This window comes from Colossoma macropomum, unplaced genomic scaffold, assembly GCF_904425465.1.
Source record: "Colossoma macropomum unplaced genomic scaffold, Colossoma_macropomum, whole genome shotgun sequence".
In the NCBI taxonomy this organism is placed as follows: domain Eukaryota; kingdom Metazoa; phylum Chordata; class Actinopteri; order Characiformes; family Serrasalmidae; genus Colossoma; species Colossoma macropomum.
In genome coordinates this window covers 21,114,822-21,403,179 of record NW_023494788.1, presented here as the reverse complement: position 1 = coordinate 21,403,179, position 288,358 = coordinate 21,114,822, and the positions used below count along the sequence as shown (strand labels likewise).

Below are 288,358 nucleotides of genomic sequence, written 5' to 3'. Positions count from 1 at the left end.
CAGCTCGTGAGATTGGCACATGAGTCAAGAATTTATTGGCCTCTGGCTCCACCATTTGTATTTACTTATTTACTTACTATCTCTATGTTGTCCCTCCAGGTGGGCTATCTTCCCTTTTGGTTAATCATCTAGTTTTGTTATAGTTGTCCTAAAGAGCATAGTACTACCTTCTCTATGCCTGATGGTGGTTCTAAACTAACTGGGCACTACAGAGACCACTTTTGACCCAACTCAAATAAGAGAAGTTGAACCAAGATAATTTAAATCAACACTACTAAGTGAAGTTCAACAAACTTTAATGAGTCGAGATGGAAATGTGATAGCAGATTAAGATTAGCCAATTATATTGGATCAACAAAATTGTCTAATTTTGAATGAAAGCTATATAATTGTGTGGAAATTCAATTTAGTTCAATTTTTTTTACTGTGCTAAACTCTTCATAGGAAGGCCTCTCTAACAGAATGTGCCTTCAAAGACATGTTTTCTGGGCTGTGGATATTTAATCAGTGATATTAGCCACCAAAGCAGGTCTGAGGTGAAGAAGAAAATCTAGCTAATTAACTAATGATGTGCCTAATGTAAAAATGTGAGGAGAAAAGTGTAGAGAAAACAACACTGTGCAGCGGAGGAGGTTAAATCATTATTTAAATCACTACTGTATATCCTCATTGATATTTCCTCAGCACTCTCTAGCAGTGAGCTTAATTGAACTGTATTGTTTCCTGTCCAGTATTTTCAAAGCTAAGAGTTTCCTGTAAAGATAACATTCACCTGCTTCATATCTACTGGTCAGAGTTTCCTTGTTTGCTAACTGTACGTCAGTGGCCTTGTGGCTTGACTTACTTCTAAACACATTGCTTCCTCAATTACACACCAAAAAGAATGAATGTGATCCAATCCTGTAATAAATCTATCCTGAAATAACACTCACACTTAAGAGCTGTGTAGTTCTTCCTGTGGGTAGTAGAGTGTTTAAGAAGTTTGAGCATGATAGTCTACCTTTAGAGGCTCATCTTAAGTGAAGTGCATCTATTACAAATAGCTCATTTCAAAGCTATGATCTATTAGCTTATTACAGATTTAATGTATTATATTTACCTATAACAGTAATAATCAATTGTCTTATATCAGTTTTAGTGAAATCTATTAACATATAATAGATTTACTATATTCAGTTAATCAATAATATTTTTTACTATCATCTACTAGCCTATTATAGATTTACTATAATCTATTAGTCTAGGACAAATTTATTATAATTTATTAGTCTATAACAGTTTTACTATGATCTATTAATCTATAAGTTTTGCTATATTAATCTATAACAGTTTTACTACAATCTATTAATCTATAGCAGTTTTACCATAATCTATTAGTCTATAACAGATTTACTATAATCTATTAGTCTATAACAGTTTTACTATAATCTATTCGTTTATAACAGTTTTATTATAATCTATTAGTCTATAACAGATTTATTATAATCTATTAATCTATAACAGTTTTGCTATAATCTATTAATCTATAGCAGTTTGACCATAATCTATTAGTCTATAACAGATTCACTATAATCTATTAGTTTATAACAGTTTTACTATAATCTATTAGTCTATAACAGATCTATTATAATCTATTAGTCTATGACAGATTAACTATATTGTATTAGTCAATGACAGATTTACTATGATCTATGAGTCTATAACAGTTTTATCATAATCTATTAATTTATTACAGTTGTACTATAATATCTTGGTCTATAACAGATGTGACTTTTTAATATTTGGATTTGAAGTATGTTAATATATGGACAGTTCTAATAATTACTACTCATATTAATGCATGAGTGAATGTAAAGTCTGAGTATGACTTTTTATGCAGTCCTACCTTTTGGGAGATAAAGATGTAGATGATCAGGTGGTTTAATGCTGTTCTGATGGTGCTCAGAATTGCTCTCAGTGTGAGTCTGTAGTGACACATGGGTCTGTCCTGTATTTATACACACAGGGATATAACTGAGCATACACTGGAATAATGAGGTGTTAGAGGAAAAGTCATAAACATGAGCGGTTTACGATTAGTTATAATTTATATTACAGATATAAGTATAAGCAGGAAACAGACTCAAAAGCAGATCAAGTGATCTAGTATGAGATTATAATCTGTATATAAATATTCACACATATATACAGTGGGGTCCAGAAATCTAAGACCACATAGAAAAAGTGGCATGTTTTTCACTTAAACCTGGAAATTAACAACAGAAAAGTTAAAAATTTAGAGCAAAGGGACTGCTTGCTGTACCAAATACTAAGAAATTATGAAATTAATTTTCTAATTTGGTAAGACTCTAATTTTCACTCAAATTGTTATGCTGAGAATATAGTTTGTAGTGAAAAACTTTGTGTTAAATTAGATTGGAATGCCAAATTAGAAGTACTTTCATTAGGGGTCTCAGATCTTGGGACCCCATTTTATGTATAATACATACATTCAGTATTTTCTTTTTTGTCTTTTTTAGTGTTTTCTCTCTTTTTTGCATTGCTGTTTTTTTTTGGTTGTAGCTTCTCCCTGTTGGTGCTGCTTTGTTTACTGGTTACTGGTTTTCTCTTGTTCATTTGTTTGTTTTAATGCTTTCTGGAGTGGCCAAACAAATGTAAACATCACATTACATCAGCATGGTGTTGGTGTGTTTGAACAGGAAAAAATATGCTTTTTCTGACACACTGCATTTGCATTATATTGCTTAAATGCACTTAACTGACATCAGTTTTCCAGATATGGTGACACACCTCACGCACGCAGGCATGTTTAGCAGTCCTGGAGTTCCTTATTGAGGCACAATGATCTATTATCACACCCAGGATTCCCTAGAAATCCACATAAATCATCTGTGTCTGGAATAACTGTTTTCCTTTTGTCAGGAATATCTCTTTCAATTAACTTCACATTAATGCTTTCTTGGATCTCTGGCACAGCACAACTAAAAATGCTTAAAACGATCATATTATCACAATTAATTTGATTATATCCCATTTTCATAAGGTAAAGATGAATGGTTTGGATGTCTTAACCCTTGTGTGGTGTTGATGTGTTTGTTACTCAGTGGTCAGGTGGACCCACCATATTATTGTTTTTTTAATCAATACAGCCATAACAATCTATGTAAAAATACCAGATGTTTAAAATATCATAAGTGTCCAGCGTAGGGTTCTCCTTTAGCAGCTGTAGCCAGTCAGCAGCCCGTGCATGTTGTCCACCCTCACACACACACACACATACATATACAAACACACACACACACACACACACACACAGACACACACACACTAACAGCAGGCCATGTAGGAGGAGAACAGAGTGAAGGACACAGCACCTCCACACTTTTATTCCCCACGGGTTCACCCAACACCACATGTGTAATATAAATGTGTGGGGGTGAACAGTGTGAAGACACTAAAAATGTGTTATTTCATATGTTTTTCACAGAAAATGAGCACAGGCAGATAAATCCGAGGTTGAAATTATAATAAATTGCATATTTTTTTCTTTAGGTAAACATTGAAAATGGGTCCCACTGACCTGAACACCACACAAGGGTTAAGGGATATGATATTTATACATATCATTGCTGTCCAAAAATCAATATCAGCTGCCTTTTACATTAATGTGAAAATGTCATGAGGAATGGACCAATAGAAATGCTCAAAAACTGCTTGAAATAAAATCTCTTTACATTGACTTATATTAAAAGTATGTTTTTGCCCTCTCCTGTAAAGCTGTCATTTTGGAGATACTTGTTTTTCTGTGGACAGCGACCATATAATATGTTCTTTTTTCCTATACTCAATTAACCCATCACAGTTTTGCCATAATCTCATAGACCATAATAGGTTTTCTATAATCTACTGGTCTTGATATGGGATGGGCACCTCACAGAAAGAAGGGCCTAGGTTCGATTCCCTGGCTGAGCAACCATGGGCAACCTGTGTGTTTGCATGTTCTCCTTCCACAGTCCAAAGACATGCATTCAGGCTAACTGGAGATAGGTGTGATGCCCTGTGATGGACTCCATCATGGTCCATCAAATCCTCACAGCAGTTTTCCAACATTAAGTCTTTTAAGTCTTCAATGAAAAGTAGAGGCTGTTACTGCAGCAAATGGGCATAAACTCCCTAATAACCCCAATTTCAGAAGAAACGTTAGATGAGCAAAATTTAGATAGCCATCCAGATTAGAGGAGGAGAAGGTTGAATGGTCAATCAGGCTGCAGGAGGGATGTTTTACAAAGTAATTAAATTTCCCCTTAATTTGTGTGCAATACTTTTGCAAACGTTTTCGTTGTGCTTTCAGCGTCACGTTTTATTTTGTAAGCTAACTAATAACTCATTTGATAGACGCTCATCTTTAGAAGACTTGATCAAATTTGGGTGACTAAGAAAGTGACAGGGTTTGGCAAACAGGGATATCAATTATGTAGTTGCATTGTGCTGTGATATCATAAAGGCCTGTTTTATGGTCATCATACACAAACTGAAGACCCATCTTTTTGTGACGCCCTTAATCTGTACTTACTGAAATGCATTGTATTGCACTAATTTGTATTTTCATGGGGCTCTTGGCTCATGAGGGCTCTGGGTGGCTGTCTACTGTTGCCTAGCGCAAAGAACGGCCCTGCATGTTTGGAATTGAGTTTTCAGACACTTTTCCAGACTTTCCAGACCCAGACAGAAACCCTGCATTTTTAACAAATTTGGAAACTCATATATGAAAAGCCAATGGTTTAACTGACTGTTTATTAGAATAAAGAAGAAGAAGACATAAAAGAAGAAGACATAAAATATGAATAACATACAATCCTTTAAATCTTTTTTTGCCATATGAAGGCTAAAGCAGAGAGCTAATAGCAGGTTTTACAGTGATCTGGCTGTGTGTTTGTGCTGTATTACTGGGTTGGGGGATGTTAGAGCTGGTTTCTCTCACTCTGGCTAGTGAGGTCAGGTTCCTCTGAGTGTTCTGGTGTGAATCATGTCACTATTTTTAACTCTTTGTTTGTAATATGAAGGCTAAAAGCAGAGATGTAATAAAACAGTAGCGAGTGGTGTTTGGTTGATTTTGGAGCTGGATTGTTGGCTGATTGGTGGTTACAGGTGGATAAAATCACTCTGGATTTTGAGGACAGAGTCTGATGAGTGATCTGTTATGTGAATCATGTTGCTATTTTAACCCTTTGTTGGAATATGAAGGCTTAAAGCAGGGCTGCTGGAGCCTGTCCCAGCTGTCATTGGGCGGAAGGCAGGAAACACCCTGGACAGGTACAAATGTATATATCACTTATTAAAAACAGGTTAGTGTTTACTGCATTGAATATACATGTTTCTATAGTTGTCATTGTATCTTATGTTTTTGCATTTAAGACCCAAACATTGAGCCAGACTTTTTTGAGCATGTATGTGTGACGTTAAGAGGTAAAGACGTATGACATGGTCCTAAAAACTCCTAAAAAACACCCCACACCTTTTTAAAATGCCTATTTCAGGCTTTAAAGGGTGACTTTTTGTCTCAGCAATGCTACTTCTTTCAGCTTCAACAAAACAATCGTTCATAGTGCCGCTTTAACAATTTTTTTTTTTACTTAAAAAAAGTGTATCATAAAATGTAACTTTGAAACTAAACTAAACAATTTGGAGTCAAATTGATTTTTTACCACATATTTCAACATTGGTACAAAACATTTATTGAACATAGGTGGTATAAATTCCACATAAGTCCTATTAATATAACAACAAAAGTGATAACCTGGCCCTAATTACAATTAGCTGTTCAGAAAAACAGAATGTTGTTAACCTGCAGTCAAAGTACTACATTATAATCTAATTAATGCAATAATCCACTGTAAAAATGTCATTATTGTACAATATAGTTTGCCCATACTCACATAATACATTACTATTACTATTACATAATACTAGGTAATAATAAGTGGTAAAAAAAAAATATTTTTCTGAGGCAGAACAAAAAATGTCATCCACAGTTGAACATTAACACAAAGACTATTATGTTTCACCTCCAGTTTTAGCAGGGAAGTACAGTAAATGAGGGCAAAGGCTTACATGGCCTAAGCAACATGGGAGGGTTAAGCAGTTTGTATGTGTAATTGGCTTGTATGTATTGAAACAAGTGTATAAAGTACTAGTCTCTGTATAAATTAATTATTATACACTAAATGTAAACTAAAGCATTAGAGCTGTGAGGGCCAGCAGTAGTAAAGTGGTACAGAGTGATACAGTTAGTCTAGGGCCATTGGAGGGAGCTGTGGGGCTGATGTTGGAGGATGGTCTGCTTGTGGTTGGGTGACTTGTGGTTGAGCTGATCGTGGTCTGAGGAGGCCCCGTGGTGCTGGGCCGTCTGATGCTGAAGTCGCACCGGCCCACATTGCCCTCGTTGTCCACAGCAGAAATCTCCACACTGGTTACACAGCAGGATGCTCTGTAGGTCAGCAAAGTTGCATTGTAGCCGTTTTCATCCTTAACCTGATCGATGATCGCAGTGGACGTCTCGTTGATGGGTGTGTCAGGGATGGTGATGGATATGTGAGGATACTGGAGTCCAGTGCCGTTACCATCCGACATGAGTAACGTCACCTCCCACGTAGCATTCCCACACGGGACAGGACAGTCCAAACTTTCATTCAGCACACGACACACTGGCGGAGTGATGTCAATGTCCTGCAGAACATACACATATTATTGCATTCATAAAGCGGCAGAATAGACATTTGTATGCAGACTAGTATGGAAAGTTATGGAATTAATGTTCTAAATTCAGATACTGCAACACTTGTTACATACAGGCTAAAAACAAATCTTTTAATCTCACTTTTAGTTTAATTTGTAAATATTTTACTGTTCTATGATTGATTTTATTCAGAGATGATCTTTTTTCACTCCTTAATTTTTATACACTTGACTTCAAAAGTTTGGAATCATGGCTCAAAAATTTTCAACAATATAATACCAAACTGGCTTGACAAACAAATGTATGAAATGATTCTAATAAGCTTGTCCTGCACAACTTAATGGGCTTCAATTAATTAGCAGGACACCAGAAAGCTGTAAGTAAAGATTAAGAAATTTTGAACAGAATAATGAACAAATATTCTAAAATGACTGAGAAGCTGTATGATATAAGAATGAAGTTATAAAAAAAACATATGCAGAATTCATAATAATCTTTAAAAAGTTTAGGATTTCCTGGTTAAATTACATATTTTTGTTGATTTTCAAAGTAAAAAATTACACATCCTCTACAGAGAACACACTTCTGCACATTTTAATGCACAACTACTGATTATTTGCCCAATTTAACATATTGGGGGAAAATTAAAAACATAATATGGCTTGTGCAAAAGTTATGGCAAATTTTATGTTTTTTTCCAATATGTTTAATTCAGTGAATAAACAGAAATTTGCACTAAAATTTGCAGACAAGTGTCATGTTTAATCTTTGTCTCTGTAGTGAAGGGGTATTTTCACTTAGAAAATCAAGAAAAATATAACAAGAGGTGTTCAAACTTTTGCACATGACTATTTCGAGAGTCGAGCTAAAATTTCAAGGCAGATAACTTGACAAAATATTAACGTGAAGAGAAAATTATAGAGTATTAGGTTTTATTTATTTCACTTCTTGAAATACTGAATAAAACATCTGAATCGATATAAGTTATTATCCTATAAAACAACAAAACAAACAAAAAAACAAATAGCAAGTGTTTCCAAACTTTTGAGTGGTAGGGTAAATCATCACAGTCATGTCAAAACCTCACTTTTTTTGGTTGTTATTTTTCATTTTTGCCAGTTGGAAATGTCATCTACCCTTTACATTATGTGAATAATTCATCATGAGTGGACGAATAGAAATGACTTGAAATAATATCTCATGACACAACATGCAAGTTTAGAACGTGCTTTTCTTTCCCTATAAAGTTCACATCAGAGATACAAGGTTTTTGTACAACAGCAACAATGTATTTTTCATTTTATTGTGTTCAGACTCTTTTGTCTATTGACTGTTCGTTGTTTATTTACTGTTGTGAGTTGTTTATTGCTTAAAGCTGCACTGTGTAAGTTTCAGGGATTTGGAGACCTCTCTGGTCGAAATGTGTAATTGAACACAACATGCGGTAGAACATTTTGTACAAACCTCTGAGGATGTGAGTGAATTATCTAATATTGTCATCATATCTTCATCAATGTAATGTAATTTTGCATTAGAGACCTAAAATTTTTTGCTGCAAAATCTGACCAGACACCTCTGTAAATCATTATTTCAGACTTTACAGGTCGACTTGCAGCACCACATTTTAGTATTTTTTTCTAGATTTTTACAAAAAATCTTGCAAAGTGCAGCTTCAACTGGCTGAACACCTTTTTTCTTCCTTTCTTTTACTACAAATTATATTTTATGCAGAGAGTTTTTACCCTTTGGATGACAGACACACGGAGGAGGGCGAAGTTTGATTGACGAGCTGCAGTTGTCACAGCTTCTATGGTAATGACTGAGGTGGTCCCTGATGGGCTTCCAGAGGGAATGGACAGACTCACTAAGCCAGTAGCGTTACCTGCTGCGCCTAGGTTTAATCTGTGACAAACAGATACACAGTTAGCTCTAAAGAGATACAGATTTAGCCTAGGCCTTTGTAAAATCAACAACTGGTCAAATCATATTGATAAAATGGGTACAATATTTACATGTCTTTAATATGTTTACTCTAGTTACTTTATATGTTTTATATGTAGCATACAGTCGATTACTACAGACAATTTCGATGCAACTTTCTAATTTCTGTGTATTCTCATCCTCATGTAGTACAATAGATTTATGTCATGGAATGAAATTATTCAGAGGTTTATTTCGTGATGCTTTTTAATAATGAGCTTTGTGGCATACAGTCGATTACCACAGACAGTAATTTTGATTAATTTGATCAGTGTTTCCCTGTACTTCCCTGAAAAAAGGGCAGAAAACCTGTTCACTCAGCACATATAACAAAAGCAAATGCGTGCTGCAGCGCTTTCCCATTGGCTTCTATTACAATGTGTTTGAGTCAGGTTTTCTGTTTTTACAGGCAAATATTTGTCCATGGTAATTGATCATATACTACAGGGGCAGTAGACAGAGATTAGGTTGAAAAACACTGGAATCTTCCTTTAATGAGCAAAACACTGATCTGTTTTGTCCAGGCTAAACTATTTATTTGTCCATCTAAGTATTTACCTGCTTGTAAATCCAGTCACAAATCTTTGATCATCCCGGGCACTTGTATTGATGGCACCCTCGATCCCACGAGTTTCCACAGTGAAGGGGACAGATACGGACTCACCTGGTGCCAAGACGACCGTCCTCTGGACCTGTCAGATTAAAGTAAGACAGGAGAACATCAGCAACTGAAATGTGATTTACACCATATACTCTTTTTCCTTTACACTGCTGTAGCTCCTGACCTGCACTGTGATCTGCGACGCCTGGATCTGAGTGCTCGACTGCCTTTGGAAGGGCCGTCCATCTGCCTCCTGCCCCATCAGCAGAAGAGTGAAGGGGTACGTCTGGGAGGTGAAGCGCTCTGGCAAGATATGTCCCCTCTCTCAGTCTCGTTACACTAGTGTTCCTCAGAAGCTCTCCGTCTGCGCTGACCAGGCCGACTTCCACTCCAAACAGCATATCAAGACCCGTTACTGTTATCAGGAGAGTTGTATTCTGACCTGTAACACAAACACAGAAATGCCAGAATAAATCATGTTTCAAAAGTGATCTTTAAATCTTGAGACAGACGAATTTACAAAAAAAAGTCGGTGAAATTGATCATTTATGGCCTTATAAGGTTGTATGTGACATTTTCGTCAAAGCTACGTTTAGTCGCATGCAAAAGTGAAATTACATGTTGCAATGATATTGTAAGTGAATATAAGTAAAATAAGCGAGAGCTCCGAGCCATTCCTGGAAATATTTTGCTACCTTTACATTTAAGCTCACAATGGATCCATTTATGACTGCATGTCTATGGAATCTGCAGAATCTAAACTAGACACAGGAATCATTTACCCATCGCTGAGATGCTAGACTAATGATGGAAATGAGAAATCTCTTTAACATTTATAAGGGCTAACAGGTCTTAAGAAGCTCTAAATAAAAGTCCACATGGTTTTTCTAGGTAACAATGTAAATGTACTGGCGTGGTCTTCATCAACACTTTCTATAGGGGCCTATAGAGAGGACTAGAAGCTTTCTTCCATCTACAGTCTTTTACAGAATATAGTCCCTTTTCACAAAAAAAACTGGAAACACAAACGCTGGGTGAAACAAATTGAAACACTTTTGCCTTACAGACAATTATTAACCTTAGAAATACTGCCATTTATATCTGTTAAGCTCACCAAGGAAAGGCATATTACTTCATCTTTGTCATAGATACCAAGACTGAAATTCGAGGATGTGTCCAGAATTATTGGACAACATCAGACATGCAACAAGGTGGGAGTCCAAGCTGAACAAATGATATACAATCTTCGTAGAAGAATTCCTTCACATCAATCCGAGTATGATAACATCAGCTGACGTCTACAGAGTTATAAAAGTATGTGTAAATATGTGTAAATGTATATAGGTGTCAATAACTTGCTCTCTCAAATGCTGACAGCTTTTGAGGGGGATCATAAAAACTGTTCCACTGAAAGTGGCTGGAAACAGCACAAACTTTAAAGCATAAACTGCCTTCAGTGTAACTTTAGTGAAATGCTGAATGTTCCATATGACAGTGTGTATTCCTTCATCCCTTCTAATCGCACAAACCCATTTTTCTTCTTCCTTCTCAGTTAAGAAGCCTTCAAAACTGAGGTACAGTTGTTTTTGCTTTGAGCTCGGATGCTTGGGTATGCTGCAGAAGCTCTTATTCTTGGACTTGGCCATCATTGTTATTGTTGTTGGTTTAAGCAGGAGCGGCTTAATCCAGCAACAAGTAAGTGGAGTGTAAGATTTTACTAACTCATGCAAGTAAGTGCCAAACAAACTGAAGACAAATGAATTATTTTCATTTTAAAAAAACATGTGCAGCATGACAGCTGACAACTCCTGCAATTCTAAGCATTAACACATCTGCAGGGAATATACTTAAATACGCTATTTTTCTGCAAATTTCTATTTATTTGCTAAGTTTAACACACTGGAATACATAAAACATGTTCCAAAATGTTGGCACAGGCCACAACCTTTTTTTTTTCAGTTGAATTTAATTGAAGTCAGAACCATTAGCCAACTGTGTTTTGCACACAGAGGAATTAGACCTCTGCATTTAACCCATCCATGCAGTGAAACACCCACATGCACACTAGTGAACACACACACTAGGGGGCAGTGAGCACACTTGCTCAGAGTGGTGGGCAGCCCTATCCATGGCACCCGGGGAGCAGTTGGGGGTTAGGTGCCTTGCTCAAGGGCACTTCAGTCATGTACTGTTGGTCAAGGGGATCGAACTGGCAACTTTCCGGTCACAAGGCTGGTTCCCTAACCTACAGCCCATGACTGCCCTCAAATGTTTAACTCAGCAAATAAGCATATTCTCTGTACTTCATAATACTTTATAATATAGTTAATATGCTTCAAAGTTCTGATCTCATGCTGATGATACTGACATGGCTTATAAAACCTACGTTAAAATGAATATAATACAAAAATAAGAAATTGAATGTAAAACAATGTATTTCATCGTATTACGTGAAAACAGATGACTTTATTGTCATCATTTATGATAAAGGAGTTTACATCTTGAACAGTGTTGTGAATTTTTCATTCCTTTTAGAATATTTCTACCTTATGAAGAATCTTATAATTATATATATAGAACCTTATAATTTTAAACTTAGTGAGAGCTCTCAGAACTGAAAGGTTCTGTCTTAGTTCGGTCCATTCCAGAAAAGACTATTTCCAACATTTAGCGATCAAAATTCATTAAGATATGAAAGTTGAATATACGATATAAGTTTTGCTATTTTGAAAGTGAAATATTCTACTAATATCCTAAATATCTCAAAACTACACAGAACCTTACAATTCTATACCCACAAATTGCCACTTAATAAATTCTTGTTGATTCCAAAACACTTCAAACAACTAATTATGGTATATAAGATGAGAAATTTTAACTTGTCATGTGATTAAAAACTTTTGAAGAGTGGTACGATGACGAAAGGGAGTTTCATATGGAGTGTAGGCAGGCTTACCTGCAGGGGGTCTGGCTGGTATCTGGGCAAATCCAGGATGTGGTCCATCAAACACCTCAACAAACTGGGACATAAAATTCAAGGCACTACGTCCTGCAGATGAAAACGTTTGCTCATTATCCCACAATACTGCATAATAACATATCCATAATACCAAAATCACAGTGTTCAGGCTCTTATTCCATTATATACCTGTGACTCTGAGAGAGTAAGCCTGAGGAGATCTGATAGTGATCTGCCATCTGCCTGTTAGGTTCCCTTCATTCAGAGACACCCTATATAGATTCCCCACTGGAAACACTGAAGCCAGAGGGCCTGATCCAGCTGTATTATCCTGAGACTCACCTGAAACACAGTACATATTGAAGTTTGGTTAGCATGCATAGAGAGTATGCACAGTCCAGACCTCAATTTCACTGAATGTATTTGGGAATAATTGGAGAAGCAGGAAATGCAACCAACTTCTAACACTGAACTTAGGAGGTGTGGAAGAATATCCCTCCAGATTTTACCAAAATATTCAAAGCAATTTTCCTGAAAAGAATGAAAGCTGCAATAAAGTCAAAGAGTGGACATAATAAATACATAAACATTTGATTTTACTGTATAGTATATTTCTTTGAGGTTGCTGGGTAATTTCCTGTTAAATATGTGTTTTCTGCTTTTCCAGAGGCTGAAAAATTAATAATTTGTACCTAATGGCCTTTTGAATAAAGCTTTTGCACAGTACTGTAGTGTAATACCAGTCAGAAGTTTTGGTTACACGTATGTTTTAAATGATCCTAAAGACTTTTGATCCAAATGGTTTCTAAGATAAATATACATAGTGACGTTGATATCGATATATGAATTATTCTGAAATAAAAAAATAGTTTCTCATTAGAACTAGTGGAATTTTATTTAAATGCATTCAACCACAGTCCTTTGTGTCATCTTAATTACTATGTGTGCCTCATTAAAAGGTAATCTTCTAACTATCTAACTCTGTAGCTGTGTCTGTGTAAATGTGGGTGTTACCTGCAGGGTTCTGCAGCGTGAAGTTGATTGACAGCCCTGTGATGTATAAGGTCACATTCTGAAGCCTTGGATCCAACAAGAAGGAGAAAGTTTTAGGCTCTGTGGAGTCGACCTGGAGCACAGTCACCTAGAAAAAAACAGAACCAGGAGAAAAAGAAAATAGTAGTGAAAACTAAAAAATCTACATTTATATGTGTATATACATATATTTAGAGAGAGAAAAAGAGAGAGATTAATAGAAACAGTACATGAAAGAGTATAACCTCCTCACCAGTGAAGATGTAATGGAGTCTTCAATGACTGCAGTGGCCAGTGGAAGTGTGTCTTTGGTGACCTCGATGGCCTGTCCACCTGAGAGTTGAGCCAGCTGCTGGTAAACAGAGTTGGTCGGGTTCGTCAGTGCACTCCTCCTCGTCCTTCTTCTGTTTAGAGCATTAGTCAGCAAGAACGATAACTGTCCCACACAGACAGACAGACAGACACAAAAACAAACACACACACATGCATACAACATGCTGTTAGTTCATGTCCATCTATCTATCTCATTTGTATAAAGTTTGACATAAAAGAATCTGTTGTAGAGAAAGTTACAGACTCGGAACCAGGGTCACCATGTCTACAACACAAATATAGCCATTTTATTTACTAACCAAACCCCCAGTGACCCTACACGTCTTCTGAGTTTTATATATAATGTTGATAATGGGAACATAATGGAAAATCTGAAAAAAATAAATTTTCTGTGGGGACTACAGGCTTAAAACACCCTGCATGTACCCCTCCGCCATGAAAATAAATGGATTAACAAGACATTTCAGGCTAAAACATTATGACAAGACTGTCATTACACAATATTTCAGCCTGATCATAATTATTTTGTGTAATAACTTGCTGTGAGGGAGCTTTCAGAGACATTAAACTCTTCAGTTAAACATGTCTGGTTCCTGTCACCACCACTGTGGACAATTCTGACTCTGTAAGTTTCTCTACAACGGAACATTTTACACCAAACCACTCGGAATGACTTTGTTTACATCTCAACTTTTTAATTGTGCAGAACTTTTTAAAAATTGGTGGAGTTCCCCTTTAAGGACCCTGTTACTGTGGGGGTTCTGTGTAATAAACTCACTAAGAGGCGGTGGGTCTAAATTATAGAAGTTAATAATACTATCTCAGCTCATTAGACTCTGTTCGACGAGAGTCTTCCAGGGATGGCGGCGATTACTTTTTCTGTCTAGCACATTTAAAGTCTGTTTATAGGCATGTAAAATGAATCTGAACGCTGTGCTACTGGTTTGTCTGAGCTTTTCAGACAGTAAGTCAAGTGAGGTAGAATCATTGCACTGAAATGTTATTTTGCTCTCTGTGGATGAAGTGCTTTTAAATACTCTAAATTAGCTAGAACTAATTTTAGCACTTTTGTCACAGTTTTCAAATGCGAGAGTTTACAATAAAGAAAGACACCTAAACTTTTTACATCACAGTGGTAAACAGACTCACCTTAGACCTGGTGCTTTCCACCAGTGAGTTCACAGTGTCTAGTAGTTCTGTGTCTTTAGGAGGGGCATCAGTGAACACAAAGATGTCTGATGAGGGAGGGGCTGTTGTGAGTGCCAGCTGGTGGGAGTACATAAAAACCATTCACGAAACAACAGGGGAAATATTACATCTACAGTAATTAATATAAAATGAACACATAATCACACGCACACCTCCACACTCTCTTACCCGTATTCCAGATAGGCTTAACTCTGGAATGTCCCCACCTCCAGAAACTCTAATGTTGTTGACAATCCGTTTCATTTCCTCTGGATCTGTGGTACTGGTCACTGGTCCCACTTCTACACACACACACAGACACACACACACACACACACCCGCATACACATTATACATACATATATGCTGTACGTGCAACAGATACAGTAAGGGGAAACATTGGGACTTTTGTTGTTTAATATACTTCCAGTGCATTTATCCACCTCAAATTTATACGCAATTGAAATATGAACAAAAACATATTTATTGATCAGTATAAACAAAGACATGTTTGCAAAACTAATTTGATAGGGAAAAATGTATTCAGATACCACTAATTAATAGCATTAGTACTATTAGCATTAGCTGTTGTTAGAAGTTACAGTTTCAAAAAGTGTACAGTGCGGCACTGTGGTTCAAATTTTCCAGTTCCTCTTCACAAACAGTCTTCAATTCCCCAAAGTTATGAGGTTCCGCAATTTTTAAATCCATAAATGTTCAAGGGAATTCAAGACATTAGACTGCTTAGGCAATGACAGCACCATCCTTAGCTTTGGTCTGAGAGCATGTTGTGAAATCCCGCACCTGTCCAGGGACAATTAGTTGCTCCATCAGCTTTCCACATGCATACTATCAAACCAGTTGTACTGATAGGGATGTTTAAGATCTTTGCTATGGCTCTGTACTTCTGTAGAGAATTTCAGGTAGGAATCTTTGTTTATGCTTATGAATACATTTTTTTGTTCATATTCTTTTCCTATATATTTTTTTCAGTTTTATTTGGCTTAGTGACGTGTCACTACTACTGTTTGTAGTTTATTTCTAGTTTAATGCGGCCAGGCAATCAGAGTCCTTTCTCTGTGGAGTGTGCATGTTGACCCCGTGTCTGTGTGGGTTTCCTCCGGGTGCTCTGGTTTTCTCCCACAGTCCAAAGACATGCAGTCAGGCCAGTTGGAGATGCTGAATTGGCCCTAGTGAGTGTGTGTGTGAATGTGTGTGTCTACGCTGTGATGGACTGGCTGCCTGTCCATGGTGTTTCCTGACTTCCGCCCAATGAGCACTAGGATAGGTTCCAGTATTTTATAATAGTAACAATACATATAACAAGACTTTAAAATAGCAAACTTACCAATTTTCTATTCATACAATAAAAATATTCCATCTGTTTTGCAGGAAGGCAGTGAACCTCCACTATCAGGGAAATATCACACTGCTGCATTTCCAGTCTGCAAGTGGCTCTAAATGGAGTTGATCTGATTAGCTGTTGCTGCAGCACACCTAACCATGCCTTTTGATAATGTGTTCACTTTTGCTCCACCCACTTGTGCTGCTCTGCACTGAATTAGAGCCTGTACTGCTGGCACCATGTGCGAGTTCACGCCTTATTTTTTAGCTTGTTATGACCACTGAAATTGAGCCCTATGTGTATAAATTTAAAATGGACATATGCACTGGAAGGATATTAAATAACAAAACCAAAAGTGTCTGAATACTCGCTTCCCCTCTGTATGTGTATATATCCATGACTCACACTCTAAACAATCTTAACATCTGACAGAAACACACAGGAACATTAACACTAACCAGGGTCATTGAATTCAACTAAGATGTACAAGGAAGGCTCATTTGGAGTTCCTCTGTTATCATCAATGATTTTCGCGGTGAGTCTCCGCACCTCAGCCATGTCATCAGTCATACTTCCAGTAGTATCAATGACAAAACACATCACTGTAGAACGAGTAACACCCAACATGCTGTAAAACATAGAGAGAGAGTTCGTTCATAATTATTATACTGCCATGATCATTGTTTTTTGCTGATGCTCTGTAATGAATCCATGTTTTTTTTTTTGAGTATTTAGATTAACAGCTCATCGCCTAATTATTTCTGATACTGTCTCATTTCACTGACTAGTGGTTGTAACAACAGTCATTTTACTCCAAGCTGGAAAGCCTTTTTTGCACTACTTTTTCCTTCATTTTGCAAAACTGCTCTATACAAACCAACAGAACACTTAAGGTTGTGTGTTATCATGAATAACATCACAGATGAGATGATCACTCACCTTCAGCTTGTGTCTGCGACACAGCTATGATAGTTTCTGAGATAACACACTCCCTCTCGTGTCCTATTGTTGAAGTAAATAGGCAGACATGATACGCATATACTTTGAAAATCATTAGCAGCCATCTTTAGTTATGCCAGCAATAGGGGTGCGGGAAAAAATTGATTCTTAGATGCATTTTTGTTCGCAACTCGCTCGGCGAAACCTCATTGCAAGATGACCTGCAGTCTGCACGCCTATTCTCAGTCGTTGCGAAACTGGGCTTTCGCGCTATGTGGCACACATCCTGCCTCGAAGATATTTTACTGACACAGCGATCCCCCCACCCCTTTCTCTACAACGACACCAAAACCGAAGTTATAAAATCACTAAAGAAAACGGGTAGAATAGCTGTAACGTGCTGTGTGGTCATCCATCACCACTGGATCTTATTTCACCCTAACAGTGCATTTTATCGCAGATGAGTGGCAGCAGCGTCTCATGCGCTCCAAACAACAGCAGTGAATGAGAGCCTTCCAATTCACTTGCCACATCACTTCCATTTGTTTTATTAATAAAAGATATTGGATGTAAATGCATTATGGATCATTACAAATACTTTGCCTTAAAGCTACCAAGTCCTCAGACAGTAAGAAAATAGAAATCTTGTATAGAGAAAATAGATGCATCGAGATGCATCAATAATCGTTTTATAATCACATCGCAGCCCTCTGAATCGTAATCGAATCGAATCGTGAGGTGCCTAGAGATTCCCACCCCTAGCCAGCAATAAGTACATTAATTCCAGAGATTTTACTACATGGCTAGATATGACACTACCTCCGCCATGCTTCCAGTATAGGAGAGCACAGAATGAACTGTTTTTTCCTTTCCTCACTATTAAAACCCTACCACTGTCACATATACCTTTTAAAAACAAGTCTAGTTATTACTATTGACTTGACTTGTTTGATTTTGTAGTGGTAATGAGAGATGTGCATTTTATGGAAGAGCCTTTAAAAGTCTTCTGTGAACAGTGATTGGACTAGGATGTTCTCAGTCTACCTCGGCCTGGTGTGTTTGTGTATGTCTGAACATGTGTATATGTGTGTGTGTGTGTGTTTGTGTGTGTGGGGGGGCTACAAACAGACTGGAGTGTATACCGTAAGAACACTGTGTTTCCGAATGCGATACGGATGTCCTGCAGTAGGGCTTTAGTGGCTTGAGTTGCAGCATCAAAAGCAGCCAGGTGAGGGTCAGTCCCATCTGGGGTCAGATCACCACCACCAAAGTCCTTATTGATTCCACCCCTGGTGCTGTCACCATGGTTACATTTACCTAAACAGAGAGAGAGAGAATACAGAATAACTCCAAACTTGCTCCATCAGTGAAGCTGTAAGCAGTGTTTGTGTGTGTTTTGTGGGTCGTACCTTGTGGTGTGAAGCTCAGGTATCCTGAGGTCAGTGTGTTTGTACTGAGTATCTCGGGTAGAATAACATTAGGACACACCTTCTCCTGACAGTCATTACAGGTTGGGGTGTTTGCGTCTAAACAGAAACAGAAACTTTGTCAGACTGTGCGGTAACATACACATATATTCACATATGGTCTCATACACACACCTGCAAGGTTCTGGAGTGGAAGGTCAGGGCGCAGTAAGTTTGGGTAAGGGTCCAGATTTCCCAGCTCAAACCAGTTACTGTGACTGTAGAAATCCTGCAGACAACAAAACATGAAGCCAGAGAATGTTCAGCACACTGAGGAACAGAAGGAGCTAAAATATGAAATACACTACAATTATGTGGACATACGAACATTGTATCTACATGTGTTTGCAGAACATCCTTTCCCAAACCATGGCCATTAATACTGTGGTTCTCCCTTAGCTGCTACAGCCTCCACTCTTCTGGGAAGTCAGAGTTCTTCAATATGCCGCATTGTACTGCCAGTGTTTGTCTATGGAAATTGCATAGCTGTATGTGTCGTTTTACATACTTATTAGCAGTGGCTGTGGCTGAAATAGCCAAAACCACTAATTTGAAGAGGTGTTGACAAACATTTGGCCATGCACTTGGGGCAGTCGTGGGCTGGAGGTTAGGGAACCAGCCTTGTGACTGTAAGGTTGCCATGGATAGGGCTGGAAGTGTGCTTACTGCCCCCTAGTGTGTGTGTTCACTTGGTCTTGCGCTGTTTATCTCTAGGCTGATGTGCTTGATGCCAGTAATATGTGCTGTCCAACAGTTTTGTCATGTATTTTCATTTATTTGTCTCCACAAGGGAGAAGTATTTGCATTCAAGTAGCTTTAGCTTTAACACATGGCTTTATGTGCATTGTTCGAATTTGCATAAATAACAGTTATGGAAACAAGTAGGGAGCTAGAGTATGAGACTGAGCCACTGTGTTATAGTGATGAATAACAGCACCATCCTCCCAGTTGGCAAGACCATGCCATGCCACTGGTGCAGAACATCTGAGAATGAAGAAATAAGTTACAGCTTCTCACAACGTCTTCTTGATACATGATGAAGCCCAGACATTACTTCTCACCTGGATAGTATGGGTGACCGCCCCAAGTGCCCGTCTAGCTGCCTCCAGGTTGCCTTGCTGCAGGTTGGCTTTGACAACGGAAACACCCTGAGTAATGATATCCCGCCCTTTTCCAATTGCTTCATCATTGAAGTGGTGGGCGGAGCTTATGTCCTGGTCTCTGTCAATTAAAATGTTCTCAGTAATGATCTCGTTCAGCAGCTCCCGGAACTATGAGGATGACAGATCTGCATCTTCAGACACACCTAAACAGGCGCGCAGCAGGCTCTCCGGGTTCAGCAGGGTCTACAGCACACACAACAGACACACCAAAGAAATCAAACACACATTAGCCTTTATCTCAACTGCTATAGGCTGTCATATATAAATGATCCCAGCTATATGATCTCACTGGTGGATTGAAGGTCCGTCCATCGTTCTGTGCTTCTTCTCTACAAGCATCCATTGCTACTTCGAGTAGCGCCTGATTTGTGATGTCCTCGTGAGTCTGGCCTTCAATGTCCAGCGATGGGGTGGGCAGAAATGCCTGGGACCAGCCAATCAGGGCACAGAGGAAGAGCAGTGAGTATGCCATCTGTCCTGTTAGTAAAAACAAGAACACAGAATCAAAAACAGAATCATGCTGTCCTGATTTTGCTGGGTGTGACATGATGGAGCTCAGCAAAACAAGACACAATGCTTAAAAGCAAATGCTAAAATCTTTGGATCATGGACAGGAGAGTCATTCTGACAGCAGTTAAGAGGTAAACCCAAAAATAAACCAGCATACAATAATACAAAACTACTACAAAAACCAAAAATGAAAACAGGATAATAGCTGTGAGGGCTATCGGCTCTTTATGATGATCTTTCTTTCTGTACAGGCAAAAAATGTATGTATTAAAAAAAAATACAATCATACCAAATGTTAAATTAGCCAAAGTCAACCAATTCAAGTAAAATAGAATAATAGTGTTTTTCTAGGCCTCATGGGATTTTCACCTGGAAGTAAATGAAGTCTGTGGTACTTAAAATATCCCACAGCTATTTTGAGTTAGGGGAAATCTTTTTGATAATTTTATGTGATCACATGCAATCTTTGATATATTGCATATTGACCTTTAGATTAGTCTGTTGCCATTATGAGTTGGAGAGACTTACATTCTTTATTTTGCTTAATGCACTTAACTGACCACTTTTAAATCAAATCTAGTAAGATAAGTTGGACTAATATATGTTAAATCAACACTAGTAAATCAAGTTACTTGAACTTCAATGAGTTGTGCTGGAAGCGTGGTAGCAGATTTAAGTTTAGCCAATTTTACTTTTATATCAACAGAATTGTTTTGGGGGAGATTAAATATTTAATCACTACTATTTATCTTTAGTGCTATTTTTCCAACTGTTTCTGAGTTTTATTCAACAGTATTGTTTACTGTCCAATGTTTTAAAAGCTAAGCATTTCCTGTAAGCATCCTTCAGTTCCTGCTTCATGTCTGTTAGTCAGAGTTTCCTTGTTTGCTAACGGTAAGTCTGTGGCCTTGTAGCTTAGCCTATTTCTAAACACACTGCTTCCTCAATTAGGCACTCAGCCTAATCAAATTAACAGCCCCTTTATGATAATATGAGATGACACTGATCTGATACAGGTATCGGTATCGGGTCTGTATCCACAGAAACATCTGATATCAGAGGAGAAAAATAATGAATCTGCTTCAATTACAGCCAGTACTTTAAATATAGCCAGTGTTCAAGGTTTCAGTATCAATACCGGAAAAGAAAAAGTGGCATCCCTAATACTAACAAATGATCAGACAAGAAAACGATTAGACATAAATTAAAATGGTCATCTTTCACACAGTGCAATTGACAGGTCTTTCATTTAAATGAGTAAAGATTTGATTTGTAAACATAAGGGAATAAATATCTTCAGGAAAAAGCATCTTCGCTGGATTAGCAAGGACAGTCTGATCTCAATTAAGCGTTAATTAAGTATCAATTACTTTCACTATCTCTCTGTATCTCCATAAGGTAATGGTGACAGAACAAAAACATAACTTCAGAATCTGATGACAATTACTGTAATTCTAATATAGATGTACTATAATCTATTATCTTATAACAGTTATAATCAATTAACCTATAACTATAACTATAACAGTGTTACTATAATTTATTACCTCATAACATATTTTACTATAATCTACTACACTATAAAAGTTTTATTATAATGTTTTAGTCTATAGCAGTTTTACTATAATCTATTAGCCTAAAAAAGTTTTACTGTAATATTTTACTCTATAACTGTTTTAGTTAAATTTAGAGGAACAAAATATACAATATGACAATTTTAATATATTCATTTGATATATGTTTAACATGTTCACATGTACAATGATATACGTTCATATTAATGTGTCAGTGCACACTGCTGAGTATAACACATCACTGTTCCTTTTATGCAGTCCTACCTTTAGGAAGATGAAGATGAAGGTCTGATGATCAGGGGGTTTAAAGCTATTGTGATGGTGCTCAGAAGTTCTCTCAGAATATGTAGTGACACATGGTGCAGTCCTGTATTTATACACACACACACACACACACACACACACACAGAGACATAACTGAGCGTGCACTGTTGTCAGTAAAAAAGTCAGTGCACATGTCTGGTTAATGAGTAGCTGTGATTCATATTGCACACACACATTTAAGCAGGAAACAAATGCTGAAAAAGTGAAATAGCATGGGATTATGTGGGACTATAACCTCTTTATACACATTTACACAAAATACATACATTACATACAGGCATACAGTAAATCTATGTTAGATATACAGGGTGTCCCAAAAAAAATGACACCATTTTGTAGTCTAATAACAGCCAATTCTCCCTCAAATGATCTCAAATTTTAACAAAATGTGTAAAAACTAACCAAGTTTAATTTTTAAATGTTTTTTTTCAGGTTGAAGAATGGCGTTCACTTGAAATGAAAAGGCATTTTGTATGTTAGAATATGCTCGACCACAGTCAAACAAGAGTGTGCAGCATGCATTTTCGAGAAAATTCAATAAAAATGCACCAACTGGAAAGCAGATTTGGACATGGCACAAAAAATCAAAGAGGAAGGCTGTCTGTGCCAGGCAAAGGGATCTGGACGACCACCAGTATCAGGAAGATATTACATTTGTGAAGCTGTGAAATCGGTTATAAAATCTACATCCCTCTGAATTTCTTGTTCAAATTTTGATAAATAAATCTTGTATTGTTGTATTGAAGCCTATTTAATTTTGTTTGTCTATAACTAGTTACTCAGATATTCACATCTCAAATGATGTCAATTTTTTGGGACACCCTGTATTACTGGTCTTATTTTTTAAACATGATAAACATGTTTCTGTATTAATTATAATCCATATTTTTTTTGTCTCGCTGTGATTGTGGTTAATTTGTCATTGTTGGTGTTGCTTTGTTTGATAACAACACCAACAATGACTGATTTACTTCAACTTACTAGTTTGTGATGTGTTGGAGTGTCTAAACATGTAAACATTGTTACTTTTGCATAAGCATAATTTTGTGTGTTTGAACAGAAAATAATATAATCACTTTGACCCACTGAATTATATTGCTTAACTGTACTTACTGACATCAGTTGTCCAGATATGGTGACACACCTCATGCTTGCAGGCACGTTTTTCCCTCCTGGAGTTCCATTTTAAGGCAGAATGACGCATCAACACACCCGCGATTTCCACACAGAAACAGTTTTCTTTTCAGCAGCCATATCGCTTTCTGTTCAATTCACATTAAAGCTTGAAAACACTTAAAATAATCATATTGTCTTTACGCTATCACACCTCATTTGATTATGTCCCCTTTTCATATTGCAAAGATGAATGGTTTGGATCTCTTAAAGAATAATATCGCTGCTGTCGGAGCAAAACCTATCTAACTCTGTAGCTGTGTCTGTGTAAATGTGTGTGTTACCTGCAGGGTTCTGCAGTGTGAAGTTGATTGACAGCCCTGTGATGTATAAGATCACATTCTGAAGCCTTGGATCCAACAAGAAGGAGAAAGTATCAGGCCTTGTGGATTCAACCTGGAGCACAGTCACCTAGAGAAAACAGAACCAGGAGAAAAAATTGATGATGCAGTGAAAACTGAAACATATATACTGTATCTCTGCTGTCAGAAGAAAACCTCCATTTTTGATGTTTTTTAACACCTGTTGTCCTTTACATTGTGTGTAAATTTCATGATGAATGGACCAAAAGAAACGGCCCAAAATGACTTGGAAAAAGTCTGGTTCCATTGACTTACATTAAAAGTAGGTTTTTTCCTTCTTCTGTAAAGTTACCATTTTGGAGATAGGAGCTTTTGTTCCGACAACAATGATATATTTATTTAATATATAATGCATTCTTATATACAGTAATGTACAAAAGTTAGAGCGCACCTTTCATTTATTTAATGTCCTGTCAACATGGTCATTAAGGAGATTAGGTGTAAGACAATCCACTTGCATAAAGAAAAAGAAAAATAAGCAAAGGAGAAAAACAAGAGCTCATGACATTATTCAAAGATACAGAGAAAATGGACCTCCTAACGACAGTGCAAGACCCAGTAGACACCACTGTGATAGGGAAGTAGACAAGAAAGAAGGAAATATGCAAAACAAAGAAGCTGCTGGTGATCTCAGAATCAACAGACTGACCAGTCCAGAGTTCAGACCTCAAACATCATTAAGTGTGTTTGGGATCACTTGTATTCATGAGAAGCAGAACATGCAACCAATTTCTAAGACTGAACTTTGAAGGTGTGGAGAAATATCCTTGCAGATTTCTTTGTAATGCACACGCACAGTGTCTTAAAAAAAAGGAAGCTGTAATAAAGGCAAAGTACTGACACACTAAATACTGAAATATCTGATGTGTTTAGTTGTCCTGATGCTGGAACTGAACTTGTACTGAATGGCCCTTTGACTGTTCATTTAATTAATTGAAGGGTGGTTTCAGACTTTTACACATTGCTCTATATTCCAGGGCTGCTGGGAATCATATTGTTGATAGCAGCCGGCATATGATTAACTCATGATACCAGTAGAACCACATAATTCAAACATTCAGTCATCACTGAGTAAGAGTCCATTTTTATAGCAGGAAATTAATTGTAAAGTAGCTCCTTTTACACAGAATCATTTTATCTCATTGCTTATTGTCTGTGGTTTCTTTTTCCTCATTTCTCATCGTTGAAATCTCCAATAAAGTTTATTAGTCCAAAAGTCATTAGGTGAACAATGTAATGGTTGACTGTGCCTTTCCAGGTTTCTTACATTTCTTAAATTTCACGTTTATTAGGATTTTAATGCAAACTGGTGGAGGTCTTCTTAGGTCATGGTGTGTATTAAAACTTTGGCTTGGCCATTTAAGAGGTTAAAATATAATGACCGTCTATGAAAGCTCTGTGCAGTCCATGTGTTTGTAGTTAATTCTTACATGTTCTGAACTATCTCTTATCACAATGTGTTACTTTTTTTAATCTATGTTTTCCTATGTTAGCGAGAGAGAGGGAGAGAGAGCCTGTAGAAAGCACTCTGGCTGAGCCTGGATGAACCACTTAAAAAATGTTTAAGGTTGTTTCTTTTAAGAGAAAAAAGGATTTGCTCTGTATAACAGTGCTGTAAATGTACGTGAGTTAAAGTGGAGTCATGTGCTTCAGGTAGATCTTCATGTTTGACTTTATTTGTAAAACACCTCAAAATATGATGGAGCTGACCAGACAGATACCATTTATCCTAATTCCAAAACAATTGGGACAATATGTGAAATGGCAATAAAGTGTTAACACAAAGACTATAGTGTTCCACCTCCTGTTTTAGCAGGAAAGTGCATTGAATGAGTACCCAAACTTACATGGCTTAAACAGCATTGGAGGGTAAAGCAGTTTGTATGTGTATTTGGCTTGTATGTATTGAAACAAGTGTATAAAGTACTAGTATCTGTATAGGACACTAAATATGAACTAGAGCATTAGAGCTGTGAGGGCCAGCAGTAGTAAAGTGGTCCAGAGTGATACAGTTAGTCTAGGGCCGTTGGAGGGAGCTGTGGGGCTGATGTTGGAGGATGGTCTGCTCGTGGTTGGGTGACTTGTGGTTGAGCTGATGGTGGTCTGAGGAGGCCCCGTGGTGCTGGGCCGTCTGATGCTGAAGTCGCACCGGCCCACATTGCCCTCATTGTCCACAGCAGAAATCTCCACATTGGTCACACAGCAGGACGCTCTGTAGGTCAGCAAAGTTGCGTTATAGCCATTTTCATCCTTAACCTGATCGATGATCGCAGTGGACGTCTCATTGATGGGTGTGTCCGGGATGGTGATGGATATATGAGGATCCCGGAGTCCAGTGCCGTTACCATCCGACATGAGTAACGTCACCTCCCACGTAGCATTCCCACACGGGACAGGACAGTCCAAACTTTCATTCAGCACACGACACACAGGTGGAGTGACATCAATGTCCTGCAGAACATACACACATTATTGCATTCATAAAGCGCCAGAATAGACATTTGTATGCAGGAATCATATTGTTGATAGCAATATTATTAAATGAATGTTCTAAATTCAGATACTGTAACAATTGTTACATACAGGCTAAAAACAAATCTTTTTTATCTCACTTTTAGTCTAACTACTCTGAATACTTTTACTGTTCCTTCACTGATTTTATTCAGAGATCCATGTTTTTTTACTCTTTGTTATTACGTTTTTCTACCTCCTGAGTTCAAAAGTTTGGAATAACGGCTCAAAAGTTTGGTTTTCAACAATATAATACCAAACTGGGTTGACAGACAAATGTATGAAATGATTCTAATGTGCTCGCTCTATACAACTTCATGGGTTTCAGATAATTAGCAGGACACCAGAAAGCTGTAAGTAAAGATTCAAAATTTAAGTTGTGTCCAGAATAATGAACAAAGATTCTAAAATGTCTAAAAAAGTGTACGATATAAGAATGAAGTTATAAAAAAAAATCCAGAATTCATCAAACTCCTCTACAAAGAACACACTTCTCCAGATTTTAACGTACAATTACCAATTATTGTCTCAATATAACATATTGAGCAAAAAATAAAACATAAAACATTTTAGACTCAATGTTTAATTTTTTTCCAATATGTCAAACTCAGTAAATAAATAGTGCACGGAAGTTTGCAGAAAAGTTTCTTTTTTAAACTTTTTTAAACTGTAGCGTACGTGTATTTTCACTTAAAAAATAAACAAAACATATAAAAAGGGTGTTCAAACTTTTACATATGACTGCATTTCAAAAGTGAAGCTGAAATTTCAAGGCAGATAACTTGACAAAATATTTAATATGAATTGAAAATTGTAGCATGTTATTTGTTGTATGTTTCATTATACTCATAGTCTTTTGTCTATTGACTGTACAGTTTTTCTACTGTTGTTTCAAATGAGCTGATGTATGGAACATTATGTTTTAGGGATTTGGAGACCTCTCTGGCAGAAATCTGTGATTGCATGCAACATGCAGCAAAACAATTTGTACCATCAGATGTACTTTGGACCCATTCTCTGTGCAGATGAATCTGATGACAATGAGCGTGTTGAAAGAGTATTCAAAGAGCTTGTTTAATATGTTTTTTTCTCCCAATTGAATAATGCTACTTCAATTTCAGCAAAAAAATTACTGGCTGAACACCTTTTTTCTTCCTTTCTTTTAATATATCTTTTATATAGAGAGTTTTTACCCTTTGGATGACAGACACACGGAGGAGGGCGAAGTTTGACTGACGAGTTGCAGATGACTCAGCATCTATGGTCACGACTGAGGTGGTGCCTGATGGGGTTCCAGTGGGAACTGACAGACTCACTAAGCCAGTAGCGTTACCTGCTGCGCCTACATTTAATCTGTGACAAACAGATACACAGTTAGCTCTAAGCAGATACAGATTAAGCCTAGGCCATTCAATTAAAAGAACAGCTGGTCAAATCATATTCATAATATGGCTGCAGTGTTTAAATGTGTTTAATGTGTTTAGTCCAGTTTCTCTGTAGTCTAGTGTTTTTCAATCTTATCTCCATATGTAGCATACAGTCCATTACAACAGACAACAATTTCAATACAACTTCTTAAAGGTTAGTGGTAAAAGGTAAGGTGAACAGGTAGTAATACTGTTGATTGAACAAATAATTTACATACCACGAAATTAAACTATTTATTAAACAGATACTTATTTCTTTATAATACATAATAATCTCCCCTTGTAGCGAACAACTACCACAGACAGTAATTTTGATGTGTTTCCCTGTATTTCCCAGAAAAAAGATAGAAAACCTGTTCACTCAGTATGTATAACAGAAATGGGCAAATGGGCAGGTGTTGCAGTGCTTTCCCATTGGCTTCTATTATAAACGTGTTTTGAGTCGGGTTTTCTGTTTTTACAGGCATATTTTTTGTCCATGATAATTGATCATACGTTACAGAGGCAGTAGACAGAGATCAGGTTGAACGACACTGGAATCTGTTCTGTCCTGTTCTGTCTGGTCTGTTCTGTCCAGGCTCAATTATTTATTTGTCTATTTGACTATTTACCTGTTATTGACTGCAGTCACAAATCCTTGATCATCCCGGGCACTTATATTGATGGCACCCTCGATCCCGCGGGTTTCCACAGTGAAGGGGACAGTTATGGACTCACCTGGTGCCAAGACGACCGTCCTCTGGACCTGTCAGATTGAAGTAAGACAGGAGAACATCAGCAACTGAAATGTGTTTTACACCCATAATCTCTTTTTCCTTTACACTGCTGTAGCTCCTGACCTGCACTGTGATCTGCGATGCCTGGATCTGAGTGCTTGACTGCCTTTGGAAGGGCCGTCCGTCTGCCTCCTGCCCCATCAGCAGAAGAGTGAAGGGGACGTCTGGGAGGTGAAGCACTCTGGCAAGATATGTCCCCTCTCTCAGTCTCGTTACACTAGTGTTCCTCAGAAGCTCTCCGTCTGCGCTGACCAGGCCGACTTCCACTCCAAACAGCATATCAACACCTGTTACTGTTATCAGGAGAGTTGCATTCTGACCTGAAACACAAACACAGAAAGTCTAGAATAAATCATGTTTCAAAAGTGATCTTTAATTGACAATTTATTAGTCATGGTCTTATAAGGTTGTATGTGACATTTTTATCACAACTGAGTATTGCACAGTCATAAGCAAAAGTGAAATTACATGTATTGTTGATATTGTAAGTGAATATAAGTAAAATAAGCGAGAGCTCCGAGCCATTCCTGGATACATTTGCTTTACATTTAAGCTCATAGTGGATCCATTTAAGACTGCATGTATATGGAATCTGCAGAATCTAAATTAGACATAGGAAGAGTTTATACACTTCTGAGATGCGCTAATGATATAAATGAAAAAAGAAACATTTTCATTTTCTTTTTTAAAATGATTGCATCTAAGAGTGAAATGTCTTAAAACACAACATTCTAAGTACTAAGAGGAAATATTTGAACCTCAATATCTCAAAACTAGAGAGAATCTATAATTCTAAGAGCACAAATTATCACTCAGTAAGTTCTTGTCGATTCCAAACCACCTGAAATATTTAATAACACAGACAAAAGCCTTGATATCTAGAACATATACACAGTTAATAAAACTACTTTTTGTATATAAAATAACAAAAAAGTGCTAACAGGTCTTATAAAGCTCTGACAAACAAGCCCACATATGCTTTTCTAGGTAACAATGTAAATGTATTGGCACATATATATATAACGTAACACATATAATTTGACAGGCGATTCCAAACGTTCAAAGAGTAGTACAGACACACAGAGTCATCAGAATGAGGACAACAGGGGGTTTCATATGTAAATGATAGCAGCCGTAAAGGAATGTAGGCAGGCTTACCTGCAGGGGGCCTGGCTGCTATCGGAGCAAATCCAGGATGTGGTCCATCAAACACCTCAACAAACTGGGACATAAAATTCAGAGCACTGCGTCCTGCAGATGAACACGTTTGTCCATTATCCCACAATGCTTCATAATAACATATCCATAATACCAAAATCAGAGTGTCCAGGCTCTTATTTCATTATATACCTGTGACTCTGAGAGAGTAAGCCTGAGGAGATCTGATAGTGATCTGCCATCTGCCTGTTAGGTTCCCTTCATTCAGAGACACCCTATATAGATTCCCCACTGGAAACACTGAAGCCAGAGGGCCTGATCCAGCTGTATCATTCTGAGCCACACCTGAAATACAGCACATATTGAAGTGGAGTTTGTTTTAATGTCCTTTCTTTAAGATTTCTTTGAACAACTGAAAGAATGGAGGATGTAATAAAGTCAAAGCATGGACACAATAAATACTGAAACATTTGATTACAGTATAGTATATTTCACTGAGGTTGCTGTGTAATTTCCTGTTAAATATATGTTTTCTGCTTCTGCAAATGCCGAAAAATAAATAATCTGTACCTAATAGCCATTTCAATGAAGACTTTACACAGTAATGTAGTGGAATATCAGACAGAAGTTTTGATTATGTGTATGTTTTTAATAATCTTAAAGACATTTTGATCCAAATGGTCTTAGAAAGAAATTTTAACAAACATACATGGTGAAGTTGATACGTATGTATGAATTATTCTGAGACAAAAAAGTAGTTTCTAATTAGAACTAGTGGAATATCATTCAAACACGTTTAACCACAGTCCTTTGTATCATCCTAATTACTATGTGTGCTTTATTAAAAGGTAATCTTCCAACTATCTAGCTCTGTAGCTGTGTAGCTGTGTAAATGTGTGTGTTACCTGCAGGGTTCTGCAGTGTGAAGTTGATTGACAGCCCTGTGATGTATAAGGTCACATTCTGAAGCCTTGGATCCAACAAGAAGGAGAAAGTATCAGGCCGTGTGGATTCGACCTGGAGCACAGTCACCTAGAAAAAACAGAACCAGGAGAAAAAAATGATGATGTAGTGAAAACTAAAAGACTGAAATATATGTAGAGAGAGATTAATAGAAAGAGCACATGAAAGAGTAAATGTTCCTCACCATTGAAGATGTAATGGAGTCTTCAATAACTGCAGTGGCCAGTGGAAGTGTGTTTTTGGTGACCTCGATGACCTGTCCACCTGAGAGTTGAGCCAGCTGCTGGTAAACAGAGTTGGTCGGGTTCGTCAGTGCACTCCTCCTCGTCCTTCTTCTGTTTAGAGCATTAGTCAAGAGGGATGTTACCTGTCCCATAAAGACAGACAAACACACAGACACATAAACAAGCACACACACATACATACTACATGCTGTTAGTTCAAGTTTACTTATTATTATTAACACAGAGGGCAAATATCAATTAGTAATTCATTTGTTACACTGAAAAAAAGTTTTAAAAATATACTTGACTCAAATGTGTACACTGGTTCCAGATTAATTAAATATCTATCTATCTATCTATCTATCTATCTATCTATCTATCTATCTATCTATGTATTTATATATCTATCTATCCATCCATCCATCCATCCAACCATCCATCCATCCATCCATCCATCCATCCATCTACTGAAATCCTATTACTGTGGGGGTTCTGCTTAATAAAGTGGTGGGTCTAAACCACGAAAAAACAAGACAAACATTTGCAAAGTTAATAATATTATCTCAACTTATATAATTTTGTGATGGCAGCTCTTTATTTTTTGCTGTTTAGTAAATTTAAATCAATTTATAAGCATGTAAAATGAATCTGAAAGCTGTGCTACTGGTTTGTCTGAGCTTTTCAGACAGTAAGTCAAGTGAGGTAGAATCATTGCACTGAAATATAATATAGCAGTCTGTGTGGATGAACTGCTTATTATATACTTGAAAATTGCTAGAACTAATTTTAGGACTTTTGTCACAGTTTTCAAATGCGAGAGTTTACAATAAAGAAAGACACCTAAACATTTTACATCACAGTGGTAAACAGACTCACCTTAGACCTGGTGCTTTCCACCAGGGAGATCACAGTGTCTAGTAGTTCTGTGTCTTTAGGAGGGGCATCAGTGAACACAAAGATGTCTGATGAGGGAGGGGCTGTTGTGAGTGCCAGCTGGTGGGAGTACATAAAAACCATTCACGAAACAACAGGGGAAATATTACATCTACAGTAATTAATATAAAATGAACACATAATCACACGCACACCTCCACACTCTCTTACCCGTATTCCAGATAGGCTTAACTCCGGAATGTCCCCACCTCCAGAAACTGTAAGGGCATTAACAACCCGTTTCATTTCCTCTGGATCTGTGGTACTGGTCACTGGTCCCACTTCTACACACACACACACACACACACACACACCACACACACACACACACACACACACACACACACACAAACAAACACAAACACACACACATACACCCATTATACATACATATATGCTGTACATGCAACACAAGCAGTAAGAGGAAACAATGATTACGTCTTTTGGTTTTGTTAAATAAGCAGCATTATGTATGAGAAAAAAGGAGAAAAAAGACCCTAAAATATGGTGTCCATAATGTATTTTGACTTTGAAGCTATAAATATGAACAGGGAAATAAGTATTCATAAGTTTTTTTACAAAAAACAATAAAATTTCTCAGTTTGAACATTTCATATGTCTTATATGCTTTTTTCAAATAAAAATAGGGTTTAAATGAGCACACACATCATTGCATGCATATATATATATATATATATATATATATATATATATATATATATATATATATATATATTGTACAAATGTTCACACTAACCAGGGTCATTGAATTCAACCAAGATGTACAGGGAAGGCTCATTTGGAGTTCCTCTGGTCTCGTCAATGATTTTAGTGGTAAGTCTTCGCACTTCTGCAACGTCATCAGTCATACTAGCAGTGGTATCAATGACAAAACACAACACTGTAGAACGAGTAATACCCAACATACTGTAAGAGAGAGAGAGAGAGAGACAGGGAGAGAGAGAGAGAGAGAGAGTGTTACTGCCAGGATCACTGTTTTGCTGATACATTGGCTATTTTGAGTCTAGGTTATTTTGGATTATTTAGATTAAAGGTTTAGATTATGTAGATTAGCAGATCTTCCAACCAATCTTGTTTAGTTCGGCACTCTACCCATGTCATTATATCTGATACTGTCTCATTTTACTGACTACTGGCTGCAGCAATGATCTCTTTACTCTAAGCTGCCAGAACTACTTTTTGGGCAGAAGTAATTTACAAAACCATATATTTGAAAACAAAATTCATGGCTTCTTTACTTTGCAAAACTGTTCTAAAAAAAACAACACTTAAGGTCAAATGTCATCATAAATAATATCACAGCTACGATAATCACTCACCTTCAGCAGCTGTCATAGTAACTGCGATAACAAACTACCTGATGTTTTCTATTGCTTAAGTTAATAGGCAGACATGATACGTTCACACTTATTGAAAATCATTAAAGAGCTGCTATATTTAGTTTTGCTGGCTACAAACCAATTAAATGAGCTGTGTAAGCTAGTTTCACCACATGGCCAGGCATAAAACTACCTCCACCATGCACCAAAGCACAGAATGAACTGTTTTACCCTGTGCTATTAAACCTTACCATTGCCACATATACCTTTTAAACCCAAACCTTTACTGACTAATGTAATTTATATCAATTTATGTTGTTTTGTAGTCTATAAGTTAGCATTTTATGGAAGAGCCTTCATTAGCCAGTTTTTGTAAGCCTTCTGTGAACAGTTTGTGCATTTGCACTAGGATGTTGGAGATTCTGAGTCTACCTGGTATGTTCGTGTGTAGGGGCAAGTGAATGAATGCATGTGTGAGTGTGTGTGTGTGTGTGTGTGTGTTTGGGGGGGGGGTTGCTCCTGTAAAGGTTTGTATGTGTCTACACACATAGACTGGAGTATATACCGTAAGAACACCGTGTTTCCAAATGCGATACGAATGTTCTGCAGTAGGTCTTTCGTGGCTTCAGCTGCAACAGCAAAAGCAGCCAGGTGAGGGTCAGTCCCATCCGAGGTCAGACCACCACCACCAAAGTCCTTATTGATCCCACCCATGATGCTGTCACCATGGTTACATTTACCTAAACAGAGAGAGAGAATGCAGAATAACTCCATACTTGCTCCATCAGTGAAGCTGTAAGCAGTGTTTGCGTGTGTTTTGTGGGTCGTACCTTGTGGTGTGAAGCTCAGGTATCCTGAGGTCAGTGTGTTTGTACTGAGTATCTCGGGTAGAATAACATTAGGACACACCTTCTCCTGACAGTCATTACAGGTTGGGGTGTTTGCGTCTAAACAGAAACAGAAACTTTGTCAGACTGCGTGGTAACATACACATATATTCACATATGGTCTCATACACACACCTGCAAGATTCTGGAGTGGAAGGTCAGGGCGCAGTAAGTTTGGGTAAGGGTCCAGATTTCCCAGCTCAAACCAGTTACTGTGACTGTAGAAATCCTGCAGACAACAAAACATGAAGCCAGAGAATGTTCAGCACACTGAGGAACAGAAGGAGCTAAAATATGAAATATGCTGCATAGCCATATGAACATCGTATCCACGTGTGCTTGCTTAACATCTCTTCACAAACCATGACCATTAATATGGAGTTGGATCCTCCTTAGTTGCTACAGCCTCCACTCTTCTGGGAAGTCAGAGTTCCTAAGCATGCCCTATTGTACTGCCAGTGTTTGTCTGTGGAGACTGGTTGTATGCTTGGTTTTATGCACTTCGTAGCAACAGCTATGGCTAAAATGGCCAAAACCACTAATTTGGCCATTATAATGGATAATTGTGTGGTTCCTAACCATTCCTAATGCATACCTAGCTAGTTCATGTTTTTTCACCATTCCTGGCTCAAACACACCTGGACAGACTGGAAGTCTGAGAGTTGTGCCACCCTATCAGTTACCAGTTAAACAAACACATTACTTTAGAACAATTGGCTACAATCGAAATCAAAAGACGTCTCGGCAGGTTTGGTAAACATGGTAACACAGCCTGTTAATACAGTTGAGATGCACATTTCAAATTCATGCTGTATGTTTAGCAGACAGACCAGTTTTGGTAAGTATCCCCAAAATGTTTTGCAATTGTATATTATATTATTTTCAAATAATAAATATGCTACATTGTTTTTATTTACCAGTCTAGTTTAGTATGCAGGTTAGATGAATACTGTTAGAAGAACACAGGTTTGGTTCCTGATTTCTTGCTGCAGTCCAGCCATTCCCTGTATTTCTTTATTTCCATTACTAGCACAACTGTATTCATTTAATGAAGGACGGATTACATAAAATAGGTAATGAATAGTAAGTGTAAGTACTGGCCTTTCGTTAAGAGAGCTTTGAGAAATGGTAAAGCTAACACGCATCAAATTAAAATGGATTGTTCATTTGTATGTATTCTAATGTTAGTGTTTGTGGAACAGCTGAGCTGGCTGAGCTTTGGTCATTTCCAATTTGAACAATTTTTCAGGACTAAAACCTTTGACTTTGTAAGCTTCTATGCGTTTAAGTTAGATCCTTTCAAATCTTTTAAACTCAAAGTAAAATTATGAGTTTTTAATTTAATCTTTCCACTGCCAGGCTGCATCTTTGATGTGGAAATAAAGACTGATGTGTTAACTGAGGTTACAGTGCATAACAAGGACATTCATTCTGGATCTGGAGGAGCGGAGTGATAAGAGATGCTGTTTCTTTCTTTTCCTGCTTCCTACACCATGTTACGACCCCAGGCTGGTTGTTGGAGTGTAAACTGCAGTTTGAGCAGAACACAAAGACAGCCCAGTGACCAGGCCTGCTTGATGACACTGAGTGATGTATTGATGACCTCTCCTCAGTATGGCCTAAGCATGCCTGTTCTACACGGCGTAAAATCACATACAGGCCATCTATGACTTCTTTTCAGAGACTGTATGAGATTTAAGGGCTTGTGCTGTTCCTTTCAGCTGTCTAGTTCAACAGAAACTCAGTGTCGCTTCACTGTCTTGGTCACTCAGTGGAGAATGGGGTTGCCATTTTGAGCCTTAGCTCTGCTCGAGGTTTCTGTCACTGTGGGCTCAGTCATTGGATCATGTTGGATGCAGCTTTTATATATCGTTTTGAGACACTGTTCATGAGACTTTATCCATCACATCCATGTGGTACAGGAGTTAAAAGTGCGTATTTCCATCATCATATAATAGGAGACCATTTGGGAACCTTCAAGGCCTTTGGCCTGACTGAGAGCGACTCTTGCTGTGTTAGATGGGGAAGACACCCAACACTCATTCTCTCTCTCTCTCTCTCTCTCTCTCTCTCTCTCTTTCAGAGCTTTAGCCTACTGATTATAAACCATTAAAACTGTTAAGATTATTTTTATTATTATTATTTGTCTCTATTTTTATCCTTACTTTAATATATTTTTACTTTTCATGTTCCTGTAATCCTGAAAAACATTTTCTTCTTAAATTTAATAAACCTTTTTTCTTTTGAAATTCAATGTGTGGTCTTCTTAGTTTTTGGGGTGTATCTCATCACAGAAATTGTGTTTTTTAAACACATTTCTAAATATTCATTTCAATCATGCTGTTGGAAATTACCCAACAGAACAAATTAACACTTTCTGCCCAGATAAATGGTTTTACAGGTCATTTTCTCAGATGACTCAGACCTTTACAAGGTAGTGTATATATTATATTATTACAGTTAATCTACAAAAAGAAGTGATTCCAAACTGTTATACTGCATGCATGTTTCAACTGACACCAAATAGCCCACCTAACCATGATACCCATATGTGAAGTATGACAGTACCATAATCAGCTCAGCCACTTAAACATTCCAGTGCAAACAATAATCAAATCCATATTTTAAATACTTGGACATATGAAGTTAACACTTGTGTGGTGTTTGCATCTGTGGGACCATTTTCAATGTTTACCAAAAGAAAAAATAATGCGAGTTATTATTATCTCAACTTCAGATTTCTTGGCCTTTCCTCATTTTCTGTGAGGAACAAATAAAATAACCCATTTTCAGTGTCTTCACACTGTTCACCCCCTACACAGTTATATTACACATGTGGAGGTGCTGTGTCCTTCACTCTGTTCTCCTCCGACATGGCCTGCTGTTAGTGTGTGTGTATGTCTGTCTGTGTATGTGTGTTTGTACATGTGTGCGTGTTTGTGAAGGTGGACAACATGGACAGGCTGCTGACTGGCTACAGCTGCTAAAGGAAAACCCTACGCTGGGCACTTGTGATATTTTAAACTTCTGGTATTTTTACATAAATTGTTATGGCTGTATTGATTTAAATAAAACAATAATGTGGTGGGTCCACCAGACCACTGAGTAACAAACACATCAACACAAGGGTTAGAGCTCAGTGATGCCTTTAATCACCCTGAGCAGAAACTACAAATGTAAGTTAAACATGATTAAAGATGGTTCTGTTGGGTGCTGTTTGTAATCAGAGGTAAGATGGTATGTTAGGTAGCAGAACCTGGGCTCTTTTTGTGAGCAAACACTGAATGTGTGAATGTTCATGAAATCGGTTATCTAGAGTCTAAAAATCAATAACGAAAATGACGTAATTCGGTGGTGGTTTAATTTGATATTTCCTGACGGAGGGAAAGCGGTAGCTTTTTTAAAGACTGTCCTGTTCTGCTGCAGAATAAGTTATTCTAAGCACACATTTCCTCTTCTCCTTTTATCTGTTTTTGCCAAGTTGTGAATACAAACCACGGTGGTGTAGACCGGCTCACTAAGCTAGCTTGCTGGCTAGTCCCTGAATCAAAGGCATTTATTTGCGCTGTTTATCTCTAGGTTGATGTGCTTGATGCCAGTAATATGTCTGGCAGTTTGGTCATGTATTTTCATTCATAAGGACAGGTTTTTTTTTGCACTCAAGTAGCTTTAGATTTAGCACATAGATTTATGTGCATTATTAGGATAAAGGGATTTGCATAAATAACGAGAAACAAGTAGGGTTATGATATGAGCAACATTCAACTAGATTGTGGATGACCACAAAAAAGCAGCAGGGGTGCTATGGAAGAGGTGCTATGGTATAAGACCAGGCCACTATATTAGAGTGATGAATAATGGCCCTGCTGGTTCAGAACATCTGAGATGAGTTCAAAAACAATGTACTGTTTATTATAAAATCTATGTTTCTTGTTTCATGATGGCCATTTCTTCTCACCTGGAGAGTGTGGGTGACCGCCCCAAGTGCCCTTCTAGCTGCCTGCAAGTTGTCCTGCCTCAGGCTGGCTCTGACGATGGAAACACCCTGAGTAATGATGTCCCGCCCTCTTTCAATTACTTCATCATTGAAGTGGTGGGCGGAGCTGAAGGGCTGGTCTCTGTCAATGAAAATGTTCTCAGAAATGATCTCATTCAGCAGCTCCCGGAACTTTGACCCAGAAAGATCTGCCTCCTCTGACACACCTAAACATGCACGCAGCAGGCTCTCCGGGTTCAGGAGGGCCTACAACACACACACAGCAGACACGCAAAGGAAAAAACACATATTCTGTAAGCCTTTTTCTTCTTTAGGCTAAATGGGTGGTCATAAGTAAATGTGTTCAAGAGTGTGAAATCACTGATCTCACTGGTGGATTGAAGGTCCGTCCCTCGTTCTGTGCTTCTTCTCTACAAGCATCCATTGCTACTGCAAGCAGCGCCTCCTCTGTGATATCAGCATGAGTCAAGCCCTCCACTTCCAGTGATGGGGAGGGCAGAAATGCTTGGGACCAGCCAATCAGGGTACATAGAACGAGTAGCAGGTATGCCATCTGTCCTGTTCATGAAAAACAAGAACATAGAAATCAAACGCCAAATTACAGCAAGAAGAAATTCTTAAAAAGCTGAAATTCATCAATTAATTAAATTGCATAATCCATCCAATACTATGTAGATCAGCATCATAAATAGGAAGTTATTCTCACAGAGGATGAGAGGGTAAACCCTAAAATAAACCAGCATACAGAAATAAAGCAAATTATTACAAAAGACCAAAATGAAAACAGGATAAACAGAATAAAAGAAAATGAACTGTGTTTTTCCAAGTCTCATTCGATTTCCACCAGTAATCAGGAGAAGCATACCAAATAAGTTACGCCTGTTGTACTAAACATATCCCACACTATTCAACCATTTTGAGTTAGGGGAATTTTTTTTATGTTTTTATCTATTCAAATGAAATCTTCAAGCATGTTGAAATTTAGTCTGTTGCCATTAGCAGCTGGAGAGATCAGCCCAAGATACAAGATTGTATTGGTTTCTGGCTTCACCATTTGTGTATTGGGTGCATCTTTCCCCTTGTTTTATTCACCATCTTTGTGTTGTCTTTCCTCCAATCTTTCCATGCTTACATTCTATATTTTGGTTAATCGCCTAGTTTCATTATTGATGGCTGAAAGAACATGTTACCATATTCTTCCTTGATTGTGGTTCTAAACTATCTATGATTTTTAAACCAACTCTAGTAAGGTAAATCACACCCACATATCATCGTTGTCAGAACAAAACCTCGTATCACCATTTTTGTCACATTTCCTGTTGTTTACAAGCTGCTGTTTACAATGTGTCAAAATTTAATGGTGAATGGACCAGTAGAAATGGTTCAAAATGGTTTTGAATAAAATCTTGTTACACTAACATACACTGAGAATTAAGAATGTTTTTCTTTCGCCTGTAAAGTTACGTTCTTGAAGATAGAAGGTTTTGTTCTGGCAGGGATGATGTGTTAGATTAACACTAGTGTAGTGAAGTTTAAAAACCTTTTAAGAATTAAGCTGTAACAGTTTTGCTATAATCTATTAGTCTATAATCTATTAGTATAATAATAGTATAATCTATTAGTTTGTAACACATTTAGTATTATCTATTAGTTTATAATAGATTTAGAATAATCTGATAGTTTGTAATAGATTTATTATAAGCAATTAGTTTGTAATACATTTATTATAATCTATTCATCTATAACTCATTTTGTACCATCTATTAGTTTGTAACAGTTTTACTACAGTCTATTAGTCTATAATCTATAAATGTTTTATTACATATATATATATATATATATATATATATATATATATATATATATAAGGCATATATGACACTACACTTAGACCAACTGCCAAAACAAAAATATACAATGTCACATTTTTAATATTCATTTAATATGTTCAACATGTTCACAGTTACAATAATTAATACTCTTATAGTAACATGTAAGTGCACACTACTGAATACAAAGTCTAAGTATGACTTTTTATGTAGTCCTACCTTTAGGAAGCTGAAGCTGGAGATGAAGATGTAGATGATCAGGTGGTTTAAAGCTCTTCTGATGGTGCTCAGAATTTCTCTCAGTGTGAGTGTGTAGCGACACATGGTGCAGTCCTGTATTTATACACACAGGGACATGACTGAGCATGCACTGTAATGATGAGATGTTAGAGGAAAAGTCAGTACATGTGAAGAGTTAATCATTAGCTGCGGTTTATATTACAGGTTTTAATGGGAAACAAAAAAACATGCTGAAAAGTGATCCAGCATGGAATTATATGGGATTACAACCTGTAAATACACACATACACATAAATACATACAATACATACAACATGTCAGATATGTCAGATAAAATGTTGTTCATTCCTTTTTTCCTCTTTTTTAATAAGATAAACATGTTTGGCATCATCATATTTTTTTCTGCTTGTTTGCTCTTGTTGATTTGTTAGTTTGATTTACCTTTGCAGTGATTGAAACAAAGGTAAACATCATTACATTCACATCAGTGTAATTTATTGTGAAAAAAATCCATTTTGACACACTGAATTTTCATTTTATTGCTTAACTATACTGAAATGAGGACATCAGTCTTCCAAATACGGTGACACGCCTCATGCACGCTGGCATGTTTTGCTATCCTAGAGTTCCGTATTATGGTAGAATGACACATTAATTTGTAATTCCCTAGAAATCCACACAGATACACTGTCTCTCTTCAGTTCAATTCAGATGAGAGCTTTCTTGGAACTCTGGCACAACACAACTAAGAACACTTCAAATTATGACATTATCACAGTTCATTTGATTATGTCCCCTTTTCAAAGTGCATAGATGGATAATTTCAATCTCTTAAGGGATAATAAAATTTATTGGAAAAAAGTATTGGGATACACCTCTTAATCATTGAATTCAGGTGTTTCATTCAGTCTCATTGCCACAGGTGTATAAAATTGAGCACCTAGTCATGCAGTCTGCCTTTACAAACACTTGTGAAAGAATGGGTCGTTCTAAAGAGCTCACCGAGTTTGAGCGTGGTAATGTAACAGGATGTCAAAATTGCAAGAAGTCAGTTCATAAAATTTCTTTCCTCCTAGATTTTCCACGATCATCTGTGAGAAGTATTATTGAAAAGTGGAAGTGTTTCAGCAACTCAGCCACGAAGTGTCAGATCATGTAAAGTTACAGAGCGGGTTTGGCCTAGACCCCGTAGTTCCAGTATAGGGGAATCTTCAATTTTCCAACTTTGTGGGAAAGGTTTGGGGAAGGCCCTTCACCATTCCAGCATGACTGAGCCCCAGTGCACAAAGCAAGGACCACAAAGGCATGGCTGGGTGAGTTTGGTGTGGAAGAACTTGATTGGTCCACACAGAGCCCTGACCTCAACCCCATCAAACACCTTTGGGATTAACTAGAACAGAGATTGTGAGCCAGGCCCTCGCGTCCAACATCAGTGTCTGACCTCACAAATGTTCTTCTGGATGAATCGGCAAAAATTCCCACAGACACTCCAAAACCTTGTAGAAAGCTTCCCAGAAGAGTGGAAGCTGTTACAGCTTCAAAGGGGGACCAACTCCATATTCATACTTATAGATTTAGAATGTCATTAAAAACTCATGTGGGTGGAATGTGTAGGTGTCCCAATACTTTTGTCCAAATAGTGTATATTTATATATAATATGAAATACATGCTTATGTAAAGCACTGGGCAAAAGTCAGAGACCACCATTTATTTATTTAATCAGTCAAAAGGGCCATTAAGTACAAGTTATCCATTTTCAGGAGATATTTCTGAGAATATTAGATAAGCGATAACCCACTTGCGTGAGGAAGATGAAAGTCAAAGAACAATAAGTGAAAAAACGATGATTAAAAGATACAGAGAAAATAAGACACCTAATGACCACCTGGAAGACTTGGTAGACACCAAAACTGTGCCCATCAGATAAACAGCACTTAAAGCTTTCATCTTTGAGAGAGAGGAGAAAATCAAGCCGCTTCAGATCTGAAAACATCCACAGGTGTTTCTGTCCATCCTTCCACTGTGAGAAGACGACTCAGCGCTATGGGTCTGAAAAGATGTGTAGCTGTTAAGAAGACTCACTGAGAAAAGGAAGCAGATAAGAAAGAAGAAAATTTGCTGATCAAAAAGAAGAAGCTGCTGGTGTTTCTCTGAACAATAGACTGACCACCCCAGAGTCCAGATTTCAACTTCACTGAACGTGTTTGGGATTACTTTGATCGTGCAACCAACTTCTAAGGCTGAACTTTGGAGGTGTGAAAAATATCCCTGCAGATTTTTTGGAACAACTGAAAGTGACTCTCCTGAAAAAAATTAAAGCTGTAATAAAGGTAAAGAGTGGACACACAAAGCAGCAAAAAGTGATATTATATTTATTTGTAGAGACACATGTAATTATCTGTTAAATATATGTTTCCTGCTTTTTCCTGATGCTGAAAAAATAATATCTTGGACCTAAAAGCAGTTTGACTGTAAATTAAATGAAGAGTGGTTTCTAACATTTGCACAGTGCTGTATATTTCAGGGCTACTGGAAGTAACATTGTTGATAGCAGTCAGCATTTGACTGACTCATGATACCAGTAGTGCCACACAACTTCCAAATATTCAGTGTGTCACTAAGTAAGAGTCTAACTTTATAGCAGTAGTATTATTGTGAAGGAGCTCCTTTTACACAGAACCATTAAATCTCATTGTGTGTGATTGGTGGTTTCTTTTTCCTAGTTCCTCATCGTTCCTCAGGAAAAAGTAATTAGGTCAACAGCGTAATGGTTTTCATGTTAGAGAGAGATATTTTTAGTTCATTTATTTATTTATTCTTTTAATTTATTTGTGCAGATGGGGGCCGGTTTAGAGAGCTATCTACCAAAAACTTTTATATGAAAGCCTGTTTCTGCCAGGTAGAGGAACACTACTTAGTAACTAAGTCAAAAAATTACTCATTGAGAAGGTGTGTGAATATTTCAATGTATAAATATGTTTGGGGTTTTTTTCAGAAAATCTGACATTATTTCGACATAATACATAAGAAATTCAATTAAAGAGTGAATATTTGACTTTCTATTTTGAAACATGTTCATTTTTGGCTGGAGAATGAGCTGAACTTCACATTTGGAAACCATGTGAAATTGAAAGTCTTGTATTCTCTGTCCAGGGTGTATCCTGCCTTCCACCCAATGACTGCTGGGATAGGCTCCAGCTCCCCCCATGACCCAGAAGGATAAGCAGCTTAGAAGATGTGTGTGTGTGTGTGTGTGTGTATTACCTACTAAGGAGGCCTGAACATTAAACTCCTGTTGGAAAACTGTGAAACTTTCAGTACAACTGTTTAGTTGTGAGTATCTAAATAAGTTTGTATGTTATAGATACTCCTCTTCTGTAAAGGAAACAAATGAAAATATTTTATCTGCATCCTGGAAGTCCTTCAAGGGAAGCAATACTTTAAATTTTCCATTGAGGAAAAACACTGTCTGGCCTTTCCTGTGTTAGGAAGAAGGCCTCATTCATATCTTTACACCTGTTCATCAGAATACACACCCACAGAGACTTTACAGTAGAGTTACTAGCAAGACTTCCATTCCTTTTTCATGTTTAAGATAAACAGAATAGCACCTCGTTCCCTATATTTAATGATTTCCTAGCCACAGAGAATGTTGGTCATTTCCTACTCAGTTTGATATAAACCTAAACGAATATGCCAGTTAATACAGGCTGACCCAGAGTCAAGATCCTTCAGCTGAACGCAACTATAACTTCAGCTTTCAACTGAGTCTTTTAGTTTGTTTCCAGATACATCAACTGAGCCAGATTTGTACTTTTTTGAAGTTAGTAAGTAAGTAATGAGTTGTAATTATTTGAAAAGTGCACTTTCAATTTTATTAGTGCTACTTGACACAGCATGGAAAGGGTTACAAAATAATTTTAGATGGACATATGCATCTTGTATGGAAGCATATCAGTATCAAAATGAAAAATGTTATGTGTCAAAAGATGATTTGATTTTAAATTTTCCCGCTATCCCACTTTTTCATGTCATTACTGAAACAACAGAGCTTTAGTCTCAGTGGGCAGAGCCTTATTTTAGCCACACCTCTACATTTTAGAACAGGAAGTGAGACTGTATCCCTGTCCTTCATGGCCACATGGTAAGCAGTCAGGTTCCATTGTTTTGAAGCAAATGTGTTCCAAAGTCTGAAAATCAGTGTGTAACATTAAGAACTGTCAGTACCGAAACACATGTTCTGCAATTAAGCTTGTGTTTTGTACTGAAAAATTATTAGCTAAAATGGCCACTACTGAAACAGTCACTACCAGAAAACTACTGTTTAGGTAGTGACAAAATGGAATTGAATAAAATAAACAGGTCATTCAAAGCACAAGTCCCGGTCAGTTAAAAGTCTTACATACATACATCTAACAAGGTAGTTCAATTTGAGGACGAGTGGTTTCCGTTTGGTGGGGAAAGAGAAACTAACAAAAATGGAAAAGTTTTGTTTTTTTGACCATATTCCATCAGGGGGCGCAAAAACCCAGCAAACAATTTTTTTCTGGAGACTGAAATACCCGTAAAGCTGAGGAGCAGATTCTCAGCAGACACTCAGCTGACCCCACCTGCTGGCTTTGTGAAAGCATTTCAGCTGGAAGGTGAAAATCAGCGAGAGAACCAGCACAAACAAGACGTACCAGCAGGAGAACACGAAGCTCAAAGAGAAAAGAGACGCAGAATGACGGAAGCCCAAAAGCAGGAAGAGATACAATGCCATCACTGAAGATGATGATGGTTCTCAAGGGCCTCATGTTGCTCCCTCAGTGAATGAGCAGCAAATCATCAGCTTCCTGTGTGTCTCCCCATCTCCCCTGAGCCTGTCTGAGGAAGAGGAGGATGAAGAAAAGAGAGAGTTGAAGCTGCAGATTTGAGACTCAGAGGATGGAGATCATCTTCTAGAGCGGACTTCGAGACAACAAGCACCAAAGTACAGGATACCACCTCCCACCCTGATGCCCAAGACCAACCCTTTCTATTACCACAGAAGCATCAGCAAACGAAGTAAATAAATAAATGCATTGTATTCTGGGATCTTTTTCTGCTTATGTTCATTTTTATGGTTTAGTTTTCTCTTCTGAAGCAGTTCTTTCTATATAGCACCAAAAAGAGTTCTTCTTCTGTTACAATGTCAATGTTGTAACAAAGAAGAACCCTTTTGGGTGCTATATAGAACCCTTTTCAAAACAATTCTGTGTAGAACCACATACAGCACATTCTTCATCAACCTGAAGAGCCCTTTCACGATGCAAAGGCTTCTTTGAGTGTTAATGGTTCAATATAGAACCATTTTCTATACTGAAGAACCCTTGAAGAACCATCTTAAGTGTGTATGCACACAATTTTTTAGTGGTTATGAAGAGAATGAAATAAAATCTTGGATGGATGTGTTCTACATACAATATCTTGAAAAAGTTCTGATTTTGCCATGAATTTGATAAATTCTTCTTTTAATCCTAAAAATCATCCTCAATGTAATAAGTCTTTTCATCTGCTCTTTGGAGATGCCGCTCGAAAATGATGATGTAAAACTAGCTCTTACAATTCGAATTGTTTTTAATGTTTCAACTGAAGTAAAATATTGTTTGAACTAAAATATCAAACCTATTTTATTTTGCTTTGCACTGCTCAGTCACAGTCTTTACTTGTGTTGAACAATACTAGTTTAATTAGTTCTACAACATGTATTTGTTTTAGGTTTAAAAAATACAATTTTGCCTATTTGCCAAAAATGCAATGCATTGACTTTACATGATTCAGAATTGTATACAGTATGCATGAATGAAATATCAATATGAGTACAGCTTGTCTCTCAGTTAACTTACCTTTGGCATTCACTGTGTTAATGTTATGTATTATTTTTTAGTTTTACTTGGAAAAGATTCACACATCTGAATCAAGCAAATGAAAATGCATCACTTTTTTCAGTGTATAAGATGCAGATGCATTTTGAAATGTTATGGCATAAAATATGTCAGTAAGACACACACCAAATTCTAAACCACTCTGAAGTTAAGTTTTATTCTTCTCATTCCTGTTGCTGACTGTAATCTGTGTTTGGAGAGCTGGATTAAATGGCAGGTCATGGTTTGAAGCAGGACAGATTATAATCTGTGTCTGTGGGCGGCAGCAGCCAAACAACCAGGCAACCAGGCCAATCAGAAACCCTGGCCATTGCTCAAGAGGTCACCAGCTTTGCCACAGTTGATGATTAAAGGCTGGTGTGCCTTTAACCTCACTGTAATTAAGTCTTAAGAATTCCATGCAATTTAGTTCAACTACGTTGCTGAAAGTATTTTAAATGTGAAACAAATGTGATGTTCTTGGTTAAGTGGCTTTGATATACTGATTCTAAAACTTCGTACTTGGTGAGGCAGCCCTTTGAAGTAACCCAACTTGCCTTTTTATAAAACAGACAGTTCTGGTTCTGAAATCTGATTGGCTGAGTCATGTTTTATGCAGCTGTGAAATTCTAATACACACACTGTAACCTCCTCAGAACAAATGGATTCTGTATTAATGCTCCAAGTTTTTAAAAACGGTGATGTTCATGGAATAATCTTTAACTTTTATGTTGCCTGCTCTTATTGTAGTTGGCAGGGCTAGGAACCAGCTTCTGTGTGTGTGCATGTGTGTGTGTGTGTGTGTGTGTGTGTGTGTGTGTGTGAGCTGAGAGAAAGAGAGGGAAATGTGAGCTGAATCAAAGAACAAACTGTTAGAGAAAAACTCTGCTTATGTACAGTGTGGAAAATAAAGTACCACATCTTGTTTGAAAGCTGTGTCTTTTTTAATAGTGGCAAATGCTACAATGATATTGATAGGTGGGGCTTTTAACCTGTACATAGAAAACAGTTCAAACCAGTACTAAACATCAATCAGCCGTCAACGTATTTCTAGAGCTTGACTGGTTCTTTGGTAAATATAACAGGCTCCTCCATTAACAATCAGTGTTTGGCTGGAAAAAGAAGTATTTACTGAAAGATATAAACCTGCATCATAAAAAGAATATTCGAATGTTCACCATCGCTAGCTTCATGCAGCATAACATCTTTGTTGCTGTTTTATAAAAGCAATAAGCCACAAGAGGCTTTGTGTTGCAGTGACTTTACTATGATTAACAAGGTATTTATGCCCCTTACATTTCGTAAAATCACTGTAATGCGCAGCATCTCGCTGCTCATTGCTTCTCCTAGTTCCAAAAATATTAGATATGAATTTTAGGAAACAACAACAAATGGAAAAAACAAAAAAACAAAATTCTGTATTTTATCTAAATCTACTTAAAGGGGAATTCCACCATTTTTAAAAAGATATTTCAACAGTTCATTTGCAAAAAATGATAAAAGCCATTCTTTTAAAAAAAGAGTTCTTAAGTTCTTAAGAGTTCTTTTCTTAACATGCAAAACATTCTGAACCCTAAATACATTTAGTCACAAAAGCCATTACTGTCCATTGTCAAGGCATTGCAAGGTCATGTTTTACAGGAGAAATGGTCAAACGCAGCACTGTTCTCGAGCAGAACCTGATAAATCTGTTCAGCGAATCAGTATGCGGTATTTAGGTCAGGTGACTGAACACTGCTGCAAACTATTTTACGCAGAATTGTAAACGACTCCCTTCTCCGCACAAAGTGAACTACATAGATCTTAAAATAACAGCTACTGCATCTAAACAGAGCTCAGTGTGTCTAACAGAGAACCACTTCGGATTCAGCCATGTGTGCACAACTACATACTGGATGTAAAGCACAATATTTTGATGTAAAAGCCAAAATTCCATAACTCACATGGTGCAGTGAACCTTTTGAGATTCAGCCTTAGGATTCTCCGGGGTCTGATTTTATAGATGTTTAATATTGCGCATTGATGGGTTGTTTTTGTTGCAATTTTCAGCACTTTACCTGCTTGTTTTATATTAAAAATGTTAAATATTGCACTTAAAAGAGAATCCACTAAATGGCTTTGCTTAACTCTGAAACATGAAACATCTGCTTCTGCCAAAAATAAAAATAAAGAAAATAAATAAAGTTTAATTTTGTAAGTTACCTATGTTTTGTTCACAGTGGTGGTGGAACCAGACGTCCAAAAAGTTTAATGCCTCTAAAAGGTCCCTCACAGAAATTTATTACATGAAATGGTGATGAATACATGGCCTGAGACATTTGTCATGTTTTTCTGCCATACATTCATGGCGGAGGGGTACATGCAGGGTGCTATGTGGCAAAATAGACCAAAGAAAACTCTTTATTTTCAGATTTACTATCATTTTATTATGATCAACATAACATATAAAACTCAGGAAGTATGTGTAGCTTCACTGGTCATTTTGGATGCTTAATAAAATGGCTATATTTACATTGTGGACATTGCAAACCCTGGTTCCTATCACCACCACGTTAATGAAATCTAACTTTGTAAGTTTCTCTACAATGAACCATTTCACATCAAACCACTCTGAGTGGCTCAGAGCGACTGTTTACATCTCAATGATTGAACTATGCAGGAATTTCCCCATTAAATCTTAAAGTGGTCATAGCAATTAAGTCACTGGCTGAACTAAAATGCATTTATTGAATTTACTTTAATTTAAAAGTTTAATTAATTCACTCATGAATGTTTTAGAGCATTTTTAAGTTTTTAAGACCCCAAACTTCTTTATAATGCAGAGATGTTCCACGGACGTCACTCGTGCAATTCAAGTAAGTGACTTTGGCCAAAAAGTCAGCTTAATGGATAATCGTAATGTATACAATACCGTCTGCACAGCAGTCAGTGAGAGCAAACTCACAGAGCTTTTAAGAAGGACAGGCAGATTGCTTTCTTGAGATGTTTAATTCATCCAAACGAGACAGTTCACCTGTCAGGGATGCCTGGGTCGTGATATAATCTCGCTGCCCTTAACCTGGCACAGGAAATAATCCCGTCAGTCACTTAATCCATTTTTACTGCTGCTTTAAGGTGCAATTCAACACAATGACTTCAATGAAACAAGCGTACAGCAAAAAAACAGGTTTGATTATATCATCTCTCATAGTCAGCTTTCTAGAAAGTGTCTGTGTTCTATATTAAGGGCACAAAACTCCATGCTTTGTGGTTCAAAGACCGGATATAAACAGTGACCACACATCAGCACTGTCCATACCTAACCAATAGGCTGTCTATTTTGACAACAAGGTCTTTAACATTAACTGCTTCGATCCAATCCCAGCCGAGTGCAATGCGGACATTTACCCGCACGCACCATTCTCACTCAAATCATGAACACAATCAATTAACAATAGACCCTGTCTACATTACAAGCTCCAATTTCTGTCTGTTAGCATTCATGCCTTTCTACCATCTCCTTTATTCCCAGGCTCTCTTTCTCCCATTACCTTCCTCTGTCCCCCTCTCTCCTTCTCCTTTTCTCCTTCTCTTAATGCACAGTAATTCAATAGCATTGTGAAGTGAGCAACATGCAGTTACGCAGTTCTTCAGTCTTTACTGACGTGCTGTCCACCAGTTTCTTTAACTAAACCAGAATAAGTTACTGTTCCATGTCAAAAGCATAAAGAGCATAAAGTGAATTATCTTCTCTTCCCTCCTGACTTTACTAGTCTTTTTTATTGCTATTCTGTTTCTATAGCTTTCTACACTGTTAGAAATAAAGGTTCTGTGCAGGTACACTTTTCAAGATGCAAACAATGCAAATGTTCCTTCAAAGGTACAACAGTGGTTTTGAGGTCCAATTGTAAATCTTAAATAAGTTTTTTTCAGGTGAAAAGTTTGTATTTGTACCTTTTCATAACTTAATGTTTTAAAACAGAACAGTAAAATAAAAAGCGTGGAGATGAGATGGGGTGTTTGGAGTCAATACAACTTAGAAAATATAATTTCAATGGATTATGGTACAACTGTGTTCCCTGGTACTGAGATGTACCCTTAAAGGTACTGCCTCAGTGAAAAGAGGGGTACTGCCCCGGTGACAGTTTTATACCTTTTTTTATGAGAGGGTATTATAAAGTTCCTGTAATCAGTACTACTCTCCTTCCATTAACCCACTGAACCCTAAGCTTAATATTCATTCATTCAGTAACTATTACTATTATGAAACTAATATGTTTGTTATTATGAGAGTAAAGTTCAGCCAAATGTATGTGTTTAGAGTTGAACGGGTTTATTATATAAGAGAAAGAAAAACATCATTTGTGCCCATTATTTAAAAGCCAGTGTGAGTTGAGAATCATAACGCACTTTCATTTCATACTGTGACATACAGTTAGAACAACCCTGGTCAAATGACGTTTTGCTGAGTGAAAATAAGTTAACACATCCTCTACAGAGGACACACTTAAATTTGTAATTTTTCTGAATTTTTTACATTTGAAATGTTTCTAATTATTTGATGAGTTTAAAGTTGGAAAACATAAAATATAAAATGTTGCATAACTTTTGCACAGGACAAATTTCTCCCCCCAATATGTTAAATTCAGTGAATAAACAGTAATTATGCATTACAATGGGCAGGAGGGGGTTCTCTGTACAGGATGTTTTAACTTATTTTCTCTTAGAAAATTAAAAAAAAATAAAAAGACGTAATTTGACCTCATTAACTCTTATTAGCACTTCAATTACATTTCTTTTTTACAGTAATTAGTGCACAATTCATAGTTTCTGAATAATAAGCATGCAGTTTAAGTGGAAGTGTGTTCTCTGTAGAGGATGTGTTTACTTATTTTCACTTAGAAAGTCAACAAAACATGTCATTCGTTCAGGGGTGCCCAAACTTTGTATAGGACTGTATTTAGGAATTAAACTCAGTATCAGGGAGGGTCTCTGAGCTAGCATTTATCATGTTCTCTTGATGATAAATGGGGGTGGTTTGAGGGGGCAGGTGAAACATAACATTACTAGTTAATATTATTGTTTCCTGCCTGCTGGTGCACGGTGATGTAATCAAAACTCAGAAGACGTTTTAGAGGCGGGCAAGTCACAACAATTCAATCAAAGATTACAGGAATACTAGAATTTGATCATGTTTAATAAAACCAGGATCATGAAGAACAATGTGAAAAAGGTTCATTTTAATTCCATGTTGACTGTACTAAAGCATTATAGATTAGTGACAAAAGTGTTGTGATACAGTGGTAAGAGGTGTTACGAGGTTTACCAGTTAAAACTGAATGTGTGCAGATTTTGTGCAGGTTATTATGTGCTATGCTGCAGTGTTTTGATGTTGCTTCAGCGCTGACTGAAGGACCTCAACATATCCCACCTTCCTTACATGCAGATGACTGTGCTGTGCTTAATGAGCAGACCAGAGTCAAGGTCAATAGCAATAATTAGTGATTAGTACTAATTAGTAACAACATTGTTGCTAATTAATGAAAATCTCAGTCATTAACCCTGGCATGCTTTGTGTGCACAATTAAGCACATAAGCACATACACACAAAGTGCATATTCAAAGTAGTTCACTCACCGTATAGTTTTATAGATAAAACAATTTTTAATATACTGCAACATGTTATAGAAAGCAAAAAGGAAGGAAACTATATAGTAGGGCCTGTCCGATATATTTTTAGGCAATAAAATGATATGATATTAAGTGTCCACCCATTTTTCCAAATCAGTGTCTTACTGATGAAGCACTTTTAACGTATTATTCCCCCTTACCCCAAAAATTGTAGATTAGCCAAGACATGTTTCCTTCTTTAGTTTTGCTCTGGAGCCACAAGGCTAATGTAGCTAACAAGTAATGGATGTTTGCAGCTCCAGTGCAAAACGAATGAAGCAAATTTCAGACACCGAACATGTCTTGGCTGATTGGTTATGTTAGTAGTAAAGGGGATTATTGTGTAAATTTGTGAAGGTTAAGTTATAAGGTTATTTTTAAGAGATTTTTTTTATATTTTTATTATTTTAGTCAATTTTAGACTATTTTAGTTTCTGCTGCTTGGGTTTAAAAATGACTGTAATAACTTTGACAATTGAGAAATATTTGACAGCAAACAGTCATATCAGAGAGTACTGCTTAATATATTAACTTATGTTGGACCACCCAGCAGGTCAGCCAGCAGGAGTTGTTCTCTCTTACTGAGTAACTGACTGACTGAGTGACTGACTGATCTGTCCATGGTTGTCAGCCATTGTTTCATGCAAAACAATGGTGGCTAAGGCATATGAGCAGTACTATCTGAGAGTTTCCTTGATCTTTCAGATCTTGCCTTGGCGTCCACAGTTCTCCTTACCTGCCATTTCCTAATGACATTTGGGACAAGTGCATTCTGGAAGTGCTTTGCTATCTTGATGTCTTCTCCTGTTTTGTAGGTATTTTGATTTGTTTTTAGATGCTGACATTTCTTAATTCTAATAAGTCAATTAAGGCCTAATAAGTTAATTCAGACCTGAGATTTTACAACTTTACAACTAGGAGAGTGTTTTGCAGAAAGATGTTTTTTAAACTGTATGATTGAAAAAATCAACAGGAATTTAATAATAATAATAATAGTAATAAAAAAGCAACACTTAATAAAGTGCCCACACTTTTGCACCTGTAAGAAAAAAAAAATAATAATAACTATAAAAGTGCATTGTAGTGACTGCACAGCTTTAGCTAGCTAAGATGTTGGTATGCAGTTGCAATGGTATCCCAGGTGGTTGCTAGGCTCTTGCAAGGCTGTTGCTATGGTCTCACAGATAGTTGCTAAGATGATGCTTGGCGCTTTCTATGATATTCCAGATGTTTGCTAGGTGTTGGTAGGTGGTTGCTTTGGTATCCCAGGTGGTTGTTAGGTGGTTGCTAGGTGGCTGCTGGTGGTTGGTATATCTTACGTAATTAATTGGCTATTTCTTATAAGCTTCTATCATTATGATATAAGCTGCGTGTACAAACGTTTGCCCCCATTCTTTCATATGGGGAAAAAAATCGTCATTTAGGGTTACATACAGTGTAGCTTTCACAAAACTAGCTGGTCCAGCTGTTGTTTGCACAGCAGAACAGAAAACAAGTTGCACAGGCCACATTTTATATGTGCATAATACTAGGCTACACTGTATCCACTTCACTGATGCAGCAACTCCTCACCTCACCTGGCCTGAAGGTCACTCAGAGTACAAAGCGTCAGACCACCACCTGCACCTCCTTTCTTAAAGGTGAGGTGAAGAAAGACAGAGCAAAGGAGAGTAAAAGATAAGGAAAGTGAGAAGGAGGTATCTGATGGATACAATGTCACCAGAGAGAAGTAAAGGGCTTAAGGAACGGATACCGTATCCTTCAGTCTCTCTGCCCAGCGGGATAAAACACACGCACCTGCACGGACAGAACGAGATGGAGACAGAGAGAGAGAGACAGAGAGGCTGAGAGAATGGCAGCAGACTGAGGAGAAGAGCGGTAAATAGACCAATGTTAGAGAGCCATTGCAGAGTGGGAAACAGAAACATGGCAAAGGAAAATACAGAGTGTTAATTTATTTCTATTTTTTCTTTGAAAGAGGTCAGGACAGCAGAAGAAGGCAAGAGCATTTGTGAGGGAACAATAAATGATGAATGATTTAGATTTTGAAGTCTGATTAGTGCACAGCAGCAGACTTACTTAAATTAATCACGTTTATCTAAAGGAATCCAGCAGCAATTCTGCTGAAGAAACTTCAGATAGGAACGCAGAGGGAGGGGTAAGACAGGTGTTAGCTTACAGGGAGAGAGAGATAGAGATAGAGAGAGAGAGAGGAAGAGAGAGAGAGTGAGCGTATGAGAGGACGAGCGAGAGCGTCAGATAGTTACAGTGATGTTCATGATCATTCGAGAGGGATCAGCAGCAGGGGGAGGCAGTGCTGCCGGAATGAGCGCTCCACCGGAGAGGACCGCAAAACAGGTGTGTGTATGTGTGTGTACACTCTATAGGTGTGTGTGAGAGGCTTATACATCTTTACTGCGTTCTGTGATATAGTCACATTTTACTAATTTTGCCAAATGTCTTTTATCTAACCTTTTTTTTATATAAACCACTTAAAGAGTGGAAAGCATTTTAATTCCTCACCTTCACATTTTTATGATTTCGCATTGTTGTCCAGTTTCTGTCAGTTGTGTTTTTTGTTGCCTGATGTTTTGAGTGGGACATCTGGGAGACACTTGATAGGTACATTGATAAATGTTATATACTAATGTTCATATTAATATTGAACATTTACAAATTAAAATAGCCCCCCTGGAATGGAGGTAGAGGGGGTGGGGGAGGGTGGACTAGGGTGGAGAGACCAGAATGGTCTAGGATTTTACTGCTGTCAGAACAAAACCTTGTATCTCCAAAATGGTAACTTTACAAGAGAAGGAAAAAAACATACTTTACTTTTAATGTAAATCAATGGAACCAGACTTTTTTCCAAGTCATTTTGGGTCATTCTTTTGGTCCATTCATCATAAAATTTACACACAATGTAAAGGGCAACTTTAAAAAAGTTTAAAACTTTGAAAAAGCATTTTGAAATTATGTCAAAAACAAATAGAGATAAAAGGTTTTGTTCCGACAGCAGCGATATATATATTTCTAAATGAAAATAAATTAACACATCCTGTACAGAGAACACACTGAAATATGTCATTTGATTCTACACAATTTAGTGCACAATATGTTTGCTTGTTGAGTTTATTACATTGAAAACAAAATATGCGCCATAACTTTCAACAGGCCACATTTTATGTTTTATTTTTCCCCCAAAGTGTTCCGTTCAGCAAATAAACAATAAATTAACCGTTAACCTATTTTCACTTAGAAAATCAAAAAACATGTAATTTGACCTCATTAACTCTGATTATTACTTAAATTACCTACGTTTTTACAGTAATTAATTACTACACTATTCATAGTTTCTGAATAATAAGCACACTTTAAGCGGTTAATTATTAAAAGTCCTTTAGTTGCAGACCAGTTCATTGTGGTCTGACATACACAAAGAAACAGATTTCTTATTATGCATGAAAAAAACTGAGTAAAAACATACAGAGATGCCAAAATTCACTCAATTATATGTAAATATATGAAATACTGCTGCATGTTTTAGCATTTTTGCTGCTAGCATGATTTTGCCTCCAGTGTATGGTAATATACGAAGAGGCCACATGACTAAAAGAGGTGATAGAACTCTGAAAACATGGGCGCTAGATATCTGCGTGGCTTCTGCTATGAGGCCTCTCCACCCTGCCAACCATTCAACCGTTCAACCCCAGTTTCTGCATTTGACTAGGGACTGCACTTTCAATCAGATGTTATTTATCAGTTTCTTGTATATATTGAGACTTTAGTTCATTTGCAAACAAGCTGGTGTTTTGAGCTGCTTTAAGTCAATAGTGAGAGCAGCAAGCCAATCTGACACTATTCAGTGTGACTTGAGTTGTAGCATTACAGGAGGCTCATGTACTACCAGAGCTTGGGTTCTACCAACATTAGGCAGGCCTGCTCATGTTGTGTCAATACTGAGCACTCGAGTTCTAGCCGTACCCAAAACTCCTAGACTATCAGTTCCAAGTGCTCATGTTGTTTTAATAGAATGAGCTTGATTTCAACGAGAAAGGCTCATGTTTTGCCACTACTGAGTGTCCATGTTGTGCCAATACTGACAGATTTAGTTCTACCTTGTATTCTGCCAATCCCAGGAGCATTACTGCTATTAGTTTTATTGCTACTGTTATTATTATTACAGGGCCTGCTAAAGTTAGTCCTCACACCATGTTCTACCAATACTGAGAGTACATTTATTACCAAGATGAGTTTGCATATCTGTTTTCCATTTTTTATCATAATTTGAGAAGATCAGATTGTGTGTAAATTTCACAATATATGGATCAATAGAGATTCTCCAAAACTGCTTGAAATAAAATCTCTTTACATTAACTTACATTAAAAGTAAAGAACATTTTTGCCTTTTCCTGTAGTTACCATTTTGGAGATACATTGTTTTGGACAGGGATGATATGCAAAGTGTGAAAATCGCTGTTCCATACACTGTAAACAACTGCTGTTATTTCAATGTTAATGTTAATTATGTTTTCTTGAATGAAAGTATGTTACTGTATTTTGCTATGAAATTTGGGAGCTGATGTCCATTCTTAACATTTCACTATATTTTACAGTAAGTTTCCTTAAAAACGTAACTGCCCTGGAATTGCCAGAAATCTCTACAGCAGTATAAAGGAAAAATTACAGGCATTTTTTTCAAATTCTACACCATTTTTTGAAATTAAGATTTAGAGCCTACATAAAGATACACATAATAGAAAAGTGAGATAATTAGCATGAAGTAGATGAGGTTTTGATCTATAGAGCAGTGGAGTCAGTGAATCAGCAGGATGTTGTCGTAGGTAGTTCTATACTTATTCTATACTTGTCCCCACAGGTTGAGCCAGTATAACCAGGCCTCTCTGGGTTTTGGGTTTTATGCCTGTTCATCTTTACAGTAAAGCAATTGCTATAAGTTGTTGTCATTTTAACTATATGTCTAGCTTACTGTAGTTTTACACTTTCTGTACTCTTTAGCTGTGAAAACAATTAGGCTGAGTCTAAACCCATGGTCTGAATACTAAGGGGACCCTACAGCTTGTTGCTAAGGGTACTTTGTATTAATATATGGATGTTTACTTCCAGAAGTGACCGAAAAATCTTAGAAATAAAAAGAAAACGGTTGTGCTTGGACGGTTTTATATCTATTAAAAGCAGATTCTACTAAATCTAACCAGAAATCTAACCCATTAAACTTCAACACCAACCCTAACTCTAATCCCAAACCTAATCTTTACCTTAACACTGTTGCTAATCAACAGAGATTCACCAGATAGACTGCTAACAATGAAAGCATCTGTAGATGAGCCATAGGGGACTTTTAAAATGTAGTGTGACTAACAGTATTTTACCAAAAAGGTAAAATCAGTTGTTACATACAGCAGTATGTAACAACTGATACGTAGAAGGAGGAGAAAGATGGAGAAATGGCACTGGACGCTGCTATTGAATGCTACTTTAGCTCACAAGCAGTGCTAGCTAGCTAGCTAGCTTTCCCATAACAAACAGAAGGAGATTTGTGTTGTAGCTTTACCAAATTCATGAACTAACTGAATATTCTATTTCATTCAATGCTGTGGATGACATATGCTATGTGCTATGCTATGCTATATGTGACGCCTCCACTGTGCCAAAATGTGGCAGTACTGAGGACTGACAATACTAAAGAGATGTTCACCCTGATAGCAAGAGGCTAGTGGACCACTGTCGGGCCACTGATAGCAAAGTTGGCGGTCCACTGGTGTTTTGCTCAGCGTTTTCTGGGCGGCCCTTCCTTTAGTTATACTTGGTAAATTAGTTTAGTAAATAATTTTAATCCACCACAGTGTCAGCAAAAATCTTTTTCTATAAAATTAGACCTAGTAATTATATTTTTTCTCTCAGTTGTTTGTAATATTTGTCTTAGCATATTTTCAAAAATAAAAGTCTGTGTGCATTTGAAATCTGCTTGAGAAGATTAAAAACTAGTTAGAGCTTGTACGCAGGACAGGTGGTCTGGGTGGTCTGAGGGTGGACCAGCAGTGGCAAATAGTCAGCGGGGTGCCGACCTTATTAAGCTAGTCGTCCGATATATGCTTGCTCTCTGGGTGGTGACTGCTGAGTGTTCAGCATAAAGAATATGAAAAAGAATTACATATTTGTGTACAATTCCAGCAGACGTCACCAAAGGATCAGCGACTGCCTTAAAACAGATCAGGTGTTTTTGAACGTGGGTAAAGGTTGTGGTAACTCTGCTCCTCATAGTGATGGCTAAACAGCCCTCTGCTTCCTGATGCTGATAGGTTCAGGCTGCCATCAAGAAAAAGGTGGAGAAGCAGAGGAGGCAGCTTGAAATGGGTGTAGTGGAGGCATTCAGCAGCAGCGCTAAGCCTAAAAGACGACAGAGACAGAATCAGACTGCACCACCTGAACGAAGGGGGGATGAGGATGAGGAGGAAGACGAAGACGCCGCAAATGAGACTGAGGAACAGCGAGAGAAAGAGGACGTTGACCTAGTGCCCATTGTGGACTCAGTTTTTGGTCAAGTAAGAACGCATAATGTTCACATCCACACAAACAAAAAAGAGGACACTGTATGTCCAAAAGTTTGTGGACAAATGCTCATCATGCTTTTCTTCTGAAATCGAGGGTATTAGTAGGGAGTTTGTTCCCCCTTTGCTGCAGTAAAAGCCTCTACTCTTCTGGGAAGGCTTTACTCTAGGTGTTGGAACATTGCTATGAGGATTTGATTGCATCCAGCCACAAGAGCATTAGTGAGGTCAGGTACTGATGTTGGATGATTAGTTCTGGATCACAAACTGCACGCCAACTCAACTCAAAGGTAGAGAACACAGTGTCCCATTCTATTGGCAATGCTTCTCTATGGAGATTATACAAGTTGTGCACAATTGTGTTGGCAATGGGAGCATCTTAAAGTAGCTGACTTTACTGATAAGAAGGGGATATCTGGATACTTTTGGACATACAGTGTACAGTCATATACAACAGTGTGGGCACCCCTGATAAATTACATGTTTTGTTGATTTTCTAAGTGAAAATCTCTACAGACAAAAGACTGCTGCACATTTTAATGCACGATTACTGTTTATTTGCTGGATTTAACTTATTGGAAAAAATAAAGCATGAAATGTGGATGCTGTATTTTATATGATAAACTCATTAAATACCTTTTGCACTAAAATTTGCAGAAATATTTATTGTATTTGAAATACTACTTTAATTCATTTTTTTCTCGTTAGAGGGGATGTTAACTTATTTTCAATTAGAAAATTAACAAAACATGTAATTTGACCAGGGAGTCTTCAAACTTTTACAAACTGCATATTGTTTTATTGTTTATATTCCACTGTTGTGTAAATAGTTCCTCCAGTCACATTTGGGTTTTTGGTAAATGCAACCAAATTACTTCCAAACAAGTCGTAACAGAAGCATGGCATTGTGCATCACCTTCAATCCTGATTAGATGGAATCACAGATGTGCTGTGCACCTGGCCTCAAACCTTGAGTCTTTTTTCTAGCTTCCCCTACGGTCAGGAGACTGACTCCTTCCTGTACTGCATTATTTAGCACATCTTTAGATCCTATAGCTCATATATGTCTCCTGACGTAGACTTAATTTACATACACATGCATATTGATGTGTAGCGTGCCTACAGATCTGGTCAAACACAAACAGGGCTTGATGTTCAGGCTAGTCATTAACTGAATAGCGTAAGTGGCTTTCAATCAACCATCGCACAATGAAGAACTAAAGCATAGCAATCAAGGTCAAAAGCTGCGTAGGTTAGCTATCAAGCTCATGTTCAGTATATCAGTGACCTATGTGTAATGTTTCGTCATGGTGATTAGGTAACAGCAACCAATACGCCCACAACCTACTCTCATATTTCACCCCTCAAAACACTTAGCAATCGAGATGTGACCTGTGTTTGTTATTTGTTTGTTTTTTTGAATATTTCTGTACTCTTGGCTAAAATAGCATCTTTTGCTTGAAAGTAAAGGCATTAGTGATCAGAATGAATGGCCTGAATGGCTTACATCTCCCCTTACACAAAAGCTGGCCCAACTTTCCTCTTGTTCACATAGATTAAGTGATTCCCTTGAGAAACAGTAACGTGTAGCAACAAAGCAGTTCATGTTTGGCCCTGACTTGACATACTAGAGTACAAAACCTGAAGGTCAGATCCTAGTTCACGTCTGCTTCCTACTCAGAATGATGAGTGACTATCCGAGGGTCCACATCTTAGATTTTTTGTGTATTTTATTTTATTTTTTAGGCCCTGAGGTCTATTATTCACTCATTTGTATGGGTTCATTTACACAAAATCTCTTTGTCCCTTAGAATTAAACAGGTGTTTTTTGTTACTGTGGTTTGTTCTGTTAGCTGTCTTGTACTGTACACTGTAAAAAGTGTCTCGTCAGATCTACTTAAAAAAATGACTTCATGTGGTAACAAGTTTTAGTTTTATTCAACTCACTTTTATGGAAAGAAACGTTCAAGTATTTATTTAGGTTGAATAAAACTAGTTCATTTACTTGTTACCACAAGAAGGGATTTTTTAAGTGGATCTGATGAGCCACTTTTTACAGTGTAGCTAATTCAAAAAAGCAGGCCAAACGGAAAGTCCATAAGTTCAGTATGAATGGTCAGATATGGGCAGTTTCTGTGACATCACAGAAATGATGAATTCAAAACAGGCTGTTTTCACAGCTTTGTTTCCATGTACGGCCTGTATAGACTGGAAAGTAAACACCCAACTCCTTTACTTCATAAACTAAGGAAAATTCAGTTTTCAGTTGCATATTGTAGTTTATAATCTGAACAATACAAAAATAATGCATGTTCTGTTGTTAAGAACGTCTTATTCATTAAGTTTACCGTTTCCCTCAGAAGCCACTCTTCAGATTTTAACCTGCTGTAGTACTGCGCACGGGTACGAGGTCCACTCATAACATTTATTTAAATATTTGATTAATATTATTTGGACAGGCTAATATCTCTGGAGATCTATGGTGGCAAAAGTAGAAAGTAGTTAAATTCACTTCCAGTCAGGTGGTGAGGTGACTGACTGACATGAGATCAGAGATAAAAGGAGCTGCCCTAACACGGGCAGGCCTGTCCTCTCGCGCTCAGCCAGGCAGCCATGTTTGTCTCATAGTATTATGTTCCTGTGCAAGGATTGTCTTACATGGTGCTGTAATCACTCAATATTGACATTTTATCACCAGTGAGATGGGAAACCCAACCTCAAACAGTCACCTTCCTGGAAGAGGCATGATTATTTAATTGGTTTAGGGACAAGCTACTCCTATTTTTAGCCCTTAGCAACATCAAATTATAGCCTAATCAGAACTGATCCAATCCAATCAATCGAAATGGATTCCTTCAGTGAGGGATGAAAAACACGGTTACCCAATCAATTGAAACAAAATAGCAAGAAAACCTAACTGACTGACGTACTGGCAGGTGATGCCACAGCCCGAATGCCCACATATGCAGGTCAAATATGACTCTGCTTTGCATTTTGGGCTGCCTTTGTCTCACATAAATGCTGAAAATGAACAGATTCAGTCTTCCCAAAGCACTGTACTGGTAAATTGTTGACTGAGAAGGGGAAAACGAGAGAGTATATTAAAATCCTCGCTCTACCATTTAGCAACCCTTGTGCTACTGTCTTGCATCCTAGCTAATGTTATGCTTCACTAAAAGGAGGCATATTGCATTTATATGCGTTTTTGGTGATCAAATTATGTCCAGATTTCACTTGATCGCATAAAAACAAAGTGTAAACTTCCTCAAGATGCATTATGAGCAGATTACAATCAGGCCACTCAAACCACATTTGGAGGTGGTCAGAGATCTTAACAGAGGTCAGATTGTGACCACATTTAACATTTAAGTGTAAACAGAATGTGTTTTCATTATCTGTTTACAATTACATGAGCGGAAATGCATCTGCCGATCTTGATTAGCATGTGAGAGAATAAACAATGAAACAAAATTTGGAAAACATGGAGCTGAAGTCAGCCCAGAACCAAGAGTCTTCATGCACGCTAGGCCAATGAAAGTGTCCAGGTGGAGCTTATCTATTCTTATAGTAACAGGGAAAAGAGTAAACAAAAGTAAAACTAAAACGTTTTGTGCTTTTTATGCAGGAAAAGTCCAATCGGATGTCATCTAGCCACACTGGGGTCGCATTTTAGTGAACAGTGTAAGATAAGATAAGATAAAATAAGATAATCCTTTATTAATCCCACAACGGGGAAATTTGCGGTGTTACAGCAGCACAGAAGACAGAGCAGCAGGAAATATACAAACAATATATAAAATAGAATAAACAATAAAAGTATAAAGATATATATGTATATGTACAAAGATTACAAGAAAAATATACAAAGTATTAAACGGAAGTAGTAAACGGAAAGTAGTAAACGGAATCTGGCCAAAGCTTAACCAGATACAATCTGAACACAAAGCACATGTTAATGCAAGCTGTAAACAGGCTCATAGTGAGCCACTGGAGGCCTGTTCAAGAACTGTATCCAAAACTTCTTATCAGTTGTTGGTTAAGGAAAGAAAATTAAGTACCAGACTGACTAGCTAGTAAATGGGCTTGGTGACTTTGGTTAGAGAAAATGGGAGTGACCACAATGGCTTTTTTAGCAGACATGTCAAACTGGGGACCTTCTGGCCAAAGTGCTGCGGATATTATTGTTTACTCTCACCTAATGCTCTAAATTCAGTTCAAAAAGGCCTTGCTAATTAGTTGAAATAGGTGTGTTTAATGAGGCAGTGTGCTGAAGTCTGCAGAGTTTTGGCCCATGAGGACCAGGGCCTGACACATGAGCTTTACAGTAACAAAGAATGCACCAAAGATTATACTACAGTGCAGTATATGTAATTTAACCCCACAACTCATTAATCACTCTCATAACCACATAAACCACATATTAGTTTCACAGTCAGGGCCATTTCTTGCTGTCCAGTGTGGACACATGCCTCCACCTAAAGTCACTTTGATGCTACTGCACACACATGCTTTGTGAGACCACCCAGTTGCTCATGTGAAGCTGAGGCTCCACCCTTCTGTTCATGCAATCTGATGACAAGCTGTTGCAGGACTGACCTCATCTGAACCAGATATGCCCACACAGCACACAGACCCTCAGATGATCCTCTAACTGTTTGATGCAGCATTTACCTGCACATCATAAAAAGAACAATATTTCATTACATAGAACTTTTAAGTCTAATAGGAGACTCTCAAAGTGCTTTTCACAGGAAATTAACATTGGAAAAGTGAGTTTACAGTAAAAATAACTGTACAGTAGCCACTACTGATTCACCCTGCAGCTCAGTGTTTCCCCAACACTGGTCAGAGAGGCCCACTGGTCTGCACATTTTACTACTTTTTTTTCTGCCAAAAAAACACACCTGATCCAACTAAGCACGCCTGGGTTACCCAGAAGCATCTCAGTACAGAGGTGATTCTTAAATGGTAGATTGAGCATCACAGTGAATGATCTTAACACTAAGATGCTTTTAGAAAACCAAGCCCAGCTCATGAACTTCCTTAACTGAGTTGAAGTAGATGGGTGGGAAACACTGCTGTAGCTTTAGCATTAGTATTATTGCTGCCATTACTCCAGTATATAGTGCAAACCAGTGATCACCAACCTTGGTTCTGGAGATCTACCTTCCTGCAAAGTCTAGTTCCAACCACAATCTACCACTCCAGCTAATGAACTTCTCCAGATGTCCTGGCTGAATCAGAAGACATTGGTGTTGGGTAAGGAAGGAGCAGCATGTTAGATGCAGGTTGGAGCAAAACTCTTCAGGAAAGTAGATCTCCAGGAGGAGGAGGGTTGGTGGCCACAGGTGTGGCTTTGTTTTTGAGCACAAAATACAGGTAACACAGAGACACACACCATGGATGAATGTGTGTGTTTGTTTGTTTGTGTGTGTGTGTGTGTGTGTGTGTGTGTGTGTGTGTAGTTGGGGGTGGGGGGGAGGTGGATTAATGTGGATTACAGCCCAGACTGGCTTGTAAGACAAAGTAATAGAAGGTGGGTTTCACTAAAATAAAAAGCATCGACTGCAGGTCAGGTTTCATACATTACTGTGTGGTGGGGTGTGATTACATTAGGATTAATGCATGCAAAATGGAAGTGCAGGCAGCCACACAAACACACTCACGCAAAACAAGCTGCTCGCTCCAACACTGAAAAAAGAAACCGATTGAAGTAGCTTCATTCAAATCAAAGTGTACATAATTTCCAAAAAAATGTAATAGCAATATATTTCATTCGTACAGCATCTTTTCAAAAGCTCAAGGTCACTTCACAGAGCATCGAGAATATAAAAACCAAAACAGGGAGAATAGAAGATAAAGCAAAACACAACAACGCAGATGCAGAGTATTAACAAAAGAACATGAACAGTTATAACATATAAAGGTGGTCATGAACAAAGAGCAAAATAAAGGCAGTACAAAGACAATAACAATACAAACCAAAAGAAATAGGATACGGGGCAACATACATCAAAAGCTTTGGGGTTGAGGCAGATGAGTCACGCTGGGTGAAGAGATTAATATTCAGTTCAGTTTTATAAGAGGAAATGAATGAACAGTCACAAATGTATTGAGGCGAGGAGTTCCAGGGCTTAGAGGCTATGGCACTAAAGGACCCCCAGGAAGAAGGTCTAATTTGAGGAATATACTGTCATGGTATAGTTATTTTTACCATTCCTTTTACATAATGTGAAACTTTTTACACTGAATGGAAAGTCCATAAAAAATACACCAATAAAAAATGACTTGCTCCATTCACTTCCATTCAAAGTTAAGAATGTTTTTTCTGTTGCTATGTTGCTATTTTGGAGATATGAGGTTTTGTCAAAATCACTGGCAAAAGAAAGTAAACTGAACGACAAAACTGTTTATGTAATAGTATTTTTCAATCATATAAAATTATATACACATATAAATCAAGTACAATCAGTGTGTCACTTTTTTAGTGGATTGAACTAGTGGATTCACTCTCTCACAAAACCTGCTTTTACCTGTTTCCCCATCTCTCTCTCTCGTGCTACAATGTTCTCATGATTTCTTTTTTTCGAACGTCTTACTTTCTCTTTTTCTCCCTCTCCGTCCATCACTCCGCGTCTTTAATCTGAAATGTGGGATTAAAAAAGGCTCCGTTTTCTCTAATACTCACTTGCCCCACCCCACTCTCTCTCCTTCTCACTCTGTATCTACCTCACTTTCTCTTCTCTCTCTCTCTCTCTCTCTCTCTCTCTCCCAGCTTGTAAGAGTCATTTGCATGGGTCAGCAATCTATCACAACAGTGCTAGCATTAGTAAATGGGTGTGGAAGGAGAAGGATGACACGGGGAGTGATGGAAAGCACATAAAACGAGTGAGTGTTGAGGAAGCAGAGAGAAGAAATGTGAGGCTTTGACTTAAAACAAAATGTAGGCTGTTTTAGGGCTGTTAAAGTTTGCTTTATCTCTCTCTGATGTAGTGTGTTTAGAGGTGAGAGAGGTCAATAGAAAATACAGCTGGATTCAAAACGGTCAGTAATGATGCCTGCGTTCATTGCTGTCTGCAGGATTAATTAAGACGAAAATGTAGATCGTTTGGCTGTAAGGACTTTTATTTTTTAAATATGTGGAATATGAGTGCAGCAGGATCACACATTCTGTAAACTCAACATATAGAAAGAAAGAAGGGAAGAGAAAAGCAAAGAGAAAGAGATAAAGCAAGAAAGAGCGTCAGATCTCTGAGGAGCTAAAGTGATGGGAAACTGCACCAATCCAGCAATGAAACACAAGATAAAGAAGGTAAGGAAGCAGTGATGTTGTGTGTTGGAATGTGTGTCTGTATTCAGATAAAACACTCAATCTTACAATCGTGCTCTTGTCTGTAGTAAACAAAACGTATCTATACAGTACATGTCTTTCCGCAGTTAGTGAATAGTGAAGACATCAAAACTATGAAACAGCACATGTGGAATTATACAGTGACCAAAAGAAACTGGTAAATCAAAACTTTTTAAAAAAGTAGGTTCTTCATTGCTCTTTATGCTCTTTAGCACACTGTTGGCTTCAAGAGGAGCCACTTGAGATGCTTTTCCAACAGTTCCATCTGTTCTGAGCAAATGAATTCTTAAACATACACCTTCGCTGTTTGTCCTGCTATATTTAGATCAGGGGTCACCAAACCTGGTCCTGGAGAGGCCAGTGTCCAAATCAACTAAACTACCTGATAACTAACTGATAAGTTGAATCATGCATTTGAGCAGGAAAATCACCTGGACTTTGGCCTTCCAGGTCAGATGACCCCAGAAGAACTTTAATTAAAAAGTGTAGAAAGACAGTAAAAAACATACATTAACATTCAAAAGTTTGGAATCATTGTTCAAAGGACAGTAATGAATATTTTAATAATATAAAATATATTTATATATTATCACTGCTGTCAGAAGAAAACCTTGTATATCCGTTTCATTCAGTTTTTGAAATAATTTGAAAATGCCTGTTGCCCTTTACATTGTGTGTAGATTTCATGATGAATGGACTAAAGGACACAACCCAAAATGACTTGGAAAAAATTCTGGTTCCATTGACTTACATTAAAAGTCAAGTAGGTTTTTTCCTTCTCCTGTAAAGTTACCATTTTGGTGATAGGAGGTTTTCTTCAGACAACAGCGATAAATATAATATAATATAACAGTAATAGTCCTGTGCAAACCTCCTGTTTCTAAAAGTTAGCAGAAAGCTAGAAGAAATAAGGTCATTTTTAACTGTGCCTTAAAGTGTAAAAAAGTTAACACTATATTTAAGTTTAAGCTTAAATATTGCTAATTTTGATCAAATATTTCTGTTTAGTTGTTTAGTTTTACATACTGGAATAAAATATAAAATGCACCATAACTTTTGCACAGGCCACATTTTATTTGTTTTTTTTCCCCCCAATATGTTACATTCAGCAAGAGTGCGTGCTTTATGTGGATTATGTGTAAACTTATTTTCACTTAGAATATATATCTCTAAAATGAGAACTGAGAGAGCTGTATAACATCAAGACTTAAAATTAATAAATATATCCAAAATGCCTTTCAAGTGGTGAAAAATTCCTGTGGGCAATAACTTGACAAAAATATCTAATAGAGTTTAAAAAATATTCACTTTTGTAATTTTGCTTTTAATGACTTCTTGTATTTCCCCACTTGAAATACTGAATAAAACATCTAAAACCTTTTGGAATCTAGTTCATGGTATTTAAATCTACTTTGTACAGTGTATTACTGTACAAAAAAGGACAATGAATACGACAAGTGATTCTGAACATTTGAACATCAGTGTTTATTCAGTCACGTCTGAAAACTTTTGAATTAGCTCTTTTAAATAGCTCTCTGAATCGCAAAATGTGTCTACAATCAGATATTTGTTCAATATCCAAAATGAGTGACTAGCTTCAGCCCTGCAGACCAAACCCCAGACTGACCAACACCTCAGTGTGAGTAGAAGTTAGTCAGCTAGCTAACTAGCTTAAGTGAAGTAGCGAACATAAACATTTGGCTCAAACAAAATCCTCAGGCCAATCGTAGACGTTTTAAACAAAACGGCCATACACATGTAGTACATACTTGATTTTCTTGTCAAAAGCTCAACAGTGTACACGCCCACACTGCCTCGAACACACCCACAAGAGACAAACTTAAAGTGACATTAGCGACTTATGGCCTCCTGATGTGAACGTATGATGAGGCTTCATTTTGTTGGTCTACAGCTAGATAGCACTGATCCAAAGCAGGCTGTAATTGTTTCATATGTCTTAACTGATCTGTGGCCCTGCCCAAAGGATGTGGCTGTGGGGAATGAGGCAGGGTCACTGCCCCAGGAGGCCGACGAGGATGAGGAGGTAAACTCTGAGTTTAAGCAGCCTCTCAGTGCGCTGGTCCAAAACTGCACTATGCTGCACAACATCGTCGGCCCTGCGTGCATCTTCCTGAGGCAGGGCTTCGTCCGGGCACAACTTGTATGTACACAGAAACCAATTTTTCCCCTGAACATTGCTGTACGACCACTTCAGCCATCTGCACCATCATTACGGCAAACCATTGTGGAAACGTCTATGACGCCATGAGCAATCATCGTCATCAACTTACCCATTGAGTGGTGCACATTTAGTTCCTTCATTTTTCACAAGAACCATCTTCCATATTGGTAAAATAGTTTGAGGGTGAATTCCTTCGTCCTAGTCCACACTAACCCACCGTCCAAAGGTTTGGGAGTAGAACCAGAGTCCTGGTTCTGAATTAATTTATAGTGGAAAATCTTTAACTGCAAAAATAGATTTTCTTTCCTGTCAACATTTTCACAAACCTTTCTTGTGACATAATTTTGCACTTTATTACGGTTTATCATGGAACGACTCTTCAATTGTTGAGTTTCCCAATCAAGAGGTGCTAATTGCTAACAGTCTACCAGCATTTTGCGCCAGCAGGGGTAGCCAATATTCCAATACTGTACTACTAACAAGTCCCATGCAAATGAACGTACAATCAGCGCAATGTAATCTGAACGTTTGGCTCACATGCTTTTTGTATGGAAGCCAATTTTATATGGAAACACATTGCATTATCATGTGTTTCAAGTCCAGATCATATTTGGATAGACTGGATCTGTCTCTGACCACGTCAGAATGTGACTTGAGAGATCGTAATTACAATATGTCCTGGTTGTGTTCACACCTGGCTTGGCTTTTCATGCATTCAAGTGGAATCCGAACACGAGCCGATCACTGAAAACGCTCAATCCAAAGTGTCAACAGATTTTTTAGGTTGAAAGAATGTGTCAAGAGTTAAACCTGGTAAAGTCTAAAAATGTCAAAAATATGCACTTACACATGACTATTTTGAAATAATAGGAATATTTTATATATTTTAAGGAAATAAAACATTGTTTTTGACATAGTAAGTCAGAAATTTCTTTTTGAGAAAAGAAGTATTTATTTTATTCTCTTTAAAAATGAACAACTTGGCAACCACTGTAACCAAGTGCCGTGCTGAGGAAGTGCAAATGACAAAAACAGTTTTGTTTTCTTTTAAGTGGCCATTGAAATTTCTCCCTTGTTTCAAGAAAACTTAGTGCCCTTTGGTGCTGAACGAGTGATGAGCAATGTTAACACTGAATCATAGAGTGACCCAAAATAATGAGAAAGGATTTAACCACAGTTGGTGGGCCTGGGGTCAATCCACAGTAATCCACTGGGGGCAGTATGGATGAGAGCGTGAGAGTGTGGATCCAGTATGCAGTATACAGTGTTGGGTATTATAAATAAAGCTGTAAATGGAAGAACAGAATCAGCTCTGGGATTTTTTTTCTCATGACACTCAGTTCAGTGATGTCACAGTGCTGCGATCACAGTGTTGACAGTGTGCTTGGTGTGTGTGTGTGTGGTGTGTGTGTGTAAGGGTCTTCCTCAAGCTAAACCTCCTAAATCTCCTTATCTGTGCCCGTTGCCATGCAACACTCTCCCCAGTAATCTAGTCACAGTGGTGAACTGTGTACTAATGCATGTTGCGTATGTAAATGATGGTGGGATATGGGTCGTCCTGTTCTATACAGGACCCTAACTCCTCCACATGTTCATGTTCTGTCCTTTTTAACCTCCTTGACCTACTCACCTCTTGCACATTTACAAGCTTTATCTGTGGTGGGATGCTCAGCCATTATGGGTCTGGGATTGAGAGATGAAGAGGGGAAGGGAGGGAGGAGGAGAGAGTTTATGTTTACATCAGAAAAATGTGTCTAAATTTGATGTTTTCATGTCACTTTGCTCGCATGCTACAGGACAGGGATCTACGGCCCGAGGAGATTGAAGGTACTTGCAGAAACCGTCCACTGTGGAATTCATTTTGTCATAGCATACTGGTCCTCAGATTAAAGTAATAGTTCTTTAAAAATGTATTCACACTGAAATATGGATCTGTCAAAACATGTTAAGTTTCCAAAATTTGCACAACGTAGCTAACAAGGAATTTACATAACTGCATGGCCTAGACTTGCTTACGTGATTTCCGATCCTGACATCCTGTTAGATATGAAAATGGAGCTTGATTTCCCAAATACAGGGAACTTCATCCGATCACGCCCTGCTGTTTGTGTTCAAAACATACAGTGGTGTGCAAAAGTCAGACACCACAATTTCCAGTCAAAACAGCAGCCATGAAGTACAAATGATTCATTTTTCAGCTTCTGCAAAAAGGCAGAAAACAGTTTTTGTCTTTATTATAGTTTCCATTCTTTTCAGGAGACTTGCTTTCAGTTTTTCAAAGAAATCTGCAGGGATATTTTTCCACAGCTCCAAAGTTCAGTCTTAGAAGTTGGTTGTATTTTCTGCTTGATCCCAGTAATCTTAATTCAAACAAATTTAGATCCACCATCTAAATCTATAAAATGTTCAGTTTCTTCTTGTGTATTTCCTTTTCTCAGTGAGGTTCTTCTTGACAGCTGCACATCCTTTCGGACCCATAGCACTGAGTTGTTTTCTCACAGTGGAAGGATGGAAACACCTGTGGATGTTTTCAGATCTGAAGCAGCTTGATTTTCTCCTCTCTCTCAGAGATGAAAGCTTTAAGTGCTGTTTATCTGATATTGACAGTGGTTGTTTTAAGTCTCATATTCTCTCTATATTTCAGTAATTTTTTGAGCTTCAGTTTTGGAAAATCATGAATAAATGAATAACAAGTTTTATTACACAAGTTTTATTACACTTCTATAACCTAAGAATAGCTCAGCCTATTTGCACTGAAGTCCTGTAGTTAGTCAGTAATAAATCTTAATATGTAATAAGCCTGGGATTTTAAGGGGTTAATGGCAGTTTTGACTGGAAATTAAACAAATGAAGCAGGAATCTCTGACATGCACACTACTGGTTGTAGAACATAACGTACCGTGTCGCCCCCATAATCAGTTGTATTTGACACTGTCATTGTTCCAAACGATTTAATGATGGTAAAAGACAGAAATACAGTTTTTATAAACATTTTCCTAAAACAGGCTGCAAAGTCTGTAACTTGTAATCCACAAAGCATGGCCATAGGTTTTGTAGTTTAATTTATTGCACTTTTCACAGTTGTATCTATTGCTTGTATGACTGCAAAATAGCTTTTTCACAAAAGTTTCAGCTTGGTGAAAATGTTCTGAATGCAGCCAACAGATGGCATAGGTGCCAGCCGCCTCTTACACACTATTGTAGGAAAGTGCTAACTGCCCAGTCCTGTCACAGATTTGCATTGAATGCAATGACAGAGGAAGAACAAAGCTGAGAGCAGAAAGTTGTTCTCTTGGACTCCAAGTCACAGATGGCTGTGGCATCACTAGGATTCAAACGAGCATTGCACCCCATAAAGAGGCAAATTGTAGCAGACATTAAACCTACCTGGGCTATTTAGGTTAAGGGGAAAGTAAATTTGATTATTTCTATAATATGTCTCTTTAAGCATGTAACTTTCTTGATGTGTGTAGAGCTGCGGGAGGCCTTCAAAGAGTTTGACCGGAACAAAGGCTACATCAACTGTAAGGATCTGGGCGAGTGCATGAGGACTATGGGATACATGCCTACAGAGATGGAGCTCATCGAGCTGAGTCAGCAAATCTGTGAGTGAGGTCACTAACCAGAAACACACAGATACAAATCACACTGCACTATGTGGACGTGCTTCCCAATCCTGAGGCCTGAATCACAAAAGCATCTTGTTTTTTTCCTTTTCACTTAACTTCCCTCAACTAATACTTAAAAAACATTATTCTTCAAAAAATCTCTTAAGAACATGTCATTTCTTTCTTAACTTTTCTCTTAAGATCAAACAATAATGATATGCTTAAAAAAAGTATATATATATATATATATATATATATATATATATATATATATATATATATATATAATTTTAAGACTATTATTATTTTACTATTATATATATAATTATATATATAAATATTCCAACTGCCTCACAGTTGTCTTAGACTGTAAGAATTGCCAAGATAAGTCACTAAACCTGTATCCTCTAAAGATTTTTACAAATGTAATTGTTAAAAACGGCCAATGAGGATTTTTCTGGTCAGCTACTTCATCCACTATCGCTTCTAGTTCTTGTTTGCTAAAATGTTAAGTGTAATATTTTGCTGTCCTCAGACTCCGAGCAGATTACACTGCATAACCATTTAGTGCAAATTGTGTCTAATCAAAATATATTGTGCCTTTTGAGGTAAGCTATAAAATATTTCACGATATTGATGGGCTACATTACAAATAGCTTTTAGCCTAAATAAGAAACCAATTGTGAAGAATTTATTGAGCAAATGTTTATTTTTTATTGCATTTAAGAACAATGGGCCTCATTCACCAAAGACATTTCTTCTTAAAACCCACTTATGCAGTTTTTAGGAAGATTCTGACTTTTTTATTATTTGGGATTTGTTCTTAGGTCAGAACGGAATCTACACACACTCAAGAGCACAAATGTGTGATCGATTCTGTGGTTTAAGAACACGACATGACTCAGACGTTTTCTTAGGACTCAAGAAAACATTTAAAAACAAACTTAGGAAGGTATTGGCGAATAAGGCCCATTCTTACGAACATTTTGTGTTCATCTTATAATCCTTCTTAAGCTTTTTCTTGGGAATGCTTTATAAATCTAGTCCCTGATCCAACCAATCAGCTAATTTACAAGCCATTCCTGTGTTGAAGTGGGTGTTTTAGAGCAAAGTAAGCTTAATCCAGGCTGATAACCACTTATATTCAAGGGTGAGACTCTAAGCCTTGTGGCGAACTATTACTGATTTTTCAAAATTTCGGCATTGTTCTGAGATGTAAACAAAGCCTCTCAGAGTGGTTTGATGTGAAATGGTTCCTTGTGGGGAAACTTACTGACTCTTTCTTTACAGTGGTGGTGATGGGAACCGGGAGTCACAGTATCTACAACACAAATATAGCCATTTTATTTATTTATACCAATGAACCTACACATTAGATTTTTATGTAATGTTATTCACAGTAAAATAGTAAATCTGAAAAAAAAAGTTTTAGGCCAAAACCATGACAAAATAATCACAAAACGTCATTATCACCACCACTGTGAACAATCCTAACTCTACAAGTTTCTCTAGAACCGTACATTTCACCTTAAATCACTCTGACAGACTTTGTTCATTATTTATGCAGAAAATTAAAAAAATCTGTGGAATTCCCCTTAAATGCTGTCCTGTGTGCTTTGTAGGTGGGGGTAAAATCGACTTTGAAGACTTTGTGGAGCTGATGGGGCCTAAAATGCTAGCAGAAACTGCAGACATGATTGGTGTCAAAGAGTTAAGAGATGCCTTCAAAGAGGTACCCACACCCACAGACACCCACCCACTCCACCCACCCACAGACACCCACCCACAGACACCCACCCACTCCACCCACCCACAGACACCCATTCACTCTTGAGTCCATATATGGAAACTAAGCTGCAAAAACAGCCCGTCTTGAATTTACTGTTTTTGTGACGTCACAAAAACCAGTGCATTTACATATACCTATCTAATCAGCTGACAGCAGTTTAGCCCCACCCACTGATGCTGAAATAATAGAAATGTTTCAATATAGGCTGCTTTTTAATGAGGCACAATACAGGGCAGCCAATCAGAACAGAGCTCATTTACATATCAGTCTTAAAGGCACAGTAGCAAAAACAGCCTGTTTAATTCTAATGCATATAGATGCAGGTTAGAAATGAACTATTAATTTTTTAGGACAAAAAAAAACAAATATCATAAGTTGACCTGAAAATATACAAAAAATACAATAATTACTAGAAAAATGTATGCTATTATGCTGTTATTAAGTTAATGGCTCAAATATTTATCAATACACTTTTGCAGCACTTTTTTGCTGAAGAACATGGCATGCAGGAACATATTTCTGTATAACCTTAGTCTCATTCTCCCACATAAGGTAGGATGGCATAAGGCATTCATTCCAACTAAGCAAGAGCACACATGACACAGTTGTTTGGAAACTGACCAACTGATCAAACATGTGGGAGCAGGTGTATTCCTGCTTGTTTGGAATGAAAACCTGCAGCAATGCCGGCCCTGTGCAGATAAGACTGGGCACCCCTGCTCTAAGGTTCTGTATACTGTATATATGGCATATCCAAGTCTATATTTACTCACAGCGGACTTGCCTGTGTTGTGTTCACACTCAGTTTGACTCGAACGGCGACGGGCAGATCAGTATTTCTGAACTGAGGGAAGCCATGAAGAAACTCCTGGGCGAACAGTTGAACCCCAGAGAGATTGATGAGATCCTCCAGGACGTGGACCTCAACGGAGATGGCCAAGTGGACTTTGAAGGTCTGAAAATTTTGAAAAAAGATAAGAGACTCTCAGGAGTTCATCAATCCACACTGCTATGCTTGGTTTTATGCTGTGTGTAAATTATCCAATGACATTCAGGGGGTCTGTGCATGGTATAGTAGTGTCTGGATTGGTATACAGTGCCTTCTAAGGATTCACCATTCCGACACACAACATCTCCATGTATAGATAAGCTACCATATAATTGATAGAGAGATAATAATTAATAAAAAATCTTGTGTACACGTACATTTTGTTGATTTTAAGTGACAATAAGTTTACACATTCTCTACAAAGAACACACTTCTGTACATTTATATTTGCTGAGTTTGACGTAAATAAAACAAATTGCGGCTTGTGTAAAATTTATGGCACATTATATCATATATAAGATGTTAAATATCATATTTAACATACTAAACTTAAATAAACTGTAAATAAATAAATTGTGCACTAAATTGCCCAGACAACTGGCATATGTAAGTGTGTTCTGTAGAGGATGTGATAACTTTTCACTTACAAAATCAACAAAACATGTTCAAATTTTTGCATATGATATATGATGGCATGATGTATGTATGATGTATATGATGGCATCTTCCTGACGCAGCTAGGAAAAAAATGCTATTAAAATCATTTAGTATTATTTAATTTTTAAGGGGACCCCCTCAACTCTCAATTCAATTTTTCCTTCTCTTTCATGTATGATTTAACTTATAAAAAATGGTAATTGTTATGAGATGGATCAGAAATGCTGGAACAAGAATAACACTAAACTGCATGGGGCATTAGTGAATGTCCATGACCGACACTGGAATCCACAAGTGACCACTCTCTCCATCCACCTTGTTTCACCTTAAATTCTTATCTCTTTCTCGTTGTTTCTCTTTTTTAGAGTTTGTGAGGATGATGTCACGCTGACAGTTCACCACAGATGATCTTCACGGAAGAATCTGTTATATATACATACATATATATATATATATATATATATAACTGGACGTGCAGCATTTGGTAATACTTTTTTGTAAGGCAATGGAAGATAAATCAGATTTGTACAGTTTTATTTTTCAGTTGAGTTGTATCTAAAGAAATATGTAATAAAGGACTTTGGTTAATGTGCTTTACTAATTAATGTGGCTTTAATCTGTCTGCACCAACACTGAAGGAAATATGACTGTGGGAGCAGAGCGAGAAGAGGTCATGCAGAAGTTTTTTGCAATAACTTTAATCCAGCGCTTCACAATAAAGCTTGCAGTGCATATAGTCAGTTATATCTAAACAAAGCAGTGGTTTCCCAGCCATGTTGTGTAGTCCTAAATTAAACTGCCTGGCAAACAACAACAGAGAAATTATTTCAGATTAAAAGTTTCCTTAGAAATGCACAGCCATATGCAAAATTTTGAATACTAATTAAATGGTCAAGTTATGTTTTGTTGATTATCTAAGTGAAAATGAGTTAAACATCCTCAACAGAAAAAAAAATGACAAATACAAAATTTCGCTGCAAATTTTAGTGCACAATTTCTATGTATTTGCTGCATTTAACATGTTGGAAAAACAAAACAAAATATAAAGCATGTCATAACTTGCATAGGCCATATTTTAAGTCTGCTTCCCTCGCTAATATGTTAAATTCAACAAATAAGCAGTCATTGTGCATTAAAATGTGCAGAAGTGTGTTCTCTGTAGTAGATGTTTTAACTTAATTCCACCTAGAAAATCAACAAAACATGTCATTTGACCAGGGGCGCCCAAATATTTGCATATGATTGTATTTTGAAACACTTACCCATTTGAAAACACTAGAGGGCAGCATTTACCATGAATTCATTGAACATAAATGAGATTCTGTGTAAGCGTTATTTAGTCACAGTCCTGCCTGTTCCAAAACTATATAAAACTCCACAGCGTTGGGATGTGGAGCAGCGGGACTGCTTTATCTGGAGGGATGGAGCTCCATTCAATACCCCTGGCACAAGTTAGAGTGATTCAGAACTGATCATGCAACATTAGCATCTGACCTCACTAATGCTTTTGTGGCTAAAAGCAATTAAATCCTCACAGCAATGTTCCAATATCTGGAGTAAAGCCTTCCCAGAAGAGAAGAAGCTGTTACTGCAGCACAGGGGGGACAACTGCTTTTCTTCATTAAGGTGTTTACACCATACAGGGTGGGGGATCAATAAACACCTTATTTACACAAAATTCTCACCAGGGATTCTGACTAATAAGACAAAGACATTTAGGAGACCCAGAACACAAAACCTAGAACACAAAACCTCCTCCAAGTAGCTCTTACCCTAAAAACAAGGATAAAAGGGAAGCAGGTCATGAAAACAAAAGCAATAAGAAGCAAAAGGTGGTTGTATGGTACAGTAATATAACAGGTTTTATTTTGGTTTTAACATAGACAAAGAATATGTTGTAATATACATGTGTGTGTGTATATATATATATATATAATATATATATATATATATATATATATATATATATATATATATATACACACACACACACACACACACATATATATATACATAGACCCTCACAACTTCAGTACAATTACAAATATAGACTTTGTCCTCTGATTAAAAAAATAAATAAAATAAGGCTCAACAGGCTTGAAGAAATTTCACATATGCTGAGCACTTGTTCACAGATGAAAAACACTTCTTTGGGGTCAAGATTTGTCTTAGTATTTAAGCATAAATCAAAATGATTAGGACTAGCCTTAAGCCTTGCTGGAGCTGGATTAGTTTTACCTGGGGAGGTGCTGTAATCTGAGTGATTACTGAGGATGTGTGATTTCAATCCAGTACGAATCTGCCACGTCTGTAATTTTCACAAGTCTGCTAAGTAATAATTCCTGAGTGAATAACCTCCTAAAATTCAGCAAACTGGAAGCTTCTTCAGCAATAGTAATCCTGTTTAAATTGACTTCATGGCAATGTAATAAATTCTGGTAACAGACATCAGCACCTCTGAATTTTTAGTGACTGGAAGACAAACTTGGCTGCAAAAATTGAGCTCTTGGCACATTTTCGTTATCCTCAAATTCAAATAGGACTACTGTAATATAAAAGATTTAGTTGTTAACTAGAAGGAGAATGAAATTAAATATCTGACAGTACCTGCCACAATGCAGAGCACCTTCTAGGCTGCTCAATATTTGTGATATTTGTTAAGTTAAATGAGCCCACTTTACTAACCTGATGCTGTTCTATCTGGTATTATCTCCAAGTTTGTTTTGGTGGTTTGTTTGGATGCAATTTTTTCTAATCTTAATGCTGAAGTGAACATCCAGGCCATGATGTATTGATCCAGGCTATGATGTTTTAATCTGGACTATCTGAGGTAACTTGGGGAAATTACACAGACACTTATTACACACATACATCCCAAATGAACTGGGTGGTCGAATCCCTTACAAATGTGATTTTCACTGCTAAAACTAATCCAGCTCGAGCAGAGCTTTAGTCTGACTTTAGATCAAAATGGCTAATACTATGAAAACCATACATTGTCAGGCCCGAACATTTGACTACTACTGTAGTGAAGATCCAACAGCAAACAATCTAAAAACATCAGTTTAAAACATCAGAATTCTAAAGTGGAGCAAACTCACTGGCCACTGTCAGCTTTACAGACCATACAGGTGCAATCGGTAGCTCTACAATCAGATCAAAGCCTTCTGCTTCATATTTGCATAATTTGTTAGTCTTTCTTGACCTTGTTCATCAATGGACCCCTCAATGTCACTGCTGGACTGGGAACGGTCCATCAACCAAAATACATCCAGCCAACAGTGTCCTGTGGTCAGAAAATGCCCACTGATGAAGGACTAGAAGATGACTAATGCAAACTGTGCAGCAAAAGATGTACTATTGTCTCTAACTTCACATCTATAAGGTGGACCAACAGGGTAGAAGGGTCCAATAGAGTAGACAGTGTTTAAAAACCCCAGCAGCACTGCTGGATCTGATACACTTATTCCAGCGCAATACACACTAACACACCACCACAACGTCAGTGTCACTGCAATGCTGAGAATGATCAACCACCCAAATAATGCCTGCTCTGCATAGTTCCTGTGGTGCTCTTGATTATTGTTAGCCTTTCTTTAGCCCATTCATCAAATCAGGTGTAGATAATGAAGTGGTCAGTCCAGCAGAACACGTAGAGGAATGGTTCATTCAATAAAGCTCATGTTGCCAATAATTAACAAAAGCAAACAGCCGTCTGAGAATAATATACTGATTGTTGGCTTATAGCTTCCCTTCACTGTTAACAACATTAGCATGTATGGCTGAGATATTCCTTTACGATCTCCACAATTTTCAACGCTCATTGTTCTCCACTTGTTTTGCGTTCCCTTCTTTCTCCACATATTTTTGCCTTCATCTGTCCTTCTTTGTATGACACCACAATCTCATGTGACGGCTTAGGCTTTTTTGGTATTTGAATGTCCGGTGGCAGGCCGTGCACTGGTGCCAGAGAGGCTCCCACTGGCGATGGTCTTTTCCTCTGATCTCATGAACGTAAAACTCATGACGCCTGAGGTTCCCACTTTCTGAAAAGGCCCTTCCACAGAGGCTACAACTGTATGGCTGGGCCCCAGTATGAACTGCCATGTGCTTGCGCATGTTTCCATGGTCGTTGAAGCTGCGCTCACACACGCTGCAGGTGAACGGCTTGGCTCCTGTGTGGGTATGCTCATGGCGTTTCAGGTCCCGTTTGGAGAGGAAAGCCTTGCCACAAGTTTCACATGTGTGCTTGCGTGGATTACTCGATTTCACTGTAGGTGTGCTCTGCTTAGCTTTCTTCCTACCTGGTTTCTTCTCACTGCTTTGCTTCATATCTGAGCCTGTGGGTAAATATGGAGAGCATGAGATATTCACTGAATTTGCATCAGGTTTTTCATTGACTGCTTTGGTGTCATTGGAATTTCTAGGCTGGACACAAGGTCTCCTTAAGACATGCATATCGGAAGCTTGTGTGGTCAAAGGGAGAACCTTGTGTGGTCTCCAGTTTGGATCACTTGTATCATCTTCTTCTGATTCCGACTGGTAGGGAGGTGATGTGCCCTCCCTTCTCCCTGTTATTGAAGGACTAAGCACAGTCTTTTCTCTACTGCTTCTCTGTCGGAGCTGCATTCTCTGTGTGGGCAAACCATCTCTGATGAACTCAAGGGAAGAAATATGATGATTCAAATTCTCTGTTTCTGGAATCTGACTGGTGGAATCCAGAAGAGGTGTAACTATAAGTTCTGAAGGTTCCTCTTTTTTGGCTGTCGAGTTGAAAAACTCTTCCTTTACTACATCAGGTTTGGACTCCACCTCCTCCTCCTGCTTGAAGATGAAGTCTATAAAGGAAGGGCACAGTTCTGTCTCCACATGCTCTTCTTTAACAGGTTGAAGGAATATAGAATCCTCCTCCTTCTTAACATGTGCCAAACAACTCATCGCCATCTGTTTAGTCAGGGAAAGAAAACATAGCATTAACTTACAGTTTGCTTTATAGCACCCACATATAATCATTTCAACAAGGACCAACAATGTCACGCAAACATAAGTCATCATGTTGTGCTACAATAGGCTGGTAAACATATGGCTTTAGAGTAGTCTTGGCTAAACCAAAGTGCCATCTGTGAAACAGCACTGGAAATTCATAGTCTAGTTTTAGGCTTAATCTAGAGTGTCTTAATTGGCTCTTTCTAGCATGTACATTAAATTCACCCCTCATAATTAATTAAAAACAATGCCATAAAAAAGTTTTTGTCCCAAAAACGATTGCATATCTTGCATTACTACAGAGCTTTCGTTAATATTAATTAACAGCTGGAACTTTAATAAAACATCCCCAAAGTATAATTTAATTCTTCAGCGCTGAGGACTGAGGAGAGATTACTATTTCAACCTTTAGGCCAAAGTTAAGTGTCTATTTTGCTCATCCCCTGTTTCCCTCAAAGATCCTATTCAAAAACTCCTTGGATGCTTAGGGAGTCAGTGAAGAGGCACTGCGCTCAACTTTTACACAACAAAAACACAAGAAAGACACATTTCCCTGTCCAAAATCAAGTCAACTGCATGAATTACACACACACAGTTCAGATCCTGTCATTCACCAGTGAGCTCCGTATCCTTCCCCAGGTGGGGCCCAGTCCTGTGTTTTAAAGACAGAGTTTCTCCTGGATCCAAGTGATCCCTCTTTGGCCTGCCGGGACCCAGGGCTGGAACAAAATTCACCAGGGAAATATTAGGATCCTGTTAAAAACAGTAAAATGTCAGGGAAAAAATATTCAACCAATTAAAAGATGGCATGAAGTTGAGTTCATTAAAAAAGCTTCCATTACTCCCATTCTGGTAGAGTTCTGTCTTACGACCGGAAGTCTCAATCAATCATCATCTGACAACGGATCACACTTTACCAAAAATATCCTATATATTTCTAGAAAGAAAGCAACGACTTCATTTCAATGAATGGGCATAAACTGCAGAGACAGAGGCTGTCTCAGTTCTCTTTTTGCTTATAAGATTTTTTTCCTCTCAAGGCACTGAGCTTGTGATTACAGTAAACCTAACCATTGCACGTGTTCAGATATTGAAAAATGTTCTTGCACAGCATGATACTATAAACTAGTGTCGATGGAGATAAATTTTTTCACTGTGTGTAAACCTAACAAACCAGGCACTGGTCGTCATCATCCCCACAGTCAGACACAAAGCAGGTGAAAATGGCTTTTAGCCACCATCATGGTCCTGCTCTGTGGAACGCACTGCCTAACAGCCTGCAATCTGCCCCACTGTGTCTTCTGCAAACTTAAGATTTTCCTTGGGCCTTTAGTCAGCTAATGGTACGTTTATTTTAGACTGTTTTATTAAATTAGTTTGTAGTTTATTAGGGTTAGTTATTTAATTTCATTTTGATAACGCCACTTCTTTTGTTCAGATCTTATTTTATTTATTTTCACTGCCTCATCTTGTTCTTAATTTTGTTTTACTTCGGTGAAGCACATCTAGTGTCTTGTGTGCTAAAAAAGAAACGTACACCAACATGAATTCCATACTGATCTAAGCTGCTTTATGCTGGTTTAGCTGGCCACCCTGCATGGTCATGTTGGCTGACCATTATACCAGCATCCAAAACACAAAATATGCTGGTCTTGCTGGTGACCAATCTGTGCTGTTTTTTTTTTGTTTTTTTTCTAGCCGGGAATTTGAGTCACACTATCTTATACTGTACTTCACTCAAGTGCTAAATGAAATACTAATTATGCTCCATGTCCACCAAGAATTTCATACATACTGGGGCCAAAACATGTTTTTAGGGAAAATATACAGAAAAAGGCACATTTAAAAATGCTTGCTTTTCCAAAGAGGCATTCGTTTAAATTACTGATATCTCTCAAACTCATCAAACTTGTGTGCCAGTAATAAACTGATCTGTAAACGAGGCTGAAGTTAGCTTGTTAGTCGTCAGCTGCTTATTCGAACTACCCCGTTCCACCTTAAATTCGAAGAAGAAGCTGGAAAAGGAAGCAAACTTCAGCCTCGCGATTTGTAAACAGTTTGCAAGCTAACCAAACTCTGTTCTTGTGAAAAACCTTTCTAGTTTATACTTACAGGACCCTTTTCAGCGCCTACAGAACGCCGTCAGGATGATTAAAACGATTTTAACCCTAAAAAACAACGTTAAATTTGTGTTAAGACGCTTTTCGTTAAATACCTTGTTTACAGTGTTGGGATAGTCCAGAGCAGCCTGATGTGGAGTGTTGAGGCGCAGCGCCACCTACGGCGAGGGAGTCACACTTCACTCAATGGCAGGGTGAAATGTAGGTCAGTATACTATGGGGTCGGTTTCCTGGAGAGAAATTAAGCCCACACAGATTGTGTAACATCCATAAATGCCTCTTAAAATTAGAATAGGACGTTCTGAAGCAGCTGCACATAAGCCAAAGGTCACCATGATTAGTGCCAAGTGCCAACTAGAGGGCAAAGCCTCTCTGGAACTGTGTACTTTAGAGTGATGGAGCACCACCCCAGTATCTTGGAGATGAGTTGGAGTGCTGTTTGTGATCAAATCCTCACAGCAGTGTTACAATAGCTAGTATAAAGCCTTGTCCAAACTTTCTATTAAAACTCTTTATTTTGAAAGAAGCAATGGATGTCTTGAAAACGTTTTACACATATAAAGTATTGCAGAAGTTCACAACCGCCTATAAAAGCTTTCACAGCCCACAAGAAGATTTAAAGGCCCATGTTTTACATTTTTCTTGTATTTTATTTCTTCCCCCTGAGGTTTATGTGGGTTTGTACTTACACCAGCAATGATTAATTTTTACACGACCATTTTCCACCCTCTGTTTATTCCTTAGAATCCAAAAAGGTTGTTTTTGTTACAGTGCTGTTTAGATTGATATAGAGCTTGGTTATGACTGGCTGCCTTGTATTGTGGCTCATTCAGAAAACACTCCCTATAACTTCAGTATGAATGGGTGGAGCTTAACTGCTGCGGGCTGAATAGGTGGATATATGTAAATGTGTTGGTTTTTGTGACATCACAAACTTGGTGAATTCAAAAAAGTTTGTAGCTTAGTTTCAATATATGGACAGTATGGACTTTAAGTGTTTACACTGCATAAAAACTGTTTTTTATTTTTAAAAATTGAGGAAATTTCAGTGATATGTGCCCGTTTGTTTCAAATGCAAGCAAATATAATACAATAAATGAGGTAGTCTATCGAATTTCACATGACTGTATAACCATGCAACATAATAAACACCATAAAAAAAACCCAAATTCTCTGTTTGTGGCCACATATTCAAGATAAATGAATTCTGTTCAATTAAAAAGAGAGACGTTCTACACTGACTTGCACTGAAAAGAAAAACAAATCAACTAGCTGGATGTTGGTTACAATACAAATTTAGGCCTAAATGTTATTTTCGCTATCTTATTATTAGCAATGATACTTGACATTATTGGTTTTGTTAAATGTGTATATATTGTAATTACATTTTGTGGTTTAAAAATAAATAAACAAACAAATGAGTAAATACAAAACTGCCAACAGCCCCCTAGCAGTACCACCATGGTCAACTGATGGGCCTCGGCCCACAGTCTGAAAACCACTGGTGTATTCAATTGAATACTGCAGTGTTTATTGATGTCTGCACTTGTAATCCACATATAAATAAATTCACAAAGAGAAAGAGGTTTGGTATCAATCTTTTGGGTTTTTATTGAAAAGGTGCCCAGGATTCTGTACATTAGACAAAGGGAGATATCCAAGGATCAGGAGCTGTAACCTTTCCTCATCTCTTCATCTCTCCTTCTCTCTTTCCGTCCTCCTGGTAGGGTAAGGGATGAGGAGTTGGGGTTTGGGGCGGATGAAAGATAAAAACTAAAAGATGGAAGGAAAACAAAAGGCCATGACACAGGAGAGAAAGAGAGGAGAGGAAGCGGGAGGAAGAGGGAAGGCGCACGTTTGTTTTTTTTTCTTGGCGCTCCACAAACAGACATGTAGAGGCCCGGGAGCTTAAAAAGGCTCCAGTAGAAACGTACAGCGGGATGTCCCGTGTGAGCCTGAGAGTCTGTCACCCCTAAGCACCCTCTCCCCTATTTTTATCTGTGCAGGAGCTTGGTATGGTCCGTCCCGGTCAGAGAGGCGCGTTTGGCCTCAGACGTCTCTCCTCCTCTCCTTCCTCCGGCGCCCCTCTGCTTCTCCTCCGGTCCGTCTCTTCCGCTCCTGGCCCGGCCCTCACTTGCTGGCCATGGTGTAGCAGCCGTGTGGGTGCCACTGCATGTCGCGGATGCGCCTCATGGACTGCATCTGAGGGCAGCGAGCGCCGTACTCGTTAAAGTGTCTGTAGTCGCCCTTCTCCAGCAGGTACTGGCTGCCACGGTAACCGGGGTACTGGTAGCCCACCCAGCTGGAAAGCAGAAAGGTACATTTGGTTACTTGGTGCTGTTCGCATTTTATACTTGTATGTTCTTGCTATCTAGCTATATAACAAGCCTTTCCTGAGTTAAAGCAGGTGATTTAGATTAGATTGTGCAGAACAGGGATACTCCAGTACTACTGGCATAGCTGATGGCTCCCCACTTACGTTCCACAGCTGACGATGATGCTGCCCACTCTGTCGGTGAAGCCGTAGGAGTACAGGCTGGGAACGTCATCGTCCATGATCTCCATCTTACGGCCCTTGAAGTCGCCCACCTCATACAAGCAGATCTTGTGCTTCTCGGGGTCCTGGGAGCAGAGGAGAGATTGTTGAGTGACAAAGCAACACTGACCCGGTGAAATGAGAAACGAAAGGGGACTGTTTGACTTACAAACTCAAAATGTTACATGAAATAAAATTGCATTTGATGCTCTGAATGAAGTCTGTATGGAAATATGTGTGATGTTGAAATTAAGTTTGTATAAGAAGTTCTGTTTTTGAGCAGAGAAGAGTGTCTCCGCACCATTCTGACGGGTCTGAAGGACAGCAGGTAGTCGTTCTTCTGGCAGTTGCTCCAGGAGTCCCAGCGGGGGTAGTCACCCTTCTCCAGGATGTACATCTCTCCACAGAAGTTCATCTGTTCCCAGCCCACGAAGCTGCACAGAGCACAGACACACTGAGTGAGAGATGCACAAGAATGTACACCACACTGTGTAGGCTATCCATTCATATAACCATCAGCCTCTCCATCTCTCCATGCATCCATTCCTACATCCATCCATATAATCATTTGTCCCATCATTAGTCCCTCCATCCATCCATCCATCCATCTATCCACCAATCCTTCAGTGTAGGGGTCAAACTTACGGGCCGCACTCCACACGCAGAGAGCGAACTTTGTCCATTCCCATTTCACACACATTCATGCACTCGGCGTTGATCTCAATCATGCGACCCTGGAAGTTCTCCTGGTCAAACACGTACATCTAAAAGAGAGAGAAAGAGAGAGAGGGGTGTGTTACAGGGGTCGACATTGGCTATTGCTTTTGCCCCTGGCCACTACATTCCACATTTTGGCCTATGAAAACGCAGAGCCTGTGGCCCCAATGGCCACTATCTTTGGAGATTTGTTTTCCTTTTTAAAACCCCATCAGACCATTAACAAATATCCAGCACATTCTTAAAAAAGGCACTTCAAGTGTTCCTTAGTAAAGGCAATGGATCTATATACAATAATGAACACTCAAAGAACCACTTATGCATAAATGGTTCTTTGCATGGTCAAATGGTTACTGTCCATGATGGAAGACCAGTTGTATATGTTTTGTTTAAATAATGGTTCCATATAGCCTCTATGTATGTTTCTAAAGAAATTCATTTTGCTAAGAAACCACTACTTTTCACTTCCCATGTGAGATCCAGAGCTTGTTTGGTTGAACACTGAACAGCATCAAACCAGATTTTGTCAGAATTTGCTGACCTTTTTCAAAGCAGTCTCTGACTAGTGTTTGGTGGAAAAGCCTGTTTGTTCAGTGTAAATAAAATTTATATATGATATACATGTTTCTTTTATTCTGGCCACAAATTATTGCAGAGATTCTCTGGCTTGATGGCCAATGCAAACGTTTATGTCTGTCCACCACTGGTAAATGACGTCATAACAAGTGACCAGATCATTTTTTTTTGCCTGGGAGATTGTCTGTATGTCTGTGAGTGTGCGTTTTACCTTGTAGGCCATCACGCCCATGCCCATGTCGGACTTCTTGGTCTGGGCGGCCTTGCCGTCGGTCTGAGAGGCAGCCTTCTTATCTCCACCGGAAGACATGATGCCTGGAGAAAGAAACAGAGAAGCAGAGGTTACATTTACTTTACAAACACTTTAGCCATTTAGCTTTAGACAAGCTAAATGGCTAAGCAGAGCCTAAAAACCAGAAATGACAGAATTACCCAGAAGAAGTTCTTTTATTTTCTTCTTATAGTCCACATTATTTTTTCTTAGCTGTTACAGCAATATGTGCCGATGTATATGTCATATATGTATGTGTGTGCATGTGCGCATGCATGTGTGTCTTACCTGTGTGTTCAGTGCGTGTGTGGCTGTGCCCAAGTTCACTGTGGGAGTGTGTGTGTCAGTCCATGCCTCCGGCTCTTATACCCTGGCGCTGAGTGAGTGGGGATTAACCCTGGACAATGGGGGCCGCTGAGCTCAGCACACGCACAGAAAAGAAGCCCCTCATCATCACCACAGAGGGCGAGAGACACAGAGAGACAGAAACAGAGAGATACAAACACAGCAACATAGAGTATGGGACCTCCACTTAACAATTCCACTGCAAACACTGAGGCGACTATCAGCAGTCATCACAGTTAGCTCCAGTGTCACTTCTCTCATCTTTAGCATACATATCAATATACTAAACAGAAAAGGTACAAAGACACCAGCCCACTTTTTATGAGGTATAATATCTGATAAGATCTACACTCTCAGGTACGTGAACAAATTGTGTAAAACTAATTATCTGCTCAATAAGTGTGTTTTTGCCACAATGTATCGTTAGAAAAAAACAAATAAACATAAATATTCTCACTGTCAAAAAAAAACAATGTAAAAGCGTCATCTGAACACAGCAGCTGTGTGAAAGTTTCATGATGAATGGACCAATAGTAATGTTCCAAAATCACATGAAATAAAATCTCTTTACATTAGCTTCCATTAAAAGTTTTTGCTTTCTCCTGTAAAGTTGCTATTTTAGTATTATTACTATTACTATACTGTTTCGCTATTACTATTTTTTGGACAGTGGCAATTTCTGTAAAAACTAACAAGAATTTCATGTTTTTTTTTTGTTTGTTTTGTTTTAAAGGGGAGTTTATATCTTCTGAGGTAGTTAAAAGAACAAAGTTTCTTTGAAACTTTCTTCTCGATGCCTCCAGTCATTGCACTGATTTAATCAAGTACTCCTGATACAATTTAATGAAGTACTGATGAGCCAAACCAGATATTGAATGATAACTACAAATAATACTGGGCTGACTTAAGAGGAGGTTTGGAAATGGTTAAAAAAAATACATCAGCAGACATAAAACTGCAACTTATTTTATTATTATTATTATTATTATTATTATTAATAATATTAAGGATTTTCTAAGCAAATAAATGCTCACTTCACAGAAAAAAGTTTTTATATACATTAGGTGCCTAGTGACAAGTCTGAGGAGTGGTTTGATGCGTTCAAAGAAAGTCACGGATGGACTGTATCAACATTTTATAAGAACAGGAGTGAACCGGGCCGTGATTTAGGCCAACATTTGACACTTCCATTATATTAGCTGCCAGACAAACAGCTCCAACAATATTCTGACACTGACATATTCAGTCAATGAGTAAGTAAACATATCTGAATAAAAATCTGAATAACCTAACTTTAGCACACTTTAGCGCATAAGCGATAAATGCCATGATACCATACATTAGAGATTCTAGGCTATTTCTGTTTACAAGTTAACTGAGGGTGAATGAGTGGGGAGGGAGTGCGGCCACTTTATTCCCTAAGTCAGTGGCATACTGTCTGGACGTGGCATCACTCTAATATAGGTTTCAATGCTATGTTGTTCACTCAGCTATGTAGGATGCTGTCAGACATTCTGCATGATATTGATATAAAACACAGTTTCTTCAGACTAGTTTAATCATCTCTCCAGATTTAACAGCAAATGGTTTAGAAATCCATCCAAGATGCAGTTACTGACCAGTTAATGGCTAAATCCATATTGGTTTCTACACTGGACATATAGCGCCTTAATGGGGTGCAGAATCTGTCATTTTATGGTCTTTGTGCACTATATAGGGAGAAGGGAGCAATTTGGGATTCAGCCACTAAACATTTTTATGCTCTATATATTGCAACTGTTTGACTGTTATTGTAAACAGTGTAAGTCATATAACATCAGCATCACTGGTATCATTTAATCCTAAAAATCAGTGGTGTGTGGCCTGGAGGGGGGAGTGATTCGGGGACTTGTGTCAATGTGTGAATGAGTGGGAGTGAAATCTTTGGTGGTGGGAACAACTGGACATGGCTTACATCCAAACTTCTCATTTTGGACTGACATAATAGCCACTAAAGTTTATGACCAGAAAGATCCACCTGTGCAAAGTTCATTTATTTACTCATCACTATCAGTTATTTTATTTTACAGCAGATAAAAATGAGGCATTTGGCACATTTACATTAAATAAATATCAGTTTGCACTGTTTCTGTTAATAAACAAAGTAAAAGCAGTGCATCATTCCTTCCATCCATTCAATTGTCCATCCGTTCCTCAGCTCATCTATTTATCCAGCCATCCATCATTACACGCGTCCAATTACTCATCTATTCAGTTATCTGTCCATCAAACTTTCCATTGATCCATCCATTTAGCCTTCCTTTCACCTATCCATGCATCCACCCATTCCTCATCCATCCATTTCTCCATCCCTTAATTCATCCACCCATCCATCCCTTCATTTATTCATACATCAGTCCAGCCATTCTTCCATCCCTTCATTCATCCACCCATCAATTTATCCATTCCTCCATCCTTTTATTCATCCACCTATCAATCTATCCATTCCTCCATCCCTTTATTTATCCATTCATCAGTCCATTCATTCCTCCACCCCTTAATTTAGTTGCCCATCCATTTATGCCTTCATTCATCCACCCATCAATCCATCCATTTCCCCATCCTTTTATTCATCCACTCATCAATTCATCCATTCCTGTGTCCCTTCATTTATCCACCAATCAATACATCCATTTGCTTCATCCTTTTATTTATCCATCAATCCACCCATTTCTCCATCCCTTTATTCATCTATATATCAATCCATCCATTCCCCTTTCCCTTCATTTTTCTGCACATCCATCCATCCCTTCATTCATCCATCCATCCTTTCATTTATTCATACATCAGTCCATCCATTCTTCCATCCCTTCATTCATCCACCCATCAATCCATCCATCCATTCCTCCATCGTTTTATTCATCCACCCATCAATCCATCCATTCCTACATCCCTTCATTTACTTACCAATCAATCGATCAGATTGCTTCATCCCTTTATTTATCCACCCATCCATCCATTCCTTCATTCATCCACCCATCCATCCTTTCATTTATCCACACATCAGTCCATTCATCCATCCATCCCTTCATTCCTCCACCCATCAATCCATCCATCCATCAATTCCTCCAACTATTTATTTACTTACCCATCAATCCATTCTTTCCTACATCCCTTCATTCCACCACCAATCAATCCAATTGCTTCATCCCTTCATTTATCCATCAAACCATCCATTTCTCCATCCCTTTATTCATCTATACATTAATCCAACCATTTCTCCATCCCTTTATTCATATATACATCAATCCATCCATTTCCCCATCCTTTAATTCATCCACCCACCCATCCATCCCTCAATTCATCCACCCATCAATCCAGGCATTTCTACATCCCTTCATTTATCCACCAATCAATCCATCCAATTATTTCATCCCTTCATTTATCCATCAGTCCACCCATTTCTCCTTCTCTTCATTCATCCACACATCACTCCATCCACTCTGCCACCTATCATCTATCAACACATCCGTCCATGCCTGGTCAAACTCTGACTCTCTGTACACAGATACAAGTTTTCACCTCCATGCATCGCGCACTCTTACGCACTCGCGCGCTCCCCCATAGGCACCTACGCGCTTAATCCCCGTCATTTTGCTCTCTTTGTCCGGACTGCTGACCTGCGCGAACATACCGGTCACATCCCCTTTGTGTGTCCGTTTCCACGCGCCCCTCTCAACTCCTATTCACACGAGGCACAAAGCCACGTTGCGTGCAGCCGCTCTATAGTATGTGCTGAGCTGGCGAGCACGAGAGAGAGAGAGAGAGAGAGAGAGAGATGCGGTCTGCGTGCGCATCTCGCTCTCTCTCTCCCTCGCGCCGGTATAAAACCGAGGCGCCAGGTTCCCTCCAGGCTCCACGCGAGACAGGCGTTACAGAAGCGAGTCAGTGACTAAAACGGTAAGGCGCGCTCACGCGCTGCACTAGGAGACTGAAATTCACCGACTCTAATCCACAAATCAGCATCACTGACAACCAGGGACACATTACAAACTCCTAAACTGTCTGCTTTACCACGTGATCTAACCTACAGCTCACCTTTAACTACCTTCACTCTTACATTTCTGTCAGGTGATGAGTGATGTTTAATTAATGCATTTATTATTTATTGTTTAAAACCTGATTTTAAAACTTATTATTAACAAGAATCAGTGAAATAACCCTTAAAAACGTGGCAGTACTGTAAAAAATTAGTCTTATTGAATCTCACTTAATAGTATAATTACTGTAGATACACATTAACCTCAGTGCAGCCATGTGTGTCTGAACTAAAGCAAGCAAAGCGTTTCTTGCTCACAGTTTTGTGTGTTATCACTCCTTCTCTATCCTCAGGAATAAAGATGTATCGATTCAGCCGATCCGCCATGATGCACCCCATGGTGAACTCTGGCATGGGAATGGCCCCCTTCTGGAAGGTAAACCCATAAGAGCCTGTCAGTCTGCAACATTAATGTCAGAGGTTCCCAAATCTCAGTCCTGAGGACCCCAGTCTCCACTCTCACACCTGACCTAGCACACAAGGAATGTGTATTAGTCAACAGGGTGATTCGGGTGTGGGAAAGCACAAAAATGTGCCTACTGTGGGGTCCCCAGGACTGAGATTGGGAACCCATGACTTCTGTTGACCTCACAGACACCTCTGACCTCTGCTTTGGGTGGGTTTCAGGTGACCGTGTTCGAGCAGGAGCACTTCCAGGGCAAGTGTCAGGAGTTCACCTCCGAGTGCTGCAACATCCAGCAGTGCGGCTTCGACAACATCCGCTCCATCCGCGTGGAGAGTGGCGCGTGAGTCTACCTTGTGTGTGTGTGTGTGTTAGTGTTCAGATATTAATGGTCAGTTATAGTGTACTCAATATGTTTTAATTCACCCAAGCTTAAAAAAATGAGAAAACTTAGACTTAATGTGCTGCTTTTTAAATAGAATAATTCCCTTTTATAATAATCTTTATTCAATCATTTTGGTTATAAAATCTCAAAGCACTTCATGTTTTGTGTTAAAAAGCTAAAAGGTTACAGTAAATCAAAACAAAACTAAGGAAACAGCATAATGTCAAATTATCCTGTTTTATTACTTGAGAAACCTACAAAATGAGACACATTCTATACTTACAATATGGTGAGAGATTAGTTTATGCGTTCATAACTAGTTCAGAGTGCAGCAGCTCAAACGTTTGAGCACTTTACCTCAGTCTTATTCAGTTTACACTTAGCACATCTTTCTGATCTGTTGAAGCTTTACAGCCCATACAGACTAGTTCAATCAGCTGAGGAAAGACTACTGAAATCTCAGAGGGTCTCTTACAGCTCAGCTGGTGGAAGATCATTTTCTAATATGGATCATTTTTCTGAATTGGTTCAAAGTGAGTTTAATTTTAACTTTTAACTTTATTTGACTTGGGCTTTTGCTTTGAGGACCCAAATGATTGAACATTCCATTTTGTCACCACCAAAACAATAATACCACCACTGAAACTTTGAATGTTTCAGTAGTGACAATTTCAGCTAAGTTCCTGCAGAACTCAAAAATGCTAGCCAGTATATCACTGGCTTTGAACAGCTGTACACACATAAAATTGTAATATTTTTATAATATTTCTCAACACAAGTTTACTTAACTGCAGAAAACGTGTTCAGTGGTGACAATTCTAACCGTTACACACTGATTTTCAGACTTTGTGACATGTTTACTTCAAAACAATGGGATCTAACTGCTTACCATGTGGCCATGAGGGACAGGGATGCAGTCTCTCTATCTGCTCTAAAATACAGAGGCGTGGCTAAATAAGGCCCTGCCTATGGACTAAGACTCTGTGTTTCAGGAGTGACACAAAAACATGGGACACCATTTTTGAATAAGGTTTTTTTTATTTAAAAAATTAAACTCCTGATAAATTGTTCTAAATTTTTTCAACTTCAGTAACATCTTTTAAAAAGCACATTGAAAAATTATGTTAAATATGTTAAGTATTATTTTAAGTAAGTTGAAATTAATGGGTCAGGGTTTGGGACAGCCACCTCCCAATAGAAAGTACTCTGTAAATGATGATTTTGTATATATTTAGCTTATTACTTTATTAATGCCTTGGATTTAAATTGATCATAACATAATAACATGGGGTCTAAATACTTAACTGTGTTTTTTAAATAGGTATTTTTACTGTGGGACCACAGTTAACAAAGGGAACTAATTCAGCAGAATGGTCCATATATAAACTCCACATATATATATAAACTCCAGAAAGGCATTCCTGTTAGCATTCCTGCATAAAGCACTTTGAGATTTTGCAACTGACATGAAACTCTATATAAATAACTAAAAATAATAACTGTTTATATTGTTATTATCATTATCATCATCATCACCTTTATTATTATTACTACTGTTATTAATTATGTGTGTATTTGAGTGTTTAACCCCCTCTTGCTCTTCCCAGCTGGGTGGGTTATGAGCACAATGACTTCCAGGGGCAGCAGTTTGTCCTGGAGAGAGGAGAGTACCCCCACTGGGACTCTTACTGTGGAAACCTGGCCTACCATGTGGAGAGATTCATGTCCTTCAGGCCCATCTACTGTGCTGTGAGTTTTTCAGTCTCTGTCTGTTTCTATATATACATGAGATATATCTGAACAGTGTACAGTCATCAGGAGCATTCTTACTGGAGTTGCAAAACATATTGGTGCATCATGATACATCATTCTAAAGGTGCTGATTCAACTGCATCAACTTTGCAAAGTTAGAATTAATTATAATCATAAACAGTAATATATACATTATACTTCAAAAGTTTAGAATCACTTGTCGTTTTAATAAACGTTATTCAATAGCAGCTTACACAGTGTAGACTGACCATCTATAAATATATATTCACAATTTAAAGTATTCTGAGAACAATGAGAAGTATAGTAAATGAGTTTTGGTCACCACCTTTCGAATATGAGGGATTCTGGATATAATGTTTTAAATAAATTTATTTTTGATGCTATACAGCATTTTCAGTTATTATGGGAATCATCTGCAGCTTCGCTCATCATTGCAAATTTTGTCATTTTTACAGCCTCCTACAAATTGTTGGAAACTTCTAGAACAAAACCTTCATTAGTCACTTTATACATGTATCTACCACATTAGTTTTATTTAATTGAAAACAATGGTTTCAAACAAATGAAAAAATCAAAAACCTGTGTATTTTTGAAATTATTGATTGACATTTCGTAATGCATTTAATTATTTCCTAAAAATCAGAATAAAACTAATTGTTTACCAAATGCCTATGTGCCTATGCTCTCCTGAAAGCATCTCCTATCTCCTCAGGCTCACCAGAGCAGTCGTATGATGATCTTCGAGAAGGAGTACTTCATGGGCCGCAGTACAGAGCTGTGCGATGACTACCCCTCTCTGCAGGCCATGGGCTGGTGCGGCATGGAAGTGGGCTCCATGCATGTGCAGTGTGGCGCGTGAGTATCCTCAAAGACACACATATTAAAGAGTGGGCGATATGGCAAAAATATAACATGATAGTTAAAGGCACTTTCATGATAGATAAAATCTATGATGATCACAATATTTAGGTTTGCAGCAAAATTTTAAAAAGGCTTTGAAGAGCTTACTTGAATACTGTGATTTTTTTATATTCGATATTTGAAACACTACATAAGAAGAAATAGACTGGTAACAATAAATAAATTGGTAAAAATAAATAAATGAAATAAGTAGCGACAGGTAGCTGACTGGCTGTGAGCCCATTATATGATGTCATAACAGGCTGTTATCCAATCAGCTATTTGATCTTAGGCAGTTTGTACAGTTACACACTGGTTGTTGTATTCAGGACTCTGTATAACTGGCCAAATCTCTTTTCTCTTAATACCTTTATACGTAAAATCACCCTCTACAGTGGACACACTTCTGTATATTTTAATGCAGTTAATGTTGATATGTTGAATGTAGCACATTGGTACAACAAACATGCCATATGTCAACAAAAGTTGTGGCACATTTATATTTTACATTTTATATTTTTTTCAATAAAATAAATAGAAATGGCAGAAAATTAGCAGAAAAATGCCATTTTTAAAAATTTGTTCACCTTTTGCATATGACTGTAAATACAGTTGTCCAGTGTTCAGAGGAAAACCACAGCTTAAAAAGTAGTGACCTAATTTATTGCAATAACGATAACAATCATACTACCCAGCCCTAACAGTAATCACTCTCTTTCTCTCTCTATGTGTGCATGTCAGTTTTGTGTGTTATGAGTTCCCAGGCTACAGGGGCAGGCAGTACATCATGGAGTGTGAAAGGCACAGTGGAGACTATCAGCACTGGAGATACTGGGGCTCCCACAGTCAGACTCCTCAGATCCAGTCCATCCGTAGGATCCAGCACTAACAGGGCAGCCTCTACGAGAGACACACCACGGACCGCCCAGCCGCCCGGCACTCACACACTCATCTCACACACACTGTTTTTCCTCACCAGTGTCTTTTTAATCGCCAACACCACACGCAACCACACGCTATACAGCCATCCTGTCCCACACATGGGTGTCGATCACAGATTTTTGTCAGGTGCTAAGCCACACCCCTTGAGGTGCTCCTACCCAACCAGCACGCATTCAGCTTAGCAAGGCCACGCCCCCCCAAAAGGTGAGGCGAATGGTCAGGAGCAGCTCAGGTGTGATGTGTAGGAGGGGTATGAAGTATCATGAAGCAATAAATGCATAATAAACGCATGTTCACTTCAGCGAGTGTGTCAAATTATTGTGTCTGTGCATGAAAAAAAAACAATAAATACGTTTTCAGACCTGGACAGTAGGATTGGTTCCCACACAGATTCATGACATTCTGTTTTAATGCTGTACATTCTGTTAGGTGTAATAAAAACAGATCACAGTAAATTTATTTTATATTCTAAATAATAAAATAGTAAATTCAATATATTTTACTAATAAAATAATAATTCAATAATAATAATTCATATCTGTAAAGATAACTACAATGAAAGTCTGTATTTTTGTCTTCACCAAAATTAGTTAATTCTAATGTTTAATTACACAGATTAATCCAATAATTTAAAGAAAATATATAAAGACAGCCCTTGTATAATTATTTTAATAAAGCAGGAATCAGAGTTTATAGGAGCCATAATCAGCCGCAACATTAAAGCCACCTCTTTGTTGATCCACCACTCAAATAATACCTGCTCTGTGGTGGTCCTGTGGGGGTCCAGACCATTAAAAGAACAGGGTGAAAGGTGGCAAACAAAGGATGGAGAAAAACAGATGGACTACAAGGAAGTGGTTTTAATGGCTGATGGGTGCATATGATACATAGTATTATAAATAAAATAAAACATTTCATTTATTTATAATATAATTATAAATAAAAACACCCTAATTTACTATACCTAGCTCTATTACTTACTCGCATACACCTTGATTACCATGTATATGCATTAAAGAAAAATTGCTATGCTTTTCTTAAAACGTTTTTACAATGTTTTAAAAGGGCCCAAATGCTACATATTTTTTGTATTTTGTTTTAAGTCCACTCATAACATTTGTGAAGTTTTATGTGCCTCCTTTATTTAAAAAAATGAGAAATTTATATGATATAGGCCCTTTAAAGTGTCCTTTTTGTGGAACATATAACTAAAGTAAGATTCCTCCCTAAAAAAATACCTCCTAAAGACTGAACTCAAGTCTTCAGCTGAGTAAATTCTGAATTGTGTTAATATATTTGTTAATTAAATGTTTAGCATCAAATATTATTAGCCTATTATTTCGCTAGTTGTACTAGCTTCAGTTCCCCATGTTCCTCCACCTGAGAGACCAGGTACAAGAGTAAAAATAATTGGGATCAGCTTAAATATCTAAATATACTGGCTACTAATACTGTGTATTAGTGGTATATTAGAGATTCTAAAAGCTTCTGTCTCATTCTACACCCCAATTTAATTAGAAGCATGCATAAGATTGTTAAATACAGTGTGATTCAATGCAGTAAACTTTAAATGGTTTAAGTGAGCATAAAGTTTATTATGTAATTTTACAAGTGCTCAGTATGAACCTCCCCCAGCTGTACGGACAACATCAACGCCATAGTCAAATTCACCCCATACTCGATTGAGCATGGTGGGTGTCACTGTACTCACGGCTCTTTCAGTGCGATTTCGGAGATCATCCGGTGTTGTGGAACCAACGACGAATGCTCTGAGCTATTGGAGGGTCACTGCTAACGAAAAGCACACTACACAGTTATGAAGGATTCACTCTTATTGAAGGGAAGAATGCAAAATGCTTTTTGCTCAGGGGTCTCCATCTCCTCACAGACTGAAGGAAGCCGTCTTCTGGTGACAGTCAGAAACTCTATGACCCCCTCTTTCAATTGGATTGTGATTGGTTCCTAGGCGCCTCACGGTTGTAAAAATATGGCGCTTTGAAATCGGATGAATCTTTTTGAATCACCCTGTATAATGTTTGTTTGTTTTTTTTTGTTGAGAAAACACAGCAATTTACCTTTGAATATAGGTCTTATAACTGAGCAGATGACACAAATAAAATGGAAAAAATGGATTTATATACTGGTTCGCTATTAGACACACATAGCAGAATTACAAATCAACTGTTTAATTCTGAACACAACAAAAACTCTGATAGAGGAAGAGTAAATTACTGAACACATTAGAAAACATGGCTTAGGATTATAGGCATATCAACAGCAGTGAAACAAACACTAACAGTAAGACAGAAAGCTTGATTTAAAGCATATTACACTAAACGAAACTGGCTCCTCTCCTTCTCTCAATTTCCAAAATTAAAACAGCCATAAGCATCTTGCATACTATCCATATTAATTCTGCTACTTCTTAACAGCAAACAAGGTGGAATCATGACACTGAGTCAGCATCTCTGACTTTACACAAACCCCAAATCATGTGGCCATAAACATATTGCAAAGTGGATCCTCTGACCTCAGGAGTGGAGATTCTGATTCACATGTAGAGAAGGTGAGGCTTAATTCTATCCGCTTCTCCAAGAGCTCCAATCATTATCCAGGCACTGGTGAGGTCCAGCTTCGGTTGTATGACCAAAGGCATGTTACTAAAAAGAGCAGTGGGAAACAAATTGAGTGCATTGCATACAGAGCTGAGAAAGGTTTTCTATTACATATAAACACATACCAGCTGAAAATTGAAGTGAGTAATATTGTTAAATGATATTATGAACTAAGAATAATTTCAGTGAGGGTTTTTTTCTGGGACCTTTTAACTTTTTTAGCGAGAAATCAGGATTACCATCAGTGTATTACAACTTCCTTGAATTTTTCAGAATTTTCCTATCATTTGAATCTTATAATTTGATCACTGTAACAAAAAAACTAAATTTCAAGGCAACATGATGCATTAGGATTTCTGAGTTTTCTTAACAGCTGCTTTTGTAGTCATCCTTACTAAGGTTAATTTTAGTAACCCACAAATATTTCTTTGTTCATCCAATGGTAAGCTAATTCAGCTTCAGGAGTCTTGCTCAGGAATGCTTACTGCTACCATATAGTGTTGGTCAGGGAATCAGTCCCCAGTCTGCTGGGTGGAGGGCAGAGGTGTTACCTGCTATCCCATACTAAAACTGACCTCACTAATGCTCTTTTGGCTGAATGCAATCAAATCCTCACAGCAATGTTCCAAAATCTAATGTAAAGCCTTCCCAGAAGAGTAGAGGCTGTTACTGTAACAACAGGGTAACAAACTCCCTCTTACCCTTGATTTATATACCCTTATGATATAATTATATATATATATATATATATATATATATATATATATATATATATATATATATATATATATATATATATATATAGCATGCATGTACAGTACAACTAACACAAAGCTTACCAGCATAGCGAGAATGAGAGGCTAATCCGATTCCAAACCAATCACATCTACATCTATGTCCTCCTCCACATCCTCTTCCCCTGTGCTAAGCCCTGCCTCCAGGATGACAGTTGACATAGCAATGGGCTCAGAGGCGGAGCTAGACACCTCCAACACATCCACCTCCTCTTCCTCCTCTGAACATTGGCCTGATACTTGCATGTCCTTCTCAGGCGAGTGAGAGAGGAGGAGCTCACGGTCAGGGGGTGAATGCAAGAGAAGTTTGAGTTTTGAATCAAAAGTGGTTTGGGATGATACTGCAGTGCTGAGCGTAGGCTCGTTGTTGTTGCAGTCACTTTCTTCTCTTTTTTGGGCTGATTTGACAGGGTCTGCAAAAAAAGGCAAACCAATAAAAATAACAAAAACAGTCATTCTAAATTAAGCTTGTGCTTGCTGATTTGGTCATATGTGCAAAATTAATTTGTGCCAGTGAGCTACTGTGTGCTGCCACCTTCTCTGGGCTCGAGCTCATTTGAAATAGACAGAGGCACACAAGTCAATATCTGAGATTGTTTATGGAAATAATGGCTGTAATGTCCTCTGAGCCAAAGTAGAAAAAAGCCAAGCCAGCATAAATTTCAAAGATTTGTCATAGTGTGGGGCATATTACTGCCCAAGGCACATCTTCAAAGGCACCAATAACGGTGCAAAAACATAAACAACATCTGCTGCCTTCTAGACAAGAAAGTATGAGGGTTAGACTGGACTGTCTTCAGTCTAGACTTTTAAAAACGTGCCACATCATGAAGCGTAAAATAACACAATGAAGGTCCCTGTAGAGTTATACAGCTGAAGAGTTGTACAATGGAAGTATGGCAAAAAAAAATTAGTGTTGTTAAAAAGGCTAAAAGGAAACCTTTCAGGTCCTAACCTTTTTGGAATGTATTGCAGGCATCAAATTTACAAAAAACATATATTTAAAAAAATACAATAACATTCATAAGGCAAAACATTAAATATAGTGTGTTTGTATTGTTTGATCTGCATTACAGTGAAAATAAAGTTTAGAAATAACTTTTTTGGTTTGTTGCTGCACCATGTGTTAGATGTGGGCAATTTGATAATTTATCAAATTAACAACAAAATATTATGTCACAACACATTTTTCTGAGCATATCGTGACCATCATCTGTACTTAAAGAACACTGACCAACAGCATAATTAAGCCTGTTATTTGGGTTTAGTTCAGTGCAGTTTGTAAAACACTGAATAAAAAATTAACTAAAAATAAAAAATAAAAACGAAGTATTGTGATGCATATTGTGCAGAATGAATGTCTTGAAGTACTGCGTTATAATATTTTTTTACCACACAGCCCTACCTTGTATGTGTTTTTGCAGGGAGTTGTGAGGGGAATGTAATCGATAATCCCAAATTTTTAACAAGAAAATACTGTGATAATTATTTTTAGATACTGCCCACACCCACTGGCCTATTTTGCCACATTCAAGTCTCTAAGGCCATGTTTTGACCACTCCAATGCTCAACTGAACACTAACTTTTGCCTGAAATGCTGGACCGCCTGATGTATACCACATGCCGCAGTCAGGTGATGTATGACTTGCTTGAATATACAATTTATTTACCTAATTTGTACCCAATTTGTATCTGTACCAAATAAAGTGGCAAATCTTTGTATGAGGCATTCATTTGACCTTCTACCTGCATCTGGAAGCAGATCCATTTGGGACGGTGTTTTACATTCACTGGTCATCATTTGCTCCATTCCAGTGGTCATGCTTTCCTCATTTCCCTGCCTGCATCCCAGTTCTGCACTTGTCAATGCAGAGACTGAGGTACTGAAGCCTGTTCTATGTTCATCTTCTGCTACCACAGTGCTTCCCCCCTTTTTCTCTGCTCTGCTGTTTTCCAAATCATGTAAAGTGTTTTCAGGTGGGAGTCCTTCTTTAGCTCCAGATACACTTTCCTGAACTTCCATGGTTCCTATAATGTCATCCTTGTTGCCTGTTCTCATGCTTTTCTCTGTTCTCAAGTGTTCTTCCTTTCTTTGTCTTTGCTTCTCCAGGAGCATTCTCATCTTCTCAAAAGCTGAGGATGCCATCTCAACATAGGCTCCACGGACTGTTTTCTTTACCGGTGACCGGCTGGTCCAGGAACTTGCAGATACAAGCTCTTTCTGTACATTGCTTCCTTCTGTAAGATCATTCGCTCTGTGTCTTTTTTCTTCTGCGATCGTCTCCAAGGGCCTTTCTTTGCTGGTTGTGCGTTTTGTGCTTTTGGTTGACCATGTCTGTGTGGTTTTGCTTTTGCCCACTCCAGCCTTACTTATCGAACCTTCTTCACTTATGCACATGTCAACTGTGCATCGGACACATTTTCGTTGTCTGTGAAGGCGTCTGACTTGTGGTCTTTCAGTGTCACTGCTTCGTTTTCTTCTGCGCTTCTTTACTGGAGATGATGTCTGGAGGCTACTTAAGTTTGTTCCTAGCTTTCTCTTCATGCTTTGGCTTCTGGTCACCCTTTGAGTTTCAGGCTCCTTCTCATTGTTCTCCAACTTGCTCTCAGACCCTCTGGAACTAGATGAGTTCAGCTGTCTCAGAGCCGTTGAGAGTTGTAGTTGTGTTTGGCCGACTGACGTGTCAGCAGGAGATGACCTGATTGCCTGAGGTTGAGCGCTGGAGGTGAATGTGCTTGAAGCATGCATGCAGTGTGAGGAAACATTTGCATGTGGTGCATGACAATGAATGGAGTGTGGGTTTAGCTGTGTATGTACATTACTCCACGTCTCGGTGCCGAGGTCTCTATTGACCTGAGCTCCGTCCACACTCCTGGCTGCTATGTAATGATGTGATTGGTTATTTGGCATCTCCGCTACGTCTAAATCACACCCACCGACATGTTGCTCAAATGTGTTCAGAAAGTGATCGAGAATATCACAAAGCTCTCCTTCTGGCTGCTGTTGAGACACACCTGCGGGCTTCACTGAGGAATGCATGCTGGAATATGTTGTCTTAGAAACAGAAGGAGCGCTGGGAGTCGTGGTGTTCATAAATCCATGTTGGTTGGTTTGATTTTCTGTATGAACGGGAGGTAGAAAATTGAGTCCAACCATGATGTCATCCAGAAACAAGTCCATGGGTTGGGTGGACGTCCGCGGAGCTGGCGGGAGGGAAACAGTGTGCAACAGAGGAGGGTCGGGAGTGCCCACGGTATTTTGACAGAAACTGGAGGAACAAGGAGGAAGTGGTAAAGGGCATACACGAGGATGACCTCTTTGGCTGCTCAAACATGGAGGACCATCCTGAGAGAAGAGAGACAGGTCAGTTAAAAGTGTGTATTAGTTGTGCACAAATAAAATCAAGAAATACCAAGCAATAAGGAAGATAAATGTCCAAAAGTCTCCAGACACCCCTTCGAATTACTGAATGCATCTACTTTAAGGTGCTGCCATTGCAGACACAGGTATTTTAACTGCGCTCAAACAGTTCATATAATCTTCATAGCAAAGCACTGCTAATAGAATTGATTGTGCTGGTCATCATGTGCAAAGCCGAACGTGAGCTAAAGGGGTATAAATCTCCTCAGCATTGGGCTGTGTAGCAGTTTTGGAGTGGCATTTGTGACCCAGAACTCACGATCCAAAATCAGAATCCGACGTCACTAACGCTCCTGTGGCTGAATGCAATGAAATCCACACAGCAATTTTCTAACATCTACTACTAAGTTTTATCAGAAGACTAGAGGCGGTTACTGCAGCAAAGGGGGACAAACTCCCTATTAATACCCTTAATTTTGGAAGAAACATTGGATGATCAGGTGTCTATAAACCTCTGGACGTGTATATACTACCAGTGTATTTAAGGGCTTGAATACATTGGTGGTACATTTTATTTTTTCTTGCTGCATGCATCGACGTCAACAGGAAGGGCTTGTTAACACACTCACGATTTACTCTTTTATATTTTTCTTGCAATTAATTTTTCCTACTTATGACAACTGTGTAGTTTATGTACCAGCAAAAAGTCAGAATGGATATTTACATTTACAGTTTACATTCAAAATGTGAATTACCTTGCCTTTAAGACTGATTTATGTAAATAACCTCTGTTTTGAAATCCTCAAGGACATCAGAAACAAACAAGAATAGGTTTTTCCTGAAGAAAATTCAGAGTAATTGCGCAGCTGAAGCTTGCTGCCAGGCGGTTGTGAAGGTGTTTCTAGGCAGTTGCTATGGCATGAGTGGTTGTTAAGGGGTTGCCAAGTGGTTGCTACTTGTTGTTAAAAATGAAAGGGAGTCTATCGGAGTAACGAGGGATGATAAAATGACACATAGAGCCGTGTGGGTCAGTATGGCTGTTCATTAGAACTTGGAGACCTGCCCTTAGTGAGTACATGTAGTTTCATGTCTGTCAGGCAAAGGAAAGGTTAGAGCTTGTGTGAGGGCAAAAATGAATGGGAGTGCATAAGCAGAACGAGGGATGAAAAAAGGAGACATAGAGGAGTGTGGGTTAGTAGGGCTGTGGATTAGAACTTGAGGACCTTCCCTAAATGAGCACATGTAGTGGTGGCTGTCGGGCAAAAGAAAGATTAGGGCTCGAGTTGGCGCCAAAATGAATAGGAGTGCATGGGAGGAACGAGGGATGGAAAAACGACACATAGATGAGTGTGGGTCAGTATTGCTGCTGATGAGTGTGGGTCAGTATTGCTGCTGATGGACCTGCCCTGAGTGAGCACATGTAGTTTGGTGGCTGTCTGGCAAAAGAAATAATAGGGATTGTGAAGGAGGGAAAAATGAACAGGAGTGTATGGGAGAAATGAGGGATGAAAAAAATTACAAATAGATGATTGTGAATCAGAAAAACACTGAATTTGTGCTCAGGGGCCTGCCCTTAAATTGTAAACTCAAAACAGTGACTTTTGGTCAGATATACAGTAGAAGGGCATGCCACTTTTGCACCACACACATTCCTATGGGAAAAAAATTTAAATTAAATGAAAAGACTGTACAAAAACTGTACATCAGATCAAAAAGCTTGTACAAGCACACCATCTCCGATCAGATCGAACATTTTGGAGTTGGAACAGTGTCGATATCTTGAAAACTGTGGGACGTGTTAGCGGACAAAATATAAGAAAAAGAAAAAGAAGAAGTTATAAACTGGATAACAACAGTGTCCCTAATAAACTTCAGAAACTCTTTTTGGATATCTGGATCCTCTGGAAGACACCCTAATACATTTTTCTTCAACAGTCAGGAACAGCACAACGTTTAATTGTTTTCCACTATATTTTCCTCTCAAGACTGTCTGCAGCAACGACGCTCCTTATCAATGGGCATGATACAACTAATAGGCCCGAAATTTAAATCAGGGTTACAGCACAATTTACCAAACATCTAATTAAATGCTTTTTAATACCTTTTAAAGACCACAGCATAACAAAAACAACACTACTTCCATTCCATAATAATGCCACACGTGTGTTAACCTATTTTATTCAAACGTATTGGTTAAAAAAAACATGCATGTAGTCGTTACACTGTCTTTTCAGCGCGTTTTCCTCCATCAGCTCTGCCGTCCTCTTGCCCTTCATTAGTGGTCAGTTTACACCACAGTACTGCTCTTTAGACCATTCTGAGCTGGATATTTTTCGTTGCTGGACTATTCAGAATTTGTTTAATATACACAATGGCCTTCGTTATTTATAAGTTGTGCAGTAACGAGCACAGACTTGACTGTCCATTTCTGAAATAGGAAGACGTTGTAGGACAAAACAAGCAATGACTTGGGCAAAATTCAGCACGTGGAAACAAACATCAGTGCACAAGTGCCTTATTCACATATCATTTGCAATGGAGATGCCCTAATTAGCATCATATACATATAATTTACATAAGGCACTAATTCAAGCCTAATTCCTGCAGATGTTTCGATGTTAAGATGATAAATCAAAAGTATTTCGCCGGTCATGAGCCAGTGGTTGTTCTTATAGTTGGAGTTTTGGGTCGAGCAATATGCGCTCTGCATCCCTCTACTGGCCCGGGGTTAAATACCTATACAGTGTTAAAATGACACCAATTGAAAAGAATAAAATGTAAAATTAAATAACTAAAAAAACTGCAGTACCTGAGCTTCTACTGTACTGAGTAAGCGATGTTGTGTATTTTTAGGGAGGAAGTTATTTTCTGTATCAGTACTAATACAAAAGTCTTTAAATGGAACGTATAGTCACAATTTGTTCATATCAAAATACACTTTAGTAGAAGGAATGCTGTGTGCAAAGTTATTAGTATTATCATTGTTATTGTTTCTACTTTTACTGTCACTGCTGATATTATTGATGTTGTTGGGAATAATTTGAATTATTATTTAATATTATTTAATTATAAATCAGGTATCCCCCCCTCCTTATGATCCGAGTCCTTTAATATTGAGTATCTGCCAACACCAAAATATAAGTTTTTTTACAGATAATATAGCTGCACAATTTAGGAAAGATTATGGCACTTTGCCAAATAATATTACAGCAAAATCAGTTCAATTTAATGCATGCAAAATGTAACATTCTGCACTGATGTGTTTTGTTTATAGTTTGCTTCTTCAAAATATCCATAATATCAGTGGCTTACGATCAAATTTGATTGCTTGATTTGGTGATTTCTCTACCAGTTTTAATCTGGAGTTTATGTATGTAAAACAACCATCGTACAGGGTGGTCAATACACTAATTTCATGCTGCTCTAATGCATGTGCAGTAGCTGCTCCTTTCTGTCTGCTCTGAATGGACTAACATTTCTGCTAATCGCAGTTTTAAACAAGAAACAGCAACATCTGTGATGGTTTCGTTTTTAACTGGTCACGACTTGTGAGGGAAACACATCGTGAGTGTGTTTAGTACATGGTTTTGGTGTTATGTTGCTCACAGTTCGCTGCAGTAAACATACCACGAACTCACATTTCACATGACCATCTTTAGATAAAAGGTGGGTAGTTTATACACAGTGAAAACACTGGTTCTTCAGATATTACACAGCTTGCTCTTTGAAGCTGTTCAACACTGCAGACATCTAAAGCGTTCTGTTCTTTCTGAAAACACTCTTCACTGCCGTAGGTTGTGAAATAATGTCGGTTTATGGCGCCTCTACAACAGTGGAATAATCAGAACTGGAGCTTATTTTTGCTGATACTTGATCAGTTAAAATATGCCTGGACATCCCAAAATTTAATACCGAGTACAAAATGAGACATTTTCAAACATTTTATGACCTGAAACTTTCAATACCTAATTTAAGACTTTATAAGATTTTTAAAAGGATCTATGGGAACCCTGGTAAACATGCACATTGGTATGCCTCACAAACATGATGAATTCTAAACAGTTTTGCAGCTTAGCTTTCAGAAGTTTTTTCAAACTTACATATCACACCCTTTTATTTAAAAAAGGAAGGAACATTCTGTTTCTGGTGATGCGGGCCCTTTAAAATCTGTGGAATGTGCTGACAAACCTACCTGTCCCTCACTGCCTGCATGTGTGCCTCTCCTGCCTCTCTGCCTCCCTCTGCCTCTCCTCTCTCCCACCTCCAGCAAAGCCCCTCTGCCTCGGCGTTTTCTGGTCAGTCTGACTGGTTGTTTCCCTGTTGGCCTGGTGTCCAGCTTCCTGCCAACTCTACCCCCGCCCTGCCCCCTCCACGCCAGCCTTGGTGCCCATCCCCACCTTTCAGTGTGCCTCCTCCCTCCTCTCCCTCTCCCTCTCCCTCGTCCTCTGACTGTCCCTTCGCCTCCAGACCTAACTCTAGGCTTCCTCGCTGGTCTTTCTCCTCTAGCTCCTCCCCTCCCCCTCGGACGGCCCCTCCCCCTTCTCCCTGTGCTCTGAGAGTGAGCGGGATCCAGGAAGAAGCTGATGAAACCAGGGATATTTCCCTCAAACTGCTCAAATCCCTCCACAACGTCATCCCCACCCCCGGACACACACCCTTCTCCTGACTGCATGGGTCCAATCTCCAAGTAGGTGTTGTTGGAAGCTGGAGGATGGTGAGTGACAGGAATAGGGGGTTGGTGGTATGAGGGCTCTGGGGGGTATAAGCAGACTTCGGATACACACTCAGGCTCACTCACTATGTGATAGACTCCTGTCTCAGGAGCCACGGGCAGCGCATCACAACTGGAAGACGTCTTGTCTGGAGGCATGTGGGCTCCCTGTAGTATCGCTGGGGCAGGTGCACTGGTATGAGGGCCTTGTTCCCGGCTGATGGAGGAGCACGCTGCATGGCCAATCACATGGAAGTTCTGCTGATGGTTTGAGCATATATGATCTGTCTGGGTCTCTCGCTCATCAGTATCTCTCTCACGCTCTGTCTGTGTGCCGCTCTCTCTTATCTTCTCCTTCTCTCTTCCACTCCTTTCCAAACTTTCATCTTTCTGACCCAATGCTCCATGTGGATTATTCTCGTCCTGCTGTTCTTCTCTTCTCCTCTTTCTGCCTTCCTGTGTCTCTTCACTGTGCTCTTGAGGTAGCTCGATGCCGAGCAACTCTGCTGCCGACAGGACATCCTTTCTGTTCCCATCTATCTGACCTGAGTATAGCAGGCTGACCAAGCTGAGCAGCGTGCAGGCGTTTACTCGCTGGAGCTCAATTAGCCGTCTCTGCCCAGCCACCGGTGCCGGCATAGAGGACAGAGCTCCACAAAGCCAGGGGCTGAAAGCAGACAGCACACAACTGTGCACTGGCACTGACACACCTGGAGAAGAGGAAGAGCACGAGAGAGAGAGAGAGAGAGAGTGTGAGAGAGAGAGAGAGAGAGAGAGAGTATAAAGTGCATAAAGTGAGATGTATTATACATCTAATAGTGTTTTTTTGCTGGACAGTGTGGTAGGGCATGGTGCCATGCTGGTTTTAATTTCTCTGTGGAAAAGCGCTGTTAGAGCAACACTGAATCTAAAACATCTTAGAGTCAAAGTGATTACATGTACAATTATTAAACAAATACACCAAACACTACAAAAAAATCTAGGTTACAAATACAGTACAAATAAAAATTACCTCATACACTGAGCATTCAAACATCTGTATATTAAATATCCATCGACTGTATTTTTTGTACTTTATGTTTTTGTATACTTCTACAAGTACTACCTCCAATCACAGACAGCAGATGTTGCACAAAGATACACATTTTCTAAGTAGAGTTTAAAAAACAGAAAGGTCAGCATCCTAAGCTGACAAAAACAGATATCTTCAGTGCCTAAACAGAGAACTGCAGTGATTACGCATGATGATGCATCACACTGCTGCTTTGTGTAATTTACCTAATTAAATTAACACAATGTAGCTGCCTGATGTCTGAGACCTTGTTTTACAGTAGTTTTGTGATAAGGTTTGGGCCTAAAACACATTTTAATCCATTTTTTAATCTATTCATAGTAGATGGACACATGAAAGATGTTGTGAGACAATATAGTTCCCAAAAAAAAACTTTTTTTTTTTCAGATTGACCTCTATTTTACAATCATCAACATTACATATTAAAAACTGAGAAGACTCATGTAGGTTCACTGTTGTTTTTGGACAGTAAATAAAATGGCTATATTTGTGCTGTAGACATCAGGAACCCTGGTTCCTATCACCAGCACCGTAAACAAATCAAGTCAGTAAGCTTCTCTACAATGAACCACAACCACTCTGAATCTCTTCGTACATCTCAATCACTGAATTATGCAGACATTTTAAAAAATCTGTGGAATTCTCTTTTAACACAGGGCTCTGGGACCCTGGACCTTGGGAACATAAGAGCACTCCCATTTGCAGTTTCCCTACAGGACAGACCTTCGCTCCTTAGTAATCACCTGAGGAGACAACTGATTTCAGCTGTTCTAAGAGGTGGAAGCTGGAAACTGGCTTTTGTGTCAGTCTGTAAGTCACAGGTCTCACCTTGACTCTGTAGAACAGCGTCACAAAACTCTGCCCTGCTCTGCTGCCTCTGCAGCTGCTTCAAAAGCAACGTCTCGAACTGCAGCATCTCTGATAAGACACATAAACACCACATCAGTTAAGAAGGACTCAACGAGTCTGAACTTGGCTTCCTATTCGAATTTTCCCGGTCCACCTTAACTGGCGCAGCAGTTACTGTCTGGCCCCAGACGCCTCAGGATGTAACTGCTACACCATTTAAGGTGGACCGGGAAAATTCGAAAAAGAAGCTGGCGAATCGGAAGCCAGCTTCAGACTCGAGCTCAGAAATCTGTCAGTGAAGGCTGTGATAGTCCCACTACTCAGCACAACTTGTGAATGTTTACCTGTTCCACAACTCTGAGTTTGAGAATTACACTTTTGGGGCCATTTCAGATATTTCACAAATCTAAACTTCGCCTTCAGTCATCAGACTAAGGCGGCTGTGATTACCACCCGAGCTAATTTGCTAATCAGTGTCCCTAAAAGCCCGGGGTAGTTAGAGTTTAGCCTGCCAGCTAGCTGGAAGTTTCGCACGTGTGCTTACTAATCAAGTCACTGCACTCACCTCTGCTGCTTTTCTGTGACCCCTGCAAAAAAGTGACTTTTTACTCCATTCATACACAGAGTGACCTTCCCCGCTTTCTCTCTGTCCGCTGGGCTGATTCTGCCGCGACTGTGCATCTCTGCAGCAACAGGCGTCTCGCGCTGCCTGGCCGGAGTCGGAGCATCCTCACATAAACACACACACGGGGTCATCCACGGGGTCGGTAAAACACAGAAAAGATAAAGATTTTTTCCCTATTTTTTCGAGTTGATAAATCACATTTTGATTCTCAGTAGTGTTAAGCACATATTGTTTTTAACCATAAATAAATAAATAAATACATAAAATCCCAGTGATCATCTTTTAGTGCCACATAATGCTGAGAAGTTGAGCAGCTAAAAAGCTGTTATTAAATTAGACCTTCTGATCTCAGTTCTATTGCACACACAAAAAAATCCACTTAAAAGCTATTAATTTTGTGTGACGTGGTGGACATGGTATGCTTGACGAGCCAGGTAATGCAGGGAAAAAAATGTTAATAATACAATATATTGACATAATTTTTTTTTACTTTATTAAATATGTTGTATTTTTGAATGTTTTAAAAATATTTCTAAAAGTGTTGTAAATGATGCACACTATTTTTCGGCAGAAATGCAGTTAGCATGCCTATTTATTTATTTATTTATTTAGAAAACATGCATACTTACGTGGATTTAGAAACTCAATTTTGTTGCGAGTTCATGGCAGCCTGTGTAATATCGCAGATGCTCCAGCAGATGGCGGTGCGCCCACTGAGGAACTTACACGAACTTATTGCCCTTTACAGTTTATATCCAAAACTACCCGAACACATCTTTTAACTCATTACCTGAACACATCATTGCCAACAGAATGACTCCCTGGAGCAGCCACTCCAAAGTGTGTTATGCGCCCCAGAATAAGAACTCTGATCTCTGGTCAGGCCTCACTGGTGAGGATTGATAGTTCCTGGTATTAATAGGTAGTTTTGCTGCAACTACAGTCTCTACTCTTCTGGGAGGGCACTATACCTAGGGGGTCACATCTGGGTCAGATGCTTCCTCACACTGCACAATTACACATATGGCACAATATTACTAAGGCACACCTGTTTACACTGGCTATTTCAATGCATTACTGCATATTTTTTGTATTTATTTATTGTTAATGCATTTACATTTGCACACTGTGTGTATGGCACATATTTATATAGTGTTTGTATACTAACTAGTAGTCTGGGATGTTCAACTAGAGAGGTCAGGTTCAATGTTCAATGACTAGTTCTGGATCACTCCAACTCATCCCAGAGGTATAGGATGGAGCTCCATCACTCCAGAGCACACAGTTCCAGTGATGAGGGGCTTTACACTGCTCTAGCCGACACTTGACACTGGCCATGGTGTGACTGGTCCAGAGTGTCCCATTCTATTGACAATGTTTTTCTATGGAGATTATACAAGCTGTCTGCGCAACTGAACCCTTGTATCAGCGGGGGTGGAAAGTAGGCAGCCGCCTACAGCCCCATTAAAATATTGATGTTAAATAGCCCAATTATTTTCAGTGATTTCAGTGCATGGTCATGACTATAATGGATGAATGGACGTTTATAATGTTGTTACATGACGAAGACAGGCTGGTATGAACAAAGCGGTAATCTACATTGTGGACAGGAGGTCCTTCAGTGTGAGAGGGAAAAATCAAATAAAGCGACACAAGTAAATCAGGGAAATGCAAAAATAGTGAGGAGGGCATTACAAGCAAAATTGTCAGATATTATAGTAGTGAAGTAATTTCACTTTATAAAATAATTTTTAAAAAGTAACTCTACTAAAAAATGTGAAGAAATACATTACATAATCTTATAATATTCCTACAACAATCTCAAACTGAGAAATATTAGACATATCGACTAGATTTAAGATTATTACAGAGCCCCGCCGGTGACATCCTGTATAAATAAAAATAATGCGTTGCCTTATTAACGCCTTATTAAGGTGTGGAAACGAGATCCTAATGCGTGGCCACAACTTAGTAAGGCGTGGGAATGAGATGATTAAGTCGTGGCCATGACTTAGTAAGGCGTTTTACTAAGTCATGGCCACGCATTATTTTTATTTATACAGGACATCACCAGTGGGGCTCCGTAGATTATTTCTCTTTCCATGATAGCATTTCTTGCAGGTTAGACAGCTGCACCAGTCAGGCGCCCAGAGCTTGACTGCTAATTTCACTGAGAATCCAGTGGCCCCCTTTTCTGTCTTTCACCTCGGGCCCCAAAATCACTAAATCCGCCCCTGTGGATCAGCAGAGGGAGCACTTTAAAGCAGCTGAATGGGTCTTTTTGGTCATATACAGTGCAGATATACAGTGTAATTGAATGCATTTCCAGTAGGAAGCAGTAATGCTCCTCAGAGTGATCTGCCACCATTAGCAAACAAGAAAAAGAAGAAGCTGCAAGGTCAGCTGATCAGACTCGTTAGCAGCACTGGACTCGACTGAAATCTCTGACCGGCAAAGACCATCAAGAAAACACCACAGGTATTGATAAAAACGCGTATTTCTTACAAAGCTCGGCCATTTAAGTCTCATTTGCTTCCTGCGTTTTGTGCCGTTGAGAATGCTTGGTTAACGGTTAGCTACTGTGTCAGCAGTTGGGTGGTTAGCGTTAGCACAATTGCTTCTTTCTAGATGGTTCCATTATCACCGGCCACCTGCCTCTGACTTTTTTGTTTGTTTATTGGCTTTGGGGCCAAATAAGTGAGTATTGTTGAGCTTCCTTAATGTTAAAGATGGAATATATACAGCGGAAATATACATTTGTGGTTTAGAGTCTCAAGCCTCTCAGAAAACGAAGTTAAGTTAGCTAACGTTAGCCAGCGCTGCTAACCTGCCGGTCACACTAGCTAGATACACTATCATCTTTGTTAGCTTCTGAGCTTAACTTAACGCCGTTATCTGAAACATATAGGTGTAAAAAATATTTAATTTTAATTTGGCGGTATATTTCATTTTTATGTGTACTGAGCAAATTCTCATTTAGTTGTATCATCTGTTTAATGGGCAGAGAAACCGAAGACTAAAGAATAAGCACGAAGCTGAAGTCAGCTTCCTATTAGCCAGCTTCTTGTTTAATTTCCCCGTTCCACCTTAAATGGAGCGTACTACACTATTTAAGGTGGAACGGGAAAATAAATACAATAAGCTGGCGAATAGGAATCCTCGTCAGACGAGCTGCCAGTTCAGTAGCCAGACGTTTGCTCACAGTTTTGTGTTTAGCCATTGGCTGTTGTACGACTGTTAGTGTGGGTGAGCTGTTCTGTTTACTACCAACATAAATTTCACTGACTAGTCTCTAAAGTTATAACTTTTCTGAAACAGCTTAAGACCTGTTCAGCTGAAAGTCCCACTGCAAAGTCTCAGATTGAAACAATTCATTTGCTGTGAAAACTGGATCAGAAACCAATGGCCAAAAATAGCTGTTGTTCTGATGTATAGAAGTACAAAATATATAATTTCAGTAAACTGACAGCAGATTACATTGGTAGATTTTTTAACATCATGCAAGTTTATCCCCTTTGTGTCACTTCACCTATTTGTGAATTCCTTGGCCAGGACTGGATTTAATATTTTTGTTTTGTCATGTTTTTTTTAATTTTTTTTAGAGTGAAGATCAAAATTGTTTTCTGAAAGATGGCTGACACAGAGCAGCGGACGCCGCCGCAAACCGGGCCTGCGGTAAGTGGCACACTTGTCTGGACTTAAATTTTTGCTCATCTTGATCCTTGGAAGTAGTGAACAAGTCTTTGATTATTCAAAATCCTGATTATCAAATTAAAAAGCCTAGTGATACTTTTCCAGCTCGGAACAAATCCAAAATGGTCTCTTTCCAAGAATGCAATATTAACGTTGAGTTTTTTTTGTCTTACAGCAATTTTTATTGAGTAACAAACTGGAGACAGCAATGTGGCTCTCGCGGCTCTTTACAGTCTACTGCTCCATCATGTTTATTCTTCCTCTGCTTGGGTTAGTAATCATATCTGAACATCATCTTACTAAATAACATCTAACATATTATGAGAATGTTGAGGCAGGAGCACTAAGGCATGATTACCTCACCCAATATTGAACTAATCATACAGTTTGTAAAAGTTGAAAGCTTGCTAAGTTACTCCTCATGTTTCTTGCAGTCCCTTAGCAGCTGCAAATTTCTACCAGAGGGCACTCTTGGCCAACGCTTTGACCAGCGCTCTGCGCCTGCACCAAAGGTTGCCTCGTTTCCAGCTAAGCCGAGCATTTCTGGCCCAGGCTTTGCAGGAAGACAGCTGCCATTACCTCCTCTACTCACTCATCCTAGTCAACTCCTACCCCATTACCAGTATCCTTTTTTGACTACACCTCGACTGCCTTCCACTGGAAAAGACACTTTTATAGGCTCTAGCAGTAGAGAGAAGTAAATTGTGAAATTGTTGTGAAATATCTGTGAATCATGAGTCTGTGTGAAAAGTCTGTCCTTAACTAAAGTTTTCAGTGAGCATATTCCCTGTGTTCCTCTTCTCTCTGCTTCATGCCACAGCTTACACTAAGAAGGTTCTTGATGTAAGTGTCTTTAATCATCACTTACCCTACAAAAGAGCTTTTGATCTTAGTACTGTAACATGTACACTGGTATTATGGAAATAGATCTGTGGAAAATGATCAGCATGATGTCATAATTTTTTTATATATGTATATTTTTTTTTTCTTCAGACAATGGGGCCAAACAGTCTTCTGTTTGTGAGGAACTTCCTGAACAAGCTCACAGCCAATCAGCAGAACATCCTCAAGTTCATTGCCTGCAATGAGATTTTCCTGATGCCAGCCACTGTCTTCATGCTCTTCAGGTAGAGATAAGATATACATTTGTCTTGCTTATAGCACTGATGTCTGCTATGTCTGAAACATTCACTCAGATATACACACAGAAAAAATGAGCATGATATTTTGAAAGGGTTGAACCCTTTCAAATAAACAGCCATGTGTTGCCTTTAGCACTGAAATCAGTTAAGCTTTTGTTAAACATAAACAGTTAAATAGTTAACCATTAAAATTTGGTGCATGTTAACAAACTATGTGTGACGTTTTTGTGGGAACTCTTGTTCCTGTTGACCTAGTTAGTTATATTTGTAATCTTTTTGACACCCACAGATCAGTTGCATGCATTTTAGTATGATCTTATGAATGACCTCTGTTTGATCTCTACAGTGGACAGGGCAGTCTGCTGCAGCCTTTCATTTACTACCGGTTCCTCACTTTGCGTTACTCCTCCAGACGAAATCCCTACTGTCGGTAAGTGTTCCCTTTTCTTGCTCACATATTCATTCAATGTTTTGTGGCCCAGGAAATTAGAGAGCTGGCATATTGAAATTACAATATCATTTATGAATGCCATAATTACATAGCGGCATCATATGTTTGTGGTCTTTTTTTGTCAGGACCCTGTTCACAGAGTTGAGGATTTTGTTAGAGCATTTTGTGATGAAGCCTGCCTGCCCTGCCTTCTTCAGAAGAATGTGCCTCAACAGCATTGCCTTAATTAGCCGCCTGGCCCCGACGGGAGTCTAACCACCCTGTTTCTGTATCAGCACCCACAGTCACACACTGGTGTATATACAAACACTCATACATACATGCACACACAGATACATACAAATACAAGCTCCTACAAAATGAGCAGGTAGGAGGGAGTTGCTCCAAGATAGAAGCAGGCTGACAAAGTCTCTGAAAAGTCAGAGGTGGATCCCCTGCGATTGTCTTCTTCTGCATGGAATGCAGTTACTATTTTTGGAAAGACTCCACTAATAAGAGTGAATCTAAGACACGGAGGAAAGAAAGAGCAGACACATCACACTAGAAGACTTGCTGTTGCACTCAGTGCATGCTAAAGTCAGCACTGCTCTTTGGTTAGTGCTTTTGAAAGATTATTTATAAACGGCTACTATGTATGTATGTTTTTCTTATGGGGTTGAATGAAAATATTTAAGCTTAACTTAGAGTAAATAATTGCTGAGTAGATATTGTTTATTAGATGTCCCCATGCAGGGAAAGAGATTGTCTCATTATACATGTATTTCAGTTTGTTTCAATGAACCATTTTTATGATTGTATAGTATGTTTGTCTTGAGCCGGATTACCTCAAAATCTAAATGGTAACCTATTGTATTTCATTTTAAAAGATTAGATCAAGATGGAGAGGAACAATGCATAATTATCACTTGTTTAGATCTTTTCACCCCCCAAATTAATGGACCATCTTTAAGTGTTTAAAGGTGATTAACTATTTACCACCAAACCTGCTGACCTTTAGTAGAATATTGCTTGCCTTGAATGTAATTTGTTCAAAGTGCATTTTTAAGTTTTGTTCCTAATAAAAAGAATTTGGCTCTCTCCTTGCTCATGTTATTTTCTCTCTTAACTACCATGTTTGTGTATGTGAATTAATTCAATAAATGTAATTTAATTGAAATAAGTTGTGTATTGTACCTTACATTATTTTTAGTATGTCACAAAAATGTCATTGCTAGAAGCAACTATTTGCCTATAGTTGTATGCAGAAATAAGGGAAAGATCTAGGGTAACATTTGTGTACAGAGGCAGCTTTAAGCTATGAAGTGTATTGAACTTTACAACCATTAAAAGAAACACTTTCAATGAAAATCCCTGCATACTTTCCATTCCAGTTTGATTCCTAAACTAAGTGACCACACTCAATAAACTGCATAAATTGCAAGTGTAAACATTTCAATGGGCTGGCTGTTGCACTAGAAGAGCCACAGTGTGGACATATCCCAGTAGGAATTCAAGTGTTAATGAAACAGTTGAGCAGAGCTTAGATTGACACTGAAAACATAAGTATAGACAAGTGCTATGTAGTGTGCAGAAACCACAAGTCTATTTGAGATTATTCAGGGTTTATGGCAAGTGTTATTCTCATACCATTCAAAAGATCCTAACTGGCAGTATATGCTTCCATTGTTAGCTAAAATCACAGCTCTAATTCACAATTTTTTGGCTGACCAACATTTAGAAATTTGTGCCAATTTGCATTTCTTCATGTATTTAAGTGTAATGTGCACCACTAGAACCACAATCAAGTCAATCTTCAAAAGACTTCACACTCATGAGCCAGTATTATGCACACCAGTGGCAAGGTTTATTTAGATGTCATCTCAGGACAAACACATTTTTACTCTGAAATGTGTAAAGACACCACTGGAGTCAGTTTCATAAAAAAAATGAAAAAAAATCAAAACACAGCTTGATTACCTTCTGTACAAAATCTCTAGGTACATCAAGCATAAAAACAGCAATCCTACAGGACTGCACATAAAAATATACATGAAGCACTAATCATCTCACCACATACCCAATACAAAGGCTATGGTGTCCATTATTGGAGTTGAGGGAATATGCAACATTAAGAATGTATACACAATTCCTGTTAGAGTCTGTAATCTGGGAGTATAAAACCAAGCTGGGGAGTTAGTTCAATACCAGCCTCTCTGGGGGTTCAATGAGTGAAACTTCATGGTACCTAGAGGAGAAAGTCACCGGTCAGACCAAAAATATTTTAGATCTTAAATTCACAGGACAACACTAAGCAATATGCATATTTGGCTTACTTTGAGCCTTTGTATTTCTCCCTGACAGACTGCTGTGCATGCTGGGCAGCACTGAGGTAGGTCTGATGTAGATCTTGGACACATGGCATCAGGTCTTCCAATGTGTAGCCAGTCATCTCAATGAGAGCCTTTGACTGGGAGATTGAACACAAACATAATCCATGACTGAGGAATGCATCCAAGTTATTCAATAAGTTTCACATACGCATTTGTGCAAACTTACCCATGAACCACCTGTGATAGTGTAATTTGCCAAAATAAAGGCTGCAGCAGCTGTTTGAGATGGAAGATACTTCAAGAAAGGGTCAGAATCCACTAAACTCAGCTCTCCAAGAAACTGAAAGAAAAGGATGTGTATTTAAGTTTATGCAAAATCCAAGTGACTCCACTCACCATTGACAAGCTCTCCACCTTATTTCCGACACGCTGCCGTAGGAAGTACTGGGTGAGAAACTGGTTGATCGTCGGCGCCGCCAGATCAAAAGAGAGGACTTTTAGCACCAGATGCTCCATTTTTAACACTTGTTTCTTCGTATAGGTGTCGTCAGTGATGTAAACGAATTCGGCCACCTCTGGGGGGTAGATCTCCTCAAATTTCCTGTAGTAAGATTGAAAAACTGTTAGTGCTGAAAACAGGGGAAACAAGAGAAGAGTAGAAAGAAGCTAAACTTACGATGCCAACAGCATTGCCGCTGTGCCAACGAGTTGCAGCTTCCCTCTCAGGACAGACATTGAGGACAGGAAGCGGTCGATGTAGTTTACTGCCAAGTATAGAGTCTCATTATGGAGCTTGTATTCCTCTCCGACCTCCACCAGCCAGTCAACCAGGATGGCACGCATACTGTTTGTGATATCTGGCTGCTTCCTCATATATCCTGCTTTTGGCCTACATTTAAGCTGAAGAGACCAGAATTACTACAGGCACAGGACATTTACCATAAATGGATGTTTTTGTATTGTAAAGACCCATACCTCCATCTCCCTCAGATGTGTATGAATTGCACCAGCGTAGTCAGCAACTTCATTTACGTTCACCGGCCTCTCCTCACCCTCAATTATCGACATGTCCATTGGAGAATCTAAAAAGAGATGTGTTAACACAATATATTCAAGACACTCCCTAGAAGAGTACAGCGCATGCTGGAAGTCACTTCACATACCAAAACTGAGATCCATAGGTAGGTCAATAGTAGCAAGGGGCTGCCTTAACCGTGTAACTGTGGGATTCAGTGTTAGTGGAGAGCAAGCCATGGCGGCTTTTTTTGTGGAGGCTTGTTTCTTCGTGCAGGCACCATCAGGTTCATCCACATGAATCTGAAAAGCAGGCTGCTTGGCTGGGGGCTTCTCAGCATAGCTTTTGCCATGGTCTTCTGATCTGCAGGGCAGTGCTTGGGATACATTGGCCTGGAAATGAGAATGAGGAAGACATTCCAATGAGAGTCTAGGATAGGAAGACAACAGTAACAGTCTGCATTAAAGCAATCAAGTTAGTTAAGCCACAATGAAAAAATAAAAAAAATAAAAAGGTAGACAACCATAAGTTCATGCAATCTAAAAAAAATAATAATAAAAAAAAAATAATAAAAAAACCTCACTGTAGCTGTGTGTGGCTACATAAGTGCTTAACAAGTTAGCTACCTAGCTAGCTACATGACAAGTTGGCCAACTAGTAGGGAGAGCTGGAAGCCCAGTGCAGCTGCTAAAATGGCGGTCTGGGACAATAAGGGAGGAAACCCGGGTATTTAAAACTGGTAACTTACTAAACGACACCAGACAACATACTTAGTCAAGGTGTCTAAGGCTAAACTACAAGAGAACGCGATTAGTCATTAAATAGCGTCTAAATTTAAGCGTAAATGTGGGTCTATCCTACACACGGTCTAGCTGGCCAGTGCTAAGGAACCCTAGCTCAAGTTAGCCAAAACAGCTAATCAACAATGGCTAATTAAAATTTAAAGTCTTAAATTAGGAGGTGAACACTTCATTGACTTAAGCACCAAGAGAGGGAAACGTGGCTTTAGAAAAGCACTGTTAGCCATGCTAAGGTTGCAAGCCTGCCCTTGCTAAGTGGCTACATTTCCCCGTTCCACCTTAAGTGGTGCAGCAGTTACATTACGGAGCCTCAGGCGCGAGAATGTAACTGCTGCACCATTTAAGGTGGACCGGGTAAAGTCGAACAAGAAGCTGATTTCAGCCTCTTAAGTTAGCAACCGACCTGTTTACAGCCGCGCAGGGCGGGCTGCCGCCGTGGGTTGTTCTCCAGAGCCCCCAACACAGTCCTGCCGGACGGTTTGGGGTTTACATTCTCCTGGTTCTCCAGCCTGTTCTTGGCGGCACCTCGCAGAGAGAGCCGGTTCTCCTGGTTCCGGACTGAATCAGCTTCGCTGGTGTCGACCGCGATTCCGTGCGAGGACATTGTGCAACGAGCTGGTCAAAAAACTCGGCCTGCAAGCGATAAAGACAAGATTGCTGATTTTTTGAGAAACTGATTTTCTTGCAGCGTTATATCCGGCAGCTCTGCTTGATTATCATAAAACACAAAGTTACATTGAGCGCCTGAATAAGAGAGCAGCCTCACCTACCGAGGGGGAAACAGAGCAGATTCGTTACTAAGCCAGACAAAAACAACAGTCTGTAAAGCAGCAGCGGCGGCGGCGGCGTCTTACGAATGTGCCGAATGTAAACAATGCGCAACAGAAGCCCAGAATGTGACTTAATTTAGAGAAAAGGCGCCATAATATTGCGCAGCACCGCCTAACACGCTTTAACCGGACCCCGTGAACCTCAACGCCGCCGCTCTCGGTTTGTTTCTGTCTCAGTTCAAGTAGCCCGCGACTATTGAAACCGACCAATCAGGATGCGGCTCAGCGTAGCGTCACTAATCTACGGCAACCGGGAAGGAGGAATCGCGAACCGTTGAGAACTCGGAGCGAGCGATTCATTGGCTCAGAGGAAATTTTAAAAAGAGAAAAGAGACAATGTGGACAATAGAGCATGTCTCAGAGATTTCAAGGCAATAATAATAATAATAATACTAATACTACTACTACTAATAATAATAATATATTTAATAATAATAAAAGAAAAAATATTTTATTTATATAGCACACTTTCGTGACAACCCAAGGTGCTTTACAGAAAATAAACAAACCAAATTTAACTGATAAAAATCCATCTAAAGGACAAAGACCCAGATTTTCTTAGAACAAAACAAAACGGCCTGACTACACCTACAATTTATCTAAAAAAAATAATGAAATGCTTTTTAAAACTTTTTAAAGAGCTCAGCATAACAAAAATGATAGCATTTCCATTGCAGATCTGTTTAATTCAAATGTATTAGTTGAAAAAACATGCATATATATATATATATATATATATATATATATATATATATATATATGCGTGTGTATGTGTGTGTTGATATATATGTGCGTGTGTATGTGTGTGTTGATATATACTCTGAGATTGCACTCAATCTTTAGTCTTTTCAGCGTTTGACTTTAGTCATGCTGCCACAATTTGTTAAAAAAAACAAAAATAATTCAGTAAAACAGGTCTAAATAAGTCCTAAAATTCTTCTTAAAACGAGATAAAAGTCCAAAATTTCTTAGAACAAAACAAAATTATCAGTATACACATCTTAAAATAAGTGTAGTCTTTCTAAAATTATTAAAAAGACAATATTGCAAATATTGCAACTTCAATTGCTCCAAAGTTGGGGCGCTGTGAAAAATGTAAATAAAAACAGAATGTAATGATGTGCAAATCATTTAAACCCTTTGTTGAAAATAGTACAAAGAACAACATATCAAATGCAACATATCAAAAGAAATTTTATTGTTTTTTGACCATTTTGCATTTGATGCCAGCAACACATTTCAAAAAAGTTGGGACAGTGGCATGTTCACCACTGTGTTGCATCACCTCTTCCTTTAACAGCACTCTGTAAGCGTTTGGGAACTGAGGAGACACTGCTGTATTTTTGAAAGTGAAATGTTTTCTCATTCTTGCTTGATATAGAATTTCAGCTGCTCAAAAGTTCAGCGTCTCCTTTGTCGTACATTTAGTTTCACAATGCACCAAATGTTTTCAGTGGTGACAGGTCTGGACTGCAGGCAGGCTAGTTTAGCACCCAGACTCTTTTACTAATGAGCTATGCTGTTGTAATACGTGCAGAATGTGGTTTGTCTTGCTGAAATAAGCAAGGCCTTCCCTAAAAAAGATGTCAGCATATGTTGCTCTAAAACCTTGCCATGTGTACTCTTGCACCCCTATACAATCACGGATGATGGCTTTTGAACTCTGTGCTGATAATAAGCTGAGTGGTCCCTCTTCTCTTTAGCCTGGAGGATGCGGCGTCCATGATTTCTAAAAAGAATTTAAAATTTTGACTCGTCGGACCACAGGACACTTACACTCTGCCTTAGTCCATTTAAAATCAGCTCGGGCCCAGAGAAGGCAAGGTTAAGTTTTAACTTGCATTTGTGGATGCAGTGATGAACTGTGTTCACAGGCAGTGGTTTTCATAAGTGTTCCTGAGCCCATGCAGTGATTTCCACTACAGAATCGTGTGTGTTTTTAATGCAGTGCCTGAAGATCACGGCCAGCCAGTATTGGTTCTCAGCCTTGTCCCTTGCATACAGAGATTTCTCCAGATTCTCTGAATGTTTTAATGATACTATGTATCGTATATCATGAAAAGCAAAAGTTCTTTTTTATTTTAGGTTGAGAAAAGTTTTTCTGAAATTGTTGCACCATTTGCCTGCTTAGTCTTTCAGACTGGTGAACCCCTCTCCATCTTTACTTCTGAAAGGCTTAGCCTCTCTGGGATGCTCTTTTATACCCAGTCATATTACTGGCCTGTTGCCAGTTTACCAAATTAGTTGTTGATGTCCCACAAGTCTTTTTTTTAAGCGCTACAGTTTTAGTCTTTTCTTACCCTGTTTCAACTTTTTTTAACATGTTACTGGCATCAAAATTAAAATGGATGTATACTTTTTAAAAGACAATACATTTTTTCTTTTTTTCAGTTTCAACATTTGATGTTGTTTTTGTACTTTCTTTTAATTAAATATAGGGTTTAAATGAATTGCACATCATAGCATTCTGTTTTTATTTACATTTTGCACAGCATCCCAACTTTTTGGAAATTTGGTTGTAGCACAGTCCTCTATTCTTTATTCTAAATGCACTCTCTCTAAAAGAGCAAAAGGAAATAAGGAAATATAGTAAATTGGTGTATTATGTTGCAAAAGTAGAGAAAACCCAATGGACAATAGAGGACATCCACAAAGGGGCAGGGCAGGAGACAGGATGGATTTAGATATTATGGGAGATAGGAATAGGAGACACTTCAAGAATGTCTTCTTCCAGTTTCTGCAATGCTTACTGGTGGATCTTTTGTAAGTTAGCAAAATATGCTTTTTAGTTTTAAAAGGATGGAATTCACATTCAGAACATATGGTATGCATGTCCCACATGACATAATACTGTCCCGTATTAAGTGATGTCCCATAATAATAGAATCCATCCTACATAACATGCATGTTTTTAATATCTCCTTCAGATTCCAGACTGAAATGAAATCTAAAACATGATAAATGCTACTTTCATTAATATTCTTTTGTATGATGCATGTTGTTGGGAATTTGTTTTACACATACAATATCAACCCTCTATTATGATTAAGAACATTTTTATTAGAGAAATAAACATGTTTTTCCACAAGGTATTTAATATGGCATCTGTTATTGTCTTCAGTTTTCTTTATATCTAAAATTGTTACAAATGGATATACAGCTTTTTGGAATTAAACTTTTCTAATGTAGATTTTTTAAAAAGTCATTTTAGTTTTTACAATTAATATTCTCTTAAATTTGGTTCAAATACGACTGAATGACACAAACAGAAAAACTATATAACAATGACTTGAGAATGAATTTATTGGACACAAATATGACCTAGAAGAATTGACGAAAATTAACAAATATGTCAAAAAAGATGACACAGTACTCACATCTCACCATCATTACATGATACAACACATCATGTATCTCAGTATACTTCTGTACATGAAAAAGTTCTACAGCAAATAAATATCTGAGAAAACTATTTACAATAAAACAATTACAAGTAACCAACTGAATCTTGACTTTTCTTTTCTTAAGCATCGTTGAAAAAATCCATCAGAGAATTCAGGTCATAGTTGTCTAATATTTCAAGAAGCTGTGAAACCTTTGTTTTGACATTCTGCCCTTTAAATTTGAACTTGTCAATGAAGAGGTCGGTTATCATGCCTGTAGGAAGACCACAATGAATTCATTAAAGAGTTAGATACATTTCTTCAAAAGATTTGAAGTCTACAAAAGTAAAAACGTCATTCATGCAAGAGTCATGGAATTAGCGTTACTATGTATTTGATATTTGACATTTGATGTAAATCCTATATGATTAATCTCACATAACATACAGACGTCTCTTACCATACAGTCGTTCCAGGTGAGCTGGCTGTTTCTTGTATTCCTCTAAAAGACGGGCAGACTCATCGAGTATACTACGATACTCTGGAATCAGGAAATCTGCATTCCCTTCATGCACCTGCAGCTCCTATTCAACACATATACACAATACTGTGCATCACACAAGCTTTAACTGAGCATAATGGTTCATTTATAAATCCACATTGCAGGTTACCTTTAAAGCATCAATAAGCTGAACCTTCTTGGCCAACAAGAGCTGATATTCGAGCTTAGGATGAATCATCTTCAGCGTATGGCTTACAGAATCTTCGTTCACTTCTAAAGCAAGGCAACAAATGACAAAAGAACATTATAGTAAAACTTTACATGTTAAATCGAATGACTTGAATACAGTTATATGCAAGATTTTGTGCACCCCTGATCAAATGTTGTTTTATTGATTTTCTAATTGAATACAAGTTAACATTCTCTACAGAGAACACAGTTCTGCACATTTTATTGCAAAAAATTATTCAAATTGTGCACTAACAATTTATGAAAATTCTATATTGAAGTTCACTGTAGAGGATGTATTAAGTTATTTTCACTCTGAAAATGAAACAAAAAAACATGCAAGTTGACTAAAGATATTCAAACATTTATATCACTGTTGTCGGAAGAAAACCTTCTACCTCCGTTTTTCAGTTTTTGACATAATTGGAAATGCCTGTGGCCCTTGACATTGTGTGTAAATTTCATGAAGAATGGACCAAAAGAAACGGCTCAAAATGACTTGGAAAAGTCTGGTTCCATTGACTTACATTAAAAGTAAAGTATGTTTTTTCCTTCTCATGTAAAGTTATCATTTTGAAGATTTTCTTCTAGGTTTTCTTCCAACAACAGCGATATATGACTGGTTATTTCTAAACCTCTTTTAATCACAATATATTAGAGTCACGTTCTTTAAAAAAATTCAATGGCTTTGTTTTTGTAAACTTCCCTAAACTGGAAAAAATCTGTTGAAGAGCTTTTTGTCTGAAGATATACTTACCATAAGAAATGTTCAGGTTGATTTTGCGCTTGGTGGCCTCCTTAGAGAGGACATCTTTGAGGATGGATATAGTGGAAATGTTATCTGATTTAAAGTTCCCTTCACCTTTGCTGAGTAAAAAAACAGCTAATTAAAATTCAAACTACATACAGCATAAAGTTATGATAGTAAACACATCAATGCCTTCTGAAAGGTGGTGATTCAGTGCAATCTGGAAGTGCCGATTAAACTGCATTAAGTTTGGAAAGTTAGAAATGATTATAATTAAATGAATCAAAATATTAATATCAGGTATTTAACTAGAATTTAACTGGGATTTAAAGGCTGAGATGGAGGAGTTTGTTCCACAGTTCAGTGCCACAACACTGAAAGATCTGGCACCCATGGAAGAGAGACGAAACTTTGGAGCTGTGAGTAAACCATGACTACAGGATTAGTAACTGGTAACCAGGCACTACGTGGTAACCAGCGCAAATTTTGAAGTACAGGGGGGATATATACACCTTTCACTGAATTTCATATCAACAATAAGTATTTGTAGTTCTGCAGCCGTAGGATCTTTCACCATATTTTCACTGTTCTGTATGCTTTACACCAATGTTTCCCAACCCCAGTCCTGGAGGCCCACCACCCTGCACTTTTGGCAATTTCCTTACTTTAACACACGATTCAACTCATTAATGGGTTTTTAATGAGCTGATTAGTTGTATCAGGTGTATTGGGAGCAGAGAAAACATTAAAACGTGCAAGACAGTGGGCCCAGGGTTGGGAACCACTGCGTTACACAAAGACTGTCAAGAGTTTAACTCTGTTCTGTCTACAGTGGACCTGGTCTTACCAGTAACTGGCTTCAAGTTGTGTTCCCAGAAAAGTGTTTTGAAAGTAGAAGGTGATGTTTTCTCCTGCTGGGGTTTTCTCTGGCACCTCAGGCAGGCAGAACACAACCCACGAATGGATCTCTGCAAAGCTGAACTGGCCCACCAACCGCAAAGTGTTCATGGGTCTGTAGACAGAACCAGACAAGAAGGGAGATTGATCATATGTGATATAGAGATATAGACATCATATGACTGATGACTGTGGTACCTGCATATGATGCTCACCTGTCCTGATCGATGCTGTGGGTCCTCTGGTGGAGGGACAGTGGTTTGATCTGGTACTGTCGGACCTGGCAGGTTTTGGGCTGCAGCCGTGGGGTTACGTAGGCCTGAAGAGTGCCGTACTGACCCTCAATTGACCTCACCTGCAAATTAATGGAAAATATGTGGTAGCAGTATTCATAGTAGGGTGTGCAGGAGTGAATGCAAACTTGTTAAAGTGTCCGACAGACTTAATTCATTAACTTTATTCTTCCTCAATTCATTTATTCGCTTTATTTTCCTTTACTTTAAAACCGTGGCACACCAGAGTCACCCACTTGTGTTCAGGACAGTACAGTTTAGTGCAGCCAAATAGACATTTATATTTAATTTGTTTGGACAAAATATTTTATGTTTATAATACATTGTATATATTGTTGAGCTAGGGTCAGATATTGTTTGGCTCATGTTGAGTTTCAGCTCAAAACCTGGACCAAAATCTAAAGCTCTAAGCATTATTCACACATTTGTTATACTGCATTAAGAGAAGTCGGGAAAAATATGTAAGTGAAAAAGAAAAATCTGGCAAAACTTTGACAGATAAGGCAAAAGCCTATTTAGTTTTTAGTTAAGCTACATCAGAAATGCTTATTCAGCAGCCTAAGTTATGCATCAGTTTACTATATTAGTGCATTATGAGTATAAATGACATGTGGCCTGTAACAAGGTTATGTGTTTACATTCAATAAAAATTTTACTGTACATTCAGTATTTCTCTTTATTACTTTATCAAACACAAACATGTGTTCATGTAATTGAAGGAAAGTTTAATTAAAGTGGGTAAATAAAGATTATATTTGTTATGCTATGTTGATTTTTCCCCCCTTTCCTGTGCTTAACCAAATATCCATTCATTAACTCTTACAAAATACCTACTTCATATACATCAAAGCTGACCTTCAGCCTTTCAGACTGATGGACACATCAGCGAGAGATCTCCTCCACTTCAGCAGAAAGATCTACTACACTTAATTCCATGTAACATTTTCAATATTAAGAAGAACGTGCTTTTTAAAGTTAAATTTAAGTAAAGTTAAGTTACCTTAAGTTCCAGCCTTGTTGTATTAGCCTGGCATCTGTAGGTGGCAAGCAGGAAATTTCCATTTGGCTATTGAGGAAAATGTGCAAACAGAAATCTTGTTGTAAACCCATGTTAGGCCCAGGTTCCTTATTACAGTACTGTGTTTGCTTTGTGGTGCATCATAAATGATGAAGACTTGGTAGTACTTTACCTCTGAATCACATTCACTGAAGCTAACCACTGCTGAGTTTTTATCCACATCAAGGAGGTCTATTGGAACATCACTCTGTTAAAAGAAACAATCACAATATTACAGTACAAAAAGATGCAGATAATCTATAAATGTTTAAAATTAAGATATTTAAGATATTTAAAATGTTACTACCATAAAACTTGTGCTCTTTACTAAAATAAAGTTTTGTTTTCTGAGAGCGCTGACCTGTAGCAGCAGGTTGTCAATGGCAGTCTGAACCTCCAGCGTGAGGCTGTAGCTGGCATCGTCCTGGCAGAGAGTGAACCTGTCATTGATGCTGAAGACGGGCACTGCGGACACAGCTGTGCTGGACTGAGAGCTCTGTTGGTACTTCTCCCGACCCTGCATTACCTTCACCTGCAGCTGCTCCAACTCTGCCCTGCAAACACACGTCACGACACAACATTAGATATGAGGGATGTAAAAATGTATGCAAGGTGATTCAGATGCATGGATTTTGTAAGAATTGATTTGAACTGACTATAATAACATTTGAGAAAGTATGCACTCACTCATTGTTGCTAAATAAAATTGTTGTATTTGCCTATATTCCACTAAGGTCACTGAATTTGTAACATTTTAATAACACGGGGTTGCCCCTGTAAGTCCTTGCTGTTTGAATCCACCATACTGAATAGCACTGTGTAAGAGCTGTAAAAGGCCTGATTATGAAATAGCTTAGGATTGTCTCTCTGTACCTGAGAGCAGCCACTTTGGCCTGGGTCTCTCGGCTCATCTTCACCTCATCCCCTGGCCCCGCCTCCATCTGCTGCGGCTCTGTGGTGAGGCCTGACACCCAACCTAGAAATGTCACATCAGGAACAAGAAGGGAGGTTTTAGCTTAATTAGCTTAAATACGCTAAATTAGCTTAAATGGTCAATAAAAACAAATTAACATGTATGACAGAATGTATTGTGTATTCTAGCTGTCAAAACGCCCATCTGTGCAGCTCTAAGCTTTAGAAACACAACTGTGCTATACACAGCTACACAAATAAATCAGTTATGTGAATCTGTATCTAAGGCAAAAAACATGGAGTCTCTGACCTGTGTAGGTCGTTGTTAGAACCTCATCATATGACTCCTTTCCTACGCAGCCCCCCTGGATTGATGTGACACTCTCAGACAAAACCTTGTGAACACAAAACAGTGATCATACAAAATCAGCAGCAACATTTGAATCAGCAGGTAGCATTAACACGTTGTAAACACAGATTTCAATGTTTCCATTTCCTCGTCACACATACATTCTCAAAACGGAGTGTGGGTTCACTGGAGCTGTCCAATCCATACACCTCTACTGTCCCGTCATCCCTGCCAACTAGAATGTCTTTCACACCATCACCCAGAATGTCAAATGTATCGATGCACAGCACCCCTTGAAAAGACAAGGATAAGAAAACAGTCAAGTCCTGGTTGCAAACCATCTATGGCTACCGATTTAAAAAATGTACACAGGATCATTTCCTACCTCCTTTTTTCTTCTCATTGTCCACCTCCCATCTGGAGACTGGAGCTGAACTGGTTAAGTGGACAAGTCCCAATTTTCCATCAGCTGTTCCATAAAGCACCTCTTCCCCATTCTTACCTAGACATAAAAGAGATATCGACAAAACAAGAGCCTTTAAACTATATAGAAACATTTCCAACATTCATATTTAGACATGATTTCGTAAAGTTTTTAATTTTTCTACTTCAGGCATAGAATTTACTACTTACCTCCATCTCTGTTGTGAAGCTCCAGAACAGATGGGGGTCCAGGGACTTCAAAATCATACAACAGCTCAGAGCCCTTTAAGGAATATGATGTATGATGCAGAGTGAATAACTAAAGTTATAAAATAAGGTACTAATTTACTAATAAATTTACAAATAACACAATTTGGCCCTTCACAAAGTTGCTCAGGTCCTGACATATGTCCATTTCTCTCGCATTTAACACATCGACAATAGAACCGAATGTTTGCTTTCTGTCTAATATATCCCAGACCATGATCTATACGCAATAAATGTAGCATTACCTGTAATATACGAAGGACTCTGTCCTGACAGGCAAGGACAGGCACCGTACGACCCACTGTTTCCACAGGTAAACAAACTATGTCGTTGATTTTGTCTCCTGACAGGTAATAGTCCTGGTCTTTGCAGTCACAGTAGTGGTTGTAAATGTAGCTGGCACACACAAAAAGGTCTGCCCCAGAAACATGCCTACCAACAGTATTTAAATTTTAACATTCAAGACCTATGATTCATTAACAACAGCATAGGATGCAGAAATAAAAACTCACATAGCATTGATGCTCTCAGTCAGATTGGCCTCAAAAGAGAGAAACTGTTTTCCCTTTTTGGTGTAGCCCCTGACCTCAGAGCCAGAACACACAAAGATCTTCTCCTGTGGTGTGCCCAAAGCACCTCCCAGCTCCAGTCTGGAGATCTTCTGCCCGGGGAGACTTTTGAAAACAGGCTGGACAAAGAACATACATGCAGGTCCATCTTATTTCATCTCAGCTCAACAGTGGTAGGTGGTGAAAAGAATTATCATTCTAACTGAGGATTTAGATGGAGAAAGTGCATGAAAGAGAATAACGTTTTTAATACGCACAACTGCCTCGCCCTTTTTCATCCCGAAACAGTTTACTACACCATCATGATCTGCAACAGCAACCTGGATTGAAATAAAACGCAGCAATTAAAAGAGGGAATTCAAACCGATATGTCTGCAACATTAGTCATTCAGAGTGGTTTATGTGTGAAGCATCTTTGCAGAGAAAGTCAGAATTTTAATTGGAAACAGACGTCTGCCTCTAAAAGCTATCTCACAGAAAATTATTACATGAAATCGTTACAAATACGCTACCTAATGCCTGAGGCATTGTTTTATGACGGTTTTGTCCTTATTATATTTTTATTTTCCCCTATTCCCTTATCCCCATATATTTATTTCAATCTGTTCATGGTGCAGGGGTACATGCAAGGTGTTGATAGGTAAAACAGTCCCCGAAGAAAACCTATTTTTCCAGATTTAGAACTATTTTACCATCATCAACTTTCACATATAAAAACTCAGAAGTGACATACAGATTCACTGGTAGGTTTGCACGTTAAATAAAATGGCTACAATTGCTTAGATGTTGCGACCCCAGGTTCCTATCACCACCACTGTAAAAAACAATAATCAAACTGGGAAGTTTCTCTACAATGAACTATTTCATCTTAATAAAACTGCTTAATAAAACCACCTTTTGTGTTGCTTTTCGTCCCACTGCAGGCAGAAGTTTCATCGTTTTCTGAGACGTCACTCCAACCTCGGAAGACCAACAAGGAAAAAGGAAAAACAACTTCTGCTCAGCATTCCTGTTAATGTACTGTCTGTTTAGTTCATTACTAGCTTTGTATTCTGCACTCTTTAAAAATATGGTTTTTCAAGGGGTCTTTAGTAAAACGAATGAGTTCTATATACAACCATTCCACGCTTAAATGGTTCTTTGTATGGAAAATGTGTTGTATATGGTTCTATTTAAGCCCTTTTTGAAAACGGATCTATAAAGCACCCAAAAGGGTTCTGCTGTTGTTGCAATGTCAAGCTTGTTAACAGACAGTGGATCTCTTCGTGCTATACAGAACCAAACACAACATTCTCCATTAATCTGAAGAACTATTTCACCATGCAAAGAGACATTTAAGCATGCAAATCGTTCTACATAGAACTCAAATAGAACCATTCCCTTTACTAAAGAACCATCTTTTTTAAGGGTGCAAACGAACTGAACCTACTTGTTATGAGCACAAAAACATTATAAAATATGTATAAACCAAAGCAGATAACCTACTAGTTTTGTGTAGAAAAAGAGTATTCTTACCTGGAGGTAATCAACATGGTTTAAACTGAGCTCCATCTTCTCTGCTCTGATCACAGATGTAGATCTCAGTTCGTGAATAAATCACTAAGCTAGCTTTTTTACCTGCGACTCCACAACACTGTTTTACTGCGGCTCGATGCTAAATTCATGCATCTGTTGTTTCCAAGAACATAAGCGACGGCGTTTTTGACGGAGTAAGATGGAAAGGATCCTCAGTGAGTGGATTAGCTCAGGGATTAACTGCTGCTGCTGACTCTTCTCGTCTTTTAGCCAGCTAGCTAACTAACCGAACTACCTTCGCATGCTAACGGGATTTCTCCCTTACAAGAGAGCTAAAGCGACGAGCTAGATTTAATTAGGATTTGTTAAAGATGACACTCATTTGTATGTGACTTTTCGAGGCCACAAACCCGGAAAGAAAGTCGACTTCTTAGAAAATAAATACACTTCTAGCAAAGCTAGCTAGCTAACTTGCTTTCTCAGACGCGCCATGTTTGGACGCACTGACGCATCCGGGGTTTCCATGGAGACGCCTTGCACGCGCTTCTTCGAATGAATGAATGAATGAATAAATAAATACGTAAATAATAAAAATTATGGAAAATAAACGATTATTATGTATTTGATAATATGCGTATTTTATTACAGGTTTAATAAAAATATATACACAAGGAGTACAAAGGGGAACTCCACCAATTTTTCAAAATTTCTGCATCAACCAGTGGTTGCAATGTAAACTGTCATTCAGAGCGGTTTGACGTGAAATGGTTAATTATAGAGAAAATTACAGTCTCAGATTTTTTTGCAATGGTGGTGCTAGAAACCAGGGGTCCCGATGTCTACAACACAAATATAACCATTTTATTCACTGTCCAAAACCAGCAGTGAGCCTACATGAGTTTTCTGAGTTTTTACATGTAATGTTGATGATGGTAAAGTAATGTTTTAGGCCAAAAATAAGTCATAAATCTGAAAAATAAGTTTTCTTTGGGGATTCTTTTGCCCTGCATGTGTTTCTCTGTATTGATTGGGTTAAAATAAATAAATTTAAATACATTTAAAGCTAAAATATTATCACAAAACTAAAATAAAATGCTCACAAATCAGGCTGAGTATTTAAAGCCATTTTATGTTGTTATTTTCAGTGAGGGAGCTTTTAGAGGCAATTAAGACTTCATCACCACCACTGTAAACAATTCAGACTCCCTAAAACAAAGCATTTCAAATCAAACCACTCTGAATGTTTTTGGTAACATGTTAACCATTTAATTATGCAGAAATTTTGAAAAATCGGTGGAGTTCCCCTTTAATGACTTTTATAGGAATATTTAGCCTAATTATAGGCAAATTAATGCAACGGAGCATACAAAGCCTTCATTATCATGCATATTAGCATCAATAAGGACAAAATGTTTTCTTACAGACAAAAAGCCTTTATCTGGCCTTGATGGTGCCGGGAACGTTTTGTCAGTTCTGATAGTGCATCAAACTCATGCGTGACGAAAGAGTCTATCAGATTCGGCTGAGCTCAGTGGCTCACTAATAAAGCACTAAGATAGCTGTTTTGATATTCATTATATTCTCCCTCTGCAAGTTGAGGCTTGATCTGATGGAGAATAAACATGTGCATGTGCGCACGTGTGTGTGTGTGTGTGTGTGCGCACTTTCCCTGGCTGAGAAGTCAGGGCAATGAATGTCCTTCAGCACCAGGGGAGGGGTCAGCACTCAGCAACTGCAGAGAGAGCTTTGGAAAAGCAGTCTCATTCTGGTAGCAGCAGAGGAGACGCAAGACGTGCCACCTCGAGGAGAAGAAGTCAGGGAGAGATTCAAGCAGGGAGGACCAATATGGAGATGGTTCCAGATACTAAAACCTAGAATGGCTTTCTTTGGAGGAACCCCGTGAAGAACCAGGGCTTCTGCGTTCAAGTCTGTGGAACCTGATGCCTGCCCCAAAGAGGTTCCTGGTGGCTTCCACCTCTATGCCTCTTGCGGTGGGATGGGGCTGGAACTTGAGTGTGTATCTGGGGATTCTCATGCTCCTGCTGCTGATGATGGGGCTCCTGCTGTGGATGGTACTGAAGCAGCTGAGGAACTCAGTGGGTAACAGTGCCCTGCACCCCTGTCGATCTTTCAGAGAGCCACACTTCGGACCCTGCAGGAGACGTGATTTCTGAGACGCAGAAAAAGCCATGGATTGTTATTATTACTGGAAATAAACTGGCCTCCTCATGGAGTTCTCTTCAGTTACTGTCCAATAAGTGGGCAGTCAGAGTGGACTGTGGCCCTGAGACTGAAACCCAAGAGGCAAGTCCTGAGTGGGCAAGACTTTGAAACTGACTAGCAGGAATTTCATTCAGTTTGTGAGGGTGTAATAATTCATGTAATAATAACTTCTTAAATTAACATGTTTATGTAACAGCACATTCCTTTTTAAATCTCCAAAGACAGAATAGAGCTTTAAATGGGCTTTAATTTAGTAGCCTTTGCTTTTTACATGCTTTAATTCATTGCTTAAGCATTCGTACATAGTTGTTAATTAAAGGGGTTTTCCAGCAGTTTTTCAAAACTTCTGGATAATTTAGGTTTTGAGATGTTAATAGAGTCATTCAGAGGTAACTTTCTGTGAAGGGATTTCAGAGGCATAATAACTCTTCAGATGTCTGGTTCCTATCACCACCACTGTGAGCAGTTATGACTCTGCAATTTCTCTAGGATGGAGCATTTCACATCGAACCACTCTGAGTGGCTTTGTTTACGCCTCAACCGTTTAATCATGTAGAATTTTTGAAAAATCGGTGGAGTTCCCCTTTAACAGTTTATCTGCCCTAATGAACCTCACAATTAAATAGGCTCTCTTTACTGACTTGGAAATTAAAGTTCCTTTAGAAATAGCCAAAAATCTGTACTTATATTTATAATCAGGACTCAGGAAGGTAAGAATGGACTTTTCTCTCCTTCCATGTGTCCTGTGTTGGGATATGTATTTACATTGAGCAAAGAGTTAGTGTGGACACATGATGAAATCTATTTCTAAGGCTGTAAACATCCTGTAATCATGCTTAAAACCAATAATTCATAAAGCAAAAAACTTTTTTATTATAGTACACCACATGGTGAGCAGCAGCAAAGTAATACAGTGTCATGATAACAGAATGAGTCCATTGAAAGGACATTATAGATTTACAGTTCTACCTGTTTGCCAGTAAATATTTAACAGTGATAATGGATTATCTTCAATTATTAGTTCAAAATTCATTTTCTGGAATGTAATCCATATTGTAACGCATGTTAATCACCCTGTACAATAAAACAGCAGTGTTTACACAGTCTTTGCAGCCATCACTCTCTGCTTGTCTTCCTGGTAATGCTGGGAATCCTGCAGATCTGGTAGCCCACAACAACAACAAAGCACCCAAACTTGATTTCTTCTCATCTAATTAAGTCAAAGAGGCCAGAATATCATTCATGTCAAAGGCAGATGTTCCTGGAAGGGAGATCAATGGATGGCTGTGCCAAGAGGTCAGAGGTTAATGAGTCTTCATTTGTCAGGGCTTCTCTGCTTTAGCCACCCATGACCAAAGACAAGCTATTTTCACCTGTTCAACACAGACAGGTCATTATATAGTCTCCTCACAATCAGACCTATGATGTTGTATAATAGCGAAATGCTTTGGTTCTTCTTCAGCCTCCTCAGTCTCGAAACTTGACACTTTAAAAACAAATAAAGTTTTGTCATGAAACATGTTCTCTGCTGTGTACTAAAGGGCATAATATGTGAATTATTATTATTATTATTTTTATTCTTTTTTCCTGGGAAACATAATATTCACTGTCCAGTAAACTGGAAAGTTACAAATTGGTGGCTAAAATGTGTAATTTTTTAACCCCTTAAAATCCCAGGTTTATTATATACTAAGGCTTATTGTTCAGTAAGTAAAATACAGCTTCAATACAAACTGGCTGAGCTACTTTTAGGTTCTAGAAGTGTGTAATAAAACGTTGGGCCTGCCAGTGGGCTCTGGGCACTTAAGGGGTTAATGAACATATTTATTATTATTATATAACATTTCTGAAACACAAGAAATGTTTTTTTTATTTGGGTCTTTTATACAGATGAGGCCTAATTCCAATGTTCAGCATACTGAACAGTGAAACCCACTGAAATCTATAAAAACAAACCCCAAGTTCATAGAACATCATCTACTGACACTCCTTAATAAACATAAGATTCTACTTTTAACACAATAAACAACATTGAAAAATTGCATTTTTAATGCCTGTGTCTATTACATTAATAACATCCAAACGTTCCAGATTACTGGACGTTAAACTTAATCTCAAAATGTAACTCATATTTTTTTACCTTTCACTTCTAGAAGGACATGAAGAAATAAACACAGGATCATTCAGAAACAGTGTGTCGTTTGGCTTTGGAGGTGGTAAGTGTCTGTCTCATAAGCTGCCATGTTTGTTTTTGTTCATTACAAGATCAGAAAAGAAAACTCTATTAAAAGATCAACCAGTACAAAGACTGAGTTCTGTAGAAACACATACGAGTGAGTGTGCTGACATATTTGCTTCTGTAGAGCTGGAATGCCTGGGAAAATATCTCCAGTATACTGAGCATTTGGAGTGATGAGGTTAAACCTCTTCTTAATCCTCCATCCTAGTCCACAAATAGGAGCCCTCAGACCAGGACTGCAGGCTACAATGAAAATCCACAAAAAAATCAATGAAATTCTCATTCTTTAATTAGTTGCATTCACTGTTCATGATTTCATTAATATAAGGTGCCATAAGGCCTTCTGGGTGGGTTGGGGTGCCATTTATCTTTAAATCCATAACACTTAAAAAATAAACTTCATTTTTCAAAACTGATTCTAAGTAAACATACATTTAGCCATTTAAATGTGTGGCAACCAATCTCAGAAACAATATCCTTTCTTTTATAAGGTTTCTTTGCTGATAAGCTTAAATGAGCCACAGGGTTGACAGTAAAATAGTGAGCATAGAATTAGCAAATGCACAATGTTACAATGTTGTTAACTGGCATCTATGCGAATGGAATGATGAAATTAGGATGAAATGACTAACCTAACTTAAAATTACTTTTTAAATTAATAATTTACTTTCCATTTACAGTGCCAAAGTTTGGGTGCCCCTGTTCAAATTACATGTTTTATTTATTTAAGTGAAAATAAGTTAACACATCATCAACAGAGAACACACTTCTGCACATTTTAATGCACAATTACACAATGAACACACTGGGGAAAAATTACGACATAAAATGTGGCCTATATAAAGTTATGGCATATGATAAACTCAAAGCAAATAAATAGAAATTCTGCATTAAAATTAGCAAAAAAAAAATAAAAAAATCCATATTTACTTTCCTGTAAAGATTGTGTAAAGTTATTTTCCTGTAAATTTTGTAAAATAAAACATATAATTTGACCAAGGGTGCCCAAAATTTTGCATATGACATAAACATGTAATTTGGGCAACAGCGTTGAAGGTGACCTCATTAGGCAACATCACAATATAACTGAAAATAAAGAGAAAAAAAGAATGAGAAAACTTCCTTTTGTTCTTCACATGATCTTCAATAAATTCAGATGATGCAGATTCCTGTTGAACATGTGACTTATGGAATATTTCACATATGTTATGGGGGTGAATGTGTTCAGGTGACAGGTCTGAGTGAAGATTGAGGTGACAATAATTTGTACATTTTTAGTAACCTGTAATGGACGACTGATGACAACGGGGGATGTTTTTAAGCATGGCATCTTGAATAGATTCACACCTTAATGCAAAATGTATAGGATTTTTGTAGTATTTTAATCATTATAGTGGGCTGAGACAGGCACATTTTAAATGCTGTAGGCAAGTTTTATAAAGGGCCCATGTCCTGTATTTTGCTTGTAACCCGGCAGTATATCCACATATGTCATTAAAGTGGTCATAATTATTTTACATGATATATTTACATTATATAATCTTCCCACTCATTTTTTACTTCAATGGTACTTTTTACCAAATCATCTCACTATGTTAGCAGATTGTTTTGCTTGTTTCTTAAAACAACCACAATGATCTGCCAGTGTAGTGATATAAATTCACTCAATAAAAGACTTAAAACAAGTCGAAAGTGTCTAGAAATAAGTTAAATAATCTTGTAATATAAAACAATCTCAAAATGAGAAATAATAGACATATCCACTATATTTAAGATGATTTTATTTAAGATTAAAGATATCTTTTTGCAGACTAGGTACATCCAGTTGACCCCATTCCTGTCTTTTGCCTTGGGCCCCAGAGTCACTAAATCCACCCCTGAAATTTTCAGATTAGGTGTATGTGCTCTGTCCTGTTCTGAACTTCTTTGTTTGACATCAAGAACGCCTACAGTTGAGAAATTTCACATTTGGATGAAATGAAAAAAAAACGTGAAGACACCTTAAGTGATAGCTTACTGATGCAAAAGGGATGGAAAAGGGAATATTGTTTTACAAGCCGGATCATTTCTGTTCTTTTTTTTTTTATCAGGAGCGTGGCATCCCCTTGCATCCCCCCTCAAATGAATCGCTGTGTGTATGTGTTTGTGTGGCGGGAGGTGACAAAGAGAGCGTGAGCGTGACCACACACCACACTGTGAACTGGTTGCAACAATTTAGCTAACAGTTTATTGTATGTCTGACACCCAAACTGTGAATTTACATTCACCACACTGTGAACACGACCAACAGTTCTTTGAATACAATATTGGAATCAGGTGCTGGTGTCAAAAAGGCGATCCAGTTCAATAAAATGGCAATATTCTGTGTTATGAAGTTAACTGTGAGCCTTTAAAAAGCCTAAATTTTAATAAATTAATAAATTATAATAAATTATAATATAAACAACACTACTTCTCTCCCCTAACTGACTGAAAGGTAATGTCCTGTATACTATTAAAACTAAGGGGCAAAAAGGGTTCTTTGAAGCAATGCCACAGAACAATTCCTCTTAGTTCCTTAAAGAACCTTTGGAGTTCACTAAGACTCTGCTGCATCACCCCTAAGAACTCGTTCGTCATCCTTATTTTTAAGATTGTCATAAATATATCCAGTTCTCTCTTAGTTATTATGATATATACATTAGTTTTGCCCACAAAAGATGCTATACAATCAAGCCTTGATGTGTAGAGTTTCATGCCATCAAAACCTAATCTCACCAATCAGGCTCAATCTTCCTCATCTGGCACTCCCATTATTCCTGATGAAGTTGCTCTATTGTATTCCATAATGATTCCCAAAGGAGAACTCCATATATTCTGCCGGGAGGGCCCAGCCAATGAATTACGACTATTAATCACAACCTGCTGAATGCAAGGGTTAGTGACTATTATTTCTGTCCTGGCTGATGTAGACTTAATGAATCACAGTCCAGATATTGATGAGTAGTCAATGCTGAGAGGGAAGAAAAATGCTGACCTGTGTTAAATTTGCCTTCAACTCAGTTTTAACTTTTAGCACAGAACATTTTGGGCCGGAGGACTGGCGATAATGCAACACAAATGAAAGCAGGGAATTTGCACTTAGGGAGAACTCCCACTGAATTATCTCTTCAGGGCTAATTTAGCTTTTTTCATCATTTCTTTTCAACTAATTATTATCTGCAAATGCAATCAGACACTTTCACTAGATAAAATGACTTAAAGCAAATAAAAAACAAATAGAAATAGGCTGAATAATGCATGAATAATCTAAATTAGATGTAGCGACTAAGATAAGATATATGCTTATGATGTAATTTATTCGTTTATTTATTTGTCTATCTATCAGACTATTTATTTATTTTATTTTATTTCTATTTTTATTGTTTATTTTATGTATTTATTTATTTTGCTGTGCAGGCCAGAAAATGAGCAGGGGCCTGTGAAGCTTTTGTGCTAAATTTGTAAATGGTAATTATGCTTTTTAAACTGACAGATGTCGTCTTTTTCTCAACACAGAGCGGCATAAAATGTTTCAATAGTGCTGTAATATTTTTAAACGTTTTTAACTCCAGTTATAGGACTTTACAATGGACTCTTAATTTATATTGGTGACGTCAATGACCGTGAACAGCTCGCCAACCAATCAGTAGCGGCCTTTCTCACCGCGTAAAATCCGTGTAGAAAATCTGTCGATTTTCTGCAGTATCTGCCAGATTTTTTTTTAGTGTACCATTATATTTTTCCAACATTAAAATAAGCTCCTCTTTGAGTGACCAGAACCATATTTCATTGACTGTTCAGCTGCATTCGCTCCCATTCATTGAGGTCTCTCGCGCGCCCTCTAGCGGTTTGCTGTGATATTTTTGGTATAACGAGACGTGGTCAGGACATGAAAGACAGCAGATATGCCACGGTGTTTTCTGTCCAGGTGAGAAACACTATATTATCCCTATATGTTCACTATTCATACAATCTAACACCAAAAGCATTGTTTATACAGTCTAAACCCAGTGGCCAAATATGGATATGTATTCATTAAAATGAATGACTGTTTTCTAATTCTGGGAATCTCAACTCTCACTTTTTTCACTTCATCGTAGAAAATAAAAAGTTTACTGTTGTAAAAGTGTACTGTTGCTAATCTGGCCAGAAATGAATGAAAGGGGTCATTCCACAGCAGTTCATATAGGGCCAGTAATGACGAAATCAAGCAAAAACTTCAATCCAATTTATGCAGCCTCCAGCAGGAATGTGTGGAGCTTATTCTGGTGGCCAGGAAGACAGACAGACTACATTATTACATGCCTCTGTTAGAGATTTTGAGCATAACAGGTCCCAACAACAAGAAACCTTCCATAGTAGCATGTGAGCTTATTACCTCTCAACAAAGTATGACTTTCTGGAGCATTATAAAGGTTGTTTTGGCATCAAGAACTCCCACAGTGTCATAGAGTCATAGCATATCTGTATGTTAATCAGGCATAACTGTTTTTATTCAGAAAAAGTGTGAAGAAAATAGAATTAGTTGCTTTTTAGAAAATATAGGGTCAAAAAAGCCTTTAAAATGGATTTTAAATTAATGGCATAGCTTCATATATTGTAAGTACATAATGCAAAAAGTTGTAAACATGTGGGTGTTTATGTATACAAAATTAGTTGAAGTGAAATATTGTTGTTGATTTTTTATTTATACTCTGTTAATATTTCAGTTCAGTCATTCTGTAAGCAAGTTCAATATTTAAGAACCTCATGGGGAACCTTTACTTGGAACCACATGGGGCCTAAATTCATTACTTAAGAGCAATTTGGAGCACAGTTTTTAAATTTTGCATGGTTTATAAATTGAATTGTTGTTTTTACTTGAGTTGACTGAACAGGGCCTGGAGGAATCATAAAGGAATGAACCAACATCAAGTAGGAAAAGGCCAGCATGAGCTCTCTATCTCAAAGTCGCTCAGTTTCGGAGAATTTTGGAGATACACCAAAATGACAATTTTTGCAAACGATTGTAAGTTACTGAACAAAATTTGTCATGACAACATAAGACACCATATAACATCTGCCATGACATGTTAATAGCATAGTTGTGTCATTGTAATGTAGAAAATATAAAATCGACAAAACATCAAACTGGAATTGGACCAGGGGTGCCCAGACTTTTTCATACAGCAGACACTGCATTTCAGAGTGGTTGGAATCAGTGGTTAAAGTTGATCAAGTGCCACTAAAGCAGCTCCACAGTATATGATGCTCTATTCTAAGAGATGCGTGTTAATACTCACACAGACAATTGAATCCTCAACAATCTGCAACTTAATCTACCTGGGTCACACATGTTCAATCACATCTTTACTGATGTCCCTATTATGTGTCCCTTGTGTCCCTTGTCTTGTTTATTGGCCCCTGCTGGCACCGTACTGGCCTGCCTACTGCAGAACTGGGTTAAAATGAAGCTAAGTAATCTGATAAGAGCCTTCTTGCCTCACTTCCATTTCCTCAGCAGTGCTCTGCTTAATTAAAGCTTTGTGCTTTTGCACAGTGCCAATCAGACCGAGCTGGGATGTGTGTGACATGAGCGTCTTCATCTAGGCCTCGCTGCTGCATCCAGGCCTCTCTCATTCTTCAAGCCTCCCTTATATTATTTCTCCTCACTCATGTGCAAGATTTCCTGTGGAGTTTTCCATCTTTTTTTATCACCTTTTTCAAGAAAAGTGAAAAGTACAACTAAAATGTAGTTGTCAAATATGTAGTTAAAGGAAAAGCTTATACAGCAAAAATGTAGCAGCCATATCGAAGCCTTAAATTGGCTTGTTTTTATATAAAACAACATGTCATACAGTGTCAGAATCCCCATAAACAAGTCTATATGAGTTTATGATAACCTCAGTGTGGCCTGAGGCAAGTTTGTGATGTCTTAGGCATGTTTGCACATGCTAATGCAGTATTAGCTTCCATTGCTATTTAGCTACATTAGCCTCTTAGCTGCCGTGCAAAACTAAACGTTTGACACCGAAAACCATGTCTTTGCCGATCACCTGTTCCTTCAAACTGTCTTTCTTCATCAGAAAACTTTTGATAAAACCAACTCTAGCCATAATAATAGCTATAATAATCATTGTAGCACTTTTCTCAGCTAATGCTCACTTTTTCACAGCTGAGGTGAAGATTAGCATTTTCCAGTACCCGATTTGTGCAAATGTGACCAGACAGTGAACAAGAGGCCAAGAACAAAGTGTCCAAGTGTCCTTTTATGAAGAGTAAAGCTACTGTGCATGAACACAAACAGCCTTTACTGCTTAAAATAATGATGGACACACCGTATATAATTTACGTTAAGGCAGTTAAAGTGTTATGTGTCTGCCTGTTCTTTGCTTTTAAAATGAGAAGGTAGTGACAGTAATTATAGTTATTTCCAACATGTGCCTGTAATCTTTCATCAGCTTTTAATAATGGGCTACTGATAATGCATTTTAAATGTTGAAGCACTTTATCTGCAACTGGCCCACTTAAGCTGAACAAGACGAGGGGGGACTGTGTCCTTTTTAAGCAGGTGCAGCGCAAATTGGACATTATTTCAGCACAGAAAGTGGTGATTTAAATCAAACTAATAGCAACTGAGTTTAGAGTGTTTCTTCTCCTGTTGTGATTTTCTTAGGAGTGACGATTCTGGTGTTTGACAAAAACTGTCCCATTTTTTGTGAGGCCATGTTTGCAACACCAAAACAAATTTAAATGGCAAGAAGAGATTGTGGGTGCTTGAACTGTAGACGCAGCATTCAGCAAATACGGTAAGCAAAACCAAAAAAGCACCTCGAAATAAGGCATGGGAGAGCAAGGTGAAAAAGAGGACAAAATTAGTAAAAAAAAAATTTTTTTTTTTTTTTTGTTTTGTTTTTTAATGGCTATATACCATATCGCTGCTGTCATTTTTCAGTTTTTGACATAATTTGAAGACGACTGTTGCCTTTTATGTTGTTTGTAAATTTCATGATAAATGAACCAAAAGAAATGACCCAAAATTACTTGGAAAAAAGTCTGGTTCTGTTGATTTACTTTAAAAGTAAAGTAGGTTTTTTCCTTCTCCTGTAAAGTTACCATTTTGGAGATCCGACAGGAGCGATATTTTTATAAAAATAAATAAACAAATAAATAAATAAATAAATAAGGTACATAACCATTTTAAAAACACATGTCATGACATTGTTAAAATAAATAAAATTAAATATAATAAAAATAAAATTAATTAATTAATTTAAAAAAGAAAAGTATAAATCAATTAATTAGGTAGTATCACGGAGTATATCTTCATTTCTAACACCTCCATTTCCTGCATATTGGCTTTTTATGTGATATATTACATTCATTATACTATCAGTTTTATTGATAATTATATCATTGTTTTTATGTTTATCTTCGTCCGGCATTGTTTTCTTGGAGTCAGTTTTCTAAGAAAACGGTGCAAAAATAAATAATTCAACCTCCTTGAAATGTTGACATTTGACGTCATCATGAATGGGTGTAACCTAAAGCCTTAGGAAAAGCCGTGTGGAGCTCTGCTCTCACACACAGGTGAGGCAGGTGAGCGCTGACAGGTAGCTGTGTCTGGACAGGTATTACACTAGAATGGTCTATTTTACACTGGGCCATTTTCAGTTTGGATTAATATAAAAGCTGAAGTTGCATGTGCTTAAATGAAAAATCTTATGCGCATGACTAACTACTGTTTTTCATTTTCAGACTGTAGCACGTGGACTGGAGCTGAACACATTACTGCACACATGGTAAGAGCAGCAATATCATCCCCAAAACAACATAAGAAACAGAAAATATTTGAGCTGTAGAAATATAGACAGATCTTCAGAAAACAATAAAATTAATCATTAAAAGTCATAGATTCATAAAAGTCATAGAAGATTTCATAATGATTTGACTTGATGCAGTTCTTTTCTAAGCTTTTAAAATGACTTTTAAAAAAAGCATTTCTGAACCCAAAGATTTGCCTGGAGGAACTATTTACACAATAATAGAATTATAGACACTTTACACCAATATTTCTTTCTTTTTTTGTACATTTTATATTTGAAAACGCACTGCTTTTTTGGTGAACCCTATTTCATATGGTGTCATGAGTTGTCAGGACAGATCATATTTAATAATATACAGTCATATACAAAATTTTGGTGCCCCTGGCAAAATTCTCTAAATTTTGTTGGTTTTGTAAGTGAAAACAAGTTAAAACATCCTTTACAGAGAACACACCTCTGCACATTTTAATGCATAATTACTGTTTATTTGCTGGATGTAACATATTGGAAAAAATAACACATTACATGTGGCCTGTGCAAAAGTTTTGGCATACTTTCTTTTTTCCCAATACATTAAACAAAAATAGAAATTGAAAAAATAGAAATCCAAAAATGCCATATTTGAGTGTGTTCTCTGTAGAGGATGTGTTGACCTATTGTCACTTAAAAAAAAAACAAAAAAAACAACAAAACGTCTAATCTGACCGGCTCAAACTTTTGCATACATTGGTAATCATACAGTGTCATGTTACTATCACAGTTAATTGTCATGACAGATGTTATAGTGTTTGATGTCATGGTGGCTAACTGGAGTAAAAATTAGGATGTGACATAAGCTGTTATGACATCAAGCATTATGGCATCTGTAAAAACAATTAATGGTAATGATAACATGATACTGTTATATTACTAAACAAAATATGGCATCTTCCATGACATGTTTATGGATTAGTTATGTCAGTGTTATTCTGCAGGGTTCAAGGAAAGGGTTGCCTATGATATTTGGGAAAAACAAGTGCATGGTTTATTGAATATTATATCGGTTCTAATAGATTCTGACATTCCAAAGCTCATGCAGTTGTCCACCTTCAGGCTGATGCATCGAGGCATTTTTATACCCTCACCATTCTGTACTGTTGAAATGGGCTTTGAATTGTCTCTCAGTGACTCATGAAAATCTCTCATTCTCAGTTTGAAAGGAAAAGCAAAGGCCCCTGTCAGAATAATAACAGCTGTGAGATAAATTAATCATTCTCGGTGAAGCTTGTACATTATTATGTGTGATGTGTTTGACAGATGACCACGGTCAGCAAATTAAAAAGAAGACAATCATCTGTGCTGCCACAGTTAATAATGATGGTTTGATAGAATAAGTGAGCAATCTATTGAGCAGTTTTTTAAAAAGATTAATATGACCATGTACTTATTTTATTCATTTGAAGTCACTTGTTCTTCGTGTGGTTATTGTAGCATTATGTAAATCAGACCATTCAGGAAGCTCTTCACACCATGAGAATGTGAATTAATAAAGATGGTCTGTTTAAATGGAGATGGTGCCTTTAGATAGTTTGCGATTTCTCTGCTGTAGCTGGTGTCACTTGCTGAAGGTAACAGATCTGTGTTGGCCTGGATGCAGCTGTCATGGAGTTTCCAGTTGATGGTTGATTGGATTACAGTAGTTCGGACACGTAGTGGTCAGACCGTGCTACAGCACCGATGAGGTCAGCGGTTTGGCATCAGCCTCGCGGAGAAAAAGAAACACGCCTATCATTTAATCTCTGCATCTGCAAGGATTAGCCATGCTTGGCCTGTCACTACAGTTGTGTCGAGCCGTACACTGGTCGTTAATGCTCCGATGCACTGAGCAGTCTGCATGGCTTATGAAATATGAAGCAGTTCTTTACAATGGAATGGAGTTTTATATCAAAACAGACTGATTGGAGATTAAGAAACCTGCGTGTTTTGAAAAATGCTTCATAAAACAGACGGCCAATTAAAGGTGTGTCGTGGTTTATAGATGCATTTAAATGAGCTCAACTTGACACCTGCACTTGATCCTAATGCTTAAAGCCAGAAAACAAAGAGCTAAGCCCATCACTGGCGTTTCAGAACTCAACTCAAATTCATTTTGTTTGCTTTGCCTTCTGAAGGAGCACCGAAGATGAGGTGTATTTGTTTTGCTGTTGAGAATCGCCTCTGTGCCTTTTAAGTGTGGCATCCAGCCCCACCTGTGATCGGTATCGGCTATCGGTCAGTAGTGCTGAAAGGCGATCAGCGAAGGGTATCGGCCCCAAAAGCACTGATCTGTCCATCTCTACACATGACTGATATATACTTCATTTTGAATCAACACCCAGTCATATTCAGTGTTGGGGAAAAAAGGAAACATTTTAACAGGAAATTGTGCAAAAGCCTCAATGACTTAATAGGATATAAAATGTTTCAGCATTCGGTGTGTCTTTATTACAACTTTCATTCTTTTCATTTTTCATTTTTTGAGGGTTACTTTACCCCTTGGAACTGAGCTACTAGGAATAGTGGTTGAAATGTGACCTCCAAATAAAAAAGAACATTACTTCATTGGACTAAGCGGTTAATGATGATGATGATGATGACTACTTCATTAACAGGCTACTAGCGGTTCTCTGTAGGCAACCTGCCAGTCTGCAGTGATAGCAGAGGAGGGTAAAGTTCAGCAGCCTCGCTGCTCTTTAGTTAAATGTTAAATTTAGGGCATCATATGCTTTCAAAGGGGGGGGTGTTGGGTATGCAACAGTTATCTATTATTGCCCGCTGCTAATTCTTCGGTGGTATGAAACTGAAGTCAGCTTTTGGATCCCACAGTATGTCGCTGTTGTCGCAACAAAACCTTGTATCTCCATTTTTTTTTGTCATTTTTCAGTTTTTGACATAATTTGAAAATGCCTGTTGTTCTTTACATTGTGTCTAAATTTCATGATGAATGGACAAAAAGAGATGAAGCAAAATTACTTGGAAAAAAGTCTGGTTCCATTGACTTACATTAAAAGAAATGTATGCTTTTTTCTGTCTCCTGTAAAGCTACCATTTTGGAGATACAAGGTTTTGTTTCAATGGTATGTAGTGTATACAGAGCATACAAATATGTAAAATTTGAAAAATCAGGCTGTTTATGCTTCTTCAAAGCTTTAAAATCTATGAAAGCATTGTTTACTTTCTGTCTTGGCTCCTATCACATGCCCATGATATTGAGAAATAGGTCTCACAATCATAAAGACGGTACGACAGCGGGAGACATAAGTAGCTGGAGGCAGGGCATGCTAATGATGCTCATATCTACCAACACCTGCGCTAGTCTGGGCAGTACAGAGCTGGCTGCATGATGATGATACAGCCAACAATTTAGAGTTTCTACTTTAGCTTCCACTAGTGCAAATGAAAATGGTGTAGACATGTAGAAGTTAAGTAAATTGAGAACATCTGCTTATCATTTGGCATTGCATGCTCTGTAGTCCAAGTCCACTACATCATTCAGTGAGGAAAAGGTTGCAGTCTGCAGTTGTACTGATTCTACTGCTGTCCCAGATCAGTCTGTGCTCTGTCCTACAGGCTAGCAGAGGCAGTGTGAAACCCTTCGTGAACTTCAATGCCAAGCAGGATGCTGACCTCTTACGCAAAGCCATGAAAGGGATCGGTGAGTCAGTGTTAGTTATCCTAGCTGCGCAGCTGCATGCAAAAGTTTAGGCACCCCTGGTCAACTTACATGTACAAGTACATCTCCTCTACAGTGAGCATACTTCACTGCGCGTTATTACACAAGAACAGTTTATCTGCTGAATTTAATTTATTTAACACATTTAAAATAAACCATGAAATGTGGCCCGTGTGAAAGATACTTTGCATTCTATATTTTATGTTTTTGTTTTTTTTCAATATATTAAATTCAGCAAATTAATAGAAATTGTGCAATAAAATGCCATATTTAAGTTTGTTCCCTGTAGAGGATGTATGAACTTTTCAATTAGAAAATAAGTATGAAATATAACATCAAGAATGCCTTGTAATTGAAAAGTGTTGATCAAATCTTGAGATACTTCCTTAACAAGGAATGACTATAAATAGATATTTACAGTATCTTAATTATTAAATAAGAATTTCTTTTTGTTCCCAAAAAATGTTAAATAAAATACCTAAAATATATTTTGTTGTATAATGTATAGTATTTCAGTCAACACTGCATAGGTTATTATAGAGTAAACAAAAGGAATTATGGAATAACTAAAGTTTGGGGGAGGGACATGCCTGAAGCCCCTCCTCCTTCCAATCTAATGCTATATATAAATTCACATCCTTACCTTCCATTTCCTGTGGCAAAGTTCTCGCAATCCCCACCACCACCCCATCTCCTTCCATTTCCTCAGTCCTTTGACAGTCCAACCACAGTTACAAGGGTGGTCCGGCCTTCTAGCGACAGGCAGAATCCGCCCAGAACTCCAGCCAAAGTTCTCAGAGTTCTCTCCCCTCCCTCATTTAGTCTTCCCTCATACTATCACCACCATGTTGAAGCCACAGTTCGAACTCACAAACAGCTATTAACGAACAAGTGATTCTAAACGTTTGAACATTAGTGTAGCCTGTTGTGGAAGTCCTAACAAAACTGTGTATCTCCAAAATAGTAACTTCAGGAGAAAGCAAAAATGTTGTGACTTCTAATGGATGTTAATGTAAAGAGATTAATTTTGGGACAGGTAATTTGGGATCTTTTCTTTTGGTCCATTCATCATGAGATGTTCACATAATGTACAGGACAGCTGCTGAGCTCCAAAATAAAAATTGGAAAATGAATGAAAAGATAAATAGATTTTGATAGGACACTGACGCTATGTATATGCAGTTAGTGGTTCAGCTGCATTCTAGGTAACAGTAGCTTGCATGTCTAGAAGACCAAAAAAGGTTGGATGGACACTGATGATGTCATCTTTCTCACTTAACCCAAATCAGCAGTCCTGATCTCTATCTGCAGGTGTAGTAATAAATAAATTGCATAGTGGAGATACAGTGACACACGGTAATTACTAATTGCACTGCTTGGCGCTTTCTCTCCTTGAATTATTTACATTAAAAAAACAAATGAATCTAGCACAGGGTGAGAGTTTTTCACTTTCACATGTTTGAACTAGAGCTGGATAATATTACAAATGCGTAATATCACGATACTTCAAGAAGTTTCAGAAGACACATTAAAAATGCAATTAAGGACTGATTGGCAGTTAACATTGTACATGAAATCTAATGAAACAAGACTAATTGGCTCTCTTTCATTGTTCTTTGAGTAATGGTGATGTCCATGATATGCTCAGAAAAAAACATACTGTGACGTAATTTATCACGATAACGATACATATTGTCATTGTCATTGCCCCGCCCTGTTTGAGCTCTTTGTTATTTGATTACCAGGTTGCATGAGAATATAACATGTAACATTATAGACAGTTGTTTGTCTTACAGGTGTCTATGAGATCATCCATACGTTCCTTAGGATCTCCATGCTTGGGAAAAACGTTATGTTTTGCCATTATGGTGATGAATTCACAGCTCAACTGTAATCTGTTCTATGTTTTGAGATGGTCTAGGCCATCTTTAAGCACCATGTGTGGTTTGTATGTACAGGCACAGATGAAGATGCCATCCTCATGCTCCTAACTGCCCGCAGCAACGAGCAAAGACAAGAGATCAAAGCAGCATACAAGAAAGCTCATGGCAAGGTGAGACACATGCATGTACTCATGCCTCAGTATTTGAGTAAGTGTACACCTTTAAATCATCCATATCCTACTTTTTCCACTTATAACATTTGTGGTTCGTCATTTTTATTTAAATGACCTTTTCTAACCCTTTTTTTTTCCTTAAAAGTAAACAGCCTGTTTTTGTAACTGTGTCTTTAAGACTTGTGTATGTAAATGACCTCTGTTCTGATTGGCTGACCTTTATTGCACCTTATTTAAAAAGCAAAGCAATACAAGCTGAAACATTCCTAATAATTTCAGCATGAATGAGCGGAGCGAAACTGCTGTAGACTCAGTAGTTGTGTGTTGGTTTTTGTGATGTCACACAAATAGTGAATCCAAAATGGGCTGTTTTTGTAGCTTAGTTTCTATATCGCTGCTGTCGGAACAAAAATTTGTATCTCCATTTTTGTCGTTTTTCAGTTTTTGGCATAATTTTAAAATACCTGTCGCCCTTTACATTGTGTGTAAATTTCATGATCAGATATGGCCCAAAAGAAATGGCCCAAAATTACTTGAACAAAAAGTCTGGTTCCATTGATGTAATTAAAAGTAAAGTATGTTTTTTCCTTCTCCTGTAAAGTTACTGTTTTGGAGATACGAGGTTTTGTTCCGACAGCAGTGATATATGAACTGGGGAGTAAATTTTTAGTTTTGAAACTTCAACAAAGGTTACATACTACATCAAACTCTTATATTTCAAAAAAGTGAGGAAATTCCATTTTCTGTGATATGGGCTCTTTAATTTATGCAATAGCTAAATGTGAATTGTTTTTTTTTAACTAGAATTGTTTTTGAACATTTGTATTTTATTTACTGAGAATAAGTGTAACGTGTATTGTAGGAAGAGGACTCTTGAATGCTCAACTACACTGTGTGCACTTAAAACATGATGCGCATTTATGTAAATGCAGTCATCACAAAAATAAGTGCAAAGAAAGGCAAAATTCTGTTGGTATATTTTGTTCATGTGGAAATTATGTACACATTCGAATCAGCAAATTCAGTGCATCACTTTTTTCAGTGTGTGAGCTGTGCATGTGCGCACACACCCTGTGTGTATGTCTAATGCCTCTAATTACCAGAGAACATGATGAATGGCAAATGAAGTGAATTCCAGCCTTTTGCTCTGTACACATTAGTGACTGATGATGCTGATGGGATTTCTATTACCGCGGCTGTCAGGCCAAGATTATTCCGTAATGAGCCAATAACTATAAATCCTGAACCTCTGCGTTCCTTCGTCTCTCTCTCTCTCTCTTTCTCTCTCCCTCTCTCTCTCCCTCTCTCTCTCTCTCTCTCTTTCTCTCTTTCTCTGTAGGACCTGGTGAAGGATTTAAAGTCAGAGCTAGGAGGGAAGTTAGAGGATCTGATCGTGGCTCTGATGTCTCCTCCCCGCATGTATGATGCAGATCAGCTTCACAAGGCCATCAAGGTAACATGAAGCTTCTACACTCTTAAAAATAAAGGTGGAGAAGAACTACTTCTGGTTCTCTGAAGAGCATTTTTAAATTATTAGTTTATTATTATTAGTTATTAGGCCTTTAACCCCTTAACTTTCATGGACCTTACACTGAATCCAGAGTTCCTCACTCTTTGAGTTTAATCAGAGTCCTTATAGGAATGTCTGTTCACTTAGTGGTCGCTGGGCAGTTATTTCCAGCCAAACAAGACCAGGCTCCTATCTCTTTAAGTGGGCGGAGACATACACAGCCAAAAGTAAAAGCCACATTAACGTTTCAAAAACATATTGGAAATCACTGATAAAATCTGACCAAACAACACAAATAGTTTGTAGCATAGCTTCAGTAATGCAGAAAAAAATCAGGGTTTTTTTTGGGTTGTTCTTGTTGGGTGACCCCCACAGCAAGGGGGAGTTTCCCCGCTTGCAGTGTAACCAGCAAGCTGATTGGCTCTTTTTATCGTAGGATGGGACTTTGCTTGTAAACAGATGCCATGTTGGGCGTTGTGAGCTTTCAGTGCTGTGAAAAAGTATTTGATTTCTTCTATTTTTGCATATTTATCACACTATTTTTGTTTTAGATCTCGAAACTAAGTTTAACATAAGACAAAGGCAACCTTCATAAGCACAAAAAACTTTTTTATATTGAATGCAAAAAATTATCCAGCACCAACTGGCCCTGTGTGAAAAAGGAATTTTCCACTAAGTTACTCAATCAACCAAATTAAGTTGATAATTTGGGTCAATTAAACTAGATGCACTCAGACTTGATTACTGTCAGACCTGTTGAATCTAAACATCCCTTAAATGGAACACAACCTAAAACACTCTCTAGCAGAAAATCCTGCAGGAGAACGTATGGTAATCTGAAGCTCAAGTGCACTTGGGTTATGCAGCAAGAAACGATCTGAAACACAACAGCAAGTCCAGCTCTGAATGACACAACAGAAACAAACAGGCTTTTACAGTGGCCAAGTCAAAGTTCTGCTTTGAACCCATTTGAGATGCTGTGGCAGGACTTTAAATGTATAGTTCATGCTTGAAAGCCCACCCACTGTGGCTGAATTAAAGCAGTTTTGCAAAGAAGAGGGGGCCTCCACAGTGATGTGAAAGACTGATTTCCACTTATTGCACATAATCTGAAACAGTTTAGTGGCAAAAAATGTGGAAATCAAGAGGGGGCAAATATTTTTTCACAGCACTGTGATTACTCATTTTGCAGTGTATTCAATGTAACAACTGAACAAAAAAACATAGGATGTGGACAAAGGAGTTTAAGGGCTTTAGAATGGACAAAGAAGCTCAAATGGTCATCTCTTGTAATACAGGGCGCAGGTACCAATGATAAAGTTCTGATTGAAATCCTGGCCTCCAGGACATCTGAGCAGATGAAGGAGATCATCAAGGCATACAAGAAAGGTAATCATTACTCTGCCTGTGGAAAATAAGCTGGGCTGGTCCTATTGTTAACACGGCTCCAGTTTCTCATAAATGAGTTCGAGCTACGAGGGTCAGATGATGGCCTGCACTGTCACATTTTACTCAAATGAACATCAGTATCAAATTAAGCTCTAGTGTTAACCATGACCTATCGGGTCTTACTTTTTGTTTGATAGTGTTTGTTATCATAAGCTAGAAGCTGCTGTTTTGTGTCCACTACTGAAAAGAACCCCAAGTATCATTAAGAGGTACCGGCCATATGCACAGTATGGTGCTTGTGTGTCATCTGAGCCAGATATTGGAGACAGAGAAGCTATCCTACTCACAGGACAATGGAATCTATGATGAGAAACGAATGCTCTTAGAACTCAACACTTCCATGATTGGGTCGATTAAGCCATTAAGACTGTTTGTTTGAGCTAAGTAGTAGCAATCAGCCATTCCTCTCTCATGTTTCTAATTTAGAGCATGGCAAGCTGGAGAAGGACATCATGGGAGACACTGCTGGACATTACCAGAGGATGCTGATTATCCTTGTACAGGTAATGGATGGAACATGAGCTTGTGGTAGTTGTTGGAGGGGTTTAATTTGGCCAGGGCACACTGGAGTGGACCTATAGGAACTCTGGTTTATGTGAACTACAAATGAACGATAATTTGATGGAAATATAGATGATTGATAAAGTTTCCAAAGTCTTCTTTTTACCCCTATCCCTTGTTTTCGAATGTCACCCTAACCCCTTGGAACTGGGTTACAAGGGGTAGTGGTTGAAATCTTGCCCTACGAAATGGGACCCTCAAATAAAAAGAACATTACTTCATTAACAGCTACTGGCGCTGCTCTGTAGGCGACCCTGCCAGTCTTCAGTGATAGCAGAGGAGGGTAAAGTTCAGCTCCTCACTGCTGGGCTTTAGTTACATTTAGGGCATCATATGCTTTCAAAAAGGGGGGCTGAGACAATTATTTATTATCGCCCACCGCAAATTCTTTGGTGATATGAAGCTGAAGTCAGATATTCACCAGCTTCTTGTTCGAATTTTCCCTTTCCACCTTAAATGGTGCAGCAGTTACATTCTGGTGCTTCAGGCGTCAAAACTGTTGGACTATTTAAGGTGGAACGGGAAAGTCAGCTAGATAGCTACCGAGACATGAATAGCATGCTATCAGCGATCTTTTATGCTTGTTATGAAGAAAATAACCGTAATACATTGAAACGACATTAAACTAAGATAATATAATGGTTATCGTAAATTTTTTAACAGAGAAAATACTTCTCTTCTTTGGTCGCTCGCGCAGCCATCTTGCCGGTTATTCTTTTTTCTCATAACACTCTGTTTGGTGTGTGCCTCTGAAAAACCTCCGTTTGGAGGGTCATGTAGCCCTAACACTTCGCCCTACCCCTCTATCTCAACAGAAATTGGGACACCCTACCCCTAGACGTGAACGTGCAAAACAGAAGGCTAAGGGCTAAGTGGTAGGGGCAAGGGGTAGGCCTTAGTCATGACCCATGAGGTCAGGGGTTTTATCTTAACTGATCACTGTTGTGCCCTTGAGCAAGGTATTGAGCCCACAGTTGGTTTGATGTGGGCAAACCATTGGCTAAACATAATGCAAGATACATGAGTGTAATAGAGAGGACACACAGAAACGTAGAAAGGACGTCCACTGAACAACATGGAACTTGTGACCAAAAGGTCACGTTTAAAGGAGATTCGGTAGAGAGATGGTGAGAATGGAAAGATGAGAGATGATAGCTGAAGCCACGGAAACAGCAAGAGATGTCTACTGTGGATTGATAACATGAGCAGCCGTGATGTCACCACTAAGTGATTAAAGCTGCTGTTAAGGTGGCAGTCGAGTGAGGATTAAATGCGCCTGAGGCGTATACTATGGTAACTCAATATCAGAGGTTGCCAGGTTGGGGAAAACTCATCATGCCTGCCTCAGGAAATGGTAGGCTCATATCAGTCCTCCGCTGATGACATGCTGACCTTTAATGTGCCTCTGTCCCTCCCTGCAGGGAGAGAGGGAGGAGGGAGTGGATGAAAGCAGAGTGGAGAAAGATGCTAAGGTAAACAGATGAGTCCCCATGTTTACATCCATTTTGTTTTTCATAGTGTAATGAATCTTATATCATGTGTATTATATCAATGTAATTATTATATTATGTAATCAGAGCATGGGGGAACTAATGCAGGCCAATCATCCTTATTTTGGTAAATAGTTGTATAAATATGATGCCAGCATCTTTAATTTGATAAATAACTGGAAAAATATAGTACCAGCACGCATACTTTGGGTAACAATTGGGCAAAAATTATTTTGGTATGTAATTGTAAAAATATGGTAAAAGCATTCTGATTTTGGTAAACAATTGGATAAATATGATTTGCTAAACAATTGGGCAAATACAGCATTTTGCCTCCTTATTTTGGTAAATACTTGGATAGGTATAGTACCAGATTGTTTTGGTGAGGAAAGTCAAACTTACATACACAAAGTTTGTTAGGTAACCTACCCTCACACCGAATCTATGCTCACAATTTATTACCCATCCTACCAAAGGAACAAAGGAAAGGTGACCGCAATAGGACCGCTGCTGACCAAATATTATTTGGCCATTTGATAGTGACGAAGAGTGATGGTGTGTTTGGTCTAAGTCAGATTTCCTTCTTCAGTTTGTAACATAACCCAGGGGTGCCAAGTTTAAGTTGAACTGATAGAAGTAACATGATGCCCAGGTGTAAGTTTCAGACGTAAGACGTGTTTGTGTGTTTTTTGTTGATCACCTTTCAGGAGTTGTTTGCTGCGGGTGAGGGGAAATTCGGGACAGATGAAGACAAGTTCATCAACATCCTCGGTAACAGGAGTGCTGAGCACCTGAGGAAAGGTAAGTGTGTGTTTATTTTTGCGCATTTTCAGGACAAAGATTTTTATAGGATAACCAGAGACCCTATACCACCTGCTGTATATATATATATATATATATATATATATATATATATATATATATATATATAGAAATCAAACCGTAGATGTCCATAAATTATGTGTAATAATAAGAAATGACACAGGGAAAAAGTATTGAACACATGAAGAAAGAGAGGTGCTAAAAGCCATGGAAAGTCATGAGACCAGCTGAAATCTATCAGTAATTAGAAAGCAATCTTGCCACTTGCAAATTAATATCAGCTGGTTCAACTGATGGCCTATAAAAAGGTGTCTCATTACTAAGGTGCCACACGAGAAACATCTCATGATGGGTAAAACCAGTGAGCTCTCTCAAGACCTTCGCAACCTTATTGTTGCAAAACATACTGATGGCATTGGTTACAGAAGAATTTCCAAACTACTGAAGGTTCCAGTGAGCACTGTTGGGGCCATAACCCGGAAGTGGAAAGAACATCATTTCACCATAAACCAGCCACGACCAGGTGCTCCTTGCAAGATTTCAGACAGAGGAGTGAAAAGAATTATCAGAAGAGTTGTCCAAGAGCCAAGGACCACTTGTGGAGAGCTACAGAAAGACTTGGAATCAGCAGGTACAATTGTTTCAAAGAAAACAATAAGTAATGCACTCAACCGCCATGGCCTGTATGCACGCTCACCACGCAAGACTCCACTGCTGAAGAAAAAGCATGTTGAAGCGTGTTTATTGCTCAACAACATTTAGACAAGCCTGTGAAATACTGGAAGAATATAGTCTGGTCAGATGAGACCAAAATTGAACTCTTTGGATGCCATAATAAACACCATGTTTGGAGGTCTAAAGGCACTGCATATCACCCCAAAAACACCATACCAACAGTGAAGTTTGGAGGTGGGAACATCATGGTGTGGAGCTGTTTTTCAGCATACAGCACGCTTGATATAATTGAAGGAAGGATGAATGGACAAATGCACCGAGACATTCTTGATAAAAATCTGCTGCCATCTACCAGGATGATGAAGATGACACATAACTTAATTTATGGACATCTATGGTTTGATTTCTTTGCATCTGTGGACTGGATGGGTTGTTACCGACATCTGGTGAGAATTTCATGTCAATAGCACCGTGGGAAATATACTTACTTAGAAAATTGGTGACGTGTTGAATACTTATTTCACCCGCTGTATATATCTATACATATTACTAAAAGAAATGGCCTAAAATGATTTGGGAAAAATTCTGGTTCCATTGGCTTACATTAAAAGTAAAGTAGGTTTTTTCTTTTTCCTGTAAAGTTATCATTTTGGAGATACAAGGTTTTCTTGCGATATGGACAAAAGTATTGGGACATACCACTTAAACATTCAATTCAGGTATGTCATTCAGTTCCATTGCCACAAGTATATGAAATCAAGCACCTAGCCATGCAGTCTGATGAATGGGTAAAGATTCCTACAGACACACTCCAAAATCTTGTAGAAAGCTTCCCAGAAGAGGGGAAGCTGTTATAGCTGCAAAGGGGGAACCAACTCCATATTAATGCCTATGGATTTAGAATGGGATGTTAGCTTCTGTAGGTGTAATGTGTAGGTGTCCCAATACTTTTGTCAGTATAGTGTATATTACATATCAGACATTTTACATTTAGGTACTTACATGCACACACACACACACACACACACACACACACACACACATATACTGTATATATATCTATATATATATATATATATCTATATATATATATATATACACATATATATATGTATGTTTTTATGTATGTATTACATGCGTGACATTTTACTTTAATTTTATTGTTTCTGAACTTCTCTCTAGTTTTTGAAGCATATAAAAAGATAGCTGGCTGTGACATTGAAGAGAGCATTCAGGGCGAGTGCACTGGCAACCTCGAGGAAGTGCTGTTAGCAGTAGGTGAGAAAGAAAAGGAAGAAATAAATCTACTCACAGGCACAAAAGAAAATGTAATGTCGAAGTCACAAATGTTTACTGGCATTGTTATAACAAATAATGTCTGATACATTCAATCTTCATTTCAGTCTCAGATGAATCACTTTGCATTGAACTGAAATGAACTGTGGGTAACATGCTTTGTCTTTCCTCAGTGAAATGTGCTAAAAGCGTGCCGGGCTATTTTGCCGAAAGCCTCCGCGAGTCTATGAGGGTATGAATAATCAATGTCCATGAGTTTCCATTTTAGTTAATGGTAGCGCACTGGAACACTGTTATTTAAATAGTCCTCATTGCCACTTCATTTTACGTCTTATGTTTTATTTGCTGGTTTGCATTTGTCCAGCGTGCTGGCACTGATGATGAGACGCTGATCAGAATCATGGTATCAAGGAGTGAGGAGGACATGCTGGACATCAGAGCCAAATACAAGAAGATGTATGGAGAGTCACTGTACCGCACCATACAGGCAGGTGTAACACATCCACACAGTTTTCCCTTTAAATCTAGTTGATCAGCTGAGGCATGTTTGGTGACTGAAGTTTGCTTTTATAGTGTAGGCTAATATAGCTAACAGGTAATGGAAGAGACAGTCCTGTATCAAAGCTATCCTGAAATACAGCACTTGTCAACAATTACAAGTAATGGTAACATGACACTGTTATATTATTGAACAAAATCAATCATGGCAACTCAAAACAGCAAACCACATTGGCCATGACATGTTTATAGCATGATTATGTTGCGTTATGCAGCAGATTTTAAGAAAAATATTACTGTGGTTTCTAACACTGTTCAACATACTGTTATCTCTAACAAGGACACACTGTGTCACTGTTCTTGTGTCAAAATCTGTATTTTTTGACAAAAGCGCATTGCAAAACAAGCAGTAGTAGTAGGCATCTTGAAGCCTTAACTTATCTTGTTTTATAGAGACCAGTCAAGTGCAGTACGAGCTGTTTGTTTGGATTTTTGTCTGAGTTTATGTTTTTCTGTCCGTTTTCAGGAAGACACTGAGGGAGATTATGGAAAGGCCCTGCTCTACCTCTGTGGCGGAGACGATTAAGTGTTACTTTTATTCACTCTCTTATTGCTTTGCTTATATCAGCTCATGGTTCATATTTATTCAAGTCTGGCCTGGTACTTTTGCCTGTCCACAGGAACATTATTTTATATGTTTTATACTAGTGAGTGTCACATTCCAGTAGTTTAGTCAAATTCAAAATGCTTAGGCCTGAGAGTCTACTTTTTATTTGATTCTTTCATTGCTCTTAATGTATTTAATAACTGTGTTAACTGTGAAGCATAAGCAGATATGTAGAGTAGCCTAAACCCATAAGCAAGTAAAATGAAATGTTGACTTGAGAAAAATGTTATGACTAAAATGTAACTGAGGAAAAAAGTTCACAATTCCTCAGAAATATACTTAAGTAGAATTGAAAGTATCATAATTTGAAACTACTCAGAAAAGTAAAAATGCATCCAAGTAACTAAATAAATGTGACTAGTTGTTACCGACCTCAGCCTGCAGCATCAATGAGGCTTCATCTTGTTTCATGAATGGATTTTGTGTGATGTATTCATTGCCTTTGAAATCTTGTAGAGTCAGAAGATTTGCTATTTACATCGGATGGGCCTTCATTTATTTGTAATGGCGCTTGCTTGCCAGTAGGTGGCATAACTATATTGAACTATATGTCCAGTTTGGTAAAATGATAAAAGTGCACTTACTCACTGAACATTATCTCTGAGATTTGCCTGTTTTAGCAAAATATTGTATCTCAGTGTAAACTAATGCCCGATTAAAATTGATAACACATTCATAACATTCAGAGAAAAGTGATGATTTACATATTGCCCATATGGGAATATCAAACACATTGCAATCTATGCTGAAATACATTCAAAAAATTTAAATGTATTTTCAGAATATACTGCCATAGTAACCAACTATATTTTAAAATATATGGGGAAATATTACACATAGAAATCTACAATACAAAAATAAATGTATGTAAATGTGTTTATCAAATATGTATGAAAAGAGCTAAAATACTAGTCTAATGAACGTTACAGTTTGAAATACTTTTTGAAATGAATTTGTATTCCAATATCTTAATTTTACGTGTTCTAAAACCTTTAACATTTTGTAAAAGCAAATGTTGCAGGTATTGATAATGCAGTTATAATTTGATATCTTAATTTTGTGTGAGTGTCTTACTATATACATACAATAGTTAATGCAAAGTACAATGCAAAATACAGAAGTCAGTCCCATTCATTCAGTTCACGTGTGTTCAGTTATATCTGTAACCCTTATTACATACAATTAAAAATACAGTAACAAATACAAATAAATGTGTTTTAAAAATATATCTAACAAATACTTTTGGCAATTTTCATAGCCTGCAAAAATCTATTTAATAAATACATTTGAAACAGTTTTTTTTTCAGTATGGGTGGGTAAACAAGTAGACTTACAGTAACTTGATAAAGTTCCCCACTTCTATGAACATCGTTAGACATCTGACACAGCTTAAAGCCTGACTACACTGACAGGCCCAGCTGTTAAATAGTTCATGGACTAAAATGATTAACAAAGAATTCCATTCAATGAAAATCTTTTGTTGAGTAAACCTCTTGATCTCGCCAGCCCTGTTTTCATTTTTTATTTATTTATAGAGATTTCAGTGTTCAACTACTGATGAGAACTGGCTGAGTAAATGTGCATTTGGGCAGGTGTTGAACTGAAGAGGTGTATATGTGTGTGTGTGTGTGTGCACTTCCTAAAGTCTAATTCTGCTCACTAAGCCCCGTTCTTAAAATCCTTTCTCTCGAAAGCGCTATGGTTATGATTTTTTGTAGTAGGGTCAGTCCCTCGGCCAATCAGAAAACGGTGGAGCAGGGTGGGACATCAGGCCACATCAGTCCACTCGGAAACAATACAATACTCTCCACCCACCTGGAACCACCAGGAAGTAAAAAATTCCTGGAGCACAACATGTGACAGCGATGGGGAGGTTTGAGTCCCCCCCCGGATTAGAGGTGAGGTCGTGACCTGTTTGATGCGCCCAGTCTGATGAAACCCAAAAGTTAAAGCACTAGATTAGCTCATACACCTTTACTTTTTTGGCACTTCGTCATGTTGGCATGCAGAGTCGGGACACCATACAGGTACAGAAACCACTGAGCATTCTCTACACTCTACTATCAGATTTCTATTCTCTTTTATTTCTCACTACGATGTTGTTTCACAGAGCAGGGAGTGTCTACTACTTTCTGTAAGATTCAATGAATGACCTATAAACACTGCCAAAGGCCTTTAATAAGGATATGTACTGTAAAGATATTTCACTCTCACCTGTGACGTTAAGAAAATGTGTGATAGTAGCTTAAATGGAGGTACTTCCGTAAATGAGTGTGGCCTGTGAGTGAATGAACAGTTTGATTAATGAATGAAGGATTAGACGCCTACAGCTGAATTAAAACAAAGCGCATGTGTGACGTGTGGCCTGCTTCCTTAATATCACTGGCAGCTGAATAATGACTTTACTTCAGCCTTATCCCAGGAGGAGTTATGCAGCCTTTGGCACACTCAAATCACGCTGGCATTAATCACTGCTGTTCTCTCCCAACCAATCGCATTTCACTCTCTCTCTGAGTGTATTTTAGTATTTCAGAACACACCCAGCTGTACTGCATGAAAGCACTGAGGATGGACACAAAGCAGCACAAGCGGATATGTTCATTAATATTGGTTTGGAGACCAAAACCATATGCAGAAATCAGTGCTGAAAGCAGAATACAATAGTCAGGGTACCATACCAGAACTGCTGGTTCAAATCCAAAATGGAGCATTAGCAGATTTGAGCTTCTGGTATTAACATTACATTGTTGGAAAACTATTATAAAAAAGAATAAACGTGGAACCACACTGAGACAGCTATTGAATGCATTTTTCTTGTTTTTAATCTTTTTTTTCCTTCAGTTTTGTAGAATTTTATGCACCACAACAGTCATAATTCATTTTTGCACAACTGTTTTCAATATCTCACCAGCTGTCCAATGTCTAAGAATCAAACAAGACCTTTTCTTTCTGTTTTGGCTGCCTGCCCTGTATTAAGCCACATTCAACTAGCAGTCTGGGGGTGTATGTCCCCTCGCTTGTCAGGCCCACTCATATTTCAATCTCTTAAAAAGTCCCCTGATACCAATGAAAATGTTACAAAATAAAATTCTTCATGTGTTCTTATAATAAAATATGAACCCAAAGGGGCTCTTGTATCCTCAAGCCTTAAAGAAATAAATGATACTGACAAAGCTCTCCTTAGGATCAAGCTCGTCAAACTAGGGACCTTCCTGGCCAAAGCGCTGCGGAGATTAGCGTTTACCTTCATCTAACGCTCTGAATTCAGTTCATGAAGGCCTTGCTAATTAGCTAATGAACTGAAATCAGGTTTGTTTAAAGAGGCAGCGTGCTGAAGTCTGCAGTGTTTGGGTTGCAAGGATCAGAGCCTGACACATGTGCCTTAGATCATCCCGTTTTCAGCAGATAGTATAATCATGGCAACATTTTTACGGCTGCATGTCGCCATTAGTCACACCATGGCCGTTTTACATGAATTCAGCAATAAGGCCTGGAGCAACACTTTTTTAACATAGCATGAAACTTTTTCATATTTTTTATGTGAGCTTAGCTGAATTGTGCTAGTTCCTAGCATAGGCTATTGCTTACTTAAGTCGTGAGCTAAACAGTGAAGTTGCCTGTGTTAAAGTTCAGTACTGAAACAATTATGATGTTTTCAGCCATTCTTTCAAGACTAGTAGTGCAGTACAATGTAGACCTGTGGTTAATTAGCCAATACCAGCTGCTGCATGCTATCAGCTGGACAGTTAATGCAAGGTCAACAATTGTGTATTGTGTTAAATATTCCTTTTTCTCTGGTTATGGTAGTTACAATAAAGCAGTGAAGCAATGAAGCCCCTCAACGTGTAACCACAGCACCCTAACAATGGAATTCTGGCTACACCACTGGTTTACACTGATATCCTCAGGAATAATAAATGCTCAAGATGTGTATATCCTTTGGAAGCTGCAATTGCTTCCCAGCAGCCAGGAACAGCACAACATTTGATCGTCTTCCCCTTCATTGACTTGATTGCCCGCAGTAACAACACTCCGCATAACTTCAGAGTGAATGTGTGGCTTCTCATTTGTAAATATGCTCATGGTTGTGACATCACAAGTTTGATAAATTCAAAAACGGGTTGCTCTTGCAGCTTAGTTGACTGTATGGACTGGGGAATAAATGGTATGTTTTGAAACAAATAATGTTTACCTGGTATATCAAATAATTTTACTAAAAAAAAGAAAAAGAAAAATGTTAGACAGTTAGAAAAGCAGCAAATAAGACATTTTAGTTTTATGTCTGGTCTCAACACGTTGGGTTCTACACACAGCTAATCGTTATGTGCCTGAGGGAGATGCTTCTCTCTTCCTTCACAATCTACATTCCAAAAATTATGTTTTTATCCTCCAGTCATCATATAATGGCTATAGGATCATTAAGAACCTTGACACAATGCCAGCAAACTTCATTAACTCTCTACCTGCCTTTTTTTGGGTAGGACTGTCCACTCATTTTCAGCACAGGATAGATAATCTCTCATTATATAAGACAGCACCATAGTTCATGGACTTATGTCAACTGACCAGATCTGGAAAGTGTTAAGAACCATTTGTTTTTCTCAGGAAGGAGCAGCCACAGCATGTGTGTGAGCTTCATTCCGGTTTTCACACATATATTCTTCTTCAAAACCCACAAGTGGCTATTCGTCATACTAGAGTGAGTTTTATTTCTCATTGTTAAAAACAATAGTTACTGCATTATGAAAGTTTATTAAACCTCCATGTGGTTGACTGAGTGCATGGAAATAACACAACAAGATGAAAAACACATTCCTTTTAGTGAAAACTGTCTATGTGATGGTCATCAGAATGGACCAGGGAAGACTGGCCTATTCTAATAACTAAACTATAACTAACGGTAGATTATTTGGCAACTGCCAACTTCTAAACCTAATATCTCTAGAATTTCCTGCTGTAGTAACATATATCATTGTAATCTGTAGTCTAAAATGCTAACTAAGATTCTGATGGTTAGCACTCATATTAAAGAGCCCATATCATGGAAAACTGGATTTTCCTCACTAAAAACGTTTGCTCTAGTATGTAAACACTGTCAAAGTTTCAAAAAGTCCATCCAGTCAATAAATGGAAGCTTAGCTGCAAAAACAGCCCATTTTAAATCCACTGATTTTCCAATGTCACAAAAGCCAGTGCATTTGTATAAATACACCTATTCATCCTACAGCAGTTTAGCTCCGCCCACTCACACTGAAGTTATAAACAGTGTTTCAGTCTGCTCTGCTTTTTGAATGAGGCACAATACAGAACAGCCAATCCAAACCGAGCCCATTTACATATAAGGGTCTTAAAGAAACAGTCAGGGTTATGACTGCTTTTGGCGCATCAAACCATACAAATGTCATAAGTGGATGTCAAATGGCAAAAATATATAGGCCCATGTTAAATGTTAAATGTTCTAAGGCTATGTTGACATTATAAGCGTCATTGCTCAATTTAGATTTTTTGCTCGGATCCGATCTTTCTAACTTGATTGTTTACATTTGTGCAGGTAAGTGACTCAAATTGTCATTTTTTTCAATCTGTCAAGTTTTATTACACACTTATGTAACCTAAAAACAGCTCATTCAGGTTCCATTGAATCCCCGTAGTAACTGAGTAATAAGCTTTAGTATGTAAAAAGCCTGGGATTTTAAGAGGTTAATGTGAACAAGATTGTGTACTGAAATGACTCGAATGAGTACATCCTGATCAATAACATCACATGAATGAACATAATGCGAACAGTAACTGATCAGCAGAACAAGCCTTCGTTATGAAAATCATAATGTAATCATGAAGCAAGAAAAAGGTGAAAAAGGATCAGATTTTTGCTTTTGCACAGTTTACTGGCACTAACTTTAGGTTTCGTGCTGCTACCTCATCAGCACTAAATGACAGCACACGCGTAGTCTGAGCGTGCATGACCTTTAATCGGATATGTACCCGATCTAGGACTTGGATTTGAAAAGATCAGATTTGTGTGTCCACACAACTCTGAAAACAACAGATCTGTGTTCCATTGAGGCAAAACATTTGATTTGTGCCACTTCAGCCTAGTAATGTGAATGTAAACTAGTCTAAATCAGCAGCTTCTAGTTTAATTTGATGTGTAAAATGTATGTAAATTACAAATTAAATGCTAAAGTACTGAGCATTGTGACTAAGCAGGAACTCTTTGTACTTAACCCCTTTTCACAGTAATCATTAAATTTATTTTCCGCTACAGTTGTCAGTTCCGTTTTATCCCAACACCGTCGTCTTTGTAGAGAGGTGTGAATTGTTTTCACAGCAAGGCGATTCTCATTTCTCCACCTTCGCCCATCATTGCTCACTAGCGGCTCAACATAGTCACAATATTTCAAACACAGAGAGCCAACATTGTATTACCATGGTATACCATGATAACGAGTCACAGGGAAAAATATTTTATTTGATTAAACTATTTAAAAATATCTGAGTCAATTTCCATTCCGCTGACCCCTGGGGGGCCTGCAGAAAGAGGTTAACATCAGCTTTCTAAGTTGGAGAGAAAGTCACTGATTTCTACTCTCTCTCTCTCTCTCTCTCTCTCTCTCTCTCTCTCTCTCTCTCTCTCCCCCAAACACACACTCACACACTAGGAATGTTAGAGTTGCTATTCAACCTATTTTAAGCCGAGGGGTGAATTGAGGCTTGCGTCTGTTACTGAAAATTGTTTTGCCCTAAAATACACCATTGCTCATACTCTTAATCACTCTTAATCAACCAGTCGAGTGTTTTCCAACTTAATAATACCTCTCAATCATTAAAGACGTGTAAAATGATTTAAGTCTCCAGAACAATAACATTTGAAGTACCTGTACATATAATAAAATATGGCCTGTATCCTGCAACTTAAAAGTAGTGCAGTGAAAACCAGCATTAAAGTTATTAATTTTTCAGTGCCAAAAAAAGGAAACACAACTAAATATAATAGGAGTTATAATATAAATTTTGGTATGTCAGTTCTTTGCCTTTACTGCAGCTCTTTTAAGGAAACTTGCTTTCAGTCTTATCTATCAAACGGATCAAAATCTGCAGGGATATCTTTCCACACCTCCAAAGTTCAGTCTTAGAAGTTGGTTCCATTTGCTGCTTCACAACCTCAAACACATTCAGTGAAACTGAGATCTGGGCTCTGAGCTGGACAGTCCATTGTTGTGAGAACACCAGCAGCTTCTTTGCTTGATTTGTTGTCTTCAAACAGTGGAAGGATGGACAAACACCTGTGGATGTTTTCAGATCTGAAGCAGCTTGATTTTTTCCTCTCTCTCAAAGATGAAAGCTTTAAGTGTTGTTTATCTGATGGGGACAGTTTTGGTGTTTGCCAGGTCTTCCAGGTGGTTGTTGAGAGCCCTATTTTCTCTGTAGCTTTTAATCATTTTTTAAACTCACCATCATCATCATTAACAGCTTAATCCAGATAGGGTCGAGGTAGCAGTTGGGAGAGCGGAGAATCCCAGACGACCCTGTCCCTCGCAACTTTCTCCAGCTCATTCTGGGAGACCCCGAGCCTCTGCTAGGCCAACTTGGCGATATAATCCTTCCCGCGGGTCCTAGGATGACCTAGAGACCTCATCCCAGCAGGCTGTGCCTGGTAAACACCCACCGGGAGGCGTCCAGGGGGCATCCTTGTCAGTTGCCAAACCACCTCAGCTAGCTCCTCTCAATTTCGGAGGAGTAGCGGCTCTACTCCGAGCTCCTCACCCTATCAAGTAGAGTGTAGCCCGCCACCCTATGAAGTGTGAATCTCCTTAGAGATATCTCCTGAAAAATGAATAACTTATACTTAATGATTTAATAGATTTGTTTTGAGCATTCGCTAACCTGACACTGAGAACTGATGTGTTTCTGTATGAATCTGTTTTTTAAAGCCCTTAAATTCCCAGGCTTGTTAAATCCCAGGGCTTATTAATTAGTAATACGCCTTAGGAAAAAGATGCAAACTGGCTTAATTATTCTTAAATTATAGGAGTGAGGATTAGCAGTGTGCACTAGATGTGCGCATGTGTACTGGACTACTCAGTTAATCATTAAAAATGCCATTATTTGAAAACTCAAATCAATGCAGGTATTTGTTACATTTTATTGCGGGAAGACAGATAAAATATACAGGCCAACAGCTCAGTGAAAAGCCTTGTTTTTGCTTGTATTTGTGAGAAAGTATGTTATGTTGTACTGTGCTACATTGAAACATGAGTGCCTGAATGTGAACGTGTTGCCAAGGCCGTGTTGTCAAGGATGTGACTGAGAAGGCAGAGATAGTGAAGCTGTATCGCTACCTAGACTAAACACTCCAGCTGAAGCAACATGTTGGCACCTCGTCCACTGAGGAGACACTATGTCATTTAGAAGACATGAAGTCCTCATCAGCATCCAGTGTGACTCTGGTTTCACTCTCGGCTCCTTTTGAATGATAAACCATTTTTCTGTATGGTGCTATATTTTTGTGCAACACTAGTGTTATCACCTAAAAAGGCAAACCTAGTTTTTCCTTTCAATGTGGTTAATCAGACGTCCGTTCATCTTAGAAATATTTGAATATCAAAATTAGAATGCACGTCCCTAGCATGGACTTGTTGGTAGCTCCTAGCCATATACACTATATCATCAAAACTATGTGGACACCTGCACACTTTTGGGATGAATTGGAAAGTCGATTGCAAGCCAGGTCTTCTCGTCCAACCAATGGCCACAAAATCCCACACACACTCGAAAATCTTGTGGAAAGGCTTCCAAGAAGAGTGAAAGCTGTTTAAAGCTGCAAACAGGGGCCAACTCCATATTAAGGCCTGTTGTTTTGGAATGGGATGTCCAAGAAGCTGACATAGCTGTGCTGGTTCGGTATCCACATAGTTTTGGCTCGGTGTGGAGTGCAAGACCATGTGCTGGTGAACCTCACTTTTTGTGTTTAAAGCATATAAAGTCATTTTTGATGCATTTTGTTTCCCTAGCACAATGTACTTCAAACATCTTTAAGTATGACACAAGTGTACAAATGCTATTTAGGGTCACTGTTAAGGCAAAAGGCAGAAAGCAGTGTATTTTTACAGTATTTTGCGGTTTTCCTGCAAATCTTAGCATCATGTTCATCTAATCTTAGAATAATGTGTGTTCAGTTTAATATCACATCCGGGTTCTTTCTGCTGTGTGGGTGGGATTGGGATGAAATGTGCAGGTACATGTCAAACATGTTTACTCTGTTCCCTTCAATAAGAGGGAGGAGGAAGTCCGCTCTTTTGTGGTTTGCGCCACATTGTACTCATAGCTCAGCATGGGGACTTGAATAAACATGTTTAGATGTAGTACTGGAGTCTGAGATTACATGTACATTAATCATTACATTTCCTCTGAATTTATCTGGTATCACAGCAAGAACATGGACCTGGACGTTAGAGTTAATATCAGAACGAACAAAGCCTATTCATGCAACTCAATATCCAAAAGTATTCAGACACCCCTTTAATTAGCTGGTTTGGTTACTTTAAGGTGCACCCATTCTTGACAAAGGTGTTCAGTTGCACCCACACAGCTTGTATAATTTGCAAAGAAAAGCACTGTCAATAGAATGGGACGCTGGAGCAGATGCACGTGAGCTTAAGGTCACCATGCCCAGCACCAAGCATCTGTATATCTGTGCACCACTGGGATGAGTTGGAGTGACATTTGTGATCCAGAACTAATCATCCATCATCAGTACCTGACCTTACTAATGCTCTTGCGGCTGAATGCAATCAAATCCTCACAACACAGTTCCAACATGTAGTGTAAAGCTCTCTCAGAAAAGTAAAGGCCGTTACTGCAGCAAACTCTCAATTGCACTGATTTTAGAAGAAACTGCTGTCTACAAACTTTTGGACATATATGGTTGCATGGTATCAATGGAAAGCCAAGAAAGAAGTAAATTGTACAATCGATACCAATCAAAAAGCATGATGGCATATAAAGATAGGAGTCTTCATCAGTTTTAATCATTTCAAGCTGAGTGTTTCTGTGTCCAAAGCTTTAAAAGGCTGGCAAGACATTTTGAATGGTCACAACTAGTTCATTAAAAACAGAATAGGTCTATATTGTTTAACCCTTGAGTTGTTTTTCATGTCAGTAGTCTGATGGACCCACATTATTATTTCTTTAATCAATACAGCCACAACAATTTATGTGAAAATACCTGAAGTGTAAAATATCACGTGTCCAGCATAGTGTTCTTCTTTAGCAGCTGTAGCCAGTAAGCAGCCTGTCCATGTTGTCCACCCTCACACACACACACACACACACATATACAAACACATACCCACACAGACACACACACACAAACAGCAGCCATGTAGGAGGAGAACAGAGTGAAGGACACAGCACCTCCACACTTTCACAGGTTCACCCCAACACCACAATAATACCAGTGTAATATAAATGTGTGGGGGGGGGTGAACGGTGTGAAGGCACTGAAAATGGGTTATTTTATATGTTCTTCACAGAAAATTTTTCATTTTTCATGAAAAAGGGGCCCACAGACCCCAACACCACACAAGGGTTAAAACATAAGAAAGAGAAAATTCTCTGATTTGGTGTTTACTGAAACATTGATCATGTAAGACTACACCATGAGACCTGACATATTTTAATCTGTTAGAAATCTCTTACCTCTATAAACGGTTAACAGATCTATGGCTAGTATATCGCTATTATCAGAAGAAAACCTTGTATTTCCAGAATGGTAACTTTACAGGAGAAGGAAAACACCCACTTTAGTTTTAATGTAAGTCAACGGAACCAGATGTTTTTCCAAGTAATTTTAGGGCCTTTCTTTTAGTCCATTCATCATGAAATTGAAAAGGGTAACAAGTATTTTCAAATTATGTCAAAAACTGAAAAACATCAAAAATGGAGATACAAGGTTTTCTTCCAACAACAGCGAAATTCATGTTTTAGCTGTGATTGTGCATATGCTCTTTATACAGCCAGGAGTGTGTCATAGACTACAATATTATCAATTTAATATTACCATCCAAAGACAGCATTTGCTTATTCAAATCTAAAAATGTATATCCTAAAGGCTATTGCTTTTTTATGCGCAAAGAATGGCAGAAAATCTAAGAAATGTAGCAAGGAATTTATTTCAGGTAGTGTCAATCTATCAGATGTATTACAGATGAGGTGAGACGTACAGAAAAAACAACTTAAATTTTATATATACGTTGCATTACTTTTGATCAATATCAACAGAACATAAAACTAAGTTCCCTTGCAGAAGAGCAACTAAATGTCCTAAAAGAATGGGACTTTCGCTAACATACATACATACAACAGGAATGTTAGCGGCCAAGCACTTACATCTAACACAAACATTTAACAAAATAGTAAAATATATTTTGTTAGATTTTGACAAGATGGACGAGGTAGTTCCTCTACAGGGATGATATAAATTGTTCCTGGTATATTTCAAAATATAAACAGAATATATTATATATTATAATGTAATATTGTAATGTTAAGTACATTACGTTGTTATTTGCTGAGGAAATTAGGTCAAAAAGTTCCAAAGGTCACACTCAACAATCCTCATTCTGAACCATGGTAAAGAAAAAAGTACAGACTGAAGACCAAGAGCTACTGCAGTACTCCTTAGCAAGCTTGCTTGAATCAGAAAGTCCGTTGCAGTCCTTGTTGCTGGGCTGGGTTGGATGCTGGGCCTTGGCAGGGGTCCTGAGGCTGAAATGCGCCTCCCTGCTCGCATTTTTGCACACGGCTGCTTTGACCAGTGCCTTGGGGTCACGGCACAGTTTCTTCTGCTTCTTCAAGGAGCGACCGATCTGCTTCCAGAACTTTGTGGAGCTGGACTCATACTGAGGACACAGTCTTGGATTTGCAGTGTACTCACAGCGGAAGCTCTCATTTCCCTTGGTGCAGCTGATGCTAAGGACAAGTGCATCGTCTCCTGTGGCTTCCCAGCCGCACTGCATCTTGTCTTTGGTGGAAAACCGGCCTTTGGATGCAGCCTTTCCACTGGACCTCTTCTCATTTTCATGGTGGCTGGGTGAGGTCGGCTTTGGAGAGAAAGCGTCCTGCTGCGCTCGCCCTCGTCCCTTCCTCTCCTGCTGTCCCTTTCTTCCCTCTGCCTGCAGAATGTGTTGCGCCACGCAGGCCAAGATGAGCACCACAAATGTGGCCTTTAAGCACAGCATTCCTTAGGAATGGTTTCAGAAAGGCTGCAGAGAAAAGCTGAAACCCTGCGAAGATACAGTCAGCTTTTCACCCGACCAAACAGAAAAACCAGAGTGGTGGAGTAGCTCCTTTCACAGTTGAAATCCAGCTGAAATGTGACTTGGTTAAGCAGCCCTAAGCAAGCATGCCTAGCCTGCAGCATGGAGCTGGAATGCAGGCTGACACCTGAGGTCCTCGTGCATGGTCTTTATAGGCCTCCTTCCGGGCACACACCTTTATTTGAGCCGTCTGACTCACACCCCCCCCCCAACACGTACACTCACACACAAGTTTGTATTCCCATCTTTGTGGGGTATTTCCTTTGTTATTGCTCTTAATGCAGCAAAATGATGCTGTGCTACGCCCACAAACTCGGTGCTAAAGTATATTTAAATAAATGATGCCATTTAATGTGAATGTCCCCACAGTGTCATAAAAAGATCACATTTTCCAATCATCATTTATCATATTGGGAGGATTTGGTCCCCAGTAAGTGCTAAATACATACCTACCCACACACCTACCTACCCTCCTACACTAAAAAGTTGGATAATCTCTTACAGGAATGTTATCTTCGTGGGCGAGAAACCTGAAATGGCTTGTCTGCAGTGACGGAAACTATCAACACAAATTTGCATGACTATGGACACTTTACTGGGTGCTTTAGTTTCTTTTACTGTATTTCAGTGTCACTAGGTTGTGTTACACTTTGAAAATGATAGATACCAGATCAATGGTCAAATGACATGTTTCTAAGTGAAAAGAAGTGTGTAATTAGTTAATTTAAGTGTACAATTTTTGTTTGTTGACTGAGTTTAACATCTAAAAAACATAAAATATAAATATGAATATATATACCTTTTGCACAGGCTGTATTTTATCACTTTTTTCTCTATGTTTAGTTCAGCAAATAAACAATAATTGTGCATTAAAATGTAAAGGATGTGTTCACTTATTTTTACTTAGAAAACCAACAAAACATGGAATTTCACCAGGGATGCACAAACGTTTACACATGACAGTATGTGAAGTCTGTATCTGGACTAATGACGACTACTAAACTCTCTCTAGGGCTTAGACAATTAGTGTTACTCACACTTTTACTTCAGCAGATATAATTCTGCTTCAGTTCCCACCACTGGAGTCTGACAGCTGGCAGGTTTGTTCAAATGTAGCTGTTATGTCTCTCTCTCTCTCTCTCTCGCTCTCTGTCTAACACACTAACACACCAGCTCCCCCTGCTGTACGTCCCAAACCAGAGGCAAAGATATAAAGAATCAACATTTATTCATTATATATACAGAGATTCATACACTGACTGACCACTACATAAGACAGTTACTGAGACAGCTGAGTACTTACTGATGTAGTTAAAGTACATCGCAAATCAAAATTTGGATTGTTACCTGTCCAGAAGTCCCCTAATTCCCACTGTACATACATAAAATCAGATTTTAAAAGTCTCCATAACAATGCCCATATACTGTTCAGTACACATGAATCTTAGAGGATAAAGAAGATACATGAAGCTCCTGTTTCAACTCTACACACCTGAAGAGTAAATTTGGTGGCCTCACACAGTGGTCCAAAGGTAGACCGAGTTACATGGTTAATCATGCTCAGCTCAGGCCATTCACTCCTTCAAATCCTGTACAACTGACAACTGTATATGACAATATGCTGTAGAGGATGATTTTCACTACAAGCCTGTTGGGATTTCTCTCATTCTCCCATTCAAAAATCTTCAGCTTGTTGCACAGAACCACTCCAGGCTTCCAGTATTTTCGAGGCCTCTTTTATCAGGAGGATTGATCTGTGAAAAAGTAAACAAGAAACGATATAATAAAAATAAAAAGTTTATTTATAGAGCATCTTTCACAGAATCAAGGACGTTTTGCAACACAAGTAGTAAAATAACACACAAATAAAAACAATAGAAGAAAAACAATTTTGCATTCATTTGAAAATTGTAAATTATAAATAGCATCAAAAAAAGTAGGGGAAAATTTGCTAAGAAAAAAAATGATTAGCCTGGACAGTGCATGCACATTTCCAGCACGTTTCCTACAATGTAAAGTCACATAAAGTCACCTTTTTTGGATTTTTAAAAAAAATTGTGTTAACTTGTTGTAAAAACAAGTTAAGGCAATTTAAAAAACATCTATTTTTATTGTGCATTAAAATTTGCATATTTAAGTTCCTTGTAGATAATATGTTAACTTATTTTCACTTACAAAAACAACAAAACATAACTTGAATAAAGGCATTCAAACTTTTGCATACAACTGTATATGCATTCCAACTTTTGCATAAAACTGTATATGCATTCCTCCTTTGTTTTATCTGTGCTGGAAGTTATGTGCAACTAATTTCATAATAGCTTATATAAATGTAATTCAATCTGTAATTTAGAACATTCATCAAGGTGTTAAATACTTAATAAAACTGCAATAATGATTCACTTAGCATACCTTTCCTCAGTATGTAAACCAGCCAATGACAAAGGCACAGACGCCCTGTAAGGAAGGCCAGCAGCGCTGCTTCGCCAGCCTCTTAGCTGTGCTCAAGGGAACTGGAGTGGTTGGTGGTGGTGCTGTTGTTGCTGGTGTAGTCATCTTCGGTTTCAGTACCGTCATTGGTCTTGCTGATTTGGTTCCTGAAGCTCCTCTACCCTGTTCTGCTCTGGCTTGATCTGTCTTCACTGCTTGAGACCTAGAAGGGGATTTTGATGATTTCATTCTTTGCTTTGCCCCATTTGGCCTAACTTGTTCTGGCCTGACTTGATCGGATTTTGGATAGTCAGGCCTGGCCTGCCTTGGCTTGATCTCTTCCCTGGTGGTTGGAGATTCTGTAGTGTCTGGTCTAGTCCAGCCTGGCTGGACTGGTGCATCGTAGGATGAGGAGGAGGTAGCGAAGACCATTTGGGCCTCGTCAGAGGCTCTTTTGCACATGAAAGGTTTGAATGCGCTCTTTCCTTGGCAGGCGTTTCTCAACTTGCGCAGGTCCCACATGATCTGTGTGAAGAAGTGACGTGGGTTGTTGTTGTAGGGACGGCAAACGTGCGGCCTGCCCTGGTACTCGCACCAGTAGGACCTGTCCTGGGATTGGCAGGAGATGCGCAGTTTGGTCAGCTCACCCTGTCCTGTTACCATCATAGAGCATTGATCCTTGGCTTTGGTGGAAAACTGAATGGGGTCATCCCAAACACTTCTTCTCTGCTCTTCTCCATCATGGCTCTGGGCAAGGGATGACCAGAAGCAGCAGGACAGCAGGAGTGCACTGGCCAGACTGTGCATGTTGAAAGCTGGAGTTTTGAAGGCTGAGACTGAGAAGCAGCAAGACGTCCACTGCTATTTATGTCCACTGCTCACAAAGAGGGCATTTAAGTTACAATAAGGGCAAAGAAACATCTTCTGGCCTGGAGAGAGGGGGAGCTCAGCCCCCTTAGCCTGCTGGCATGGTCATCTGGGGACTGTCAATGAGAAGGAGGCACATATGAAACCAACTGAGAGCAACACATATGGCTAAACATTGAGGGCACACACCCAAACCCAGAACGCACATGGTGCTTTATGCAACTGGCGGGAGAACACCACAGCTATATATGTGCGTTCTTCTCTTTGTGCATTCTTATGAATGGAATTTTTTTTACAAGGACCATATTTTAAAAATAAGTTGTTGACAATGGACAGGAAGCGGTGGTCCCATTTTTATAAGGCCCAACCATCAAAAACATGACGCTTAACAACATATACAGTGTTCAAGACATGTGCAAGCTGGAATGCAGAACATTCATCAGAGTGTTTTATTGCTTCGCAAGAAGAACGTTAACATTCAAACAACATTCAAACTAATTAAATCCATTCAAATGCAAACTATGGGCACTGATATAAAAGCTGATTGTGATGTGGAACTGGGGTGGGTGTGTAGGGCTAGGGTCAGGGTCCACTGAGGGAGGATATTGGCACTTAACTCTCATTTTGAAGCAATCAGGCCCTTCTGGAAGAAGGGGACCCAAAATGTAAACATCCGCAATAGTTCTGCTTCACTGCAGCCACTGAAAGCCTTTTTACCTTTGGCCCTAGATCAAGCCAGGGAGCCAAGCATCTCTGTTAGCAATTTAAAGCTGAGAACTGAATAGATTAAGCATATGTCAAGGTGCAGTGTGTAAGATTTAGGGGGATCAATTAGCAGAAATGGAATATAGTATACAAAAGCATGTTTTCATGACTGTATAATCACCTATAACTATGAATCATTGTGTTTCTGTTAGCTTAGAATGAGGCCTTCATATCTACATAGAGAGCGGGTCCTCTTGCATCAGAGGCCGTCATGTTGAGCCACCATGTTTCTACAGTAGCCCAGACTCTACTGACTCTTGAGAGTGCCTTTCACAGTTTTACGTTGAAGTGGCAGCTTGAATTTGGTGGTGCTATAGCGCTGGTTGGAAGACATAGAAAGAGGAAGAATCATTGGCTGCTGTGGTGCTGGCTAAACTTTTTGTGTTGAGAAAAATTGGGGACTCATTGTTTAGCACAAGAAAAGGCAAGGGAGGATGAATCCTCACCCTCAAAGTAGCAAAAACATCATCATCATCGTCGTCGTTAACCGTTTAGTCCAGCTAGGGTCGCGGTAGCAGTTGGGAGAACAGAGAATCCCAGATGACCCTGTCCCCCGCAACTTCCTCCAGCTCATTCCCGGGGACCCCAAGCCACTCCCAGGCCAACCTGGAGATATAATCCCTCCAGCGCGTCCTAGGACGACCCCGGGGTCTTGTCCCGGTAGGCCATGCCTGGTACACCCCCACACTCAGCTGCAAACTGGTCCAGTGCGTGCTGGAGGCATCCATGTAATCCAGCCAAAAGAACAACATCGTCTGCAAATAGCAGAGACGCCATCCTCCGGCCTCCACACATAATGCCCTCCTGACCACGGCTACGCCTTGACACCCCGTCCGTGATTATCACAAACAGGAGTGGAGACAGGGCACAACCCTGGCGGAGTCCAACGCTAACACTGAAAGAGTCCAACTTTAATTAATTTCGACATTGTTATTAATTCTTTGCTGCATATAATAAAGTCAAAAGTAGGCTGTACTCATCTCAAGTCAAAGTCAAAGAAGCTGCAACAGTTCATAATCAAGCAAATCAAATATGCTGCAAATGGAGCCTAATTTGAGTCTAAAATAAACTCTACCAATTTTAAATGACTATTATATTTAATCTGATATGTATACACCTGCGATGGACTGGCGACCTGTCCAGGGTGTATCCTGCCTTCCGCCCAATCACAGCTGGGATAGGCTCCAGCACCCCACTGTGACCCATCTGGATAAGCGGTTTAGATGATGTGTGTGTGTGTGTGTGTGTGTGAGAGATATGTATACATAAACATGAACAGTTCAATTAGCCCAATTTAAATTTTGCTAAATATTTTAAATGATTTAATGATTTAAATGGTTTAATCTGGCTGGTATAAAACATAAAACCATAAAACGTGTCGACAACTTGGACCAAACCATGAAGCGTTTTTCTTTGCCTGAATACAGTGTGAATTCAGTGCCCACCATTCATTAATTCACTTCTCACTTGAAAATAAACCAAATGTCATAAATCACAAATACTATATCAAACAACAAAAGCCAAAAAAAGTGATAGCAGTCATACAGACAAATCGGTGACTAAACGTATGCAAACAGGTCCGATTCCAATCTGAGGGTGACCGTCTATAAAAAGGGGTCACTGCAGGAGTTATGTTCACGGTGGACAGACCATAGGCCTCGTCACATAATAAACAAGCTTATTTGTACATTTGTAAGCAGGAGAGGATATTAGGATGCCATGAGAACATGGCCAAATGATGGAGATCAGGCAGAGGAAGTGTCTACAGTATCTGTGACTTACATTATTTTCTTTGCTAGATTTTAGTTTTTATTACTTCATTTCTTCCTGTACAAGAAACATATAATTTTCTGTTTTGTTTACTGTAAAAAATACATTTTAATGCATTGTAAATTTTATAAAGAATGTGGTAACAAGCAATTTAACTGGTTTTAATCAACTGAAATAAATACTTTCCATGAAACAATGCAAAACTAAATTTGCTTTAGATAAAACATTTTACATAGTTCAAACTTCAAAAACACTTCTGCACTCATCCATGTTCTACTGTTTTTTACATGAGCTGACAGAATAATAAACTAATTACAGTGTGAAACACAACTACAGAGCAAATAGTTCTTTAGTACTTCATAGATTTACATAAAATAGTGGATCCAGTTAATCACGTATCTTAGGTGACTGTGCTGTGATTGATAAAGTATTCCTCTGGTAAGAACACAAGTGTTGAGAGTGTTTTGAGTGTTTTGGTAGATGTAGAGTATTTAGGGTATGAAATTAAGTGCTGAGCCGCAGATTTCTGCCAAGAGGAGTGTAAAGAGTTTTGAAAAAAGAAGCAATGAAAAATGCTTCTTAGCCATTGTAAATAACTTCCATCACATTTATGTTTAAGGGGATATAACAGTGTTAAAGGTGGCATATCAGTCTCTAATATTTTCATGCTTCAATTACGGCTTATTTTAAAGCTTAGTAGTTTTAAAAGAAAGAACATTGGATCATATCAGCCGATACACAGGATTTTAATATCAATATCAGTATCGGTAAAATAAAGTGGTATCATGCCATTTATTATGCCATAAATTTTAGGCTCACTTAAAGGAAGAAATTATAATAAAATATGCATACCTGCTCAGGTACTCTCAGACTTGAGTGATGGATGACTAAGGAACTTGGCACTTGCATCATGTCACCCGAATGACAGAGTTTAAACAGAAATAAACAGGAACACAGACACTGAAGATGTTAATTCAGTTTGAAATTTTATTCACAATATTTTACAGTATAGCCAGCCTAACCACTTGGACTTGAAAACCAGCCGCGCTGACAACCAGCCCCCACGACTGCTAAATGCCACGAAACATCAGCGGAACGTCTTTGAGCAAGCATAACACACCACCAGGCATACTATCACTTAAGCTGGTGGGGAAGAACAGTGCATGATAAATCAAGACCACAGCCAACAGCAGAATGGAACTAAGGTGCCTTGGGGAACTGAAATGAAGATGAGTAAAAATCAGGTAGAACACTTTATCTGAGGCCTGCGTAACACTGCCATATACTCGTCAAGTGATTTAACCGTTATGATAAAAAACATCTAGCACCTGACATGATTATTAACAACAGACAGAAATATTATCAAAGTCCTAGTGATGAACTAGAGATATTTGGTGATGTAACTGGTGATGATAGACTATGACAGTATTAAGTAGGCATTGTTATAATCTTCAAGTAAAGTGTCAAGACAAAATGCATTTTGTAAATTTGCTCCTGGGTTCTCACTTATCCAAAAACATACAAACTTTTTTGAGATATATTACATTCACCCTTTTGATAGCTTGTCAGTGAAAGTAATTGTAAATACCCCAAAACTGTCTACCAATATTTGTAATCAGCAAAAAACAAAAAACAACCCCAAAAAAACCCACTAAGACCTGAGATCTACATTAAAAATAGATTTTGGTGTCAAAAGCAATTTTTCTTGGAGCGTTGTAAGACTATGCCTACTGTGATGAGCTCTCCTGGTTAGTATCATAAGAAGGGCAGTGTAAAAAAACCCTGGCTATTAATTAATGTAAACTAAATTACATCACAACTGCCACATTCTTATTTGCCCAAACAGTTAGAGATGTTACTGCTACAAGTTAAAATCATATCTTGAACATTTCAAGACACACAACAATGATCTGACACCCACTGAAGAATTTTCTGGTAGCACTTGACTTTACAGATCGGTAATAAATGGGTAATAATGTAAAATATAAAAAAGTAAAAAAAATAAAGTTCAGTTACCATTATTTTCCATTTCATTACCAACTAGTAACCATGACAATTACTAATTATTTATTAACAACTACAAAATGATGCAATTTTTAGGTTAGTATAACTTGTTACCATTATTTTTCCATTTTATTACCAACCTGTTAGTGTTACATTTGCTAACTTTTTCTTTAATAACACCCTGAAAATTAGCATATAATTTATAGGTTAGTACAACTTGTTACCATAGTATTACCGACTTATTCCCCCTGTGTAAAGTGCTACCAAATTTTCTCCCATTGTTATCCAGGTCTTTGCGAAATTTTTATGTAGGATGAACACAGGCTTGCATTTACAGTTGCCCTCTTTCACTGTGCACAGGTACCATGGACTAAAGAAAAAAATGAAAAGGCAACAATTCATTCAGCCTCAGAATGGCTTGACAACAATCCCACATTGCATTATTGTAGTACTAGCGCATTTGCAAGCACTTGGAGCGTATATTCATACATATGTTGCATATAATGTTGGTGGCTCATAGGCCATTGGCCTTAGATGGCATTGTCACTCTATTCAAGAGTGTGGTCGTCAGATAGGTTTACTTCGCCTTACACATGGATAAAAATCCTCCAGTCTCTCAGACAGGCCCCAAACGAAGTTCAAGAGGTTCGTATACTGACAGATTTGAACTCCAGACAGTGTATTCTCCACAAACATAAAAAAGCAGACTAAATAAAAAACAATAGTGAGGAGAAAAAAGAAACTGTTTTTAGAGTAATGCAGCAGTTGAAACATTGTTATGTCTGCCAAAAGTGACCTTTCAGTGACTGTAAACAAAGACACATACATACAGTAGCTAAACGTTGAGGCCTCCCTGACTCCATGACTGATATAACAGTGCTGTAACAATGCAGCAATCTCTTCACATGATGTGAAAAAGTGAAAAGGCGTCAAAGGAAAACGTCCATGAGGCAGGGTCATCGTAGACAAGGAGCTGAAAAAGTGTCATAGTTTCATCATAGGAGAATATATAGTATAACATGAAGATGGACTCCATTTCTTGGCCCTGTAGCTAAGTGTCCTCTTCTGATGGCACCCCCCTTTAAACTGGGCCAGCTGTTCATCAGGTGGGCAATAGTCTGAAATAAAAAAGAATATAGCAGAGAGTAATGCATCATAAGAGTGAAGGCTTGAATGAATCAAGACTGGAAAGTATGCTGAAAAAGTAACAATTTACATTTTAATAAACTACTGCCATAAACAAGTAAACCGAAAGACAAAAGTATATTGATGCAATATATAGTATAGTGCAAAAGTCAGCAACTGGCCATGTATTCATTTATTAAATTTCCAGTCAGAATGGCCTTTGTTAGTATCAGGAAACAAAAGCCTCAAAACCAAATCTATATTTTTTTCATTGTGTCCACTCTTTGACCTTTTTAAACCTTCCATTCTTTTTAGGAGGCTTGTTTCTAGTTTTTCAAAAAATTCTGCAGAGATATTTTTCCACATCTTCGAAGTTCAGTCTTAGAAGTTGGTTGCGTTTTCTGCTTCTCACCATCCAAAATACCCCAGACACATTAAGTGATGTTGAGGTCTGGACTCTGGGGTGGTCAGTCCATTGTTCTGAGAACATCAGCAGCTTCTTTGTTTGAAGGTGCAAATGTTCTTTATGGTTTCCTTTTCTCAATGAGGCTTCTTGACATCTGCTTGTCCTTTCAGACCAATATCATTGCATTGTCTTCTAACAGTGGAAGCCTGGACAGAAATACCTGTGGATTTTTTCAGATCTGAAACAAGAGTGAAGCTTGATTTTCTCCTCTCTCTCAAAAATGAAAACTTTAAGTGCTGTATATCTGAAGGGGACAGTTTTGGTGGTCTACCAGGCCTTGCAGGTGCTTGTTAAGGAAGTCCATTTTCTCTATAGCTTCTAATCTTTTGTTGATCTCCAGTTTTGGACACTGCTATTTTTTTCTTTTCACTGTCCTCTTCCTTATGCAAGTAGATTATCTTATATACAATGAAATAACTAAATGAATAACTTGTACTTAATGGACATTTTGACTGGAAATTAAATAAATGAAGAGTATTTGACTCTTCTGGAAATGATGTATCACTTTTTCATCAGTACATCCTATATTCAAAAATGAGTCAAAAGAGACTTACAGTCCAGTTAGTTTCAGTTCCATGTCCCAATAGAGCTAGAAAAACAGGAAAAAAGATGAATGACTTCAAGGAAGTGCATTAAAAGGCCAACCAAAGTGTCAATGAGACAAAAGAATAAGAGGTGGTTTGAAAAGGCAGAGCAACAAAACAAACATGAAGCTTAGTGGTAATGTCTGTTTGCAGAGTTGTTAAACATGTTTGTCAAACATTGGCAAGCAATGACCAACTGGTCAGTAATTCACACAATACAGACCTTCACAGAGCACAAAGTCTTGAAGACACACAATTCTAAAATATGGAAAGGCTGCTGATAAACATGGCACCAGACAGCACTGAAAAAATGTAATGCATTGAACTTTGTTGATTCAAATATTCACATATCCACATAAATAAAAGGCGTTAAACAACATGATTGTCAAGAGCAGTTAAACTGAAAGACTACATTGTCAGGCCGTCATATACATATATTATTTAAATAGGAATTTCAACATTTTTCTAAATGTCTTCATGATGAAATAGTATGTTAGCAAGGTTATTTAGAGTGGTTTGATGTGAAATGCTCACTTCTAGAGAATCTTACTGAGTCAAAGTTGTTCACAGTGGTGGTTATAGGAACCAGACATCCAAAGAGTTTAATCCCTTTAAAAGTTCCCTCACAGAAAGATTAAATTGTTATGAATATGCTGCCTGATGCCTGAAACATTGTTTTTTTAAAGTTTTGGTCTAAAATGTATTTTTAAAAATCCAGTCAGGTACATGCAAGGTTTTGGCAAAATAGTCCTCAAATAAAAACTTATTATTTTTAGGTTTACTACTATTTCACCAACATTATCAACATTAGATACAGAAAGACATATGTAGATTCACTGGTGACTTTGGATAGTAAAATAAAATGGCTATGTTTACATTGTAGACAATGAGACCCCTGGTTCCCATCAACACCATTGTTAAGAAATCTCATTCATTTACAACTCAGTGATCGAACTTCGCAGAAATCTTTAAAAAATTGGTGCAATTCTCCTTTAAGTAGAAATGATGTGCACATTTGAATCAAATTAATTCAATGCATCACTTTTTTCAGAGAGAGATAAGAATTCGATGGCAGTGGAAAACTAAGCATAAGTTGACAAGCAATCAAGCAGAAAACATAGTGCTATCAGTGGTTATTTATACAGATCATGCAACAGTGAAAGTAGTTAATTTGTGAGGTTATGCCAGCTGGCAAAGGTGGAATAACAGTGGCCATCTCCTTTCATCCAGTGACCATCAGTACCTTTCTGGAGTTTTGGGAAAAAAACAAAAGCTCCTCCTTCATGTCACCAGTCGGCATGGCGAGGGGGCGCAGAGGCCCGTGGGAATCGAGTCATAGTGTCATAGGCAGGGATGCTTTGGGCACAAAGGAAGAGATGGTCAGCGCTCGGTCAGCGTGTATTCAACATCCCCCCACCCACCTCTTTCTCTAAAGGACCCCTCTCACTCTCACACCCCTCCAATGTGCGAGAAGAGCAGGACGCAAGCTTTCCCATGCCACACAGAGCACTCCAGTGGGGGCTCAAATGTCACTAAAAATATGTGTTCTGACTTTAAAGGGCTCATATTTTACATTTTTTGTATGGCTGTAAAAATGTATCATGACATTGCGATATTGTAATGTAAAAATGTGCATCATGGAGATGTGATAATGCACTGTGGAGAATGGACATTGTACTAAATTTGGCATAAAATGCAAATGCATTGTTTGAGCACAAGTTCATAAACAACCAGCGTCAATCAGACAACCCATATACGCATTAATAAGCCTTGCAACAGCATGAATACATTGACTTTTATTCATTCGAATTTTGTTCAAAATATTGTGAGCATATTGAATCGTGAACCCAGTATCTTGAATTGAGTCAAACTGTGTGCTGATTTGACCCATATTTTCTTGTATTCTATTTGCACTCATAATATTTATGTGAGTTTTGCTAACAAAATTGGTCATACTTTATTTTTACATGGCCAACATGTCTTTATCCATTCAAATTAAACAGGCTCTTTTATGGTGCCTTTAAGACTAATCTATGTACATGATGAGTGTTCTGATTAGCCCTTGTGACAAGTGCCCTAGTGACATCACAAGCATGATATATTCAAAATGAGCTGTTTATTTTTTTGATAGACTGTATGAACTGGAGAGTGAATGATATGTTAATGATGCTTGAGTAGGTCAGGGTCAATGCATCATCGTTTTTTTTTCCATTATGTTTTGAAATAAGAGACCCGTTCTTACAGGTCATGACCTATTCAAATAAATAAGTGGATTATTTATGATAGGAAGGTCGTAGATAGACAAATCAGGGGTCATTAGTTTCAGAAGGATCCCAGGAATTCAAAAAAGTCAAGTTTATAAGTCTAAGATATGTAATGAAGGAAATAAGGGAAAAAAATGTATTTTTCAATTCAAAATCAATGATTATGAGTGCGATATATTTTCTGAAGTCTAAATTGGGTCATCTTACAGAATAATGATATGTATGTTCATAATCCTGAAAATCAGCCCTTTTCATTTGATGTATGATTTGTACACATTGGTTTAAGTTCAATTTTGTCTACGATATGAATATTCCGAATTGTAATTCATATATTTTGCAGTCTATAGTTATGGCAACTATGGCAATTTAAAGCCAATTTTTCATTAGCTATCTTAACAATGTGCAGAACATATCTATTTGACTGGAAAGAAGAGAGTTACAGCTTTCATATGACACCCACCTTTTGAATGTAGCTTATGAAATATGAAAATTCTGAAGTAAAGAATTGCAAAGTGTGTTTCGGAACCACCAGTGTTCAAGAGTTTTCAAAGTGCATGACATTTTTGATTTTGGCCCTTTAAAAGCACATAGATTAATTAATATTCTAATGCTCCTCATTCAGCTCGCAAAATAAAATAGATATTAATACTTTACATATTAAATGAAGATATTACAGAACGTTGGGTTTTAACAGTAGATTGTTGCCATCAAATATATTTGACAAATAAATGATAAACGATAAATAATGTGAATGTTTCATATGGCTAGAATTGCGTTAAAGGGCCCACATCATGGAAAAGCAAATTTACCTCACTTTTTTTTTAATAAAGAGTCTGATGTAGTTTTTAACACTGCCAGCGTTTAAAAACATATATTTTATTTAGACCATACAAATGCAATCTAAGCTGCAAAAACAGCTCATTTTGAATTGTTTTTATGATGTCATAAATCCACCTATTCAGTCTACAGTAGTTTAGCTCCACCCATTCACACCAAAGTTATAAGGAGTGTTTCAGTCAGAACTGCTTTCTCAATGAGGCACAATACAGTGCGACCAATCAGCTCTGTTATATTCACATATATCAGTCTTAAAGGAACAGTTACAAAATCAGCCTGTGTAAGTCTAAGGGATTAACAGAGGTTTGAAAATGGTCATTGTAAAAATGAATTATGACCTCAAGGAAAACAATCAAATGTCAAAAATGCAGAATATGAGCCCTTTAACATGCTGACCTTTCTACTGCTGAAAGTCTCTTTCATATTGACCATTGTGGGACTTTCTATGCACTCTGTGTGCCAGTCTGGCACTGCGTCCTGCCCTGAATTGCACAACCATATCTCAGGATGTCCTGAACAAAGATGACTCGGACAGGCATGCAGTTAGTGACAAAGAACGGGCAGTCAAAAAAAACGCCAATAACGGTAGATTTAGCCTTGTCAGAGTCACATGCAAGAAAACATGCAATGCAAAAAACAGAGCAAAAATCAACCAGTGAGTGTTTATGGTTGCAATACGTTGTGGTCATACTTTCTGGAGCATGCAGTGTTAGTATGAGGTCACACGCATTCAGCCCCAGTGTGTACAGGCATCACAGCCGCCATCACTGCTGTTGAGCTAGCCATCACGCTAACACTGAGTAAGAGACGAGAACCGAAAACAGCAACGTGGGTGACTCCCACGCTTGTTCAAGGAAAGGGCAATTTTTCACCCGCATGCACTGCGCCTCCTACAAACCCAATTCCGAAACAGTTGGGATGGAATGTGAAATGCTAAACAAATTACAGAAAGCAGTCATTAGTAAATTCTGCTTAACAAAAACAATATTTTATGTATTATCTTATATATAAACAATATTGTTTTTAGGAAACATATGCTCATTCTGAATTTAATGCCTGCAGCATATTCCAAAAAATTGGGACAAGAGCATGTTTACCACTGTGTTACACCTTTCCTTTCAAAAATACTTATTAATTGTTATTAATTAATTAATTGTTTATGGATTGAAGATACAAACCGATCTAGTTTTGACAGCATAATTATTTTGCCATTCTTCTTTTATACAAGTATTTGTATAAGTACAGCTGTACATCCATACAGGGCCTTTGTTGTCATATTTAGGGCTTAATAAGACACCCGTTTTCAACAGGAGTCAGACAGGCCAGTCTAGCACCTGAATTCTGATTACACAGTCATGCTGTTCTAACACCAGCAGAAAGTGACCTGGTGTTGTCATGCTGAAATAAGCATGGATGTTCCTGACAAAAGACGTCTGGAACGCAGCATATGTTGCCCCAAAAAATTAATGGTGCATTCACAGATTTACCCACTAATACCCCCCCCATACCATAACAGACACTGGTTTTTAAAATTGATGCCAGTAAAAATCTGGTCCTTTTCTTCTTTGGCCCAGAGAACATAATGTCCATTATTTCCATAAATAATCTGAAAGGTTGACTCATCAGGCTACAGAACACTTTTCTGCTGTGCATCAGTCCATTTCAGATGAGCTCGAGCCCAAGGAAGTCGAGGCTATGCAGTGATATCCATCACAGCAGTATGATGTTTTTTAACCCCTTAAAATCACAGGCTTATTACATACTTAGGCTTGTTATTCAGAAACTACAGGGACTTCAGTACAAACTGGCTGAGCTATTCTTAGGTTACAGAAGTGTGTAATAAAACTTTGGGCAGGCCGGTGGGCCCTGGCCATTTAAGGGGGTTAATGCAGTGGGGTTGAAAGTCATGGGCATTTGTAGTTTTCGGCCTTTTACTTTACGCACAGAGATTTTTCAAGATTTCCTAAATCTTTTGATATTATTATGTACTACAGAGGGTGAAATAAAAACATTATTCTTAATGTTGGATTTTCTCCTGATGCGTTTTTGGCAAAGTGGCGGGCCTGGACACATCCCTGCCCCTAAAGGACATGGCCTTTCCTGGATGTTCCTACTATATCCAAACAATGCATCACCAGTTTAAGATGTTTTTTTTGTACATTTCACAATGTTTCTAGTCTGAAATTTCTCCTGCTCCAACTTTTTTAGAGCATCTATTTCAGAAAGAGTGTATATTTACAAGAAACAACAAAGTTGAACTTGTCTTTCTGCTGCTTTTGTTCAAATACATATCAAAGTAGATGTATAAATGACTGCTTTCTGTTTTTATCTGCATTTTACCTACTGTCCCAACTGTTTTGGGATTGGGTTTGAACATCTCATTAAACTTTCTTTGGACCCACCACCCCAAACCTTGCATGCAAGTCATTAAGATTCCATCCACTCAGTGCAAGGGGGTTTGGTTCTTTTTACCTTGTCATTACAGGGTTTTGGATACCTCGTAAACGTTCATTATAATAACCATTATTACCAATTTCCATACTGAAACAAAACATTAAATACAAACAAATCATGAACAAAATATGGCGTGAGACAAATGACATGCGATTGGGCAACTGGGGTTGGGCTTAGTCTCAAACGTCAGCATGTTCACGTGAGTATAAAATAAGTTTAAGTACAAATCGTCATAGTTTCTCACAAAATGTAACAATGTAAAATATACAGAAATTGTGAAATTGATGTTTTTTTATAAGGTGATGATTTCAACAGCCCTTTATGTTAAACAAGGGAGCTTTTTTTTTAAGAAGACAACACACAAAGACAAGCAAGACCCTTCACCGGAGAAGCATTCCAAGGCTAAAAGCTTAAACCAGCACCAAATATTTAGCAGAGAGATTTCTGTACAAAACAGGTAGAGATGTCTTATTAATGAGTTTCTCAAAAGAGGAGAGCGGGAGGAAAAAATGGGGAATAAAAACAGCTTACGTTTTCATGGGAATTGTCTCAATGCTAAAAAGATACAAGACAAGCAAGATCATTAAACCGACTGTGAAAGAAAATACACCAGAGAGCTTTGCGTACAACGACATCGCTTAAGATGTCAAAACCGTCTCCGGTCAAGACACTTGGTGAGTTGTCTATAGCAATGTTTCATTACTGTAAGTGCATGTGAATGACTGAACAATACTAAAAAGAAAACATTTAATATATACAATATATATACAGTTTTCTTAAAGTGCAGAGTGCTGGACTGAGAGAAATAAAAAAAATGGACAAAGATGGAAATAGCAAGAATCGGTTATCATAATGTGAAATGCCAAGTCCCTGAGACAGAAGAACTGGAAATAGTGAGGGAAACAGAGGGAAAAGAGGAAGAACAAAGAGAAAGAGAAAAAAGAGCCTGGTTACTCTTTCTACCATTTACTGAATAAGACAAAGAATAGTGATGAGATGAAGATTCTCTCTTTAGTACCACTGCACTGTTTCTATCAGTTGAAATTCCTTGTCCCATGGGTTAACACTGACACGAGGCTACTCACTCGTCATAGACGTCCTCTGTGTCCATTCTGCGGTAGAACTTGGCCAGTCTCACAGACAGGATGATGCTGGGGAGCAGAAACAGAGTGGAGCATCCCAGCCCGAACCAAAAGGTGTTCTGTAATCCACACAGAAGAACAATTTTTGAGTGGTTCAGGTACATACAACGAAGAGAAGCATCACACTTAACAAAAACGAATGGATGAAGCTAAGGAGAGGTTTCATCTCATTACCACAAAAGCAAGTTGCAATTTAATATTCTCAATGAAGCAATTGTGAAAATCTTTCAAAGGTGAGAATTCTAAAATTTCAATAATAACTCAATTTAGTTTATTAAAATATTTTATAATGCAAATTTGATCTCAATTGAATCTCAATTTCATCTGAATTTAGTCATTTTTGACATTGGTAAAATTGTAATTCATTCAATAAATGTAAATCATTACAAAAATCTACTATTAATTATATAGTTATCCCTAAATGATTACATAATGTAAAATTAAATGTGTAGAAAAAGACAATTCTAAGTAATTCTAGACTCTAGACTCAAATGAGCTTGTATGATTTTAAAAAGTAACTGCTTCCGCAGCATAACACAGTAATTAACAACATTAATTTAAAGCACATACATTAAAAGCATAACACTAAGAATTTAGGTCTTCAAAAGGCCACCGCACATCAGATGTGTTGCACCGTGCACCACTGTGTAGCATCACATGGCAGATACGGTACACAGGGCTGCTATACTACATACAACACATTGCAGTGCACATTTGGCCTTTACTACCTCTTCACAAACTCTGTGCTTTAGAGCTGAAAGATATAAAGTTAAAAAAGACTAGAATAACAATATTAGCTCATGTAACTTCCATTGGCATTTGTTTGTTTATCTAAAAGACTGACTGCTTTTCTCTGGGCAAATTATAAACTTTTTGATATGGCTTTAATTTACTGTAGTAATGGCAAAATTCTGACCAAAGTCAACAGTATCTATGGCTGTATCTGTAGGACTATATATATGTAGGACTGGTAGAACTGGTTTTGATATCCAGACTTGTACTTTATTGGTGAAAGAGACCTCAGAGTTCCCAAAGTGTGCACAGACCTGTATAAATGTAGAGTCTGTGATTTTAGAGCATCTGAGTGGCAACCACAGCACATCATTTACTATGAAACTGACGCAAGTGGTTGGGGTATGCTGGCCCCCTTAAATGCAAACAGTTGTAGATGCATGACTAACTTTCTCTGCTTGGTTTACAGTCAATCTAATGATTTATAATCTATGTCATTAAGGGAGCCCAAACCCATGTACTTAGTTAAACACTTCAATCTTAACATGCTGCATCCGTCACAGGGAATTCTGAGTGCTCTGACCTGCTACTGTTCTGGAATGAAAGCATCTAGAAGCTAATTACTACTGGGAGTTAGGGGATCGTGATGCTTCCGGCTGTTGGGGGGCTGTGTTGTAATACCTGTGGGTGTCAACAATGCATCAACAAACTAGCCGGGGCATGTGTAAGCATGGTTTTCACTCTCGTCTCTCCTTCTGGCTCACTAAAGGCAGTTTCTTGCTACATTTGCATTTATCTTAATCATACTGTAGATTATAAGATTTGGTGGGACTTTTCTGCACCCAAAGCTCAGTGCAGAGTATGAAAAACACACAATCAACCAGCTCTACGTGGCATTTTGTTAAAGGTCAAACCCAGTGACCTTATAACCCCCCATGCCCCCGGCCCAAAACACACACACACACACACACGTTTACTGCCAAGCCCACCCACACATTCTCACAAACCCAGAACAGCCCTTTACCCCCCAGCCATTCCTGCTGATAGTCACTGGGTGTTTGAACATGCACATAGCTGGTCCTGCCCATCCCACACTGTATGGAAGCACACAACTTATTTTTGCTCAGCCTCACCATGGATAGGAATTTACTGCCGCCATATGAGCTGCACACAGGAGCAATGATGACCCAACCATCACTGAACTTGACCACGGGTTAACCCAGTGTTACCGACTGCAGGCAAAATCTAGAGAAACTGTCTTTGTACCCTTGTACACATTAAAATCTGCCACCAGAGTACCGAGTTTGTGTGTCTGTTTATGTTGGTCATACTAAAATATATCAGCATGTGGAAGTGGAGCTTTCAGTGTGCTACCATGTTTTCTTTATCACCACATTAAACGATGCACTGTGATATTTTCTGAGTAACAATAAAAGGTGGAGGAATGTTAAAAAGTATTTTCTTAGGCTTGCTCACAAAAGTAGTTTGTGACAAAATCTACAAATTTTCAGCTTTGTTAGATAATCTGTAAATATTAATGGTGTCAATTGATTAAAAAAAGAATTGAATTAATCACAATAATACGTTGTGCTTAGTCATGATTCATCATGGAGTTTAGATTTAGTATTTATTTGTATTTTCATGAATTATTTCAATTCATGAAATAAAAGAATTCATGAATTGGCTAAATTGTGCTTCTGCTGTGCCAGCGTTGCCTTCAGTGTGTCTTTGTTGTGTTGGACCCGCTTGATTATTTCGAGAGTTGAATTCCAGCGCGTGGGTACATCCTGGACTAGTGTCTCCTCTGCTTGACCACGAGAGGCTGAACTCTCAGCCCTGCTGCGTTTGCAGGACTGTTTGAAATGTCTGGCTATTTTACAGCACTTGGCCAAAACATCGACAAACCCGCTGTGACTGAGAGCCACTGTGATGACCCTCTGTATAATGTGCACTGCACAAGGCATATGCTTGAATGGTGGATTCCTTGCTGCCTTGATCATATTGTGAGCGCTATCTGTTCCTATAGTGGTGACCTTTAGTCATCCAGTTCCAGATGGAACTTTAGTTTTATCCAAACTTCTATCTGGAAGCTTTTTAAAATGAAACTTGCCATTCAGCCCACCAGGGGATGCTTCCTTAGTCATCGTGTTATCTATGTTTGCGCCTTTCAGTAAATCTGCGTGGGAAATTACGGGGTCAAACCTGGTAATATGATTAACTGCGTTAAAAAAACGTGTTAAAGTTTCTAGATTAATCGTGAACGTTAACATGTTAACGTTGGCAGCCCTAGTAAATATCAAAATGAGTACGACAACAGCTTCTAGAATCAAAAGTTGAAAGATGGTGAAAAATAGATTCAAGTGCAGAAATTTCTGTTTCTGTTGTTTATTGACGTGTTAAAATGACATATTTTTGTAATTACATATTACATTTGCAAAATTTTGTTGATTTGCTAAGTGAAAATTAGTCCACATCCTCTACAGTAAACACCCTTCTGCACACTTTAATGCACAATTACTATTTATTTGCTGAATTTAAAATATTGGGAAAAAAGACACATGCGATATGGCCTGTGCATAAATTATGGCACATATTATATTTTATCTTTTATGATTTTCAATATATTAAACTCAGCAAATAAATAACCATTTTGCATTAAAATTAGCAGAAAATGCATATTTAAGTGTGTTTGAGGATTTTCTATTCTAAAATGTGGAAAATACTATAGAAGTATTACTTCTCAACTGAAGTGCATGTCTGCTATACAGGGGTCCATTAAGACAGCGGATCGAACTGAGAACCTTTATAATACATGACATGGAGTCATGTAATAATATGCAGCTCCACCTCCTTCCAATCTAACATCCTATCTTTATGTTCTGAAGTTTTCATGCCCCACCTCCTCTCCATCTGCTCCCTGTTCATTAGTTCTGTCAGTGCGTCCTACTTTAAAAAATGGTAGGAGTGAAAGATACTAGATACTACAGTCTCCATCGGCTCTATAGACACCATACTATATTATAACCATATACTGAATGTATGGTCCAAACTCGCAGATAGAAATACAAACGCATGTTCTTTCCAGAGTCCTATAGCATGACAGCCAAGTTGTCTAATGCACTGAATTAACTTGATTACTAAATACTCACTTGATTATTCCACATAAAAAAGTATACTACATCAACACAATTACTGCCAAACACAGGCAGACTTTAGGATAAAACTGTGCTGATGTAGCAGATTTTATTCCCGTGACAAACATTTGCATCAATGCATATTTTTTTCTGTGTAATTCCTTCTGCCTCTCTCTGTACTGACTGGACGATTTTAAGAGAAAGCTCTGTGATTCTCTCACCATCGAGTCCAGGAGGAAGCTGCAGGCCAGAATCTCCGCAGTGTCCATGATGTTACTGAGGGGCTTGCAGGTGGCCACCTCCATTTCCAGCTATGAGAAAGCATAAATTTGCTGAAATCGCAAGTCAGATTTGCAACACGACACCAGCACAATTTTACATGTGTTTTATACGACCTCATAAAAAGTCCTGAAATACTAGATTTGAGTTAATGACCTTGAATAAACAGTAGTAAATTACAACACTCACAGAGGTCTTGACCCAGTCTATGTACTGTTTGAAGTATCCAATGATGGTCTGCTTGTATTTCTCAGTTTCCTGCAGATGACGTACACAGAGATTAATCCTCCTTTAAATAGATAACACTACTAAAGGCTGGTAGGATTGCATGGGCTTATCACATTACCTGATTGACAATAAATGTTGCATTCTGGGAGATGAGGTACTGTGCAGCATCAACGGCTGTGAGCACTTCTGAAACTTTGTTCTGAAAGATAGACAATGGTGAAAGGTGTGTCGTGTGCGCTTAAATCAGTGTAGCTTTACTACGCTATGGGCAGCAAGATCACATTATATGAAGATGTAGGGCACTTACTGAAAGATCTGATGACGTCCTCTCCAGAAACCTGATGCTCTGGTTCAGAGTGTTCTTTAATAAAGTACAAAACAGAGACACATTACAAATCATCATCATGATCTAAACTCCAAATGCATAGATGATATGGATGTGAGGGTCCATATTTAAAGCTTACATCACGTTTAGCATTGTAACAATTGTGTTTGAATAAAAAATAAAGTTAAAAAATATGAAAATTAGACATTTATGCTCCATGTTATAACATGCTCATAACAGGTATGTATACAACAAAATTTACATGCATAATTGGACATGCTAAAACAAGAAGACAGAAGTTGATGTACTGCATAATGAGAACAGTACATTTGAAGTAAGCATGCTGGCAAACGTCAACTGGATAATCCAACAAAACATCTTGCTAGTTTATGAAGCTTGATGATCACTTTGGTTACAAACAGTTAAGCAAGTATTTCCATTCAGTTTTCCTATTATCTCTGCATACAAATGTAAGGATTTGATATTCTGGTTGTTGAGGTTGTTGAATAATCAGAATATCATCCAGAACCACATTTATGGTGACAGGTACAGTCAATTTCATTTGCTGTATTATTAGGATCAAGCAAAATCACACAAAGGCATAAGGCTGGGTTCAGCCGGACACACAAGCTTACCCTTGCTCTAACATATTTCTTGGGTTTGGAGAATGGTTTAAAGACAATTGAGAGAGAAAGAGGTAAGAAACACCCCTACAACAATTCTAGCTATAAAAGCTTGTCATGTAAGGGCCACTGAGAGTGAATTGATTACCATGGACTGCTGGATGGAGACGACTTGATGGGAGTAGATCTGTCGGAGTGTGTTGGCATGGCCTTTTATTGAAGTCTGTAATGATCCTTTAGACTGGAAAACAGTCAGACAAAAGATTACCATGGAAAGGACATGTGGATACATGTTTATACCACTGAACCTTTTTTAGTACCAGTAATCCATGTCAGAGTGTGTGTGTGTGCAAGCACTGTAACAAATATTTGTTGTTCAATCTAAAAAATATCAAGTATATATACATTTAAATGAAGCAAAGCAAAATAACAATTCAGGAGTGAAAAATTCATCATCTATATAAATCTCAAACACTTTCTGTTAAGTTCCCCATCAACTACAAGGTCTTGCTTATAATATTCAAAGCTCATAATGGCCTAGTTCCCGTATATCTTACTGATCTGTTGAAGCATTAGAGCTCCTTCAGACCAACTGAGGCAGGCTTACTGCAAATGCCTAGCATCTCTTACAGCTCGGTTGGTGGAAGACCAATTTTTTGTATATAGCTCTTAAATTCTTGACTAGCATCCTTTATTAGAATCCTCATTCCAACGTCTTTAATAGCAGATAATATCAGGAAGGCAAGCATGATAAGCATTATTAAATACAGATTAAAAATGCATTTGTTTAAGCTAGTATATGCCTAAAACATTGTGGCTCATTTTTCCTGTTGTTTGTAATTGTAATTATTTCATTTTAGACCATGGGGTTTCATCTTTCTACTCTTTTACTTATATGCCTGTATAAAACACTTTGAGATTTTGAGATAAATTGAAAGATGCTGCCTAAATAATGATATATTATTATTATTATTATTATGTGCTGAATTTACTTGAATCACATAAGTAGACCAACATAATTTCTACACAAATATAATATTGCAACATCTTGCCCTTTCTGTTTACCTTCGTTCCTGTTTTTGTTCTGGATTTCCTTCTTCGACCGGTTGTCATGCCGCTCAGTAGCTTGTAGGTTCTAGTTCTGAGTCAGGGGTGCTCAATCCTGGTTCTAGAGATGTGCCACCCTGCAGTTTTGCTCCAGGCCTTCAGAGTCATCTGAACATTATTGCCAGGTGTGTTGGATCTGACCTCTCCAGGGTGTTAGATCTCCAAAATCAGGAACTGGCACCCCTGTTCTAAGTGTTTGTTAGCCCTGATAGGTTCTTTCCTTGTTTTGCATTCTATCTGTCACCTTAGTTAAGTTCTTTAGCTTAGTTTTTTTCCCTTTGCTGTTTTTTGGCATCCCCTATTTTCTACATCATTGCCTGCATTTTCTCTTGTAGTTTCAATGAACTGCAATAAAACCTCACACATGCATCATTCAGTGTCAGAAATATATTACATCAACATGATTACTGGCAAAAACAAAGGGCAAAACTGCACTGATATATTTGATCCACACATACGTAGATGAATAAAGTAAATTCAGTGCTTCATTTTTTATAACTGTTATGAACATTCTTGAGGAGCTAGGACTGATAAATGCCTGAGGAGGGGGCGCTCCTACAACAGCTGCACAGAGCACTGAACACGTACACACACTGCCAGCCAAATTACACCTTTTACACCTATTCCTTCATTTCAATAAGACATTTTTGTTGCACAGTAAAACAGGACGTACCAGTTGGTCAGCTTGAGCGTCCAGGTTGCTGGCAAATGACAGCAAATCAACACGGGTCACTCCTTTATTTAGCTGCAAATAAGACATAAACACATAAGTATAGGTATGTCCACTAGTAATGTTTTTCTGTTGTTGCCCATCCACCTCAAGGACTGACGTGACATTCTGAGACGTTTTTCTGTTCAACCCCATTGTACAGAGGGGTAATCTGAGTTACTGTGGTCTTTCTGTCAGCCTGAACCAGTCTGGACATTTTCTGTTGACCTCTCTGACCAACAGCGTGATTCCAACTGTAGGACTGCTGCTCACTGGATGTTTTTCTGTATTGCACCATTCTGAGTAAACTGTAGAAACTGTTGTGTGTAAAAATCCCAGGAGACCAGCTGTTATACTAACACTCAAACCAGCCAGTCAAAATCAGCAGGATCAATTTTGTTTGCCATTCTGATGGTTGATGTGAACATTACCCAAAGCTGCTGACCCACATCTGCATGATTTTATGCACTGCTGCAACACAACTGGCTGACTAGATAACTGCATGCATGAGTAGGTGAACAGGTGTTCCTAATAAAGGGCTTGGTGAGTGTATTTTCAGTTGATTTTCTAACTGAAAATAAGTTCACACATCCTCTACAGAGAACACACCCCTGCACGTTTTAACCTTTTAAAATCCCAGGCTTATTACATGCCATGGCTATTTATTCAGTAACTATAGACTGCAATACAAACTAGCAGAGCTGTTCTTAGGTTTTAGAAGTGTGTAGTAAAACTTTGGGCCTGCCGGTGGGCCTGCCAAAATGATTTACGTCACCAAATGTAAATCATTTTGGTCAAAATAATGCAGGTCAATCTTTAACCATATTACATAAAAGATTCATTATTTATTTGTACATTTTTTAAGTACTTTAAGTATTGCAAGGAACACCCATGTCCTTGTAGGCATTGGAATACATGTGAGAGTGTACCTCCTCCAGATATGCAGCAAAGTTGATCTCTCCAATCCCAGTTTCTGTGAAGCTGATGAGGTTCTCTTTGCCCTCCGAGTCCAACAGGATGATTGACCTCAGATCCACCTTCACACCTTCAAACTTTTGGGCCATGTCCTTAGTGTACTAGCGAAGGAGAAGAACAAACCACAGCAGTGTTGAGGTGCCTTTAAGAGCTAAATGAAAGATTATTATTGTTGTGGATTAGTCTTTAGAAATTAAGCTGTTAAAACAGAGCAGCACATTTCAAACATTCACACTTCTGAAGTCTGCTCTGGGAACAGTGCTGCTCTGGTCCACAACTAGAGTTGCTAAGTTGGACAAGCTTTACAAAAATCCCATTCAACCTAATAAGAAATTGTAACAAGCTTTGTTTGGAGCAGCAACATAACATAACTAGACAGGTTGAAAACAATGAATTTGCTACTATGCTAACATTAGCTCAATTACACACACAAAAACCACTTTCCTTCAATCTAACATTCGCTTGCATACAAAGCCAATATCATTTGACGTGAATAACGCACTATAAATTTGCAAAATTACATATAAATATCTAAAATTGCAAAAACTTCTAAAGGTTAAAATCCGAAGGCAAGTGTTCCAAATACACATTAAGCTTATTCTTCAAATAAAAGCAGTTTATATGCAACATTTCTAACGGCATTGCAATTTAGTCCAAGAATAGGATTAATATGTGGCCATAAAAACAGTAAAAAGAGTTGAGTGGGACTGTAATTCAGCACAGATATAGTTTATGGTATGAACACGCTCTAAATTATATTCATGCATGGCCAGAGGGAAAAAAAACAGCAATTACATAACCGTGAGAGAAAAACAAAATGTTTACATCCAGTTAAAAGGCATTATGCAATGCAGAAGAGAAAGACCCTCGTGACCTAACAGAGACAAGCTCCACAGTAAGGTATGCTGTTGCCCAGAGCAACTGAAATGTTCACACTGAGGCTCCTACACAATAACATTTAGCAAGATAGAGACAGTGCCAGCTAGAAAAGCCCACATTATGTGTCTCTGTGGGTAGTAAAAGTATGAGGAAACAAATGTACAGCTATCCACTGCTAATAACTCTACTACTGAAGTCAACAGCACCTAATTAAGTTTATTACCCATCAAACATGGAGCCAAAATTTGCAAGTCGGGGTGTGTAAAGTACAGCATAACTGCCATCTGACAGGGCACGCAGCCATGCCTGCTTAAGGAAACGACTCATTTGCATTGTGTTGGCCGGCTCTCTCCATTAACAGCAGAAGAAGCTGCTAAGCTTGCCAGCTGGCTGCAGACTCGCAGGATGAAGTAAAAGGAAATCAAGGGGTATCATGTGCTCGGAGTTAGGTAAGACTGGCATGGATTCAAGATGTAAGATAACACGGGGTGAGAGGAGGCTAATTCTGCCAGACGTGGCTCTGGCCTTGCTCAGTGTCAGAGCTGTTTTCTTATGCTGACTGTCTACCATATTTAATGTGCACTAAAATTGGATTACAGACCATTTCCGATAGCAGTGGTTGAAACGCTCCATCTCTTGTTATTCGCTTCTAAACAGCAACAGAGATAGAGTACAGTTGTCTAAGTTTGGGCACCCCTGGTTAATTACACATTTTGTTTATTTTTTTAAGTGAAAAGAAGTTACTGCCACCTCTGCGTGGAACAAACTTAAATATGATATATTTCTGCATTTAATGCACAGTAATAATATTTAATTGATGAATTTAACACATTGGGAAAAAAAAAGTGGCTTGTACAAAAGTTTAAACAACATTCTTTGGCTGAAATCACAGCCTACAAATATTTCTTGTAGTGTTTCACTTCTTGAATTAGTTTTTTTTCATATTTTTATTTATTTTTCTTTAGTTTAGAAATATTAATAGTCTTTTATGCACGTTTAGGATCTAATTACAAATTTTTTGTAATATTCAAGTCCGGAAACAGATGAACGTCATTTCAAACCTTAATCTTGAAGTGGTTTGAAGTTGATTTTGATGTATGTTTTAGATCATTGTCTTGTTCTAATATCCAACCTATTTTCTTCTTCACTGACTGTGGGACCATATCTTCCAGGATTTATATATATTTAGAAGCATCCTTTCTTCCCTCTGTTCCCACAACATTTCCTGTGCCACTGGCTGCCACATAACCCCAAAGCGAAATAGATGCACTCCCATGCTTAACAGCTGACAAGGTGTTCTTTTCATCAAATGCTGCTCTTTTTTACTAAATCGATAGAATCCAGCCAATTATTTCACTTTCTGTTTCTTCAGTCCACAGAATGCACTTCAATGCATAATTCATACCTTCGTGATGAGATCACAGTTAAGGCTTCCCTCTGATAACCAATCCATGTAGTACATGTGCAACAACACTGCAGTGGGCCAGTGAATCACTATTCCTGTGCCTGTGCTAGCCAAAAATTCAGGTAGGTTCTTGGTAGTGATATCAGGGTTTTGCTTTGCATACCTCACAATCCTAAGCGCAGTTTCAGAGATTTTTCTAAGTCTTCCACATCTTGTCTTGACTTCAACAGTTCTAGTTAACTTCTACTTCTTCATGATATTTCAGACAGTGGAAATTACAAGGAGGCAGTGTTTAGATATTTTTTATCGTCTTCTTTTGCTTGGAAAGAGTCAGTTTTCTTTAGTTTCAGATCCTTTGATGAGTCCCTGGCTGTTGAGTGTAAGCATAACACCTTGAGGGGTTTGACGGGTCACATAATTTAATGTGCTCTGGAACTGTTTACATCTGACTTGGATTAAGGATTAATGAGTCAAATACGTTTCCAAAAGAAACGAAAGACCTTTCCAAAAAAATAACACTAGTGCATCAACTAAACATTTGCACATGCTGTACTTTATTGTAGGTTTCAATATATTAAATTGTGTTTAGAATATATTATTTAATATGTTATATTACATTTAAATATATTAAATTCAGCAAATAAATTGTAATTGTTTCTTAAATTTGGCAGAAATGTGCACTATTTAGGTTTGTTCTATGCAGATGTTGTATTAACTTCTTTTTACTTTAAAAACAAATCAACAAAACATGTCATTTGACCAGGGCTATCCAAACTTTTGTGTACAACTGTTTTAAAAGGTGTAAGGGTAATAGAAGTATACATATCCCTGGAAATATAGTAGACACTTCTGAAAAAAAGAAATAATTAATACATGATGAGACACATTTAGTAGGTTGAAGTGCTTCATGAACCACAGCAATGTAATCAGAGCCACTGGCTCATTGTGGTGTTAACATTTAATCTTATGTGGCATTTACAAGGTACTATGTACAACAGGCAGACCATATACTGTTAGTAAAAGTGGCTTTCAACAATATGGAGAATGAGTTTAATTAACAAAGAAGCTGGAAAGCTATGCTGTCATGTAATTTAATTATATCTAAGATGTAGCACCTTTAATCCATTAATCTACTCACCACACTGGTGTTGAGCAAGGCTGAGACGTTGAACACTTTATCCAGGTGAAGGGCAGAATAAATCCCCCTGTTCTCCTTACAGTTACTGGAATAGAGAAGGAGGGGCAGTTAAGACAGAAACTAAAGTCTAATTAGCATCTACAGTTCAGTTATCTGATAAAAACACTGTTTTGCTCTGAATAGTGCATTTGTTATTGTTATTCTTTGCTGCCCTCTGCTGGAATGCACAAGTGTTTACATGAGTGTAGCGCTGCAGTGATAAAGAGCCCATATATGAAAATATATAATATCGGAAATCACAACAGTTGAAACTTTGTACTTATGAAATTGAGTTTCATCTGATGTGCAGACACAATGTCACATAAATGAATCTGCATCAGGCTTGTACTGATTAATCTAAGATTCAAATGTAAACTGTTTAGCCTGATTTTAACCACAACAACTTTGGTTTATCTCCAAACTGTTATGTTTTTGACATGTTTGACAGCAGATGTGATCGGAAATTGTGTTAAAGGACTCATATCCTACATTTATATTATTTATATTTATATTTCTTTCATGAGGTCCACTTATGGTTTTGTGTACTAAAAAACTAAAAAAAGGCTAAACTTATTTTTACATGACTATTTTCTAATTTTCCAACCTCTCTTTGTCTCTTTGACAGTCGGTTTTTCTTCCTGTGCGTTTAAGATTGATATATGAAAACAACCGCTGTTCTGACTGGCTGCCCTGCAATCTGCTTCAGTCTGAACTGAAGCGCTCCTTATAGCTTCAGTGTAGATGAGTGGGCTAAACTGCTCCAGACTGAATAGGTGTATAATGTATTGGCATATAAGTGTTGGCTGTCATGACTTCACAGAACTCAGAATGGGCCATTTTTGCAGCCTACTTACCCATATATGGACTATACACTGTTAGTAATAAAGGTTCTGTGCAGGTACAGTTTTTGTGCATCAAGGTACAAACAATGTAAACGTACCCTCAAAGGTACAAAAGTGGTTTTAAGGTCCAATTGTGTACAAGTTTTTTCCAGATAAAAAGTACATACTTGCACCTTTTTATAACTGAATGTTTTAAAACAGAAGCCTGGAGATGAGACGGGGTGTGTGGAGTCAGTACAGCTTAGAAAATATAATTTCAATGGATTATTGTACAGTTATGTTCCCCTTGAGGGTACCACCTCAGTGACAGTTTACTACCTTTATTTCTGAGAATGTATGGAGTAAATAGTTTGTTTTGAAACCTAAAAATGTTTACATACGTTAAACAACTTCAAAAATTTTATTAAAAGTGAGAAAGATTTGGTTTCCTATGACATAACTTTAAAAGCTTCAATGCTCATCTTACTAAGATGACAGCTAGACCATTCACCTGTACAGGTTTTCCACTGTGAGGTCCATATCAGGATCATTATACAGGTAGCCAGGGATGAAGTTCTTCCATGTAGGGTTCACCAGGTGTGGGGTGTCCAGCACCTAAACAACACAACAACAGTTTAAAATACATTCTAAAGCTGAGAATTTGACATATCATCTTAAGATCTGCTGTTCAAAAGAATTATATTATATTATATTATATTATATTATATTATATTATATTATATTATATTATATTATATTATTATAGTAATCATAAAGATTATGGAGTACAGCAGCTTAGGGGTTTAAGTAAACATGTTTCAGTTTGTGATGTCACAACCATGAAAGGTTGTTCTTGCAGTTCCTATCAAGCTGAGTACTGAAAGGTGTGCTTCTAAACTTTACACAGGGCATGGTCTCCTTTATTTAAAAAAATGGAAATTTTGTTTTTCTGTGATATAGACCTGTATGTTAATAATTTATATTCAGCATCTACAGTATCCTGAAGTCGATGGAATATAGTGTTGGTGCAGTCTTGCCTTGAAAAGCTGCCTAGAGTTGAAAGGCTCGCACACCAGCTTCTCCAGATTGCCCCCCACCACGAACGTGGCTGTCACCACTCCCATGAGCACCCAGGAGAACAGGAAGCTGAAGCCCACCCCACTGAGAGATGCAAGATCAGTACAAGTTATAGATCCAAGGCCTTAGATAAAACCCTGAAAACTTAGACAGAGCACACTTCTAGCACAAGTCAAAATCTGCACTTACGCCATGAGCAGGTTCCCTCCGGTGTTCGACACGCAGCCGCGGGTCGTAGGAGAGGCATGTCGGTCAAATCCCAGAATTCCACACAGCAGACCAAGAAAATTGAAGGATAAGATGAGCACCACCATGCAGCAGAGGGTGATGCAACAGATCCATCTGCAGGTGTTTCATTATCAAAAGAGTTAGAATAAGGTTATAAATCAAGAATATTACAGTAGATGTAAAGAAATGTAAAAATATAACCAACATTTAATGCATACGGCATTGTGAAATTTAGGCCAAGTAAGCCTATCAAACCTAACTTCTCATTGGTAAAACATCGAGAGGCTTTGTCTTTGTCCTTTTCAACTCTTTTAAATCTGCTGTCAGAGTAGTTGGCCTGCTTGCATATCCATGCTTGCCATAGTAAAATGACCAGGCTTTCTGTTTGCGACAGTGTTTTCTATCACTGTATTAAAAAGCATCACGCTGTCCTTTTATTGGATGCACAGCAGTATTTTCTGAATGGGCGCATGCACACTTTCAGAATGGAGTTCACCATGCTATGGGCTTATTACTGATTTCATTCATCAATAAACAAAGTATATTTCTATTAAATGCTAGTTTGTGTCAAAATAAAAAATCACATTATTAAATGAGAAAAGCAGATTAAAAAAAGAAATAGTCACTTTTTGTGCCTCAGCATTAAAAGGTTGTCGTGTACTAAAAAATATATGCTATTAAATCCTTTCTGAGTCCTATCAGTCACATGGCTAAAATACCTGTAGAAGTCTATTTGGTCGATCTCTGGGTAGATATCTTCAATGCGTGAGTGTGTGTGACTGATAAAAACAGTAAAGTTGTTCAGGGAGCTCTGGATTGGGAACAGCCTGGAGAAACTGGTGATGTTGCTGCCAATGCCATCCAACAAGCCTCTGACTCCTACAAACATTCAGAAAACATGAGACGAGAAGGATTTTGTTTTAAGCATATTGGCGCATGACAGATTACGTATGGCGTATAATGGGTGGAAGGAACATGCGTTCATGTGCCTGACCTTCTGCAACATTTCTGGTCTGGTCTGTAACCATGGTTGGGGTATCATTAAAGGCCAAGAGCCCCTGCAGGACCAGAGATAAAAGCCTTAGAGAAAGAACAGCTTTTCAAATCCATGAGTCTAAAAACCATAAACTAAAGTACACTACCCAAAGATAACCTAGCATACAGTAGATAACTAATGTGGTACCCTCTGAACACTGAAGCTGAGATCAGTCTTCAAAACTTCATTCACTTTGGTCAACTGGTCAGTCACATCAGGCAGCTGAAAGATACAATATCTTGCTCAGTTTTTCAAGGATGAAGGAATTTGTGAAATTAAGTCAAGACAGCATGTGTTAACAGGGCTAAATCTATGTATTTCTCGCATTTTATTTTTTCCCTGAAGTTATAACACCATCATAATTCATTTTCACACTACATTCCGTTCATATTAAACTGCTACATTCCGTACCATATTAAACTGCTTCGAAAAGCAGTCTAGGCTTAAAGCTACACTATGTAAGATTTGGAGATTTGGCAACATGTGGAAGAACATTCTGTAATGTTTGTTGCACTTGTTTAAATTGCGATTTCGATATAAAAACAATTCATCTTTAAGCCCTATTCAGACATCTTCCCAGAGTGGATGAATCTGATGATTCTGAGGGTGTTAAAAGTAGAGGACTCAACGAAAACTCAGTTAAAACTGATGGATGCATTTTATGAGTGAATTATCTACTATTGTCATTGGAATAATGTTGATTTTGCATTTAAGACACTGAACCGGATCTTTATTTTGAGCCTGTGATGTTAATTTGTAAAGATGCATGACATTGCCTGAAAAACTGATCCAACACTTATTTTTCCAGGCTTTACGCAGCAGATTCATTTTAGTGTTTTTTCTCTTCTGATTCAAATTCAATTAAAAATCTTACATAGTGCAACTTTAAAAGTGGATCACAGTTACGATATATTGGCCTAGTTTACTTATATGGTATTGAGGGATTGAGCTGTATGTTTTGAACCTTTAAGAACGTTTATATGATACACCAAAAAAGGAAAATTCAAAAAGGCATTTTTCATGATATAACTCCTTTAAAAAGAGAGACAAGGTGAACTGCACCCCAGAGTAGTTGGCGCTGATCTCGAGCTGGGCGAGTGAGCTCCGAATACTGCGGCAGATTTGCGCTGTGGGCGAGAGGGTATCTGCACAGGCCGGGTCGCTGAGAGCATTGCTGAGGCCTGCTCGCACCACGCTCAGGTTAAACTGCAGCTTCCCCGTGCCCTCCTGTAGAGTCTCCAACGTCACACTCACGTTCTCCAGAGCTTCCTTGGTGTCCCGCATCACTGTGAGGGTGACACACATACAGTTACTCAGACTGACTGTTAAACACATTAGCAGGCCTTCAGTATAATTTTTTTCAATTTTTAAGAACATCATTGACATGCAGCAACAACGCTAATCAAGGAGATCAGGGGACGACGCTATCACACTTCACACTTTAATTTGAAAAAAGATTTCAAAATGATAACAGTGCTAACACCGAATTACAACTAGCTGGGACCAATAGCATAAAGCTATTCAGCCCCTTCTAGCTTTCATTCATAATCAGCAGTGTTAGCATTCTGAGTTCCTTTAAAGTAAAGTAATCCTTTAGATTTTCCACAAGCACAACTTAAATATCTTGAGGACAGCACTCAGGTTGGGCAGGTTCCACTGGGCAAAGGTATTACTCAGGGAAGTCAACAGCCAGACTGAGGGGGAAAAAGAAAGGAACCAAGCACGTTCACTGGGATGAGGCCATAGGGAGAACCAGTCGGGGTTTAGCAGTGGTTACCTTTCATGGCTTTCTCCACTTTGACTAATTGGCCAAAGACAAGAGAGAATTTTAAGACACTGACAAGTGAACTAACAAGAGAAGAACCTGTTGGCGTTATAACAGTTTATAATCCACAGAGTTATTGCAGGGATTGTAATGCAAGAGAAATAAGATAATGTTTAACCCTTTAGAAGTCACAATTATCACTGGCATGTTATGATTTTATGTTAATTATTTCTCACCTACAGCTGGGCCTGGGCAATATGACGATATTCACTGTTATTGTGATAAACTACATCACAATATGCTATCATCAGCATTTTTAAGACACTAAATAACTACATTACATTACAAAAACAGCATAATTAGATCTTATGGCATGCGGCAGTCCCCTGGGCCCTAAAGATGGCAGCGAGAGCCAACAGGAAGGCAGGGCCCGAACTGTGGGCCCAGACGAAGGCCTGCGAAGACAGTGGGGAGACGATGAAATCCGCAAAGGGAAGGAGGGACACCGGTCCCGCGGCGAAGCCACTTTAATTTGCCTCATGTTCGGCCCCAGCGGCCATCGTCCGGGCCCAGGGGATGGTTGCATGCCACAGATCTCTTTAATTAAATTTAGTGCAATATGTGAAAAAATGAATAAAAATGATTGTATTTGGTTGTTTTTAATGTGACACTCCTGATTAAGACTGAAAGAAAAGAGAGAGAGATAAGGGGGTGGTGCGGAGTGACTGGAGAGGGCTTGCACTACCTCCAGCCATGTTCAGCACTCCGTCCAGAGCAGGTCGCACCTCTTTCCCCAGCTCCTCATGTATCCTTCCGCCCAACAACACACCTACATCTGTGCACACACAAGCCTAATGTCAGAACACATGCATAGGAAGCTACATACACTCCTAAAGATAAACGTTCCTACATGGTTACTGGCCTGGATGTACTGTTCTAGGAAACATCTTTAATTCGTGTACACCTTACATCAATATTACATCAGGGTTCTTCATGTCTGGTCCTGGAGGGTGGATGTCCAGCACAGTTGGATGATTTCCCTGCTAAAACATGCTAACTAAACCTGGCAATTAACAAATGAGTTTAACCAGGTACGCCTGAGCAGGGCAACCACCAAACTGTGCTGGACACCAGACCTTCAGGACCACAACTATAAAATCTTTGTTTATATTATGTGGAGATTCTTAACACTTTAAAAAGGCTTTTCACATTTACAATGTCTCATATTCAAAAATGGTTCTTTAACCTTTTCGCAGTACCTAAAAAATGCAGTTTGGACCAATTTGGAGCTCAGTTGAACTAGATAACATATTTTCTTTAATGACATGGATGTACTATATTTCAATGGAAATGTGTATGATTTACAAAACTGGAAATGAACTGGATTTTTGTCTTAATAGGTGACCAAGAAAATCAACATTCATGAGAGTGTCAACATTTAGAAGTACGCAATTTCTTTATATCAAGGAAGCTGCAGTTGTGCTGTTTTATCTTGGCATGGTGGTCTTTGTGGTTGTGGTGTGAAATGTTTTCAGAGCGGAGGGTTCTCACCTCCCCTTACAGCCCTCATTGCTCACTAGCAGCTCAACACAGTGTCCTAATTAATCTGATAACAGAGTTATGGGGGAAATATGTTATTTGATTATATTAATTGAATATATCCAATGTGTTTTCCACCTGGCTGCTGGAATGACCACTAGGGGGCATACAGTAAAAGGCTAAAGAACTATCCATTGAAAAGTTCTTAAGGGAGCCTAAAGCAATTCTTCACACCATAGAATCCTTTTTGACATCTTTATTTAAGCATGTAGGACACAACAGCTGTACTTACTGTCTAGGTCACAGAGCACTTGGTCCTTTGCAGTGCCATACTGACTTATTAGATAGTCAATTTGCTGTGAGAGAGATGATAAAAAGAGGTGATTCATCCTCCAATTTAGAAAAAAATGCCATTATCCCATTTTTTTTGCATAAAAATACACAGTTACGACACTGTTATTCCCCCTCCTACCCTTCCTTCCTGAATGAATCCATGTTAAAAGAACATTTAGTCACTGAATGCTACGTAAAAATCAATCTGAAGTTAATATTTTGGAGAAGAATTTAATAACATTTTTTCCTTCTTATGTAAAGTAATAAGTATGTGAACTTATTACTACAACAACAAAACAGATTATTAGACATCCAAAAGTTTGTAGACACCTGCTCAACCAAAGTTTCTTCTGAAATCAAGGGTATTAATAAGGAGCTTGCCCTTGATTTTTCACAGTAAGAGTCTCTACTCTTTTCAGAAGGCTTTACACTAGATGATGGAACATTGCTGTGAGGATTTGATGGCATTTAGCCACAAGAGCATTAGTAAGGTCAGGTACTGATGTTGGATGATCAGTTCTGGATCTCCAACTCATCCCAAAGATACTGGATGGAGCTCCATCACTCTAGAGAACTCAGTTCCACTGCTCCACAGCCCAGTGCTGGGGGGCTTTATACCTCTCTAGATGATGCTTAGCATTAGGCATGGCGACCTCGTTTGTGGCTCCAGAACGTCCCATTCTATTGCTAATGTCTTTCTATGGAGATACGTAGCCTAATGCACTCATTAGAAGGAGAATCTGGACACTTTTGGACATAATGTTATAGTATATATCCACTCTTGCATCAATCACAGTTCATGAATATGGTGAAAGTTAAAGCCTTGACTGTTTACCGTTGGCGTGTCATTGGCGAAGGTATGTAAATCCCTCAGGTTATTGTTTACCAGCCTCCTCATAGTCTTTAGCTGAGAACTCAGGTGCTGATTGGCTGCGTATGCGCACAGGACTCCAGCTCTGTAACCAGGGTAAGAGAATAAAACAAAAAAATAATCATTAGAAATCCCCAAAGTTCTTCTTCACATGACGTTCTCCAGAGGACTCATTATAAGACTTAAAGTAATTAGACCGGTAATGACATGCAGCACCTGTAGGTGGCAGCTCTCACACATCACAAGAACTCCTCACCTGTTTTCTGTACAACACTCACTAAAGTCATCAGCATGAATGCCAACATTCTGATGTTCTTACACTGCTGTGTGTCTGAGATGATCTTCATTCCACACTAATAATAAGTCTTCTGAGAATCAAGTTCATCATGATGTTGCAGCAAGTTTGTGTGCAGATGGGGAGCGAAGGCGTAGATGCCTTTTGTAGCACAACCTGCCAATTAACACAAACAGAACCTTCATCTCACGAAGCCAACAGAACACTTCAAACAGAGAGTGATGGCTGCGATTCTGCTAATTAGACCTGAGCAGCTTCGAGGGACGACTGCTCTTATATACTGCTTAACGGCAACTCATTCAGCTTAATTCCACTCAGTGATTGAGTGTGGTAGCACAAATTTTCCACCGCCCCAGGACGCAGTGGGAGGCGTGGGTATGAAAAACCAAGCGGAGAACAGGTTCAGATTCACCTCTGATCAGGCTGGATTTTCATTGCTGCGCTTTGGGCTTATGTAACAATGTGAAAAACCACAGGGCTCTTTGCGAGAACTGCGTCAGCCACATGAATCATTCACAGTGCTAGCAGAACACAACTCTATAATTGGCTCCTTTAGCTGGAATCATGTACCACAAATGAACAGGAAAATTAACACACTGGCGTATGACCAGATCGGCCTCAGCTTCGAGGGACTCTGGTCACATGACTGCAAACCATCTGAAATGGTCTGTTTCCTGTCTGAGGAGGAAGTGAGCGAAAAAGCTTCCCATCTAGACCCAACTTCAGGGAAAAAGCATCATCACTAACCTCTGCTCATTTTAGTTAGCGAACTGTATGTGTCATTTTGTCTGAAAAGATGATATGACCACTGTAGCCGTATGAGAAAGTTTAGGCCACCCTTTTCAATTTACCTGTTTGATTTTTAATCAATGAATAACACTGATTATCTTGCGACAAAGGCACACGTTGAGGTGTGGGATGTATTAGATCCTAAGCGAATGGTCATTTTTTGTGCTGGATGCCAGAAAAATGTGGTAGTATCCGTCTGCAGACTGGCACTTTTAGACACTCACTTTCAGCTCCTTACAAGTAAAAGGTAAATATGGCCAGATGACTGGGTTAGAGCATGTCTGAAATAGTAAGGCTCACTCCGATCAAGCATCTGTGGGATGTGCTGGAGCAAGAAGTCCTATATGTGGCGGCTCCACCTCACAACTTACAGGACTTTTAGAATTTTCTGCTAACGTCGTGGTGCCAGATACCACAAGGCACCTTCAGAGGTCTTGTAGAGCCTCGGTGGGCTGGAACTGTTTTGGTGACACACGGAAGACCAACGGTTTAGTAGGCATAATGTTTTGACTTATTGGTGAATATAGTCGGCAAAGCTGAACCATAAGCTGAACAATATCAGACTGAGAACTAAATAGCAGGAGATTAACACACTTATTGTATGTTGCACTGCAAAGAATGAAATGATGTATAAGCAAATACTAATCTAAATTCTGAGGAAAATTCTTTGTGGGATTTCATTTATGGTCACAGGTTCTGCAATGAAGACTGTACAATTAAAACAATCTGACAAAAGCCCTATGATGCAAGAAAGCAGTGGGCCTCATTCACCAACTGTTCTTAAGGAGAAATTTCTTTTTAAAACCCACTTATGCAGTTTTCACAAAGATTCTGATATTCACCAGTGTTTTCTTATTTAGGATTAGTTCTTAGGTAAGAACAGAATCTACACACACTCAAGAGCACAAAGGTGCAAAGAACACTGTGGTTTAGGTGCACGTCACAACTCTGACGTAGACTTTTTCTTAGAACCTCTCAAGAACAAAATTAAGAAAAAAGGAAGATATTGGTGAATGAGGCTTAAAGTTCTGCTTGCGTTATGCATCACCGCCAACATCAGTGCATGTCACTATTGCCGCTACCTTTGACTTGCAGCGTTTTTTTAATGTTTTGTATTTTATAAATAAAACTCTTGCATCAGTTACATGCTGAGATTTTGGTCCAACGTTTTGGAACCTGGAGCTGCCGGTAAAGACGTTACTTTAAGCATCTCAATCCTCAAGTTCATGACAAAACTGTTGAAATCCACCACATTTTTGGGGATGATCAAATTACAAGAAGGAAAATGAAATATCTTGAAAGTATTTCTCACAAGGAAATGTGTTTTCTGTCTTGTTGGGTGGCATTTGGTGAACCCACTTCACTAGCCTAATGCTAGTCTATTTGCCATTTGCCACCACCATGTTATTGTTCGGAAGTGTGGCACCTGTTGCGTAAAGCTGATGCAAACACCTGTGTGATCATTCGATCTGGCCTATTTGGGGTAATTTGGGGAACTTACACAGATCCTTTATTCCCATACAAATCGGCCAGTCTAATCACACACAAATTACTTTACCGGACCTCCACCGATTTTAACCCATAACCAAAGAATCCTGGATATATAGTCTTTTGTGATCAAGGCAGAAATTATAGATTGCATCCCGTCTTTAAAGTCAGCTTTGATGTTTGGAGATCCCTGTGCACCATGCTGTCTATTTGAACAACGCCACACTACAGACCAAGGGGCCTCAAAATGGCCACCTCACAACAAAGAGGCTTTGTTATCCCCTCTCCCTCCCCCTCACGTTTGCTCTCCTTCTCCGTCTCTCTGTCAGTAAACATGCTATCTGCTGAGCCCAGCAGGGTCAGGAGAACCAAGGCAGGCGAAGAACAAAGTAGCATAAAAGATGAGACAGAACTTGCAAATTCATGCCACATGAAGTCTCTGAGACACCTTGTCAGGAGACACAACCTGGGAAAAATACAGTGGCTGCTGAAGGAAGAGTGTGAACCCATCACAATTCAGGCACACAATCTCAAGAGATTTAACTTTCCAATTTGCCTGAAACAATCTTGAGACAGCACCACCATCCAGGCGTGACAGCACCAAAATAAACGTGTAAACGAGAAGTGACACCTTATTAAGATGAAATTGCCAGGGCAGTAGGATCGTTATTTGCTGTCATTTTTGGACAAAGCAGCTAATTTTGTTTGCGGGAGGGGGAACATATCAAAAGAACGTCAGATTTGAAAATTAAACATCCTCGGCAAGACGCCTAGAGGGAAGAGCGAGATCACAGCACACACTGTGCATATATTAAACCTTTCTAGCTTCACGCTCATCTCCTGATACTTTGCATATGCATTTCTGGATATGCACCTTTTTGAAAGCTGCCCCCAAAAAAGTCCTGTTTGGAAGTGCAAAATCTAATTTATACAGTTTTGCTCTTACAAATACAGTTGATTAGTTAACACTTGGTGTACGAAACTTGTTAATTCAGTTTTGCACTGAAACTAATGTAGCTAACAAGCAATGGAAACTTTCAGCTAGGAATTAGCATTGCACAAGCTGCATCATCCCAGATTTGCCTCAAATCACATCAACCTATCAAACAGACTTGCTTATGTGGTTTATTACACTACTTGACATACTGATATCTAACTACACAGTAACTACTTCATGTGGTAACAAACAATTTAACTGCTTTTATTCAACTCAAATACTTTTAATGAAACAATGCAAAGCTAAATTTTAGTTTAGATGGATAAAAGCAATATTTTAGATCCAAATCAAACCTCAAAAACACTTCAGATCGACTTCTGTCCTGTTCCACAGGGCTTTTACAGTGTACTGCAATGGACATTTCGTACAGCTCAAAACAGTAGGAGAATCTTAATGCTTGAATTGTGTTCATACATGGTCAGAAACTAAGCAAATTCTATATGACTTAACAACAAAACACAGTTTGAAGCATAATGATCTACTCGTTTTCTATGATTTTCTTCTACTATCTATATTTTTTTTGGTGTTTTTAGGATAAACTGGCAGAGAAAACTGGCAGTGCTGTGGGTCTTTTGAGATTTTTATGGCTTTTTCTGGAATTTTCTTCTGTCTGATTTGAGTTGGCTGGGACTAAATTTGGTGCAGGTGACATCAGGTCTCCCAAAGTATCAATCAGAGTTAGCAATATGTAAACATCCACTATTTGCGCTCCTCTCCCTTACAGAAATTGACCACTGCTCTGAGTCACAGACAATAAACTCCCAGTGAGTAGCTTATATAAGCTTTAGTAAATTTATCGGTGCTTGTTATGAAAGTTTATTACATCGTTGTTTGTAGCGTAACTAGACGCTGCTTCCTACTTTCATTAGTCACCTGTTGCAGGATCCTATAAGTGATTTAACTTCTTCTATACGCAATAGACAGCGTTTCTCTTTAACTGTAGGAATAAATGATATGTTAACTTAGTATTACATTAGCTTCCCAGACAACTTAATGGCTCACAGTATTTCCCCGCAATTGTACTTTACAGGCGTGATGCACAATAAGGCAGAAAAGAAATTTTTCCACTGTGTCCACAAATCTGACCATTCAGACTCACATTGTGTGAGCTCTGTTTCAGAAGCATGGCCCAGCAGTTAGCTAGCTAGCTAGCTATGGGTTACGGATATAATGTAAATGTTAATAAGCATTCAAATGTCGTACATGATATGTCCATGGTCCCCTCGTCATAAGATGAAAGCCTGAAGATAAAGAGTTTTTGAACATTAGCTGCCAAACATAATTAAATCTATAAACGTACAGACAGCTTGTTCTATGTTTTGCACATTTTACTCTCCATTCAGAGAAAGAGAAGTCAAGGAGAGCGAAGTGATCTGTTTCCCTGCAAGGGACTCAAACGTGCAGGGCTGAACCACATCCTGCCTGCTGCGTGTGCCTTCTAGCACTGCTAGCAGTGTTGCACATCACTGCCACTGACGCTAGGTTGTTTATGTTGCCAGGAAGACGCCACTTTCAATCGTTATGCGTTCTGATATGCTCTAGCAGTTCTAAGCAGGAATTTTTGGAGTATTTGTCTACAATTAAACTTACAATATATGGACAAAAGTATTGGGACACACCTCCTCATCACTGAATTCAGGTGTTTCATTCAGTCCCATTGCCACAGGTGCATAAAATCAAGCACCTAGCCATGCAGTCTGCCTTTACAAACATTTGTGAAAGAATGGGTCGCTCTAAAGAGCTCACTGAATTAGAGTGTGGTGCTGTAATAGGATGCCATCATTGCAATAAATCAGTTTGCAAAATTTCTTCTCTCCTAGATATTCCACCATCATCTGTGAGTGGTATTATTGAAAAGCGGAGGCATTTAGGAACCACAGCAACTCAGCCATGAAGTGTCAGACCATGTAAAGTTACAGAGCGGGTCGCTGAGTGCTGAGGCGCACAGTGCATAAAAGTCACCAACGCTCTGCTGAATCAGTAACTGCAGAGTTCCAAACCTCCTCTGGCATCAACATCAGCACAAAAACTGAGCGCCGGGAGCTTCATGGCATGGGTTTCAGTGGCCGAGCATCTGCATGCAAGCCTTACATCACCAAGCACAATGCCAAGCGTCGGATGGAGAGGTGTAAAGCACAGTGCCACTGGACACTGGAGCAGTGGAAACGTGTTCTGTGGAGTGACGAATCACACTTTTCTGTCTGGCAGTCTAACCCAGACATTTTGGACAATTGTATGCTTCCAACTTTGTGGGAACAGTTTGGGGAAGACTTTTTTCTGTTACAGCAGGACTGAGCCCCAGTGCACAAAGCAAAGTCTATATGGCTGGGTGAGTTTGGTGTGGAAGAACTTGACTGGGCCTCACAGAACCCTGACCTCAACCCCATCAAACACCTTTGGGATGAACTAGAACAGAGATTGTGAGCCAGGCCCTCTCGTCCAACATCAGTGTCTGACCTAGCAAATGCTCTTCTGGATGAATGGGCAAAAATTCCCACAGACACTCTTCAAAATCTTGTAGAAAGCTTCCCAGAAGAGTGGAAGCTGTTATAGCTGCAAAGGGGGACCAACTCCATATTAATGCCTATGGATTTAGAATATGATGTCATGAAAGCTCCTCCGGTGTAATGTGTAGGTGTCCCAATACTTTTGTCCATATAGTCTATTTCTTGAATTAACACTGGTAAACACTTATTCCACTGTATATCTTTCTATTAAAACAATATTTTAAACTTTTGAAACCAGGGGCTTTAAGCATGCAGTTTGCACAATGCTAACTGGTAGCTATACACCTCTACTACTGTGTCAGTTACATCTACAGTTACATCAGTTACAGCTACAGTACAAAACTCAAGAAGCTTTGGAAAAAAATACGCCTTGACTGATTAGTTACTTTTGAAAGGGGGGGAAAAATATATAATTTATATATATAAAAAGATCCACCGCTTTAAAACTTGACATGGCATTCCGATGAAACAAAGCTTCTTCGTTTACGTCGCTCCAGTGCACTGGAGAATGTGGCATGGCTTGGTGGGCATGAGGCTCGTGTTTCCTCTGCACAATGTCCCGCTGTATCCGTGCGGCCTGGGGCCAGTGGTCAGAGCTGTTCCTAGTTGCCTCTCTGGGGGGTTACGTCTCTGGGTGGGGGTGAGAACCCCATTAACTGCCTCTCTAAACATGGGCTGACCCGCTGGCTCCGGTTTCGCCCAACAATGTGCCTGTTCCAGATCTACCTGCTGGCTTCCCCGCGGCACAGCTGCAATGCGATCTGCCCACAATAAAACAGCCCGGCATCTGACCCAGACAAAGACAGCCACTGTGGATGGAACTGCAAGTGGCACGGAGAGTGGAGAGTGATACCCAGTGAAGATGAGACATTTTCTGATGCATCCCTGATCCACTTTTAGTGAACAATATGCAGCAACAGCAAACGCTGACAGTTTGCTGAAGTTTTGAGAACTGTTCGCTGCTCTGAAGCAGACAGAAGGTGGACAAATGGGTCCTGATGTTTCTTTCTACTCCAAAGGAAGCGGAAGTGTTTGTTCTGTTCCGTAGCTTTTGTTGGATCTGTTTGTGGAGGTTGGAGCACCAAGCCTCATGTGTGAGGAGAGAAAGTAGGCCAGACCGGGCTAGTAATTGAAGTGTAAGACAATAATTTCCCTTTTCTGTTCACATGCAAGACAGAAGGAGGACACAACACATGCCTAGTAGGGCACAGAGAGAGAGCATGTTTTTCTTTCTCTCTCCTTTAAACGGCCCTGTACTTTCTCGCTTTTTTAAAATAAAGAAAGTATGAAGTATTATTGAGTCCCCAGTCCATACAGACCACATAAGAAAAATAGGTGGCAAAAATGGCTCATTTTGAGTTTATTGTTTCTATAATGTCACAAGAACCACCTCATTTAGATATATACATGTTCAGTCTATAGCAGTTTAGTCTCGCCCCTTCTTATTGACGTTCTAAGGATTGCTTTAGCTTTGAGGCACAATGAGGCACAATACAGGGCAGCCAATAAGAACAAAGCTCATTTACATACATTAGTCTTAAAGACACAGTAACAAAAACTGCCTGTTTAATTCTAAGGAATGAAAAGAGGCTGGAAAATGGTCATGTAAATATGATTTATGACCATTTTAGTACATAAAACCACAATTAATGTTTTTATTGTATTTGTTTCTTGCAATGGAAGTCAATGTAACAACACTTTTTTCCCAAGTAATTTTGCACTGTTTCTATTGCTCCATCCATTTTCACAATATGCAAAGGGTACATTTTGGTTGGTATAGTGTAGTGGGTAACACCTCTGCCTTCTATGCTGTAGACTGGGGTTCAATCCCTGCCTGGGCTACACTATACCAATAACAGTCTTTGGGCAAGACTCCTAACATTACCTTTGCCTACCTGTGTAAAAATTTATCAAAATTGGAAGTGGCTTTGAATAAGAGTGTCTGCCAAATGCCGTAAATGTAACTGGAATTATGTCAAATTATTCAAAAAAAGTAAAAACCTAACAAAAATCTAGATATAAGACACGACAGAGACTATATCAAAGGAACAGTAACAAAAACAACCCGTTTAACTTTAGATAAAGTAAACAAACTCTCTTTATGATGGCCTGTGCAAAGTGTTTGAAGTGCATCACTAGCATTTTTAAAGTGAAAGATTACTCAGAATCTTTTAAGATCTTTTAAGAGGCCCAGAATTACATGGCCATGATGAAAATGATAATATCTGATCATGCATGCAATTTTGGATGATGTTAACCCAACCAAACACACACGCAGTTGTGGTTTCATTTAGTCACGCATTCTGATAGAGCAGTCAATCCTAGAGGGCCCGAGTAGAGCACCTTGTGATACACACGCACACGCAAAGATGGAACTAATAAAAGACAGTCAGCCAAAGGCAGAGTCAGATCAGGACATACTGTCAGCGCACTGTACCCTCAGTCTCTGTCTCTCCCTCTCTCTGTCTCTCTCTCTCATACACACACACACATATACACACAAACTCTTCCTTACAATCCCTGGACAATCCTCCGGCACTAGGCAGCTTCCATTACTGAAGAACACAGCTTCTAACCAGCTAAGCCACTGTGACCTGCTTATCTTCTAGCTATCTTACCATGAGTTTGATTTTCAGCTTTGTCCTCTTTAACTCATTAAACTCCTTCCCCACAGACGTTGAGCTGCATGTATGTCCACAAAGGGGTGGGCAATATGACAATATTTTATCATTGTTGTGATAAATTGTGTCACAATACACTTTTCTGAGCATATTGTGGATATCATCAGTATTTAAGAACCTGTATATTACATTGCAAAGTGTGCACAAATAGGCTTGTTTAATTGGAATTAGTGCAGTGCATTTGCAAAACATTCAATAAAAACCTCGTAGTTTGCTGCTGTTGGAACAACAGTTTTTGGTATAATTTGAAAATACCTGCTGCCCTTTACATTATATCTAGATTTCATGATGAATGTACTAAAAGAAATGGCCCAAAATGACTTGGAAAAAATTCTGGTTCCACTGACTTACATTGAAAGTTAACTATGTTTTTTCCTTCTCCTGTAAAGTTACCATTTTGGAGATATGAGGTTTTGTTCCAACAGCATCGAGTTGTAAGTTCATCGCTATTATTAAATTCAAACAAGAAGCTGGAGAGTAAGAAACTGATTTCAGCCTCGAAAGAAGTCAAACGTTGAGAGACATTTTACAAAAAACCTGTTCTACTTTTGAGGAAAAGTTTCCTGCTGGAGATGCGAGAAAAGTGGCTATAGCTGAACTAAAGCGTAAAGCAGAGCAATAAGTCTGCGTTGTTGTTCAAATTATGTTTTAGCCTATACTAGTACATTAACACAAACTGAGACATATTTACAGCCAAGATAGTAAAACGGACATAAAATGTTGTGGCTCCCAAGGTGGTTTGATTTTTGTTGAAAGAACAAAATGGCTCTTCTTAACATTTGGGTTGCCGACCCCTGACCCAGACCAGTCTCGTTTAAAGCATCCATCTATCCATGCATGTGCCAAAATGTTTTTTAAATTATATTTTTATTCAACCCAAGGTGACATCTGCCGTATCTGTGTCCCAACAGGAGTCAAATTGAGACCACCACTGAGTTCAGGGGAAAACAGTAGATAAACTGGCCTGTGATTTTCTCAACACTGACACAGCTGAAAGGAAATGAAATCAGCTTCTGTAAAAGAAGCTACGTCGATACATTTATTAAGATATTTAATTATTATTTGAATTTGGTGAGAAGTTAAAATTAATGTGCACAGAATTGTTTTGCTAAAAGGAAAATCATCCTTTACATTTTTCCTGTTTTTATCATTGTTTCACATCAAACCAAATGGAAGCAGTTGAACTAAACCAACTGCTGTTGATACAAAATGTAAATATAACTAATTACATAACTTATGAATTATTTAATTGCATTTAAATATTATATCAAAATGACAACAATAACTATAACTCTTTTAAGGGTCACCAAATAAGCAACATTACATGATTGCCCCACTCCCCCCCAGTGTCTCTCTCTGGATGTTATGTGGGTTAATGTATTCTACGGTACATCCGGGTTGACAGGTTGCTGCTTCCAGCTAAGCTGCCGGGCTGGCAGAGGGAGCAGGGGCCAAAAGAGGCCTGCTTTGCCTAAGGCAGAACACTCTCTCTGGGCCACAGTCAACAGCCTGGGTCCCTGCACTGCAGCCATGGCTGAACATCAGACGGCCAAGCCAGTGACGGTGCCTAATATCAGAGCTTTAAAAGGAGGTTCAGGTTCATGACCTTGTACGTCAATATTCCCTCTAATTTTGGGCTGTTTTAATATTTGCATAGGAAGAATATCGGACAGACATTTATAGTTGAACAATATTTCAAGTATTCCATCAATATTTGATGAAGTTTCTGTTGTACTCTGGAAGAACACAATGTTTAGGTGACGAAGGGCTACTGTCTATATTTTATTCACTATACTGCAGCAAAACTTTTCTTCATAATGCTGAAACCAACTACACGCTTGACGAAATGAAGGATTTAAATATTCTTAATTTTCTGGATAACGTAGGTTCATATTTTCAGCTAAAGTGGTGCCATGTTTAAACAAAAAAAACCTGCGGCATCAAGTTCATGTTACACTTACGTCGCGTCATCTTCCGTGATTTTATTGGCTGGTTGCACAGCAGAAATCCGGTTGCTGCCTGACTCATGTAGACCTGGAGTTTCCACATTATCTGATTACTCAAGTGCATGTAAACACATTGATTAGATTATGGACAAAGTTTGATTTTCTGCAGTTATCAGATTATTAAGTGCACGTAAATTCATTTATTGTTTTTGTTTGTTTTTGGGACTGCAGTTTAAACTAATTCAGTATAATGGTCCATGCAGAATATATAGTAATGTAAATATATTATCACATTATATTCCTACTGACGACAACATGTTGGAAACAGCATGTTGACTGTAAATAACAACAATCACTTTTTTCAAATTTAGAGTCATAGCTAAGCTAGAAAAGACTACTAAGCAGAGAAAGCATGAAAACACTCTTGGATGGCTGTACCCAGTATGGGTGTACACTGGCATTCTGGCTTCCAAAACATGGTTTTTAGCATACATTTGACATCTGGAGTGTTGGTGTGTAATGTCATTCACTGATATGTATGCTAACACGACATTTCCCCTCCAAATCTTCACCACATCAAGATCACTGCTATCTTTGCAATGCTTACAACACAACACAGTGAACAACGATTTTGCCTTTATTCAAATTAATGCATTAAGCACAGAACGCAAAATCAAATTACACTCTATCGCTTGCGGCGAGCTGCCGAATAATGGATTAAATGAGGGAAACATGCAGATAGTCTCTGGTGAGTCTCTGGACCCTGATATTTCATGCTGTGTTGGAAGAAAAGGCTAAAAATAAAAGCAACGGTGCCTAAAGCCTCTTGTAACGTCTGACCATCAGACCATCATGTGTCACTGGGTGCTGACAGAGTCCCTGAGAAATACTCCTTTTCTATTACAAGCGTGATGGTGCTAATAAGAAATCATTTGTGGATGCTAATTGGTCTGCATCTTTATTTATTCAGCTCTTCCCACTATTTCTAAGGAGAGCAGCAGAGTCAGTGCTGCCCTAGAGTCTGCGAAAATAGCCAAGGGAAGGAGAATGAGGACGCAGCCAAGAAAGAAAGAAGGGTGCCCATGAGACTCAGAAAGAGACAGGCAGGCGCACAAAACGATGAAAGACAGACAGAAAAAAACAGCATAGCCAAGCAGACATTGCTCAGCAAAACAAATACAGCTAAGCTCAGGAAAATAACTTGGTCCCCAGCCTTTTAATGTTGAGCCAAAAAAAAAAAACTCTCTGTTTCTGCTTTTTAATCTTCTCTTCTTCTTTATTAATGTGATTTCTCAACACTGTTGTCATTTATTCGATAAGTAAAGAGCGTGATGTAACAAAGTCATAGAATATTTACTTATTTTTGTCACAATCTGCCATTCTGAGCCAGAAAAAACTGCATTGAAACGTAATTTACACTTCACCACTTTTTGTTATGGCTGTTAAATACCGAATGTGACACAAATGTGATACTAAAAGACAAAGTATTCAGACAGATTTTTTATACACTGGACACATTTTTTGAATTTTGCTGTTTTGGTTGTGCAACGAAAAAAAAATTAAGTGCAAAAAGATCTATTTTGCTCCTTTGTGGCCAAACGACACACTGGGTAGCTTACTTTTCATTTTGGAAAAGCGAAAGGAGGATGGAGGTTTTCGCAGCTTTGTTCAGGAGCGGAAACTACATCAGTGCTTTCACACATAGCTCGTATATGTAACTTATTTTGAGCTGCTGTAGGAGATGCTAGCATCACCAGTGGCAAAGCTTAAAAAAACTAATCCTTTTGACGTTTGTCAAAAAGTTCTACTTGCTCAGACACAGCCAACTGGTCATCTTGGTTGTTGCCATGCCAACACAAAAGACAACAGTGAGTGGTCGAGCCAACTCATACATGTGTTTGAATTTATTTACTGATGTCTGTAAAAACTGCATGAATAATGCTTATAATAGTGCAGTTTTTAAGACAAAATTTTTTAACATACGGCGATTTTTAACATACTGGAACCATCAGGTTTGATGCACTTTGAGAATGCAGGAAGAAGACGAATGTCACACTTCAGCGGAGACTATCACCCCTCACTTTATCCAGAACTCCAACTCCCAGAATCCTCTGGGGGATCACATGACCACGGACTCTCAGCCATCTACCTATCCGTGTTCCAGTTCACCTGATTATAGATTGCTGTCTCCTGTTCATGTGCCCATATAACCTGTTTGTTTCCATAGTCTCTGTATAAAGTATTGTATCAGTCTCCTGTGCATTACTGAGCCTTTTGTTCCAGTGTTTGACTTCCCGGTTTGTTTTCTTGCTCGTTTTTCTCGTTTACCGTTCTAGCCTGACCCCCTTTTTGACTCTGTTTGCCTCTTTCATGTTGTGACCTTTTCTCGTGTTTTGCACTCTGACTTAGCCTGTATTGCACCATTTGCCTGTATATGACCCTTTGCCTGTTTTTGTACTTGATACAATGAATTTATCATTTTTTTTTAAGCTGCGACTAAATGGTGCACACACTATATACCTCATTCTACAAACGAGATATTTGGAGTCATTTTCATGTTTCTTATTCCCTGAATACGAGGCAGTGCTTCTGCTAGTAGATCTTTAAAAAGGAGTGAACAAACTACATTTGCTTAGGCTGCAGCCATGAGAAGGCAGCCTTGATTGGTCAGCCAGACTTTTAAAGCATAAAATCAAGCTGGCCCTGATTAAATATTTTATGCAGTATCGCAGCCTGTCAGTTCTGGACTTCATGTGCTGAAACAAATGGTGCTTTGAACTGACTAGATTAAAATGCATAAAGTGGTTGCTCATAAATAAAATATATTACATGAACACAATTATGCCAGAACAAGTAAACCTAAAGAAATTAATGTGTTTATGTAATATACACAAACTAGCCACATCATTAAGTACACCTCATTGTATCTACACTCATTGTCCATTTTATCAGCTCCACTGACCATAAAGCTGAACTACTATTACAGACTGTAGTCCTGTGTTTTTCTGCATACTTTGTTAGCCCCCAGTGGTCAGGACCACCACAGAGCAGGTATCATTTGGGTGTTGGATCATTTTCAGCACTGCAGTGGCACTGACGTGGTGGTGTAGTGTGTGTTGTGCTGGTACGAGTGGATCAGACACAGCAGTGCTGCTGGAGTTTTTAAACACGGTGTCCCACACACTGTCCACTCTATTAGACACTCCTACCTTGTTGGTCCACGTTGTGGATGTGAAGTTAAGAAACAATAGCTCATCTGTTGCTGCACAGTTTGTGTTGGTCATCCTCTAGTCTTTCATCAGTGGTCACAAAGTGATCGGAAGCACAAAGAAACACAAGGAAAGCTTCAATTCCACATGCTGATCCAGTTTACTATGACCAGTGTGGTCAGGCTTTCGCATGGAGGCAGATTTATAGAGAACAAATTCAAAGTCTCTGAATGTGTTGCTGAAGATACGTTTGGTAAGATGGGCTTTAAACTTAATAACAATCTATTCTTTCGACCCTTTTCTTTGCATATCAGTGGGTGAAGCTCATTCCTGGAACTGCTTGAAGCCAAGAACTCATCCATGACCATCCAAATGGACTACACTTTCAACAATGGCCTTTTGAGCTCCTGTGTTGCTGCTGTGCCATTTTCAGTCTCCACCGCTGAGAGCTAGCAGGTGCTTGACATTCTCTAACCGCTGTTGAGTCTTTTTTCCCTCTTTCTGTAATGTAGCTCTGATGAGGGGAGCACACCGGGTAGCCTCTCTGTCCCCGCCACTGTAATAGCTTCATTAGAGCTGGAGTGCCGTGGTGCCTCCTGGCTCTGGAGATTTAATATGTGAGGCGGTGGAGCTCCTCATCTCCAGGCAGCCGGGCATGTGCTGTGGAATCTCTAATAAAGAGGCAGCCAGCTGAAGTCATAAAGCAAAAGAACATCAAACACATACTGTTCTGTTTTCTGCCACTGCCCCAAAGCCCTCCATACGCACAGGCCTTGAGGGCTGTGGGACTTCACTATACTAGACTATAATACACAGTAGTGCCACTGAGCTGGACTATGTAACTGTGGGATCAGGTTCTGTGAACCTCTGTGAAGGAGAAGGTGACCTTTCAGTTATTGCTGGTGACAACAAAAGCATGTCGTAATCTGATATGAATTTCTTGTCAATCGTAGCTCATTGACACAAGAGGTGAAATTCTTTAAAAGAAAGAGATTCTAAACTTTCAAACAGAATAAACAGAAGATGAGATGCTGCATTATAATTTGAGTTTGATGACGAAGTTTTGTTGTGGATTTTGTGTGAAATCCTGCAGAAATTCTTCTCATATCTTGTCATTTAAACAAATGGAAAAAAGTTGGAGGCACAGACTGCGAGACCGACAGGCAAACCAATAAACAGATACAAGACAGAGAGACAGAAAGATTAGCCAAGCTCAGTAAGTCTTTTTTAGGCACGTCAGTGGTTGAGCCCATTTTGGGAACTGCTTGAAATGTAACGCAAACTGTGTCTACATCTACATCTACATAAGTATCAATAAAATCATATTCAAAAATGTGAATACACCCAGTCAAATTACATGTTTTGTTGAATTTCTAAATAAAAATGAGTTAGTATATCCTCTACAGAGACCAAACTTTAAATAAGGCATTTTTCTGCACATTTTTAGAGCACAATGTTTATTTGGTGCCTTTAACATACTGGAAAAAAACATAAAATACTAAATGTGTCATAACGTTTGCACTGACCACATTTAACGTTTTTTTTTCCCCAGTGTGTCAAATTAAATAAACAGTACCTGTGCATTAAAATGTGAAGTTCTCTTTTACGATGTGTACTTGTTTTCACTTATTTAATTTGTATTACATACAGTCATATGCAAATGTTTGTAATGTGACATGTTTTGCTGACTTTCTAAGTGAAACCCTAAACTTACAGTAAATAAAGTCTGCATAATTTAATCATTGAGACATTCGAAATGATTTGATGTGAAAACCTAATGGGGTTTATACAGTAATTCCAGGTAGTTTTGTGGTTGTTGTTAGGTGGTTGCTAACATGTTGCTACGCTGTTGCTATGCTATCCCAGCTGGAGGCTATGGTGTTGGTAGGCTGTTGCTACGGTATCCCAGCTGGTTGCTAAGGTGTTGCTAGGCCGTTGCTATGGCATCCTAGGTGGTTTCTGAGGTTTTAGAATACTTGTATTATGGTGACATAAGAGGAGCATCCAAAAACATTTGGATCTAGGGTGTCTGACTTTGGTGGAATAAGAGGTATAGATATAAGCATTATATATAACATACGTGGGATAACTTATGTTTCAGGAAGTTGAGCATTTCACCATTCATTCTTATGCAAAGAAACTGTGTCTGTATGAACGTTGCAAGTTTTGTGGTTCTAGCTTGAAAACTGTAGAAAGAGAAGCATAGCAAATGTTTTACCCTAGACCAGGTTACAATGTCATGACAATTTTATAGTTTACCCATTATTCTCAGGACATGTTTATCACGAAAATGTGTGAAAAAAGAGTTCGCACACAAACACTTACGTGATGACGAAGGTGGTGGTGAGGAGGAGTGTGGTGAGCAGTCCTCTCTGGCAGTCGGCGTTCTTCCTCTGTCTCTGGTGCATCTCCCCTCCACAGTTATCGCAGCAGCGGCACATGCAGAATAGCAGGCCCACCAGTGGCAGCAGCACGACGAACAGCAGTCCCAGCGCCGCACACACCACAAAACCGATCTCATAGTAAATCACCTGCACACACCACACCCAGCAGCCGGACACTCCACGTTATATTTTACGTTTGCATTGCAGACTATGTTTCGGGTGATTTTAAAACACATCCTCCATTGCTATACATGACAGGGAGGGATGAAGGGCCACTGGGGATAGAGTTAGACCTAATATGGACAGAACTAATGACAGAGGTGGAAGAGGTAGGATTTTAGGGGTCAGTCCAATGATAAAAACATAAGAGGCACCAGAAAGATTTTTAACTTTATTTTCAAATTGTTCTGATCAGGGATGCACTGATATGGAATTTCTGTGCTGATAATAATGACTGATCATTCAAATCTTGTTGTGGCCGATTACTTTTTTTTTGCATTTTTCACACTGTAATCCATATATGATGTGCAGTGAACATACAGTTAACTGTAAAGATTGGTTATTAGTTCATTTTATATAGCTATCACACAGCTAAATGCATTACAATGGTGGGTGAATGTAGAGTTAGCAGCTCTGCCTGAAGACTCTTACTGCTGATGCAGCATAAGGAATAAAACCTGTGATCCTCTGTGTCGGGGTAGTGGTGTTATCCACTATGCTATCCATTCTATCAAATCTCTGAACATGACTTGAACAAATCTAACCTAGAACAAGTGAATATATGTGCATCAGTACATTTGAGCCCTGTTTTAATTTTTTTTTTTTTTGCTTGCCCCATGTTACACAAGTGGTAAGAGGGGACAATGAGGAGCGGATTATTCAAACGGAATGCTCTCGTCCTCAGTAGATTAGCCCCAGTGAGCTAATTGGCTAGCTGGGCAAACTTTGTAATGCAAAACTCTTAAGAGGTTTGAGTATAACGCACATAATGTGTGTGAATAGTCTGGCTATAAACTTGGAGCAGAATTGTGGTGTAATGTCTTTCTTTTGCTCTTGTTTGCCATGTAGCCTTTGGCATGCTAACAAACCAGCTAGCAGAGGAAAGAGATGTAGTTTTATCAGCATTCATGTGTAACAGAGTAATCTGTAACCTAAAGCCCAGCAAATTAAATGTTATGGTTTGGAAATGAAAGCATTTTAAGGTACACTCAAAAAACATGGTGCTTCAAGAGTTCTTTCATAAACAAAATGGTTCTACATTGATTATTTTCTCAATTATTCGATTAGTTGTTTGGTGTATAAAATGCCAGAAAATGGTGAAAAATGTTGGTCAGTGTTTTCCAGTGTTTTCAAACGTGTTTCCACCACAAAAATACTCAGTTTGGTGTCACAGAGGAGTAAAGAAACCAGAAAATATTTCAATTTAAGAAGCAGGAATCAAAGAAATGTTCCTTTTTTTTCTTCTTAATCACGCAAACCGATTAATCGATTACCAAAATATTTGGCAATGAATTTAATAGTTGACAACTAATCGATCAATCGATTCAATTGGGCTCAATATAGCAATAGGGTTCTTCTATTGTTACAAGCTTGACATCCTTACAATAGAACCATTTTGAGTGCTATATAGAGCCCTTTCCAAAAAGGTTCTATACAGAACCATCTACAGCACATTCTATAGGACCATTTTCTTTACTACAGAACCCCTGAAGAACTGTAGTTTATTGTTATAGCTTATGAACAGCTTTGTTTGCTGTAATTTTTGGGTTTGAAAAGGGAAACGTGTTGGGATAACAATGATTTCTGGGCAAGTTCTGCTACTGAAGTCGACACTGGTGTTCGCTCGATCCCTCACCCCTCCGAAGACTCATTTAACACCCTTCACTTGAACTAATTAAGTAACGGAACGGCTCTTAAGATGTCGCTGGGGATTCTCTCAAGGGGAAATGATGAGGCCAAGTGGATGAGGGCTTGTTAAAATCAGTAGTGAAATGGGGTACTGCTACTTTCCCTGCATCTGTTTTATATCCTCTTATTGAGTTTAAAAATGAGAGTTATGCGAGTACAGTGGCCTCTCACATGTACCCTTGTCTTTATCATATTGTAAATGCACTCAATACACTGTCTAAAAGACTACTGTCCAGGTAAATTTTAATCTCTCAAGGTACTAACAATGTAAATGTACTCTCAGGTACAATATGGCCCTTAAGCTCTAAGTGTGTACCTTAAAAGAGTTTTAAAGGTACACTGCAGTCACTTTCCCCAAAGAAAAGGGCACTTTTATCAATTTTCCTAATTAAATATAAGAAATGACCACAGAATATGGTGTATATTCACTAACTAAAGGTACTAAAGACATATCCTCGAATGTACCACCCCAGTGGCAGCGTTTGTACCCTAAAAGATACAGTTTATTTTTCTGAGAGTTTAAGAAGACTGCAAACATTTTTACACTGTATATAAAATGTCACAGTGCTGTTAAATGGTTTCTCCATATGCAATGGTCCAAAGCTAACTGCTTATCCATGCACTATAATCTGCTGTTGTGAATAAGCTGACCCTCAGCAGACACCACTCTCCAGGCTGGTCTCTCGGCTCCAGTCTGGGTTTAAGCTGTATTATAAAAGCCAGCTTTCTGTTGAACACAGTGTTTCCCTGCTTCTGCTCCTAGAAACTGATTTGTATGTTTCACACTCTCATAAAGCCCCATCGCCCTCGGGCCTGTCGCATTTGGAAGCTAACTTTTGGAGTCGGAGTAAACAAACTCCTAAGACGTTTAACAGTGAATCTGGCATTACTGCCACACTGACAGCAGTGCTGCAGGTTTTTTTTATAAACTGTACACTTACTGGGCCCTTTATTAGGCACCTTGCTGGTACATCTTGTAAGTGTAGAGTCAGAGACTATAACAGCTCATCCTTTCCAGGCACAACTTGTGTTAGTCACCCTCTAGCCCTCCAATAGTGGTCTCCACAGGGCCACTGTGAACTGGATATTTTCTATTCTCAACCCAGCAGTGACAATACTGCTGTACCCTGACTCCCTACGGCAATGTTAGCATCACTGCAGTGCTGAGACTGGTCCAGCATTCAAATAATATCTGGTCAGTGGTGGTTCTATGGTGGTCCCTTTCCACTGTTGAACAGGATAAATGTTAAGCTTGGGCAATATCTTGGTCTGAAGAATTACTGTGATAAACAATGAAGGGCCACATGTGAGCATTTCCATGATGGTAATATAACTGCCATATAATTACTAAGTAGCCTGCCGTAATATTACTTAATAATTTATAGTAATAACTACATTCTCCGCGGATGGCATGTAACATCGTTAATATCTAGTGGTTCTCTGTGTTCGTTTGTGTGGAATCTGGGACCCTTCTTTGGAACATGCCTGTACACTGCACTCTGTACCAAAGAGTAGATCTCATGTTTCTGTTTCATTATTTGCATATTTCCCAGCAGTCTTTAACAGTTGGAAAATCCACTTTATAATTATTCTAAGTGGTAAAAGTGTGTAAAAGTGTAATGAATTAATTGATGATGATCTGTTTGTATAGCCAATGATTAATTGCATTTTTTTATTACATACATTTTCTAGTATAAAATAGACTTACTGTACTAAAGGAATTATTCAATACAGGCAAAGCAGTAAAAACATGGGGACACAGAAAAAGGGAACGTAAGAATGATAATTTGCATAATATTTGAATTATCGCAATATTCAATAATATCAATTATGGCCCAAGCCTAATCTATACGGTAAGTGTACCTGATCAAACTGAACAATGAGTGTAGGTATTTGGTAGGTGTACCTAACAAAGTGGCAACACAGTGTAACTCAATAATATGTATGATGAACTACAAATGATCAGCCTACAGAGATTACACATCTTCTACAAACTGGACTATCCACTCTCATCATATTTGATATGGTTTCAGAGAATACTGACCTTGGCCAACAATCTAAGTTATTTTTAATTCATGTACTCACAGGGGAGACTGGTTATTTTTCTACGAAACTATGTTCAGTCTGGGAACAGCACAGCATCGCAAGCAGAGCAGCATCCCCTGAGGCAGTGAGGACTAAGCGTCTTGCCCAAGGGAACAACTAAGAATACCTAGTCAATCCTGGGATTTGAACTCACAACCACTTGGTTGCTGACTCCCCTCTAGGTCACCAAGTCACCAATTATCTGAAGGACACTTTCTCATAACCAATTATCAACATTCAAAGATTTGCAGGGCAGAATTCAGAATAAAGGATAGTTTTAAGCTCTTGAACTTCTAAATCTTCCCCAAATCATGAAACTAAATCTGTAGCTCTCACTTGCAACCTCAATCCAGTCTCTAGCCAGAGAGCATTACCTGAGCCTTTCAGCTCTCATCAGCACGGACCGGCTTTAGTCTGACTGTGAGCTTGACTGGCTGGGATTACAGCGAGAAGTGCTGAGGGAACTCAATGCAGTGATTGAGCTGTCGCCTCTGAAACTCCCTGTAACTCAATAGATCTGGTGGGCTTTTTCAGGTCAGAGGCTCTGGAATGGCTGAGCTAAAAATAGCGATGGGAAATCTCAGGAGCATCTGAATTACAAACATGTATTAACCTTTTATAACACTGAAGATTTTATGTTTCCTAGGCCCACATCCAGTAAACACAACTGTAGTATTCATATTGGTTTCTGACTACATTTATGACGTATATATGACTACATATAATCACAACAACACAGACAGCATTATTACATAATTGAACATTGTCTTGTATTGAAGAAATGGAAACATAAAACAAACACTTCAGTGTTTTTCAGTCTAATCTCTGATTGAGGTATCGGTAGCATACGGTTGAGTCAAAAACATCAATAATAGCACTTGCACATTGGCTTCTACTGTACGCCTATTTTGAATCAACAGGTTTTGACTAAACTCATTTAACGAACTACAGGAAAACAAGTCAAAATTACTGTACATGCTAATGAACCATATGCTACAGATACAACAGTTAGACTAAAAAATACTGGTGTATTCCTTCAAAGGAATACTTTGGTGAAAAATTGAATTAACAGGATTTTCCACTCACCGCAAATGTAGATGATCAGCCAAGACATGTTTGGGATACAAATTTTGCTTCTTTAGTTTAGAACTAGAGCTGCTAGGCTAATGGTGCTAACACACACTAGAAGTCAGTAGTCACCCAAACTGTTTCGACAACAAAATCTTCATATATTTGCTTCAGTTCATGCTGATGAGCTACATAAACCTGTTCAACCTCTTATGCTCGTGGGTATATATTGGTTTTTCCATCTGAATTTACATGACCAAATCAAAAGGCAAATTACTCAGTAACTGCATGAAATAAATGTACATTTTTATTTCCCTCAAATGAACAGAAAATGTTTTATGATCATACACATATTGCCATATGCTTACAATTTACTGCTGAAAGCCAAAAATCTTAGACACTCTTTGTATTTTATAAAAATAATTTTTACAGAGCAGATCACTGAAGAGACGCCATCTGTTTATAGTTTATAGCCCAGATTTGTGGAAAATTGGGTCGACTTTCAGTAGAAAGAAAACTGGAAAGAAGCTCTCATATGACACCCATTTTTTGAATGTAGCTTATGAAATATGAAAGTTATGAAGAATATGACGAAGTAGTTTAAAAGGTTAACAGAAGACATTAAAATGGCATAGACAGACCTTTTTCACACATTTAAGCTTAAATCGAAACTACATTATTATCTTCGCAACGCCTCACTTTCTAGTCGTAGTAATTCCTGAGGTTTGCTTACTGTAAGAGCTGCATATCAAATAACGATAAACCTACAAAACTGAGGTGTTGCGTTCCATTTTACATAAACAGAACAAAGAAATTTAGCCTCTTGACTAGATTTTTTGGTCATCTGGCGTGGAATGATACAAAGGAAAGAGGTGATTCCATTTATCCAAAATGGCTGAGCCGTTTTTTTATTTTTATAGTTCATAGTAAGTCATCCTGTGCTCTAAACCACATCAACTTGTCTGTGCAGGCTGAACTATGACCTGGCTGTGATTTGACTGGTTGAGAGCCGTTTTAGGCATGCGCTTACGGAAACTACTGACTTCCAGTGTTATCAGTGTTAGCCTAACAGCTCCAACTCCAAACTAAAGAAACTAAATTCAGACACTAAACATGTCTTGGCTGATCGACTGCTTTTACAGTAAGTGAAAAATCATGCAAATTTGATTTTTAGCCAAAGTATTCCTTTCAGAAAAGGCCTTACAAGGAAAACTGCATGAGGAGCTAAAGGGCAGGCCATGTTGACTGAGGAAGAAAGTGGGGTTATAAAGTTAGGGTCAGTTAAGGGATGATAAGGGAGCCAGCTCAGTGCACACTTTACCTGCAGTGTCAGAACAATGTTCTCTGGCTGGGGATAGCCAGGTGATGAGAAGCATGCAGAAAAAGCAAAAAAGACAAAAAGAACACAGGGAGGGGAGAAGAGCACAACAGATGGTCAGAAAAAAGCAACAGGCAAATAAAAGGCATCAACGCACTTAAGAACTAGGAACAAGACATTGTATTCCTCCGCTGGGCTCAGAACCAACAATCTGGCAAGATCTAATTAGATCTGGCTGGCATATCCAGCACTCCACATTCTTAAGTGTATCAAGGCAATGAAAAACCAAAGAGAATGGGTGATGGTTACAGAGGAATCTCTTCATTAAACAGAACTAGGGCTGCAATCGTGGACTATTTTCACATGGAATTTTCATGTGGAACAATCGTGGAATTTTTACTTTTTTCAACTGGAATATTCTATAAAAATTTGACCAGTGTGAAGACGCATGTCATTTTAATGACTAACAAAAGCTTATTATTTATTATTGCTGTTATCAATTTGCTTATTTTTGTTCCATCATGTAAATTTATTAATTATTCCGAATAAATTTGAACTCATTTAATCCCACCAGTCACAACCATGACTGAAATTCTGACACACTTGTCACCAAGAATAAAATTGACATTTTCGTTAACTTTTCCAAAACATTTGCTGAAAAGGCATACAGTTTGTGTGATCAGGCTGTCCTAATTTATCTGCTCATAAAGCTGGGAAAAATTTGGGATTAAATGGGTTATTTGAGAAACTAATAGAAGATAAACTATTTGCTGAATGCTTTTCTTGGAACACCGAACAAAGTTTTGCTCTTTAAAGCATCAGCGATTATCGGGGTAGCAGAGCAGAAGAAACAGTATATATAACAATCATTTTAATAAAAACTGAACCTATTTAGTTTAGCTCTTCTAAATGGGTAAGTGGAGTGATATGTTTCAGATTCTGCTCGATCGACGCAAAGATGTTCACAAATCGCGAGTTGAGTCTCGAGTCTTTAGTAGAGGATTTTAGTTCAATCTCATTATTGTCTGCAGGCACTGTAGTGTACAGATTTAACCCCTAATAAAAACCTGTCAGGACTGACACAGCTTCAAATAATGAGCCTTTTATTATAGACAAGCCTTTAGTTTAAAGGACAGAACTCAGGCCCTACACATAGTAAACTCAGCGTTTAAAGGAAAGAGGCAAAACTGCTTCAAACAGTTGTTTAGCCTGTAGTTTGTATAATAACTATGCTAGACAGCTAGCATAACCGCTAACCCGGCTAAAGTTTTGTAAGAGTTAGTAAGTTTTAAAGAAATGTGATCAGTAATTGGCAAAAACTTCAGCTAGTTTAGCTCAGCTGTTGTGCTAGACAGAATACTGAATCCAAGCTCCATGCTAACCATCCGCTTCAAGCCCTTTTCCCTCTTTCCTTCACTCTGTCCATCACAGTGAAGGTTTTTCTGGAATGAAAGTCTAATTATTTGAAGCCATATCCAACTTAACGCGCTGCAAAAGGGAACGGCGTCACAATCTCACATCCCCGTGCTGATTTCGCTTCCTCAGGACCCTCAGGTAGAGTTAGCATGTTAGCACGTTAGCATGTTTTCATTCTCCTGCAAGCCTTTGAGGTTAAGTGTAAAACTTGTCACTGATTTTAATTCTGCTGTGTGCTAGCTTTATTACGTTTATTTACGAATATAGAGACAAAAATTCAGGCGCATCCATATCTACCTTTGCCTTTTGAGGTTTTTCCCAGAGTTGTTGACTGATGGCTCTGATACTAATTGTGTCCAGAAACCATCAGGACACAGTTGTATGATGAGCATAGAAAAAGACTACTAATTTACCGCCATAATACTGGTGCTTCTACACTAATCCGTGCTGTTCTTGTATTAAGTCTAGAGTCCGAGTCAAGTCGTGAGTCATTTAAAGGGAGTTCGAGTTGGATCGTGAGGCTCTGGATCAAAGTTTTTAAGCTGTTCAAAAACTGCTTTCAACCAGAGGACCCACTAAATTCAGTGGTCTTAACACCACAATCAGCTTGAAGATGATGTCTGCTGCTAAATTTGCTATCAAACCTCATTCGTGTTGTACCTGATGTTAAGACAGATGTTGCCATTTCAAAGAAAAGCTGTAAATCAGCTAGAAATTAGTAACACATACTTTGTTCATGTCTGGTTTCCTAAAAGTGCACCAAAAACAAACTATTTTACTATTTTTTAAGTATTTTAATGAAATAACGCATCAGATTTTTAAAATATTTGTTGCAGCCCTAGCCAGAACGGGACAAAATGAAGGTGTACAGACAAGTTTGCACATCTTCAAGGCAACGTTCAGCCTGAGGCTCAACCTTGGCCCTACACAGCCTGAGTCATGTTTTGGTTTATTATCAAGGGGTTTTCTCCAACACCTCTCATCTCTTCCATAAAAGGAGACCCCAACTTCAAAAGAAGAGATGCTGCTTAATTAAAGTATGTTACTAAATTATAACAAATGGTTGCTTCCTGCGCTTGGAATGGGAGCTGATGCCAACAGCAATTAGCAGCTCTTCCGCCACAATGGTATAATGGAGGGGGAAAGCCGCTCTCCTCGGCTTTCACAAGGAATTAACAGCTAGTTGGAGAACAGATATGGGGAGACAATGTCTTCTCCGCTTAAATATGCTGGTTGATCACCAGGAGTCACCTGTATGGTCACAAGCAGGCTCAACACCCTCTTACCTTCTGGTACTCTGACTTGATGGCTCCGAATTTATCTTTCGCCACCCGGATGACGAGATCTGCAATGACAGGGGAAAAAACAGAGTCAGTGTGAGGAGGTCGCAGAATATTACATAACCAGCTTCATCGGCTTGCATGAAAACAGCAACAATGCATCCACTGTGGACCAGCCTGCTCCTTCACTGAGCGTCCAGCAGCAGCGGTAAACGCCCTGAGCTGCTCCCACTGCCGCAACAGTGCAGGCCTCATAGTAAACACAGGTTTCCATACAGAAAGGTTTTGCAACTGTTTGTCTAGAGCAGGGGCAACATGCGGCTCCAGAGCTACACTGTTAATGCCCTGTTGTGGCTCCACAGCAGAATTAGATACGTAAGTAAACATGAAATAATCCTCCTTTGCAGTAGAATAAAGCTTAAGCTTAACCCTGAAGGTTGGAACGAGAAAATTCAAACAAGAAGCTGGAGAATGAGAAGCTGAATTCAGCCCCATAAAAAATGTTGAGAGACATTTTACAAGGAACTTTTTCTTTTTTGGGGAAAAGTTTCCTGCTGGAGATGCGAGGAAAAGCGGCTATAGCTGAGCTAAAGCTTAAAGCGAAGTAAGTCTGCGTTTTCGTTATATTATACATTTTTATCCAATACTAGTACTTTAGCACATACTGAGTCATATTTACACCCAAGATGGTAAAATGGACATAAAATGTTGTGGCTCCCAAGGTGGTTTGATTTATGTTGGAAGGACAAACAGGCTTTTCTTAACATTTGGGTCGCCAACCTCTGGTCTAGCGTGCTGTAGCCCAGATGCTTTGCGATTGTTAGCCTGTGACCTCAGACACACACACAGTGTGACTGAGACTCCTTAAAGGGCACATATGCTACATATTTCTTGAATAGGTTCACTTATAATGTTTGTGTATTTTTTATTTTCTATACCAAAAAACACTCAACAAATTAATTTTTACATGACCATTTCACAAGCTTTATTTATCCCTTTGAAATACACATTTTGTTACTGTACATTTAAGACTTATACATGTAAATGGCTTCTGCTGAAACACTCCGTATAACTTCAGTGAGAATGGGTGGGGCTAAAGGCTCATATGTGATATGTGTGGACTGGTGAGGAAGTGGTACACTTTTAATCTGTAACAGTGTTTACAAAAATTATACAGGCCCTTTAATCACTGCTTTTACAATGAAAAATCAGAGGCACCACATAGGACTAGGGGTGCAACGATGAACAAAATTCAAGAATCAATACAATATGATACAATACAGTGTTGTCCTAATAAACCATTTTTCGATACAGCAAAAGAAGAACTGGCTCAAAATATAATACAATATTTGAAACAAAAGTCCCTAATTAATGCTTTAGCCATAAGCTAACATGTTAGCCCCAAGCTTAGACACTAGCCACAAGCTAACATGCTAGTCATGATACAACAATTCGACACAATATGATACTCTTTAAAACAACACAATAGTTTACACTGTTATATTCCCTTAGAATTAAATTCAATATAATGTTATATTATTATAGGAACAAAAATGTTCCACTATTACTATTCCCCACAACATATAAATTTGTACAATCCTAAAAATACATTTTTCTGCATGATTGTGTCCACTTTGGTATGTTGGCCTCTACTGCTTACTGCGGGATTATGTTCTCCAGCACTATGAAACATGAGTGCCTTAACAGAGCACTGAATCCAATCAGTGCTTGCTATTAGCTGATCAATTTAAATATCAGAAAAGGTACTGGGAACAAAAAGATGCTGAATCTTTAGCACATAGTTCATACATTACCTATTGTGGTCCACTTAGGAATAATTTGCATTTGGATACAACTTCAAATGTCACACTGGACTCACACTATTTTGTGAATAGGCACAGTTTCAGTGCGCAGGTTGCAGTGCTATATTTGTAAAGTAGTTACTGTTGTTGAAGTCCAGATGTACAGGAAACACTTGAGCTGACAGCTGACACGGAAATTCATGTTCGATATGCTACGGCTCACTGGTTACCCTGCAACATGTTACAGTGCAGTTCATTCTCTCTACACTCTGAGATCATGTGCGCACATCTGGGCCGTTCGACCGAGCTAATCACAACTGCGGCTCTCTTCGCTGCTGTTCACAGTGAGTGACTGAACTCATTATTGAACTAATCTGCCAGATGGAAACCGTAAAAGAATGGCCAGCCTGAAGACAATGAATGCAAATAGCATGAGGAGCAAACAATTAAAGAAACTCCCTCATCTTTACTAAACAACACGCTTAGAACATTCTCAGCTCGACCACCTCCATCACCGTTTGCAGAACAAAGTCATTACCACAGTCTAGGTTCTTCTTTAGCTGTATTAAAGGAATATTTCAATGAAAAAAAAATGTACACAATTTTCTTCTTGCCCCAAAGGCAGTCAATCAACCAAGATATGTTTAAAAGAAATGAGCTTTAGGGCACTGTTATATACACCAATCAGGCATAACATTATGACCACCTCCGTGTTTCTACGCTCATTGTCCATTTTATCAGCTCCACTTACTATATAGGTGCACTTTGTAGTTCTACAGTTACAGACTGTAGTCCATCTGTTTCTCTGCATACTTTGTTAGCCCCCTCTTACCCTGTTCTCCAGTGGTCAGGACCCCCATGGACCCTCACAGAGCAGGTACTATTTGGGTGGTGGATCATTCTCAGCACTGCTGTAACACTGACGTGGTGGTGTGTTAGTGTGTGTTGCGCTGGTTTGAGTGGATCAGACACAGCAGTGCTGCTGGAGTTTTTAAACACCTCAGTGTCACTGCTGGACTGAGAATAGTCCACCAACCAAAAATATCCAGCCAACAGCATCCTGTGGGCAGCGTCCTGTGACCACTGATGAAGGACTAGAGGATGACCAACACAAACTGTGCAGCAGCAGATGAGCTATCATCTCTGACTTTACATCTACAAGGTGGACTGACAAGGTAGGAGTGTCTAATGGAGTGGACAGTGAGTGGACACAGTGTTTAAAAACTCCAGCAGCACTGCTGTGTCTGATCCACTCAGACCAGCGCAACACACACTAACACACCACCACCACGTCAATGTTACTGCAGTGCTGAGAATGACCCACCACCCAAATAGTACCTGCTCTGTGAGGGTCCATGGGGGTCCTGACCACTGGAGAACAGGGTAAGAGGGGGCTAACAAAGTATGCAGAGAAACAGATGGACTACAGTCTGTAACTGTAGAACTACAAAGTGCACCTTTATAGTAAGTGGAGCTGATAAAATTTCGCAAAACAAAATTATCTGCCAATACAGTGAGATAATTTCATGTAATAAAATCACTTAAAACAAGCAAAAAATGTCCAGAGATAAGTGAAATAATCTTATTCTAAGCTTACAACAGTCATAAAATGAGAAATATTAGATACATTGGCTAGATTTAAGACAACTTCACTTGCCAAGACATTATTTTTGCAGTGCAGCTACCACCACAGTAATTCACCTTGGAGCTCTGTATGATTTAAACTGTGTATTCCTGCCTGAGCAATGTAAACTTTATCCAATCTAACATCTTCCCACCAAATTTCACCATAAACAGGTATGTATAAAATCATATATTTTCATAATTGAGCTAAAACATGGAAGTAATGAAGAGAAATAGAGCCATTGTTTCCCCACTCTACCTTTGGAGAGGCAAGATTGTTGTTACAAATAGAACCTTATAGAGTTTGACTTTGGAGTTTTTTGTTTTGTAGAGTCCAAAAATGCATATTAATTCAAAAAACACCTCACATAATGTTGTCACAGAATAAGAATATTTAAATAACTCGAAAACTAATTCTGACAAAAATGTCAGATAGAATCTTATAATTCCACAGGGACAATTTGTCAGATTTCCATACAGGCAAAAATGGACAAAAGTAGAGACAAAACTTCTCTTTCGAGATGGCTGCTATCTGGTATTAGCTATGCCAAATTCAGACACAAAACGTCTTGGCATTTGGGGCACGGTGGAAAATGCTGCAAAATAGATTCTTTCCTCCGAACAATGACTATGGCTCCACTGTGTGCGTGTGCAATATGGAAAAAGTGGATGAAATTTGTCAACAAAAGGCAACAGTTCGCTTGGTCTAACAGATGGTTAGAAGGGATGGAAGAGAAAAGAGGCACAGACAGTGTTACACAGCAGGAATTTCCCCTCCACTTGGTGCAATGCAGGGGTTTTCAGTCCAAAAGAAGTAGAGCTGGGGGAGAAAGAAATGCTAATGCGCAATGCCGCTAACAAGTGCGTTTTTGACAGGCACATGCTCTTTCTTCTTCCTCTTCATTCCCTTTCAGAGATGTTCGCTTTATTATTCAACAGCGGCACCACTGCCTTGTGAAAAGCGGGTCGCTCAAGGCCCTGCTTTCAACCAATGAGGTGTTTCTATTCATCATAACCACGTCTACACATTACAGAGAGGAAAATGTTTTTTTGGTTTTGTTTGCTTGGGGATGGGCTCCAAAAGACGTTAGGGGTGGTCCCTCACATACCCTCTACAGAGGTTTTCGATGATAGCTGCTGCTGTTTGCATTCTTATTACAGTAATGACTAAACGTAATGGTAATGACTAATTTCTAGTGTGGCTTAAAGTAGCCCAAAAATCCAAAGGACATTCTGCCTCACAGTTTCTAAGTCTTTTCGAGTCAGCATGACCTCAATGCAAAGTAATTAACTTATCAATTTTACACCGAGGGATTGCAACCCCTTTACATCATTCTAAAAAAAGGGACAGGAAGGGAAAGGAAAGGATGTGGTGACGTGAATACAAAGACTGTTACACAGAGGACAGACACACTAAATGTTACACCAGAGGTTTGACGAGAGACGTCCCCTGCTTGAGAATTTACCAAAGACTTTAAAAAATGGCTCGCAAAACATGAGCGAAGCATTAAATATGTATACTCGATAAAAGCAAAATTATGTACTAGTAGTTTGAGGTTTAAGATACGGAGAATTTTATCTTAAGCACTGAAAACTGACAGCACCAATTAACACTGGCTTTCACTGACGTTAACCATTTCAAACTTTGTTTTTTGTGAATATGCACTCTTAAAAAGTATGCACTCCAAAAGTTGGGACAGAGGCAATTTAAGACTAGACATATTGCAATATGTTCAAGAAACGTAATTAACAGGCAATTCATGTTTCAATACAGGGTGTCCCAAAAAAACTGACATAATTTCGTAGTCTAATAACATCTCCCTCAAATGATCTCAAATTTTAACAAAATGTGTAAAAACTAACCAAGTTTAATTTTTAATGTTTTTTTTTTCAGGTTGAAGAACAGCGATCACCAGAAATGAAAAGGCATTTTGTATGTTAGAATATGCTCAAACACAGTCAAACATAAGTGTGCAGCATGCATTTTCGAGAAAATTCTATAAAAATGCACCAACTGGAAAGCAGATTTGGACATGGCACAAAAAAATTCAAGGAGGAAGGCTGTCTGTGCCGGGCAAATGGATCTGGACGACCACCAGTATCGGAAGATATTAAATTCGTGAAGCTTTGAAAAATCGGTTACAAAATCTACATCCCTCTGAATTTCTTGTTTGAATTTTGATAAATAAATCTTGTATTGTTCAACATGAAGCCTATTTAATTTTGTTTGCCTCGGACATGTAGTTACTCAGATATTCACATCTCAAATGATGTCAATTTTTTTGGGACACTCTGTATAAAAGGAACATCCAGGTGAGGCCTAGTCCTTTGTGAGCATGGAGGCTCATTTCTTGTGAAAACAATGTGTCAGGGAGTAATCCAATGTTCCCCAACAAGCGACTGCAAGGATTTTAGGTATCTCTATGGTGCATTATAACATCAAAATATCCAGGGAATTTGAAGAAATCTCTGTGTGTAAAAGTACAAGGCCGAAAACCACAACCGAATATCTGTGACTTTCCAGTCCTTAGACGGCATTGATTGGTATCACCACGCAGACATAGAGCTACTTTGACAATCTGCTGTCAATAAACACAGTTTGTCACTCTATCCATGAATGCAAGTTAAGACTGTCTATGGATAGAGGGAGCCATACCAGAAACGCCACCAATTTCTCTGACCCCATCTGAAATAAACTGATGCATAGTGTAAATGTGTATTGGGGTCTGATGAGCTGGTATCTCATGATACCATGAGACACCAGCATAAAGTTCTATGGGGGTGTATTAGTGCATATGGCATAGATAACTTGCACATTTGTAAAGGCACTACTAACTCTGGAAGATAAATACACACTTTGGAGCAACATATGCTGCCTTCTAGACAACGTCTTTTTCAGGGATGTCACTGCTCATTTCGACTCCAGGGCACATATCGCCGTTGTCGTATCTCCATTTTTCAGTTTTTGACATAATTTGAAAATGCCTGTTGCCCTTCACATTGTGTGTAAATTTCATGATGAATGAACCAAAACAAACGGCCCAAAATTACTTGGAAAAAAAAATCTGGCTCCATTGACTTGCATTAAAAGTAAAGTAGTGTTTTTCCTTCTATTATAAAGTTACCATTTTGAAGATACAAGGTTTTGTTCAGACAACAGTGATATGTACGTTTGTTTAGAACATTATGGCTGTGTTATCAGAGAGTTCAGGTGCTAGACTGGCCTACCAACAGCCCAGACCTGTATCCCATTGAAGTGTGTGGTGCATTATGAAGCACAAAATATTACAACGAAGACCCCATACCATTGTGCAGTGGTTGTGCAGTTGGGGACTCATATAATGGGAAAATAGAAAAAATTCCGCTTTCAAAACTGGTTCAAATGGTGCCTTCAGTCCTTAAACGATTATTAAGTGCTGTTAAAAGGAAAGGTGACTGAGCATGCTCCTGTCCCAACTTTTACTGGAACGTATTGCAGGCATCAAATTTACAATGAACATATATTTACAGAAGTTCATAAAGTAAAACATCAAATATTGTGCTTTGGTACTCTTTTCAATTTAATACGCGCCAAACAGTATTTACTAATCATAGCTTTCTGACTTTATGAGCATTTCACATACTGTCCCAACTTTTTTGGAAACGAGGCTTGTAATACCAGCAGCATTACAGCTGAAACACAGTCAAATCAGATTAACAGTTGTAATCAAACGCCCTGAGCTAAATCAGTTCCGCTTTCCAACGCAATCAAACTTAATGAGATTTTAATATTATTCATGCTTCTGATTTAAAAACTGAAGACTGGCTTAGAATTAAACTAATTACAGTTCAAAATGACAGAAATATTCATAACACTACGACTGATGTTTTGAAACTGAGTGTGTGTGTGTGTGTGTGGGTTGAAGGCTTGCAGTGGTGTGTGTGAGCAGTGCTATCGTGTTTAAGGAGTCAGTGGGGCATATTGTCCCAGCTGTCTCTCCTTCTGAAAACTAATTTCTCAGCACAGTGTGAGGAGAAGTGAGGAGGAGAGAAGAGAGAGAAACTGAGCTCTGAAAGCACAGAAGAAAGTGTGTGGATGAGGGATTAGAGTTGATTAGAAGAGAAAGGTGAGGAGAAACCTGTCTCTCCCTATCCTTCACATATTGATCTAGCTTGTAGCACTCAAGCTCTCTCTCCCACACACATACAGAATCTGTCTATAAATGGTTGTAGTTGATAAGCCAAGACATGTTTGGTGCTTAGTTTAGCAATGAAACAATAAGGCTAACATTGCTAACAAACACTAGAAGTCAATAGTCACCCAAATCTTTGCTGTAAAAAGTCCTCAACTTCTCTGAACATGCTCAAACCATATAGACTTCTTGATGTGATTTAGAGCACAGTATGATTTACTATCAGGCATCTACGTTGATTTGAATTTGCGTGTGCACACAATTATCTGCCAATACTGATATGGCTCCAATATCATTGTGCATTCCTAGTATAAATAGCAGGGGTGTCATGATACACGTTTAAATTTTTTTTTTTCAATATGGGGGCTGCGAGGCAATATGCACTGTAAATCGAATGCTGTTAGATTTAAGGCTATAAATTATGTGATTCTTTAGTTCTATTTAACATATTTCATGATATTCCTAAAGTAATAATCATCAACATATAAACACTGTGCAGCACAGTTCTCATAACTGGAAAGAAATAGTTTGGTTAGCCAACTTTGGATGAAGCTTCTTATTCGCCAGCTGCTTATTCATATTTTCCATTCCACCTTAAATGCTGCAGCAGTTACATTCTGCAGCGTTGGGGTGCCGACACTGTGCAAGTGTCAAATGCTGCTAATATGTACTCATTCCTCAACTATGCTAACTCATTTGTGAAGACATCAGCCAAACGCGAGTCGCAGCAACGATTCAAGCAGCTGCCAAGTGCAGATTCTGAATAGGTCAAACAAATAAACAGGGTTGTTTATAGCTTCCGATTTGTATCACTACTAGGGCGTAGAGAGTCCTGGGTTCCCCAGTTTACCGGAACAGACCGGCCTCCAGAAGGTAAGAGCCACACTTTATATACAAACACAATATCTGATTGTTGATGAACCAAACTCAGTTTAATTTTGAGATGCAGTTATAGTCCACGGTGTTTGTTTACTTTTATTATCATAAGCCATAATAATGTGTTTGCCAGAACCACACATGCAACATGTAAAATATACTTTGCATTTTTGTTTACTTTTTTTATTGTTATTTTATGCCTTCTAAGAAAACAACTTGTGCCAGTTATCCCTGCAGCAAGCACTCATGTCCTTTTGGGAAAATAAATTTGGGAATTACCAAAAAGTTAAAGTTGTCTTTGCTGTCACTCCTTCTCATCATCATCTCAAAGAATAAAGAAGTACAAAAAGAAATGTTGAAGTAATGGTACCATTTCTTTTCTAATTCTGTATCAAAAATGTATTATGATGCAAACAGGGCAATACATACTATATCATGAAATCCCTGTATCATTACACCTCTAATAAACAGCAGTGCCAGTAACAAGGACGATTTTTTGTTTTTTTAATGATGTTATATGACGTGTTATGTTTAATGTAATGGCCAGAGACATAAACTTACATGGTAAAAAAAAATAGAATTGATTTCAGTTTGACTTCAAAATAAAGTTAGCATCAGCATCAGCATCTCTCTGTCCATTCATCCATCCATACATCCATTCCATACTTAATAGTAGTGAAACGAAAATTCTTGACCAAAACTGAAATTCAGGACACACTCAGCTGGCTCTGAATTAATGTAACACACTGGCTCTGAATTAATGTAACAATGTTGATCATGCCATAATCACCATGATGGGAAAGAGAACTGAGAGGACTTATTACAACTTAATATTAGTTGTAATGTTCTGAAAATATAACACTAAAGATTATTGAGATACTATTGAGATTCTGCCCTAACGATGGAAAACAATTTGTTTTTTAATAGGGGGGCTGCGCACCTAAGATTTTCACTCACCTTCGCACCTGTTTAAATGTCATGTGACAATAAATGTGATTTGATTTGATTTGATGTAAAACGTGGACATTTAGAGAAGAAAAAGTCAAAATCCTCTGTAGGATCTAAAGAACGCTGCAGACCAAAATGTTTGGCCTTTTTACTCTTTCAAAAACCAAAAGTGCCACTTTTGATCATTTTCAGCTGAAAACGTTCTGTGTCTGAAATTGCAGTGCATCCCTAATTGATAATACAAATAATTTACTGGTCAGCTTGTAACCGTAAGGTCAGAGTGACACAGTGGCAGACATTCATTAAGACAAGCCAAACTCTGCTGCCTGTTGCTGAGTCCTGTCCTCTTTTCCCATGCTCCTCTGTGAATACCCACCGCCTAGAGCTTCCCATACACACACAGACAGACACACACACACACACACACACACACACACACACACACACTCTGTTTAATTCTCTCCTAGTCTCTTATAAACTCTCTCATGTTATTGAGTCTCTGTCTGTCTTTCTCTCTCTCTCTCTCTCTCTCTCTCTTTCTCTCTCTCTCTCTCTCTCTCTCTCTCTCTCTCTCTCTCTCTCTCTGACCTGGTTTGATTGCATGTGCTTCCATTCATCGAGCAGGAAGTAAACAGACCCCGGGGCTCAGCAGTAAACAAAAGAGAGGTTGAAGGGCCCAGTGACTCAGGGTTGGCTGCTACGCTAACACACACACACACACACTCACACACACACACAAACACACACACCTTCGTGCCAACACACAGTGGGAGTCAGTGTCATTCTTACAGTTTTCTTAGCAGCTTAAGCGCCCCTCAAGCAAGTTTCTATTTTCTGTAAAACAATGCATTTGGCTTCATATCCAACAACCTAAACTGAGTGTTTCAAAGCAAATTATGAAGCCAATCACCAGAGAAAAGAAAGCCTGCTTTGTCATGCAAATATTAAACTTCATTGTCTCTGCAACAAAAAACACAGCTCTGCTGGATTTGATAAACTATAGGAAATCATATTCAATCTGGAATGGCGTGAATGAATTTTACAACACTGTTTCTCACTTTGTCTATAGACATAACACACATTCCTGAAGCTCCAGTCTCTTCTTCATTCACAGGAGTGTCTGGCTGCGTAAAGGTGTGGAATGGTACAATCGAATCTGCACTCTCTCTTTTTAGGCATCACATCCTGTTGATGGTACCTACATACCCAAAAGCTTTGTATACTCTTCATACTGTCTTTGAATAGTGAAGTCTGGGATTTCAGGACTTGTTTGACATGAAATGAAAATTCCAGGCCGAAACTGAAACCAGAATCCAAGACAGACCTGGCTGAAAACTGAAACCCAAACCCAAAACAAAAGATTTTTGTGCCATTTTATTTATATTCTTGAATAAATGTACTACACATAAAAACTACAAGCTAATAAAGAAAACACACTTTTATTTTTAAAGAAATCTTTTTAATAGGACAAAACTGAGCTGACAATTAATAACATTTTACATGTTTGCAATAAACTTACTAAAATTATAGTATGTAGTGTACAGATATGTGGAATGAAATCCAACGTGGTTGGTCAACCAAGGCAGTAAATTTCATTAATTTTTCGTTATTATTAAATTTCTTCTTAAAACAGTTGAGGCCTGGAGTTTTTTAAATACTGTTTCTCATTTTTATCATTCAAATGACTTGTTAAGCATTAGATTCAGACACTTTGCTGTAGTCATTCTTTCCTTTTTTCGCCAAAAGTCTTTTTTCTCTTTCAGCTGAAATTTTGGTGCATTGCTTTTTGTTTCCTAAAGATTTACAATTGAATATTTACACCATAATCTTCTCCCAGTTGTGTGAAAAATAATGCATGTGTCCAGTACGATGAGTAAGGGATAGATTTTAACACAAGAAAACAGACCCTTACCTACACTATTGTGCAGAAAAAACACTTTAGAATTTGTAGCTGGTGAGAACAAAAATATGTCAATATGTCCTCACTTTTAGCTCAAAGGAACAAGCAGGAAATCTCTGAAGGAAGGGCAGATTTTAAACTAGCAATTAATACCACTCCTATTTAATTTGGTTTGAGTTTAAGTAAGAAATCATTGTTGTGCATAAAGTTTCACTTTGCAGCAAAAATAAAGCATTTTTCCTGACAAGAGCTGTTGAAAGAATGAAAAAGTTGCAGTCTCAGTTCTGCTGATACAGAATGTAAATTAGATTGTGTACAGAAAGTGCTACTCTCATAAATAAAGGTGCCAAAGTGTGTTTTTTTGAGTGATTTGGCAGAAGAACAAAATTTAACTCTCTAAAAGTAACTTGGTGGATGGTTCTTAACATCACTGAAATGAAAGGTTCTTTATGGAACCAAAAGTGCTTCTATAGAACCCTTTTTGGCACTTTCAAGTGTGTAACTATGTCATTAACCATTGTGTGGTGTTGATGTGTTTGTTACTCAGTGGTCTGGTGGACCCACCGCATTATTGTAATCAATACAGCCATAACAATTTATGTAAAAATACCAGATGTTTAAAATATCACAAGTGTCCAGTTCTCCTTTAGCAGCTGTAGCCAGTCAGCAGCCTGTCTATGTCGTCCACCCCCACACACACACATATACAAACACATACACACACAGACACACACACACACACACACACACACACAAACACACACACACACACACACACACACACACACACACACACACACACAGAGACATACACACACACAAACAGCAGGCCATGTAGGAGGAGAACAGAGTGAAGGACACAGCACCTCCACACTTTTATTCCCCGTGGGTTCACCCAACACCACATGTGTAATATAAACGTGTGGGGGGTGAACAGAGTGAAGACACTGAAAATGGGTTGTTTTATATGTTCTTCACAGAAAATGATCAAAGGCCAAGGAATCTGGGGTTGAAATAATAATAAATCGCATAATTTTTTATTTAGGTAAACACTGAAAATGGGTCCCACAGACCCCAACACCACACAAGGGTCAAACAAGTTAATATGCTAATAGGAAAATTGTGATAATAACTCTAGACGTCTAAGGGTTAAATTTAATTTTTGTGCTTTTATGTTTAAGCAACTGAGAAACCCAGTAAGAGATGCTTATGAGATTCTCTGGCTGGATGGTTTCCAGCTCGGCTGAATGATGTGTTTTTGAGTTGTGCTGATGAGCTTCTCATTGGCAAGCAGCAGGCTGGTAGTGACATTGTGTTCTGTTTTAAAGCTCCCGCAGGGCTACCCACTGAGAGAGCGGAGCGAGCTGCTACAGAGCTTGACGTGTGATATGTTTGTGAGAGTGCTCAGTGAAGATGGTGGAGGAAGCTTGTGTTAGGGTGGGTGTAGTTGCTGTTTGTATCATGCTCTGTATGAGGACGGTGTTGGTGATTTGACAGGAGTGGGTGCACCGGAGGTGTGCGTGTGTGCGTTAGCGCTTAAGCAGGGGGAATATGTGACAGCTCTGCCGTGTTGTGCCACTAAGCCCCGCTGATCACCATTATGCTTAGTGTGCTGTCACTGAGCCGTCAGCTCTCGCGTTATCACTCTCTGATTAAATCATTGTGGGGTATTAACGCATTGCATAATTTGTCAATTAGGCTGCAGCATCACTGGCTGCACTGTGCGGCCTGTTCACAATCTTTTTGGGTAAAAAAGGCTTTATTTACACCATTTTCCTCCCCGTTCCCAATGTAGTCATGCCATGGCCGGAAATGTAGGGCTGGAGGCTCGCCTTTTTAGGTGACAGCACTGGTGTTGCACAAAAATATAGCAGCACACAGATGAATACACTTTATTATTCAAAAATAGCCAAGGGAAATCAGTAGGTTTTCATGTTGGATGAGAGAGGCTGCCTCTTCAGATGAGCTGATGAGCTAAAGGAGCTGACAAGTGTCATGCTGGATAATAAAGGTCCTGAAATAAAGGTTCTGTGCAGCTACATTTTTGTTAATCTAGGTACAAACAACATAAATGTATCCTCATATGGACTACAGTGGTTTTAAGGTCCAACTGTGTACCTTAATATTTGTACATATTTTTTAAAAATATCAAAAATGTAAAGGTACATATTTGTACCTTTTCATGTTTAAAAACAGAGCAATAAAATAAAAAGCCTGGAGACGAGACGGGGTGTGTGGAGTCAATACAACTTAGTATCATTTCAATGAATTATGGTACAGTTATGTTCCCTGACTAAAGGTACTGAGACGTACCCTTGAGGGTACCCCCCAGCGACAAGAGGGGCACTGCCCCAGTGACAGTTTCATACCTTTTTTTTCTGTGTGTAGCTAACATCAGCTAGCTAGCCTCGTTGGTGATACAGCCGTGCTCTGCTTTCTCAGCTACGTCCCTAACAATGTGTCCTTGTTAAGATGCTCACGTTCAGGCACAACTGTTTCACTGAATGGTTGGCCTGTATATTTTCTCTGCCATCCCACAATGAAATGCAGCGACTACCCAAATAGTGATTATAGTGTTCAAATATTGGCACCTCGAGTACTGGAGTACCTGTGCGCCTAAACTATTACACACTTTCCTCAATGCCCCGTTCACATTTGGCATTAACACAAGTCCTCGGCAATCCGATCATACGTGGACAGCCCTGAAGGTGTACAGTGGGGTAGGCATTGTGATCGGATCACTTGGAGATGGTCAGGGACACATATGGCCACATATAACATTTGTAGTGTGAACACTAAACTATTAGTATTTTTTTATTTTAAAAAACAATATTAAGCTGCTTTGGGGCTCAAAACTTCTTTCGGCTCAACGGATGTGTTTACATGCAAAGATTTTTGCAAATACGATCAAATACATTCCGATTATAGATTCAGACCGAGGTGTTTATATGCTTTATATGTTTATATGCTCACTCTACTCAACAATCTGATGGACAACAACCTTTTACATGCACACTACAAGTAATCAGACACAAAATTATGTGCATGCGTAGAGCACCGCATAAATAGACAGACAGATAGATAGATAGATACTTTATTGATCCAAAAGGAAATTTAGTGTAGATGTTACCATGATAACCAGCATCACAGAGTCCAGTCAGAGTGAGATGAGCAGCAGTGAGCAGTGTTTGTGTTTTTAGTTGCTTAAAAATGATGTCAGTCTCAGGAAAACGTCCTTCACATGTACTAATTAAAGAAGGCCGAGAGGAAAACGTCGTGTTCTGAGACACGTAAGCTGGACGTCCGTCCCACCGCCGCCTTTTAAAGATCACAGCATAAACTTTGTCTCCTCTGCAGATCAGTTTCTGCTCCACCATGTTGAACGTTATAAACTTTCGCTATGACGCGATGCACATGCAACAGTTGTAATCCTGAAATCAGGGGTGCTGCAGCCCCCTCAGAACCTCCACTTCTAAATGTTAACTAAATGTTACCATTTGTGAATGCTATAAACAGGATCCTCTGACTAAAGCATTTCTCTCACGCAGGTTCAGGTTTCTGCTGACCGATTGATAAATCTGCACAAAAGCATTCAATCATCCCGGCAATAAAGATTATTTACATTTTTGTTTATTTCCACATTTAATGTTAGGATGTTATTAGCATTTAACACATTGTCTGTCTGAAGTTACTTAAAGCATCATACAGTATAAGAATAAGGTGGATACAGTCCAATTATTAACCCTCACTAAAATGAGTATTGGCAACCATAGCATGAGTAATTTTGTAGATTTTAAGTATGAAGACCATTTGACCAACAAAATTGACCGATAGTGTTCTTTTAGCCTATCGTTAGGCCCAAGATATATGATATGGTTATGGGTGTATGGTGTATTTTTAAGTGTTGTGTCTTGTGTTTGGTTATTCTTTTGAGATTGGTGGCTGTTAAAGGAGTCGCTGGTGTAAGAGAGTGCTAAGTGCTGTCCAGCTTGCAGTGAATTTGGTAGTTTAGTCTTTCATAGATGCTCAAGCTTTTCCATTGATATATGTTCTGTAAGTAGATTTTCCAGTGATTGATAGTACAACCCCATTTCCAAAAAAGTTGTTACGCTGTGCAAAATGTAAATAAAAACAAAATGCAATGATGTGCAAATCATTTGAACCCTATATTTAATTGAAAATAGAACAAAAACAACATATCAATGTTGAAACTGAGAAATTTTATTGTTTTTTAAAAAATATTCGCCCATTTTGAATTTGATGGCATCTACACATTCCAAAAAGTTGGGACAGGGGCCTGTTTACCACTGTGTTACATCAACTCGTCTTTTAACAGCACTCTGTAAGTGTTTGAGAACTGAGGAGACACTGCTGTAGTTTTGAAAGTGAAATGTTTTCTCATTCTTGTTTGATATAGGATTTCAGCTGCTCAACAGTTCGGGGGCTCATTTGTCATATTTTTCATTTCGTAATGTGCCAAATGTTATCAGTGGGTGACAGGTCTATACTACAGGAAGGCCAGTTTAGTCTTTAGCCCAGAGGACACAATGTCCATGATTTCAGTCCATTTTAAATGAGCTCGGGCCCAGAGAAGGTGGAAGCATTTCTGGATCCTGTTTATGTACAGTTTCTTCTTTGCGTTTTAGAGTTTTAACTTGATATATGCTTAACTAAATATATGGTTTAAATGATCTGCACATAATTGCATTTTGTTTTATTTACATTTTTCACAGCGTCAAAACTGTTTTGGAAATGGGGTTGTAATATTTTTCCTAGATTACCAGTTTATTAGAATGTGTTTGTTTGCCGATGGTTAGCGCCACCATCAGTGCTCTACTGTGTGACAGTGCTGTTTGACCATTTGTGCTCTTGTCTTGTCAACAAGAGCCTGTGCTGTCACTTTTATTGAAGAGCCCACTATTTTCCTTAAAAATTCTCACTCAATAGTCATTAAATGATGAGGTCATTAGTTTTTATTTTATCTCAGACTATACGGTGGTACTATGACATTACAACATTCAAACATTAAATAAATTTCCTCTGATAACAATGTCTTTTGTTATGTGTACCACCCAGCCTTACAGTGTATTAGATCAAGCAGCAGGTAGCTGATCATGCAAATCCATTATAATATCAATGATCATAAAGATACCAGCTAATTAAGTACATTATACATCCAACAACCGAGCACAAGATAAAGAATTAATCCCTTGGTTTTCACTTTTTGCTTGGCTGCCAAGAATATGAAGAAAAACAAAACAAAGCAAAACTTTTGCACAATAAATAAAAGAAAAGGTGTCTTGGGCGAAGCAAATTTATAAATAAAGCTTCCATCTGAACAATATAACTCTCTCCCTCTCACTCACTATATCTGTGACTTATGCCTGAGACTCTCCTCTGGGCGTCAGTGTAAAACGCTGAGATTAGCAGTGCTGTTTAATTGATTGGATTGAATGACTGGGCCATTAGCCATGCTGTGTAATTGATTTGATTCTGTCTAGGACAGCACAGACTGGAGGCACTGGCACTTCTCTTAAAGCTCCCAATGAGGAAAGACAGATAAGACAAGGCAAACAGCCAGTAATGCAGTATTAAAAAGTGTACTGTATCTCCCCTGAATGGAAAAAACAAATTTTTTTAAGGTACTATGATGGGACAAACTCTATTTTTGCATATTTATTGCACTATAAGGTGTTAGATTCTTATACAAAGTGTAATATAAGACAAGAAGAATATAAGGAAACAAGACAGTCTTTAACTGTTTTACAACAACTATATCAGCCATGTGAAAAAAATAATGTCTGATAACCACACAATCTCCTGCAGGATTTCCTGGTACAGAACAGAATTCATTGTACAGTCAATAATGGCAAGTCACTCAAACCCTGAAGCTGCCACACCATCACACTACCACCACCATGTTTCACTGTTGGTGTGAAGTTCTTATTGTGGAATGCTGCGTTAGCTTCACACCAGATGTAATGAGACCCCAAAAACTTCCACTTTCAACTCATCAGTCCACTGAACACTATTCTAAAAGGCTTGAGGTCATCAAGATGTTTTTTGGCAAAGGTGAGAGAAGCCTTTATGTTCCTTTTGGTTAGCAGTAGTTTTCACCTTGCTACTCTACCATGGATTCCATTTTGCCCACTCTCTTTCTAATGGTGCAATCATGAAGGCTGACCCTATCTGAGGCTGGGATGAGGATCAAAATGTTAGTGAGGTCAGTTTTTAGAATAGTGACATATAATCTCACAGAATAATGGATAATCTCATAGTAAAAAAAATAGCTGACAAACTCCTTTTAACCATCCATAAATGTTATGCACCATTTATTCCTTCCTGATTTGACTCCAGTTACCCTGTTTCAATAAATTAATCTGCTTAATTAATTCAACTATTTATTTACATGCTCATTTTCAGCTGTAAATACGTGTTGGAACGTTGATTAGCCATATTACAGTCACACGACTCAAAGATAACAAATCAAATTTCACAATAAAAAAAAATGTGGTATAATAAATATTCTGTTCCAAATTTCTGTAGGTCTGGTTGCCGTGGTTTCTACATTTAATGAATGGAAATATGTAAACTTCTGAAACTCCTGAGGTCTGGACCTCAGTGTCCTCATAGCTAGTTACGGCCATGATCTGAGGCAAGCGAGGTCTACAGTTGTATTTGATAAATTCATGAAAAAACCAAAACCTAAAGCCTGTCTCTGAATATTATCACTGAAACGTGTTGGCCTGTTAGCTGTCTGCTGAGCTGGCCATCTGCTTTCCTGTGGACAGGTCATACTCCAGTTACTGATAGTCTGTTCACTGCAGCCAGGAGTGACACATTATCACAAAACAGTTCTTTGCAGAAATCAATGTCTAAAAAATACTCATATGTAATTCCACAATCTCTCTGAGATTTACCCTAAATTTGTATTATGTAATTATAATTACTTTCAGCATTATCATCTTTCATTTACATATTTACTGTTTCATTTTATTTTTTATTAGTGTTTTTTCCTCCTGTACTTAGTAAATTTTCACATATGGGTTGTAAGAACCCATTTTCCTGGTGCAACTTATGCTACTTTCAACAAGCAGATGCACATTTCTGTTACATTAGCACATCTGCTGACACTGCCATCATTTATGGCTTTCATTACAGCAGTCTGGATTGCTTTATTGGTCATAGTATCTCCTGCATTTGAAGCACCACCAGTTCAGCGGCTTGCGATTGACATCACAACCCATTACCACACTACACTCTTAAAAAAGAATGGGTCTCTTTAGAACCATGAGTTCTCAGACTTCATGATAAATCATATTTTTACTGTTATCACGATATGAGATTCCACAATAAACATAAAAGCGTTGATGACAGAACAGATCTAATTGCCTCAAACACACAGCACCAGATAGACGTCATTACATTACCGGCACAAACTGCTCCAAGCCTGCTTCTCTGCGCTGGGACTGAACCTGCTCTCCCACGCAGGAGACGAGTTACTTAACCATTCAACCAAACGGCAACTGAGTCATTCTATGGAAACGTCCATTTTCGTTGGGGTTATAATTTATTTATATTTTAAAATAAAACAATATTTTAATAATTACACCTTCTTGAGCCTCAATTTAGCAGTTTTGGTTTTTAAATCAATTAGATAGAATTCCAAGTACCACAGACGTGCTCGTCCTCACAGTCATGTGTAAGGGGTGAGGCCATATTTTGAGGTAAAAAAAAAGTTTTTTTGCAATTTTAACTACAATACTGTATACATGACTATTAAACATATGATTTAACTGACACAAAGAAAACAAATGCCAAATAAATATTACAAAATATATAATGAAAGTTGTTGTGTCCAGGGGTCGTGTCACTGGTGTTACTGCATAACAAAAAATCTCTTATTTTGAAATAAAAATCACACTGATGACATCACTCGACTTCCTTTTACCTATTTTCTGAGGATCTATGAAGAAAAGCACATATTGAGTCCACTGTGTCTTTCAGTTATCAGAAAATTTCTGATTTAGCTCATGATTTCATATGAAGCGTTTAGTTGAAGTCACTGGTGTGACCCACTTTGCAAAAAAACAGAACATAAATGGATTAAATTATGTATTTTAGTGGATGTTCCATGACTGACAACATGAGGTTTGATGCTCTGTAGCAGCCATTCTGTAAAATGCATTTTTCATTAAAAAATGTCTCTGGTGTTACCTTTCTTATGTGTAACACCAATGAGGATCAGTAACACCAGTGACTCCTATGGAGAGATAGAAAAGTGGACGTTTCTGTAGAATGACCCAACATAACCATATCACCCATAACTCAGCTTTAATGGAAATTCAACTCAAAACAGCAGGCAGCAAAGGGGAATACATGCTGCGCACTGGCTAGCAAGCTCAGGCTCTACTGTTTCTCCGCTAGCCAGCTTGGCAACTGAAGCTTAAAACCTTATGCCCCCCAGAGTCCTTCAAAATAAGAGTCCCAGACCAACTGAGAACATGGTGCCTAACTACACTCAACCAAAAGCATGAACAATGTTACTTTTAAACTAAATACAACTCGGCATGTCTGAAGCCACAATATTTAATAACTAAACAAATAATACATATATACAAAAATATATATAATAGTAAATTGTGTCATGTGCAAAAGTTTGAACACCCTTCCAGTTGTCAAGTCTCAGATCTAAATTAACTCATTAGGCCTTAATTGACTTGTCAAAAACTCTCATTAGGAATTTTGAGCTAATGTGATGACAATTCCAGTGTGAAATACATTTTTGGCCTCTTCAAACATTGTGCTAACACTCAACAACAATGGGCTCCTCTCAGCAGCTCTCTGCAGATCTGAAAATGAAGCTAAAGCAGGGGGAGGCTATAAAAAGATATCAAAGTGCTTCAATCTCGCAATTTCCACTTTCTGAAAGAAGGAGCAGCATTTCATGAATAGAACATCTTGCCCTGTTAAGCATGAGGATGGATCTGTTATGCTTTGAGGTTGTGTGGCAGCACAGGACACACTTCAAGAATGGATTTTTATATGGATTTATATAGTGCCAAATTCTGAAAGCGAATGTGACAAAGTCAAAAAATGTAAACTGAAAATTCTACATGTTTAATCCAAAAGAGGGCACTTTAGGTATCGTAACATATTTGTGGCATACCTCTTGCTCAGCTCTACTTGAGGACACGGGTTTTGTTAATAACGCTGCAGTTAACTGCTGCCATAGAAGTTGTTTTAAATATTCCTGCGAAGGTGGAGACCCTGATCCAATTACATTCCGCTCCGTTAATAATCCAAAGTGCGATATCTCGACACCCAAACACCAAGAACTCATGACTAAGACTAGGATTATTAGGCTAGTAAAGATTCAAACTGCGCTGAATCACGAAAAAAGGTGTTTTCTAAAGACCTGCATGACGATGAAGGAGGTTTACCGAGTCACACTTTTTGGGTTGGAAGATTGTAAGGAAATGCATGGGAACTCCTGAGTGAGTCAAACAAAAAGGTGACTGGGAGGTTTGCTTGAGTCGGGGGCTGAGCATCACTGATGGAAAGAAAGAGCAGATAACACGTCTGCAGAGTCACCATAACATTTCCAACACTCCTATTATTACCACGACTTAAAGAAAAGCTACAGACATCTGAGAGACATGCAGGAATAACGGGATTACCCTTCTGAAGCGGCGTGCATTGGACAGATCCGTTTCTACAGCAGCGTTCAGCTCTGCTCACATATGTATATCCTGCTCGCTGTGCCAAAAGCCTCGGGGAGAGACACGGTTCCGGTGCAGAGCTCGCGCTGCCAGCTGTCTCTGCAAACAAAGTTATCTGTACCCAGCAACCAGTGCAGGAGATACAACAGCTAGCTAAAGCTGCTGCCGCTGCTGCGCATGAAGGCCAAATTAACTCTTTCAGTGAGCCGGGTGGATGCAGGCTGAGCGATCCACAGGAAATGAAAGTCCCAGCAAAATCCATAAGTTCACAACTGTGAGATTAGCGGATGCCCAGCAAATTAACCTTAGTACAGCTGTCTGTCTGTCTATCTACCTACCTACCTACTTACCTGGGCAGGGACAATCAACCAATGAGAAATCGATAAATCTGGACAAATTTACCAATTTAGCAACCATAGCAGCTCCTGTGAATTGGTGGGCCTTCGTAGCTTTCGTAGCAGAATGGATCCATGTACCACTGCGTTTTCTTCTCAGTGTTAAATAATGAAGCACATTGGACTTGATGTGAAGGTTTCAATGTGTTAAATCTGTAAAGATCTACTTGTGGTGAAAAGATCTCATGATCACTAAACATTTAACTACAACCCTGTTTCCAAAAAACTGTGCACAATGTAAAAACAGAATGCAATGATGTGCAGATCATTTAAACATATCGTTGCTGTCAGAAGAAAACCTCATATCTCCATTTTTGACGTTTTTCATTTTTGACATAATCTGAAAATGCCTGTTGTTCTTTACATTGTGTGTAAATGTCATGATGAATGGACCAAAAGAAATGACCCAAAATGACTTGGAAAAAAGTATGGTTGCATTGACTTACATTAAAAGTAAAGTAGGTTTTTATCTTCTCCTGTAAAGTTACCATTTTGGAGATACGAGGTTTTCATCTGACAACAGCGAGATATTTCTATATTTATAGAACATAAAAATCTATTTCATTGAAAACAGAATGAAGACAACACAACAGATGTTGAAGCTGAGAAATTGTATTGTTTTTGGAAAAATATATGCCCATTCTGAAGTTGATGAGAGCAACACATTTCAAAAAAGTTGGGACAGGGGCAAAAAAAGACAGGTAATGTTGTGTAGTGCTAAAAAAACACCTGGTGGAACATCTCACAGCTAATTAGGTTAATTGGCAACAGGTCAGTAACATGACTGGGTGTAAAAGAGCATCTCAGAGAGGCTGAGTCTGTCAGAAGTAAAGATGGGAGGAGTTCACTACTCTGTGAAAGAGTGGGCAGGCAAATAGAATTCAAGAACAATGTTTCTCAGTGTAAAATAGAAAGGAACTTGGGGATTTCATCATCTACGGTACACAATATCATTAAAGGATTCAGATAATCTGGAGAAATCTCTGTATGCAAGGGGTTGTATAAAAAAACGGCTCCTGAGGGCATTTTTCCTATGTGGCAACACACCAGTGTAACATTCACTCACTGCTGTATATGTAAATGAAGTAGGATTAGAGCTTCAGATGATAGATTAGAATGCTGAATGGCCATGCATAGAAAAAAAATCTATCTATCTAGTATTTATTAAAAAGTGTTTACAGATACTGGAATGTTCTCTGTACTTTCTTACATGTAATTCCACTGGGAATGTTCTCACAACACAGAGACACCGATCTCATCATGTGCCAAACAACACAAACAATCTGTACAATAATAACCAGCACAAGCACACACAAGGCAAAGCAGTCTCTACTGTAACCACGCAACCAGTTACCAAGGTGAGGAGAATGCTCTTCCCTCGCAGACAGAGAGAGAGAGAAGACAAGGGTGAGAGAGAGAATGAAGAGAGAAGGATGATGTGGGGAAAGAAGTGCAATCCTCTCTTTCATGTGAGAAGTGCTAATAAAAAAGGCATTAAGTGCTTGAGTAGGTTTTAACCCACAGCTAGAGACGAGTCTATTCAAAGAAGTAGCAGGCTACTTAAAATACAAAAGATAGTGAAACTCTAAGCTTAATATTTAGATTAGAGTCTGAAAGATTAGAGTCGTGTGTGCATGAAATGCAGTGTTTCTGAACTGCAGTAAGGCCGTGCTCATTTTTCACAAATAAAAAGATAATGATGTGCGTGCCTTTCTGTGCACATCCAGCAAGTTGCAACACAAGAGGTCAGTGTGAGGAGAGAATAGAAAAGTGTGGCATTAGGAGTGACCTCGGGGAACGAAGCGCACAGTGAAGAGCAGGGCTCAGAAAGGGTATAATAAACGAATCGGTTTGCTCTGAGCAGAACCAATATTTTAATGTTTGCAACTCTAATATTACACTAGTACACTAGTTAGGCCAAAAGTAAAAACTGGCTTATTCTGTTCCTTTTACATAGTATATACACCGATCAGCCATGACCACCTCCTTGTTTCTACGCTCATTGTCCATTTTATCAGCTCCACTTACTATATGAGTGCACTTTGTAATTCTACAATTACAGACTGTAGTTCATCTGTTTCTCTGCATACTTTGTTAGCCCCTTTTACCCTGTTCTTAAGTGGTGAGGACCCCCATGGACCCTCACAGAGCAGGTACTATCAGGTACTGATCGGTTTATATGATCCCTCAGGTAGTCAACACCATTCAATACCATGCTGCCTCCTCTCTACTCACTACATACACATCCTTCACATACACACAAACGCACTCTGCAGTCTGCATGTGAATATTTGGAAATGATCTTATTTACCTACCTCCCATTTCATTTCTAATTATATACACTACCATACACAGACTACGTTTACACAGCAGGTAAAAGTGGCCCAAATCCGATCTTTTTCCTCAAATGTGACACAGATGTGTCATCTGTGTGGCAGTGTGAACAGCAAAAAACGCATTGAATCTGACAATTTCAATTCCGATTTGAGACGCTTTCATATGTGGTACTGAAATCCGATACGTATCCGATCGGCGGCAATGCGACTCTGTCTAAACAGCCAGATCGGAATTCATGCGATTTTTACATCAGTCCAACTCGACATTCATCATAATTTCGCGCTTCTGAGACTCATAAACATTTAGTCTGATGTTTCTGTACCAAAAACTTTGAAGAGACTCATCAAACCGCTCCGTGTTCGAAGAGGTTTCAAACAAAACGGCCGAATGCGGCCGGAGGAGACCGAGGCTGCAATGTCAGAGAACAATTTAAAGAATCCGAGGACACGAACCAAAGAAGCGGCCGTGGCCAAATAACGCACCCTTTTTACGGTGAACTCGAACACACTGTGGATGATGAGCCCAGCTCAGCTGTTAACCACTGGAACTTTATACTCGCTCCTGTGATGCTGGCGAAGCGGAACTGAAAGCTGCGGGAGGGACAGGCGTTCACTGGCCGTCATGACTGTTTACCTCTGGACATGCCGCCACGTGAAGCACTGTTCTTTTGTGCATGCGGGTCGGTTTAGGAGCTGATCTGTTCAGACTGATGTCGCATACAGATCACATTTAAAAGATAATGTAAACAGCCAAACAAAAAAATCGGATTTGGTGAGAAAATCTTATTTTACCTGCTGTGTAAACGTATCCATAGTTATGTACATATACTAAACGGCCAAAGCTACGCTCTCAGAAATAAAGGAAGTAAACTGCCACTGGGGCAGTACCCCTCTTGTCACTGGGGTGGTACCCTCAAAGGTACATCTCAGTACCTTTAGTCAGGGAACATAACTGAACCATAATCCACTGAAATGATATTTTCTAAGTGGTACTGACTCCACACAGCCCGTCTCGTCTCCAGGCTTTTTATTTTACTGTTCTGTTTTAAAACATTCAGTTATGAAAATGAAACATACTTTTCACCTGGAAAAACGTATTTAAGGTACAAAGTTGGACCTTAAAACCACTGTTGTACCTGTGAGGGAACATTTACACTGTTTGTACCTTGACGAACGAAAAATGTACCTGCACAGAACCTTTATTTCTAAAGGTATGTGGACACCTGATTACAGCTTTATGAGCTTATTGTTGGCATTAATATGGAGTTCCTCCCTTTGTGACTATAACAGCCTCCACTTTTATGGGAATCCTTTCCACAAGATTTTGTGTCTGTGGGAATTTGTGCCCATTCAGTCAAAAGAGGATTTGTGAGGTCAGGCACTGGCTGAGAAGGATGAGAAGACCTGGCTCACAATCAACATTCCAATTCAACTGAAATGTGTTCAGTGGGGTTGAGGTCCGGCCACTGGAGCCGCTCCACACCAAACTTGTCAAACCATGTCTTTATGGAGCACAGTCATGGCAGAACAGGAAAGGGCCTTCCCCAAACTGCTGCCACAATGTTGGAAGCATATTGTACCTTCGTAGCTTCATAGCTAATTGTCTAAAATGTCTTTGCATTCTGTAACATTAACATTACCCTTCACTGGAACTAAGGGTCTAAACCCAAACCCTGAAAAACAGCCCCAGCCCATTATCCCTCCTCCACCAAACTTTACTGTTGGCACTGTTCATTCTGGTAGTGTTCTGGTGGCATCCTACAACAGTGTCACATTAAAAGACACAGTGCTTTTCACTTTGACACATTCTACTGTTAATGTTTGTCTAAGGCCATTGCATGGCAATGTGCTAGATTTTATATACATGTTAACAATAGGTGTGGCTGAAACTCCTGAACTTAATAATTAGGAGGGGTGACCACATACTTTTGGCCATATAGTGCTCCTTGTGTATTTCTGATCTCGCTATGTTTATTATCGTAGATGCAACTGCACTTTACAATATGTTGCTCTAGTACTGTATAGATCTTTAACTTGAAAGGGAACTCCATCATTTTTGCAAAATGACTTCATCATTCGACTGTTTAGATGTAAAATAAATAATTCAGAGTGGTTTGGTGTGAAATCTGCCTTTCTAGAGAAAATTACAGTCAAAATTGTGCAGTATTATAGTACTGGGAACCAGACATCTGTATGTCTACACTACAAATATCACCATTTTATCTGCTTTCCAAAATAAGCAGCGAACCTACATGCGTCTTATAAGGTCTTATATGTCACGTTGATAATGGTAAAATACTGCTAAATTCAAAAAAATACATTTTTGGGTACTATTTTTTCCTTATAACGCCTTGCATGCATGTTTGTGTTGTTTGGGTTGGCGGCGTTGCGTCACATGGTGTCAGCAAAACTCATACTTTATGTGAGTAGCTTCTTCATCAGAGGACCTGCGATAGATCACAGCTGCACCTTGCTGTCGTACCCCATAAACTGGTGAGCAGAGTAGCAAGTACTTTGTTGTTGACACTGTCAATTTCCATTCGCTCTGAGTTCTTCTGTTTTGGCGCCAGCAGGTTCAGTCTCTCTCTCTCACTCTCTCTCCCTTTTGACTCGCTCTTCTTCAAGCCACTGCAAGTCATTTGTGTGTTCTGGTTCAAAATGATACGGCTCTATGACATTTTGGAAACAGACCTTCTCGAAGTCCTCCAAACACTTTGCCATCTTCCAAAAATAGGTAAGAAAACTGTGAAAATAAACTTTGACAAATCAGGTCTTCGGGCGCCGCTTTTAGTGAAGAGAAAACAACGCCAAGCAACACCGCAGCTACGGAAAGCGAAAAGGTTCAAAAAAAGACTTTCACCCATTCCCCAACATAAATCCACCCACGGCACGGTGACGCAGTGGGTCACTTCGCCTCACAGCAAGAAGGGTCTGGGTTTGATTCCCTGGCCGGGCGACCAGGGTCCCTGTGATGGACTGGCAAACCTGTCCAGGGTGTGTTCTGCCTTCTGCCCGGTGACCGCTGGGATAGGCTGCAGTAACCCCCCGTGACTCAGAAGGATAAGCGGTTTAGAAAATGTGTGTGTGTGTGAACTGTCCTCATACTGATAAATACTTGTTGTACTGTTTGTCACCGATTGGGTTAACACAGCTGCCGTACAAACCTTTTTTGAACCTTTCGCTTTCCGGACTTCTAGTGTTGATAGCCGTTGTTATCTGTTAAGTAAATGCGGCGCCTGAGGACCTGATTTGTCAAAGGGAACGTGAATTTGAGTGGAACTGAATCGATACAACATCTGCGTTAGCTGTGTTGAACGGCTGTAGCTACAGGCTAGTAACTATAAAAGCATGTTAGCCAGCGCGCATTGATCTCATTGAGAGTGTGGTTTTGACAGGAAACACGGAAGCAATTCTGCAGTAATAGTTTATACTAAAAATATGTTTTAGGCCAAAACTTTATAACATAACTATCACAAAACAATGTCTTATGTATGAAGACATGCATTCATAACCATTTTGTGTAATAACTTAATGGGTTCAGTTCAAATTCTTTTTAAGTAGTGAGTGACACAGAACAAAAAATTCATTACATTATTAACTCGTAACACCGATTTCAAACGAACCAGAGCAGTAAGTTATGATGACGTTTTTGGTTTCATTTTTGTTCCTAGAAGAATTCCGTTTGCATTCATTTCCATTCCTCAAACCCATCTGGAGCTCTCGGGAACCGGCAGTGATGTACGCAGAAGCGTGAGCGATCACCAGACTAAGGAAGCTCCTGGTCATATTTAAAATAAAACTGCAGGGACACGTTAAGAGGGATGTGACCAAATCACTGACCACCACAGGCATGCACAGTTCACACTCCAACTTCCCAAACAGTCAAGCGTCACTCTCGTTCCCTTGGGGCAGATGTGGTTCTTCCAAATATAATACGGCTCCTTTCCCCCACTGATTAATTTAGCTTTCGCCTGCTTGTTTGGCTCATTCCATTGATTCTCCTCACCCCCTTTTGCAGGCCTCCCCGGGGAGAGCATCTGCATAATTTTCCAGCTCCACATCCTTTTTTAATAATTATCGTTACAGGGCTTGTGGGCGGATGGGAAGCACAACAAAACACGCTCGTTCATGAAAGGTCACTGCCAGCAATAATCCGAATTTCAGACAAAAGCGATGTTCTAGAAAGATTTAAAAACACCAGAAGACATCCGTTTCTATTGTCTCGCTTCCTCCCTGCATCCCAAAATCCTTTCCCGCAGGCATGAGACAAAAGCCATATCTAACTGAGCAGCACTGCTTATTTCCAAGAAGCCTTTTGACAGGGTTTTAGAGCAGCCTTGATTGTACTTTCTTAAAGGTTTCTAAACAGTTTTTGGTTTGGAAGTCCAGGAGAAATCTTAAACTGGTGAGGAACCGTTACATTTCACCCTTGAAAAAGTGGTTCTTCAAGGTTTTTTCAGTAAAGACAATGGTTGTATTGTATATAAAGTTTCTTCAGGCAACTAAAAGTGGTTCTTCTAAGGCACTGATTTTGCTCTCTTAAAGATTTCTAAATAAATCTTGGCTTGGAGGTCTAGGAGAAACCTTAAACTGGTGAGGAACCATTACATTTCACCCTATAAAAAGTGGTTCTTCAAGGGTTCTTTAGTAGAGGCAAAGGCTATATTGTATATAAAGGCTCTTTAGGGAACTAAAAGTGGTTCTTCTAAGGCACTGATTTTACTCTCTTAAAGATTTCTAAACAATTCTTGGCTTCGAAGTCCAGGAGAAACCTTTAACTGGTGAAGACCTGTTACATGTCACCCTTAAAAAAGTGTTTTTTCAAGGGTTCTTTAGCAGAGGCAAAGGCTATGTTGTATATAAAGGTTCTTTAGGGAACTAAACGGTTCTTCTAAGGCACTGATAGTACTCTCTTAAAGGTTTCTAAACAATTCTTGGCTTGGAAGTCCAGGAGAAACCTTAACTGGTGAAGATCTGTTTAAAAAAAGTGGTTCTTCAAGGGTTCTTCAGTAGAGGCAAAGGCTATACAGTATATATATAGGTTCTTTAGGGAACTAAAAGTGGTTCTTCTAAGGCACTGATTTTACTCTCTTAAAGATTTCTAAACAATTCTTGGCTTCGAAGTCCAGGAGAAACCTTTAACTGGTGAAGATCTGTTTAAAAAAAGTGGTTCTTCAAGGGTTCTTCAGTAGAGGCAAAGGCTATACAGTATATATATAGGTTCTTTAGGGAACTAATTGGTTCTTCTAAGGCACTGATTGTACTCTCTAAGATGTTTTTTAATGGTTCCTGGTTTGGAAGTACAGTAGAAACCTTTAACTGGTGAAGACCTGTTACATTTCACTCTTTAGGGATTCTTCAGTAGCGGCAATGGTTATATTAATGCTGTCGCAGCAAATACCTTTATGTAGTATCTCCAAAATGGCTTACAGGAGAAGGAAAGAATGGGCCTCATTCACCAACCGTTCTTAAGAAGAAAATTCTTCGTAAAACCCACTTATCCACTTATGCGTGGAATCTAACATTCACCAATGTTTTCTTAATTCGGATTTGCTCTTAGGTAAGAACAGAATCGACACACACTGAAGAGCACAAAGGTGTGAACAGTTATGCGGTTCAAGAACACGTCATGAATCTGACGTAGACGTTTTCTTAGGACTTTTCTCAAGAACACATTTAAGAAAAACCTTAGGAGGTACTGTAAATGTGGCCCACTGTTCTTAACTTTGAATGGAAGTTAATGGAACTAGATTTTTTTTTAAGTAATTTTGGGCCATTTCTATTGGTCCGTTAATCGTTTAATTTTAACACAATGTAAAGAACATCTGTTTTAAAATATGAGTGCTATGTTTTCTGACAGTGATGATATAAAGCCAACTAAATGCTTACCTTTTTTTGCATGGTTAAATTGTTTTTCTTTAAAAGTATATGTGGTTCTTTAAGTTATATGACCACAACTACAGGTCATAGAACTCTTTTTGCTATCATATAGAATCTTTTTTGCTAAAAGGAGGTTCTTTTCATTTACAAAAAAGGTTCTTTTCACTTCCAAAAAAGGTTCTTTAGGGAACCGAAGTGGTTCTTCTATAGCATAGCTTCAAAGAGTTCTTTCAGGCACTACTGTACTTGTATGCAGCCAAGCAAACAAACACTGTACGTTATTCTAAATCATACCAGTATTGCACATGCTTAAACTTTGTGCTCTAACAGTCCAAATTTGCATTGTGCTCCACATTTCAGTGTTTCGTTTACAAGCATGAAGCCAGTCCACAAAGTGGCGTTTAACAGTAACACACTTGAGACGTAGAAGAAATGTATCTCAGACGAACGTTTCTGGCAATTTGAGTGCATATTTAATCTCTACATAACACAGCAGAGTGGGTCTATTTCATTCTCTGTCTGGATTCCCCATTTAAAATATATCAAAATGACTATGAAATTTACAGGCTGACCTACTATAAACTATGTGGCCTACATAGCTGCTGAATTTAAATCAAACATCTTTTATTTTTAGGTCCACATACAAGGTTAATGAAGTGGGTGGCGGAATCTGTGTTAGTTATCAAATGTGATTATTTTTGTGTACCCATGACATCCACAGCTCAAATCAAGCTTCTCTGTGGCCAGATCAACTGGATAGCGGAATGCACTTTTCCGAGAGAAGAATGATGAAAAGTCAGAAAATCTTTAAGACTGAACTCATGAAGAGCATCAATGTATGTATTGTCTTATGTATTATATATATTTTGATGTATTATAGCTGTCACTGCAAAGTAAACAGGTGTCAGTCAAGGACAGCGTGTTCATGGTGGACAATCTTCATGGGCTGATTTGATAAGATCCACCTGAAATTGACCATCAGTGAACCACATACATTTCCACTGTTACGTTACGCCCGTTTTCATGGCTACTATGGATGCATTGATTGTTGTAAACATGCTTACCTGCATCCTACAGCTGTGCTGTACTAGTCTCTAAAGCAAGGTTTTGTGGTCTAGGAAAACCCACTTGATGTATCTTGAATGTGGGAGGAACTTGAAAAACTACAACTGCTCTGGGGTGGATTTTGAGGTGGACCATTTTTTTGAGGACGGGCATATTTAACATTTAGCGTGTTAAAACGTGTTAATACGGTTCGAAAGTGTGGCGCCTGTCAGATAAAGCTGAGGTAAACATCAAAACTTTGATTCGGGCCATTTGGAGCACTTTGGAGAAATTACCCAGATCCTTTATGCTGTAAAAATTGGGCAGTCAAATCACATGCAGATTACATTATTGGACCTCCACTGGTAATACTAATCCAGCTTGAACAGGGCCAAACTGTGGTAACTGCCTTCAAATCATAGTTACAGAATAAGAGAATGGATTGCTCAAATGATAGAAATGACTCATCAGATGAGGAGCACAACAAGCGTAAAGCTAAAGTTAGTAAGGTAGCTGACCATCTAGATTCTTTTCATCAGTTTGGCTTCTTTTCTCTCGTTGAAATGTTGTGCCTGATTAAGACAGAACCCAATTTTTTCTGATTTTGTTCAATGACTGAGGTAAGAATTACACTAATGTTAGCTTGGTCGTCTTTATTAGCCTACAGATTAGCGTAGTAGTGGACTACAGTGGAATAGTGGACACAGTTGTACACCGAAATACTTTTTTGGCTTGTGACCAGTTTTAGACTTCTGTTGTTCTCAAAGATTTATAGAACTGCAACGTTATCCAGTTTGTTTAATAGCGTTGTATCCTTGCCAATAACTATCACATAGTTATTATTAGTGCATCACTAATAAAATGCAAGTAACGAATGCATGCACCATTAGTGGCTGAATGCTATTACAGTGAAGTGGGAAAGAAAGTCTAAAAATATTTAAAACTCTGGAAATATTCAAAACTATCAGGAAGAAAATGATGAAAGGTGCAAGTCTTAGCTCTGACTGTGCACTAGTACTGCACACAAAAGCGAATCCTAATCCTCTATGAAGAGTTGAAACACAGTCAAGTCCCTCACTGCTACTCATTCTCTCAGATTTGTTATACAGGCTCATCAACAGGTAAACACAACCCTAGATTACTGCTAGCTTGCAGCAACTGACACTTGGTCACTGTAGCAGTGCTGACAGAGAGCTAAATGAAGAGAAATAAATTGTTAATGCTGACTACGCCACAACTAGACCCCACAGAATTACAACCTGGCATCATCCCGCAGTTTACTCGAGAACTACACTTTTCAATCCATGCACAGTGCAGGGAAATTTTACTTGCATTAGTAAAGGGTAATAACATGATGTCAATAGCAGTAAAAAGTTGAATTGAATCAGTTGTAGATGTTTAATGTCTAAAAATCGTATATACTGTTTAATCTCAGTATTAGCGTCAAAGATGGGAATAGCTTACTTGATTTTCACGTTGTCATTACACCAAGAAAGTTCCATATGCAGTAATTTCAGATGGTGACAAGTAGAAAACATGTCCACATGCCTAGTCATGGTCTATACTTTCCTTTCAGTGGAAAATCTCCACTCAAAATTCCACATCATGGAAAACTGAATTCTCCTTACTTCCTTTTAATGAGACTTTAACGTGGTATGTAAGCATTGTTTAGGTGTGAAAACATGCTGTTCTGTCTCCAGTCCATTTAGTCTATATGTGGAAGCTAAGCTAAAAAAAAAACAGCTGTTTTAAATTGATTGTTTTTGTGTTGTCATGAAAATCAAAGCACTTATACATCCGCCTACTCAGCCTACAGCAGTTTAGCCCCGCCCATTCACACTGAAGCTATGAGGAGTGTTTCAGTCTGGATTGCTTTCCGAATCTGGCACAATACAGGACTGCCAATCAAAACATAGGTCATTTGCATTTATCAGTCTTAAAGGCACAGCAACAAAAAACATGTACAAATAAATTATGTTTTTGGTATGTAAATCTACACAAATGTAATGAAAGGACCACTTCCACAGAATATGAGACGATTTTATCAACATGGAACTTCGCATGGCATTTATGTATCACGGTGCTCTTTTACAGCACATTTTATAGCAAATAAAAGCCCCCAAAAGCTAAAAAAAAGATGAAGGTTACAGTCTGTAAAAATTGCAGATTCAGGCTTCAGTCTTCAATCTGTGGCAGATTCAGACAGGACTAAAGTTACTCAAAAACTCAGGAAACTAATTCAGTCCTTATAGTACTTTAGTGAGTAATGTTTCAGGTTTGCCTGTGTGGTCCTATAATATATCACACAACATATAACCTGGCCTAAAATCTGTGTTACTCAGACACACCTGACACTGGACCCATATACAGTATTAAAAACAATGGTTCTTCAAGACTTCTTTGAACACTCAAAGAACCCTTTGTATGATTTAAGGGTTCACTGTATCATTAGAACGTTCCTCACATTGATATATATATATATATCTATGAACACTCAAAGAACCCTTTCCATGATTAAAGATTGATCGAAAATGTGTTGTATGTGGTTCTGTATAGAACCTTTTTGAAAGGGGTTCTATATAGCACCAAAAGAGTTCTTCTGTTGTTATTATGTCAAGCCTGTGACAACAGAAGAACCCTTTTTGGTGCTATATAGAACCCCTTTCAAAAAGGTTCTATACAGAACCACATACAACACATTTTCCATCAATCTTTAATCATGGAAAGGGTTCTTTGAGTGTTCATATATATATATGTTTACTAAAGAACCCTTGAAGAACCTTTTTAAGTGTGTAGTGCCACTTTGGACCCCCATTTCCTCACTTGTTTTCTACTATTCCCTTATTCTTTACAAGCATTCCAAACATTTTCATTAAACCGCACTGCAATGGTAATGAAACGTTTCTCAGGGGATTGTTTTCTGAGGACGGGCTGAAAACTGCTGGAAGAGAAAACTGGGTGTAGAGAGGAGCGAACTGAGGAGATGCGTTATTGATGTTCTCCAGTGGGACACTGCTCTGACGTTAGAGACATCCATGTGCCTCTTAGCAAGGTTTACTGACACTATAAACAGACCAAATTCAGCTGGGAATGATGGTGAGTCATAATCTGACATTAAAATTAATTGCAATCTGCCACAAGAAATACCAATTTAGACAGGACGGCATCCCAAGCGGGCTGTGATGCCACTGTCGGCTCCACATCTTTTTGATCAAGGCAACATGCGCAAGTGTTTTTAGCACAAATCTGAGGTCAGGTTTAACTTTCTGAAAAAGCACAGATATCACGGTCAGAACAAAACTGACCTCCAAAATGGTGATTTTTCAGAATGAAAACTTTCAATGAATGTTAATGTAACAACATTTAATGCCAAGTAATTTGGAATAGACCATTTCTACTGATCCATTCATCATGGAATTTATCATATGATGTAAAGCGCAGCAGTTCACAAGGTTTTGATATGACAGCAGTAACATTCAAAATATGTCCTGCATTGTGGAATCAAATGATATAACTAGGTTATGTAGGACCCAGATAGGCATGATGACTGAGTGTAAAGGAGGGGTTGTGTGTGTGTGTGTGTGTGTGTGACTGAAGGGGAGGGGGATGTGAATCTGCATTTACAACTGACTGGGCTGCATCTGCGATTACGGCTGAGCGTTGTCTTGCTCGCGGCAGCCGACGCAGCACGTGCCTTCCGAACAGAGGGAAAAAGACCAGAGAGTGGGAGAGAAAGCTGCACTACAAGCCCTCCATTCAACAGTCCAGCTCTGCAAAGCATCTGCTCTTCTGTCTCTCACATCATCTCTGACTATGCCCCTTTCACTATATAGTGCACTGTTTTGGTTCACTTCAGTTCAAGTTTATTGAGACCTACATAAGCAATACTGCGAATGATCTTGTAGTGGAATTCTTTGCACTGAGTTCCAAGAAATATACATAAAGAAATAAAAACACAGATGTGCCATGATGTCAGAATAAGCTGCTGTTGTTGGAACAAAACCTTGTATCTCCAAAATGGTAACTTTTTTACTTTTAATGTAGGTTAATGTAACCAGACATTTTTCCAAGTAATTTCGGGTCGTTTCTTTCGGTCCATTCTTCATGAAATTTACATATAATGTAAAGGGCAAAAGGCATGTTCTAATTATGTCAAAAACTGAAAAACGACAAAAATGGAGATACAAGGTTTTGTTCTGACAACAGTGAATTAAAAAAAAAAAATTATCTGCACGTAACATTTATTTTATTTCAACATGCTGGGACTGTCTGCATCATACTCATTTTACTGCATTTGTACCTCTCTATGAAGAAATGTTGCTAGTCCAGTGGATTTAGTCCAAATTTGGGGACGGACTGGAATTTTGGCCAAAAAATAAAAAAGCATATAAGAGCATGTCAGAATCTAACAGTGATCTAAAACTTTACAGATAGTTTTTAGTGGTAATACAACTTGCAAACAGTGCAAACACTATCAGTTAAAACAGCAACAAATCAACAGTTATAATGGATGTTTTATGCTTGTAGAATTCAGCAAAACCACACAAAAAGAGACAAAATAATAGAACTAATGCCATGGACAATCAATCATTTCTGTTGTCATGGATAAATATATTCTGAACATACTTTAATAACGTTTTAAATGTATTTTTAGCTCAGTTTTGTCCCAGTGAAGTACTGACTTTATCAATAATAAAAGCATTTTAACCCTTGTGTGGTGTTGCGGTCTGTGAGACCCATTTTCAATGTTTCCCAAAAGAAAAGATTACTCGATTTATTATTATGTCAACCTCAGATTCTGTGGCCTTTTCCCATTTTCTGTGAAGAACATATAAAATAACACATTTTCAGTGTCTTCACACTGTTCACCCCCCACACATTTATATTACACATGTGGTGTTGGGTGAACCTGCGGGGAGTAAAAGTGTGGAGGTGCTGTGTCCTTCACTCTGTTCTCCTCCTACATGGCCTGCTGTTAGTGTGTGTGTGTCTGTGTGTGTATGTGTGTGTGTGTGTGTGAGGGTGGACAACATGGACAGGCTGCTGACTGACTACAGCTGCTAAAGGAGAACACTACGCTGGCCACTTGTGATATTTTAAACATCTGGGCTTTTTACATAAATTCTTATGGCTGTATTGATTTAAACAAACAATAATGCGGTGGGTCCACCAGACCACTGAGTAACAAACACATCAACACCACACAAGGGTTAACTGTTTTTAAAAATAACTTTTTTAATTTCTGAAATTTAGAATTTTCATTTTAGTGCCTCACCCAAATTCCCATATCAGTGCAGACATAAAAATAAATCCAAGCCATAAATATAAGATTAAAACAAACAAGATAAAATAAATATACAAAAAGTAATATACAGTAAATAAAGTGTAGCCAAAATATTTTTAAAAATTGTTGATAAAATGTAAATAATTAAAAACTTATTTTCAAATATATTTTGGGAGTCTTCTATTTTGTAGTGATGTCTAAAGAAAAAGTGGAGGACATTCAGTACACTCATTCAGTGCAATCTCACAATAAACCACAACAGGCAGCGTTCAAGCATTGTATCCCAGTGGACATGGAATACCCACTGTGGCACATACAATGTGATGTGATTACAATGAAGAGCGAGTATGTAATGTTAGCATACTGCACCACCCACTCTGTTCCCTATTATAGTTTGGCAACCAGCTCACATTAAGGCGCTCATGGTTTGCAGAAGCAAAGTGTAGCATACATAATCCCACACAAATATTTTACAGTCCTGTTAAAAACATAAATTTTCCATCTCATTGAAATGTTAGTTTGTATATTTTCTCCATCTTCTCGAAATGAAACATAACAAACAGCCAAAGATGGATTTCAGTACTCAAATACTGGCACTTCAAAAGTTTAACCGAGTACTCCAGTCCTAATTAGAAAGGGGTGTAACAACACACTGTGACACAATTAATGCATAAGGTAATTATTCTATTAGTACCATCTGATATAACTGCACTGTTTGAATACCAAAGGTCAAAATTAGCTTAACCCACCTAAGAACACTCAGTATCATACATTAAACTCCTTCCACCTCCCTGTTCTAGTCTCATTTGGAGGCTGTACAATGATAGGATACAGTCATCACGTTCCTTCAGTTACATTTTGTTCAAAATATCGTGAGAATATCGGATTGTAAATCCAGCATTCAGCTAACTGAACTATGAGCTGAGTGTATCATTCCACCCTGAGTGATTAGGGGACCATCTGGACCATCTCACCCTTCATCAACTCCCAGTTGACCCTGATGTGACGTGCCAAAGTTTGGAGTATCTTCAGCCTCCAACCCTCTCCCAGAAACAATTTCGATCCTCTCAGCACGCAGGGAACGCCCCACCTCCCACCTTCCACCGCCACCCTCAGCTCTGTGACATTACTGAATTACCTGGAGTCGGCCCAGCGCACTCACTGTCTTAATGCCAGGCCCTTATCTTAAGGCCACTTTGCAGTGCCGCCGATACGCCACCTCTGGATAAAACTCCATTAGACGGATTTACTGCTGCAGGTTGACTGAAAAGATCAAGGTTTGAGAGACACTCTGTTCAGAGTGTCTAAAGAGCCCTTTGATGGGTAAAGATTAGGGATGAAATGGTTCCCAAGGAAAAAAAGGGAAAAGAAAACTACCGAACCATTCGGCTTGCTGTCCTCAGCTCAGTTCAGGCGTGTACCCAATGACGCTGGATCAATCTGTGCAATCGGGTATGTGCCCCATAACTGCACTATGGCTAATAAAGACTCCAAGTCTCCAAACAAGATACTAAGCTTATTGATAACTCTAGTTCATAACACACATTCAGTGAATCAGTGAATTGATGCATATCGATCATTGTACTGAATTGGTTCAAAGTCAGAGCTAAAAATGCATTTTAGACTTTTATCTGACTTTAGACTAAAACCTTTTTGCTTTGAATGACCCTATACCTTAAATTATGTTTGTTTTAGTAAAACCAAATGATTGATCATCCCATGTTGACACTACCGAAGCACTCATAATACTACTAAAACTTGACCAAATGTTTCAGTAGTGACTGTTGAGCAGAACTCATACATGCAGTACATGAATTCTGAAAGCAGATATATATATATATATATATATATATATATATATATATATATTCCCTATAAATTATGATTTTGTCTATTTTTAGCTTAATTTAGCTTAACTTATGCAGTAATTCTGCATTAAAATGTGCAGAAGTGTGTTCTACAGAAGTCCGGAGAGGCCATGAGGTAGTTATAAATTTCTGGATTGCTATCTTGAGATAACAAGTTGATTATCTTGTTATCTCCAAGTAACAAAGTTTTTATCTTAAAATAGAGTTAATTACCTTGTTATCTCAAGATAAAGTTTCTATCTTGAAATAACAAGTTATTTATCTTGTTATCTTGACATAACAAAGTTATTGTCATGAGATAATGAGTTCACCATCTTGCAATCTCAAGATAACAAAGCTGTTATCTTGAGATCACAAGATAACAATCCAGAAAATTATAGCAACAGCTCATGGCCTCAATGGACTTCCATAGGGTTCCCTGTGGACGATGTTAACTTATTTTCACTAAGAAAATCAACAAAATATGTCATTTAAGCAGAGGGCGCCCAAACTTCAGAACAGTAATGTAAATCGCTGTGTCACTGGCATTACGACTCCACAGGTGTTCACCCTTAACCCCTCACTGTTTGATTACTGTGAAAGCAGCTTATGCCTATCTCTATTTTTGAATTGAGAATATGGAAAATTATTGTGTGGAAGTGACTTATATAATTAACATCATCAACTCCTCTCTACTGGAATCAAACAACCCTACTGACTGTGTACTGTAGCTCTGTTCTGAAGAACTGGCTACTTGCTGTATTACAACCATATCAAACCGAGCACCACCCCGAACAAAAATGTGGAGAGAAACGAGGCAATGCGGACATTACTGCGTCCAGATCTGGAGCGCTACAAAGCTGTTTACTCTGAGGTAAAAAAGCTGCGTTGCATAATTGGGTGGGCTGTACGGTGAAAGTTGGCTGTTTCTCCACTGTATCCTCTCACTCGCTCTGAGTTTAGGCCTTTGTTCCGTTACTGGGTGAAATCCAACCCACACAGCAGGGAAAACGTGCGTGAACGTGTGAGGGACAGATCGGCTAACTCTGCTAAAAATAAGTATTTCATTCAGAGGCAGCGCTGCAGTCACCCTCCGCTTTCAAGCGAACAAAATACCTGAAGGCTTTTCTGTCTGATGTCCCATAATGCCCCGCTGAAGTGAGGCAGCTAGGGGAAAGCGTTCGGGAGTTTTTTAAATGTTAATGTGACACAAAAGCGAGAAGAGCGCTACGTTCATGACAGTCTAAATCTGCGCTCCTCTAAAGAAGAGGCTTAACTGTGCTTGCAAGGCCTCGCTGATGGGGAAGAGCTCATCAAAGCCATTTTTAGAACAAAGTTCAGAAACAGGTATTATAGTGTGATTATAAAGGTTTTTAACATATCTTATGATGAACTGGATATTCAGCCATCTCAGGCCTGAATTTAACCCTCTACTACACACATTATGAGAAGATTTTTTTTTTAATATTCGATTCACTTTTCTTGCATAAAATGGACGTGATTATTAAATTTAAAAACATAAAAAAAAATAATGTGTGCAGGGGTCCTTTTGGAGTACGTTGCCTTGAGGCAACACTGTGTGACAATGAGAAGAAATGATATAGAGCTATGTTCTCTGAAGTGGTGAGACCTGGCTTGTGACTGGCTAAATCCATTCCACTGTCGCACAGTGTTGCTTCTAGGCAACAAACAAATTTCTGCAAATTCTCATAACATACAAAATGCTAAAAAAGAGGTTTAAAAGTGACCACTAAGAGATAGTATGATTAAGTACATGCTTTTTATTGACTTACTCAAACTCTTCCTTTTATTGTATTGGCTTTAAATATGTTTAATGCTGTTGTAAAGTGAGAAAAATGAGTTTGTTGCCCTTAGGCAACATTGTGCAATAGAGGGTTAACATTATTTGCAATATAGGAAATGAGTTTACACAGATCTACTCCTTTATGTCTTTAGTAGCAAACCAACCAAGATGTGTGTGATTTCTGGGGTTTGCTTCTTTAGCAAATGGGCAGAATTGTGCAAAAATGGCCCAAATTAGGTTGCACACCTGTTGTAGCAGCAATCTTGAAGTGAGAATTTAGATAACAGTATATCATATAGAGTTAGAAACTGCTTAAGCAAGTCTGTTTGAGATTACTTAACAACTCAACACAGTTTGAGGCCAGTGTTTGATGATTTAGGCATGAAATGATCAACACATTTACTGAAAAATGCCAGATTATCTGCCGTTTGTGATGCACTGCATGGTTTGCAATAACAAAAAGATAAATTCCATGATTTAAAATAACAGAAAGATAAATTTTTCATATGGAGGTGCTCAGCCTGCACTCCCAGCTGGGAAAAACTGGAAGAAAACGTCTCCGCTCATCAGCTTCAAGACACCCCTGCAGACCGGCTGATCCCCACATCATATTCACCACATTCATAAGTAATCATGCACAAATGAACCAGCGCTTTCGTCAGGCATGACTTAAAGATTAGCTACATCTGTGTGATATCTTAAAGCTCTTATCTATGACCAGCCATACAGTACTTTGCCTGAGTAAAAACCCCAACAATGCCTATGTTCTTGATACATTTAAAGCAGTGCAAGATATGCTAACATGCCATTACTGTGTCATTATCACTGCTGTGTGGAGAATAACAAGGACCTGGTCAGTGGTGGTCCTACGGTGGTCCCTTTATACTGATTGTAAACCTACAAAGTGCACCTATATGCCCAGCTAACATGGAATGGTGTCACTTTGTTAGTATAAAATTTTCCATGGATGGGATGTACTCATCCCTGCTCACAAATTTACAATCTGAAAACATTCCCATAATGCTCCATTTTGGTGGTGGGAGTGTTGATTTGGCATATTACAGAACATTCCAAGACAATTTTCCTACAAAGTTAAATTGTCACTGCAGTAAGATTTAAGTCACGTTTTGGAGAACGTTCATCTAACATAAGAACACCATTCTGGGAACAGTAAGAAAACTGGATGTTAAGAAAATCCTGAACGTTCAAGGGACATTCCAAATCAACATTACCAGGATGTTAAATTGTCTTTGCAAATGAAGTTGAGTTAGCTCTCTGGGAAGGGTTCTGGGTGCCCACTGACTTTTATTATTTGTTAGTAACGTTAGCCTAGCAGCTCCAGTTTTAAACTAAAGAAGCAAAAATTGGACACAAAGCATGTCTTGGCTGTTCAACTGCATTTGAAGAAAGTGGAAAATCATTCTATGAACATGATTACTGATTGACGTTAAGAGAACTATTCCTTTAAGAATGACGTTGTAGGAATATTAAAAAACTGGAACATTCCAAATCAACATTCCCAGAACTGAAATGGAATGTTGGGAGGATGGTTTAGAAAGCATGTTTGTTACCAGGGTTTTAGGTGCACTTGATAAAATAGCCACTGAGTGTAAGTACAAGGTAGGCAAAGTGTTCACAGCTCACCAACTTCTTCTATTTTTGCTAATTTGTCACTTTGAAATGTTTCAGATCATCCAACTAATCTTAATATAAAATAAAGACAGCATGAGTAAAAACACAAAATGCAGATTTTAAATGACCTTTTCTCTTTATTGATGACTGGTACTGGTACTAACCAATAACTGTTTGTGCCACCCTTGGTAGTAACAACCACAATCAAACATTTGCAATAACTTGCTATGAGTCTTTTACATTGCTGTGGAGGAGTTTGGGCCCACTCTTCTTTGCGGAATTGTTTTAATTAAAAAAATTACATTGGAGGGTTTTCAAGCATGAACTGCCTGTTTAAGGTCTTTTTACAGTGTCTCAATGGGATTCAAGTCAGGACTTTGACTCAACCACTCCAAAACCTTCATTTTGTTTCTTTTGAGCCATTCAGAGGTGGACTTGCTTGTGTGCTTTGGATCATTGTCCTGCTGCATAACCCAACTACGCTTGAGCGTTAGGTCACAAACCGACAGGCAGACATTCTCCTTCAGGATTTTCCGTTAGAGAGCAAAAGTCATGGTCCCATCAGTTATGACAAGTTTTCCAGATCCTGCAGAAGCAAAGCAGCCCCAGACCATCACACTACCACCACCATGTTTTACTGCTGCTATGATGTTCTTGTGGTGAAATGCGGTGTTAGTTTTACGTCAGATAAAATGCATTTCTCCATTTGTGGCTAACGGCTCTGATGGTGGTTCGCAGGAGTCTCAGAGCCTTAGCAATGGCTTTGTAATCCTTTCCAAACCGAGAGATTTCAATGACTTTGCATCACATCTGTATTTAAATCTCTGCAGAAAGTGGCATGATGTGCTTTCTGAGACCTTCTAGCTTCACACTGCCAGACAGGTTCTATTTAAGTGATGTTTAGATTCAACAGGTCTGGCAGTAATCATGCCTGGGTGCGGCTAGTGAAACTGAACACAACAGCCAATTGAAATTGATTAACTGGTTGATTCAGTAGCTTAGGGGAAGCAATTACTTTTTCACATAGGGCCAGGTAGGGATGAACACAATTTTCCTTCAATAAATAAAATCATCATTTAGCATTTTGTGTTTACTTGGGTTATCTTTGTCTAGTATCAAAAGTAGTTTGATGATCTGAAACATTCAAGTGTGACAAATATGCAAAAACAGATGAAATTGGGACGGGGCAAATACTTTTTCACAGCACTGTTGAGTCCCCGTACAACCTCACGTTTCTCAATGACCCTAACTCTGCACCTCAGAGAGCTTGTAATCTTTTTAAAGTGGTCTTGCTAATTGGCTGCCAACCAGGGCCACAGCTAATGCATATCAAAGGTGTGTGTGTGTGTGTGTGTGTGTGTGTGTGTGTGTGTGTATATGTGTGTTGAAGGTGAGACTTAGGGCAGCTCAAAGCACCAGTGCTTAATCATCTCTAGAGTGGAGCAAGTGAACAGCGGTGTCCAGCTCAGAGATAAGAGTGAGAAACTATGTGCTGTAAATGACCCTACAGAGATTACTCACTGCTAACAGCTGGATCAGAGCAGAGCAGAGCTCAGGGCCCTGAGACACCAGGCTGTCTTTAAAGAACTGGTGCCAACTAAGGTTGATTGACGATAGCCTTATGTCAGGTCACTGTAACCTCACGTCTTCTGCAAAAATATGTACACTATAAAGACTACAGCTGACGGCTGATATGCACATGCTTTCTGCTCCTGCGTCAAAGGAAACAACTCAGCAGGAGTCTGAAGTGATTTCAGACTTGTTAGCAACGTTTCTTAAAAGGTTTTAAAGGATTACCATGATTTATACCACTTTGCCTAATTTGCTTACATGGTCACCAGTGAACACAGTGCACTATTTTCAAGCCATCATTCGGTAAATGGCAAACCAAACCATCTAACAATTGCTAAATATTTACTAGAAGAGAAAATCTGGTTAGCATTAGTTTAGCTAGCATGATAACAGCTCTGCTTACCACATAAAGTGTTCGATTCTGGCTAACTGAAGCACTGACACAAGTTCAGATAACAACAATTCAAAACTGAGGGAATGAATTTGAGAAACTGGTGTTAAAGTGACGGAAAGGTGAAATCAAACCTGTTCTGTGGTGTTTGGCTCGGTAGCCTGATCAGCTAACTTAACGTTAGCTTAACCCAAACAGACTACCTCACTGCTGGAGCAAGTGAAGATGAGAAAAACAGTGTCTGAAAGAGCAAAAGTCGAGTGACTGTGTTTGGGACTGTAGCATTTTGGCTAAGCTAGGAAGAGCTTAGTTAGCAAACCCAACTCCCACACTCTGCAGTTTAGAATTGGTTCCAGCTAACTGATACTAAGATTACATATATTTTGAGGGTATTTTAGAGCACAGAGTCCTGTGACTGGTGTTAGCGTGAAAGCTGGAACTGAACGTGTTTTGTGGTGTGTGTAGCTCTTAGCCGTTGCTGAGCTGCTATCATGCTTTGTTTTTTTTCCAGGTTATGCTGGCTCTGATTTTTCCCATCTTTCAGTCAGCGTCATCTATCTGTGAGCTCTAACAGCACCAATCAGTGAATCCCTCTAAAATACATGTCAGTAGAATGTGTTTATTTGAATGTTCAGATGTGGGGAAAAAAGGACATCATAATTTTGAAATACCATCATAATTTTTGAACACCAGCATCATTTTTAAATAACGCAGCACACCTTATTACTGTTATACCACCCAACCCTAGTCATGCCTAACAATAGCTTAACAATTTGATGCAGATTGAGGCGAGTGTGATGCTTTTGTTTGTTCGATGCTAGCTAATGGTCATAAGCTTCCATTATTTGCTAGCTAAATTAGCCTCAAAGTCCCAGGTCGAAACTATAGGAGAAGAAGTAAACTATGACCTTAAGCAATCACTATCTGACTTCTTCCTTTCGTGTGGTACAGACTCACACTACTAAAACTCCCATTAATGGGCCGCCTTATGGTCAATACTCATTGTTCAGTACACATATAAACCAGCTAACAGTGGGTGCTCCAGATCCACCATTTTACTGAAACCCATCACTGTGTAAGTTACGTATGAATATATAATTTAATTATGTGGAAACAGCTATGTGTAAAACACCATCCTTCTTTATTAATAAGTAAGAGAAGGATTGGTCAGTGAAGGCTGTAAGAGGCCTGCAGGCTCTCGGCTAGCGTCACGTCCAGTTGAAGATGATGCCACGGGAGGAACAGGAGCGCACGCGCCTGCCGCAGGCTTTACAGTCATGCCAAAGACATGAGAGCATGTGACAGCACATATAGAGATGCAGATCAAAATATGCCATGCTAATGCTGGCCTCATTCTCCAGCCTCTGGAGTGGAACTGATTTAGAAACATCAAAATGTACAGTGTACAGATTTTGTTATGCAATATGAGGTTCATATTGTGTAAAATAACTATCGCCTTGTCGTACTTACTGGAAATCAGTGTGTCACAGTTTGCTGCAGCGTATCTGGGGTTTTGTAGCTACCTTGGTGCTAACAGCAGTGAATCTTGACTTTGTGCCTGAAAAAATGATTTGTTTGGGAAAATTTCAAACATAGATTTACCAAAGTGCTGTTCTGTAGCTCATGCTGGCATTAATAGGAAAAGCTTGAACACTAAACAAGTTCTAAATCAGTGCACTAGGAGGCAATTTGTTCTTTTTACTTGTGAGACAGGGAGGGAGAGGAAGCCTAGCCATTCACTTACGACAGCACAAACTCCTGGGACAGTATTAATATTTTAGGGAGGATGTAGCAATAAAGGGCTGTGCATGCTCTGCAGTGTGGTACGGGCTCTGTTCTTATCAGATGCATAGAAAGAAAACAGAAGACTTGTTTTCTTAAGGTTTCAAAATACTTTTTAGAGCATTAGGAATCTATGTCAATGAGTCTTTTTGAGCTTTTTGAGGATACTGTCAGTACACAGAGAACACTGACCAAGTGCATGGTCAGTTCAGTACAAATGCAGTACAGTTTGAGAAATTTTGATAAAAATCACGGAAATCAATTGTTTTGACCATATTTTTTTAAACTGTGGCACTGGTGCATTGTGTCTGTTCCACTGTATCAAACCTCATACAAATTGTGTAGCATGCAAAACTATTGTGATAGTATTTTTGTAATGTATATTAATTATCAGTGCTGAATGATATGAAAATATACATTTCTAGAAGACTTCTGTCTATGTCATCCAGCCCCTTGAGAAGCATAACCCGAGAGTCATCCATTTCAATAGAAAGAAATGCTAAGTCCTACACTTGTCTGTGTCTATTGTCTTATCCTGACGCTATTTTTAGAAGGTCACCTTTGAAATGGTTAGGAGCGCAAAACAAGCCCCCTTGAAGTATATCGGATATGAACACCAATGACAGGACTTGGCTGAGAGTGGTGAGAGAGCAGGAAGGGGAGAAGGAGGGGAAAAAAGGAAGAAAGAAAGAGAATGTGCAAGTCGAGCAGATCAACAGAGTGGCATGGTGGTCTCTGGAGACGGTGAGGAGTAAAGGAGGTCGAAGTGCACTGGATGCCCACAGACATGCCACGTAGGCTGCCATCTGTGACGAGTCCTAGTGCCTCTCCTGCTTGGCTAACGCTGCCCAGCTGGCACCCCCTCCCTGCGCCCAACACACGGCCAGTACAGGCCTGCAGTCAGAGTAACTAGCTTCGCCCCCATTAGTGCACTGGCAGGACTTCAGACTGGGTGGCGTATGAGAAACGTCCTATTGTGAACTCTGTAACCCAGGGTCTGTAAGTATCCACTGAGGCATAAATGATACAAACTGACAAAATTACCAAAAGAGTGAATAACATGCGACATGTGAAGTTTTCATTTAAATCCATAGTGTTTCTAAATAATCAGACACTTGTCTCAAACCACTTTGTGCTGTAAAGTATGTCAAATAGACTTACTTACACCCAGTGGTCACTATGCCTATCCTGTATCTATACTTACTGTCCATTTTATCATCTCTGCTTACCATGTAGGAGCACTTTGTAGTTCTATAGTTACAGACTGTGGTCCATCTGTTTCTCTGCATACTTTGTTTGCCTTTGTTCATCAGTATTCAGGACCCCCGCAGAACCACTGAGGAGATTTTACTGGGATGGTGGATCATTCTATTTAACACATTAGTTTGTGCAAAGAAACAGACTGACTTTATTCTGTAATTGTAGAAGTAAAAAGTGCTTGAGACAATATAAAGTGCAGCTGCTGTGCTCAAATGATGTATAAAAATAGACAAAAAAAAATGAAAATGTAAATATAATAGCAATATAATATAAAATATACTGTTAACATTTTTCAATATTTATTGTGTCCACTTCGGCTTTTTTTTACAGCTTCTATTCTTTTCGAGAGACTTGCTTTCACTGTTTCAAACAAATTTGCAGGGACTTGTTTCCACACCTCCAAAGTTCAGTCTTAGAAGTTGGTTGCATTTTCTGCTTCTTACAATGCAAATAATCACACACACATTCCAGTATTCTGAGAAAAAACTCAAAATAAATAATCCTAAATTAATCTTACAACAATCTCAACAGGATAAATAAAGATTTATTGACTATATTTAAGATCATTTCACTTTACAAGACACCATTTTTTGCAGTGTAGATACTTGTTAGGTGTACCTGATAAAACAGCCAATAAATGTATGTGCTTTATGGTACTACATGATGTACGTTAACCTATTAAAGTATGTTTCATAGCTTAAAATCAGTAGTAGTGCCCATCAGCAGTATTCCATCATGATACTAAAATGACCCTGGTCAAGTGTGAGGCAGGGCAGTCTGATACTACATGCTTCAGGAGTGTCATGAATCTTTTCAAAGGGTTCAACTCATTTTCTTATGATTGATTGACACCAGTGCACTGCTCAGACATATGTAGGCCACAGAAATCCAAAGACGCACACTATGATATTGTTCTGTTGCCGTGGCAACAGTTTATCGGAGACACTCCTGCACTTTCCTCGTTCGATGGTGCGCTACTGTTCAGGACAGGCTTACAGAAGGACTGTGAGTCTTCAGTTCTGTATGTTCGTCTGTCACTGCAAGCATCTATAAAGGCCAGACGAGCCAAAGTGGACAATCAGACTAAGACACAAGGACGCAGCATAGCAATGCTGAGCAGCCAATGGGCTGAAAAGATGGCAGGATTCATTCACATCTTGCCTGCGTGATGGGTATTGCTGTCATACTGTATATGATGGAGTATGATGGCAACTGCCTGTAACTGGATTGGAAGAAAATAACAGTTACATCAAAACAACGCATGCAGTGTCATTAGTCTGGAAGTAATTTAAGAGCATTAAACAATGGTATGGCCATGAAAAGAAAAACGGCAGAGATGAAGTGATTTTATGCTCTCTGATTCTAGCCGCTTGTCTCTCCCTGCGTCTCTATTCAGGCACTACGCACTATATTCTTATGCAGCAGTGGAGCACAGAGCACCACACGGAGTAAAAGGTTTAATGTAGTTAGACAGGTTCAAGCCAAATGTGCTACCAACCAAGTGTATATATATATATATATATATATATATATATATATATATATATATATATATATATATGTGTGTGTGTGTGTGTGTGTGTGTGTGTGTATGTATATATACATACACACACTTGTCCATAGAATATCATCTGGCATACTGTAGGAGCTTAAGTGTGTTGATCCTTTTTCTGACAACCCCCCAAACTTATATAGGTTATATAGGTGATGTCTGATTGTAGTTTGGGAGACGTTGTGACCCCAAGACCTAACTAATGTCTGCAATTCTCCATCTGTGATCCTTGGAGATTCCACTTAAGCCATTCTCCTCACTGTGCATAAGGTCAGTATAGACATGCATCCTTTTCCCGGCAGATTCTTAACATCTCCAGTTGTTTTAAACTTCTTCTTTACTGCCCTGATAGTGGAAATAGGCATTTAAACTGTTTAGCTGTTCCCTTGTAGCCATTTCTGATTTGCAGCTCAGCAACCTTTTGTCGCACATCATTGCTGTTTTATCTAGTCTTTCTCATAGTGACAGATGACTGAGGGATTTCATTTCATATATATTCCCCAGTGAAACAGGAAGTGGCTGACCATTTAAGTGTAGCTAATCACTGAGGTTAACTTAAAAACTTAAAATAGGAATGGGAACATACTTTTCAGAAATCCAAAAATGGAGATGTGTCAATGTGTCATGACTCATTTTATAACCGCATCTTGGCACTTTGAATTGAATCATGTCTACAGATTCCTACCTCTAACATTAACAGTACACTACAACCTGTTTCATTTCCCGTTGTGCATTAAAAGTGGCTACCACACAGAAACACTCAATTTGAGACACAGCATCTTCTAGCTGAAACACAGCAAGCTGGATTTTCAGTGCTCATCTGAGAGCTGTATTATCCTAATTAATTTGCCAGAAGGCTACAGCTGTGGCTGTTTTAGATTGCAACGCTGGAAAGGAAAAGGGGGGGGGCAGTTCAGCATACTTTCAGTGGACAGCCACAGTTCCAGTGATGGTGCATTGGGAGTGAGAGTTGGATGGGTGCGTCTTTGGCACCTAGAAAAGTATGTGTGAGTTGGAAGAGGCGAGAGAAGGACAGAAGGAGAAAGAAAACATACACTACAGCCTACATGCAGCACAAAGATAACGCAGTTCATTTGAGTTAGCACAGGAATTAAAGCTATTAACACACTTCCTAGATTACTAATAGCCTAGTCTGAAGTTTCTGACCACCTTCAGAAAGGCTAGCTCAGAAAGACACTGAAGCAATTCTCATAAACGTATCATTAGAACCAATATGTGAACCATTACTTCACTAATTGTTCTGGAGATGAGTGCACCTGGCCGAAGCAGGCTGGAAAATAAAAGGGCATCAGCATATGGCATTCCAGATTAGTGGATTAGCTCATTAAAGGGTGAGTCACAGGGCCACAAGCCCTAATCTCCAGACATCCTATTGATGAACAGAGGAATAAGGCGGTCTAAGAACCGCAGTACCTGTCAGTGTCCACACATTTCTTTCTCGGGCCCCCGGCAGAGCTCTGAGAAAGTGTGCAGACAGTTTCTGACTCCAGAGAGAATCTGCTTTGGGAGAAAAAGCACTGAACAAAGCAATGAAGCCCTGCAGATAAGTAAAATATTAACGTCCATTAGCTTTGGCTTACAACTATTAAATAACGCCTGAAAACCTTCATAAACACACTGCACTATGAATCTACCTGAGCAAAGAAGTCAAAGCGCCTTTTTCTAACATTCTTGCTGGACATTTAAAGGAGATGAGCTATTTTTCTGTTACTGGGATTACTTGGATTGACAGATGGAGCAACTAAAGCGAGACAAAATGGTCAGCACGCAGGCATATGAAGTGTAATTGTGAAGTCCAAAGAACAATATTTACTTTAGACTGTACTTATGTATAAGTACTGACATTTTCACAGAAATATTTTCCAGTCAAGCCCCATTAAGCCTCAATATCCTGGGGCTATGTGGCTAAAGAAATAAAGAGCAGGCCAATGCATTCTAAACAACAAAACAAAATGCAACACGCTAGTAAAAGAAGTACGTGTAATCCGTTACAGGGCTTTCCCCACTGGAGCAGTCAAGCCTCATAAAGCCTCAACGTCTCAGATCTACCTGTTGATAACAGGCACAGTGTACAGGGACAAACTGCTGGCGAGCTGGATAATACAGTTCAGACAGAATGGAGCTGGATAACAACAACGAGCAACAGGAGCTCAAGCTATTTTGGCTCTGTACTACCACTGTGGTGGAACAAGAATGCCGTTACCTTATTTGATTGCATTGATTTGGCACCAAAGTATTGATAGAGTAACAAAGGACTTTTAGCAGTTCCTAGTTTACCAATAAAACTGATGTTTCTGATTAGCTGACAAAGATGACTTTTAAAAGTGACTGGTTTCATCCTCAACCTTTGAGATGAATTCTTTTCAGAATCTGCATAATTAAATGGTTAAGATGTAAACAAAGTAATTTAAAGTGGTTTATGCGAAATGTTGTGTGCCGGAGACACTTATTGAGTCAGAATTGTGCACAATGCTAGTGATAGGAACCAAACGTCCAAAGCGGTTAACGCCTGTATATATGTATATTTATATATAGCTGCTGTGGGGACAAAACCTTGTATATGTGTATATGAAGTGCTGTACAAACCACCCTAAATGACATACATATCAATGACTGAATTAAAAAATGGGTGGACTTGCCCTTTAACTCAAACTCTAAACCCTAACGCAATGAAAATTCCTCGTTTTAACACAGAACAGTAAATAAGATGGTTGTCTTTAAAAGCTGAGTTCACTGTGAAACTCCAACAGTGAGTGACACCAGCTAGGGATGAGCGATATGGTCAAAATGTTATATCAGGATGTTTTAAGGCATTTTCACGATATTGCAACAACAACGCATCACAATATTTAGTTTTTCTTATAATTAATAAGCTGGAACAGACAAAATAGTCTATAGTGCTGCATTAAACAAACAACAACAACAACAACAACAACAATAATAATATTAATAAAAAACCTACAAGTGATCTTCATTTAATGTTTCAAAATTTGTACTGCACCAGATCCAATTAAATAGGCCTAATTATGCTCACTTTGTAATCAGACACATAGGTGGTCAGTTTTCTTTTTACGTACTAACGATATCCACAATATACTCAGAAATACTCATATTGTGACATAATGTATCACGATAACAATAATATATCGTCACATCGCACCACCCCTAATACAAACACAAACCCAGATCACGACGAACATAAACAACACTGTGGAATCTAAGCTGAGCTGATATGAGTGAAAGTTAAAAGAACACAAAAATTTCACATTTTTAACTGAATGTCTTTAAAAGGTCAAACCAGACACCAGACAGGTATCCAGACAGGTGTCCAGGTGTACCTGTCCGGATCCCCTTCTCCCACCCTCCAACCCCCAACCCCCCACCCCCCACCCCACCATCATCACCTGTATCTCTGTAACCATCATCACCTCCATCACTTCCATAACCATCATCACCACCACCACCATCATCACCTCGCCCAAATGCAGGACTCACCTTCAGGGAACGGGTTGGGCTGGACCACGTGCAGGAAGGCGTGCACCATGTTGAAGAGGAGCCCGATGGGCCCCGGCTCGTAGTGGGCCACCGTCTCATACACTCCTCCGGGGACCAGACCGAAGTCTAGCGGCGCGCGGGGCTCCGTGTGCGGCAGCAGCATCAGCGCAAGCGCGAGCGCCGCTCTCCACAGCATCGCTACGGAGTGAGGAGAGCAAGTCCACCGAGTGACGGGCCCGATAACACTGCTGATAAGTTAATAACGGTGATAATAAAGTCCTGTTAGAACTGACTACAGGAGAAATAAGAGGGCAGCCAGGCGCGAGGAAGAGCGAGAACTACCATCTCACCGGCTCCTTCTGTCTAATGTCCTCTCCCACTCATTCTCTATAACTCTCTCTCTCTCTCTCTCTGTGTCGGCGACGAGCGGGTTCTCCTCTTCTCCGCGCTCTTTGCACGATCTCAGTTTCCAAGCTCAGCTTTCCAAGTGTTGTTTTTTTTTCACACACGTATTCCAACAGGCCCCGCCCCCGTGCGCTAGGATTGGCTAGTGTGGTCTCTTTTCCTGTGCTCTGATTGGCTACAGTCCGTATTCACAAGCAGAAAGCGAGAGAGCTGAACGGTACTAGTCAATCCTGCAGCAAGGGAGGCGTGACTCCAGAAAAACAGGTGGGGGAAAGTGGAGAAATATTGCACCACCTGGTGGAGAGTGTGGGAATCACACTGCCGAATAGTTCTGGAGTTTCAGACTCCGAATCCTTTCTATGGATCTGAGGTAAAGTCACGGAACAATAAAGCATCAAACGTGCGTTTTATAGTAAACAACAAAATATTAAAAAGTATGAAATGTTGGCCTTAAAGTCTCTCAAAGATCGTTGTTGCCAGTGTCGTTATCAAGGCAACCAAAGAACACCAAATCGCCGTTTGTTTGTTAGCCTCAAGTAGCAAGAAAATAAAATGGGAAAAAATTGAATAAATTATTTTGATAACATTCACTGCCATTTCACTGATGATTCACATTACTGAACCAACTACTAAAAGACACCAGTGCGTTCGATTCAACTGGAGTCGATTCCAAGAGTCGATTCTACATAATAGTTTTCTCGATTAAAAATCGAGATTTGGGCCAATGGGGAGAGCAGAAAGGAGCATGTAGAGGTCTCCCAGAATGCCGTGCACCTCTCAGCAGTCTTTGTTTAGCTCAGTTTAATGTGTTGGCTGTTGTTGTCTTAAAGGTGACCTGGGTGAACATTTTGGTTGTGGTAAACTGTGTCCTGTTCAGCTAATTAGCATGTTATGTTTCTCTTACCCCCAGTGAGTTTAGCTCCCCTGAATTTTCCTGAACAGTAAATCCCTGCTGAAAAAACCCATAGAAATCATCAAGTGTTTCTGTTGGTTCCTAATGATTTTGTTCTGTGTTTTGGCTTTTAAAATGGGTTGAAAACACAATGTAAATGATCCTAATGATTTAACAGGTCACCAAGAGCTGATTCTAAATGTACAGGAAACTAGTGGTCTCTATTGGAAACCAATAATCCTATTCCTATTAGAAAGCAAAACCATTCAGTTTTAATTGTACTAGTTTATAATGGTCCTTTTTCAGCAGGATAGTGGACCAGTCTTCTTCTGCACCACCACCACACTGGTGTCAGAAGTGGGAAACTGCCGCTGAACTGGAAGAAGTTGAGCAGCAGTTAAGTACGCTAGTAGGATTGATGGTATGAATGAAAGGATCTTGACATATGAACCTAATTTGCTACCACATTGGTTGTTTTTCAGGGACACAAGTCAGTTTAATCACATGGCCTATTTGACCATAGCAAGACAGTTTGGTGAGCTCACGCTAGCCAAATTAACCTGACTGAGCGTAGTTAGACCATTCTGATTCTTCTCTGTCAGCTCTTTTGGGTAGGTGGATGTTTCAGCACTTTTTAAAGTTGATAATAAGCCAGTTTTTTGTTGTTACAGTTGTACATTTTACTTTTACTCCACATATTGGCCAAAGCAAAATCATCGATATATTCACCTGGTGTTGTGGAAGGATGCATTTTTCAGACTGGCTGTCTAAACAGTAACAGCAAATTATTTCACTTAAACATGAACATGTCTGTAGAATCGAGTCCCAGTTTTGGAGTCAGCTCCTGAACCTCAAGTGTACTAATGACTCAAATGCCTGGAACTGGAGACTCCTTTGGGACTAAACTCCCAACAAAAAAGTAATATATGGCATGTATTGATTTTCCATATATGCCATACATGTGAACATGTGGAGACATCATAACATATACTAGTCAAATGTGTGTTCATGTATGTGACATTTTAAAATTATATGGCTGATCATTGAAGACATATGTGCACATATGGCTGTATATTATATTTCTGTATTGACCTACTGCCCTCTGTGAGGACGATTTGAATATCAGACAGCCCACTGACCAATAACTACAGCAAAATGACTAAAAATGCTTTCAAAGCTGACATGTCTGGGCTGGTTAATGTGTAGGAGCAGAATTACAGTAGTAGGGCTCAGAGCTTTTATTTCAGGAAGATTGTGAAGTGATTTAATTAGTACATGTGGTTAATAAAGAAAGAAGAACAATATAAAAACAAGAAAGGAACGGATTGGTGATTCGAGTAATTAAAAGCTGAAGTATTCCAATGAGATATAATTTAACATAATGAGTGTGTGAAGTACTATTATTCTTGGTGAACATACATTAGGCCACACTAGAAAACTCAATTGGGCCTACATGCTGTACAGAAACCGTCTATCAGTGGTGCAGACTGGAAAGCAGGAATTGCCATGGATAATTTCTGTTGTAACAGTGGATTAAAGGGGGCTATAAAGAATGCAAGTGAAGCAAATTGTTTTGTGGGCCAGAGTCAACTCAGCACAAAACCAAAACAACATCAATGCTTGAGCAGTTCAATGACTAATAACCAATACTGTAGCCTACACTATTCCTAGCACGCCTAATGATGGTGTAAGTATTAATTTACAAAAGTAACCTGTACTGAATGCAAAATGCTAGCAAGTTCTAATGAACTAGCCTGTAAAAGTGAAAAAATGGTGCACATTATCACTTCAAGACCCCATGCACTGCAAAAAAGAAGAGAAAAAGAAAATACTTTCTGCATCACAAATGCACTTCAGAAAACAAAACAAAAAAAATGTGGGTAAAATATATATCAAAAAACATATACTAGCAAAATATGTATCACCCATACCAAAAAAGGTCCTTTGCTCCTCCCCAGCTGTGACATTGTGCAGGATGATTTCTATGTCTAAAAAGTTTATAGTCCAGTTTGTGCTGCTTTCAGAGATTCTTTTAGCCTTTGTGGAAAAGTTCTTATTGCTGCAGCACAGCTGCTCCGCCATCACATTTGGTGTGTAAAGAACTTTAACTGTAAAATTTCAAATAGCAATAGCAGATATGACTAATAACTACTGTAGTAAAGCTATGACAGGTCAGATAGCTAACTAGCCAGCCGAGTTAGCCATTAATTTACTGGAATGTGAGAGTCTGTGGGTTTTCCATCCACCAGTTTTTGGTTAAGCGTAAAAAAAAATAAAATAACTGAATGGAAAAAAAAACAGAAATTTGAAAAAGAAACACCCAAATATGATGGAAAAGATAGAATATTGCTAAAGCCGCAATGTGGAAAACAGTAACGGAATAGGCTTTTTCGAATAAACAATGACATACAGAGCCATAAATCACATGATCCCAGGACTCTAAGCAGTCCAATCATGGTGTGTAGCTCATTGAAGGTTGCTTTCGACATTCTGAAATCCCAAATCTAAAGCTTGTTTGAAAAATGACCTCACAACGTGCTCCCGGAATTGTCTGGGGCGTTTGCGTTCCCAGATACAAGGTGGACATCGTCGGGGTGGCACGGAGATTTCAGCCCTCATTAGGTGGGCCATTGCTCATCCTGCCCAGTGTCTCTGAGCTGCAACTGACACGATCATAAAAAGATGACAAATGGCTATAAAGATAATTCTGCTTAAAGCAAAAACTGAGTTCAGTCCCTCCACCTTGCTGGTTTGGACACAATCATGGTAGCCTCATCAGGAGATCGCGAGTTCGATCCCTGGTGATGCTACAGCCATCCGTAGCCGGGAGTCCGAGAGAGCACAATTGGCCTCGCTCTCTCTGGGTGGGTAGGATGGCCCCTCCTTCTCCCCCCATCACTCAGCGGGATGCTAGTCAGCGCAGGCGTCTGTTAGCTGACGTAACAGATCTGGCGGTTGGCGCTTTCCTCCGAGCGCGTTCGGCTGTCCAGTGACGCTGCGTGAGCGGCAGTTCGAAAAGAAGCGGTGGTTGGCTTCACAGGTCTCGGAGGAAGCCTGTGTTAGCCTTCACCCTCCTAGCGTTGATAGCATCGTGTGATTGGGGGAGTCCTAACTAGCGGGTGGAATTGGAGACGACTAAATTGGGGAGAAAATCGGGTAAGAATTAAAATCATGGTAGCCTACGTCGTCTAAAATTTCTTCGCGTAACTGCAGTGGATGGAAACACAACTTGATTTGCGTTTTTCCGCCAAAAATTGTGTACATGCACATAACATTTGCAAAACGTTTGAATGGCCGGTGACTTTCATCACTCATATTCCGTCCTCTTTTGAGAGTCTTCCAGAAACATTTCCATTGTGTTGTGACTGGCTTTGCAGTATTTGTGAAGCTGCATGTGTTCTTATATTGAAGTGCATTTGTGAAATGAAGCTCAGATGTAGTCATGTTTGCAATGCATTGGGCTGTGTTGGCCACCATATTTTTGTCCACAGAGACAAAAGGAAACGACACTTTTTACGGAAGACCACTGAGATTTTACTCTGTTTGATCAGTTTAATGATAGACAGCCTGGACAGTTCAAGGACTGCCTCCACTGTAAGAGCTGTACAAAGTGACCTTAGGTCAGTATGAAAGGGCAACACATCAACTTCAGGGAGAGGGAGGGAGAAAACAAGAGAAAGAGGAGACAGAGAGGTTTTCTGTAAGTAGATTAACCCTCTAATAGCCAGCAAAGGGGTGTGATGTCCGGCTCTAGCTTAAGCACTACCTGTCTGGCAGTGGGCCACATGTGGGCGAGAAGGTCACCGGCGGGCTGAGGGAAGGGCTACTGACAGAGGCTGACAGCCGTGTTCCATACGCTGACAGCGGTCAAACAGAGAAAGCATACAAACCACAGGCTCCCTTCAGTTTGTCAACAGCGTCTAATCGAGCGTTAACACCACTCTGTAGGGGAGATATGCTACGGTAACAACTGCAGCACCAATAGAAATGCTGTCAAAAGCTGTTATAGAGACTGAGAGGAAAAACACTGATTACATTTTCAGCCACATTTTGAGCACAAATCTAATTTACACCCTTAAAATTTAGGCGCCAAGATGGTTGCTATGCAACTACCTTTGTCCTGTTTAAGATTACTTAAAGTCAACTTGAAATCAAAAAGGACTTTTATTCCTCTTGTAAGTTCATGTTCCTGGTCGTATTAAGCACAATTCATACCATTTAAAAGACAAAACTCTTTCTCAATAATCATTCATACAAATGTACAGTTATATGCAAAAGTTTGGGCACCGCTGGTCAAATGTTGTTTTGTTGATTATCTAGGTGAATATAAGTTCACACGTCCTCTACAGAGAACACACTTCTGCACATGGTAATGCACAAGAACTACGTTTATTTGCTGAATTTAACATGTTAGAAGAAAAGTATTAGGTGGGCTGTGAAAGTTATGGTACGTTATATTTCATTTTTTTTTCTCAAATAAAACTGAAAATTCGCTCTAAAATTAGCAGAAAATGTCATATTTAAAGTTGTTATATTGTTCTCTGAACAGGATGTGTTAACTTCTCTTCTCTTCAGCTGGAAAAACACTACATACAGGGATGGATTACTGACTGGGCTGTTGGGGGGGCTCTGGGGGCCTTAAGACCACAAGGCTCAAGGCAGCCAAATACATGGGACCACCTACTGCAGATGTAAACATTAGGTAAACAAGTAGCAAATAACTAAATAAATAAATAAATGAAGAAATGTTATCTGTTCTCAGGCCCCTTAAGTTGTATATTATTAACAACTCATAGGATTTTGTTGTTGTTATTCAAATGAGATGTTTAGATGGTCCGATATTGTTACACAAAAACCCCACAAACTGCTGTTACTTTGACACAAAAAATACTGCTTTAAAAAAGGCTAATTTGTGTTTGTAAAATATTACACTAGATGGGAAATACGCACTGTAAATCACTCCTGGTCAAGCTGCTGACCTGGAAGACCGCTCCAGACTATGAAAATTTGTCGGAAAGGGCAAATCAGGGTTAAAATTGGGCTTAAAAATCATGTAATGTAAAATTAACGCAACATGCCATTTGCACAGGTGTGTGACTGTAATGACTTTTTCTCATCCCTAAAATTTCTGATTTTTGGTTTCGTC

At 38.6% G+C, this 288,358-nt stretch overlaps 12 protein-coding genes and 1 pseudogene across 20 annotated transcripts; 4 read left to right on the top strand and 9 right to left on the bottom strand.

Annotated features, from left to right (window-relative positions):
* Positions 1–6,231: 6,231 nt before the first annotated feature.
* Positions 6,232–23,826, bottom strand: LOC118806320 (annotated as a pseudogene).
* Positions 23,827–25,641: 1,815 nt separating this feature from the next.
* Positions 25,642–38,454, bottom strand: LOC118806319 (von Willebrand factor A domain-containing protein 7-like). The gene is made up of 16 exons (XM_036567729.1): positions 38,272–38,454; positions 37,863–38,147; positions 34,040–34,133; positions 33,848–33,964; positions 33,583–33,757; positions 32,435–32,604; positions 31,849–31,961; positions 31,621–31,737; positions 30,705–30,887; positions 30,463–30,589; positions 29,750–29,902; positions 29,558–29,650; positions 28,463–28,719; positions 28,235–28,368; positions 27,390–27,549; positions 25,642–26,136 (listed from the first exon to the last, which is right to left on the bottom strand). The coding sequence occupies exons 1-16, from the start codon at positions 38,452–38,454 to the stop codon at positions 25,642–25,644; spliced, it is 2,856 nt and encodes a 951-aa protein (XP_036423622.1).
* Positions 38,455–53,328: 14,874 nt separating this feature from the next.
* cabp2b (calcium binding protein 2b) lies at positions 53,329–74,905 on the top strand. Its single transcript, XM_036567861.1, has 7 exons — positions 53,329–53,863; positions 57,826–58,068; positions 69,404–69,434; positions 71,081–71,212; positions 72,838–72,947; positions 73,810–73,957; positions 74,856–74,905. The coding sequence occupies exons 1-7, from the start codon at positions 53,777–53,779 to the stop codon at positions 74,879–74,881; spliced, it is 777 nt and encodes a 258-aa protein (XP_036423754.1). The 5' UTR covers positions 53,329–53,776; the 3' UTR covers positions 74,882–74,905.
* A 1,548-nt stretch (positions 74,906–76,453) lies between these two features.
* Positions 76,454–81,753, bottom strand: LOC118807027 (zinc finger and SCAN domain-containing protein 21-like). Of its 4 annotated transcripts, none has more exons than XM_036568799.1 (3): positions 81,692–81,753; positions 80,066–80,229; positions 76,454–79,434 (listed from the first exon to the last, which is right to left on the bottom strand). In XM_036568799.1, the coding sequence occupies exons 2-3, from the start codon at positions 80,084–80,086 to the stop codon at positions 78,364–78,366; spliced, it is 1,092 nt and encodes a 363-aa protein (XP_036424692.1). In that variant the 5' UTR covers positions 80,087–80,229; positions 81,692–81,753; the 3' UTR covers positions 76,454–78,363. The 4 variants fall into 4 exon arrangements, with proteins under 4 accessions (XP_036424692.1, XP_036424696.1, XP_036424694.1 ...); XM_036568803.1 differs by having other exon boundaries at positions 80,070–80,229; XM_036568801.1 differs by having other exon boundaries at positions 80,091–80,229.
* Positions 81,754–83,470: 1,717 nt separating this feature from the next.
* On the bottom strand, positions 83,471–85,761 carry crybb1l1 (crystallin, beta B1, like 1). Its single transcript, XM_036568804.1, has 5 exons — positions 85,637–85,761; positions 84,778–84,896; positions 84,434–84,566; positions 84,076–84,218; positions 83,471–83,898 (listed from the first exon to the last, which is right to left on the bottom strand). The coding sequence occupies exons 1-5, from the start codon at positions 85,733–85,735 to the stop codon at positions 83,727–83,729; spliced, it is 666 nt and encodes a 221-aa protein (XP_036424697.1). The 5' UTR covers positions 85,736–85,761; the 3' UTR covers positions 83,471–83,726.
* Positions 85,762–90,420: 4,659 nt separating this feature from the next.
* cryba1l1 (crystallin, beta A1, like 1) lies at positions 90,421–94,469 on the top strand. The gene is made up of 5 exons (XM_036567859.1): positions 90,421–90,495; positions 90,747–90,865; positions 92,515–92,656; positions 93,393–93,535; positions 94,322–94,469. Exons 1-5 carry the CDS (start codon positions 90,421–90,423, stop codon positions 94,467–94,469), a joined length of 627 nt encoding a protein of 208 aa, XP_036423752.1.
* A 16,452-nt stretch (positions 94,470–110,921) lies between these two features.
* On the top strand, positions 110,922–114,987 carry tmem33 (transmembrane protein 33). The gene is made up of 8 exons (XM_036568798.1): positions 110,922–111,027; positions 112,152–112,224; positions 112,418–112,512; positions 112,677–112,864; positions 113,018–113,085; positions 113,236–113,369; positions 113,731–113,814; positions 113,961–114,987. Exons 2-8 carry the CDS (start codon positions 112,180–112,182, stop codon positions 114,088–114,090), a joined length of 744 nt encoding a protein of 247 aa, XP_036424691.1. The 5' UTR covers positions 110,922–111,027; positions 112,152–112,179; the 3' UTR covers positions 114,091–114,987.
* A 669-nt stretch (positions 114,988–115,656) lies between these two features.
* ccna2 (cyclin A2) lies at positions 115,657–118,970 on the bottom strand. 3 transcript variants are annotated; one of them, XM_036567858.1, is made up of 9 exons: positions 118,726–118,970; positions 118,363–118,592; positions 117,308–117,551; positions 117,120–117,226; positions 116,821–117,044; positions 116,541–116,745; positions 116,371–116,484; positions 116,148–116,281; positions 116,008–116,059 (listed from the first exon to the last, which is right to left on the bottom strand). In XM_036567858.1, the coding sequence occupies exons 2-9, from the start codon at positions 118,561–118,563 to the stop codon at positions 116,008–116,010; spliced, it is 1,281 nt and encodes a 426-aa protein (XP_036423751.1). In that variant the 5' UTR covers positions 118,564–118,592; positions 118,726–118,970. The 3 variants fall into 3 exon arrangements, with proteins under 3 accessions (XP_036423750.1, XP_036423751.1, XP_036423749.1); XM_036567856.1 differs by having other exon boundaries at positions 118,730–118,970; XM_036567857.1 differs by lacking the exon at positions 118,726–118,970 and having other exon boundaries at positions 115,657–116,059; positions 118,363–118,563.
* Positions 118,971–122,068: 3,098 nt separating this feature from the next.
* bbs7 (Bardet-Biedl syndrome 7) lies at positions 122,069–130,422 on the bottom strand. The gene is made up of 19 exons (XM_036568797.1): positions 129,933–130,422; positions 129,312–129,377; positions 128,675–128,737; positions 128,361–128,536; positions 128,094–128,280; positions 127,792–127,864; positions 127,544–127,660; positions 127,320–127,450; positions 127,120–127,204; positions 126,771–126,873; positions 126,259–126,451; positions 126,031–126,105; positions 125,841–125,906; positions 124,763–124,902; positions 124,498–124,662; positions 123,660–123,769; positions 122,844–122,947; positions 122,633–122,756; positions 122,069–122,446 (listed from the first exon to the last, which is right to left on the bottom strand). Exons 1-19 carry the CDS (start codon positions 129,966–129,968, stop codon positions 122,313–122,315), a joined length of 2,148 nt encoding a protein of 715 aa, XP_036424690.1. The 5' UTR covers positions 129,969–130,422; the 3' UTR covers positions 122,069–122,312.
* An 11,560-nt stretch (positions 130,423–141,982) lies between these two features.
* On the top strand, positions 141,983–157,010 carry anxa5a (annexin A5a). Its single transcript, XM_036567855.1, has 13 exons — positions 141,983–142,025; positions 142,153–142,196; positions 145,809–145,893; positions 147,870–147,964; positions 149,307–149,420; positions 150,776–150,866; positions 151,353–151,429; positions 152,909–152,959; positions 153,685–153,778; positions 155,657–155,752; positions 155,944–156,002; positions 156,135–156,257; positions 156,795–157,010. The coding sequence occupies exons 2-13, from the start codon at positions 142,194–142,196 to the stop codon at positions 156,852–156,854; spliced, it is 948 nt and encodes a 315-aa protein (XP_036423748.1). The 5' UTR covers positions 141,983–142,025; positions 142,153–142,193; the 3' UTR covers positions 156,855–157,010.
* An 11,074-nt stretch (positions 157,011–168,084) lies between these two features.
* On the bottom strand, positions 168,085–169,626 carry fgfbp1a (fibroblast growth factor binding protein 1a). Its single transcript, XM_036568796.1, has one exon. It carries the CDS (start codon positions 169,175–169,177, stop codon positions 168,545–168,547), a length of 633 nt encoding a protein of 210 aa, XP_036424689.1. The 5' UTR covers positions 169,178–169,626; the 3' UTR covers positions 168,085–168,544.
* An 840-nt stretch (positions 169,627–170,466) lies between these two features.
* Positions 170,467–172,858, bottom strand: fgfbp2a (fibroblast growth factor binding protein 2a). Its single transcript, XM_036568795.1, has 2 exons — positions 171,668–172,858; positions 170,467–171,009 (listed from the first exon to the last, which is right to left on the bottom strand). Exon 1 carries the CDS (start codon positions 172,490–172,492, stop codon positions 171,674–171,676), a length of 819 nt encoding a protein of 272 aa, XP_036424688.1. The 5' UTR covers positions 172,493–172,858; the 3' UTR covers positions 170,467–171,009; positions 171,668–171,673.
* Positions 172,859–176,052: 3,194 nt separating this feature from the next.
* prom1a (prominin 1a) lies at positions 176,053–282,327 on the bottom strand. 4 transcript variants are annotated; one of them, XM_036568791.1, is made up of 28 exons: positions 281,916–282,327; positions 230,584–230,642; positions 227,885–227,911; positions 221,444–221,649; positions 205,171–205,291; positions 204,295–204,358; positions 203,209–203,298; positions 201,761–201,984; positions 200,846–200,920; positions 200,657–200,720; positions 200,382–200,541; positions 199,624–199,776; positions 199,395–199,518; positions 198,869–198,972; positions 197,498–197,582; positions 194,030–194,176; positions 193,065–193,136; positions 191,433–191,525; positions 191,297–191,314; positions 190,644–190,697; positions 190,455–190,535; positions 190,298–190,366; positions 190,051–190,140; positions 185,907–186,022; positions 185,353–185,376; positions 180,510–180,622; positions 179,237–179,271; positions 176,053–178,209 (listed from the first exon to the last, which is right to left on the bottom strand). In XM_036568791.1, exons 1-26 carry the CDS (start codon positions 282,109–282,111, stop codon positions 180,553–180,555), a joined length of 2,586 nt encoding a protein of 861 aa, XP_036424684.1. In that variant the 5' UTR covers positions 282,112–282,327; the 3' UTR covers positions 176,053–178,209; positions 179,237–179,271; positions 180,510–180,552. The 4 variants fall into 4 exon arrangements, with proteins under 4 accessions (XP_036424684.1, XP_036424685.1, XP_036424686.1 ...); XM_036568792.1 differs by lacking the exon at positions 191,297–191,314; XM_036568793.1 differs by lacking the exon at positions 227,885–227,911.
* Between the last annotated feature and the right edge of the window lie 6,031 nt (positions 282,328–288,358).

Coding starts and splice junctions, on each gene's coding strand:
- LOC118806319 (XM_036567729.1), bottom strand. CDS start 38,454: ATGGCATACCTGCTACTCGTTCTATGTACCCTGATTGGCTGGTCCCAA. Junction 34,134..37,862: donor CGGTCACCCACACTCTCCAG/GTGAGAAGAAAT, acceptor TGTTGTCTGCAG/GATTTCTACAGTCACAGTAA. Junction 29,651..29,749: donor TTACTCTCTCAGAGTCACAG/GTATATAATGAA, acceptor GTTCATCTGCAG/GACGCAGTGCTCTGAATTTT.
- cabp2b (XM_036567861.1), top strand. CDS start 53,777: ATGTTCATGATCATTCGAGAGGGATCAGCAGCAGGGGGAGGCAGTGCT. Junction 69,435..71,080: donor ACGGCCCGAGGAGATTGAAG/GTACTTGCAGAA, acceptor TGATGTGTGTAG/AGCTGCGGGAGGCCTTCAAA. Junction 73,958..74,855: donor TGGCCAAGTGGACTTTGAAG/GTCTGAAAATTT, acceptor TCTCTTTTTTAG/AGTTTGTGAGGATGATGTCA.
- LOC118807027 (XM_036568799.1), bottom strand. CDS start 80,086: ATGACAGGATCTGAACTGTGT. Junction 79,435..80,065: donor TGACAGGATCTGAACTGTGT/GTGTGTAATTCA, acceptor CTGACTAAACAG/ATGGCGATGAGTTGTTTGGC.
- crybb1l1 (XM_036568804.1), bottom strand. CDS start 85,735: ATGTCTTCCGGTGGAGATAAGAAGGCTGCCTCTCAGACCGACGGCAAG. Junction 84,567..84,777: donor CTGCGTGTGGAGTGCGGCCC/GTAAGTTTGACC, acceptor TGCTCTGTGCAG/CTTCGTGGGCTGGGAACAGA. Junction 83,899..84,075: donor ATCATCGTCAGCTGTGGAAC/GTAAGTGGGGAG, acceptor TCTGCTTTCCAG/CTGGGTGGGCTACCAGTACC.
- cryba1l1 (XM_036567859.1), top strand. CDS start 90,421: ATGTATCGATTCAGCCGATCCGCCATGATGCACCCCATGGTGAACTCT. Junction 90,496..90,746: donor GAATGGCCCCCTTCTGGAAG/GTAAACCCATAA, acceptor GGTGGGTTTCAG/GTGACCGTGTTCGAGCAGGA. Junction 93,536..94,321: donor ATGCATGTGCAGTGTGGCGC/GTGAGTATCCTC, acceptor TGTGCATGTCAG/TTTTGTGTGTTATGAGTTCC.
- tmem33 (XM_036568798.1), top strand. CDS start 112,180: ATGGCTGACACAGAGCAGCGGACGCCGCCGCAAACCGGGCCTGCG. Junction 112,513..112,676: donor TTTATTCTTCCTCTGCTTGG/GTTAGTAATCAT, acceptor TGTTTCTTGCAG/TCCCTTAGCAGCTGCAAATT. Junction 113,815..113,960: donor AGACGAAATCCCTACTGTCG/GTAAGTGTTCCC, acceptor TTTTTTTGTCAG/GACCCTGTTCACAGAGTTGA.
- ccna2 (XM_036567858.1), bottom strand. CDS start 118,563: ATGTCCTCGCACGGAATCGCGGTCGACACCAGCGAAGCTGATTCAGTC. Junction 117,552..118,362: donor CCCTGCGCGGCTGTAAACAG/GTCGGTTGCTAA, acceptor TCTCATTTCCAG/GCCAATGTATCCCAAGCACT. Junction 116,060..116,147: donor GAGAAATACAAAGGCTCAAA/GTAAGCCAAATA, acceptor TTTCTCCTCTAG/GTACCATGAAGTTTCACTCA.
- bbs7 (XM_036568797.1), bottom strand. CDS start 129,968: ATGGAGCTCAGTTTAAACCATGTTGATTACCTCCAG. Junction 128,738..129,311: donor GACGAAAAGCAACACAAAAG/GTGGTTTTATTA, acceptor ATTTCAATCCAG/GTTGCTGTTGCAGATCATGA. Junction 125,907..126,030: donor TCAGTGAATGTGATTCAGAG/GTAAAGTACTAC, acceptor TTTCCTCAATAG/CCAAATGGAAATTTCCTGCT.
- anxa5a (XM_036567855.1), top strand. Junction 147,965..149,306: donor ACAAGAAAGCTCATGGCAAG/GTGAGACACATG, acceptor CTTTCTCTGTAG/GACCTGGTGAAGGATTTAAA. Junction 152,960..153,684: donor GAGTGGAGAAAGATGCTAAG/GTAAACAGATGA, acceptor ATCACCTTTCAG/GAGTTGTTTGCTGCGGGTGA.
- fgfbp1a (XM_036568796.1), bottom strand. CDS start 169,177: ATGCTGTGCTTAAAGGCCACATTTGTGGTGCTCATCTTGGCCTGCGTG.
- fgfbp2a (XM_036568795.1), bottom strand. CDS start 172,492: ATGCACAGTCTGGCCAGTGCACTCCTGCTGTCCTGCTGCTTCTGGTCA.
- prom1a (XM_036568791.1), bottom strand. CDS start 282,111: ATGCTGTGGAGAGCGGCGCTCGCGCTTGCGCTGATGCTGCTGCCGCAC. Junction 199,777..200,381: donor GACCAAATAGACTTCTACAG/GTATTTTAGCCA, acceptor AAACACCTGCAG/ATGGATCTGTTGCATCACCC. Junction 197,583..198,868: donor ACAGTGGAAAACCTGTACAG/GTGAATGGTCTA, acceptor TCTCTATTCCAG/TAACTGTAAGGAGAACAGGG.